At 39.6% G+C, this 243793-nt stretch overlaps 2 protein-coding genes and 1 pseudogene across 4 annotated transcripts; 1 reads left to right on the forward strand and 2 right to left on the reverse strand.

Moving 5' to 3' along the window:
• Nucleotides 1–44579: 44579 nt before the first annotated feature.
• LOC122735813 lies at nt 44580–45140 on the reverse strand (annotated as a pseudogene).
• A 78930-nt stretch (nt 45141–124070) lies between these two features.
• LOC122734791 (nodal modulator 1) lies at nt 124071–172730 on the reverse strand. The gene is made up of 31 exons (XM_043975884.1): nt 172566–172730; nt 168268–168357; nt 165897–165942; nt 165040–165140; nt 164838–164944; nt 162424–162496; nt 161072–161224; nt 160615–160752; nt 160018–160107; nt 159401–159506; nt 159066–159216; nt 151868–152042; nt 150701–150842; nt 149647–149778; nt 148154–148290; nt 146566–146653; nt 145395–145458; nt 143140–143235; nt 140077–140289; nt 139910–139992; nt 139173–139332; nt 138753–138879; nt 135933–136046; nt 135185–135312; nt 134213–134354; nt 131957–132040; nt 130939–131049; nt 128853–128954; nt 126613–126732; nt 124869–124961; nt 124071–124591 (listed from the first exon to the last, which is right to left on the reverse strand). The coding sequence occupies exons 1-31, from the start codon at nt 172728–172730 to the stop codon at nt 124460–124462; spliced, it is 3663 nt and encodes a 1220-aa protein (XP_043831819.1). The 3' UTR covers nt 124071–124459.
• Nucleotides 172731–177608: 4878 nt separating this feature from the next.
• ABCC6 (ATP binding cassette subfamily C member 6) lies at nt 177609–242552 on the forward strand. Of its 3 annotated transcripts, none has more exons than XM_043977935.1 (31): nt 177609–177835; nt 188571–188747; nt 190408–190533; nt 190710–190847; nt 193304–193429; nt 193961–194022; nt 196142–196273; nt 197447–197659; nt 198251–198428; nt 202482–202643; nt 212382–212474; nt 213851–214054; nt 214469–214615; nt 215342–215423; nt 217967–218036; nt 219874–220000; nt 221331–221507; nt 223793–223960; nt 226197–226371; nt 226861–226936; nt 227448–227559; nt 228005–228212; nt 230585–230895; nt 231730–231929; nt 232622–232748; nt 234457–234558; nt 235094–235240; nt 235395–235553; nt 235727–235893; nt 237139–237333; nt 240328–242552. In XM_043977935.1, exons 1-31 carry the CDS (start codon nt 177791–177793, stop codon nt 240434–240436), a joined length of 4515 nt encoding a protein of 1504 aa, XP_043833870.1. In that variant the 5' UTR covers nt 177609–177790; the 3' UTR covers nt 240437–242552. The 3 variants fall into 3 exon arrangements, with proteins under 3 accessions (XP_043833870.1, XP_043833871.1, XP_043833872.1); XM_043977936.1 differs by having other exon boundaries at nt 227451–227559; XM_043977937.1 differs by lacking the exon at nt 196142–196273.
• Nucleotides 242553–243793: the final 1241 nt, after the last annotated feature.

A 243793-nucleotide genomic window follows, 5' to 3' on the forward strand; every position in this document is an offset into this window, starting at 1 on the left:
CTGGGGCAGTTTTCCTTCATAATTTCTTGAAATAAGATGTCTGGGCTCTTTTTTTATTATAGATCTCAGGTAGTACAATAATTCTTAAGTTATCTGTCCTCAATCTATTTTCCAGGTCAATTGTTTTTCCACTGAGATATTTTATATTTTATTCTATTTTCATTCTTTTGACTTTGTTTTATTGTTTCTTGAAGTCTCATGAAATTATTAGTTTCTACTTGCCCAATTCTAATTTATACAGAATTTATTCATACAGAATTATTTATACAGAATAATTTTCTTCAGAAATATAGAACTATTTTCTTCAAAGCACAATAGTCTTTGATAGGTCAAGGGAAGGGTAGGAAGAAAAGACTTTGATGGGTGCAAGACACTTTAATAACGATGGTGATGGTAATGGTGATGGTGGTGGTAATTATAATGATTTTAGAATGCTTTAGTTTACAAAGCACCTTCATATCCATCAGTCTATTTGATGCTCACCATAATGATATGAAGTAAACAGAGTACATGCTATAAACCCCATTGTACTACATGAAGAAACTGAAACTCAGGGGAGAAAAGTTACTTTCTCATAGACATTATAGACAACTTTTCAGTGATAAAATATTCAAATGTCCATATATAAGGTGTCCCCAAAATTTTAGCCATATTTTAAGCCATGAAGTTTAAAGAAGGGTCCTAAAGAGACCTTTTTAAAAAATTGTAAGTCTTAGAGTAGCCTTAAGTTTTAAAACTTAAAACTGCACTAAGACTTTGTGATATATATATATATATATATATGTATGTATGTATGTATGTATGTATGTATGTGTGTGTGTGTGTGTGTGTGTATATTTTGTTAGTTTCAGGAAAAAACTCTGCTCAACACTCCAGGTAGTCACCCATAACATACAACAAAAGCTTATTATTGCTGTAGTTTTATAGGCAAAGGAAGAGAAGAAAATAGAATTATTTAATGAGGAGCTACTATAAGACATTTTACTAGGAAATTTAAGGAAATATAACTACTGCTGACATTAAAATTTATAAATGGTATTGACTCTAAAATATTCTAGAGCCGAGGATGAAATTCTGATGTCCTTTACAAATATTAGATTCTATGATTCTGTCTCATTGGGTATGTTACAGAAGAAATTATAGTAAAGCATAGTAATTTGGACCAAATGCCTCCGAGGCACCTTCTAACCCTCATATTTGTTCATATGGTTTGGAATATGGTTTGCTTGTCTTTTTTTAATATTAGATCTCCATCCCTAATTCAGGGACTATTCATAGGCCCTACCGTACATCGGAGCTTCAACCTATTCCATTTCTGACCTGTTCCCCTCCTTAGACAACGTAATACCTCCCCATTCCTGGGGGCTAGCCATGTCAATGGAATTAGCATGGCCACTCAAACATCATACATGTTACAGTTCAAAACTCCCAAATTCAAGAGATTCCAAAGTAACTGGGAATACAGGTAGATGCCATCATCACCTGGCACTTGTAGGGCAAGTTAAGTGAAAAATCACTTAACCTCTTTTTACCCATTTCCTCATCTGAAAAAGGTATAATAATACCAGTTTGCTCTGTGTCAATGAGTTTTGTAATCAGTCAATGAACACCTATCAAGCTTTTACTATGTTCTAGGCACTGTGTTCAGAATCAATTGAGATAATTTGGGTGTGAGTGCTATAAAATGTATGAAGTGTTAAATAACGTGAAGCTTTTTTTAGACTCCCTGGTTTAGGAGCAGCTAGGTGGTGCAATTGATAGAGCACCAGCCCTGGTGTCAGGAGGACCTGAGTTCAAATCCAGCCTCAGACACTTGACACTAGCTGTGTGACCCTGGGCAAGTCACTTAACCCCAATTGCCTCACCAAAAAACAAACAAACAGACAAACAAAAAGAATCCCTGGCTTAGCATATCCTCTGAAAACTAAATCCAGGAATACCACAGCCATTCAATATTGACCACCCCAATTCCTTGGTGCCATTTCTTGCAATCACTGAGCATTCCCATCTGATACACAAACTAGGCTCTTCCTGCTCAGCTTAGTAGTCCTGACATGATAGCATTACTTTATGCTTAGTATTTCTGGTAGTATGAAAAAGAGAAATCAAGGACATCATTTAACCACTTCCCATCAGGGAGGTTTCTGAGAAGATAAATAAAAACTATAGCCCAGATTCAACTGCCAGGCTCATCAAGAAAGTTTCCCAATTAATATAACATTTCTGCACATCAAATATGAATTAGTTTAATTGCCCTGTGAGAATGCATTACTGAAATGTTTGACTTGCCCAGAACTAATTGTCTGTCAAAAAGATATTTTGCAGCCAAGAAGATAGCTTAATTGAAGATCTAATTTAACAGAAATCCTTTTTCTTACTGATTTCATCTTCTCTTACAGGTTCGGGGGTTTTGGGTAGGTTTTTTTCTTTGTCAAACTGTGGATTCTGGGCATTTCTTTTGATGTTGGCTCTTCAATGAATGTTTTCTGGTGTTCCGAAGATAAATACATCCTATCAGTGTTAGTCTCATGGGTATTTTTGTGCTATCTATTTCCTCCATCAAGAATGACTGTTGCCTAACCCTACCCCCACTTCAAGACCCAGCTCAAGACATCTCCTCCAAGAGACTTCTACAGACATACTCCATCTCTTAGCTCCAAACTTTATTCCCCTCTCTTAGCTCCAAATTGTAAGCACCTCACAGTTTAGCACTTAATTGTCTTCTAATGGTTTCATTTAGGCTATGATTTTGTTGTAGGGCAAGGTTGATCAGAATGGTCTAGTATCTCAAGTCTGATATTAAAATAAAATAAAATTCCTGAAGATCTGACAGTTAACAAAAGGAGATTTAGTATAGCCCCCTTGCTTCTCTTGTCAATGTCCGTCAAGCATCAGGGAACAACTGGAGCTCTTGGGACTTTTTTGAACTCAGGCAACCAAGAAGCCACATCAATAGCACAAGCTTTAGTCCCTTAATCCAAATAAATCTCAGTGACAGTTTCAATACTTTTTAAGGAAAATCTGGCCTAAGCTGCATGAAGCCAGGTCTTCAGATATTACTGTTGCTACAGCTTGTCTTCCTAACCAGAATAAGCTCAACAAGGGAAGAAAGTATGTCTAAAATTTTCAAGTAGGTAGCACACATAGAAAGCTGACCCCTGAACCAGGAAGACTTTAAGTCTCACTTCTAACACATATTGACTACGTGGCCTTGAGTAAGTCACCCAGTGCTCACTAATACTATGTTTCAGATAAAGTACCAACTTTATCGAGAGTAGTTTCCTCACCCAAGTGGGGAATATTATTATTCATATTTTACATATTGAGAAATTGAGGCAGACAAAATTTAATTGACCTACCTTTGGTCATATAGCTAGAGTACCTGAGGCTGGATTTGAACTCAGGTCTTCCTGACTCCAGGCCCAGCATGCTATCCACTTTGCCATCTAGCAGTAATTTATTAAGGCCATCCAAAAGTATAAATACACAGATAATCCACCAATATTTCAATATAGTTGGAGCTGAACTATAGTCTGTCCTTTTCCCTTGAGATTTAACTTGGTATTATTTCATATGAACCTTTCCAGATCTCTATAGTCTTCTTATTTGTCATATAATGCAGCATCCAAAGTATTCTATTACTTGAAAATACCTTTGCTCATCAGATTAAGTTTTTTAAGGAACAGAGGCAAGGTTTCATACTCATTTGCTCTAATTATTGAATTAATTGATAATATACAACCTTATTTAATAAATATACACATAAAAGAAAAATTCAAGACTTGTGACCTACTTCAATAGCACCCTGGATTCCCACTTTGGTTTGGTTCAGTATAGGTTGATTTTTCCAAGATAAGTGTATCTTCATTAGTATTTCTGAAGTAAAAATCAGTATGTGTATTTAAAAAAAAAAAACAACAACAGAAAAAGCCAGTTCACTAAGGGTTCTACACATGCCATAAATGTAACTGATTGAAATAGAGGCACATCACCCAGGATGACACAGGAACCTAAGCTTTGGTATTGTCAACAATCCTGTTAAGGATCATCTGCTCTTCTCTATTGAAAGGGACAGTACAATCACCGCCATGTTTTTACGCTTTCTGGTTCAGGCTTGTCTGACAAACAGGCTTTTCATACTTTCCTTTCATTGGTGGGTAACATGCATTGACTCATTCAGACCAGTTTGCTACATGCAATTTAAGAGAGAACTTTGCAAGCAGAGTGTGATGGAAAGAATCCAGGATTGTGAGTAAGAAGACCAGGGTTCTAGTCTCAGCTATGACTAACTAGGTACCATTAGGGGGATTCCTTTCACCTCTATGAAACTCACTTTCCTTGTCGGGTCTATATACCCCATGGTGTGCTCTATCTAGTACAGGCAGGTGAGGAGAGGAATGGAGTGAGGGTCTAGCTTTAAAAACAAGTGCCAGAAAAAAAATTTTTAATTTTTAAATTTTTAAAAAGATAAAGGGGCAGATAGGTGGCAGAGTGGATAGAGCACTGGCCCTGGAGTCAGAAGTACCTGAGTTCAAATCCGGCCTCAGACACTTAACAATTACTAGCTATGTGACCCTGTACAAGTCACTTAACCCCAATTGCCTCACCAAAAAAAAAAAAAAAAAGTGCCAGGTATCAGACGGTAAACTGGATAGAGCATTGAATTTAAAGTCAGGAATATCTGAGTTCAAATCTTGCCTCAGGCACTATTACATGAGCCTTGGCAAGTCACTTAAGTTCTATTAACCTCAGTGTCTTCATCGGTAAAGTGGCAATAGAGATAATAATGGTACCTACTGAGGGGCTAGGTGCCACAGTAGATAAAGCACCAGACCTGGATTCAGGAGGACCTGAGTTCAAATCCAGCCGCAGACACTTGACACTTAGTAGCTGTGTGACCCTGGGCAGGGCACTTAACCCTCATTGCCCTGCCAAAAAAAAAAAAAAAAGGGAGAGAGAGAAAGGAAAGGAAAGGAAAGGAAAGGAAAGGAAAGGAAAGGAAAGGAAAGGAAAGGAAAGGAAAGGAAAGGAAAGGAAAGGAAAGGAAAGGAAAGGAAAGGAAAGGAAAGGAAAGGAAAGGAAAGGAAAGGAAAGGAAAGGAAAGGAAAGGAAAGGAAAGGAAAGGAAAGGAAAGGAAAGGAAAGGAAAGGAAAGGAAAGGAAAGGAAAGGAAAAGAAAAAGGGTAGCTAGGTGGTGCAGTGAATAAATCACTGGCCCTGGATTCAAGAGGACCTGAGTTCAAATATGACCTCAGACACTTGACAGCTGTGTGACCCTGGGCAAGTCACTTAACCCTAATTGCCCCACCAAAAAAAAATAATAATAATGGTACCTACTTCACAACATTGTTATGAGGATCAAATGAGGTAATATATAAAAATGGATATATAAATATCAGCTATTATTAGTATTATAAACAATTCCTGAATCTCTTTCATGTTTTATGACCCCCTAGATTGTTTATTGAACCTCCCATAAACTGTCCAACTGGTCTCTGCATCAAATCCCTCATTACTTTAATCTATCTTCCCATAGCTGCCAAAGTTATTTTGCTAAAGCCTACTTCTAATCATGCCACTCTACCCCTTTTCCCCCACTCCTTAATATTTCTATAATCAAATTGTAAGTGTTCTGTCTGGCATTTAAAACTTCACTACCCAGCCCCTTCCTACCTCTGCAATCTTCTTACACATTATTCTCCTCTATATGTGTCACAGTCCAGTGATACTGGGTTCTTTTTGATGTTCCTCACCTAGGTCTTTCTGTCTCCCAACTTAGTGCTTTTGTGTCCCCTGTGCCTAGAATGATCTCCCTCTTCACCTCTGATTCTTAGAATATCTGGCTTCCAACTGAAATGCCACCCTCCTCAGGAGTCTGTTGCAGATTGTAGTCCATCCCCACCACCTCCCCTGCTGCTAGACCCTTCCCCTCTAAGGTTTTCTTCTATGTGTTCCTTGAGAACAGGATTATTATTATTTTTTGCCCCTTCTTTGTATCCCCCAGGCTTATGACAGCATTTGGTTCATGTTAAACACTTAATAAACGCTTGTTGATTAATTGATTGGCTGATCAATGGATAATACCAGAGAAATTACCATAGGTTTGGGCTTCATAAAAGGAGGCAATATTTCTATTCTGCACCTATGTATCCCATGCAGCCATTCTGTTTGAAAAGTATTCCAGACAAAAAGGACACAAAATTTAATATAACTGAGCTACTGCTATTGACATAACCAGTTCATGAATAATTAATCAGACTTCAGTGAAAGGGGGTCAGTTTTCCAAATTTCCATCCTGTCAGACCCTTTGGCACCTGCTAGACAGGAGAGTAAAAAAATATGCAATTTGTTTGAAAGCCTCATGCCATTAACAGAATTGGCCATTGTGAAGAAGTTTGTGAATCACTGTCAGGATGCCATTCTTCACATCGCCTCTAAATTCTAACATGAAGAAAATTATACTGAATTCCCATTGAAAGGGATAAAGGGTGCGGCTCAGTCCCAGAATGGGAAAGGTGGCAGATCATGAGTAAACCCATCAAAAGCTCTTGGAGCATCTGGAGTCACGTGTCTTATATGGACAGAGGAATCTGTCCAGGTCAGCAGTGCTGGTACAGAGGAGGGAGGGGGGGGGACAGTGTGGAAACATTACTATCATAAATGTACTCTATCATCTGCTGAGACATTGTATGAAACAAATTGTGAAATGCCCCTGACTTCCTGTTTTCTCCATAGTGTTAACCTGACAATTATGTGTTGAGTTCACCAACCCATTCCAAATGACAACCACTGCTCTCATCTCCATTGCACAACTCATGCCTAACCTATTCTATTTACTGATGTGGCTGGCTTATTTGACTTGAGCAGAAGAAGCTGGGTGGTACAAGGGATAAAGCATTGGGCCTGGAGTCGAGAAGATCCAAGTTCAAATCCGGCCTCAGACTAGCTGTGTGATTCTGGGCAAGTCCCTTAATGCTGTTTGCCTCAGGAAACAGCAAACCATGACAGTATCTTGGCCAAGAAAACTTCAAATGGGGTCACAGAGAGTCCTGACATGTCTGAAATCACTAAAGGACAAAAAACAACCTCATCTGGAAAAAGAGAATAATAATAACCTCCCTGGGTTGTCGTGAGGATTCAATGAGATTATTTAGGGGCAGCTAGGTGGTACAGCAGATAGAGCACCGGCCCTGGAGTCAGGAGGACCTGAGTTCAAGTCCGGCCTCAGACACTTAACACTTACTAGCTGTGTGACCCTGGGCAAGTCACTTAACCCCTATTGCCTCACCAAAAAAAAAAAGAGATTATTTTTATGCACACATAGCATTTATATATATATATATATATATATATATATCATATGTATAATATTTAACAGAGCCTCTTTTAAAATCCTTGTTTCTTTCCTTTCTTTCTTGACTGGACTGTTATATCCTGATTACTCTCCTGGATCATGATCTCCTTTGTCTCCTCTCCACTCGAGCCTTTTAAATTGCCTTTAGTCACCAACATATATTATCCTCATTCTCATAAGCAGTGAGGACAGACAGTTGGTCAGTGAAATCTGAGTTATTGGAGCTTACCTGCAGTAGGTAAATGAATTTACTTTCCTCAGGATCCCATGAGACATGGGGGTAATTGCCTGTAATATCATTTATGAGTTTCAAAAGACAACATCCAAAGCAGTTTACACCTCATCATACCTTTCCAAATCCCATATCCTACTTCCTCTTTAATAAGGAGATTACTTTCCTTACTTTTCCAAATTCTATTCCCACCCAGACAATATGAGGTGCTATTGGCAAAAAACCACTGGAACAAATTTAACATGAGAGCTTAACAAAGGATGTAATATGTTTAAATATTTTCCCTTTAATTAATATTTTTCTGTCAATCTTTTTCTGCCCAGTAAATAGTTCTGTTTCAGAATCTTCAGAGAAATATTCCCTCTCTTTGCACTGTCAGGTTCAAGTGGAAAGGCAATGAATGATCTGCCCTCAAGAGATGGCCTCTTCTTCCATAAATGGCTATCTTCTCTGCTGCCAAGGATCATGTTTCACAGAGTCCTCCTACCTCAATTGTCTCCCTGAGGTGCCAACCTTACTTTTCATATCACCAGGTGCATGCCTAATCTGTAACAAGCTGCTCCTCTAATTCTACCACAATGCATTTTTTATCCCTCATAAAGCAGTAATAAAGCAAAAGCTTTTCTTTGTGCTTCATTCAGGATTCTAAAATATATTGTCCCTTCTGTCATTTTATAGACTGGTCTAGGAAGGAAATCAATTGATAAGGATGTCTTGACCAAAAATGGCCTCTCTTTAAAAAAAAATGTCCCTTCACATGTTACATGCAGGTTGCCCCAATCAGGAAACAGTCTTCTACTGTAGGTGAAGTATTGCCAGAGATGTGTATGTGTATATACAAGAATTACTCTCATCAGATTGAGATTCTGAAAGTTGCCCTTCTGTCTTAAGATGGTCATATAACCATTCACCCAATAGTAAATGACTGAGCGCAGCTGCAACCCTACAGGCTTCTTTCTCTACTCCAGAAGGTCAGAAGAGCAAAATAGCAGAAGAGCAGGACTAGCTCCTGGTTTCTATTGGAAACCTTAATTCTTGTGCCTTCCCTCTATTAATTATCTCCTATTTATCCTGTTTATAACTTGCTTCACCCAACTTTGTTTCCACGTGGTCTCCCATTCTAGATTGTAAAATCCTTGAGGGCAGGGAATGTCATCTGCCTTTTATTGTATCCCCAGCATTTAGTACAGTGCTTGGAACATAATGGATATTTAACAAATGTTGGATTGATTGATCTATAAAATGGGGATTTAATAATAGCACTCACTTCCCAGGGATTGGCCATGAGCAACGCTTTTTTGCCCTAAGTAATAACTCTTTGATGGAGTCAGGTTTGTTATCTAAAAACAAAGGAGATCTCTTAAAGTGGGAGTTAGTGGGAAAGAATAGCGGACTTGGGGGTCAGAAGTCTTGGGTCTGAATGCTAACTCTGCCACTTAATAGTCATGTGGCACTGATTCAGACTGCCACTAACTGGATATGTGACCTTAGGAAAATCACTCAACTTTATTATTATTATTATTTATCTAGTCCAACCTTCTTGTTTTATAAATGCAAAAATAGGGTTCAGAGAAGTTACAGTCAGAACCAGCACCACATCATTCATCATCATCATAAATAGTAACAATAATCATAATCATGACCATAGCTAGAAAATAAGGTTTTCAAAGCACTTTACAAACATTACCTCATTTTATTCTAAAAAACAACCTGGGGAAATAGACATTATTATAATCTTCATTTTACACATGGCTTTTAAATGGTGGTCAACATTCTGACCTCAAGTCCACTTACTATCCCATTAACTCCCATCTTGAGATATTCCCTTGGTCTTTAAATAGCCAGTTTAATTCCACCAAAGAATTATTACTTAGGGGCCAAAGCCTTGGCCACTACCATATAAAAAGTCAGGCTGACTTTTTTCTACTTTAGCATCAGAGAGTGCAGAATCAAAAAGGTCACACCTGGAAAGAAGATAGGTAGACAAAATCTTTGGCAAGAGTAGACATCCCACATAGAAACAGGATACTGCAGAGATACTGAAAACAAAACTTTTAATTCTATTCCTTTCAAGAATGTATGATTAACAGGAGCAGCTAGGTGGCACAGTGAATAAAGCACTGGCCCTGGATTCAGGAGGACCTGAGTTCAAATCTGACCTCAGACACCTGACACTTACTAGCTTTGTGACCCTGGACAAGTCATTTAACTCTCATTGCCCCACAAAAAAAAAATGAAAAATGTATGATACCAGTGCCTCAGAACCAAAACCAGAATGCCTTCCATCTCTTCCAGAGAATCCCTTTACAGGATTTTGTTGTTGTTTTTCAATTGTGTCCATTTCTTCTTGGCTCTATTGGGGGTTTTTGACAAAGATACTGGAGAGGTTTGCCATTTCCTTGTCCAACTCATTTTACAAATGAGGAAACTGAGGCAAAGAGGGTTAAGTTACTTACCCAGGGTCACACAGCCTTAATTAAGTGTCTGAGGACAGATTTGAACAGAGGAAGAAAAGTCTTCCTAACCCCAGGCCTGTTGCTCTATCCACTTTTCCACCTAGATGGATTAAAGGCATTATATTTGTTTGACTTCATTTTCTGAAGGTTTATTTTGTTTTGTATTTTTTTTAAAGAAAAAACCCAGTTGTCAGGACTTGCTTTGTTTTAGGTTGGCTTAGAGTATGGTTCTGGGAGAGATATGATAACCAACATAGCACCCACTCATCCAAGTGTCTTCTAGATCAATGAGAAAAGAGGCATGGTATATCAGAAATTCAATAATTTATGAGAGGTGGAAGGAGAGTTTAATATCACAAGTGATCCCAAGGCTAATTGGAGTTAGGCCATCAAGGACAATGGATGTGGGTGTTAGTAGTTGATAATCAAGGAAATTAGTCAAAACCTTCCCCATTTTGAATCTTTTAATATTTTTTTAAATTTTCTGTTCCAAATTCTCTCCTTTTCTCCACTTCCTACCACACCCAAAGAGAAGGCAAGAAATATAATGTTCAAAAAAAAACCAAGAAAAATTAAGAAAGTGAAAAAAAAATGCTCTTCAATCTGCTCTCAGAATTCATCAGTTCTGTCTCTGGAGGTGAATACCATTTTTCATCATGAGTCCTTTGGAATTGTTATGAATCATTCTATTGCTCAGAGTAGTTAAGTCTTTCACAATTAATTATTACAATATTGCTATTATTGTGTACAATGTTCTCCTGGTTCTGCTCACTTAACTTTGCATCAACTCATATAAGCCTTCCCAAGCTTATCAGAAACCATCCCTTTTGTCATTTCTTATAGTACAATCATATCCCATGACAGTATTATACCACAACTTGTTCTGTCATTCCCAAGTTGATGAGCATTCCCTCAACTTCCAGTTCTTTGCCACCAAAAAGAGAATATGAATATGTTTGTGCATATGGATTCTTTTCTTTTTCCTTTGATTTCTTTGTAATACAGACCTAATAGTGGTATTACTAAGTCAAAGTGTATTCACAGTTTTATAGCCTTTTGGACATTGTTTCAGATTGTTCTCCAGATGATTGAACTAGTTAACAAACAACCAGGAGTACATTAGTATACCTATTTTTTCACAACATCTCTAGCATTTATCGTTTCCCTCTTCTGTTGTTAGCCAATCTGATGGGTCTCAGGTGGTGCTTCAAAGTTATTTTCATTTTAATTTCTCTTATAATATTATTTAGTGCATTTTTCATATGACTATTGATAGTTTTGATTTCTTTTTCTGTAAACTGCCTGTTCATATCATTTGACTATCACTTGAAAATGGCTCTTATTTTTATAAATTTGGCTTAGTTCCCTATATATTTGAGAAATGAAACCTTTATCAGAGAAATTTGCCATAAAAAAAATTCCCAGTTTCCTGCTTTCCTTCTAACTTTAGCTGCATTGGTTTTGATCGTACAAAAACTTTTTAATTTTCTGTAATCAAAATTATCCATTTTATCTCCATTAATCCTCTAGATCTCATTTTTGGTCATGAACTTTTCCCTTATCCATAGATCTGACAGGTTATTTTTTCACACTCCCATAACCTAGTTCCAATCTTAAATGGCAAGGGGGAGAAATGCCAGCATGAAGAAATTCCTGACAACACTAAGTCAAGACTTACAGCAAAATCATTTTTTAAAAGAGTTAGAGCTGGGAGGGGCCCTTGAATTTGGCAGTTAAGGAAAGTAAAGTTAGAAGGAATAGGAGACCAGACAGAATCTATGCCACCAAAAACTGCTGTATGTTATATTTCTGAATAAATCCATTTGCCTCTTTTTCCTAAAAGTGAAGAAAAAGATCCCAGTTAACTGGATCTTGTCAGTTAGTTGAGTTCCAGTTAATGACGCTTTTCCTGTTGTTGTAAGTTAGAACTTTAGTTGTAGCTATTTAGAGGAAAAATGTTTCTGTCATGAAGGGCACCTGGGAAAAAATCAGCACTACTAGAAGCCAATTAAACCCCAAGAGCTCACACTTCCAATGTAAACATTGCCTTGGAGGGGTCTGTTTATTATTTCCCTCCATTTAACAACATTAATGTGTCAAATTTGCTAGGATATCTGGAAAATTACTCAGATATTCATTCTAGCTTTTAAATATGGAGATAGACATCTATTTATAAACAGCAAATTATAACAGGTATGAAAGAAGGATAGAGAAGTGGGTCATCACTCAGGAGTATAATTAAATCTGGCTTGGTTCCTAAAGGCTTTATAGAAACCCTGATTTTTTAAAAAATTCATTTTTCCTTGGATTAAGGAGAAATTGCAAAGCAAAGTAGTTTGCCTCCTGTTTTATCTAATTAATCCCCCCTTTAACATAAATTGGCTGGATTTTTAATTACCAACTAATCTCATCATAATAATGAATTTATTGTCTTCCTATCTTTCCTTGAACTGCTTCCTAGAGTATTTTGTCCACTATAGCAGCCAAAGAAGAGTGTGAGAAATAGAAGGAGCAGAAAAGAGAGGGAGAGAGGGAGGGAGGGAGGAAGGAAGGAAGGAAGGAAGGAAGGAAGGAAGGAAGGAAGGAAGGAAGGAAGGAAGGAAGGAAGGAAGGAAGGAAGGAAGGAAGGAAGGAAGGAAGGAAGGAAGGAAGGAAGGAAGGAAGGAAGGAAGGAAGGAAGGAAGGAAGGAAGGAAGGAAGGAAGGAAAAGGAAGGAAGGAAGGAAGGAAGGAAGGAAGGAAGGAAGGAAGGAAGGAAGGAAGGAAGGAAGGAAGGAAGGAAGGAAGGGAGATAGAAGGCATTTGTCTGAGCTTAGAGAGGGTTTTGAGGCCAGTGGATTAAATCTCTTTCCACTCTAGCAGAGAAGGAACAATAAGATCTTCCACAAGGGAACCAAAGCCTTTTGGTCCAGTACTTCCCTGCCTGGCTGCATCTACTGAGAGAGACTATGTTGTAAAAGAAAAGACCTTGGCCCTTCCCCAAACCAGGCTAACATGTGGCCTGTGAACATGAGGCTCTGTTCATTGTGCCTCCGTGTTTGATCTTTCTAGTTTTCAATTAAGGAGAATTGGGTGGAGGTAGGGATGGCTACAATGTTATGATCTCCAAAAGAACAAAGCACCAGAAGTCCAGGAGCTGGGGTCCATGCTAGGATTTGCTGGAAACCACACGTTAAGGAGGGAGGTCCCCAGAAACTGACCAGCTCAGTCCAGCATGAAGCGGTAGAGATGTAGGCTCCTCCACCCAATTAATCGTGCCACATCTGGAAGTGGGTCAAATGCTATATAGAAAGTGCATTGAGCCCACTTTCCCCAGGTATCTACATAGTATAATGAAGAAAGTGCCCCCAGATGTTGTGGGGGAAATGTTTGTGCTTTGGTTCTTGCTATAGATTTGTAGTAAATATCCCTTTTTTTAAAAGCTGAAAAAAGACAACTTCAGCAAAAGAGGTATGGCCAATTTCAATTGCCCATGGTTAGTCTGGTCTCAGAGTCTCCCTCCATCTTGCTCCAAGCTCCACCCTGTTCTGCTAAAGCAAATTTACCATCTTGCACTTGTCTCTTAACTCTGTGGATGCCACACCTCTCTTCACTGATCTGCCATTTCCAAGAATGGCTCAGGGACCATGCTTTTCCTGGTCTTTGCCCCAAAGCAGCATCTAGATATTATTCTTCTATTAATGGCAATACCAGAAAGAAGAAATGAGGCCCAACAGCAACAGGTTCTATCTAAATCTTTCTGTTGCCACTCTAGCTGGATACAAGGTAGTGTAGGGAAAGGGAACGGAACAGATATTTATTTGTTGTTCAGTCAGTGATGTGAATTAAAATGAGTCTGAGGGACCAACCTACACCTATTGGATCGACTAATATGACAAAAGGAAAATGAGAAATGTTGGAGGAGATTTGAGAAAATAAAAATACTATTGCTCTATTAGTCAAGTTGTGAAGTGATTCAGCCATTCTGAAGAGCAATTTGGAACTATGCACAAAGGGATATAAGAGCATGCATACACTTTGACTTAGCAATATCACTACTAGGTCTGTATCCCAAAAAGATATAAAACAAAAAGGGAAATGTCTGATTGTACAAAAATGTTTATAGAAGCTTCTTTTATGGTGGCAAAGAATTGGAAATTGAGCAGCTACCCATCAATTGGGGAAAGGCTGAATAAGTTGTGGTATATGGATGTAATGGAATACTATTGTGCTGTAAGAAATGATGAGCAGCATGCTTTCAAAAAAAAACTAGAAAGACTTACATGAACTGATGCAAATGAAGTGAGCAGAACCAGAACATTGTATACCGTAACAGCAAGATCGTCTGATGACCAACAATGAATGACTTAGCTATTTTCAGCAATACACTCCAAGATAATTCCAAAGGATTTAGGATGAAAAAATGCCATCCACCTCCAAAGATGATGGAGTCTGAATACAGATTGAGGCATATTTTTTAAACTTTATTATTCTTGTTTCTTTGGGGGGTTTTAGTCTGTGTTTTCTTTTTTTTGCGGGGCAATGGGGGTTAAGTGACTTGCCCAGGGTCACACAGCTGGTAAGTGTCAAGTGTCTGAGGCTGGATTTGAACTCAGATACTCATGAATCCAGGGCCAGTGCTTTATCCACTGTGCCACCTAGCCGCCCCCTGTGTTTTCTTTTACCACATGGCTCATATGGAAATCTATTTTGCACAGCTACATACATATAACTTTTATCAAATTGCTTGCTATCTAAATGAGGGGGAAGGGGAAAGAATGATGGAAGGAGAGAATTTAGAACTTAAAATTTTTCAGTGTTAAAAATTGCTTTTACATGTAATTGGAAAAAATTAAATATTAGACAGATATTTATTGTTTAGTGGTTCAGTCATATCTAATTCTTTGTGACCACATGGACCAATTCAGGAGTCTCTCCCCCAGCCCCATCTCTGTCACATGGTAACATGTAGTGAAGGGCCTGCAAGTTATCCAATATGTGTTTTTAAAAGCTCCTTTCTGAGCAGGATAATTAATGATGTTCCCATCCCTTTATATGTTCTCTTTCTTCTCGGTCTCCTATTTCTGTTTTTCAGAGTCCACAGATTGAGGAGGGAACCAGAGGAATGTAAAGGAAAGATCTGACTATATCAACATAAGGGTTGCAAGTGAGTCCCTTGTTTTTGTATGTATATGGATGTTTTATCTTTTCAACATAGTAACTCCTTCCGCTAGCAGAAAACAACTCACACATACCTTTCATCCTGTGTAGTTTGTGTCTGTAGACCACCATCAACCTTCCATATAGAATCTACACAAAATGCTAGTGTCCTTTGGCCTTTTGAAAAATGGCATGGAGAACAATGAAACATCTGGATTGTTCTGGAAGCAGGCAGAGAATCTGAGATTGAAGCCCAGTTCTTCCACTCAGGACCAGTGAGACCTTGGGCAAGCTGTTTAATCTCTGGGTCTCAGTTTCCTCATCTATAAAATAAAATAAAGAGATTGAACAGGTGATCTCTACAGTTCCTTCCATCAATCAATCAATCAATCAATCAATCAATGAGTATTTATTAAGTACCTACAGTGTGCTAGGCTCCTGGAATGCAATTGCAAAGAATAAAACAATATCTACTACAAGGAGCTTACATTCAGTTGGGGGAGGCAAGTACATGTCAGAAATAAATAGTGTAGGGGCAGCTAGGTGGCACAGTGGATAAAGCACCAGCCCTGGATTCAGGAGTACCTGAGTTCAAATCCGGCCTCAGACACTTACTAGCTGTGTGACCCTGGGCAAGTCACTTAACCTCCATTGCCCCACCAAAAAAAAAAAAAAAGAAAAGAAAGAAATAGAGTAAACATGAAATTAATAATTACAAATACTTGCAGAGCAGAGGAGAGAAGTTTATATTTTATTGACTGAGTAGGGAACCACATGGTCAACTTTAAAATTATAGTTTTATGGCCCTATAATCTCTGCATCTTGACTGTTGCTACTTGGCCAGCCCACCTCTTTTTCCTGTCCAAATGTCCTTGGTAGTATCTTTTGCTATTTCTCATGTATTTGATAATATATTGCAGCCAACTAGTAGAAACCCTGTTCCTGTCTCCCTGGCTTTCAATCCATGGTGTTTTATTCTGGAACTTCCCTCAGCATCTGGAGATTACTCACCATGTTCCATCCAACAATTTCTGAGGACTTCTCAACCTGGAATATCCTTCTGTAGGACACACCCCTTCTCCCATTAGTGAGAGCCTCCTCCTGCAGGCTCTATTTTGTGGAAGAGCCCAGGACTACCAACATTGTCCTTCTGGCTCCCCTTCTGGGTTCTGGACTTCCAAACTATACCCCTGCATGAGGTACCTTCTCTCCTTCCACCACTTTTCAGCCTCCTTTTATATGTTGTCTTTCCCCATTAGAATGTAAGCTCCTTGAGGGCAGGAACTCTCTCTCTTTCCCTGTATTTGTATCCCCAGTGCTTGGTACAGTCCTGGTACGTAATAAGTGCTTAATAAATACTTATTTCCTTCCTTCCATCGTATTACATCTTTCCATTTTGCTTTATGTCACTTATAATTCTGATTCCTCTAAGACAGTAGTTCTCAAAAACTTTAGGATCATTCTATACTCTTAAATTTTATTGAGGACCTCCAAAGAACTTGTGTTTATGTGAGTTAGATCTATTGATATTTACCTTGTTAGATATTAAAACTGATAAATTTTTAGTGATTATTTACTAACTCATTTTTAAATTATATACCCATTACATATTAATATAAGTAACATCATTTTATGAAACATATGTTTTCTAAAACAAAAGAAATTTGATTATAAGAATGGCATTGTAGGGACAGCTAGGTAGTGCAGTGGATAGAGCACCAGCCCTGGAGTCAGGAGTACCTGAGTTCAAATCCAGCTTCAGACACTTAACACTTACTAGTTGTGTGACCGTGGGCAAGTCACTTAAGCTCAATTGCCTCACTAAAAAAAAATGGCATTGTTTTATGTATTTTTACAAATCATTTTAATGGTTGGCTTAATAGAAAACAACTGGATTTTCATATTTGCTTCTACTTTCAATCTTTTGTCATACATTGTTTTGTTGAAGTATATGAAGAAAACCTAGCTTCACACAGATGTGGTTGGAAAAGGCTAAAAGTATTTCAATAATCAAATAATATTAATATTATTGTGAAAATAGTTTTGATATTAAAGACCCCCAAAGGGACCTCAGGGAGACTCAGGGAACCACAGACCACACTTTGAGAACTTCTGCTCTAAAACGGCTACCTGACTGGCTAAAAGAATTAATGAATGAATGAATGTGAATGAACAAATAAATAAATAAAAATTACTAAGTGCTTACTATTTGCCAAGCACTGTGTTAAGATTATAGTATTTTTTGATTCACAGCCTCAATAAAATTATTTGAAAAATACTAGTTGTTGTTTTTTTTTAATGATAGCCTTTTCCAAGAGGAAACAGATTGTGATAATAGAAAGTGCTGAGATCCATTCCATCCTGCTATTCAATTCCCCATCCAGTTCCCTGCCCATCTTCAATGCCTGGCCAAGATATGCAGGGTTCCCAAAAGTCTTAGAGCACTATAAGCTGTAATAAATAAATACTAAAGACTTTTGGAATACCATATATAGTATTGTAGTTTGACCCATGGTGGAAGGTTGGCATAGCATAATCTGGGTAATATACAATTATCCCTTCCACAGTGTGACTTTCCCCATCATGATTTCAATATATTTCAGGTCAGCATTAGGAAATTAAATAATTTGGGGGGAGTTTTGCAGAAGCCACAGACAAGCAAAGGTGAGCAGACAACACAGAAAAAGTTTAGAAACTCAGAAATGTATAAAATATCTGTATAATATTGTATGGAATCAACATATTTTATATTTTAATATCATAATAATTCAGACCTCTCTGGTACAAAGGGAGGGCCAAAAATTTGTAGGTGGATTTTCCAAATCTCAGAGGCACAATGCCCCTAACCCAATGGATAACTATAGGTTTTTCTAACCACTGGGTTTTTCCTTTGTCGATTGTTAAGCCAATTTCTTATGAATGGACTTTTCATTTAGAAAGCTATGAGAGAGGGCAGCTAGGTGGCACAGTGGGTAAAGCACTGGCCCTGGATTCAGGAAGACCTAAGTTCAAATCCAGCCTGAGACATTTGATACTTACTACCTGTGTGACCTTGGGCAAGTTACTTAACCCTCATTGCCCTGCAAAAAACAAAACAAAACAAAAGAAAGCTATGAGAGGCAGCTAGGTGGTGCAGTGGATAAAGCACTGGCCCTGGATTCAGGAGGACTTGAGTTCAAATCCGGCCTCAGACACTTGACATTTACTAGCTGTGTGACCCTGGGCAAGTCACTTAACCCTCATTGCCCCACAAAAAAAAAGAAAAGAAAAGAAAAAAGAAAGCTATGGGGTGTTCAATGCAATAAAGACATTCACTCACAAACAAGAATATCTGGAGGACCTTACATATAGGGATTCACTCTCCCAGTTGGACTTTTCACAGGATATCTTCCATACAATGGCAGATACTATTGAGAAGCACAAATCCCCCTACTTTATTTTCACTTGATTTCAATGCTCAAAAAACTGAACAAATCTATCTCTGCGGTTGTATCTATGAACAAATTATATATGAGCTATACATATATACAGAGGATCTTTTTTGGATAACCATCTATAAACCTGTGTTGTTGTTTTTTTAGGGCAATGAGAGTTAAGTGACTTGCCTAAGATCAGCTAGTAAGTGTCAAGTGTCTGAGGCCAAATTTGAATTGAGGTCCTCCTAAATGCAGGGCCGGTGCTTTATTTACTGTGCCACCTAGCTGCCCCACAACTGTGTTGTTCTAAAGAATCAAAAGCTTTTTTAAATATAAACTCATTTAGGGGGCAGTTAGGTGGCACAGTGGATAAAGCACCAGCCTTGGATTCAGGAGTACCTGAGTTCAAATCCGGCCTCAGACACTTGACACTTACTAGCTGTGTGACCCTGGGCAAGTCACTTAACCCCCATCGCCCTGCAAAAAAAAAGCCCAAATATAAACTCGTTTATTTAAATTAACATTAAAATAATCAAGTTTCCATTCCTTAAAAAACAGAACAAAATCCTTTGCTTTTGCACACATAGTACAATTTCCAGCCTCACACATGAGACCAGGGCCATATACCTGAAGTTTGTTACTTCTTGGCACCCTAGTCAGACCCCTCTTGAATATCAGACATCACAGCCTTGGGCAAGAATAGTGCTTCAAGGCGCAGTAAGCAGGGAGAGAATTTTTACCAAGTACCATATCGAAGGGTCCCCAATATCACTCACGTCCCCCACTGAGAGAGGTCACAGCTTCTAACTCTCTAGTAACTTCATCTGTGGTTCCATCCTTACCAAAGGGCAACTCTTTATAGGCAACCAAGTTTGCTGTTTTTATTGTTCAGTCATGTCAATCATGGCTGACTCTTCATGACCCCATCTGGGATTTTCTTGAAAAAGATACTAGAATTGTTTGCCATTTCCTTCCCCAGTTCACTTTATACATGAGGAAACTGGGGCAAACAGGATTAAGTGACTTGCCTAGAGTCATAAAGCTAGGAAATGTCAGAGGCCACATTTGAACTCAGTGATATGTGTCTTCCTGATTCTAGGCCTGGCACTCCATCTACTACACCAGCTAGCTGCCCCTGACAACCAAGAGATGATGCTGTTTAATATTACTTTTTGTTTGCTTGTTTTTTGTTTTGGGGGGGGCAAAGGGGGTTAAGTGACTTGCCCAAGGTCACACAGCTAGTAAGTGTAAAGTGTCTGAGGCTGGATTTGAACACAGGTCCTCCTGAATCCAGGGCCAGTGCTTTATCCACTGTGCCACCTAGTTACTCCTAATATTACTTTTTAAAAATAGACTTTTTAATGTCAAAAATATCTCTTCTCCATGACACATAGATATATATTTGATGGCATTAAGTCATAAATATTAAGACAAAGTGAAATCAGTCAATCAGCATTTATGAAGTGCCTACTATGTGTCAAACACTATACTAAGCTCTGAGGACACAAAGAAAAGCCAAAAAAGACCAGCCCCAATCTCAAGGAACTCACAGCCTAATGGTGAGGGAACTTACAGTCTAATAGGGAATTCACAGTCTCTCTCCAATGGACAATATCATCTGAGGATTGGATAAAACCTTCCACAAGCACATGAATGGCTTTTCTTGACTGTTCATCCTTTGTCCCTTTGTTCCTTTGTTCAAGTAGTTTAACATTAGCAATTTTTAAAAAGTAAAATAAAACCAGGAGAATGAAAGAAGAAAGAGAGGGGAAACTATTAGCTTGCATCATTGGAAAGACCTATGTATACTGCCTTCCACAGGCATTAACCTGTCCAAATTACTATAACGTACAAACAAAAAACAATGGTAAAACATTTTTATTGAAATTAATCCAGTTCATTCACTGGGTCGGTGAACCATTATCCCTACTGTCTAGTCTATATCAGTGGCTTTGAAGTCTTCAGCAAGCCTAGATACAACAGATTGAGCAGCTTCTAAGCTGCCTAAGGCTCCCTCAGAAATTCAAGTCAATGTCCCTCAACTTTTGTCTTTTCTTAAATTTCCTTAAAATCTTTGAGATGGGAGGAACGAACGAACCCTTTCCTGACTGATCAGGGAAGGGGACAGTTCAAGACAATGAAGGAATTTGGAGAATTGTGGATAATTATTGAGCTAAGTTGCCCTGGAGGTCCACCATCACCAATTTGGAGATGGAAGACCACAAGATTTGGAGACTGATTAGTCAATTGCAGTCAGTTCATTAAGAGTCCATCAAAGGGGCAGCTAGGTGGTGCAGTGGATAGAGCACCGGCCCTGGAGTCAGGAGTACCTGAGTTCAAATCCAGCCTCAGACACTTGACACTTACTAGCTGTGTGACCCTGGGCAAGTCACTTAACCCCCATTGCCCCGCAAAAAAAGAAAGAAAGGAAGGAAGGAAGGAAGGAAGGAAGGAAGGAAGGAAGGAAGGAAGAAGAAAGAAAGAAAGAAAGAAAGAAAGAAAGAAAGAAAGAAAGAAAGAAAGAAAGAAAGAAAGAAAGAAAGGAAGGAAGGAAGGAAGGAAGGAAGGAAGGAAGGAAGGAAGGAAGGAAGGAAGGAAGGAAGGAAGGAAGGAAGGAAGGAAGAAAGAAAGAAAGAAAGAAAGAAAGAAAGAAAGAAAGAAAGAAAGAAAGAAAGAAAGAAAGAAAGAAAGAAAGAAAGAAAGAAAGAAAGAAAGAAAGAAAGAGAATGAGTGAGACAAAAATATCTAAGAAGCTATTATTGTAACCAGATATTGAGGCTTCGGACTGGAGTTGTAGTAATAAGGAGGGAAAGGAAGGATGGGTATAAGAGACATTTTGGGGCAGCTAGGTGGCACAGTGGATAGAGCACCGGCCCTGGATTCAGGAGGACCTGAGTTCAAATCCGACCTCAGACACTTAGCACTTACTAGCTGTGTGACCCTGGGCAAGTCACTTAACCCCAATTGCCTCACCAAAAAAAAAAAAAAAAAAGAATCCATCAAAATGCTAGAAAACTGACCACTAATAATTCAGTGGTACCAATGGCACCCAGAAGAAGCAATAAATGGAACTCTGGACTTGGGGGCCATAAAAAAACTTGAGTTCAAATCCTGCATCAGATACTAGCTGTGTTACCCTGGGCAGCCTCAATTTCATCATGTGTAAATTAGGATAATAATAATATCTATCTCATAGGGTCATTGTGAAGATAAAATAAAATGACATGTAAAATTATTTCCAAAGCTTAAAGTACTATATAAATGTGCTATTAGATATCTGTTATTAATCTGAAATTAAATTTCCATGCTACCACCACCAAAGACCTGGAGACCTTGGGAGTGTTGAAAGACCTCTAAGAAAAAATCCAAGGATTAAATAAAGGTCCATCCCCATGCCTTTTATGCAGTGCTCCCTTGTAGAGGCAGAGAAGGCGGAAGTTGTAGATTTTTCCAGCAGAGAAATAAATTGGCATGAACTAAAAGAAATCACTTGTTTCTCCAAGCACATTCACCTATTTATATTTATGTGTTCATACTCACCCAAGAAAATATACAGCAGTTTTTGAAATCAGTATTTGACAGACAGCCATTAATTAGTTGGAGCTTGGGGGGGGATTCTTTTCATTTTTTCCAAGTCTGTATTATTATCTATGATAGCTTATTAAAACCAGGACCCTTTCTATAGGCTAGACAAGCATGTGTATGATAGGCTTTCTGTATGTCAATGGAACTGGGTCCCAAGAGCAAGCCCATTTTGATTAGCACAGTTGCAAACCCTTTGATATGCCCTCGTGAATTTGAGATTTTAAAGGTTGGTTCAATCTTCCATGGGAGTCATGCCAATGTGTCTTTGTAATTCCCTCTGCTTTTTGATAAAGTATAAACTTTTTGGTGAAGCAAATGCATTATACCTCTCTTTGGAGAAAAGTTTGTATTCAACTCTCCTCCTCCACACAGCACTCTTTGAAGTATCTTGCAGTAGTTGGAGCAGCCAATTTGATTGAAGTCATGTGTCCCTAATGACATCTGGAACTCAAATTCTCAGGCTAGCTCTAAGTTAAATCACTTAACTGCCAGCATCAATTTTCTCATCTGTGAAAGGGGAATCACAACAATGGGTGCTAAGTTTACTCTAGGGAAAGGTCTCCTTACCTTTTCTGTGTTCCCCTTTAGCAGTCTGGTAAATCCTATGGCCCTCTTCTCAGAGGAACATTTTTAAATGCATAAAATAAAATACATAATATTGCAAAGGAAACCAATTGTATTGAAATATAATTAGCTTTTTTTTAAGTTCATAAATCCCAGGTTAAGAATTCCTGCTTTTGATTTGGAACTATGCCTAAAAGGCGATATATCTTGTGCATATCCTTTGATCCAGCAATACCACTGCTAGATTGATATCCCAAAGACATCCCCCAAAATAGAAAAATACCTATTTATGCAAAAATATTTCTAGAAGCTCTTTTGTGGTGGCTAAGAATTGGAAATCAAAGGAATGTCCTCCAATTGGGGAATGGATAAACAAGCTGTGGTATATGATGATGATGGAATATTATTGTGCTATAAGAAATGACAAGCAGAAAAGCCTGGAAAGACTTGTATGAATTCATGTATAGTGAAGTGAACAGGACCAAGGGAATATTGTGCACAGACACAGCAATATTGTTTGATGAAGAACTGTGAATGACAACTACTCTCAACAATACAATGATCCAAGACAATCCCAAAGGACTAATGATGAAGTGTGTTATCCACCTCCAAAGAAAGAACTGATATTGATTGAACACAGATTGAAGCATGCTTTTTTCACTTAGTTTCATTTTTTTATTCAAGTTTTCTTGTACAAAATGAGTAATATGGCAATGTTTTACATAATTGTACATGTATAACCCATATCTAATTACTTACTGCCTCAAGGAATGGAGAGAGGAGGGAGGAAAGGAGGAATAAAATTTGGAACTCAAAACTATAAATAAAAATGTTTATTATTTTTCAAAAATTTTTTAAGAATTCCTGCTTTTGGATAACAAAAGTGTCCCTAATAAAGGTCAAACTCTAATAACATGTACTCTCAAATCAATCTTTCATTTGTACATTTTCCTCTGTAGGTCAGAAGTAAGAGAAAAGAAATATTCCATGTTCAATACACAATATGTGTATATGTATGTGTACATGTGTATGCACACGCACACACGCACACACACACACGCACACACGCACACATATTGAAGTTCAGAAGGGAACACTAACAAGCAGGACAATGTTGTCATAGACTCCTTGTTTCATAGACTCCTTTTTTTATACATAGACTCCTTGTTTCATCCATTATCTCCATTCAGCTGCCAGACTTTGTCCTTGTAATCTCCACAACTTCTGTGTTGTATCTCCATTCATCTCTTTTTCTTCAATCATACAACTGCCACCTTTCACTTAGAGTATTAAAATGGCCTCCTAATTTCTTTGTCTCAAGTTTCTCCTCTCTTTAATCTATCCTTCACACAGTTGCCACAATGATTTTCCTAAAGCTGAGATCTGACCATTTCACTCCCCTACTCATAATATCCAGCATATATATATATATATATATATACAAACACACACACACACTTTGAGGATCTTTTTTAGTATTGTGACTCATAGACTTCACTTAGGAAACTGGTCCAATGAATGTATGCCCCACCTTCCATTCCCTTACACATATGTATTCATATATATATATATATATATATATATATATATATATATATATATATATATATATATATATATATATATATATACACACATGTATATAAGGACATATATACACAGACATATATGTACATGTATATGTGTGTATATACACATGCACATAGACAGATAGATAGATAGATAGATAGATAGATAGATAGATAGATAGATAGATAGATAGATAGATAGATAGATAGATAGACATGTTAAATGGCTGCTTTCTCTAATGAGGGGTGGGGAGAGAGGGAAGGAGCCAGTTTGGAAATTAAAATGTAACAATAAATAAATAAATGGATGGATGGATGGATGGATAAAATTTAAAAAGAAAAGAATAAAAGAAAAAATCTCTACCACTTAGGGAATCTCAACTTGGCCAAGAAAAGGAAGAGAAATTGCACATTTTGTAGAGGATCAGATTTAATTAGCTTTATCTACTGTTGGTTTCCAAAATTTCAACATTTTTTACACCAAACAAAAGAACAGCTAGCTCTAACAGAAACAAATCCATTTATGTGGCATTTTGCAGTCGTATAAGGATGAATGGCTTGGGCTGGCTGATCAGCAGGGTACTTTATCACATTCAGGGATCCATCCACATTATATCAACTCCATTTGTAAAGAAAATAAAAATGTCATTTCCCAATATTGGCCCATTTTGCTTTATATAAAAGTCTCCCTCCCCACTTTTTACTAGCAATTCCCGAGTGTGATTTCAAAAGGGAAAAAAATTGGTGATAAAAGTTGTCCCACAAGTTGGTCCATGAAGACAAAAAGTGATTGAAGGAGCAATAATTTGTCTTAATACCCCAAGGAAATTCCTCCAGCTACATAGGCCCCACTCAGCTCACCAAGGCAATGGTAGATGCAGCTTCATTTTTAAAAGCACACTAAATCTCCTATATGTCATTAATTATGTATACATTAAAGGGAATCAATAGTTTGTATCTACATTGGTAATTTGTCGAAACACAAAATGATAAAATATTCCTGTCTCCCTGTCACACAAACATACATGTACACACACACATACCCATGCACATCCACATACAAGCATATATATAGTCACGCATTCATTGATTTAGTGACATGTAAAGCTTTTAACCACAGATAATATCCTGGGGCCACTGGAGAAAGTTCCAAACAAACCCCCAATGTCACAAGGTAATGGGTAAATGTTCTGACTCATAAATGACCATATGTAGTATATCCTAGAGACTGTAATGAGGTACCCTTCAGTAGAGAGGACATCATGTAGTTAGCTGGCAAAATAATATACTAAGTTATCAGGCTGAATCTGCAACATAGGTTACTCTCATTCAGTTCCTCTTTCTGGTATGTGCTATGTCTTGGTTATAGAAAAGTACAAACACACGACTGTGGACCACACTGTTGTTGTTGTTGTTAGTAATAATAATTTATGATAATAACTAATGTTTATGTAGCACTTTAAGGTTTTCAAAGTGCATTACATATATTTGATCATTTGGGAACATGCATGTATTATATGTGCTTACTATCATCTCTCTCAGATGGTAATGCACAGCATTGTTCCTCAGCATTATCCATGCCCAAATATTATCCTTGATATAGCCCAAGGTGTAGGTAGACACCACAAAAAAGGCTTGGCCCTCAACTCTATGTCTCCACTTCCACACCCATTCCTCTGTATTAACATTAGGCATCTCCTCCATCAGCTGGTAAATCAATAACCAAATTGATGGCAGATGAATGGACTGGGATGCTATTGTGCTATAAGAAATAGTTTCAGAGAAACCTGGAAGGACTTTTATGAACTGATGTAAGGTGAAGTGAGCAGAACAATGAGAAGAAGTTACATGAATAACAACAATGCTGTAAATATAAACAATTTTGAAAAACTTTAAAACTCTAATCAATGTAATAACCATGATTCTAGAAGACTGGTAGACCTTGCTACCCACATCCTGACAGAGAAGCAATGGGCGAAATATCCACAATAAGACACACGTTTTTGAACATGACCAGTATAGGAGTTTATTTTGCTTCACTTTGCTTATTTCTTTCAGAGATTTATTTTGCTTTCCCAGTAGAGAAGGGGGAGATCAGAGAGAGAAATAATGGATTTTCATTCATTGAAAAAAAATCCTGTAAGCATCTCAAATACAGTATATCCAAAACAATCCAAATCTTCCCTCCCAAACCCACCCTACTTCTGCACTTCCCTATTTCTATTGAAGACACTACCATCATTCTAGTCACCAAGGTTTGTAAGTTGTTATATTTTACTCCTTATTTCACCCATCATCTCCATTCAGTTGCCAGACTTTGTCCTTTTAATCTCCACAACTTCTCTTTTATATCTCCATTCATCCTTTTTTCTCCACTTATACAACTGCCACCTTTCACTTGGAGTATTAAAATGGCCTCCTAGTCTCTCTGTCTCAAGTTTCCCCTCTCTTTAATCTATCCTTCACACAGTTGCCATAGTGACTTTCCTAAATCTGAGATCTGACCATTTCACTCCCCTATTCAATAATATCTAATAGCTCTCTATTTCATTTAGGATCAGAACTCTTCTGTTGGGCATCTAAAGTCTTTAATGATTTTGTCCCAGCCTACCTTTCCAGCCTTATTGCATGTTACTATCCTCTACCTATATTGCAGTCCAGCCAGAATGCTTTGCTGTCATTGAACACAACATTCCAGCTCCTCTCTCCATGTCTTTGTATTGGCTATGCCCCATGCCTACAATATACTCCCTCTTTAACTCAAAATCCCTTGCTTCTTTCAAGTTTAGGATCAGTTCAAGTGCCAACTTGTACGTGATACCTTTCCTGATCCCCCTCTCCCCAGCTACTCATTCCTTTCCCCCAATATCGCCTTTATCTCTCTGGTATATACTTCTATTATCCATAGCTTAGAGGTAATCTCCTCTCATAGGGACCTTGGTTCTCTGGGATCTATGGGATAGCTATATATCTATGAGATATTTCCTGCAGGTCCCAGTCTAGTAATTAGGGGAGGACTTCCCTGATTACCCTCCATGACACCTGTATATGTATCAACTGTCTCTCAAGTGAGATTGTATGCCTTTATCTTTATATTTGCCCTTTATAGCTTCAGTGTTAAGCATAGTACCAGCTACCTAGCAGATGTTTAATAAATGTTTTAGATGGATGGATAAATATATATAGATGATAGATAGATAAATAGATAGATAGATTTGTATCATTTGCACATAGCATAGTATCTGGCATGTAATAGACATTTAATATATTTTTGTTGAATTCAATTGACATCCATGAAGTTAGGTAGATGCAAGGGCACTCTCTAACTCCATGCTTCACAGAGCTACACACTGAACTTCAGAGGGTTGATAAACATGGTCAATCACACATCCAAGAGTCTCACTTTCTCCTGATAAGCAGAATTTCCCACTGCAAGAACCAATATGTCCCCTTTTCAAGTAAGTCCCTAATAAAAAGTGAATGTTCTTGTCACTGAGCCAGAAAGCCAATGCCACTCTGCTCGAACCTTAAAATGACTCTGAGAAGGGATAATCTATTACTCATTACTACTCAGTTATTGGCAATTGGATGAAGAAGGCAGAAGCACGCACACACACACACCACAGCAACAACAGCCAGGTTCTCAACTCACATCAAGTCACCAGGTCCAGATTAACTGAGGAGAGTTTCAGCCACATGAAAAGTTTATTAAAATAAGACAGTTGGACAAGAATCTCAAATAAGGACGTTCTACTGTTATGCACTAGGCCTATTACAGAGAAGACAATAGTTCTAAACCAACAAACAAAAAGATCCCACACATTATTCTTTTTCATCAAATCACTACCCTCTTGTTTTCTTTTTATTATAAGAATGGGCTTTTGTGCTTTCAAGCTAACAACCAAGTTAAAAATAAAATCGTCCTATTTTTGCATGACAGTAAAATGGCAATTAGCCAAAACAGCTAAACTGAACCTTCAGTTAACTAGAAAGACTCTGACGTCCCTTCCAACTCTAAATCTACGGCCCTTTGTAGTTGATTTCTTCCCTGCATTCTTGTTTTAAGAGAATTAGAGACAAAACAAGGGGGAAGGGGGATTGATAACAGGTACTCGAAGAAGAAGAAGAAGAAGAAGATGATGATGATGACGACGACGACGATGATGAAGAAGGGAGGGTCCATCTAGAGCAGAAGTTCTGAACTTTTTTGTTTTGTTTTTTTTGTTGTTGAGGCAATTGGGGTTAAGTGACTTGCCCAGGGTCACACAGCTAGTAAGTGTTAAGTGTCTGAGGCCGGATTTGAACTCAGGTCCTCCTGACTCCAGGGTTTGTGCTCTATCCACTGTGCCACCTAGATGCCCTTGAACATTTTTTAGTATTATGGGCCCCTTTGGCAACCTGGTGAAGCCTAAGGACCTCAACTCAGAAAAAAATGATGCAGTCCACATTCATAAATGAAACAAATGCTAAATTTCAACTAGAGATAAGTAAAAAATAAAAATGTAAGATTTTCCTATCCAAATTCATAGACCCCCTAAAATCTATCCATGGACTCTCTGGGGTCCAAAGATCCCAAGTTAAGAAACCCTGACTAGGGTAACCACACATTCAATCCAATTGTCTTTACCTTTAATATGCATAGCTATTGCCCTGGATAAGGCTTAATGTACAGAATGTTTTTACTTCAAGATCTTTGGACAAAGATTCAGTTGTGGTCACCAGACATCAATCCTTCAAGAGTCAGCAATTTATTTGGTGTATTGGTGTAGGAGGCCCTTTAGTGGTTCATTATAATAGACTCTGATAAGTTACTGTAGGAGGAAAAAATCCTTCATCAGCTGTTGGTAAACATCACAATGAGCAGCCTCTCCAAACTTAGCTAGGCTTACTCTTAGACAGCACTTATGAGGTTCATCACTGAGTCTACAGACTTTCCAGTTTCCTAACTGGGATATTCTCCTAGCATAGCCTTCCGTGACCAATACTCACCTCTGAGCCATGATGAGGCATGAGATTGATGAAAGATACTCTACTAACTGGCGAAGGGCACAGGAAGGGGATATGCATTTCTATAGTTCCTCCTGTGTGCTGGACACTTTCTAAGTCCTTTTTACAAATATTATCTCATTTGATCCTCACAACAGCCCTGCAAAGTTGGTCCTATTGTTATCCCCACTTTACAGTTGAGGTAACTGAGGCAAACAGAGGTTGAATAACTTGCCCAAGGTGACACTGCCTTACTAGAAAGTATTTAACAAAACAAGATGTAATTTTTTTAAGTTTCTGGTAAACCCTAAGGGTCATCCTTCAGTGTAGCTCACTTTCCCTCCATTGTGTTTTCCCTCCATTGGAGCAGACCTCAACTCAAAAATTCTTTTTCACCCTCTGATTCTTTTTTTTCCTTTTTTCTTTTCTTTTCTTTTTTTTTTTGCAGGGCAATGAGGATTAAGTGACTTGCCCGAGGTCACACAGCTAGTAAGTGTCAAGTGTCTAAGACCAGATTTGAACTCAGGTTCTCCTGAATCCAGGGCCGGTGCTTTATCTACTGCGCCACCTAGCTGCCCCATCATCTTCTGTGATTCTAATCCATGTTCTCTCATAGATTCTCCACAGTGGATCTACCAAATAAGGTCAAGATAGTCCTCTAAGTCAAGGATTATTTTTATTATTATTTTTATTTGTTTCGTTAAATAATCCCCTATTACATGTAAAAAAATTTAACAATCTTTTTTTTAGTTTGACTTTTAAATTCTCTCCTTTTCGCTCATCTGTCCTCCCACCTCCTCCTTGGGAAGGCAAGCAATTTGATTTCAATTATACATGTGAGGTCATGTAAAACATATTTCTATATTAGCCATATTGCAAAAGAAAGCACAAACAAAATAAAAAGTTTAAAATCTGGATTCAGTGTTCTAAGTCAAGGATTCTTAACCTGGGGTTTAATGTTTTTTATAAGATATTTTGATAATTGTCTTTCAATACAGTTATTTTACTTTACAATCCTACATATTTTATTTTATGCATTTAAAAATATTCTAATAAGGAGTCTGTATGCTTCACCAGACTGCCCAGGAACCAGAAACAAATGTTAAGAATGCTTGTTCTATGGGGGCAGCTAGGTGGCACAGTGAATAAGACACCAGCCTTGGATTCTGGAGGACCTGAGTTCAAACCCAGCCTCAGACACTTACTAGCTATGTGACCCTGGGCAAGTCACTTAACCCCCATTGCCCTGCAAAAAAAAAAAAAAAAGAATGCTTGTTCTATGTCTCTGGATTTCATGGGCACTAGAGCGGCATTGGGTTTTCCCCACATACATCTCAGCAATGACATCTGACTTGCAGCTAAAATCTTCCAATGTGAGCATCTGGGAAACAGAGACTATATACTTTTATATTTGCATCCCCAGTGCTTTGTAGATAGTAAGCACTTAAAAATGCTTGATTCCTTCATTCACTTATGACATCCTATATCCTACTCCTTGCACACAAGTCCTCCTTTCAAATATTCTGGAACCTACTTTTGCTTACCATGTAGTTTTCTACTACCCTTTGGGTCACTTGCAATTTCTTTAGAAACAGCAATGTTCCAAGGTCATCACCAAGAGAACACTTAATAAGATGGGTCTTTGTACTTAGGAGTAGCCTGGGATCACTGAAAGAACTGCCCGGTTTCCTAAATGCAATCCCATCCATTCTATATCCTCCACTTAATTCTAGGCCCAACTTATTCTCAAAATTTAGTGTTCATAAGAATCATATGTACTGATGCGGACTGTTCATCTACCTTTACCTCATAAGCTAGGAAGGGGAGGAAAAGGAAGAGAATAAATATTTGTCAAGCACCTACTATGTTCTAGGCACTGTGCTAAGCACTTTAAAAACAATATTTCCAGGGCAGCTAGGTGGCACAGTGGATAGAGCACCAGCCCTGGAGTCAGGAATACCTGAGTTCAAATCCAGCCTCAGACACTTAACACTTACTAGCTATGTGACCCTGGGCAAGTCACTTAACCCCAATTGCCTCACCAAAAAAAAAATTATATATATATACTTTTTTTTCCTTTGATCCTCACAACCATCTTTAGGGATAGGAGCTATTATTTTTTACAGCTGAGGAAATGAGGCAAACAGGTTAAGTGCACACAGCTAGTAAGTGTCTGAGGTCAAATTTGAACTCAGGTCTTCCTGATTCCAGGCCTAGAACTCTATCCCTTGGGCCACTTATCCCCCATCTCACTAGGAAAAAAGGCATTTTTCATCTATTTAGGTTTTTTTCCTACATGGATTGCCTAGATGATCTCTTTGGAGCAATCTGGACCTCATTAATGAAGTCCTAGAATGTGTTGGGTGAGCCTTGATGCAATCAATCAGTACAATAGTGTCCAAAAAGATAGGCAGCTAAAGAACCTCACCTGCATAGAAATTGTCTATACATCATCCATTTAGATCCTGCATAGAACTTTCCCACCAACAATCAATAATATCTAATGCCTCACTTGATGTTAATAATCAGACAATTATTGAACAGAGCCATCTCTGGTTGCATTTATCAAGGCCTCATGCATGATCTTAATATTCAATTCAATAAATATTTATTTAGTGTCTACTATATGCCAAGCACTGTGCTAAGCACAGTGATTTTAGATAGATAGATGATAGATAGTTAGATTGGATAGATATTTAGATGATAGATAGATTGATAGGATAGATAGATATTTATATGATCGCTAGATGATAAATAGATAGGTAGATAGATGACGGATAGATACATAGATGGATGGATAGATAGGTGATAGATACACAGATACATAGATAGATGGATGGATGGATGGATAGATAGATAGATATATACATAGATACATAGATAGATAGGTGATAGATAGATCCATAGAGATAGAGAAATAAATAACCCACTCTGTGATCTAGCCAAACTACCCTTATTGCCATTCCTCATAAGTAACATAATATCTTCCATATCTATGCCATTGCACAGGCTGTCCCTCATGCCTGGAATTTGCTCTCTCCTCACTTTCACTTCCCAGAATCCTTCACTTCCCTTTTAGCTCAACTCAAATGTCACTTTCTACATGAGGATTTTCCTAATCACTCTAACAGCTGGTAAAATGGCACCCTCCCCCATTACCTTTCATTTACTTTGTATATATTTATATGTGCATATGTTATTTTATCTGGTGGAATGTAAGCTCCTTGAGTGCAGAAACAGTCCTTTTTTTGTCTTTTATGCCCAGTGCTTAGCCCAGTGCCTAGCTTACTACTCAGTAAATGTTTGTTTGTTGTCTGAACATATTCATGACAGATTCCTTGCAGGTCTTTGGACTCTGTTTTCCTCTACTAAATCAAAGGCTTCCATGTAGTCAACAGACAACAAACACAGGGTCATATTGAATTCTTTGTACCTTTCAGTCAATTGTGTTAATGTGATTAATAGGGATTGTGCAAGAGAAAACCATTTGCAACGGTTTATATTTTCCTTTCTCATATTTTCATCACACATAAACTTGATACCTGTTGCTAATTCTCAAAATTATTCATTCAATTCAATATTAAACTGTACTCTGTGCCAGACACTGTGCTAAGCACTAAGATTATGAGAGAAAATAGATGAGTTGGTGATTACTGATGTCTTCTCTATCATCTTTACTGATAATAATTATGTAGATGAGAGGGTACAAAGCCAAGATAGCAGAATAGAGTGGGCATTTTTGCCAAGCTGTCCTCACAGTGCCCTCTAAACAACTTTTAAAAGGATATCAAGGGGCAGCTAGGTGATACAGTGAATAAAGCACCAATCCTGGATTCAGGAGGGCCTGAGTTCAAGTCTGGCTTCAGACACTTGACACTTACTAGCTGTGTGGCCCTGGGCAAGTCATTTAACCCTCATTGTCCCAGAAAAAATTTATTTTTTTTAAAAGCATATCAGGGGCAGCTAGGTGGGGCAGTGGATAGAGCACCGGCCCTGGAGTCAGGATTACCTGAGTTCAAATCTGGCCTTAGACACTTAACACTTACTAGATGTGTGACCCTGGGCAAGTCACTTAGCCCCAATTGCCTCATTAAAAAAAAAAATTTTTTTAAAACATATCAAATCAAATTCTGAGTGGTATAACCATTTTTCCAGCCCAGGGCAGCCTAGGAGGACAGAAAGGTCTAGAGATACTGGGATCAGGGCTGACTGAGATCAAAGCAAGAAGGAAGCAAAACTAATTATGGGCCTTGGAGGAACCAGAAGTAGGAGCAGAAACAGCAGCAGGGGTACTGGAAAAACATCAGAGATGGTAGGGAAATTGAACATCTAGTCAGAAAAAGATTACAGGGGACTACTGTGCTAGCATTGGCACAAGACCAAGCATTATTTGGCAACTCCATTGCTTATTACCCAGTTCCAGGTTGCAGTTCCAGGCCAGAGAGGCATGTTTATGTTTGCAAAGGAGCAGGGACCCTACCTAGGTAAGGACTAGAGAACAGACTAGAAGAGAAGTAACTTCATCTCTCCCTGTACCATACCATCTTTGAAACACAAAAGCCTATAGGTCCCCAGTCCTAACTGTGGAAAGAGGAGGACATAAACGTCTAAAGCTTGGGATAGTCACATAAAACCCTTTCGGTAGACAAAGAAAACCCAACCCTAACATAAAGTCCCAAGTCAAGAAACAGACTAGAAAAATGAGCAGCAACAACAGAAAAGAATTTGACCATGAAAAGCTACTATGGTGATAGGGAAGCTCAAGACATAAACTCAGAAGAAGACAATGACTTGAAAACATCTATAAGCAAAGCCTCAAAGAAAAATGCAGATTAGATATGAGCCAAATAAGAATTCCTAGAAGAGCCAAATAAAGTGATTTTTTTAAAGCAAAACAATTAATCAAATAAGAGTGAAAGAAGAAAAATTTGGGAAAATAAGACAATTAAGAAAAGAAAATTAACAGCTTGGTAAATGAGGCACATAATACACTGAAGAAAATAACTTTAAAAACTAGAATTAGTCAAGTGGAAACTAATAACTGCATGAGACATAAATAAACAATAAAACAGTCAAAGGAATGAAAAATAAAAGAAAATGTGAAATATCTCATAGGAAAAACAAATGACTTGGAAAATAGACCAAGAAGAGATAATTTTTAAATTATTAAACTAACTGAAAGCATGATCAAAACAAAAAGGAGTGTAGACATCATATTTCAAGAAATTATAAAGGAAAACTTCTTAGACATTTTAGACCCAGAGGGCAAAAAAGAAGAAAATCCACCAATCACTTGCTAAAATAGATCCCAAAATGATAACTCCTGGGAATATTATAGCCAAATTTCAGAGCACTCAGGTCAAGGAGAAAGTACTAAAAGGAGCCAGAAAGAAATAATTCAAATTCCATGGATTACACAAAGTTTAGCAGCTACCACGTTAAAGGAGCAGAGGGCTTAGAATATGATATTCTGGAAAGCAAAGGAGCTAGGATTATAGTCAAGAATAACCTACCCAGCCAAACTAAATATAATCCCGGGGTGGGGGGGTGTCAAATAGATATTTAATGAAATGGAGGACTTCTGAACATTCCTAATAAAGACTAGAGCTGAATAGAAAAACTCACATTCAAACACAAGACTCAAGGGAAGCATAAAAAACATTCCCAGATGAGAAGATGATACATATGAGAAGATGATACATATGATGATACAAATAAGATGATAACTCCTAAGAATTTGATAATCATTAACGCAGTTACTAGGAGTCAGCTCAGATAAAGGACATGGATATGAGTTTATTATTTAGGGATGATCTCAAAAGAAAAATGGAAAGGTGAGAAAGAGGGATGTCCTTAGGAGAACAGGGGAAGGGAAAGGATAATTATACTGCCCATGGGTTTTGTATATTTTTAAATTCTAAATGTGGGTTTTAATATGTCCCCCCAGTTTTGGGGGGAAACTGGCTAAAATCACTGATAAATTCAGCAAGAGTTTAGGCTTTGAGGGTCTATTAAAAGATATAAGATAGTAAAGAGAGAGAAAGATTGATATCAGATTCCTTATAGCATGGAAATCCTATCCTTCCTAATCCTCCCACTTGAAGTCCTGCCACCAAAACCAATGTCTCAAACCACAAGAGGAAGAAGTTCCCTGCCAGCGTCCACTTCCTCCTTCATATCCTCCTCCCAGAAATCGGAGGTTCTTCAAGCTGATTGGCTAGTGTCATTCAAATCCATTGGTTCACTGGACTTGAAGGTGGTCTCAAGTTAAGTTCAAAGTTTTTAGCTTCTGAGAACAATACCTTTTTAAGGACTAGCCAGATGTGTTTACAATCTAGTTAACAATCAGTTTACATTAATCTCCAGGTGGGCCTTTGAGTATCTGCTAAATCCCCTTATCTACCACATTCCATTATCTTGACACAGTTTATTTTTGGCATTCTTTTGATATCTTCCTATCCCTGAGATATCTTGTGAAATGAAAGCTCAATGCATTCAAGATAGTACCACCTCCAGCATGGGCAACCTCAGTGTATACTTTGTCTGGTCTATACATTCCTATTGATTTCTGTTTTCTTAAATGCCTGTTCAACTTCCTCATATAGCATATTGAAGATTGAGGTGCTAGGTTAAAAAATAAAAAGAATTTAAATAGGACCCCACAAAGTCCTATTTTAATGCTTCATTGTGGCTTGGAGGTCACTCTGAGCTCTTAAAAGCTATTGGTCTTGGGGGCAGCTAGGTGGCGCAGTGGATAAAGCACGGGCCCTGGATTCAGGAGTACCTGAGTTCAAATCCAGCCTCAGATGCTTGACACTTAATAGGTGTGTGACCCTGGGCAAGACACTTAACCCTCATTGCCCCACCCAAAAAAAAAAAAAGAAAGAAAGAAAGAAAGAAAGAAAAAAGCTATTGGTCTTGGAGACAGACTGGGTCTTCTGTCTAAAGGACCTTTCTCACTAAGTAGAGAGAGGTTCATCTTCAGTTTATGAAATACCAGGTCCATAGTTCTCAAATTGTATTGCATGGTGTCCTGGGCACCAAAGCAAATTCACAGGGGCTTGGTGAGATATTTCAAATTTCTTTTGCATAAGAAACAACTATTTCTTTTGGCCTAGAGTAAATATGAAAAAAATCAGTGAGACACTAAAGGTGCCGTGAACAGAGAACATTTGACAACCTCTGCAGTAGGTGATAAGAAAAATTGTAAATGACTTTTGTTCCTGTTCAGCCCCCACTCCCCACCCCATCTGCATCTGCAATGATAGTGTTTTCCTTTTTTTTTTTTTCTGTTAGCAATGATATCAAATACAGGAATCTCTTCTACAGCTGAGGAGCAGAACAAAGAACAAGGCCAAAGGGACCACAGGTTCATAGATTTAGAGGTGACAGGGGTCACAGAGATAGCTAATAATCACTAGCATTATCCAGTGCCTACCATGTGACAGACACTGTACTAAGCACTTTACAAATATTACTTTGTTTGATCTTCAAAACAACCCGGGGGCAGGGGGGGAGGGGGAGGGCAGCTAGGTGGTACAGTGGATAAAGCATCAGCCCTGGATTCAAGAGGACCTGAGTTCAAATCTGGTTTCAGACACTTGACACTTACTAGCTGTGTGACCCTGGGCAAATCACTTAACTCTTGAGCCCTGCCAAAAAAAAAAAAAAAACCCAACACCCTGGGAGTTTGGTACTATTATTATCCCCATCTTACAGATGTGGAAATTGAGGCTGAAAGACGTTAAGTAACTCGCCCAGAATCACATAGCTAGAGCCTGTCTGAGGTCAGATTTTAACTCAGCCCTTCCTGACTCCAGGACCAGTACTCTAGCTAATTTACCACCTAACTAAAACAGAAGGCATCTAGATTAATCTCCTCATTTTACAGATGAGGAAACTGAGGCCCAGGGGGGTTAAGTTCTTGTGGCCACAGTCACATAAGTAACCTTGACAGAGTAAAGATTTAACATCGCATAGTTTTGAGAGCTTCTGAAACTTATTTGTTTGTACGTGAACTTATCCGTTGGCATTCTCAATATGGACTATCTGTCTAATGACTAGTGAATTGACTTCTAATTGAAAAGATTCAACCTTACCAATGTTAATATTCTTATTATAAACAAACCCAAAATGCAAAAGCTAAAGGGAAAGGCAATTCACAAGTCGTCCTTGGAAAAGCAAAGGAATTTGATGGAATTTATTCCCTCATGAATCATGAAACACTTGGACCTCTCTCAACTTTCATGATAAACATAACAATTTACCAATATAAAGATAAATGTGGCTTATGTACCACCATCTTCTACCAAAGATCAAGAAGTGAAGAAATCCTAAGGATTTAACAGGATCTGCCAAACCAAGTCAATACCTACTTTGAATCCTGGTGACTTCAGTGCAAAATTACTTCAATACAACATACAATTTCATACCTGGTGACTTCTGTGGGCTCAAGAAAGATGGCAAAGGCAATGTTGGAAAGCATGACTCAGTTTTAAGAAATAAAAGAGGTCAAAAACTTTCAGATTATTCAGATGTCTCTTGTCTATTTGCCATGAACACCTTCCAAAAGACAGCTGGAACACATTGGACAAGACAGGCACTTGAACAGATGATTACTGCTGAAAAAAATCCTATCAGATTACACATGTCTAACCAAATCAGCTTGTTTGCTGTCTTGGGAAGGGGGGAAGAAGAGGAGAGGTAGGAAATTTTGGAACTTAAAACATTACAAAAAATGAATGTTGAAAATTGTCTTTACATGTAATTTGAAAAAATAAAATGCTATTTAAAAAAGAAATCACATCAGAATCATCTGTTTGTGTATAGTCAGACAAGTAATTAGTTAGAGCAAAGGTCAAAATCAACAACAAATTAGAAGGCTGAAAATGAGATGAAGATAACACATTCAATTGCAAAAGCTTTAACCTTACATTCAAATGAGCCATCACTGTTTGAAAATAGAATATGGGAAAAAGGAAACAATATTAATCTTGATTATTACCATTTCCTAAAAAACTTTAATGAATGTAAAACAGTTAATCAATGAACACTTATTAAGCACCTACTATGTACCAGGCACTGAGTTAAGCGCTAGGGATACAAAGAAAGGCAAAAGACAGTCTTAGCTCTCAAAGAACTCACAGTCTAATGGGAGAGACAATATGTTAAACTGTGTTTAAACAAAGCATAAAGGACAAATTGGAAATCATCAACAAAAAGGAAAGACTCAACAGAAAAGGCACAGGAATTAAGGGGGATTGACTTCTTATAGAAAGTGATATTTTAAGCTGGGTCTTAAAGGAAGTCATGGAAGCTGAAGAAGTCAATAGGTGGAGATGGAAAGAAAGAAGAATCCAGGATTGGGCAACAGTCAGCAAAAATGCCCTGGACTCAGGAGATGGAGTATCTTGTGAAAAGAAGAGCAAAGAAGACAGTGCCAAAAAAGAGCCCAGAAACAACTTTAGAAACAAACTTGTGGTTTTCTTGCCAAATGAAGACACACAATAAAGGTAATAGATTTAGAATACAAACTCATTTGCAAAACACCATAAAGGAGGATGGCGGGCAGCTAGGTGGCACAGTGGATAAATCACCAGCCCTGGATTCAGGAGGACCTGAGTTCAAACCCAGCCTCAGACACTTGACACTTACTAGCTGTGTGACCCTGAGCAATTCACTTAATCCTCATTGCCCTACCAAAAAAAAAAAAAAAAAGGAGGATGAACTGTAGCATCTCCTAAAACAGAAAGAAAGAAAGAAAGAAAGAAAGAAAGAAAGAAAGAAAGAAAGAAAGAAAGAAAGAAAGAAAGAAAGAAAGAAAGAAAGAAAGAAAGAAAGAAAGCAGGAAAAGCTAAAACTTATCCACGGAAAGCTGATGTGAGATCAAACTAAGGCACATCATCCCAGGAATACTTGTATAGGAAACAGAATAGAGGAAAACAAACAGGTAAGAAGTGCAACAGATGTGATATTGTTTTCATAAGCTCTTAGTAAACCAAAAAATTCAATTAACCAGAGTTGCCTCTTCTTCAATCAGTTGACTGATTAATAAGTCACACTATAAGTCATGGAAGGCAATAGGTACTTTCTGAATTCAACTCAGGGCAAGATGTTTTAGGAAAGATATTGCCAAGCAGAAGTGCATTCAGAGTAGAGTGGCTAGTATGGTAATAGGGTCTGAAAACTAGTTCATATGAAGAATAATTAAAAGAACTAAGGGTGCTTAGCCTGGATGTTTTGTCCCAACACCATTATAGAAATGGGACTCACCGGCCCTGGATTCAGGAGTACCTGAGTTCAAATCCGGCCTCGGACACTTGACACTTACTAGCTGTGTGACCCTGGGCAAGTCACTTAACCCCCATTGCCCCGCAAAAAAAGAAAAAAGAAATGGGACTGAAGAGATTATTAAAGAATAATTATACAGGCTTGAATAGCAAGAACATATCTGAAAGAAAAGATCCAAATTGATTCAAAGGGTTTGGTTCAAGAATACAGAGGTAGGCAGGATTCCTGAAAGAGAAATTGCATAAGGGTGAAAAGAGATGGAAGGTCAGGCAACATCATGAAGTGATTATAGCAAACATTGGCAAGTGAGTTTGACTACAAGAAGATTCCATCAAGATATTAGCCAATAAAAAAAGGAAAAAGAAGTTGTTGCCAAAAAAAAATTATAATACTTTCTTAGTAACAACTACTAGTCACCAACCTTTACTCGCTAAGCTACTTTTGTGCCATACCATGAACCTGAATTATACAAAACAGAAGACTTTGGGAGACCTCGTGTTGTCTTCAAATACTTAAATATCCTACCATCCTCATAAATATTATCTTACACTTACATATTCTGCAAAACATTTTCCTTAGAACAATTCTGTTAGATAAGAAGTGCACATACTATTGTCCCCATTTTATAGATAAAGAAACTAAGGCCTACAAGCATACAGCTGAGTAACAGACCTGAGATTCAAACATTCTAATTATAAATCCATTGCCCTTTCCACTATACCACACTGCTATGTTGGCCAATGAAAGAAGCCTTGGATTTGCTCCTGTTTGCTTTAAAGGGCAGAACTAAGACCAAAAAGTATAAGTGGGAAGATTTTGGGATCCATCTACTGAACTTCCTAACAATTAATTCTAATTGTCCAAAAATGCAATCAGTTGACATTTAGGTAAGGAGTTCTCTGTCACTGGAAGTATGCAAGCAGAGATAGGTTAATTTGTCAGGGATGTTACAGAAGAAATCTGTATCTTGGTTGTGAAACTGAATTAGACAGACAACCTCTACAGCATGGATTCTCAACCTTTTATGCTTCACAGACTCCTGAAGTTAAAGCCTATGGACCTCCTATTTCTCAAAATAGTGTTTTAAATATATAAAATAAAACACAGTATTATAAAGGAAACTAATTATATTTAATTTTTCACCAAATTTTTTTTAAAAAAATAAGTTCACATACCTCATGTTAGGAGCCCTTGCTCTAATGTCCCTTTGGATGCGAAGATTACATGAGTCTGTGTGTATATTAAATCAAACAGTGGTATTCACTACTTTGGGAAAGCTGAAAATTTTCTTTTATTTAGCCTCAAGTCCTGCTTTGACAGACTTAGGTAAAACAATCATGTTTTTCATGAGGCATTCTCCTCAGAGATTACAGCAATACTTTCTATCTAATCTTGATCTTCTCTGGGCTTTAAAATATGTCACAGTCAATTGTCATAGATTCGATAAAGTGGCAGAGATAGAGATGGAGAGACTTCACACAATTTTAATAAATATGTCCCATGAAGAGATTAGGTTGGTGATCAACAGCCACCAAAATCTGACACCATAGCATCAGCAGAGGAAGCTGAGAATTAGACAAACCTAATTTCAACTGGACTAACACCTGGAAGGGGCCAAAGAAATCATTCATTCTGCCCACTAGCATTTATAAACTGCCTGCACTGAAGGAGAGCCAGAGCAAATTATGAGAGAATAAGGCAAATGCAACTGTGGTTAGATACTAATTTATCCTGGCTAATTACAATCAGTTTGGCAGTCATTTTACATGTGCAGATAGACATAGTTCAATAATAACTGTCAATTTCAATTTTTAAAAACCAACCTTATGAAGTCATTGGTGTTCCCCCTTACAGGCCAAGACAGGAAGTTGGCTTCCTTGAGTTCCATTCTTTCAGATATTATTATTATTATTATTATTATTATTATTATTATAGGGATGGGGACCGGATGTTTGATTTCACTAATATAAGGAACTCCCAGGTAAGGAAAATGCTGCTACTAATATAGATCAGCACCTTCTCTACAACTTGCCTTAGAGACCTAGAATACTGAAACTCCCCCAAGGTCTTTTTTTTTTTGGGGGGGGGGGGCGGGCAGGGCAATGAAGGTTAAGTTGACTTGCCCAGGATCACACAGCTAGTAAGTGCCAAGTGTCTGAGGCCGGATTTGAATTCAGGTCCTCCTGAATCCAAGGCCGGTGCTTTATCCACTGCGCCACCTAGCTGCCCCTCCCCCAGGGTCATAGAACTAGTATTGTCAGGGGCAGGATTTCCTAGCCCCTGACTCGGATCTTCCTAGCCTCATGGCTTACTCTCTATCTACTGTACCAGACTGCCTCTATTAAAAGCAATTATATAATACTATAATTCTAGGCAAAGTAGTGTAGTAAATAGAAAGTCAGTCTTGGCCTTAGAAATATCTGACTGAGGGGCAGCTAGGTGGCACAGTGGATAGAGCACTGGCCTTGGATTCAGGAGGACCTGAGTTCAAATCCGGCCTCAGACACTTAACACTTACTAACTGTGTGATCCTGGGCAAGTCATTTAACCCCAATTGCCTCACCAAAAAAAAAAGAAAAAAGAAAGATCTGACCCCATTTCTGATATATATTGGCTGTGTGATTCTTGTGACCCTAATCACTTCAATTTTTAGTGCCCCAGGTAACTCTCTTAGACTGTATGTTTCAGAAAAGTTGCTGGTGAAATTACAGGTCTGGACCAAAATAAATCCTAAAGGATCTCTGATTTTGTCTAAGTGGATCTTAAGTTTGTCTTCATAAGTTGTGGTGGCTAGAAAATTCATTGTCCTTCAGCCAACCAAGTGATAAGCCTCCTTAAATTTATCCAGGTAGTTGTTCAAATGACAGACGCAGTGAAGTGCTGGGGCCCACGCTTGAGGTCTTTGCAGCTCAGTAGCATCTTCTGGAGTTTATGTTTTGCCTGGATAGCCTTTAAGAAACCAGGGCCACCACCTCTGTACAATGACTAGACCTCAGAAAAGCATTTTAGCTGAGGGATACAAGGTTATAACAATAAAACTTACATGTGTTTATTCAATTGAACAAACATTGTTTAAGAAGAAGGGAGGGGGGCAGCTAGGTGGTACAGTGGATAAAGCACTGGCCCTGGATTCAGGAGGACCTGAGTTCAGGTCTGGCCTCATACACTTGACACTTGCTGGCTGTGTGACCCTGGGCAAGTCACTTAAACCTCATTGCCCCTCAAAAAGAGAGAAAGAGAGAGAGAGAGAGAGAGAGAGAGAGAGAGAGAGAGAGAGAGAGAGAAGAAGGGAGGAAAGGAGGAAAGATAGGAAGGAAGGATGGAGAATTAAAGGGAGGAAAGGAAGAAGGGAGGGAGGGAGCAAGGCAGCAAAGGAGGGAGGGAGGAAAGGATGAAGGGAAGAAAGGAGGAAGGGAAGGAGGATGGTAATAAAGGAAGAAGGAAGAAAGGAAAGAAGAGAAAAAGGGAGGAAGGAAGGGAAGGGGAAATGGGAGGAAAGAAGAAAGAAAGAGGAGGAAGAAAAAGAGGAAAGACAGGAGCAAGGGAGAAGGAAGGAAGGAAGGAAGGAAGGGAAGAAGAGAAGAAAGGAAAAAGAATGAAAGACTTAATAAGCATTTGCTATGTACAAAACAATGCCCTAAGTAGTGGAGATACAAAGAGAAAAGTGGGGCAGTCCCTGTTCTCAAAGAAAATCCACATAGGAAGCTTCTGCTGCAAATAAGATGGTCCTTAGAGTACAGTGGTGAGGCAGGAGGCAACCTTCCTTCTTTTTTTCTTTTCTTTTCTTTTTTTTTTTTGGGGGGGGGGGCAGGGCAATGAGGGTTAAGTGACTTGCCCAGGGTCACACAGCTAGTAAGTGTCAAATGTCTGAGGCTGGATTTAAACTCAGGTCCTCCTGAAGCAACCTTCCTTCTTTAGCATCATTTCTCTTGATTAAACCATATCTGTTTCTGATATTGAGCTATTTGATGGCTCCAACGACTTTGAAGGCAATCACCTTCTTTAGTGAACTTTCAGGAACTGGCTAAGTGTTATTTGCTTTACTCAGACACATTTGACATTCCATTTTTGTTATTTCATCATCACAGCCCTGTTAAGTTTGCTTGGCAAAGTAAGTGTCCCTGCTTCATCCAGTCTTGCTACATCGATAAGTTAGGGTACCACTGGTAGGCGAATGGAACAGTGAAGGCTTCATGATGATGCACCTAAGCCAAGCCCCTGAAAGAGGGAAAGAAAACAATTGCGGGAAAGAATTTTCACAGGCAGAGATGTAGGGGATGTTCTGGGAAAGCCCCTGAAAGCTTTCAAACAAAGAAACCATGTAATCAGGTCTGGGTGTTAGGGACAGTATTTTAGCAGTGATTGGAATATGAAAGAGTGGAGATGAGAGGAACTTGGGCAGAGAAACAAGTTAGGAGGCAATTACAACAATGCAAGTAAGAGGTGATGAAGGCTTGAGCAAGGATGGCATCAGGAGGAGGAAAGAAGGAAGGTATATGACAGAGACTTGGAAACTGATTGGATATAGGGAATGATGATATGGGAAGAGTCAAAGATGACTGAAGTTTGTAGCTACTATCAATTGAAATAGAAGGGTTGGGGGGCAGCTAGGTGGCGCAGTGGATAAAGCACCAGCCCTGGATTCAGGAGGACCTGAGTTCAAATATGGCCTCAGACACTTTGACACTTACCAGCTGTGTGACCCTGGGCAAGTCACTTAACTCCCATTGCCACCCCAAAAAAAAAAAATAGAAGGGTTCGGTGTTGCCTAACTTCTTTTCTCTCCTGCAATATGGTGCCGTGGAAAGAGAATTGGATTTGGAGTCAGAATCTGAATCCTAGCTTTGTGGCTTGCTAGCAATATGACCTTGGGCAAGTCATTCCCCTCTTCTGGGCCTCAGTTTCTAAATAACTTTTTTTTTGACAGTCTGTCAAGTTTTATTGTATGAGCCAAATAGAAGGGTACTATGTACAGAGAAGATAGGGGAGAATCATGTCTTGGTCTCCTCCTCCTTAGACAAAGTCTTGATGATCTCCTCCTTCTTAGCTTTCGTGCTTCCTTAGTCTTGGACCAGTGAGCTTCAGCCTGGTCAGCCAGGAGCTTCTTCCGGGCCTTGTCTGCCTTCAGTTTATGAATGTGCTCCATGAGGATCCGCTTATTCTTGAACACATTACCCTTCACCTTCAAGTTCAGGCTGTGGTACATATGGTGGTCAATCTTTTTGGATTCACGATATCTTCAGAGTAGCCGCCATAGAATCCTCATTCACCTCATCCGGGTCACCTTCTCAGGCATACGAACATTTGCAGTACCCTTTCTCTTACCAATACCCATGTGCCTGCCCTTCCATCGAGTCAGAGTATTTTTCCAGCATCCGGCACGGGAGTGCACAGTAACAGGCTTCCGGATGATCTTTAATCAGCTTCCGGATCTGCTGACGGGAATTGGCGTAGGCAATTTCATTGGTCTCATTGGGGTCAAGCCATACCTTCTTTTTTCCAAATCGAAGGACACTAGAGGCAAGCCTCTTCTGAACCCTGAGTATACTCATGGCTGCAGCCACAGCACAGAAAAGGAAAGGAGAGAGCCCAAATAACTTTTAAGGTCTATTCTAATGCTAGATCTAGTATTCTACGACCTTTCAGCTTCAAACCCTGTTGACCAAAATTTACACCCATCGTATTTCACACAAAGTCTTGTGAAAAAAAAATACTTTATTATTTATCATTTATTTAAACCTAACTTTATGTTGTTAGAATTTGTCTGACCCAAAAGTTTACTGTAGGGATCAGACTGCTCTCAGAGATGTTCTGGGGAAACTGGATGTCTTCAGGGAAGGCTTAGATCTCACCCAGGTCTTGAGTCCCCCCGTGGTGTTTTGGGTTACCCAAATTTGTGCTTATACTTGCGTCTCAATAGACTTTCAATGTTTACACTTACAGATATGATGAATCTGTAAATGAACCTTGCCTGGGAACTATCCTCTCTACAAAAGAGCTGGATTGCTGTGGTTCCTGGGCTAGGACTCTTTCCTGATCCCTACAAAATGTCAACCTCAAAGAGACTCAGAAGAAAGCCACACCTTCATCGGTCTCTGCTTTACCAAATGACCAGATAAATTTCTTTCTAAATTTCAGATTTGGGGGGGATTTCTTTTCTCACCACTAGCACTCTAAATCTTTCTCCTTTGGGCTGAAGTAAAGAATGTAGAATATAAAGAAAACCTGGGATCAGAACAAAAGGATTTTTTTTAAGTCCCATAATACTAAGTATATATTATTTACCTCCCTCACCTCACCTCACCTCACCTCTCCCTCTGCCGTCATCAGTTCCATAGACCAGCTGCCAATATGTGATGTGACTGCTTAGCACAGAGCTACCTAGTCAAAGCAGGAAAGATTTCTTCACATTTCACATATATGTTACAGACACTAAATGTTGGTGTGCTCCCAAGTCGAAGCACTGAGGTGCGTTGTCTTCTCAGCAGCTCAGGGTAAGTAACGTATGTCTGGAGATGATCTCAGGCTTGTGCAATTTGCCAGCATTTATTTAATTGAGGTAGAGGAGCCAAAATCCCACCACCCACTGCTGCTCTCATCTGTGCAAGGCAGCTGGTAAGACTCCTACATCCCAGCTTTATTAAGAACCTGTGGGAATAGGTGCGGGGAACAGGAAGCGCCAACCAGCTCTTCCACTCTCTCTGTTACATCCTACCTCTCTCTGATGGTAGAGGCTTCCCCTGCAGACCCACAGACTCGGGGAGACATTGGACAAAGCCAGTCTTACAATGAGGCAAAGTAAATGAATGACTTAAGGGGTACTCGGTAAGGTCTCTTTGACCCAACAAAGTCTCTCCTAAATGAAACTCTATCATCATCAATTCTTAAAATCACAGAATCTTAAAAGCAGTCAGAAAATATCTCATCTTCATACCTGTCCAGTGTATTAGTCTCCACCACACTATCCCTGTGTTCATCCAGGCTCTCCTTATAAAAGCATTCCTCCAGGGATGGTGAATTCCCTTCTTTACAAGGTAGACCATCCTATTTGGGGGTCACCATTTGAGTATTACCTGAAAGACATCATTGGAGAAAGGGAACAGACTAACCCAAGAGGCAATTTGGCATTTGGTAAGAGATAAGAGTACTGGGCCAGGAGTCAGGAAAACCTGGGTTCAAATCCCATCTCTGATACTAGCTATGTGGTCATGCTTAAATCTCTATACCTCTTGAAGCTCAATTTTCTCATCTCTGTGTAGGTAGGGAGCATCCCCATGGGCCCCTTTTCAAAAACTTCAGGTCAAGGAAATGATAGGAGTAAGCCAAAGGCATAGGCAATTTAAAAAGGGGGCTGAAGTGTTTGGGGCAGAGTCTTGGAGCAATTTTGTCCATCTAACTGGGGCTGTGTGTCCTCTCTAGATCACTAGACAGAGCTAGATTGTTTAAGCCCAGTAGAAAGGAATCTCCTCTTCCCCCCAACCCCACCCCCACCGCCCTGACACGTACACTTGCTGGTGTGAGGACAGAGATGAAAGTAAATGTGTGCATGAGAAAAGAGCTGAGAATCAGTGGCTGATCCAGGTGACTGCTGGAGCCAAGACTCCTGAGTCACCTGCACTAGCCGGATACTCACCTTCTAAAGGATTGTTCCAGAAGTAAGAAAAACCCAGGCTAGAAACCTTACTAGCTCCCGGTGCTTTTAAAGCCCTTCATAACCTGGGCCTCACCAACTTTCCAGCCTCCTTGTACATCAATCCCCTTCTTGCTGTTTGAGATCCAGCCTGTCTGGCCTTCTTTCTGTTCCTCATACACAGCACTCCATCTTCCATCTCTCTGAGTCTATGTACCCAACACAAGGCATTTTTAACCAGACCTGTGATGTTGTCAGTATATATATATATATATAGGAACTTACTGATGTTGTCAGTAAGAAGAATCCCTCTACCAGTGCAGATGGGCACCTACTCTGCAACTTATAGAGTCTTTGAGAGTTGGCTAGGTCACTGAAAAGTTAAATGACTAACAATCGAGTACGTGTCAGAGATAGGACTTACTCCAAGACAAGATCTCTATTCACTATATAATGTTTCACATTAGGCAAGGTATAATGAGTGGGGGAAAATGCCAGCAGCCCAATATACAGTTACAGATGGGGGACTGGGGATGGAAATGGGGTAGAAGGAGAGAGAGAAGACAAGTGGTAGGAGCTATACAGTTAAAAGGGGGTTTGATCAGCTGGTATGTTCCCTTTCTTCATTTAGGCAATTGCTATTTTTAAAAAATCAGCAATAGGCAGGAGCTGACCTAGACACTTGCCTGTGGTCTGTCAAGGCAGGTCATTGTTGGTGGGCCCTTCAATATAAGTCCCCACAAGATCTGCTCTCCAGGGATCACACAAGCAATGTGGAAAGCCCTCCCTCTAATATCTACTGGTCAGTGTGTTTCCTACATACTTGAGTTTGAGTCCCAGGGGGTAGTTCTTTGATTTTGTCTTATGGGACAGCAAGAAGCCCTGATGGGGTTTATATCTGTCTATGAATAGCAGAAAGGAATTTGGTAGCTAAGTTTATTGGGTCAGATTATGAGGGGGAAATTGCCACTGATGAACCTATAATCAATCCCAGACTATACTGGCTCAGCTCTTCTCTGTGGACATCATTCAGAGGCACCCATATATCTCCATTCTATCAGTACAGAATCAAAAGGAATCAACAACCATTTATTAAGTGCCTGCTGCATACAAGGCATTGTGCTGAATAATGGAGACACATAGTAAAATAGAATGGCCTCTGCCTTCAGAAAGATAACATTTTATATTCTTCCAAATGAAGAGAGATAGGGGAAAATATCCTCATATTGGGGGAGTGGGGGGCCGAAGTGGGGAATAGTCTCACAACCTCCACCAACTCAAATATTATCCATTCTTCAAGACCCAATTTCATTCTCCTCCCATGAAGTTCTCCCTGACTGTACCAACTCACACCACTATCTCCCTTCTCTTACTTTTTTTTTTTTTTGGTGAGGCAATTGGGGTTAAGTGACTTGCCCAGGGTCACACAGCTAGTAAGTGTTAAGTGTCTGAGGCCAGATTTGAACTCAGTTTCTCCTGAATCCAGGGCCGGTGCTCTATCCACTGAGCCACCTAGCTGCCCCCCTTCTCTTACTTATTAAAATAGTTTAGTTTATGGTATAGCTGAAAAATGATTTTATGTTGCCAAATCAGTAACTTTTTTGTTTATTTGTTTCTTTGTTTTTTGCAGGGCAATGAAGGTTAAGTTACTCTCCCAGGTCACACAGCTGGTAAGTGTCAAGTGGTGTCTGAGGCCAGATTTGAACTCAGGTCCTCCTGAATCTAGGGCTGGTGCTTTATCCACTATACCACCTTGCTGCCCCTAAACATTTTTTGCAGGGCAATGAGGGTTAAGTTACTTGCCCAGGGTCACACAGCTAGTAAGTGTCAAGTGTCTGAGGCCAAATTTGAACTCAGGTCCTCCTGAATCCAGGGCCAGTGCTTTAGCCACTGCGACATCTAGCTACCCCCCAAATCAGTAACTTTTTGCTTCACATATCTAGTCCACAGGTAAGATGTTTGAGGGATGGGATGACATCTTTGTATCCCAATAGGGCATACACCATTTCAAGAGTGATGGACTTTAAGTGTATTCCTGTTCCCTCCCTACTCCTCCTCTAGGAGCTAAGTGGATTGGGAAGCATTGGCTCAGTTAGGTCCAGGGTTGGATAAATGGAGTAAGGGGAGCAGGGAATAATGAGGTCCCTGTCTAGACAGAGATACATCGACAGAGCAGCCAAGGGCCCACGGAGCATCTGCCCCGCCAATGTTTGCCCCTAATCAGCCTTGCTCAGCACCTGCCTCCCTTCTCTGCCAGACTCCCTCCAGTTCTCACTGGCCCCAGCCACAGGCTAGCACTCAGCAGACACTTTCCAGGTGGGAATCATTTCCTTCAACCTTTCCCAGGCCAGCCAGATCAGGGTACTACCTTTGGGCAGCAGAAATGGGCAAAAATTGCTTCATTTCAGAGCCCAGTCCACACATTCAGGGTTGTTGCTGCTCCCGGACTCAAGGAGAAGATTCAGCAATCCAGAGTTTCCAAATTGCTACTGGAGTTATTCTTCCCCACCATCTGGCTTCAATAGAACAGGCGTGCAGCAAATCACTGTTGTTCAGATAATATATAACCCATCACTTAAGGCCAGCCAGCAGTGGCAACAGCAGGAGAGAACACAATCTGTAGTGAGGACGTGCCATATGCTTATTTTTAATTCTTGTAAACAAGATCAAAAAGCTCCCTTTCCATATTTATTGGAAGGGGGAGGACTAACAGGAAAGCCAGGTAGGAAAAGCCAGGTAGTCAGTCACTCCTGGAAGAATGGCGACATAGAAGTTTGTCTTCAGCCAGCAAAAATCACAGACGAGTAGAATGGCTTTGAGAGATACATTATGAATTTGTTATATTTTTTATATAAAAGCAAATTGTATATAATAGTCATAATTTCTCGAATGACCCCTTTTTTTCTTTTCTACTCTATAGATCAAAATGTTTATGTTTCTAAGTTCAAAAATAAAAACATTCTTTTAAAAGTTTGTCTTTAGTATAACCCTCTTCCCACAGATGCCCAATGTTCCCAATGTTCCCACCCCCTTCCCAGTACCATCCCATCCCTGATATTTCTAGGACTGGAAGTGCATAGGAAATAGGACTTGAGTGCATCTAATTCCCTTATCACATAGATAAGAAACTGAGGCTTAAAGAGCTTGAGGAACTTGCCCAAGTTCCCACAAGTAGCAAGTAACAGAACTGGGGGGCTAATTTAGATCTGGCTTCATATCTAACATCCCTTCCATGACTTGATTATTTTATTCATCTTCTACCAATTCCCTTGTCTAGTCTCCAAAGTTATTAAACTTTTTCTCTCTCTTTAAGCCTCCATCTCTTTCTCTTCCCTCCCTACTCCCTCAAATATTATCCCAATCTCTACCTAGGCTCCATAATTTCCAGTAAAATAATAGCAGTAGGATGGAGCTGGAATATTGAAATGTGTTCTTTTGCTGCTGAAGATGGTAAAAATCATATCCAGTTATCACAATTCCTGGGAATGGGCCCAATTTACATGTAAGTGGAGTAAGCATTGGCCAGCTTGTTATGCTTTTCAGAGCTCTGGGATGGCCTTCCCCACCCCAAAAATATCACCACCCAGAAGCCACAGGTGTGTCAAATTCCACCATTTGAAATTTAATCTTTTGGGTTAAACATTGTTCTTTCTAAACACACATGCGCATGGGCATGCGCACGCACGCACGCACACACACACACACACACACACACACAATACATAGGGGGGAAAATATATTGTCACCAAAACCTTAAGGTAAATTAGTTTAGCATGTCCATTTCAATCAACCAGACCTCAGACTTGTCCTCAAATATTTTACAATCTAACTTGGGGAGATAGGACTCAACAATTAGAGAAATGCTATGGAAATTCAGAGAAGAGAGAGGTGGCTACAAGTTAGACCATGGACCTAAGCACAATGTGAGCTCCTCTAAGAACTGGAAGAAAAAAATGAGGGCCCCATTGATTAGGGAATATCTGGGAAATATGTAGGATATGAATAGAGCAAAATATTATTATGCTGCAAAAACGATGCAATAAGAAATTCAGAAAAACATGTCAAGATCTGTATCAGGTGGGGCAGCTAGGTGGCCCAGTGGATAAAGCACCGCCCCTGGATTCAGGAGTACCTGAGTTCAAATCTGGCCTCAGACACTTGACACTTACTAGCTGTGTGACCCTGGGTAAGTCACTTAACCCCCATTGCCCTCAAAAAAAAAAAAAGATCTGTATCAGGTGATGGAAAATGAAATAATAGAATCAGAAGAATAATATGCAGAAAGATCACTAATTGGAAACTAAACTGAGTAACCAAAAATAGATATGAAACATGCCTCCCTCCTCTTGGCAGAGAAGGGAGGGAGTACAAGGGCAGAATGTCGCATACATTATCAGACACAATCTATCTCTCAGATGTTTTTGACTGATTTTTTTTTCCAAAGAAGAGTTCAGTTTAGGGATGAAGATGAGGAATGGGTTTATCCAGAAATGACAGTGATATATAAAACAAAAGGCATCAAGAAATTATTTCTTTAAAATACTATAGGTTCCTTGAGGGCAGAGACAGTTCAGTTCTAGAACAGTGACTTGCATAGAGTAGGCTCTTAATAAATGCTTGTTGAATGGATTATTACTTCAAGAAGCTTGTTTAATGAATTCGAAAGCCAGAGATAATTGCTTAAGAATCATTGTCCACTGGTATCAAAAAGAAATGGATATCTGCCTCTACATACTGACTTAGAAAACCATAGATTAATATTATCTATGCTTTGTTGTATTTTTATTTCTTTCATCAAACATTTCTCAATTACGTTTTTGGGTGGGGCAATGAGGGTTAAGTGACTTACCCAGGGTCACACAACTAGTAAGTGTCGAGTGTCTGAAACCGGATTTGAACTCAGGTCCTCCTGAATCCAGGGTCAGTGCTTTATCCACTGCACCACCTAGCTACCCCAAGATATATTATCAAGATGACTGGAGATGGCCCTGGATATTTGAGGCAATTGGGGTTAAGTGACTTGCCCAGGATCACACATGTCTGAAAATCAGATTTGAACTCAGGTCCTCCCAACTTCAGGACAAGTGTTCTATCCATAGTGCCACCTAGCTGCTCCCTCAATTACATTTTAATGCAGTTTAAGCAGCACTCACAAATTTGGCAAGTTTAACACTACTGCTTTCCTCATTTGTGGGTTAAAATTCAAGCATATAAAAGTGAAAATGGGATGAGAAATTCTAGCTGTTGCTACCCCTTGCCCCAAAATCTCCCTGGTTGAGTCATGTAACAGTCCCATATTTGAGCTGCGATAAAAATGATGATTAACGAAGCTAGAAAGGTTTGTTTTCAGTTCAGTTTTAAAAGCAGAGATGAAAAGAAGGGAGGGAGTTATCTTATCTGAATCTATTTTCCCATTTCCCAATGGACTAACCAAAAAGTAGAAAATGAAATGATTTAATTTCTTGATGCATCCCTTCCCTGCTTTGTTTTCTGTCAACAGCCCACAGTGCTCAGGGCAAAGATAATAAAACATCAATTCTCTCAAGATGAACTTCTCTTTACCCAAGAAGGCAAAATATAACCCCAGTTTCATCAAAATCAGAATGAAAGGATGGAATAGGTTGGCTTGGCTTCTGTAGGACTGAAGTATTCATCTGATGATCAAATGTGACCAAATCAAGCCCTTTCTTGGAAGTAGAAACTGTAGAGAAATGTGTAATAATTGACATTTCTAAGGAAATTGTCTCTTTGTAGGTTTTTCCCCCTTAATGTCAGATTATCATGAAAAGAAATATTCTATAAAGACAACAGCCAATAGGGGAAAAAAATGTTTCAGAGAGCTAATTTTGGTGGTGAAATTAGGGAGTTAAGTATCCAAAAAATACTCCAAATGTGTCCTGGAGGAGGAAAGTTAATACCACCGGTTGAAGGTATAAATTATTAGTATTATTATCACTTTTAATAATAATGTTAATGGTATTAATAATAGCTGATTTATATTGTAATTTATAGCTCACAATGTGCTTCCCTCACAACAACCCTATAGGGAAGCACTATATTGCAGATAAGGAAACTGAGGTCTGAAGAGGTTGTAACAACCTGGTTCACATAAGTAACAAATGGTAGTGCCAGTACTCAGATTCAGGTTCAAGAATTTCAGAGGTGCCAAGAGCTAAATCCCCTGTACAACATCCCCCAAGAGCAGTTATCAACCTTTTTTTTTTTTTTAATCTCCAGTAAAGGGGAAACTATGGCTTTCTGAAGCAGCCCATTTCACTATTCGGGGATAGTTGTAATCCTTAGGAGGGACAGCTAGATGGCACAATGGATACAGTGCTGGGCCTGGAGTTGGGAAGACCTGAGTTCAAATTTGACCTCAGAAACTTACTATCTGTGTGACCCTGTTTGCCTCAGTTTCCTCATCTATAAAATGAACTGGAGAAGTAAATGGCAAACCACTCTAGTATCTTTGCCAAGAAAACCCCACACGGGGTCATAAAGAGTCAGACACAACTGAAATAACTGAATAACAACAAAAATTATTAACAAAAAACAGATCATTCCATTCTTCAGGTAGCCCCTAACCAACAGACTTGCAGAAATGTCTTACTTCTAAGACTACTTCCATCCACTCTTTATATACTATATGGAATATATGGGGTGTTTAGGGAGGACTTCTGGTGTGAGAGCTGCTCTTCCACCTTTGGTGTCCACCTGACTCACCCAGCTCTGGCCTGTGGCTCCAAGAAGCAGCCACACCCTGGTAAAAACCATCTCAGCAGCCGGGCTAAACCAGATTGAGGGTAACCAACAGACCTCAAACTCTTTGGTGGGTTAGGGGGATGTCTACCCTAAGCATGTGGAGACTTCTCCACCCCCATGCCAGGCAGATGAGAATATTTTGTTCCAACAGCCATAAAGGTGACTGAAGCAGGCTCTGAGGAGCACTTAGAGCTTGGTCAGACATGGATGACAACAAGGTCACCCACTGCATCCTGGGCCATCACCAGTCATCTTGCATTTCGTCTTGCCACTGGACTTCAACAACTCTGCAGGAAAGAACGAGGCTGATGACTTTGTCCATTTCAGCCTCAATAAAATCCAGTCCACACACAAGTCACATAAAATATGCACCTACTATCCTAAGCATGCTACACCATTCGTCTTGCTGTTCAGTCATTTCAGTCATGCCCAACTCTTTGTGACCCCATTTGAGTTTTTCTTGGCAAGGACACTGGAGTGGTTTGCCTTTTTTTTTTCTCCAGCTCATTTTATGCATGAAAAAAACTGAAGCAAACAGGGTTAAGTGACTTGCCCAGGGTCACCCAGATAGCAAGTATCTGAGGCCAAATTTGAACTCTAGGGAAGTACAAATTTGTACACTTGCCTCAAGCACAAAATTGGCACTGAAGCAAAAATAAGGTTTATCATCCTGATCACGCATGCTCTCACCATATTAGAATTTAAGATAGAGTCTACTTCTGATTTGTTGTTGTTCAGTCATTTTCAGTAAAATCCAACTCTATTTTTTTTTAAATCCAACTCTTATTATCCACATTTGGGGTTTTCTTGGCAAAGATACTGGAGTGGTTCGCCATTTCCTTCTCCAGCTCATTTTACAGATGAAGAAACTAAAGCAAACAGGGTTAAGTGACTTGCCCAGGCTCACACAGCTAGTAAGTGTCTGAAGCTGGATTTGAACCCAGAAAGACTCATTCTCCTGACTCCCACCCTACTTCTAGTAGGTAAATTGATTGTTCCTTTCAGGAAGGTGAGTATTCTCTTCATTGAAAAAAAAATCAGGGCAGCTAGGTGGCGCAGTAGATAAAGCACCGCCCCGGATTCAGGAGGACCTGAGTTCAAATCTGGCCTCAGACATTTGACACTCACTAGCTGTGTGACCCTGGGCAAGTCACTTAACCCCCATTGCCCAGCAAAAAAAAAAAGAAGAAGAAGAAAAGAAAGAAAGAAAGAAAAAGAAAAAGAAATCTTCCTAAGCCACAACATGAGAAATTACTGACCAGATAGAACACATGCTAAAAATTAGAATTTGGCTCATGAGCTGAGTACTGTCTCCACCTACCACCAATCCCCTCCATCTTGTGGCGAGCCATTGCTCAGCTACCTTCCATAAAAGGGAAGGGAGGAGAATAAGCATTTATTAAGCACCTGCTATGTGCCAGGCACTATATATTCACTACTCCCGAGAATTAATACTTAGCACTTGCACAACACACACACACACACACACACATATGCAGGCACGCACGCAAGCACCCATACATGCACAGATCTTTCAAGGACATGACCAATATGGGAATTTGTTCTACTTGATCTATGCATATTTATCACAAGAAATTTTCTTTTTGTTCCCAGTGGGAAAGAGGAGAGGGAGGAGGGAGAAAAACAAATGCTTATTAATTGGGGGAAAAAAAGGAGTAGTTGACTGTGTTCACCTTGCTTCCTCACCCCCATCTGCCTTTCATGCCCCTAAAGAAAAGAGGTTGGAATTTTGCCATATCAGTCTTGAAAGGTTGCCAACCCCTGTCACAAAAAGATTATATCAAAAGCAGGGTGAGAAGCAGGTGGTGGTCTTGGACATGACCTTAGTCATCTATATGATATGGAACTGCCCTTGTGGATTTGTGGGAATAGGAAACTTCTGGATTAGGAATATCCCTCTGTCACTGCAGATAGTCACTTTGTCTCCAATTTGCAATTTTGAGAGTTGGTTCATATGGTTATTATATGTCAGAACTTGAACCCAGGCTTCTGTCTTCAATTCTGACTCTCTATTATCTACCAAGGACTCTTCATTTTTTCATGTATCCTGGACCCCTTCGACAATCTGGTGAAGCCTATGGACCCTTCCTCAGAACAGGATTTTTAAATTAATAAAATATATAACATTACAAAGGAAACCAATATACTGAATTATAATTATCAAAATATTTTTAAGCTAGTTCGCAGAACTCAGGCTAAGAACCCTTGATTATGTGCCGTGCTTCCTCTTGTGGATGACTGAACTGTGTCTAAAAATACCACTGGGACAAGAGCATCATCAAGAGAGCCCAACTTCACCTAGTATTTGATTGGTCCTAGTGCCTGGCCCTAGCAGCCAAGCAATGATGTTTTCCTACCTCTCTGATACTTCCAGTTGTCTAATAAGGCCAGCTGATTTCCCCCCTCTGAACAAACTCCACAGTTTGTCTTTCCCCTCTGGAGAGCAGAGGCAGTGGAATGGACGGCAACTCCAAAGCCATCAAGGTTCCCTGCTGAAACAAAACATGACAGATTTATACATGTACAGACTCTTTCATTCATTATTTAATGTTCCCAATAAATATTTGCATGACCCAATGCTAGAGGAAACATGCTATAATAACTCACCAAATTGTCCTTGACAAATGCTATTGCCTTAGAATTTCAAAGCTTGGGACCTCAGTTTTCAAAGCTCCTTGGGGCACATCCCCAGTGTTACTGCCTCGTATAAAACATTCTCTAATACCTCCTTGGGGTAAGAAAAGGATGTTGTTGAATGAATGGATCCAAAAAACAGCTAATCTTAAATTTCTATGTCAACCTAGGAGTTACATGTAAAGTAGTAGCTTACAATTGTTTAATTAAGTAAGCAAGCCTCTGGTGCTAGTCCTAGCCTCTAGGAACTTACATTCCTAGAGCCACCTCCCTCCCTCCAAAGGTGAAGGGTGGAGAGTAGAGAGTAGAAAGCTCCTACAAGTTCCTCCATTTAAAGCAAGTGCCTAGGTCCTCCCCAGAAACTGAAGTGATACAAGGGAGAGGATTATGTCTCCTACATGTAAAAGCTAATCTGTTGGGGGCGGCTAGGTGGCGCAGTGGATAAAGCACCGGCCCTGGATTCAGGAGGACCTGAGTTCAAATCCGGCCTCAGACACTTGACACTTACTAGCTGTGTGACCCTGGGCAAGTCACTTAACTCCCATTGCCCCGCAAAAAAAAAAAAAAAAAAAAAAAAAAAAAAAAAAAGCTAATCTGTTACTGGCTAAATGGAAACTGGGGTGCAGGGGACCACAGATCCCTGGAAGAAGGGGTAAAAAATATAGACTACCTGGTCTTCCAGATCATGGGGGTCATGGTGGTCAATGCTCTATATTTCTAAGAGCACTTTTTTTAATAGCAAAGAACTACAAACAAAACTGATATTCATAAACTAGGGAATGGATAAACAAATTGTAGTGCATGATTGTAGTAGAATCTATTACTACACTGTAAGAATGCTAAGAAGCATAGGAAGAGGGGCAGCTAGGTGGCGCAGTGGATAAAGCACCAGCCCTGGATTCAGGAGGACCTGAGTTCAAATCCGGCCTCAGACACTTGACACTTACTAGCTGTGTGACCCTGGGCAAGTCACTTAACCCCCATAGCCCCACCAAAAACAAAACAAAAAAAGAAGCATAGGAAGCCATATGAACAGATACAGAGCAAACAAGCAGGAAAAACAACAGGAAAGTAACATATACAATGACTTCAACAATGTAAAGAGTGACAGAACCCTGACTGCCTTGTAATTATGGTGATCAAGTGTGGCCCAAAAAAGAGAAAAGAAAATGTCCTTCCCTCCCTTCTTTGCAGAAGTGGGAAACTGGATTCAGGACCTTATATCAGATGTTTTGTTGAACACTGTACATATCAATACATTACAGTCCACCTAAGCCCACTCCCTTGTTTCCTAGCAGTAAGTGGAATATGTTCTGTATTTCAAGCCAGATATCTCCCAATCCCAGCTCTATCACTTCTGCCTTGTGACCCTGGACAAGTGACTCAACTTCCCTGAATCTCAATTTTCCTCTATTGTAAAAGAAGGGAGTTGAACTATATGACATCTAAGGACCCTTCCATCCTTAAACCTGTAATCCTGCAAACTTTGGGGCATGAGTGGAGTAGAAGGGTAGGTATCATTCAGTTCCTTGAGGACAGGTTTTGTTTCTTTTTTCCTTTGGCTTTATGTCCCTAGTGGTTAGCACAATTTCTTTTACAAAGTATCAGTTATAAACATTTGTTTAATGCAGTTGAATGCACCCCAATAAGGTGCTATGCTTGTCCTGGCTTATTTTTATTTTTAATATTTTATTGATCTATTTTGTTTTTATCTCTCCAAACGTATCTCTCCCTGTTATTTTTAATATTTTTATTTATGTATTCTATTTATATATTTCCAAATGCATCGATCCCCTCCCTCGTAATAAAGAATTTAAAAGGAAAGCGAAAATGAAAAAAGTTCAGCAAAACACCTGATATAATATAAAGTGACATATATTGTAAATATATACATATACATATATATACATACATAAAGACATAGACATAGACAGATATAGAGACAGAGATAGAGATATGGATATAGATATTGATATTGATAGATATAGATATAGGTATATATACATAGGTAGAGGTAGAGATAGAGATTAGAGAAGATAGAGATGATAGAGATAGAGATAGAGATAGGGGTAGGGGTAGCTAGGTGGCACAATGGATAGAGTGTTAGGCCTAGAGTCAGTAAGACTCATCTTTCTGAGGTTAAATCTGGCCTCAGGCAACTACTAGCTGTATGACCCTGGACAAGTCACTTCACCCTGTTTGCCTCAGTTTTCTCATCTGTAAAATGAGCTGGAGAAGGAAATGGTAAACCACTCCTGTATCTTTCCCAAGAAAATCCCAAATGGGGTCACAAAGAGTCTGACATCACTGAACAACAACAATAATATCCTACATGCTGAGCTCTCCTTACAACTGACCCTTGAAAAATCTTGAAGCAAACATGCCCCTCCATGCCCTTCATATTCCTCTTACATATTTGCTCCTCTCAACTACACTGTGAAGTAGTTAGGGCATATACTAGTATCTCCATTTTATAGATGAGGAAACTAAGGCTCACATATTTAGTAACTAGTCCAAAATCACATTGGGGTGGGGGATGAGGGTTAAGTAACTTGCCCAGGATCACACAGCTAGTAAGTGCCAAGTGTCTGAAACCAGATTTGAACTCAGGTCCTCCTGAATCCAGAGCCAGTACTTTATCCACTATACCACCTAGCTGCCCCCAAAATCACAATTTTGATCTCCATTTTAGTCACTTTCTTGGGATAAAAAGAGAAGAGATGGGCAGGGGGAGTGGGGAAGGCAGTTCCACAAAGGTGACCAACATATTAATAAGCCTGCCAATATATACAGTGCCCCACACCTGTAGTCCTCTGCTTCTGCAAAGAAGTTTGTCTCCTTATGCCACCTCATGAGTACCAGAGGCTCTCTACTAGGAAGTCCACAGTAGCCCAAGTTTTCCTTCATTCCTTCTCCATTCAAAACATATATCTGCCCATTAAATCCCCTAGCTGTATCCCCTGTGCTTGGGAAATGACTCACTAATTAGAGGTAGATTAGTTAATGACCTCATATCTTAGCCCTCCTTTGTGTTTTAATGGGAGTGTCAATGACAATCCATGGGGTGAGTTTATCTTGGAATTTTGAACACCAAGGCAGAGCTGAATGGGGGAAGAAAGGGTGAAACAGTAATAGTTTAGGGCAGGGAGATCTTTCTGGACCCCTCAAAATACCTAGATAGTTGTCTATTCAGCCTTTGCTGAACACACACACTCATAGACACACACACGCCATTCAGGCAATGACTTGATCCTATCACCAATGCAATGTTTAAGTCACTTCACCCCATATGCCTCAGTTTCTTCATCTGTAAAATGAGCTGGAGAAGGAAATGGCAAACCACTCCAATATCCTTGACAAAAAAAAAAAAAAAACCAAATGGGGTCATGACTGAACAACAACAGTGGAATATTCATCCCTTAGATGTATGCCTAGTCTTCCAAGCCACCATGAGCTACCTAGGGGATTCATGGTGCATAGCCTAGAAGATTCTCCTGACGCTTGTCTAGCCTGAGCTCCAAATATTGGACAGACAAGATATTTAAATAATGTGGAGAACCTAGTTCCTTCAATACATATTTCCAAACCCAGACAAGGCACAAAGTATTTGATGTCAGAAAAGCAGAAGAAATTGCTTTAGAATAGCAGCTAAAGCACCCCCCTCAAGAAGTTTACACTCCAATTAGCCATAGTCCTGGACAGGAACTTCAGTGTTTTCCCAAAAGTCTTCTGTCCCCCTCACTGAACAGTGGGAGGAAAGCTGAGCTTGACAGAGCAATCAATTTTCATTATGCTTAAAAGCATTACTCTCGGGGGCGGCTAGGTGGCGCAGTGGATAAAGCCCTGGATTCAGGAGTACCTGAGTTCAAATTTGACCTCAGACACTTGACACTTATTAGCTCTGTGACCCTGGGTAAGTCACTTAACCCCCATTGTCCCGCAAAAAAAAAAAAAAAAAAAAAAAAGCATTACTCTCTCTGCCATTTGGCATCCAAAAAAAAATATTCTTCAAAAAAACTTACAGAGAACTCAAAAAGTTTTTTAAAATCCCACCAAAGCTCCATCTTTCAATATTCCAAGGATCAGAACAACCAGTGACCAAACAGTGTATTGGGATTGAATTGGACACAAAACAATGGAGGACACAGCGGGTGGCTAGACTTCAACTTAGTTCTCAGGTAACAAAGAACAAGAGGACTTGTGTTAACCTTTTACTGGGGTTCCAATTTCTCCCAACAGACTGGCAGGAAGAATAGAGATTAACCTACAAACCCAAGTCAAGCTTGTTACCAGGCATACTCGGTAAAATTATGATTTGCATCATTAATGCATTGATGGGGGGTAGGGAGGAGTAATATTGTGGTGTGTCTCAACCTTCCCATTTTACTTGTCAATTACCTGGTTAATAATGATATGTAGGGAAAAAATAAAGAAAAAAAAATAATGATATGTAGGCTCATGGTCGGGATGGGACCTAGTTCTATAGACAAGAAAACAGGATCAGGTAATAATTGCCAGAAGTAGATTTAAGCCCAGTTTCTCTGATTCTAGAGTCACTGTTAATAAAAACTGCCTATACCTTTTAAAGGTGTATCCTCAATTCCACCTTCCTTGGTATGAACATTTTTGATCCCTGAAACCTTGTAACTAACTCTTTGAATGGGGAAAAAGTTTGTAGGATTATCTGTCCTTCCTTCCCCTTAGATCTAGTCCTTCCCAATGGGGACTGAGAAGGCAGCTTTCTATCATAGATATAGGGCAGAACCCTCTTAATCTAGAGATATGGCTCCTGAAGAATCATAGAAACTGGACTAAGAAGGTGACTGCCCATTTAGTGGGCACCATACTTCAAAATGACTAATTCCACTGCCAGTGCTTTTAATTTAGATAGGAGTCAGGGCAGCTAGGTGGCATAGTAGATAGAGCACCAGCCCTGGAGTCAGGAGTACCTGAGTTCAAATCTGGCCTCAGACACTTGACACGTACTGCCTGTGTGACTCTGGGCAAGTCACTTAACCCCCATTGCCCCGCAAAAAAAAAAAAAAAAATAGATAGGAATTGCCTCATTCTAAGAAGGAGATCTGAAGAATCAACATGTGACTGGCTACATGACTGAGTTTGACCCTAAATAGTAAGCAGGATATCCAGAGTTTTGTTCTTGAACCACACTTTTCTGTTTCTCCCTTGTCTAACTGCCCCCAAGGAACACAAGAAGCCAGAGTACACTTCTCTCTTCCCTGGTGACTAGTGAAGAGAACAAACAGCATTTGGGTTGTGCCCAAGCCTTTTCCAGGTAACCATGAAAGAGAAGCAAAGGCAGAGCTTTGTAGCTTGTCTCCCTCTGCCTCTGTTTGTCTCTCTGTTTCTGTCTCTGTTTCTCTCTTAATCTGTTTCTCAGTATCTCTCTCTCTCTCTCTCTCTCTCTCTCTCTCTCTCTCTCTCTCTCTCTCTCTCTCTCTTTCTGTGTGTGTGTGTGTGTGTGTGTTTGTGTGTGTGTGTGTGTGTGTGTACGCGCATGCATGTGCCTCTCTGGATTTCTGTGTCTACCTTTGTCTATCTCTATCTAATTCTGTCTCTGTTATTCTCTCTATCTCTTTCTATCTCTGTCTTTCCCCCTTCTCTGTCTCTTCAGCCTTTCTCCTCCTTCCCTCATCTCCTCCCTCTTTTTCCATCTCCTCTACACACACACACACACACACACACACACACACACACACACACACACACGTGAATTGAGAAGTTTCCATGTTCTTATGTCTGGACAAGCTCTACTGAACTTAGGACAAGTATTGATTGTAGTCATAGTAATCCTATTTATAGAAATAACTGTGTGATTTATATGTTTAGGATTACTGCTTAGCAGTTTGGGGGGGGGGGTTGCAGGGCAGTGAGGGTTAAGTGATTTGCCCAGAGTCACACAGCTAGTAAGTGTCAAGTGTCTGAGGCCGGATTTGAACTCAGGTCCTCCTGAATCCAGGGCTGGTGCTTTATCCACTGTGCCACCTAGCTGCCCCAACACTTAGCAGTATTTTTATAATATAGGAGTCATTATTAGTAGATTTATACATTGTTGAGCTAGCAATTCTCCAGATTTTCCATGTACTTGGTAGGTTAACATAGACTCTCTTGGTATGTTCTACTCTAAGCTAAAAGTTCCTCTATGATCCATACTATGACCTGTCCCACTGAATACTTATCTCACTAAAGAAAAAGATACCAGGAGTCCTTGCAAACCAAGAGATTTCAGAGTATAAAAGACTTAAAAACTGATGGAAGCTGAGGAGTGAGGCACATTTGTATGGAATACATAAGGCCAAGATGACTCACAACTATGATACTATAGGACCCCAATCCTTTATCTCTTAGTATAGTCCTCACACAGACCCCACCTTGGTGCAGATTCTCTGCTAAGTAGATGGTTCATTTTGGCTCCCAGGGTCTACTCCTCCACTCTTGACTGCCAAGACTAGCTCTTTCTTGAGTCCCTGCTCCTTAAAATTTGCATTTAGACTCAAGAGACTAGCTGTGATGTTTGTTTGAAGTAGGTCTATCTGCTTCCTATTAAATGCCACACCTCCTACTGGTCAAGGGGATCCCTTCAAATAACACAAATGGAGGAGGAGGGAGACACACAGAGGAAGAGAGATATTCCATCCTCTCCTTCCACACCTTAATGTCATTTCGTCATTTATGATTACCAGCTTGGACTACCTACAAAGCTAGCAACTTAGCTTCTTAATGTTTCTCAGAGATATGCCCTATTTTCTGCACATCCAATGACCAAACTTCCATAAGAAAAAGGTGTTATAATTGGGTGTTGCTAACACCTTGTTGACATTAACCTCTTGTTACCTCTGTTACTTAAACTTTGTTTTATGAGACTAAATCAACCGTGAGGGGACCAAATCCCCCACACAGCATTAATTTTTCTCAACCAACATTAGTTCTCAGAGGACAGGGCTTTTTTTGTATCCCTAGCACTGTACCTTACACATGATGAATTTTGAATTATTCAATCCAATTCAAATATTTATTAATACCCTACAAGGCATATACAATAGATGCTGATATACAAAAAATAAAAATAAAATTATTTATGCACTCAAGGGATAATTTACTTACATTCTATGAAGGAATACATACACCAAAAAAAAGTAAATATAATGTAAGACATGTGTAGATTGAGTAAATCAATCATAATCTTATCCCACTTAAAAAACACACGCAAGAAGAAAATGGCAGTATCCCAAGAAAACCCCATTACTGTCAGAGTCAGAGCCAGACATGACTGAATAATAAATATATATCCTTTGATATCCAGAAAGATAAGACCAATCAATCATGGACTTCTTTAGAATGGGATGACACATGGGAACATGTTCAGACTGGTCAAATTCGGTCATGTCCTAGGGATCATCTATACATGATCAAGCTAGTTTGGAACTAGAGTCATCCAGGAGATATTAGAGCAAGCATGACCTATCAGTAAAACTCCAGAGGAGAAAGCACTTGTGGGAGGAAAAGGAAACTTTGGTTTTGGCCTTGGTCCAGATCTCCTTCTCCTTCACCACTGCCTTTAGCCAGAGGAGGACCCTTCAACATTCTAAAGGACAAGACAATGTTGTACTTCCCATCTTCCCATCAGTGTCTTAATGGTATCCTCTGATCATCTGGTGGCAGTGTCTGCCTTGGGAGCCAAGGGAAGAATGGAAGTAGAGTCACAGAACCATAAGAAATCCACAAAGAAAACTGATTATGTCTAAGGGGAACTCCTTGAGCACCCCCACAGGGGGAAGAAAAATACTTCCGAAAACCAGAAGTTGTGAACTATGCCTTTACCATATGTGCCTCCTGACCAGTCCACTTTCACCTGGACTGTGTATATACTTCTGAAAGAGTGTTTCATAGACTTCTGGGAGAATGTTTTGTACCCACTGTTCTGACCATACCACCTTATGAAATACCCCTTTCTAAAAACTACTTTAGTCTGACTGACTAAATTGATACTCAACTGAAAATATTAGGAAGAACACACAAGACTGGGAGATTGAGCTTCTACCATTAGAAACATACTCCAAAGAGTGATTAAACTACTTATACCCTTTAACCCAGCAATACCACTACTTGTCTATTTCCAAAGATGATTAGGGGAAAAGGAAAAGAACCTATATGTTCTAAAAATGTTCTAGCAGCTGTCTTTGTGGTGACAGAAAGAACTGGAAATTGCCAATATGCCCATCAGTTGGGGAATGGCTGAACAAGTTGTGGTACGTGATTGTTATGGAATACTACTGTGCTATAAGAAATGATGGGGGGGTGGCTAGGTGGCGCAGTGGATAAAGCACCGGCCCTGGATTCAGGAGTACCTGAGTTCAAATCCGGTCTCAGACATTTGACACTTACTACCTGTGTGACCCTGGGCAAGTCACTTAACCCCCATTGCCCTGCAAAAAAAAAAAAAAGAAAAAAACAAATGATGAGCTTGTTGATTTTAGAAAAACATAGATTGCACAAAATAATGAAAAGTGAAATGAGCAGAACCAAAAGAATGTTGTATACAGTAATTGCAATATTTTTAAACAATTTTAAGAGACTAAGTCATTTTAACCATTATAAATACCCAAATTAACTACAAAGGACATATGAAGGAAGATTCTATCAGCATCCAGAAAAAGAACTAATAAATAGAAGCAAGTATAGAATGATTTTAGATAGATAGATAGATAGATAGATAGATAGATAGATAGATAGATAGATAGATAGATAGATAGATAGAGATATATACCTATTTGTGTCTAAGGGTAGTCATCTCTAGGGGAGGGAGGAGGGGAAAAAAGAAATTTCCATGATTATATATTTAAAAGGAATAGCAGGTAATCCACTGTTTGGTGGAGTTGTTAAAATATCTAACCATTCTGGAGAGCAGTTCGGAACTATGCCCAAAGGGCTCTAGAACTGAGCATACCCTTTGATCCAGCAATACCGCTGCTAGGTTGATATCCCAAAGACATCCCCCCAAAAGAGAAAAAGATCTATTTGTACAGAAATATTTATAGCAGCTCTTTGTGGTAGCTAAGAATTGGAAATCAAAGGAATGCCCATCAATTGGGGAATGGCTAAACAAACTGTGGTATATGATGGTGATGGAATATTATTGTGCTAAAAGAAATGACAAGCAGGATGATTTCAGAAAGGCCTGGAAAGACTTATATGAACTGATAGTTCAGTAAGCAGAACCAGGAAAACATTGTGCACAGTGACAGCAACATTGTTTGATGAAGAATTGTGAATGACTTAACTATTCTCAGCAATCCAATGATCCTAGACAATCCCAAAGGACTATGGATGAAACATACCATCCACCTCCAAAGAAAGAACTGATATTGATTGAACACAGACTGAAGCATGTTATTTTTCACTCTTTCATTTTTTTCTCTTATTCAAGTTTTCTTGTACAAAATTACTCATATGATAATGTTTTACATAATTGCACATGGATAAGCTATATCTGATTGTTTACTGCCTCAGAGAGGGAGAAAGGGAGGGGAGGGAAGGAGGGATAAAATTTGAAACTTGAAACTGTAAATAAAAATGTTTATTATTTTAAAAAATAAAGATAGGGCAGCTAGGTGGCACAGTGGATAGAGCACCGGCCCTGGAGTCAGGAAGAACTGAGTTCAAATCTGGCCTCAGACACTTAACATTTACTAGCTGTGTGACCTTGGGCAAGTCACTTAACCTTCATTGCCCAACCAAAAAAAAAAAGATAAACCCTATATTTAAAGAATAGCAGGTTGTACATAATAGATTTGCAGTTTCATTGCAGTCATCTTTTTATTATTCTACTATGTCATAGAAATGCTTGTTTTATTTCATAAATTAAAACTAAATTTAAAAAAAAAAAAAGAAACATACTCCTGCCCTCCACCACTTCACATGGAACCTTAAGCACTTTCCTCTGCCTCTGGTACTGCCATTTTAGAAGAGAATCCTATCCAAGACTAGGGGAAGGAAGACAAAAAGAAAGCATACACAAAGTATAGAGAAAGATATTTTATCTTCTGCATGACTTCTGCCTCATCAAAAGAGAGAGAGAGAGAAAGAGGTTCATGGGGGCCCCAGATGAAAGGGAATGGCTAATCCCCTGCTCATGCCAGGATCATTGGAAATTGCTCTGCCAGCTTCTCTCTCTCTCTCTCTCTCTCTCTCTCTCTCTCTCTCTCTCTCTCTCTCTCTGAATCATCTCAAGCACAGAGGAAAATAATTCAAAGAGATAAAAGGGTGAGGAACAAATGTCACCTGACCACAAATAAGATGATAATCATGCTGTAACAATAAGTGCAAAAGGAGTTAGTGAAGGAAATTAGGACCTCCCCGGGTCACCAAGGAATGACCAACTGATTCAAGCTCAATTTCCCTGCCTGGCATTACAGGGGAAGTATCTCTTCCTTACCTAACCCACTGGTTTGTTTTCACCTTTAGATGCTATCTATCACCTTCAGCAAATTGGGCTCAGCTTGAAATCTCAACTGAGCTGGGACCTGGACACTTTCATGTCCTTCAATGCACCACCGCTACCACCACCATCCCAGTGTGTATTATAAATAATAAATTACAGAAACACATTTTCTCGGATTCCATTGGCAGTTTTTTTAAATAGTATTCCTCTGTTTCTGTTTGGATTTTTTTTTCTCGTGATATAGAAAAACTAACACAGGGTAGCCAGGTGAGGAACACAGGGTAGGGGATAATTTCAAAGCAAAATTAACCAACAACTGCTGGTTGGAGGATCTCCTTCATGATCTTTACATGATTTCACCCAAATATCCAACACAGCTAGTATAGATCAATCAAAGGGACAGAGATGAAGCAGGAATCCCTAGCATGGTAGACCTTTATCATCACTCAGAAACAAACTTCTCATACTGACTAAAAGTATATAATGAGGGAATCTCTACCAACCTCCTAGCATGTTTAAGGTTATAATGACCAGCCAGGAACCAGGCTTAGGAAGCCATGCTGATCTCAATCACAAGGAACCAAAAGATGTTATTGTTGTGGTAAGCAAGAAGAAGCCTATGCCATAGTTTCTTTGAAAATAAAATGTATTTATTATTCCTACTGCAATGATTGCAATGATGCCACCTACTGGAGACTTACTATAGAAAAGTTCTGCCATGAAGTGAAGGTCTTTGAGGGCAAGACCAGGAGTCTTTTCTTTGGCGTCAGGAAGTGATGTTTGCTTGTGGGAGGAAGAAGCGGGGAGCCTGGCTCTCTGACTGGGGCTTTTTCCTGAGGACGCTGGTAGAGAAGGGAACTAGAAATGCGCTCTCCCTTTAATAGATAGGAATCTAGGCCTTTCTCTCTCTCTTTACCAAATTCTTATTCTCCTTTATAAATGCTTAAAAGTCTAACTCTTGCTAAAGCTTATAATTTTTTGGCAACCACTCATTAGATATTTTAGATAGTTTAGCTAGAATTTTAGCTTTAACATTACATACACCAACTGCAAAAAAAAACTCCAGACAATTGAGTGCTCTGCCTTCCTCCCTCTCTCTATTTCTCTTTCTCTCTCCTCTCACTCACTCTTGTCCTTCTGTTTTCTCCATATGTCTGTCCTTCTGTCTTTATGTCTCATGTTCTCTCTACATATATAAATATACATGTATAATATACATTTACATGTATGTGTATTCATGTGTATGTGCATATATGGAATATATGTGTGTAACATCGATTGAGAAATATTTTAAGTACTTTGGTATTTAGTAAGAAGATAAGGATGGATAATAGATCTATGATTTCATTGATATTGAGAACTCCTGGATGAGAAAACTCCATCTCCCAGTCAAGGTCAGCAACTTCTCGTCTTGGTTTCCTAGAGCACTGAGAGGTGAAATACCTTGCTTGGAGTCACACAGACTGAACATGTCAGAGGCAGGATTTAGGTGGTCATCCTCACTCTAAGACTGGCTCTCTGTCTACTATGCTATGCTGCTTTCATGAAGAAGATAACACATTAGGCTATGGAGGTCAAATGCATATTGGTAAAAGCCAATCCACTTTAAACTTTGGTCCATAGGAGCTCATTTCTGATAGTACCAAGAGGAATTAGTCAAAACAATATTCCATCTATAACACATTCTGTGAGATAGACCATGAGAAGGATGTTACAGTTCTGGCCTGATACTCTTCATTTTGCCAATGAAGAAATTACCTCAGATCATCCAAAAACACCTATTGAAAATCACACCTCTGATCTATATCTTATCCTTTATATTGTATCCTATATATTTCAAAGAGCTTTGCCATTCATTTTCTCATTTAATGAATACATTAACTCTCTAAGGCAATTGTTAGCCTTCTCCTCCACAAACGAGGAAACCAATACATGCATACCTTATTATTTTTGTACTTTGCAGATATTGTGTTTGGGGTTTTGTTTTGTTTTTACAAATTGAAGGTTTGTGGCAACACTGCATCAAGAAAGTCTACCAGTGACATTTTTCCAACAACCTGCACTCACATTGTGTTTCTGTGTCACATTTTGGTCATTTTCACAATATTTTAAATGTCTCCTTTATTACTACATGTTATAATGATATGTGATCAGTGATATTTGATCACTGTATTGTAATTGTTTTGGGGTGCCAGGAACTGCACTCATATAAGAGAGCAACCTTAATCAATAAATGTTGTGTGTCTTCTGACTGCTCCACCAATGGTCAGTTGCCTATCTCTCTCCCTTTCCTTAGGCCTCCCTATTTCCTGAGACACAACAATAGTGAAATTAGGCCAATTAATAACCCTGCAATAGCCTCTAAGTGTTCAAGTGAAAGGAAGAGTCAATCAGTGCGGCAAACTTCATTGTTGTCTTATTTTAAGAAGTTGCCATGGGGTCACCTAGGTGGCTCAGTGGATAAAGCACCAGCCCTGGATTCAGGAGGACCTGAGTTCAAATCTGGACTCAGACACTTGACACTTACTAGTTGTGTGACCCTTGGCAAGTCACTTAACCCTCATTGCCCCACAAAAAAAAAGTTGCCACAGCCAACCCAGCCTTTAGCACCCACCACCCTGATCAGTCAGCAGCCATCACTGAGGCAAGACTCTCCACCAGCAAAAAGATTATGACTCACTGAAGGCTCATATGATGGTTAAGATTTTTTTAGCAATAAAGTATTTTGTAATTAAGGTATATACATTGTTTTTAGCTATATATATATACATGCACATATATATTCATATATACTGTACACTTAATAGACTACAGTGTAGTGTAAATGTAATTTTTATCTACACTAGGAAACAAAAGAATTCATGTGACTCACTTTATCATGATAGTCATTTTATTCAAGGATCACCACTTCCCAAATATTTATCCATTTTAATTGCTACTAGGTAACTACATCAAGTCAAAAGACCTTCTAGAGCTTCCTAAAAGATCTGTAACAGTTAAAAGGATTTTGACCTACCTATCCACACAGGGAAGACTAGATGGATGACAAATGCCTATTGCCCAGATTTCAGCATATACATCTAAGTGGTTGCCCCGTAGAGCTTGTCCAACAGCATGAGTATACATGGCAGACAATACAGATGGACAATGAGCCTGAGCCCAGAGATAAAAAGGAAGAGAGTGAGCCAGATTGCTTTGGGGAAACTGCAAAGCATTTATACTGACCTCAAATTTCCCAGAATAGTAAAATACCTGTCTTTCTGATAAAAACATTTGGCAAATGTTTCTAAATGATATAGAGATCTAGAATTCCACTGTCTCTGAAGAACTGAAAATGAGCTTCACATGACAATGGGAAGGCTAATGGTAGGAGTGAGCAATCTGCAATATATATCCAAGAGGGAACTCTGAAGGAGAATAGGAATCAAGAATGCCATCAGGTGGGACAGCTAGGTGGCACAGTGGATAAAACACCAACCCTGGATTCAGGAGGACCTGAGTTCAAATCTGGACTCAGAAACTTGACACTTACTAGCTGTGACCCTGGGCAAGTCACTTAACCCTCATTGCCCCGCCAAAAAAAAAAAAAGAAAGAAAGAAAGAATGTCATCAGGAAATTATATGACCAAGAGAAGATGGGTTGGTCACATGGTGAGCAGGGGATCACAGGTGTATAGCCAAAGTCCTCTACTGGATACGCACCCTCATGATGTTGAGAGAGCACAAGGGAGGCCTGCAGCATGTTAGGTTGATCTCCTGTGCAAGGGGCTCCAAAAAACCTCCAAATAATGCCATAGGACAATTTCTAGGATAGAAAAAACCCACAAAAGAACAGGCTGAGATCATTTTCCATCCAAAGATGGCTTAGAAAGTCAGCAGGAAGGGGCTACTGAGCCAGGGCAGGAGTCACAGTCACAGTCACAGTCCCAACCCCACAGTCACTGACACAGATTCAGTCCGAGGCAGGCCGAGCCAGTGAAAGAGACCCCTGGAGCTGCAGCACCACTGTCTTCTGGAACTAAGTTCATGATCTGGTGAGGGGGCTGAGCCCTTGGCAGGGGGGAGATTACAGGGGTCTCTGCTGGTGCTGAGGTGGAACTTGGATTTTTCACCCTTGCTGGTAGGCTCGAGTAGCAGTGGCCCAGGTGAGGGAGGGGTACAGGTTCATCAGAGCTAACAACCACAGCACACAAAGTTTTGCTGTCTGGTTAATTAGCAAGTTGGCCTGGGGTTATCTATGGACCAGGAAACAGGCCAGGCAAGTGAAGAACTTGCCCCTCCTTAAAGCATACCACCTGGGACCCCCTGAAGTTTGGGACAGTGCAGCCTGGAAACAGTTCCCCACTTTAAGGAGTTAAAAGTCAAGTAAATGAAAGGCTAGATGAGCAGACAGAGAAAGGTGAGGAACATAGAAAGTTTCTTTAGTGACAAGGAAGATCGAGGTTCACCCTCTGAAGAGGATAGCAACATCAGGGCTCCTACATCCAAAGCTTCCAAGAAAAATATGAATTGGTCTCAGACCATTGAGACACTCAAAAAGGACTTTGAAGTTAAAGTAAGAGAGTTAAAGGAAGAAATGGAAAGAGAAATGAGAGTGATACAGGAGGATCATGGGAAAATAAAGTCAACAGCAAATCTCCTATGCAAGGGCTTCTTAAACTTTTTCCACTCATGACCCCTTTTCACCCAAGAAATATAGGTCTATAGGTATATAAAGTAGGTATACATAACCTTTTACTGTTGCCAAATTTTTCATAACCCCCATATTCAGTTACATGACCCCACGTGGGATCACGACCCACAGTTTAGGAACCTTTATCCTATAGCAAACTTTTGAAAGAACTTGGATAAGGGCCTCACAAGATGGCCAGACATGGATTAGTGCAATCTGCATCCATGGAAGGAACTCCCAAATCTATGAGATGCAAAATCCATTTGACTATTTGAGTAAATTGCTACAGGGCTAGAATTCCAGTGCACTTCACCATGGTGGGGAACAGGAAGCCTACTGTATCTACAACTCTTCACCAGCCTGCTTTTCTCTCCTTTGCCAAAGCATAGATAATTACTATGATACTTGGACTAATCATTCACTAAAGTGGTACAGAGGATAGAATGCCTGGCCTGAAGACAGGAAGACTTATTTTCATGGGTTCAAATTCAACCTCAGACATTTACTAGCTGTATGACCCTGAGCATGTCACTTCACCTTGTTTGCCTCAATTTCCACGTCTGTAAAATGAGCTAGAGCAGGAAATGGCAAACTGCTCCATTATCTTTGCCAAAAAAATCCAAATGGGGTCATGAAGAGTTGGATACCACTAAAATGACAGAATAACAACAAGGTAACTGAGTGATTTTCATCCGGTTAATTAACTTCCAACCATCACAACCTCTAAACATTACAAAGCAAGCTTCCTACGGAGGTGAGAGTCACCATATATCTAAAGAAAAGGGATAAACTGGAGTAAAAAGCAACTGGGAAAAAAAGATTCCATTTATAAAAATTCAATTCTTACACATGACTTTTTGGCAACACAGTTTGTATGAAATGAAGTTCTCTCCCCTTAGTGATAAACAATCCCTTCCTATTTCAGCCTGAGTTCCACCAGTCTCTTCCTTGACTCTGTCTCTCTTTCATAGCCCTGTCTATCACCCCTCCTTCCTCTCCTCTTTTTAAGAAATACGTCCATTTCAACATCAGACCTCTTATTTATGGCAGAGCCATTCCCTTCCCTATTGATCTCACATATATCACGACCATCTGTGCCTGGGCTCAACCTCAAGGGTTCCAATTGCTGACTCCAGTTCAGAAGCCTCCAGACATCATTCTCCTTGGCTCCAGAGCTGCTTTCCGACACCATTTGTTGCCTGAGCCAGCAACCCCCAGGGATATTTTTTTTCTTTTAAGCTTAGCTTTAAACTTTCTTTCCCAGTGTCCCTGAATGTTTTAGCACTTGAAATATAGTCAGCACCTAGCTGTTTCTTACTTTCTTTAGATCCCTAACCAGTAAATCCTGGCCTTGTGTAAAAGATGGACCCCAGGGCCTCTGACAAATTCAAGGGGATGGATCATAGGCAGCCAGGCCTCGTCTCATTCCCTAAAGGCCCAGAAGGAACTAGGGAAACATTCCAGGTAACTATTTCTTAAGCTAACAACACTTTAATCACAATATCGCAGAATTGTAGGATCAGGTCTGAGGAGTTATATGGGACTTCTCACAGCTATTACCACTTCAAGGGACAATGAGGGAAAGATGACCTCCCCGAAAGCCAGGCAGAAAAATCCCCAAGAGGCTAGGCAACTGCCAGACAATAACCAGGCCTTCAGATTAGTGTTGCTTTCACCATCTCAGGAAGGGCACAGAATGATAGATCAGGGGATAATAGACTGAGAGTAAGACAGGACCAGAAAGGTTAGTGAAATCCCTTCCAGATTTAATGCCCTATGCCTGTATTTCTACCTGGCACTTATATGCATACTGCTTTTAGTATTTCGAGGCCATGACTACTTACATATGTGGCTTTGTACTTTTAGAAGCATTTCCCATGGATTAGCTCATTTGCCACTGCAAATGTAAAATAAGTATTGATGAGAAATGAGAAAACTGAGATGCAAGATAGGTTAAATGACTAACTCAAAAGCCAAATTATAGTAGATAGACAGATAGATAAGTGATAAATGGATAGATAGATGATAGATAAATAATAGCTATTTAGGATAGATGATATAATGGAAGGAAAGAAGGAAAGAGGAAAGGAAGGAAGGAAGGAAGGAAGGAAGGAAGGAAGGAAGGAAGGAAGGAAGGAAGGAAGGAAGGAAAGGAAGGAGGGAGGGAGGGAGAGAGGGAGGGAGGAAAGGAGAAAGACAGCTTTTAAGTATTTACTATGTGCCAGGAACTGTGTTAAGTGCTGAGTATACAAATACAAGCAAGTAAGACATTCCCTGCCCTCAAAAGCTTACATTCTAATGGGAGAAATGACATTTAAAAGAATGTTGAAAAGGGGGATAAAGGAGACAGTATGATGAGGCAACAGCCAGAAAGAGGCATGGAGACCTGGGCCCTGGCCAGGAAAGGCAACAGGTCACCTATCAGAGTCCAGCAATTGGAGGGGGTGGAGGAAAGTCCACATGTCTAATGGGGTGGAGATAATTGGAGAAAAAGGCCATCGTGAGGAGATAGCTAAGCTCTTCCCCTACATGATTCTACCTCTTAAGTTCAGGCTCTTCCATGGACCATAGGACAAATACACAATTGCTTTCTATATGAATTTCTATCTTCTCTTCCCAAAGAACCATCCCTCAACAGAAGTCTCATAATTGACACAGGATAGTAGCATAAAGCCATCTAACCCAGGGATTTGAGACATGCCTTCTTTCAGAGAGGCATATATATATGGACGGGGCAATGAGCGTTAAGTGACTTGCCCAGGGTCACACAGCTAGTAAGTGTCAAGTGTCTGAGACTGGATTTGAACTCAGGTCCTCCTGAATCCAGGACCGGTGCTTTATCCACTGTCCCACCTAGCTGCCCCAAGAGAGGCATATATTAAAGAGAGATTATCTAAGGTCCTTCCAAATCTAATGAGGGCAGGTAAGGGAGATGATCAGAGAAACCCTGGTCAATCGAGCCCCCCTCCCAAGCCACTTGATGAAATTACTAAGTGTAATGTGCGGGTAACAGAGATAAATTGTTAAGGTCTTGCCCCTTTCAGAGTAGTCACGATAGCACCTTGTAAAAGATATCCTTTCCTATTTTGAGTACATCATTTTTCAAAAAAAATTTTAAATGATCTGAGACATTGAGTGGCTAACACTCTGAGTGGCCCATTCAAACATCTTAAAGTATAAAGAAGTGTTTACACATTATTGCTCCTTTTGTATGTATGAAGCAGTTCCTCCATCAGCTTGATAGAATTTTAAGGCCAAAAGTCATTGACTGATAGCCAGTGGCCTTTAAAAAGGAGGCTAGCCAGCTCTGCATCCTTATCAGGGATCATCTCTGGCAGTGGAGAAGAAGTCACATCAGACAGCAGAGAAGTGAGCTGGCATCAGGAAAGAAGCTGGCTCTCGAAAGGGAATCTGTCCCTCAAGAACAGTATCCTCAAGAGAACAACTGACACAGTAGGAGATGCAGACCCAGAAAAGCCTCAGAGTCAAATTGAATTGCAGAGAAAAATAGACCCAAGATGCAAGATGAGCAGGCATGAGGACACCACAAAGAAAAGCTATGGGGTTATTTGGTCAATTAGTGTTTATTAAGCCCCTATTATGTGCCAGACACTGTACTAAGCTCTAGAAATATGGAGAAAAGCAAAAAAAGCAGTCTTTGCTCTCAAGAAGCTCACATTTTAAGGGGGAGAAAACATGCAAACAACTAAGTACAAACAGGGTGGTTGCTGCTGCCGCTGCTGCTGCTGTTTATCCTTCATTCTTGAAAAGGACCATGACATCGGGAGTTGATATCATGACTTGTAGTGAATTGGATTTAAGTGAGGGAGGGCTGTGCAAAGTCACCAGCCTCACTCTCTCCCCCAGAGTCATCTGGGTCCAGTGCAAGATGTACATCATATATAGGATAAACTGAGGGTAATCTCAGAGACAAGGCACTAAGATTAAGGAGGACTGGAAAAGATTTCCTGGAGAAGGTAAGATTTGAGCTAATATCAGAGGAAATCAGGGAATCTAGGGGGTAGCTATTTGGCACAGTGAATAGAGCATCAGACCTAGAGTCAGGAAGACCTGAATTCAAATTCCACCTCAGACTCTTAGTAATAGCTATGTGATCCTGGGCAAATCACTTAATTCTGCCTCAGTTTCCTTATCTGTAAAATGAGCTGGAGAAGGAAATAGTAGACCACTCCAGGATCTTTGCCAAGAAAACCCCAAATGGGTTCATGAAAAGTCTGACATGACTGAAATGAATGAACAACAACCAAATGTGTATACACAATATATACATACATACTCATATATATATATACATACATATGCACACACATATTAAAATTACTTGAGGGGGCAGCTAGGTGGCGCAGTGGATAAAGCACCGGCCCTGGATTCAGGAGTACCTGAGTTCAAATCCGGCCTCAGACACTTGACACTTACTAGCTGTGTGAACCTGGGCAAATCACTTAACCCCCATTGCCCTGCAAAAAAAAAAAAAATTACTTGAAGGCAGAAAATGTCTTATTTTGTGATTCAGTCATTCAGTTATGTCCTATTCTTAGTGACACCATAGGGGGTTTTCTTGGCAAAGATATTAGAGTGGTTTTCCATTTCCTTCTCCAATAGATTAGGTAAAACAGAGGTTAAGTGATTTGCCCAGGGTCACACAGCTAGTGTATATTTGAAGCTATATTTGAAGTCAGGTCTTCCTGACTCCAGACCTGGCGTTCTAACCACTGTGCCACCTAGCTGATATAGATATATATAGCATACACACAAGTACATATACATGTATCTACACATGTATGTGCATGTGTGTATATATTTGTGTATATGCATGTGTGTGTATATATATACTATACATATGTATCTCCCCAGCATTTAGCACAGTGTTTGACACATAGAACACGCTTAATAAATGCCGTATCATTCATTCATCCTTACTATTTTATTTCCATCAAATTCCTTGAGTATGTTGAAGGCAATGCATCAGTGGGATGCTCCTGAATGCCTTGAAACCTGGATAGTGAAAATCCCCTTAGGATCCAACGTTCAAAGTGACTAGGGAAAGAAGGGCTCTCCCAGGGCGATTCTCTAGATGGGAAGTCTCTTCCCAGCTCTTTCCCACAAGGGGCCTAGAAGGCTCCATTATAGTTTAGCTTGTAGTTTTAGCGGCAATACTAGTTAGGAGGGACAGACAGTAAAAGCCCGTTAGGCACAGGAGCAGTACCGAGATGCCACCTTGGTTTTGAAAAGCATTTTTCTACTAAAAGCTCTGGTGGTTGGTAATAATATGCTTCGTTAACAAGAAACCCAGCCAACCCATAATTAATTTGATCTGATCACTCTATCTGGGGCCTATAAAGGATAATTATTATAATTATTCCTATTTCTCAAAACGACCCTCACAGGATGCCCAAGATATTCCACAGTGCTGCCACGCATATGTTCTTCCATTCCGGCCACTTAAGCGAAGTAGCCTATAATTAATCAAAAAGGGGTAAAACCCCACCCCAAGCCAATGACGTGCCCACGAAGATAACATGAAAAAAAAAAGGAACCAATGCTATTAAAAGTGACAAATGCTCAAGCCATGTACTATATAGACATTTAAAGAAGCCTACAAGAGCATCTACCCAGCCCAGTTCAACAAGACATTTGACAGATATTCTTTGGGCAGCCAGCCCAAAAATGGGATGGAAGAGGAAAGATACTTACCAATGCACCAGAATACATTGTTACTAAAAATGGCAAACAAACAAAGATGCCCTGCCCCATCAGACAGAGGACAGGAAGGAGTAGAGGGGAAGTGAAGGGATTTGGAACTCAATCTTATGTCTTCCCACCTCATTGCTTTTAGTGTTCAGATCTCTGAGCCATACACACTATCATCACCCACCACACCCTCCTCACATCACCTTCATCGTCATTGTCATCATCACTGTCGTTATCACTGATATTGTTGTTATTGTTATATCTATATAGTAACTATTACATACCAAGAACTGTGCTAAGCACTTTACAATATTATCTATCTGATCCTTATAACAACCCTGGGAGATAGGTGCTATTATTACAACCATTTTACAGATGAGGAAAATTGAGGCAACATAGGTTGTGACTTGCCAAGGTTACACAGCTAATAGGTGTCTGACAGCCAAATTTGAATTCAGGTCTTCCTGCACTCCAAGCTTGGCACAGTATCCTCTACATCACCTAGCTGCCTGAGTGAGATTCTGAAACTCCTAAATCTATGAAAACAGCTGTGACTGGAATCATTTGGCATGTTTTTGGATGATGTTAAGGGACACAGTATAGGGGGTTGAGGAAAGCAACAGATGCCTCAAGAGGAATGGGATCTCTTTGAAGACAAGGCCATGTCTTCCTCTTCCTTTATGTTCACCACAAAATGTAAGACTGGGCACATAGTACATTAGTTATAAAGACTAATTTGCTGATAAACTGAATGTGCCCATCCATTCAAACAAGTCATTTGAAGGGAGGTGAGGTTCATGCAGTCCTTGACCAGATTCACTTGGAAAATATCAAGCTCTGGAAATTGGTCCTACATTTGCTTCTCTTGGTTGGCCTCAACTTTTCACTGTGAGATAGTTGTATCTACTCTGGAATTTTAATTGAACCAAACTGTTAAAACAAAGCCCCATAGTGCTTCAACAATAATCATTAATATCATTATTATAGCTAGCATTTATGCAGTTTTCCCTTTCTATATCATGGGGCCTAGGGGCCACCCAACCCACAATCTGGAAAATCCATGTAAAATTTTTTGGCCATACCTTCATACCACAAGAAGAAGTCTGAATTATTATGGTATTTAAAAGATAAAATATATTGATATTATGCAATACTATTGGAATGATTGGAATGATGCCACCTGCTGGAGAGCTACTGTAGGAAAGTTCTGCCATGAGGAGAAGGTGCCTGAGGGCAAGCCATTGTGGTCAGTTCCTTGGCTCAGGAAGTGGCGTTTGCTCATGGGTACTGTCTATCAAAGCTACCAGTCAATCAACTTGAGGAACCTCCCATTTCTGGAGAAGGACACTTCTAGGAAGTGGACGCTGGTGGAGGGGTTCTTTTCTTTTTTGGTTCCTGACCTCGCGTGGCAGGTCAGATTCTGGGGTCTCTTAGAAATAGTTAGATTTTTACCTTTCTCTCTGATCCTAATGCTCTTTAATAAATACTTAAACACTTAAATACTCTTGCTAAAGCTTTATAATTTATTGGTGACCACTCATTAGATTTTAGATATTAGAATTTTAGCCCCTTACACTATATACATATTTATGCATTTCTGAGCTTTAAACTTTTTCTATATCATGCTGGCCTTTGCGTGTCTCCAGCTTCTGCAAAACTCCCCAAAAATTTCCATTTAAATTTCTTATGTCAACCCATTATATATCAAAACCATGATGGAGAAAATCATGGTGTGGAAGGGATAACTGTAGTGCTCTAAGATTTGCAAAGAGTTTTATAAACATCATCTCCTGTATACTCACAACAACCCAGGAAGATCGGTGCTAATGTTATACCCATTCTACAGATGAGGAAACTAAGGTTTAGCAAAGATATTAGAGTGGTTTTACATTTCCTTCTCCAACAGATTAAGCAAAACAGGTTAAGTGACTTGCCAGAGTCACACAGCTCATAAGTGTCTGAGGCTGGATTTGAACTCAGGTCTCTCTGATAACAAATCCAGTACTCCTTACACTGAGCTACCAACTGCTAATGGATTAGTGCTCTCACTTTTGTGGGCACACTCTCCAATAATACAGATCACAACCCATCTGTATTTAAACCAGAAGGCCTAACTCAGACAGTCCATAGTTCAGTCTTGGGATTAGAATGTAATCAAACATCATGAACTATATAACACTTATTTTTTAAAGTTTATTTACTAAAAGGATACAGTAAAGGTATAGTACATAATTCAGAGTGGATATAGTCCTCTCTGACTTCAGGTATCATATTCTGTCAAGCCGAGGATATAGTCTCATCCAAGTCTGGATCCCAGATAGGTGGAAGGTGGAACTCCTATCCCTGCCCACTCTCATTTAATTCAATATCTTAGGAAGCTGAAGTAACATTAAATTCTAGAAAGTGGTTAGAAGATTATACCCATGAGTAGAGGGTGGTTGAGTTGGACAAAATCCTTGTCAATATAACTACCCACCATCAAGAAAATTATAAATTTCAGAACAAATTCAAGGGGTCACTTCCAGACCATAATCAACAGCATAACCCAAATAAGTGACCATTCAGAACTGGTGGGTGCCAGCTCAAATACTTATCTTTCAAGAAGGAATTTGAACCCTAGTCAATGAGACATGTTGTTAATTTATTGAGCATAGCAGGGAAATCAAGTCCAGGAAACACACACACACAGAGTAATAACTTTCAAACAATATCTTTGGATGTAACATGGTACTGGCTCCCCTGGATATCACAGAGTCCTGGAATCTCATAGACCCACAGGGAAGTTTCTCTTTCATGTCTTGAACTACAGAAGTTTTAGATACCACGACTATTTTCTCTTTCCACATCTTAATGGGGAAACTTAATATTGTAGCTGAGACCAGACTGAAATAATGATCAGATCACACAATACCTGGCCACTTACAGCCAGAACCAAGGGATGCCATTGTGATAGGTTTTGGCCAAGTTCTGACATGACCAATAAATCCCAGTTGTGTAAATAGAATCTGAATGAGAAAGTACCCCAAAGACAATGGAGCAGTAGAAATTTTATTCTGTGGAAGCCGGAAAATAAAGCCATAAAAATAAATGCAGGGAGGAGAAGGGGAGATAATAAGACATGCAACACCAAAATATGTAGTCCTATACTTTCTTAAATATTTGGACAGTCATATTATCAATCCAGAACTGACCTCACACTCAACATTTAAGGGAATAAAAGCAGTCACAGTGAAAAAGTCATTTCTTTAATGGGATCCTCTCTTTCATGAAGGCTTGATGAAGAAAGGGAGGTATCAGGAAGCCACATTCATCTCTACTTTTAACTTCATATATCCCTTGGTGTCATATCCCTATAAGGTAGTAATAAAAGATGCTGCCATAGTGCTCATTCTCACTGAATCCAACACCAAGGCACCCTCAAGCCTAATTCAGATTCTTTAAGCATATGCAGTTTCCCAGCTTATCTCTTGTGACCTTGTCTATTGCCACCCCTGTTTTTTTTGGATACATTTAAGGCAACATAGATTCTACTCCAGTCCTTCATCTTAATCCTGTGAGAGTCTTGTTCAAGTGTACTTATTGTAAACAAATATGTTTGGATGTTTTGATAATCCATTGTGCCATACTCCTTTGTTTTATAGGTGAGTTAATCCCATTCACACTTACAGATTTCATTAAGTGTGGTTTCCTCCTGCAATACTTTCTCTCTCTCCTCTCTCTCTGTACCCCAACCCCCCTCTTCAAAGAAAAAGAGATTAGAGAAAGGAATGTTGTATACTCACCTCTTCACATTGTTCACATGAATTTATCTTTTTAGGTTTTCCTTGTTTCTTATGTTTGCTTTCAAAGATTCAGCTCAGTTCTGACTTTCTCACAAGAATTCTTTGAATCTCATAAAGAAAGCTATACTACCAAACATTGTTATAATATTAAAGAATGCTATACCTCTTTTTATTGAATATTAGTATTTTTCCCAATTACATGTAAAAAAACAATTTTACCATTCATTTTTAAACTTTGAGTTCCAAATTCTCTCCATTCCTTCCCTCCCCTCTCCCCACCTCATTGAGAAGGCAAGAAGGAATGCTATACTCTTAAAGGTCTATTTATCCCCTGAAGGAGTATGCTCAGTTTTGTAGGATAAATTTTCTTGGTTATGTCCTTTGCTTTTTGGGAATCATATGCCAACTTTTCCTTTCCTTTGAGCAATTTCTGTATCATCTTATATGATGCTGACTCCAGCTCTTGCTCTCTTCCTTCTTGGCTGATTGCATTATTTTTTCTTGATTTAACTCCTGTCATTTCTAAATGTGCTCAATTTGAGGTTCATTCCATGTGGTGACCTGTGGCATTTCTTTCTATATTGTTTGTACCATCTGATGCTAATCATTCTGGTAGTTTTCTTTTATATTTCTTGAAATATTGTTTAATACCTAGGTTTTTTCTTTGGTCATGGTTTATGGAATCCAATTGTTTCTAAATTTTGTCTCCTTGTCTTGTTTCCAAGTCCAGTTGGTTTTGATAGCAGATGCCTCGTGAGTTACAAATTTTTCATACCTTCTGACTTTGTTCTAATACCTCTTGTTGCCTCATTGAATGGCTTAGTTCTGTTTGATCCATTCTATTTTTCAGGATATTCATTCCTTGGGTAAGGTTTATCCCCTTCTCTTCTAAGCTATTTATTGTCTTCCCAGGTGCTCTAATTTCATTTTTTTATATCTTATTTTCTTATTCCTTCATTATTTCCACCACTTTTGGTGTCCTTATGGATAATTCAGGTAAGTAGAGGCACCTGGGATGAGAACACACCCCATACCAGTCACTAGTCCTGCTTCAAACTCAGCCCTCACAGCCATCATCTAAGGAGGCAACTTCTGTGAAAAGGGGCCAGTCACCCTCACCAACTGCTAACCAAGTATTATTTATAAGGGAAAGCAAGCCCAACCTAGCCAAAGTAGCAAGTCTCATTGAGGGAGAGACAGGAGATAGCAAGTCAAAGAACCACCACCATCACCTTGACCACCATTTCCCCATAAACCCTGATGGAGACAACCCAGGGACCCTGAATCAAGAGCTTTTGGAATAACTGCTTCCAGCCTTATGGCAGATGGTTTGACATCAGAGAAACTGATATAATTTTATCAGTGGAAATGGCATCTAAGAAAAGGCATTAATATCTATTTTGCTGCACCCTAAAAACCATAGAAACTTTCCATCTGACTTGCAATGGAAGCTTACCATATGTGTTGTTCCCCCCCCATTAGAATGTGAACTCCTTGATACCAGAAAGAATCTTATATTTTATTTGTGTCCCTATCACTTAGCATGGCGCTTTGCACAAAGCAAGCACTTAATTATTTTTCATTCTTTTAATCCATTTTTTCCTACACTTTCATTTGTAAGTATTGCAGTTATCTTCTTCTTCTGGAGTTTTATCTTGCAATTTTCTCAAATCATGGTTATTTCTTCATTGTATCGGCACTTTTCTTCTGCTTATTGGTGTTATTCAGTCTAATTCCTACATGGGGATTTTATCTAAGGCAGGATTCTGTTCCTCTTGGATGACTAGTTATGCCTGTCTCCTGCTACATGCTAGAATGGAAACCCACTCTCTGAGGATAAGATCCTGCCCCTTGTTATAGTCCCAGCTACATCCATCTCACCCAAAGACTTTTGAGCCTGGGTCCACCCACCAGTCTGTCATCCCATGGGTCCATTATGGGTATTTCTTTTTATCTGGAACTCTCTCTCTTTCTCAGTACCTACAGACCTTTCTTTGCCACATCTGTCTCCTGTGTAGTTCTTTGGTTAGTCACTGTAGCCTTAAACTCATCTCTTAGTGCCCCTGATTCACACTCCACCCCAACCCAGTTGGCAGGCTTCAATCCTGCCCTCCTGGCAATCTAGTTTCAGGCTCCCCCCTCCCCTGCTGGAATTAGCTCATAGACTTGTATCCCCCAACTCTGGTCCCCTAGCTTTTGTGCAATGACCTATTAGAAGCTATAACTTAAGGAATCTTTCCCAGGCTAGGTCCTAAGTGTTCAACACAAGCAGAAATTACTAGCCTCAGGTTTGGGACTGGATGTGATCAATTGTTGTGATATTGATTTTGTTTAATGTTTGCTCTATCTCATACTCTTTTCATTGTTGCTGAAGTATTTTTCAGTGGAGCTAAGGTTGCTTGGAGCCCTTTGAGTCACCATCTCCACCAGGAGTCCATGTGCCTCCTCATCTTGTACAACTCCTATCCCTATCTCCCATATAATAGCACTAGAAAAAACTGTTGTTGGAAAGATGGGGTTTTGTTTCAGGGAGAAGTTGGTGGGGGCTCATAAAAAAACACTTCACACTTTCCCAAAGGCAAACCAGTTTCCTCCCCTCTTCTATACCCAACTCCACTTGTAAAGTCTGTCTAAGATAAGAGAGAATGAGAGAGAGAGAGAGAGAGAGAGAGAGAGAAAGAGGGGTGGAAATGGAGACACAGAGATGATATAGATATAGAAGTAGATGTATAGACACTAGCTGTGTGACCCTGGGCAAGTCACTTAACCCTCATTGCCCAGCAAAAAAAAAAAAGTAGCTGTATACATATATTGTGCATACATACAGAAACATATTACATATATTAATAGATGAGCTTTGTAGTTTGTTTATTCCAATTGTATGCCAAAACCTAGACAAAAGGCATTGTTTAATCACTTAGTTTCTTTCTTTGTACTTAATTAGGCTGATTATTTTAAGTGATTATGGATCTCATGTAGGAAGCTCTGAATGTTCTGTGATCAAGTATTTTCTGGCTGTGCCAGTTTCTATGATCTTTTCAACCAAAAGACCATTATTGTGAATGATTGAATTTATTGAATTCAAACATCCTTCCAATGATAAGCATCTTTGTTTATGTCTGTTCTTTTTTTCATTTACCATTCGTTGATGTAAGTAGGTCTGATTGTCATTGCCTCAACTGTAAGGCCACATCTTAATATATTAATTAACAGCTAGCACTTATAAAGCACTTCAGGGTTTGCAAAACAATATACAAATATTTCATTTTCATTCTTTATTCTATCCTAAAATTGGCTTTAATCTTTATTCTAACAAGCTAATGGTCTGACTATACACGACTTGGATTTGACTCCTTCATTTGCATTTCCTTTCTGTTAAAAATACAACAGATTTCATTTTTATGTTGTTATTGCTGCTCATCATGTCTGACTCCTCCTGACTCTTTTCTCAAAATACTCATAGTCATAGTACCATAGATTTAGATCTAGAAAGTTACCTTAGAGGCCATCCTAGTCCACTCCTGTGGAAACTGAGGTCCCATTAAAAGAAAGTGATGTTGACCAATGTTACACTGAAGGCTACAGCTAAAGGACTGAGGTCTGAGAGAGGTTATCACTTGCCCAAGGTCATTCAGTCAGTACATAGCAGAGCCAGGATTCAAACTCAGCCCTTCTGACTCCCAAATCCAGCATTCTTTCCTCTATACCCTGCAGTCTCCCTACGTAAAGATTTCTGTATACTCCATAGACCTCTCTCATTTCTACCTCCAGAAATGATGCTTTCCAACCTTTTTCTCCCATCCTTTTCTAATATTCACATGCACTAAAGTTATCAACTATTAACGAATATATTGATTTAATTTGGAGAGACTTACTGAGTTCCTTCCTCCACAACAGACTTTGGGCATACATTGCAATTATTTTGACAGCGGTCTTCTTCAAGTAATTTTCATGAACGCTATAATATGAGATCAAAAAATCCATGATATATTTTCCTTGGATGCTATCATTTTTATTGCTGAGTCAATTTTCAGTTACTATCCATGTCTCTCTGACCCCATTTGGGGTTTTCTTGGGAGAGATACTGGAGTGGTTGCCATTTCCGTTCTCAGCTGCAATTTACAGATGAAAAACTGGGCAACAGGAATAAGTGACTTGCCCAGGGATCTCACAATTAGTAAGTGTCTGAGACTGGATTTGAACTCAAGAAGATGAGTCTTCCTGAATCTAGGCACAGCTTTCTATCCACTTTGCCACCCATATGCCCCTGCACATTCTGTACAATATATGATATTTTAAACACAGAGTCATGCCATAAAGGCCATCATTCCCAACAAAGAAAAAAGGAAAGTGTAGGTCCATGACTTGCCCCAAGGTACCTTTCCCAGCCCTCCTCCTGACACCACCCCAGCTGTTGTTGTACATAATTCCTTTAGAAGTACACATAACCTTTTAATGAGTGACTAAAAGAGGAAAGCCCTCCAGTCTCCCTCAGCAGGGAGATTAGCATGCATTATCATCCATTCTACCTGACCTGTCGAATGAAATATGAAAGAGATCTGTGAAGAAACATCTAGAGCATTAATCAGGCACTGAGGAACAACTAGTTTGAAAATATCCTAAGTGCTGTGTTTATTTGTGTAATCTGTTACATTTCACAGTGGCTGTTTTGGCAGGAGGAAAGATAAATTTACATTAGCTCACAATTCATCCTCTTCATCAACAATGGCTGCCTCCTTTCTCCCATTCTTAATCCTTATTTCACACCTAAAGAAAACCAAACTGTGCCCTTGGGTTGTTTGGAAATTAGAAGTACTCGAGGGTAAGCAAGTAAACCTTATTCTTGACAATTCTACTCCTTGCATTGGGGCTGATATTACTATTACTGCTTTATATTTGTGTGCTGTTTTATACTTTTCAAAACATTTTAATGGCCATTTTCTTACTTTATTCTCATAAAACCTCACTGAGGTAGGTAAGTAATGCAGGTATTATTGTTTCCATTTTGAAGATAAGGAAACTGAGCTTCATAAAAGTTAAGTGATTCTTGTTGTTGTTCAGTCATAACCCGACTCTTCGTGTCCTTGTTTAGGGTTTTCTGGCAAAATACTGGAGTGGTTTGCCATTTCCTTCTCCAGTGGATGCAAAGAATCCATTTTAACAAGCACTCAGAAGTTGAGTTAATTGTCTAGGGTCACACTGCTAGGAAGTGTCTGAAGTTGGATTTGAACTCAGGGTTTCCCTACTCCAGGCCCGGGCCTCTATCCACTGAACCACTGACTGCCCACAAGTGATAGCCAGATATCTAGTAAAGGACACATTTAAGATTTTAGAACCCAGATCACCCCTCTCCTAATCTAATTGCTCTTTTCCTTATCCAGGCTTCCCACATTTTGCTAAGATAAGGCTATGATGGTTATTGTCACTATGAAGATGACGCCAGGTGTTTTCCCCCAGTTCTGAGATAGGAATAAAGGGTGCTGTCTCCACACTCTATGTTGTTATTGTTCTTTGTTTTCAAAGAGGACCCATGATTTTCATAGGGTGATATCTTGACTTACTTGTGAATTGGATTTAAGTGAGGCAGAGTTGGCACAAAGTCATGGCTTCACTCACTCTTCAGTCACCAAGTCCAGTGGCAAGACAAAAAGTCTAGAGGACTGGTGATGGCCCAGGATTCGTAGATGAGTTTGATATCTTCGATGCCTGAGCAAACTCTAAGGGCTCTGCATGCCTGCTTCAGCTGCCTTCATGGCCAATGGAACAAATTGTTCTCATCTGTCCTATCATTCTAGTTTCTCACTCCAGCAATGTTGAGCCTATGGCTGAAATACCCAGCAGTCTCACTATTACCTAAGTAGCCCTATATAATCACCGGTCCGAAGGGAATCATAGGATTTCCTGCAAAACAGACCTTGGTGGTAGTCCCAATGAGGCCCACTAAAGTGAAGTGATATTGATCAAAGTTACACAGATGGTATATCGTAGACTATACATTTTAATTCAGGCCCTTTGATTCCAAATGCAAGGCTTTTTGGTACTGGGTTCTTCACTATTCATTTTTCTTTTCGACAAAAGTCAAAGTAGTTAGATTTCCTCTGACACTTCTGAAGAAGACCTAAGATTTGAAGCTGTCACCACTCAATGGTCTCAGTTCTTTGGTCCTACATCCAACCCCAAGAAAAAGAAAAGGTTGGACCCCACCTTCAGGCTCAAAAACCAAGCTGGAGTTATTTGTGAAGTAACTTATCTTGACAGTTCCCCATTCACCTCAACCTTTTTCTTCTGTTGTGTTTTTTTTTTCTCTCCTGATGGAGGCTTGTTCTCAATGTTAGCAAAAATGGAATAAGTAAGGAAGAAGGTTTAAAAGACAAAAATAGGAACACCCCAGGAGATAATAGAGAATTAGCAAGCTTGTTGCCCAGGGTAGCACACATCTCTGAGCAGGGGTGGTGGCTGGAAGGATGGAGCTGTAGTCTCACCAGGACAATATAATTACTAAATCATGCATAGAGTACAGCTCTTCAACTTAGTGTATTAGCATGAGCATTTTACAGCATCTATCATGCCTGCAGCGACTCACCTTAGTGGGTTCCAAAAGCCCACAGAGGTACCAAGAGGGAAAGTTTTTAAAGAGCAGCAGCTATTTTTCTTAATTAAGATGCTGTTATTGGTATTTTCTACCTGACATTCAGCCAGATATTCACGTTCGATTTCAGATGGCTAAATTTCAATTTTAAATTTACAAAATGAGTCACATTCATCTTCTTTTTTTTTGTATCTACAGCCTTAGCACAGTGTATGGCACATAGTAAGCATTTAATAAAATGGGATTTTTTGTTTTGTTCTGTTTGGGGGGTGGGGATGAGGGTTAAAGTGCTTGCCCAGGGTCACACAGCTACTAAGTGTCCAGTGTCTGAGGTCAAATTTGAACTCAGGTACTCCTGAATCCCAGGGCTGCTGCTTTATCTACCTATGACACCTAGCTGCCCCCTTAATAAATGTTTATTGAATTGAATTGAATTAAAGCAAGTCATTCCAACCCCTCTCTTTAGTCTCCTCCTCTATAAAATAAAGGGGTTGGACTAATTGGCCCATCAGATCCTTCCTGTTCTAGATCCATGATTCTTCATCCTAACTGAATTTCCCTCACTTGACAGATGAGAAAGCCAAAGCTAAGGAAGGTAATGCACAGCAAATTGGGGGAAGACCTGATACTTAAACCCAAGACTTAAAATAGACATATTTTAGGGCAGCTAAGTGGCGCAGTGGATAAAGCACTGGCCCTGGAGTCAGGAGGATCTGAGTTAAAATCCAGCCTCAGACACTTGACACTTATTAGCTGTGTGACTCTGGGCAAGTCACTTAACCCCCTTTCCTCACACAAAATAAAATATACATAAAACAGACATTTTTAAAATTGTAAACTTGAGAGTCATCAACAAACAGCACATTTCCAGTTATAAAAGCACGATGGGAAAAGAGGAATGCACATGGAATCATGACTCTGCCATATGCAGATTGTTAGGGGTTTTAAAGTATGCTTCAAGGAGGAACAAACACTGATCTTCTGGTCTATATCCCCTTCTGAACTTCCTATTTTATGGATGAAGATGCTAAGGCACAAAGAGCCTAAGAAACTTGCTGAAGTCACATGGCTAGTTACCTAACAGCAAATTTAAAGACTAGAAAACCCAAGAGTCCTGACTCCTTGGGGGAGAGGAGGACATTGTTTGGTTTGTTTTCCCTTTCTGCCTGAGATTTTATCTCCAGTGATAATCAATGAATCTTCCTAGCAGTAGAAGTCAGATTAAATTTCACTGGTATAAAAGAAATCAAAAATTAGACATAGAGGTCATTTGATGTTGATGCATCATATCTGACTCTTCGTGACTCCATCTGGGATTTTCTTGGCAAGATACTAGAGTGGGTTTACCATTTCTTTCTCCAGCTCATTTTACAGACTGAGGCAAACAAGGTCAGAATGACCCTTGCCCAGGATCACACAGCTAGTAAGTGTTTGAGGCCAGTTTTGAACTCAGGTTATCCCTGACTCTAGACCCAGCACTTATGCACTGTACCATCTAGCTGCCTCTAGATTAAATGTAAAGGCAATTAATGCTTGGGGAGGAATATTCTGAGGCTTGAGATACCACATTCATCTTCTTTAAGTGAAATTCTTTCCCCCTTCTCCCTTTAGTCAATGATTCTTCAAAAGTTTGGAAGGTGGAGATTGAGTATTGAAATCCGTTCCACAAAGTGGCTCTTTAGAGCTTTCAAATCCATAAGCAAACCATCATTATTCATAGTGTAACATCACATGGGTCTCACAGAAGGCCCTGTCATTTGCTAGCTATGTGATCTTAATCAAATCAGTTCATCTCCCTTAGTCCATTTCCTCATTTGTAAAACTGCGGCTATTCTTTAGCTGTGAGGATCACAAGGATAGACTATACTTTGCAATGATTGGCAGTGTGCTGTCCAAGGTGCTATTGTTATTATCAACTTCTTTCTGGGTATAATCAACACCTATGTACAACCCAGAAGATGGTCCTATGGTGTTAGTCAAGGAACTTAGGGATGCATGGCAAATATGATTCACCTTTGAGGTAAGTGATGTGACCTATCATTAATGTGGCCATTGGGTTAATGAAGGACAATTAGTATGGGCTCTCCAAAGTGTCCCTGGAGTACTACTTCCAGAGAATAATTCTGGACTTCATTGAATAAAGGCCTTACCCTGTCTGGCTTTTGGGATCTTATCCTAATCCTTTACACATCTATGGTAATAAATTATCCTAACTTCAATTCCTGATTTCTATGGAGTTGGATTTTTTGGTAAGTGAATCATAAGATTAGCTTAATATGTCATTTGATTACTTATGGTACCTATGAACATGATATAATTTCCCTATCTCCCTTGGCACTGTGAATTTATATTTTTACTTTGATAGCAAGATTGCAGGTCCTTCTTTTTTGGAATTATCTAATGCACAGTATATTTTGCCCAAGCCGCTCACTTTCCTTCTTCGTGTGTCTTCATTTTTAAATATTTCCTGTAGGTAACATTATTGGATTTTGTTTTCTTGTCCATTCTCCCTCTCTAATGTAGTAATTCTGAGTTAATTTAATACATCCACATAGAGAATTATGATTATTATTATTCTGTATCTTCCTCTACTCATTGATTTTTCATCCCATTATCTTCTAAGTCAGCAATCTGTCTTTGGGATCAGTTTTATTTGATGCTAGTCTAATCTTATCACCCTCTAATTTACTTATTATATTGAAAATTTCTAAAATTTACTTAAATTATATATTTATAATTTATTTTATTTACCTGATCATCTCCTTCTTTTTACCCTTCTCTTTCCCCGCCCAAATAACCATCTACTTCAAAAAATTACTCTGCTCCCAACTTATTAGTTTAAGGAATATACTTTTGAACCACCTTTTTCTAAGTTTTCCTTTCCTTTGTCCTTATGCTTATTTCCTTTCCCTTTTATATTACCCTGGATTCTATTCTCCAGTTCATGAGATATACCCCTATGTATTCCTTCATTATTCCCATCATGTACCTCATGAAGGTAGAGCTTCCAGAGTACTAAACTTAACTACCTCTCCCTTTTCATTTCTATATTATTTTTAATAGGTCTTACCTTAATCTTTTTTATTTCTGCTGTGCCTCACTCTTAGAAATATCAATTCATGAAGGAAGCAATGTAGAATTGAAGAAGTGTTATGTGGTAGAAGTTACTTTATTGTCATAAGGCCAAGTACTGCCCACCACCTTATTATAATCATCCACCACTCCTAAGGTTAACTTATCTTATCTCTCTTTCTATATTTCCCCCTACAACTTGGATGCTTATTACCCTTCAGGACTCATGTATTTCCTGTCCTGCTTGAGGGTGTAATTCTAGTCCTGGGAAAACTAACTCAAAGATGACTTCCCAATATACAAATTCCAACCAGACCAAATGTATTTATATAAAGCTCTGTCACTTGCTATCAGCACCCTCTAGTTGGAAATCTTCTTTAGTGCTGCCATTTGGGGGGGCGGTTGTTTGTTTGTTTGTTTGTTTGTTTGTTTGTTTTTAGTGCTGCCATTTTTTGATAGGGACTCTGACAGCCATCCTCTGAAGCATAAACCTGCGCAATTGTCTGGGCTGGTTGAATATATGCAGTGTGGATTGAAGGATGGGAGTGTTGAATGGAAGCTCTAAATATAATAGCTGTCTAATGTTATTTCTTGATATTTATATCTCATGTGGTGTTTTTCTTTTCTTATCTTGTGGAATCAGCTTTAGTTACTCCATATGTGGCATAGTTCCTTTTCTTGAGATTTTGGGGTTATAGAGGTATGTAGGGGGGGGAAAGACATTCTGCCACCTTATCAATCTCATAATGGAGATCCATTTTTGAGCTTGGAAGATTCTTAAAAATTATGCCACTAAACCTCCCATTTTGAAGTTGAGGAAACTGAAACCCAGAAAGAAGTTACTGTTTAAAGTTCCACAGTAAGAGAAGTGTCATGATTAGAACCTACATTTCTGAATTGAAATCCTTCTTTCGAGGCAGCTAGGTAGCACAGTTGATAGAGCACCAGCCCTGGATTCAGGAGGACCTGAGTTCAAATCCGGCCTCAGACACTTAACACTTACTAACTGTGTGACCCTGGGCAAGTCACTTAACCCCAATTGCCTCACCAAAAAAAAGAAAAAAGAAAAAAGAAAGAAAGAAAGAAATCCTTCGTTCATTGTAGAAGGTAAAGTCAAATAGGTCCCTTCCTCTTCTCATACCCTGCCCTCTGCTAAGACTCTAGAGTAGAATGTTCAGTCTGCAGTTGTCATAATCATGCTTCCTTCTATAGAACTAGACATATACCTAAGAACAAAGTGTCAAATATAGCATGGAAAAAAGTTTCTATCACCCTACCCTATTCCTTTGCAGGGGTGGGAGGTTCACAAATGTAGTACATTATACATATATTCAGACTTTTTTGATGTGTTTGCCAATTATGTTTATTTTTCCCCATTTTGTCTTTAAAAACATATTTTAAGGAGATAGCTAAGAGGGGTTGGAAGAGGAAAAATAGAGAAAATTATGGTGATGTAAAAAAAACAAAAGACATCAGTAGGAACTTAATAAAATAAAATAGATGTTTTATCTATCAAAAAGAAAAAGGGGGCAGCTAGGTGACACAGTGGATAAAGCACCAGCCCTGGATTCAGGAGTACCTGAGTTCAAATCTGGCCTCAGACACTTGACACTTACTAGCTGTGTGACCCTGAGCAAGTCACTTAACCCTCATTGCCCCACAAAAAAAAGAGGGTAGCTAACCTGAGGAAATAAGTTTATAATACAGGATGTCCCAAAAGTCTCAGTTCAGTTTTAAGCTTTTAAAGCTTAAAATTGTGAAATATTAAAGCTTAAAACTTTAAGCATTAGTTTTAAACTACACTAAGACTTTTGTAACACCTTGTATATACTACAATGCTTTAAAAGAACTGGAGTTTCATCTACCCACAAAGGTCACAACCCCTATAAAAAGTTAGTATATTCTTTTAAGTAGTTCTCTGGTCAAAAAAAATCACCTGATGGAAAATCTTCTAGTGAGGAGAATAATATTAGTATTAGTACTAATAATGATGTTTTGATTTTGTATATAAACTATATCCAAATTATATTTTATAGAATACATAGATGCAAAAAACTTCTGAAAACTATAATCTTCTTTGAATGCTACCATTAATGATAAGAGACATAAAAACCCATCAAAGCCATGTATCACTTTGAGAGAAGGTAAGCTAATCAAGTAGTAGGAGAAAGGGTTGGACTTCTATCCATGAAATATTAAGACCAAGAACAGCAATTGCCATTTGGTGGTTCACAAACCCCAAAAGGATTGACAATGGTGACCCAAGGACAGTTTAAGTAGTAAATAATTGTAAAAAAAAAAAAAAAAAATCATTATGAGTAGTATATTAAATCACCCTGGGAGTTTACAACATTTTTGTGGTTGAAAGGGGTTCATGGGAAAAAATTAGGGAATCACTGACTGAGAGGAAGGCCTCTAGCATGTTGTGTGGATCTATGGACCTCTATAGATAATTTACAAAACGTCATTGACAAGAATCACACAAGTTGTATATGCATAAATGTGTTGCAGTTGAAACAGTGGAAGAGTTCTCATTCTCATGAGATAGATCACAAATCCATCAAAGTATCTCATTTGATAAGGTAAACAAGTAAATATCACTATTGCCATTTGAAAGATAAGGAAACAGACGCAGGGAGGCTAACTTGTTCAAGGTCACACAGCTAGTTAGCAACAGAGCAAAGAATAGAAGTCAGATTCCCTGCCTAAATTCATTAATTTTTTCTTTAGCCTTCAAGTCACTCAAGTGGGAGCTGTCTATGGTGAGGAGATAAGGAGTATGCCACCAGAGAATAATATCATGGAGAACCACCAAGAAACAAAACATAGAATGCCCATCCTTTATAAAACACAACTTCCTCATCTTACTGAAATGCCGTCTTTGGAGCCTTTTAGGATGAGTTGAAATATTTACACTGATCTTCTGTCCAGCTTCCTCCATCTGATCTTTCTTTATTTCTCTCCTTAGCAAAGGCCCTGTCCCATCTGCTGAAAGTCCGGTACAAGATTCTCATTTGTGGACTAAATAAAGAAGTCCATCATCAGACCACACTTCAAAGGGTTATAGAAAAGGTTGTACTTCTGAGTTGCTGTGAAGAATTACCACCAGTAACAACAAATAATAGACAAGAGCCAATGGGAGTAGGTAGAATCTACACAGCTGGCAATGAGGGTAAAAAAAAGCCCAAAATATCTGCCAATGAGAAGGATTAATGGTGTCTGGCATTAGGTGGTAATTTAAATGAAATTAGTCAACCACCTTAAAACATCAATAAATAAGCAACAGCTCTGGGAGCTCATCTGGTTTCCAAAATAATATTAAGTAACTGAAATGCCATGACAAGGAAAGAATGAATCAATCTCTCTCTCTCTCTCTCTCTCTCTCTCTCTCTCTCTCTCTCTCTCTCTCTCACTCCCTCTCCTGTCTCTGTCTCTGTCTCTACTTCTACCTGTCTCTCTCTCATCACATACATAAAACAAGACTGTGAAAAACAGATTGAATAGGAATAGAATAAGGATATTCATGATCCTTCATCTCTTTCAGACCGTGGCTAAGCACTTGGCTTTTTCCCATTATATATAAAAGATCAAAGCCCAGAGGCATCTGTTTGGAGGGAGTCAAATGGAGAGGCTTTCATGGAAACTTTTGCCAAATAACTAAACAAATACTTGCAAAAACCATTGCAACCCCCTTTGAGTGAGTGCACTACAGCAGTGATACAGGAGGTAGCATGGTGCAAGTAGATTGGGAGTCAGATGACTTCAGTTTAAATCCGATATATCACAGTGTGTCCTTGGACAAGTCATTTAGCTTTTGGGGGACTCTTTGCTCATCTATAAAATGAGGGTTTTAGACTAGGTAACCTCTAAGGTTACAGCTCTAAAGCTGATTCATACATGTATTGTGCTTCATTCCCAAGCTAGCAAATGTGCTATTATTCATGTAAGACAGGATGACACGATAATTGCTTATTCCATAATAGTGGTAGTAGATTTGTCACAGAAGTAGGGGGGGGTGGGGCAGGAAGCTAGGTGATGCAGTGGATAGAGTGCTTGCCTGGAATCAGGAAAATTCCTCTTTGTGAATTCAAATCTGGCCTCAGACACTGACTAACTGTGTGACCCTGGGCAAGTCATCTAACCTTTTTTGCCTCAGTTCTTCATCTGTAAAATAAGCTGGAGAAGGAAATGGCAAACCACTCCATTATCTTTGCCAATAAAACCCCAAATGGAGTCAGACATGACTGAAAATGACTGAATAACAACACTTATCACAATTGTTAAAATAGGCAATCAGTATGAGGGATTTGAGTCAAGCTGAAGCAAGTTGATATGGCCCTACAGACACCAAAGTGATGACTTGGGATTCATAATTACCATGCTCCTAATGCTAGTACCACCTAACCAGAGTTGAGACTAAACTCATCCACATAGATGTAAAGAGGCTAAGTAAAAGAATTTCCTGAGCAGCTTGCTGAACCCATAGGGTAATGAGCCTTTGTTTAGAACTTTGATCCATTAAATTGTAAGCTCTTTGAGAGCAGAGATCATCTTTTGTGTGTTTTTTTTTTCATTTCCAGCACTTAGCACAGTGCCTGGTACATAAAAGGAATTTAATAAATGTTCACTGAATGAATAACTAATTTAGTTAAATTCAACAAACATCATTAAGTACCTATTATGTGCAAAGCAAAACAGTCCCCTCTCAAGGTATTTATATTTTGCTGAAGTGACATAATACACACGCATATACACACACAATTACAAAGTATACATAAAGACAAATTAATTTCAGATGGGAAAAGTGCTAATAACTGGGAATGTGAGGGTAGGCAATCATGACCAAAACAAGAGCTTAGACACCATCCTCCAGGAAATTGTGAGGGAAAAATGCCCTGATATTCTAGAAGCAGAAGCTAAAATAGAAATTGAAAGAATCCACCAATCACCTCCTGAAAGAGATCCCAAAAGGAAAACCTCCAGGAATATTATAGCCAAATTCCAGAACTCCCAGGTCAAGAAGAAAATATTGCAAGCAGCTAGAAGAAAGGAATTCAAATACTGTGGAGCTCCAATAAGGATAAAACAAGATCTAGCAGCTTCTACATTAAAGGACCGGAGGGCATGGAATATGATATTCTAGAGGACAAAGGAACTGAAACTACAGCCAAAAATCACGTACCCAGCAAAACTAAGCATCATCTTTCAGAGGAAAGCATGGAATTTCAATGAGAAAGAAGATTTTCAGGCATTTGTTAGGAAAAGACCTGAACTGAATGGAAAATTTGACTTTCAAATACAAGACCCTGGGGAAGCATAAAAAGATAAACAGAAAAAAGACTTCATGAGGGATATTAAAAGATCAAACTGTTTATATTCCTACATGGGAAGATAATACTTCAAACTCATAAGAACTATCTCAGTAAGGAATTAACAAAGGACACAGGTCTGAACCGAATACGAAGGGATGATATGATATCTATAAAGCATTTATGTTTTGTTCTTTGTGGGGTGTCTTATGTCTGGGGCCGGATTTGGGCTTGGGGCCTCCTGGGTCCAGGGCTGGTGCATTGTCCACTGTGCCACCTAACTAACCCATAATGACATCTTTAAAATAGGGTTAAGGTGTAGGAGAAATAGACTGGGGGAGGGGGCAAGGGGAGAGATGGTCTGGGCAGAGGTTGTCCACATGAAGGAAACAAGAAAAAAGCTTATGGAGGGGAGGGGAAGAGGGGGAAGGAATTGGGGAGTGAGTGAACCTTAATATCATCAAAATTGACTCAAAGAAGGACTAACATACATACTCAAGTGGGTATAGTAATATATTTTTGCCCTGAGAGAGGGGAGGGAGATAAGGGCGGGGGGGGGGGGGGAGAGGGGAAGGAGGGAAAGGCAGATTGAGGGACAGAACAGTAAAAAACAAAATACTTTCAAGGAAGGTAAAGATGTTCTGCATAACTACACAAGTATGACATATTGAATTTCTTGATTTCATAGGGAGGGTTGAGGAGAGAGGGAGGAAGAAAATTTGGAACATAGAATTAGCTCAAAGACCTTAAACTCATCAGAGTTGGCTCATGGAGGGAATAACATTCACACCCAGTTGGGAGGAGTAATCTATTTAACCCTACAGGAAAGTAGATGGGAAAGAGGATAAGGAAGGAAGGGTGGGAAAAAAAGGGAGTGCAGAGTAGGGGAGGGGACAGTCAGAAGTAAAACACTTTTGAGGAGGAATAGTTTAAAAGAAGATAGAAAATAGAGTAAATATGGGAAGGATGGAGGGAAATAGTTATGATGATTGAATATAATGGCAAAATGTATGGTACCTACTTTGCTGGGCTAATATGAAGAAAATTCTTTGTCAAGCTTAAGGTACTTTATTTAGGTTATGATGAACAGGATACTATCAGAAAAACCTGGAAGGACCTGCGTGAACTGAGGCAGAGTGAAATGTACTGTATACAAAATAACAGCAATAGTGTAAGATGATCTGCTGGGAAGCATGTGGTTATTTTCAGCAAGGCAATGATCCAATATAACCCTGAAGGATTTATGAAAATGGCAACCCATCTACAGAGAAAGAACTGATAGTATCTGAAAATAGATGGAAACACATTTTTTTCTTTCTTTTTTTTTTTTTTAGTGAGGCAATTGGGGTTGGGTAGCTTGCCCAGGGTCACACAGCTGGTGGGTGTTGAGTGTCTGGGGCTGGATTTGAGCTCAGGTGCTCCTGATTCCAGGGCCTGTGCTCTGTCCACTGTACCACCTAGCTGCCCCTGGAAACACATTTTAAAAAAAAATTTTTTTTTCCTCTTTGACAATTCCTTAATCTGAAGTTTTGGGGTTTTTTTGACTGTTTTCTCTCACAACCTAGCTAATGTGGGAATGTTTTCCATGACTACTCATGTATAACTTATTTTGAAATGCTTGAGTTCTAGTGTGTGGGGGATGGGAATGGAGGAGGAAGAGAAGTTGGAACACAAATTTTTTTTTAATTGATGTTAAAATTTGTTTTTACATATATTTTGGAAAATAAAATTCTATTCAATAAAAAAATAAAATAAAAAATGGCCTCCTATAGATGACAACACAGCTGTCTTTTTTAAACTAATTTTTTAAAATTTAATATGAATCTATTTTCCTTACCTTCTATTCTACCCCACCCCCACCTCATGGAAGGGGTGGGGTGGGGGGAATTCCTTGTAACAAATAGGCATAGTTAAGCAAAACCAATTCTTTCGATGACAATGTCCAAAAATTAATGTCTCAGTCTGTACCATGAGTCCATCCATTCTTTGTTGGGAGGTATATAGCCTGCTTCATTATTGGTTCTCTGGAATCATGAATAGTCCTTAGGTTGGTCCAAGTTCTTACAGCTTTCAAAGTTATTTAGAGTGTTGTGTAAATTGTTTTGGTTTACTGATTTCATTCTTCATCAGTACATTTAAGCCTCCAAAAATTTTTATAATATTGACAGTATAGTATAATTTGTTCTGCCAGTTTTCCTACACATCCAGTTCATAAGAATTTTTCTGTGTTGAGGGGCAGCTAGGTGGCACAATGGATAAAGCACTGGCCCTGGATTCAGGAGTACCTGAGTTCAAATCCATCCTCAGACATTTGACACTTACTAGCTGTGTGACCCTGGGCAAGTCACTTAACCCCCATGGCCCTGCAAAAAAAAAAAACAACAACAACAAGGGGCAGCTAGGTGGCACAGTGGATAGAGCACCAGCCCTGGAGTCAGGAGTACCTGAGTTCAAATCCAGCCTCAGGCACTTAACACTTACTAGCTGTGTGACCCTGAGCAAGTCACTTAACCCCAATTGCCTGACTAAAAGAAAAAAAAATTTCTGTGTCATTTTAAAATCTTTTTCCTCAACTCTTATATTATAATAATATAATAGCATTCCATTACACTCATAGATCCACTAATTCCACCTCAGCCATATCTAAGGAATAATATGTCTCTGAGTCCATCACCTTTCTATCTGAAGGCATTTAGTATTTTTCCTCATGAGTTTTTTTCTTTTCTTTGAAGCTTCTTTTTGAAATCCACTTAGTTTGTTTTACTTAGACCAATCCCTCCTTTAACTACCTCAATCTTATTTCTCCCTTTCTTTTTTCCTCTTTTTCTCCTGTTTCCATGTTGAGGGAAATGTATTTCTGAACCCAATTGTATATGTGTTCTCCCATCATTTGATCACTTCAGATGAGAATGAGGTTCAAGTGTTATCACTTTCTCTCCCCCTTCCTCCTTGTTAGTACAGATTTATACTGGTATATAGCAAATATGTGAGGTAATATATTGCTATTCCCCTTACTTTCCATCTTCTTTTAAAATCATCAAAATATAACAGAACCACTTCCAAGCCTTGTACACAATTATATTCTATGATGCTTCATAATGGTCAAGTTCTGAGGTGATGCATGGATCGTCCACCCATATTAAAATACAAAAAAGTTTATCCTTATTAAATCTCTTACAATTACTTGCTCATATTTATCTTTTTGTGTTTCTCACTTCCTGTATTTATATTTCAAAGTTGCTACTCAGCTTTAATCTTTTTATTAGGAATACTTGGAAGTTCTCTTATTTCATTAAAAGTCAATTTTCTCCCCTGTAGGATGATATTCATTTTTGCGGGGTAATACTCAGTTTTTCTTGCTTGTAAGCCTATACTATGTGCCTTCTAAATATATTATTCCAAGCTCTCCACTCCCATGAGGTAGTGGCTGCTAAATCTTGTGTGATCTATACTGTAGCTCCTCAATATTTGAATTTTTTTCTAGCTTTCTGGAAACAGGTGGTATGGTGAATAGAGTTCTAGGCCTTGCATCAGACAACCTGCAATCAAATCTTGCCCTAGACACTTACTAGCTACGTGACTTTAGGGAAGTTATCTTCTGTCTGCCTCAGTTTCCTCAACTATAAAATGGAGATAGTAATAGCATTTTCCTTCCAAAGTTGTTGTGAAAATCACTTAGCAAAATGCTTAGAACATAGGAGGCACTAAATAAATGCTTTTTCCTTCCTGACTACTTATGGTTTTTTTTCTTTGACCTGGAAGCTCTGGATTTTTGCTACAATATTCCTGAAAGTTTTCATTTGATGGTTTTTTTCAGGTGACTGATGGATTTTTTTTTCTATTTTTACTTTGTCCTCTGGTTCTAAGAGATCTGTGACCCATAGTTGGGTAGTTAGCAACAGAACCACTTGTTAGCATCAGGTTACCCCAGGTGAAGTCTCTATATACTGGATCTGGGACCTCTTCTTGTCCTAGTGCACTGCCTCTCCCTTTGAGGGATTGGTCTGAGTCGTTGTTCCTGGCTAGACTGTCCACAGAATCTTCAGATCCATCTCCTATACTGCCATAGTCTGGAAAAATGATCCACTGTGACTTTTTTTTTTCTTGGATTTCTCTAACAGGTCTTTTGAATTTTCTAGGTGTGTATAAAGATCTGAGGGAGGGAGGAAGCTTTTCTTGCTATGCTGCAGTCCTGGATTCACCTCCTGAGCTTTACTTTAATGGAAGCTCTACTGTCTCTTCCTCTGGAAAGGTATGGACATCTCTATTCACAATCTTACTGAAAGGACTAGGCTACATCTAGGTACACCCCCCACTTAATATGAGGATATCTCCTTGAGTCTCACCAATTAAGGATTAACTGGATGAGTGGCAGAGTGGCCTTTGTTTTCCCTGTTTTATAGAGGTGGGAAGGGGGAAGGAAAGGTAGAGTTAATTGGAGAGGAAATTGTATGTACTTTTAATAGTGTGATGTTTAAAATCTAAATTGTGTGATCACCTTAAATTAAAAGCTTTGGCACCAGTCTTTGGGCATTAAACATTTATTAAAGCATACAGGTATTCACATGGAGTTCAGAAAGTTAAGAAAAGGCCTATCTAGCCTAGATTTCCAGCCTGGTCAGGTTCTTCCTCAAGTCCTCTGCCACGATTCTGCTTCAATCACGACACGAACTCTCACTTAATTCAATCAGTTTAGATTAATCTCCAGGTGGGTCTTTGAGTATCTGCTAAATCCCATTATTTTATCACATTCCCCACTTTGTTTCTTCTATAAACAGGTGTTCCTTGATGAAACACTAAAAAAATAATTAAGTCTTTGGAAATCTTTTCTCAGTTCTCTTGTCTTCTTGGAGTGGTAAGATGTCATCAGGAGGAAGCTGGATTCTGGTCTGGAAAACTGGGCTCTGGACTCTGGACTGGAAAGCTGGATTCTCTTCTTTAACTGTTTGAATTGCTGGATTTTTTACTAAACCTTAGCATAGCATTGTCAATGATCAAATTTAATACATTCCATTACAATAGGTCACTATTAGTCTTTTGTCTGTTTTCTTAATTTTCTGTAGAGAATAATAATAATAATAAGGAATAAATGTAGTCCTGTGTTATATATATATATATGTATGTATGTATGTATGTATATATGTATGTATGTATAGCTGTAGAGACCTAGAAATGAGTTCTATTTTGAGACTTTTCGGGGTTCCAGGGTGGAGCCAAGATGGAGAAGGAAAGGCAGTGATTTATCGAACTCACAACAGGATTGCTCCAAAAAACCTCCAAATAATGCCATAGGACAATTCTTAGAGCAACAAAATCCACAGAAAAATGTGCTGAGATCATTTTCCAACCAAGGACAGCTTAAAAGGTCTAAAGGAGGGAGCAGATGTTCCAAGACAGGAGTAGAGCCCAACCCCCATAGTCGTGCTGACACAGATCCAGTCCCAGGAAGGCCTTGCCAGAGAGAGACCCTCAGAGCCTCTGAATCACTGTCTGGTGAGAGGGCTGAGCCCTTGGCAGGGGGCAGATTATAAGGATCTCTGCTGGTGCTGAGGCAGAACTTGGGTTTTTCACCCCTGTTGGGAACCAGGAGGTGGGCTTGAGTAGCAGTGTTCCAGGATGGGGAAAGGCATAGGCTTGTCAGAGCTGACAACACACGAAACTGACTGATTAGCAAGTTGGCCTGGGGTTATCTACAGACCAGGGAACAGGCCAGGCAAGTGAAGAACCTGCCCCTCCTTAAATCATACCACCTGGGACCCCCTGAAGCTTGGGGAAGTGAAGCCTGGAAACAGTGCCCCACTTTAAGGAGTTAAAAGTCAAGTAAAAGAAAGGCAAGATGAGCAGACAGAGAAAGGTGAGGAGCATAGAAAGTTTCTTTAGTAACAAGGAAGATCGAGGTACACCCTCAGAGGAAGATGGCAACATCAGGGCCCCTATATCTAAAGCTTCCAAGAAAAATATGAATTGTTCTCGAGCCATAGAGGTGTTCAAAAAGGACTTTGAAGATAAAGTTAGAGAAGTAGAGAAAAAATGGAAAGAGAAATGAAGGTGATGCAGGAAAGACATGAGAAAAAAGTCAACAGCTTGAAAAGCCAAATGGAAAAGGAGATACAAAAGCTCTCTGACAAAAATAATTGCCTAAGAATTAGGATTGAACAAATGGAAGCTAGTAACTTTATGAGACTTTTCAGGGGGAAATTTTGACTGGGATCAATAGAAGCCAACAAGATATGGGGACAGGGGAGTGGTGCTACCAAAGTTGAACCAATTCTGTATAGGCCCCAATCTTGAGGTTTCCTGGGTCATGGTAACATTTCTTCCAAAATCCCATCAAACTTCCAGACATAGAATAAATAAGGAGGAAGTGTCATGCTACAGCATACTATAGTAGTTGACTTTTATCACTAACTGACCTTGGGCAAGTCACTTAGCCTTGCTAGGTTTCAGTTTCTTCATCTATCTAAAGAGAAAAATAATAACTCCCTTCTCCTTTATCCCATAAAATCCTTGTGAGGGCTAAATGAGATATTTTAAAGAGCTTTGAAAAATATAGATAGTGCACATGTATAACCCATATCTCATTGCTTACCACCTCAGGAAAGAGGGAAGGTAGTGAGGAAGGGAATGAGAGAGGGATAGAATTTGGAACTCAAAATTTAAAATAAATAAATTTTTTTAATTCAATTCAATTCAGTTAAGAGATGGGACTTGGGGCAGCTAGGTGGCACAGGGGATAGAGCACCAGCCCTGGATTCAGGAGTATCTGAGTTCAAATCCAGCCTCAGACACTTAACACTTACTAGCTGTGTGACCCTGGGCAAGTCACTTAACCCCAATTGCCTCACTAAAAAAAAAGAAAGAAAGAAAGAAGAGATGGGACTTGATCTCTAAGTTCAAAATTGTATGATCTTCAGTCCCGTTGGGCACTCAATGTTTTGAGATTGGCTGGACTCCTCATCAAATGACTAAGATAGAGATGGGGAATATCAGCACATACCAGAAACAGAAATAGGACTAAAGTTATGTATCCTTCATCTGTTAATAATAAATGCATCTTTTCTATCTAAAAAAAGTAAAGATAGTTTCACATAACATGCAAAATATTACTGGATAAAGAATTGTTTGGAGGACCAGCCTTAACTTCAACCAACAGATAAGACTGCTTGGTCATTTGCAAAAAGAACATCATAACACTGTACCTGTCTGGGTGGGATACAAAAAATCATGTCTCTAGGGGAGAGTTCAGAACTAACAGTTTCACATAGGAATAATATGGCAGACAGACTGAGCCAGAAGTTACTTCCAGTGGACCTTGGACAACCAATGAACTCTATGCCAGAGCAAGTCACTTGAAGAATGGACAAGCAACCAGATGGGACATTGGTAACAAATTGAATACATTGGTCCTTGACCAACTTAAACAACTGTTCCTTTGTCAAAACTATGTACCAACTCATTGAATATCATAGAAAAACTATAGAAATGCTAGATTGGGTCAGACTTTTGTCTGACAAGGGCACTGGTTTTTTGGGGTTTGGGGGTTTTTTTTTGTTTTGTTTGTTTGTTTTGGTGAGGCAATTGGGCTTAAGTGACTTGCCTAGGGTCACACAGCTAGTAAGTGTTAAGTGTCTGAGACCGGATTTGAACTCAGGTCCTCCTGACTCCAGGGCCCATGCTCCATCCACTGTGCCACCTAGCTGCCCCAAGGGCACTGGTTTTTAAAGCATAATTGCCCTCCATTATCTCCTCCAGGGATTAATGATAGACCCCAAATATCTTTCCTATACTTTGGTCATACATTTCCATAGAATAATGGTGGTGAATTTAATTCTTTCAAGTTAAAGAGATGGGTAAACATGAGGTATTGCATTGTTATTAAAACTTACTTCAATCTTTAAAAATCAGTTTTTATGTAGCACAAAAGTGTGATGGTATCTGTGGAGCTGTTGACACTGTGGATAAACAAAGAAAGCAGTCTCCAGGAGCCAGAGGGCAACATGAGGATTTTATGTCTCTTGTATGATTAGGATATTCCATCCTCATCTGTGTGAAAGTAAATTATATAATCTGCTCTGGGTTTTCTTTTACTGGCTGACCATCCATAGGATCATTGAACCATTATCAGGGGGCACTTAGAGACTATCACATGGTTGATCAAGCATTCTCTGATGCTTTCTGTCCATCTGCTGGAAGCTCACACAGGGAACAGGGATTGTCCACTGGGAATAACCTTCAAATATCAGCAGAGTTCATGAGCTCTTTGGATTTGTGCTACATCCAAATTCTGGCTCAACAGAGGAAGTCTTGCTTGGAAAATGAGTCATATGGATTTAGTTACAGGCCCAGCAGTATGTTTGTCACAAGTAGGATATGGCTTATTATTCAGACAGTGATGATACCCTTCATTATTAAGTTGCTTCCTTATTTCCAGCAAAGAAAATATATGGTGATGACCTGACTTATCTGGAGACCTTACAAGGTATTATGAAGAGCCATCAATGGAATGCTAAACAGCTTTCTTTTGACATTTTTAAAGCCAAGGGAAGAAGAAGTAAGTAAAAATGGAAATAGGTGGTATTTACTTTAGATACACAAAAACACCTTGTGACTACCCCCTAAAAAGATATCTTTAAAAAATAAAGCAAAGAGGGGGCAGCCAGGTGGTGCAGTGGATAAAGCACTGGCCCTGGATTCAGGAGGACCTGAGTTCAAATCCGACCTCAGACACTTGACACTTACTAGCTGTGTGACCCTGGGCAAATCACTTAACTCTCATTGCCCTGACAAAAAACAATAAATAAATAAATAAGTACTTAAATAAATAAATAAAGCAAAGTCCTGTACATAGGGTAATTCACATGTGAAGGGAAGCTCTTGAAACTAGGCATAGACTAACATCTCACACCAAATACCAAAACAAGCTCAAAATAGCTACATGATTTATATATAAATGGTGACATCATAAGTAAATAGAGAAGCATGGAAGATAAGTTCTATAGATAAGGAAAGAGTTCATGACCAAACAATAGAGAGGTTCATAGAAGATAAATGGATAGTTCTGATTACATAAAATTTAAAAGCCTTTGTATAATCAAAACCAATGAAGTCAAAATTAGGAAAAAAGTAGGAAACTGGGAGAAAAAAATTATAGCAAGTCTCTCCGATAAAGGTCTCATTGCTCAAATATATAGGGAACCAAGGCAAATTTATAAATATAAGAGCCATTCCTCAATTAATAAATGGTCAAAGGATATAAAAAGGTTGTTTTCAGAAAAAAATCAAAGCTATCAATAGTCATGTGAAAAAATGCTCAAAATCACTAAAAATTAGAGAAATGTAAATTAAAACAACTGAGGTAGCACCTCACACCTATCTGATTGGCGAAGATGACAGAAAAGGAAATGACAAATGGATGGAGATGTGGAAAAATAGGGACACTAATGCACTGTTGGTGAAGTTGTAAAATGGTCCAATCATCTGGAGAACATTTTGGAACTATTCCTGAAGGGATATAAAACTATGTATAATCTTTGACCCAGAAATATCACTCCTAAATCTATGCCCTAAGGAAATTAAAGGAAAGGGAAAAGGACTCCTATGTACAAAAATATTGATAGGAGCTCTTTTTGTGGTGGCAAAGAACTAGAAATCGAAGAGATGACCATCAATTTGGGAATGTCTGAATAAGTTAAGGTATATTAATGTGATGGAATACTATTGTGCAATAAGAAAGGATGAAGGAGATGGTTTCAGAAAAAATCTTGGAAAACTTATATGAAAGTCTATTCACTTCTACTCCACTCCAGAAGAATAAAAAAGTAACAGCAATATTTTCCAAATTGTTCTCCATATTTCCCAAAATCTCAACTTGCTCACAGAAACTATGACAGCACTTTTATTTTCCTTCATTATAACTCCTTTCTTTCTTATTCTGCCTTTCTACTCATCTCTCACAGACACACACACACAAAAAAAATCCCCAAATCAAGAAAATTCCATTCCCATATAATGACAAGCCCCTTGGAAGTTTCCTGGAGACTAGACCATGGCCATTTTATGGAAACACAGGATCATCAGAGGCTACAGTTCAGATCCATACCCATTCCCAATCACACTCTGCAGAAGCCTATCATCTTCTACCACTCCTGCCAATTACCCTGCATAACCATAGCAACTAATGTTTCTCTCCAACTTGTCATCCAGAGCAGTCTGGTTATGAAGTCTTCAAGAAAAGAAAAAAAAAAAGCTCAACCCAGGCAGATTTCAGAAAAACCAGGAAAGACTTATGTGGACTGATGCTGAGTGAATTGAGCGGAATCAGAACCTCTTTGTGGAGGTTTTTCCCTTTTGTTCTGATTCTTTCACAACATAACTAATGCAGAAATAGGTTTGATGTGATTGTGCATATATAACCTATATCAGATTGCTTTCTGTCCTGGGAAGGGAGGAGGGAAGGGAGAGAGGCAGAAAAATTTGGAACTAGAAATCTTATAAAAACAAATGCTGAAAACCATCATTACATGTAACTGGAAAAAATAAAGTACTATTAAGATTGATTTTTTTTTTAGTGAGGCAATTGGGGTTAAATGACTTGCCCAGGATCACACAGTTAGTAAGTGTTAAGTGTCTGAGGCCGGATTTGAACTCAGGTACTCCTGACTCCAGGGCCGGTGCTCTATCCACTGCACCACCTAGCTGCCCCAAGATTGAAATTTTTTAAAAGAAAAAGCTCTAAAAAATTAAAAAAGAAAAAAAGAAAATTAATTAATTTTAAAAAAAAGAAAAAGCTCAACCACTGACAGACAATGGTTATTTGATTAGATTTAGGGTTTACTATACTTCCCTAAGCCAGATGGCTCTTCTAATATGTTTTAGCTCCATCTACCCATCACTGAGCCAGTAAAACTCAGCTTGTTCTGAGTGGTTGAAAGGTAGTGCGGCAAGGATTACCCATAGGGCTCATTGTCTGGCCAAACAAGGTAATTCCTCACACACTCCACCCCCACTCCTTGACTTATTCCTACTTTTCAAACTTGTTTGCCAGTTGAACAGTATCAAGGGATCCCAGGGCTACTAAAAGGGGATGTGACCAGGGATGGCCCTACAGAGATGTAATGGTGATGAAACAGACAGATGGTGATGAGCCCATAAAATAACATGTGCTGCAGCAATTCACAATCCCCCATCACCACCATCACATTCCAGAAGTGCTTTCTACAACAGACATTGATGTTACAGGGAGAGGACACTGGATTCTTCTATGTAGCTAATTTCAACATGGGTCTGGGCAATGATTTCAATCCTCAGAGAGGATTAAATAGAAGCAAAACAATGCCTCCTCCATCATTCTTGCGGGATGGTGTGGAACACTGGAAGAAGTAGGTTTGGAGCTGAGAATCCTATCTCAGATACTTCTTAGGCATGTGACCACGGGCTTTGTGTTAACCTTTCAGGGTCTGTTTCCTCATCTGCAAAATGGGAATGATACGAGTACTGTTTTCCTCAAAGCATTTGTTAAAGTTTGCAAGGTGCTATTAAAATAAATGTGTTATTTGCATCATTGATATCTTCTCTATTCTCCAAAATTTAGGTCATCCTACATGAGGCCTTTCCTTCCTCCTCCAAACTCCAAAGCACTTAGGAGTTTACACCATCTAACTAGATGGCTAATTATATGTTGTTTTGTCTTTCCAACTAGATTATACTCTCCTTGAAGCCAGGTAGGTTTTATAATTTATTCCAAAGAGTGTGTAATGCTGGGAACTGTGGAAATTTATTTTGATTTGGGGACCTTACCTTTGAGCTAAGATTAAAAAGCCTTAGGCCCTCAAGGCTTTTCTGTCAGAGAGGCTGGTGCCCCTTCCCTTCTGCTTCAGCTGAGCCAAAAAGCCCTGTGGGCTGTATAAGATGCCAGGTCAGACAGTTGAGGGGAGGGATCCCCAGCTCCCTCCGCCCTGAGTGGATCCATTCAAGAGATACCGGGCTTGTCCAGGCTGGGCTCTGGCATAGCCTATGCCGAAGTCCCAGGCGTGCAGCAGGGGTCATGGGCCCCTGGAGCCCTGGATGTAGCTCAAGCGCCCCCCAACCAGCTGCAGCCCAAGGGCAGCTGGCAGATTAGCTTGGTGTATGTGGGGCACAAAAAGCCCTGAGATTTGAGTGGAGAGAAGGAAGATATATATATATAGAGAGAGACCTGGAAGTTAGACAGCAAGGGGGACTGACAAGATTAGAAGAACAGAGAGGGACTGACAAGATTAGAAGAAAGGAGAAGGATGGGGGCAGCAAAGGCAGCAGAGGGCAGACTGACAGATCAGACAGAACAGGAGGCAGCGGAGAGCACAGAAGCAATCAGCACAGGGTACAGGTTGGAGAAAGCAAAGATTAAGATAACAGAAGGACACTGGAGTACTAGGAGAACGGAAGGAGAGATCGGTGAGAGAGAAACACAGGGGTTCAGCCATGGCAGTACGGAGAGGAAAGTTAGAAGCAGGGGGGGATCAACAAAGTGCAAGGGGCTTGGAGTTAGAAGAAAGTAGCTGAGCAGTGAAAGTGGAACATACCCTAAGGCAAAAGGCGGCTACTGCCCTTATTATATTTAAAAAGTTCCAGGCTCAGCAGGTGGAAAGAGACACCCCGGAACACAGTCAGGTTGTACATTTTATTTCCCTGTATTCTTAATTTTAAATAGTATCTCATAAATAAACTCTGCTTTGATGATTTAGTTAAGAGGCTTCTTAATCTTTTGCTTATCAATTTGGGAGTGGAGCAGTGTGGTGGTACTTTATAAATGGTCCACATTAAATTAATAGCAGTCAGATAACCAGTTAGTCAAAAGTCCCCAGATTAGTCCTCCAGTTAGTTTAGGCCCCCCCAAATTAGGCAAGTTAACAAAATATTTTTTACAGAACATAGTAGGTGCTATGGGGAGATTTAAATTTAATTCAGAGAATTGATGAAATCATCAGCATGGGTCCTAACACAAACTATAATCACCTCCACACCCTGACAACATTAATGGATTTTGTTATTGTTTAATCATTTTTTTAGTCATATCCAACTCTTCATGAACTCTTTTAGGGTTTTCTTGTCAAAGATACCAGAGTGATTTGCTATTTCCTTCTCCAGTGTGTCCCCATTTCACAGATGAGGAAACTGAGGCAGAGTTAAGTTACTTGCCCAGGGTTGCACAGCTAGTGGTGTCTGGTGACAGATTTGAACTCAGGGAGAGAAGCATTCCTGATTCCATGCCCGGCGCTCTATCCACTACAACACCTCGCTACCTTGTATTAATGAGTTACTGTGGCCAAACATATGCACCACCCACTGGCCAACCTTCTGGTGATGAATCACTCCAAATTGGTGAGGTCGCCCCTCTGATATCAGATAAAGTCCATTGCCAGGCTTGAATGTGAGGCCTTTCCAATTTGCACAAGCCATCTCTGTTCCAGCAGTTTAGCCTTTGGGTGCCCAAAGTCCCCTCCAGATCCCAAAGATCAGAGAACATTGCTTCACTAAGTCTTGCTCCATCAAGTATTTGATGACAGAGTGACCAAGGCCTTTTCTAGGAAAGAACCAAGGCCCAAAGAAACCAATGAGGTTTCTCTCAGAGAAAGTCTGTCCTCTAGACTTCTTTTTCCAAGGACTCTATAAAATCCCAAATATCATCTTACCTTCTTTCAATAGGAGAGTAAGGACTACAGATACTGACAGAGTAGCTGGGTCAGTTGTCTTTGCTTAAATGTTTTTATTTGTTACCAGAAGGGGTTCTGTATATATGAATGTAAAAGGCAGAAAGAAAAGCAAAGGGAAAAGTTGTGGCGTGAAAAAAAGGAACAATAAAATGCTATAAAAACTAAATTAAATGCCAAATATATTTATTCATTAAGTATTTTTCATGTTTCGTGAAATCAGATAGACACGGCCTGCAAGGCTCAACAGAAAGAAGACTGGATTGAGTCAATAATTCTGAGTTTTATTTACAGCTCTGTCTTTTACTGTATGACCTTGGACATCTCTAGACCTCCGTTTCCTTAGCTGTAAAGTGAGATGGTTGGATTAGACCATTTAATTTTGAAGGTCCCTTCCAGATACTATAGTTCTAACAAACCAAGTCATATATCACATTTTTAAAAATCTTAAACCTCTATTCTTTTTTTTTTTTTGTTTTTTAAGTGAGGCAATTGGGGTTAAGTGACTTGCCCAGGGTCACACAGCTAGTAAGTGTTAAGTGTCTGAGGCCGGATTTGAACTCAGGTCCTCCTGAATCCAGGGCTGGTGCTTTATCCACCGCCCCAACCTCTATTCTTAATACCTAGGTTCCTATGAATAAAGAAAAAAGGAATCCAACTAAAGTTGGGTGGGGAGGGGTAGCGGGTGCGGCAAGTGTCTTTTCCTGGTCTCCGAGGTATCTTTTTAGCACTAATCTATGACTCTCTTATCTTTGTTTTGTCTGTCCTATTCCCATCAGCACTGACTGGGCTCCAGTCTTCATCAGAATCCTCAGAAATCAGCAATTATGAGAGCTCCTGGGTAAAGGAAGGAAAGATCAACATTCCTATCATTTTGGCAGACACAACCCCAGGCAATGATTTCTTTTTGAGACTCTTCAGCAATAAGGCAGTATCTAGCCTACTAATCAGGATGGCCAAATGAAAAGCATTCGACATTAAAGTCTTAGTGAAGATTTTCTCCTCGCATCCATGGAGAAAATTACTATATTTGGAGAATATATATTGCATCCCACAGTTAGAAATGGGTTTTTAATTTGGGTTTCATCATTTGTACTCTCAAATTCACAGGATCATAGATAGAAATTAGAGCTAAATGGGGCCTTAGCAATTATTCAGTCCCATAAGCCACCTCATTTTACAAAAGAAACTGAGGCCCATAAAGATTAAGTGATTTGCCCAAATCACACAGGTACAAAGTGATGAGAGCCAGGATTAGAACTCAGGTCTTCTAAATTTTTCCATTACATCACCACCGTCTCAGGTTTTAAAAGTCAGAAAACCACTGAGCGGTATAGGCATTAATTGTCTCCTTTGAGAGGTATGGGGCAGCTAGGTGACACAGTAAAAAAAGCACCGGCCCTGCATTCAGGAAGACCTGAGTTCAAATCCAGCCTCAGACCCTTGACACTTACTATCTGTGTGACCCTGGGCAAGTCACTTAACCCTCACTGCCCCGCAAAAAAAAAAAAAAAAAAAGAGAAAGAAAGGAAGACAGAAAGAAATCTAAAATTAACATTTTACAAGTCACAGAAATATAAAATCTTGAGATGGAAGAAAATTAGAAGCCTACCCTATTATGGGAATCTCCTCTATATAGTGCCCCTCATGTGGGAGCCTCTACTAGAAAACCTACCTCCATGATGGCTGGTCCATGTCTATGTATAGGCTACCTAAAGTTTGGGATCAAGAAACATTCTCTAAGTGAATTTACTGGTTTTTGTTATAAAACCAGAAAGGTATTTCACCTGAAAAAAAACCTACTTCTCCTTCAATATAATAAATGCACAGTTAAAAGTGCAATCTTTTGAATTCACATAAAAGGAAAACAAAATGTTAATAACATTATTAAGAGAGTTAAGAAAATTTTAAGTTTAACAATAGATGGAGATGGGCACTCTAGCTAATGATAGGGTTCACTTATTAAATGTAAGATAGTGATGCAAACACAAGATGTTTGCAAGTCCAGGATCACAAAGGGTATTTTGATATAGTAAAAAAAAGGACTAGAATATAAGTCTATAAATCCTTAAACCCCAGTCTTCTGTGTATTGTCTAACCTTTTTTTGAGGGGGGGGGCGCGCAGGGGAATGAGGGTTAAGTGACTGCCCAGGGTCACACAGTTTGTAAGTGTCAAGTGTCTGAGGCTGGATTTGAACTCAGGTGCTCCTGAATCCAGGGCCGGTGTTCTATTCACTGTGCCACCTAGCTGCCCCCGTATTATCTAATCTTGAGTAAATCACTTCACTTGGCCTCAATTTCATAATAAAATAGAGAGCTAGTTAAAAAATCCCCTTTGTACTCTATGACCCTGTTTAATGCTCAGATCCCCAAATGGTTAAACCTTGGTTCTATGAACAAGTGTTGGGAAGTTATACAAGGGTCCTATTTTCTCTAGCAAAAAAAAAAACCCTAGAATTTTAAAATCTTGTTCTGTGGTCAGAATTCTCTAGTAAAGTCACCTAGAGAAAGGAAATCAAAGCCAGAATTTTCAACTATTCTGCCTTTGGCGACAATCCTCTTCACTTAAACCTGCCTCTGACCTCTTAGGTGGGTAGTTGCTGGTTAATATAATTTCATTTCTACACCTTGTTGCCTGGGTTGAAAACATTGCAACAATATGCCAATGGAAATTCGGGCAACTTGTACAAGACAGATGCCTATCCACAGAAGAGAACGAGATATTCCTAGATGGGTCTTTAGGACAGAACAGATACTTCCTTTCTTTTTAAGAGAGGAAATTCCTCCAACCAGGTTCACATTTTTGTCTACCCAAAAAGTTGGGACTCCCTACCTGAAGAACTAATTCTCCCACATAATATCTCCCACAGCCCTGATGGTTGACAAGTCACTTTTTTTTTTTTTTTGGTGAGGCAATTGGGGTTAAGTGACTTGCCCAGGGTCACACAGCTAGTAAGTGTTAAGTGTCTGAGGCTGGATTTGAACTCAGGTACTCCTGACTCCAGGGCCGGTGCTCTATCCACTGTGCCACCTAGCTGCCCCAAACACTTTTTTTTTGGGGGGGGGGGGCAATGAGGGTTAAGTGACTTAGCCAGGGTCACACAGCTAATAAGTGCTAAGTGTCTGAGGCTGGATTTGAACTCAGGTCCTCCTGTAGACAGGGCCAGAGCTTTATCCACTGCACCACCTAGCTGCCCCCAACAAGTCACTTTCCAACCAGGTGGGACACACAGACTCCTCTAAAATTACACTCTGTTGTTGTGTGTGTTCTCTGGCTTTCCAACCTTCCAGCTCCCCAAAGGGCTCAAATGTTGAAAGCAGAATCCCTCAAAGTTGGACAGTCTCTCAGCAATGGATATCACAGCTATAGTTCTTGTTTTCTCACTACCTGCTATTGTGCAAATTATTTATTGGTCCAGGGTCCTTTACACCTAATCTTTATTAAGGGACTAAGATTAGAAGTCCTCTATATCTAGGACTGCTAAAGGTTGTATCCATCCCACACCCAAGGAAAACAAAAAGGATCATCCCAACATAGCAAACAAATGTTCATGAAATCTAGAGAAAGGGATTTCACCAACTCTTTTGCTATTTTAGTGTTTGTCAAGCCTTAAATTCAAGAAACTTTTAGGTCTAATTCCTGTTAAAGTTTAAGTGATACTGACTCAAGACAGAACACATTAACATTAGCTGATGGTACATTTATCTAAACCAGAGATTCTTAACCTGGGGTCCATCAACTCTTGTTTAAAAAAAAAATTTTTGATAACTGTATTTCAATGTAATTCATTTCCTTTGCAATCCTATGTGTTTTATGTATTTAAAAACATTATTATGGACCCCCTGGGCCACGCTGTAGCAGGAACGGTGTGTCCTGGAAGCAGCGCTACACTTTAAGGAGTAAAAAGCCAAGAAACAGTAAGCCAGCATGAGTAGGCAGAGAAAGCAGAAGACCATCGAAAACTTCTTTGGGGGAAAGGTAGACCACAATACATCCTCAGAAGAAGAAGAAAATAATAGGGTCAAAGCTCCAACATCCAAAGCTTCCAAGAAAAATATGAACTGGTCTCAGGCCATGGAAGCTCTCAAAAGGGACTTTGAAGAGAAAGTAGGAGAGATAGAACAAAGATGTAGAGAAAGAGAGGAAGGAATGGAAAGAGAAATGAGAGCAATGCAGGAGAGTCATGAGAAAAAAGTCAACAGTTTGAAAAGCCAAATGGAAAAGGAGATTAAAAAACTGTCTGATGAAAATAATTGCCTAAGAATTAGGATTGAACAAATGGAAACTAGTGAGCTTATGAGAAACCAAGACACAGTAAAGCAATCCAATTGAATGAAAAAATAGAGGGCAATGTGAAATATCTCCTTGGAAAAACAGCTGACCTAGAAAATAAATCTAGGAGAGATAATTTGAAAATCATTGCACTACCTGAAAACCATGACCAAAACAAGAGTTTAGACACCATCCTCCAAGAGATTGTGAGGGAAAATTGCCCTGATATTCTAGAAGCAGAAGCTAAAATAGAAATTGAAAGAATCCACCGATCACCTCCTGAAAGAGATCCCAAAAGGAAAACCTCCAGGAATATTATAGCCAAATTCCAGAACTCCCAGGTCAAGGAGAAAATATTGCAAGCAGCTAGAAAAAAAGGAATTTAAATACTGTGGAGCTCCAATAAGGATAAAGCAAGATCTAGCAGCTTCTACATTAAAGGACCGGAGGGCATGGAATATGATATTCCAGAGGGCAAAGGAACTGGGACTACAGCCAAAAATCACGTACCCAGCAAAACTAAGCATCATCTTTCAGAGGCAAACATGGAACTTCAAGGAGAAAGAAGACTTTCAGGCATTTGTTATGAAAAGACCTGAACTGAATAGAAATTTGACTTCAAATACAACACCCTGGAGAAGCATAAAAAGATAAACAGGAAAAAGACTTCATGAGGGATATTAAAAGATCAACTGTTAACATTCCTATATGGGAAGATAATACAGAGGACACAGGTCTGAACTGAATACGAAGGGAAGTTATGTTTTGTTATTTGTGGGGTGTCGTATGTATGGGGCCGGATTTGGGCTTGGGGCCTCCTGGATCCAGGGCTGGTGCATTGTCCACTGTGCCACCTAACTAACCCATAATGACATCCTTAAAATAGGGTTGAGGTGTAGAAGAAATAGACTGGGGGAGGGGGAAGGGGGAGAGATGGTCTGGGGAGAGGTTGTTCATATGAAGGAAACAAGAAAAAAGCCTTATGGAGGGGAGGGGGAAGAGGGGGAAGGAATTGGGGAGTGATTGAACCTTAATATCATCAGAATTGACTCAAAGAAGGACTAACATACTTACTCAAGTGGGTATAGTAATATATTTTGCCCTGAGGGAGGGGAGGGAGATAAGGGGGGGGAGGGGAAGGAGGGAAGGGCAGATTCTGGGAGAGTAGTAAAAAGCAAAATACTTTCAAGGAAGGTGAAGACGTTCTGCATAACGGCACAAGTATGAAATATTGAATTGCTTGATTTCATAGGGAGGGTTGAGGAGAGAGGGAGGAAGAAAATTTGGAACATAGAATTAGCTCAAAGACCTTAAACTCATCAGAGTTGGCTCATGGAGGGAATAACATTCACACCCAGTTGGGAGGAGTAATCTATTTAACCTTACAGGAAAGTATGAGGGGAAGAGGATAAGGAAGGAAGGGTGAAAAAAAAGGGAGTGCAGAGTAGGGAGGGGACAGTCAGAAGTAAAATACTTTTGAGGAGGAATAGTTTAAAAGAAGATGGAAAATAGAGTAAATATCATGGGAAGGGAATAGGATGGAGGGAAATAGTTATGATGACATTGCTGGGCTAATACGAAGAAAATTCTTTGTCAAGTTTAAGGTACATTATTTAGGGTATGATGAACAGGATACTATTAGAAAAACCTGGAAAGACCTACATGAACTGAAGCAGAGTGAAATGCACTGTATACGAAATAACAGCAATAGTGTAAGATGATCTGCTGGGAAGCATGTGGTTATTTTCAGCAAGGCAATGGTCCAATATAACCCTGAAGGACTATGAAAACGGCAACCCATCTACAGAGAAAGAAGTGATAGTATCTGAAATAGATGGAAACACATTTTTTTTTCTTTTCTTTTTTTTTTTCTTTTTTGGTGAGGCAATTGGGGTTGGGTGGCTTGCCCGGGGTCATGTGGCTGGTGGGTGTTGGGTGTGTGGGGCCGGATTTGGGCTCGGGTGCTCCTGGTTCCAGGGCCGGTGCTCTGTCCGCTGCACCACCTAGCTGCCCCTGGAAACACATTTTAAAAAAAAAAAATGTTTTTTTCTCTTTGACAATTCCACAGTCTGAAGTTTTGGGAGTTTTTTGACTGTTTTTTTTCTCACAACCTAGCTAATGTGGGAATGTTTTCCATGACTACTCATGTATAATTTATTTTGAAATGCTTGAGTTCTAGAGGGTGGGGGTGGGAATAGAGGAGGAAGATAAGTTGGAACAATTGTTTTTTAAAAATTGATGTTAAAATTTGTTTTTACATATATTTTGGAAAATAAAATTCTATTCTAAGAGTGAAAAAAAAAGAAAAAATATAAAATTAAAATTAAAAAAAATTAAAAAAAAAAAAGAATGACTATCCCCATTTTACAGATGAGGAAGTTGAAAATCAGGTGAAGGATCGCCAGGATCCACATCCCTAGTGATGGTCAGAGCTGTCCAAGTCTCCATACTTCGAGTGTACGGCAGACATCTAGTCAGAAGAAACCATCTAATGTTTTATGTGATGCACATGTGGAACCTATATCTGATTGCTTACTGACTCAGGGAGGGAAGGAGGGATAGTAACTGGAACTCAAAACTTTAAATAAAAATGATTATTTTAAAAAAAAGAAGAAAAAACCCTTAAGGGTAGCCAACATCGCAAAAAAAAAAAAAACATTATTATGAAAAGGAGTACATAGGTTTCACTAGATTGTCAAAAAATCCATGGCACAAAAAGTTAAGAAGAACTGGTCTATGGGGCAGCTAGGTGGCGCAGTGGATAAAGCACTGGCCTTGGATTCAGGAGGACCTGATTTCAAATCCAGCCTCAGACACTTGACACTTAACTAGCTGTGTGACCCTGGGCAAGTCACTTAACCCTCATTGCCCTGCAAAAAAAAAAAAAGAAAGAAAGAAAAGAAAAGAAACACTGGTCTAGACACAGTGCGCTGTGCCCTTCAGAATGCCCAAAAGAAAGGTCTGATTCATATTCAATCTCAATTTCATTGCTTTAAGTTAAATTTTTCCCTCCCCTCAAAGTCCCCAATTTTGTCCCACCCACTACCCCTCATTGTGAGCTGTCCCATGGTTTCTCTCCTTTTAGGTCAAAGCTGCCTAATTCAGATCTCAAATCCCTGAAGCCACCAAAGAAAATCTTACTTTCATTCACATTTTTCTCCAGATGAGTTCATTGGATCTTTTCAAGAAGGTTCAATAGGGGGGAATCACAACGCACCTCACACAAAGGAGATGCTGAAAGGAAGAAAAAGGATGCTTCTGGAAAGAGAAGGAAGTACCAATTCAATTTTTCTAGGAGCCAGCCCTGCAGGAAGTATTAAAATTATAAAGTGATCCAGAAACCCCAGACTTAATTCAAGAAAGTTGACAAATGAGAGGGGAGAGAGGGAGACAGAGACAGAGAGAGACAGAGAGAGAGAGAGAGAGAGAGAGAGAGAGAGAGAGAGAGAGAGAGAGAGAGAGAGAGAGAGAGAGAGAGAGAGAGAGAGGGAATTCCCAAAGTGCTTTTTTTAGACAAACATATTCATCTTTTAAAAATCCATAATTTCTTTTGCTTTAATTCCCAGGAGAGATGAAGAGACATTTCTAGTATTAAGTAGTCAAGTGTATCCTCAACCAGTACATAAGAACTATGAGATTTTAAAGCATCAGTTGAAAACCTCCAAGAAGCCTATGATAACCATTTACCCCCCATATATCACTTCCACAATCTATTATTTGCCCAAATTCATCTTACAGAGAATACAGCTAACAGTGGTACACTCATTGCTTCCACTTATTCTCCTCTCACTCACATCTCAGTCCTTTGCAAACTGACTTCCAACTTCATCATTCAATTAAAATCCTTTCTTCAAAGTTTCCAATGATCTTTTGGGGAGGGGGAGGGGCATGAGGATTAGGTGACTTGCCCAGGGTCACACAGCTAGTAAGTGTCAAGTGTCTGAGGCCGGATTTGAATTTAGGTCCTCCTGAATCTAGGGCCGGTGCTTTATCCACTGCACCACCTAGCTGACCCCTACCAATGATCTCTTAATTGCTGAATCCTGTAGGGTTTTTTTTCTTATTCTTCATACTTCTTGTCCTCTCTGCTACATTTAACAGCTGACCAGCCTCTCCTTCTAGATAGTCTGTCTCTGGGTTCTTATGACACTACTTTTCTGATTCTCCCACCTGTCTGCTTCTTCTCAATTTCCTTGGTTGGTCCATCATTCAAATCAAGCTCCCTAATGGTAGATCTTCCTCCAAGATCTATCCTGGACTCTCTTCTGTCTATATACCTCTCTTAGTGACATCATCTCCCATCTTCCATCTGAAGATGACTCACAAATCTACATATCCAACCCAAGTCTCTACCATGAGGTTTAGTCCCACATTACTAATTGTTATTGGGCATTTAAAACTGGATGTCCTAGACATCTCAAACTCAACATGACCACATCAGAACTTATCTTCTCTCTCCTAAACCCACTTCTCTTCCAAACTTCCCCTATTTCTGTCAAAGGTATCACCACTCTGTCAGTCTTCAAGGTTTGTAATCTCACCATTATTCCCTATGCCTCATTCTTCACCATCCCTGATATTCTATCGGTTGCTAAGTCTTGTTTTTTTCTACCTCTACAACATTTCTTGTGGCCGATCTTTTTCCTGTGCTCACATCACTTTGGTGTGAGTGGTATAAAGCCATGTTAGTTAAGAGCTCTCATCAACTCTCATCTAGGTTATTCCAACAGCCTCCTGATTGGTCTCCTAGTCAAAGTGATTTTCCTTATGCATAGATCTGATTATGTCATTCCCCTACTCAAATTTCAGTGGCTATTATCCTTAGGATAAAATATAAAGTCCTTTGTTTGGCTTTTAAAGCCCTTCATAAGCCCACCCCAACCTATCTTTCCAAACTCACTGACTTGGGACAGCTAGGTGGCACAGTGGATAAAGCACCGGCCCTGGAGTCAGGAGGACCTGAGTTCAACTCCAGCCTCAGACACTTTAACACTTACTGGCTAGTGTGACCCTGAGCGAGTCACTTAACCCCAATTGCCCTGCAAAATAAATAAATGAATAAATGAATAAATAAGCAAACTCGCTGTAACTTAACATAACTCAACACACATAGACATACACTGTGATCCAGACCTTCTCTTTGTTCCTTATACAGTCTTCCTGCACGTCAATTACAAATCTAAAAGTCTACATTAAAGTCTTTTGAATGCCTATGGCACGTGAAATTTTTTAAATCTCACAAAAAGGTAAAGTAATAAATGCATCAAATAGTTAGGATAGGTCTAGTGATTGTCTTCTTTCTTGAACTTTACTACTTTACTCCATTCCCAATCTTTGCACTAGCCATCCTTCATGCCTAGAATGCACTCCTTACACTTCATATCAAAGAATCCCAGTCATCCTTGAAGATGTAGCTCAAGTACCACTTTTACATGAAGCTTTCCTAATCTAAGCAATTATAGGAGTCCTCAACTACTTTGTATTCATGCTCCTTATATTTATTCAGTATCTACTTATATATGTACTTGTTTCTTTCTATTTGTATCCCTAATATGTAGCAAATTAAGTACCTGACAAAAATGGGAGGCACTTAATAAATACTTGATCACAGGAGAATGTTGTACATATTGTTTACCTAGATTTTAGCAAAACTTCCTGACAAATCTGGCCTCAGACACTTGACACTTACTAGCTGTGTGGCCCTGGGCAAGTCACTTAATCCCAATTGTCTCACCAAAAAAATAAAATAAAAGTGTAGAGGGTCAGATTAAGTGACCACTTGGGTCTTTTCCAATTCTATAATTATATGATTCCACATTTAAGGGAATCTTATTTGATAACACTTGGAAAGAAATTTTTAAAGGACATAAAAATGATGTGATCTCCCTAGGTCATATACTTCTCTTAAAATCACATTTCCTGCATCCAATAAATAGGCTCTAAATCCTCAGAAAACAAATGAAGAGAGTCAATCTTCCCCTGCTATGTGTAAGTTCTAAAGAATACAGTAAAAAAAAATGTAATTGATTCATCTCTAACAAGTATATTGTAAACATTCAATATTAATGATCTACACTTCACTCTCAAAGAAGTGAGTACTTGGCTTTGCCCAGTGGCATGTGACTTTGTTAAAGAGTCTACTAGACAATATACATTTATTCCTTTCTCTTCATTTTAAAAAGGAAATAGGATGAGAACAGAACCCGTTGTCTCCTTCTCCCATTCCTATTGATTTGGCTGAGTTTTTATACAGTGCTAATGAAGCAGTGGTAATAGTTCCTATGTCCATGCGGTTTGGCTAATTCATTATGCTCCACCATCACAGACCCCTAATTGGAAGGGGGACAAGGGGTGTCTGAGGGAAACAAGAGTTGTTATGACAAACCAATCCTTACTCTTAAAAAAATGATAGGATGTATTATTTCAGGGCTGTTAGAAACCTTAGAGATCAATCATCTAAACTTCTCATTTTAAAGATGAAGAAATAGACCCAGTAAGATTAAAGACTTTTCCAATGCCTTTTAAGACAATACCAGAACCCAGGTCTCACTTCCAGTCCAATGCTTCATTTTATATACCACACTGTCAGTAGCATCATTTTCATATATGGAGAGTTAATTATTATCACTACCAGTTTGTATTTAACAAAAAAAAAATCAAGTTTCTATTATGTATATTTTTAATGATTTAGTAAAAAAAAAAACACATGGATTTTATATGTTGAGAAGAATTTTCTAAAAGATGGTACTTTGCAATAGCCCTACTCATGTCAGCCTGAAAAAACAAAAAGCAGTAAGAGAAGCAGGTCTCTACTTTAACCTAAAACTGCTCCCTTAATAGCCATTAACCACTTACTTTCTCTTTTACAAGGAAAGCAGCAGCAAAAATTAAATGGCAATAGCTAACAATGTCCTTATTTTGTCCAGTTACCCAACCTGTGAGGACAAGAAAAAGAACAGTCTATGCAGATGCCACAAGTAGGATCTCTGGAGAGACTCTGGAGATGTACTATATTAAAATTACCAAAATTAAGAACCACTGCCAACAATCTTGTTCATTTGGTACAACCTCTTCCTTAAAAAAGATGTTAAAATTTGCTGCAACTCAAGATGTCCCCTTTAAGTACAGCAGGAAAAGAGACTAAAGAGCCTCCTAAAAAAATATTTTAATATAACCTAGTACTAGTCATTGCGCCACAAGGTAAATTATGCTGGTCTCCATGAAAGGTGAATCTGACCCCCTTAAAACTAAGCTTCATCTGTACTGCCTCCCTTCTAACAAGTTCTTTAGTTCTGAGATAAGGAAGCACCATCATCACCGAAAGTGTCCACTAGCACATGATATTAGACTAATATAGCACATTATTTAACACAAGAATTTTAAAGGAAACTTTTAGGAGTTGACATAATAAAACAGACAGCTACAGCAAGAGGCAATTACCCACACAAATATACAATAGTCTCTACATAATTAGGGAAATCTTTACAGAGAAATGATTTCATATCTTTAAATGAAGGGAAAAGGGGTAGGATTAACTAAATTCAAATCAAACACATCTTGAGCATCCACTATTTGTAAGGCTCTATAATAGGTAATAAGGTAGAAATAAGAAAATGAAAATAACACTATTTACTGTCAAGAAGTTAATGATATAGCAGAATGGAATGAGACATGCATGCACACAAGTAAAGATAAAACAAAGCCTAGTATGAAAAGAATCATGCCCAACATGCTAAAAGAGCATTTGCAAGAGGAAGGAGTCAGATCAAGCTGGAGTAATCAAGGAAGTCTACAGAGAGGAAGTTGCATTTGAACTGGACTTTCAGGATGTGTAGTGTTTCACCTGGATGACATGTTAAGAAAAGGGTAGTTTAGGCATAAAGCAGATGTCCCAGGTATTAGGATTAAGACAAGGTCGGCAGGGGGTAAATTAGACAGAGAAACTCATAGGCACAACTATGCTACAAAGCAGGTAAAGAGCCCAGGATAGGTAGCCTATAACAGTGCAGTGGAAGGCTTTGAAACTGAAGGCAGTACATGGTTTTTATTTAAGATATGAGGATAGATCCTGAGGAAATGGAGCTCCCCTCAATTTGCACATAAGGAAATTGTGGCCAAAAAGGAGTAGTTTGCATTGACCAGAATCTATCATCAATTTGGGGACAGAAATGGAAACAGGGTTATCAGTGAGAGACCCCATATTCTGCTTCTGAAAAGAGAACCACCCATAGCAAACAGCTCTGCCAACAATAATCCCTTTCCACACTTCACAACAGAGAAGTATTAGACCTAGGGTCAAAAGACTTCAACTCAAGTCCTGATTTGCAAGTCATGTAACCTTAGGGAAGTCACTTAACCTCTAATTACACCCCTTCAACTACAACATAAGATTAAAGATACTCACAAGACTTTACTCACAGAATTGTTATAAGGATCAAATAAGTTAATGTTTAAGAAAGCACTGTGTAGCCATTAAATGCTACAAAAACATAAGCAATTTTTACTCAATAAAGAGTCATTTTTGCTTTCTAAGGAAAAAGAATTTAATCATGCTATTCAAGAACTTGCAGTGGTTGCAATTATACAGAGGGACAGGGAAGAAGCATGTACATCACATCACCTCAGAATAGTGGTTCCTAAAAGGTCGAGATTTGTGCTGAATGAATTCTATACATTCAATGCAAACTTACCTAATGGTAACCTCCATTGGTAAGCCCCCTAAATGCACAGAGGTACAAGTCATCTCTGACAAGTCAATATGTCAAAGTGCAAAAAGATATCCTGTTGTAGCAAAGTCATTTCCTCAACATAAAAGAAGCATTCACAACTGGACTTGTGTATGAATCCTGACATTTACTAGCTGTGTGACTGCAATCTTTCATTTCCCTGAGTTTCTTGTTTCCTCATCCATAAAATAAGGGTAATAATATTTGTACTACCAACCTCATGGAGTTACAAGAAAAATGTTTTGTAAACCTCAAAGCCCAACCTAAGTGTGAGAAATTGTTATCTATTATCATTATCTCTAATGATGTCTTGCTTCTGACAAGAGGATCAAAGGATTCTTGAATGGAGATTGTAAAACCCAAGGCAGAAAGTTTTTACATCCGACTTAGTTCAACTTTCAAACTGAAATGCCACATCTCTGCTTTTAAAAGAGTATTTTTTTTTAAAGAGAGGCCTAGAACAATTCCTGGTCATTCAAAAGTTGAACATTGCCACTCAATGGTTTTATCAGGAACTGCAGAGAATTCATTGACATTTACTTGTATCTTTCACAAGCTCTTAACCTTTACACCATGTCAATAAAAAGCACCATTAACATTTAAAAGGGATGTTTCTGGGCATCCATATGAGGTAATACTAAGAAAACACTCTCGGAAATTGGATGTGTATTGCATCTGTCCCAAGATTTTCAATATAATTCATAATCTTCTAAGGTAAAAAGCAGGCGACACATGTAAAACTAGCCAATATCTGGCAACTCAATAGCCACTTCACTTAAGTGGACTGACTCATGAACAGGCAAAAAACTCTATATTCTATATACATACTATATTTAACCTTACTTTTCTAGCTCTCATTCTCCTTTTAGATTGTGCTTAAAACAGCTTAACTACTTTCCAAAAAGTATGAGGTCAATGCCATTAAAGTACTGTTTGTTAACTTCAGAACTTAAAATTCCCGTGCATATCCTAGACAATATTATGGAAATCATATCTGAGATTAGATGTAATATATGAGTCCAGATTTACTGTTTTCCTGAAATCAGCACAACTTCCAGGAACTACATATAGCCTATTTCTTAAACAGATCCCAAATATAAAATAAAATCAGGAAAAAAAATAACACCCCCCCCCAAAAAAATATATTACACGCTTCAAGAAACCAAGAATCTTGTTTATTGGACTGGAATTCCTCTTGCAAATTAATGCCGAAGAGAAGAGTTACATTCTCACATCACCAGCAGAGCTTAAAATATTTCCATGACAAAAAATAAATTATCTTCAATTCCAAAATATGTGCTCAGCAGAGTGAGAGGGGGTCCATTCATGTAACTCTTAATTTTAAAACAGCAAGGGGTCATAGAGAATTGAAAGAGAAAACACAGCTGTAGTGAGAGAGGGTTGTAGAACAAACAAATTTATGTGAAGTTTGCAGCAATCCGTCATTTTATCCAAAGCACTGTACAGCCGGAGGCATTGCTTCCAAAGTGCCCCAGCCTCCAGCCTGGGCTAGGTCTGAGTCTAGGTAACATGTCTTTCTCTTCACGTCCGACGAGTCTTCTGCTTCTTTGCCTGTCTCTTTACCTCCTCTGGGGCACCAATGTCAGAGGCAGTTTGACCAAGGGCTCGTACTCCTTGCAGTCGGCTTGACAATTGCAACAACAAAGGAATAAGCTAGAGGAGACAGAGGATGGGAATGAAAAACCTTAAAGGGAGTCCAAATTCTTCAGCCAAGGCTGACATTTAGCAACACACATTTACGGACCCCAGATACACACATGCATCTCCCTTTTTCTAGAACCTCTGAAGGTTGTTGGATACTTTCACATCTTACTCAGGCTGGGCCTTCTTTAGCTGACATTTCCATAGCAACTGAGGAAGAAAGCTCTCCTTGAGCCAAACCTCTAGCCCATCACACACAACTCCTCCTGATGAACTGAAGAATTCCTACCTTATCATGGTTATATCCTGCTAGCAACAGAAGCAACGTCAGGGGCAGTGCAATGTAAGATCCTTGGGCAATATCTTGTTCAGGCAATTTCCTCTGAAAACATCAAAAGAAAAGATCATTACTAAATAATCAATAATACCATACACATTTACCTTGGGCCCATAGGTACTGTGGTGTGCTGGACAGAGAGCTGGTCTTGAAGCCAGGAAAGCCATGGTTCAAGTCCTGATTCTGACATATCCTGGCTATGTGACTCTAGATAAGTCATTTAATTTCTCGGTGCCATAGGCAGTTCTTTAAAACTAAAGCTGAAGAGAAGGGGCCAATCTGCATTGGTAAAAGGAGGTTCCTCACCCATGAGTTCCCTATTGTCTAATGAAATCACAGTTCCAGTTCCTATCCCTATCCCTCCAAGAGCTTCAAGCAATATACAGGGTATCCCAAAAGCCTCAGTGTATTTTTAAGCTTTAATAGTTTAAAACTGCACTAAGACTTTTGGAATGTCCTGTATAGATATTACCTATCAATACTTTCCAAAATGGCTAGGTGAAAAACATTTTCAACCCCATTTCATAGAAGGATAAACCGAGTCTCAAACTTTTCCCAAAAACATATTTAAAAAAAAAAAGGCCAAAAAAATAAAATGTTTCACTATCTCCTGTGGCCAAGAAATAGGTATTTCTAGGAACACTGGTTAGTATGTTGCCATGCCACCTGCTAAAAGTAAATATAATCAAATGAATGAATAGAAAGAAGCTATGATGATGCACTGGTTAGTGTTACGTATTTGCTGATTTTAAGAAGTGGTCAGCAGGTTAATACACATGCTGTCTTTGCCTGATTAGTACAATAGAGAAATCTAGTTACTACGTACGTCTACCACTCCTATAGACAGTCCTTGCTTGGCTAACCTTTCCAGCTTTGCATTATGAGCTGGGTTTGACTATGGGGCCATCACCAAAAGGCATCTCTATTTACCTGACACTAGCTCCCTAAGTGTCCCAGGTTCCAGAGATCATTCTGCTTCAGCTCAGTTGGCAAGGAAGCACTCAGGCATATTTGCATCCTTAATCCATCAGTGCCACTTCACAAAGGCCCTCTTATTACACCAAGGGTTTGGATGTGCACCAAGGCAGACACAAAGAATTCATCTAAATGATCATCTCTGGCATTTTCTAACACTGTTGGGGCTGAGAGGAATATGTTAGCCACTTCATCCCTGTGTCACTTAAAAAACGGTTTCCAAACTCCCAGAATTTTAGGCTCTGCTGAAAACAACCTTATACAACTGCATAGTTACCTTCACTTTACAGGTTGGGAATTTGATCTACTACTACTACTACCACTACTCTGTCCAGGAAAGTACTGGACTTGGGGTCAGGAGAGCTCTGAGCTGAATCTCACTTCTGATGCTTACTGGCTGCAAGTTATTTAACTTCTGTGAGTCTGAGTTTCCTCATGTGTAAGGTAAGGACAATAGCCATATTACCTAAAATCCCACAGTTGTTTGAATGGTTTGAAAGACACAATGTGTGTAAAGTGCTTTGCAAAGCTTAATGTACCATATAAAGCTAGCTACTACTTGAGAGGCAAACCCAAATAGAAGGCTGGGCAGTATACTGACTTAAAAACCACAAATTAAAATTATCGCTTGGCTTAATGAATCTATGTTAAACAGCTAAAGTTTCTATATTTTCATATGTTTTTCTTTCCCATTTAAAAAAAAACCTCCCCTTTTACTTACTGTAGGATTAAAAATCAAAGTAATATGTTTGTGATATCCAATGGCAGTGAAAGAAACCTGAGGCAAGGTGTAGTCATACTGGGATTTGGATAGTGTCGAGTCCAGTAATACAACATAATTCTGTCCATTAAAAAAAAAAGAAAATCCATCATCAATAACTATAAACAGGTTTAAATCAATATGAAAAGACTGTTCCGAATCACCAAAAAGGGAAATGAAAATCAAGACAACTTAGAATTGACTTTACATCCAGCAAAGTGGCAAAAATTGGAAATAATGTCGAAGGGACTACAAGAAGACAGGCACACCAACACACTGTTCATTGAACTGCAAACTGATGTAACCATTCTGAAAAGTAATGTGGATTTATGCTTAAAAAGAGAACAGACAGGGGGCAGCTAAGTGGCACAGTGGATAAAGCACTGGCCTTGGATTCAGGAGGACCTGAGTTCAAATCCGGCCTCAGCTGTGTGACCCTGGGCAAGTCACTTAACCCTCACTGCCCTGGAGGAAAAAAATATCCTTGCCATAAGAGAACAGAGAAAGAGAGAAAAGAGGCGAGGAGAAATGGGAATCAAATGGCCAAACCTTTTGACCCAGAGATTCCACTGCTAGGCATATACTCCAAGGGGATAAAGACAAAAAAAGATTTCATTTATACCAAAATATTTACAGAACTTTTTGTAGTAGCAAAGAACTGGAAACAAAGTCAACTGGGGAAGGGCTAAATAAATTCTGAAACATATTTCTGTGCTGTAAGAAATAATGAGTATGACGAATACAGAAAAGAATAAGAAATCTGAGGTGAAATGATGCAAAGCAGAATGAGGAAAACAATTACATTCAATGACTATGACTATGGTAAATGCAAAGAATAACACCACAACACTCAAAACTGAATGCCATAGGATTAAAATGACCAAAACTGACCCCAAAGAAGAGCTATAAGAAGGCATCTTCTCCCTCCCACTTCCTTGCAGAGGTACAAGCCTACAAATGTACGACACTCTCTCTAATGGCAGACTTTTTTGATATGTTGGTTAGTTTTGCTGAACTTTCCCCCCCTTTTTTTAATTGTTTATAATAAGCAATAGTTCTCTGGGAGAGCATACTATATTGGAAAATGTAGTTGATGTTAAAAAAAGATATCAACAAAATTTATTTAAAACAAACGAACATCTTTTTTTAAAGTAAAACAAATTCAACATTTTTATAAAACTTTATTTTAAAAACAACATTTCAAACTGCACTGCCACTAGAATTAAAATTCTCTAACATTTTCAGTTGTCTATGCTTCTTTTGTTTTGGCATCTAGTTCTGCAGAGCTATTCCCATCCTTGTGTGAGCCTTTCCCTTGTGGATAATATCTCTATCTTCTTGTCAGGAACCTTCCTGGGTTTGTATTTGAGTTTCAGACAGGCAGGGTTAGCAAACAACAGCAGCCTCTGCATCACCCTTCGGTCTCTCTGGAGCATACTGATGATGGCAAAGATGTCCCAGGAGTGGAAGGAATGGAAGTGAAGGCCTCTGGCCATAGTGCAGTGGCCAGTGTAGGGCTCATTCTCTTCTCCTTTGGTTCAAACTGCTTTGCTCAAAATATTTTTGGAACTCTTCTTTGAAACTGTTATTAGATCCTATAGCATGGTTTCCTCAAATATCCTCAATAGTGGCCAAATTTTGTCCAAAGAGGGTAGGTTTAATTTTTTTGAAACAAATGTTTTAGAGTAATGGTGGTATTTGCTGGAATAAGTATATAGAGTCCCAAGGGCACTACTTTAAGAAAAATATTTACTTAGAAATATAAATTCTGAAATCCTTTTCTTAAAAACCATCAAATTACCTTATAGCTATACTACATATAGAAAAGTATTACTATAGGTTTTAGCTTTGGGAAATGGACCAGGAACTTGGCCTTATCAACTGGAAATCACTATCTATCAATCATCACTCCACAAAGAGATCTCAGAGTATTAGTCTATTACCACTATAATGATCCAAACAAATTCTTGAAGTTTGCTCTCAATCTCCAAAACAGGTGGCCTGTTTCTTTTTAAAAATACTTTTATATTAACAAGATAAGAATCTTAATTAATAGAGCATTCAGTAATCCTTTGGTTATTCCTTTGGCAAAGAAGTGGGAAAGTAGACCCACATATTTTTGTATTTTATGCCTATAATTTTTTTTTAGTAGAGGGGATACCAGAACAAAATAAAAACTAAAATCAAGTAATCTCTCTTACCTCTCCATCTCTAAGTAATGGTGGGAAATGGAAGAAGAGAGACTGGCCCAAAGAGACTGTCTGTATCGGATTGTCGAGGTTTTCACTTTTGTAAAGCTTTACCTGTGAGAGTAAAAATAATAAGGAATCAGGGGCAGCTAAGTGGCGCAGTGGATAGAGCACCAGCCCTGGATTCAGGAGGACCTGAGTTCAAATCTGACCTCAGACACTTAACACTTACTAGCTGTGTGACCCTGGGCAAGTCACTTAACCCCAATTGCCTCACCAAAAAACCAAAAAAAATAAATAAATAAAAATAATAATGAATCAAAGAAAGAAGGCATTTCAGAAGGCTTTTGAATCCAAAATAGGACTCACATTTTAGACATCCTAGGGATATCTTAATTCTTTTTGTTGTTGTTGTTGTTGTTGTTGTTTTTTTTAGTGAGGCAATTGGGGTTAAGTGACTTGCCCAGGGTCAAAAGCTAGTAAGTGTTAAGTGTCTGAGGCTGGATTTGAACTCAGGTACTCCTGACTCCAGGGCCAGTGCTCTGCGCCACCTAGCCACCCCGGGATATCTTAATTCTTAAGAGAAGGGATTCTTTAAAAAGTATAATGATTTTAAAAGAGAAAATAAAAAAAACGCCCAAGTCTAGCAAGTTATTTAGAATACCCTCAACAATCAACTGAAGCCTTGACAAGGTTGTATTCAGAGAAATTTAAGGCTTCCTCATCTCTTTACTTCAAAATCATGTTCAACCTCTTTCCCCACAATTATTTACTAAAACCTAAAACAGTAATTCTATCCTGCATTTAACTCCCTTTGTTGCCTCAAGAAGCACTTTAGTGGGGTTTTCAAAAATATTATTTATTTTTCTCAGGCTAAAGGACCCATTTTCTGTCCTCAGAACTGTATGCAGTCTTGGCAGCACTGTGATGGCCCTAGCCTAGACCTGTCCAATGATAAGACCAGCATCATACTTTCTGTGAGCCTAAACTACCAGTTTCCCACCATCTTATGAAAGATATATGGTCAACAGAATTGAATCTCACAACTCCTTTCAAATCAATCTGAATTTGAAGTAAAATTATAAAATTGCAAAAATACTAAATGAAAATCCCAAGAAAACTAATTGAAAAGAACCTTTAGCAAAAAAGCGAAGTGAGCAAACAATATTAAATCATCTTAACATTGTCTTTCTGTTTTAAGCCCCAGGCTATATTGATTATTCATCAGCTTTCCTCTACAATCTGCAAAAATACTAACTGTAGACAAATGTGGTCATCTGATCAGTTTTATTTTTTAAAACTTAGTAGCTGCCTATATTAATTCTGACAGTGCTGTAATCAAACTTGCTAAAATCCTAACCATTACCATATTTTGTATTGATTTCTCTAATCAATTAAGGAATATACTTAGTATTTCAGCAATAGTCTGCTGGACAGTAATAACCTGGCCTCCCACTCATCTTTTTTTTTTAATTAATAAAGTGTTTTTTTTTTTCCCGTTACATGTAAAGATGGTTCTCAACTTTTGTTTATACAAGCTTTCCAATTTCAGATTTTTCTCCCTCCCTCCCCTTGACAGCAGGCAATCTGATATAGGTTATATAGAGATAGATAGATAGATAGATAGATAGATAGATAGATAGATAGATAGATAGATAGATAGATAGATAGATATACACATAATAACATTAAACATATTTCTGCATTAGTCATATTATAAGAGAAAAATCAGAGCAATGACAAAAAACCTCAAAATAGAAAAACATCAGCACCAAAACAAAAGAAATAGTATGGTTCATTCAGCATCTATACTCCACAGTTCTTTTTTTTTTTTTCCCTGGATTTGGAGATCCTCTTCTATCATGAGTTCCCTGGAACTCTTCTGTACCAATGAATTGGTGAGAAGAATATAGGCCATCACAGTAGATCAACACACAATGTTGATGATGCTGTGTATAATGTTCTTCTGGTTCTGCTCATCTCACTCATCATCAGCCCACACAAGACCCTCCAGGTTTCTCTGAACTCCTGCTGCCTCCCACTCATCTTAAAGTCAAAGAAAACCAAATTTAAATTAAAAGCATAGACTTGAGCTTACCCATAATGAAGGAAGATATTCAGAGGAAGTGATCACATTTCCACTTAGATCAAACTGGTTAATCTGCCGGAAAGCTATGATATTTACATCATCGATATCAGAATTACCAACCTAAAATATATTAAAGAATAATCACACAGCACTGAGAATTAATCAAAGAAAATAACTTTTTCTAGTAATGTGAATTCTTGAAATTTACTTTCTATCAAAATAGCTGCTTATGCTAATGGAGAATAGACTTATTTGTTGGTCTAAAGAAAACCACCATTCTCTTTAAAAAAAAAAAAAAGCATACAAAAATATTTGAGTATGAAACACTTCCTGAACTTTTCATGTCAGCCACCACAGTCCTTTTCTACTTTTGCTACCTTAGACTCTAGTGAATGACAAGTTCAAAACAGAAATCTAGAAAGTCAGTTTCTTTTCTCTTAACCATGCTCTCAGGCCTAGCAAATTAGGGTTATGGGGGGAGGGGAAGCAGAAGGAAGAGATTAGAGGAGGAATGTCCTACATGAAAATCCTGGCCCTGCTTTCTGCTAAATTGAATATATACTTCTTTACCTTGATAATTAGCTTGAATAATGACCTTCACTGAAAAAAAGACTGTCCATCTAATAGAAGGCTAATTAACCGTTCCTGGGAGTCAAGAGATAAGTGAGAAGTTCATTTGGATAAGGGAAAATCGGGTAACAACAATGAAGCAATCCTTTACCACGTAAACCAAGGTCCTTGATCTGAAAAGCTCCATAAACACATAGTTTAAGTTACTGAGGAACTTAAAGCTTGAGGGAGAATAAGGAACCAAATCTTTAAATTTCTTATCAAAATTAATGGTTCTAATGATGCTAGTATTATACTTTTTCACACTATTAATACTATTTATAAAGAAATATTATCCAAAGAGGACCTTTTATTAAGATCTAAAGTTCCCCAACTAAGTGAAATGCAGGTAACTAATTCGATATTTTAGAATATGAGCTAATCATTAAAAGATTCACTGCAGAGTTAAATGCCTTACCTCAATGACTCGATGCTGGGGGAGGGCTCTTTCAATATGTTCATTACCTTCTACCTTGAGCTGGACATGGTATACACATCCAGGCTGCAAATAAAACCAATGACAAATCCTGAAGAGTTCAGTACATGTAACGCTTCCTGGCATTAACCAAGAAGGTATTTCTCCCCCAATACATAAAGTCTGTTTACCTTCTATTAAGAGGTACTCTGGTAGAGTAGAAAAAACATTCAACATGCAATCTAACCCCAACTCTGAAATTTACCAGCTAGGTGACTTTGGGAAAGTTACTTAACCTCTCTGGAAATAAAGCTTGAATTACCTGCCTTATACAGTTGTTGTAAGGAAAGTATTTTGTAAACTTTAAAAAGTATTATATATCTGTTATCATCATCAGAAAAGTTACCTTAAAACCAAGAATGGGACCAATTTCTGATCACCAGTTACACGTTTTGTGGTTCACCTGAGATATGAAGCAGTCTCATTTTAAACAGTAATTTGTATCTTTGAACAAAAAAAAATTCTGATACATTATGTCCCTGACAAGAACAAGATGAAAGCTAGCATCGTAAGACCAGTGAACCGGTCCAACCATTCTGGAACTTGGAATTATGTTTTTAAAAAGTGGCTCAAATCCCATACCCTTTGACCCAGATACAACTGCTAGAAGCGAAGGAGTTCAAAGACAAAAACAAAAGCCATGGATGGATGGATGGATGGATGGATGGATGAATAGATAATAAAAGCTTTATAGCTGCATTTTTTGTAGTAGCAAAGAAGTAGAAACACAGTAGATGCCCATAAACTGCAGAATGGTTAAGCAAATTGTAGAACATGAATATAATGAAATATTACTGCACTCCAAGAAATAACAAAAAAGAATTCAGAGAAACATGAGAATATTTACATAAACTGATACAGAGTGAAGTAAGCAGAATCAGGAAAACAATAAACAGAGTAACTACAAAAATGTAAATTTTTAAAAACCTGAAGAACATACAATTATAATCTCCCTTCATTTCAGAGATGGGTATATTCTTCACTTAGAGGTATAAAATATTGTGTATATTTTAGCTTCTTAAACTGTAGGTAACTGAATGTGGGGGTTGCAAAAATTTTAGCAACAGTAAAAAGTTATGTATACCTATTTTATATACCTATATACCCAAGGTAATGTAAAAAATTCTCTGGTAAAAAAGAGGTTGCGAGTGGAAAAAATTAAGAAGCCCTGGTGTATACTACCAGATCTAGTCAATGTACTGATTCATTTGGCTAAACTACCTTTTATTCCTTTCTTTTTTCAATGCCTATTACAAGAGATAGTTCATTAGGAAGAAGAAAGGATGTATTTAGAAATGAAGGTGGTTTTTTTGTTTGGTTTGGTTTGGTTTGGTTTTTTTGGCGAGGCAATGAGGGTTAAGTGACTTGCCCAGGGTCACACAGCTAGTTAAGTGTCAAGTGTCTGAGGCTGGATTTGAAATCAGGTCCTCCTGAATCCAAGGCCAGTGCTTTATCCACTGCGCCACCTAGCTGCCCCGAAATGAAGGTGTTTTAACAACAAAAGATACTGATATTTTCTGATATAATATCACAAAGGCATGCCTGAAGAACACACCCAGTGCCCTGGCCCAGGCTCAAAAGCTAAGGGAGAACACAGGGGATTTGCCTTTATTCTTCAGCAATACTGTCTAGCTGCACAAACTTAACTTCTAGGCTCTGACAAAGGGCATGCCTCACAAAAATAGTCAACAATAAAAACCTAATTCTGTTCATAACTCTAGGTCACAATTTCTTGTGGCATTGTTGAATATATCTTCATCCATGATAATCTTGGGTAAAATAGCCAACTTTGATTCTATTTTCTTTTTAAATGGCTTATTGATGCTACTTTTTTTTCCAAGATATCACTGTCACTTCCCAATGGTTCCCCCCATGGCACCTCCAATAAAAGAACCTTTCTTTATAACAAATAAATGTAGTTAAGTAAAACAAATCCACACACTGGCCAAGTCTGAAAATAAATACCTCATTCCACATCTGGGATACACAAAGTCTTTTGAGGGGTGGTATGCATATGAAGCTATAATCTATTAGCATATTGACCATAAGACAAATGCCCTACACAAAGGAAATGATTAACAAATACCTCATTAATAAAGAAAACATTTAGAAAAGTAAAATGGTAACATCCAACCATCTCACTAGATAATATGAAGCAAAGAAATAAAGGAATTATAATAAAGAAGTTTTGATTCTTACCAATAATCCTCGAAGTCTGAATTTTCCCTCTTCATCAGTTGCAGTATCTTCCCCATAAATGCTGCAATCACCCTGTCCTACTGCTTCCACAGAAACTCCTTGTTCAGGTTCCCCATTTAGGGAAGAGATTGTACCATAGCAACTAAAGAGACCAGGAGGAAGGAAGAAAGGAGCATGTGAGCGTCCCATAGTATTCTACAGCAGATAAAGGATTTCAGCCAAAATATCTCACATCTGGTAACAGGCAAAATGAGCATAAAATTTAGAGAACAAAACAACCCAAGCAAATTTATTTATGTAGTCTGCTTCTAAATATTTGCTATATAATCACTGTATATATGTCATAATCAATTCTTATTTTTAAACATTTTTCCAAAGCACTTAAAAAATTATAATAAAATATAAGACTGTTTTTCTCCAGACAATGAAATATTTAAGAAAGCAAAAATTAGGGGCAGCTAGGTGGCGCAGTGGATAGAGCACCAGCTCTGGAGTCAGGAGTACCTGAGTTCAAATCCGGCCTCAGACAGTTAACACACACTTACTAGCTGTGTAACCCTGGGGCAAGTCACTTAACCCCAATTGCCTCACTAAAAAAAACAAAAAACAACAACAAAAAAAAAAAAAGCAAAAATTAATTTCAACTTCCCAAAACCACATTTTCTCAGGAAAATCCTCAATTTTCCAACCCCTTCCCCTCACTCTTGTATAATGAACAAAATGTTCATTACACACATAGCTCCATTCAAATCACATTCTCTCTTCCATTTAATTTGTCAGCCAATTTGAAATAGGCTATTCTAGGCCAAGTCTAGTCAAAAAATTTTTTCTTCAAAATATTTCTCTTCTTCCCCTAAAAAACACGCTTACAAAAATAAGGGAAGATGCTCAATGCCTGCTTTCCACACGGCACAACTCTAAGTCAGATCCCCACGTTTCAGAGCTTTGTTTGTGAGACCGACAGACACTTACCTATAAGCTGTTCTGTAACCAGTGATTGCAATCTTTAGATTCTGCCCTTCTTGAATTTCAATCATTTGTGAGGAAGGTTCAAAACGAAACTCCTTCATCATAGGCTTAAAGTAATACTGCCCTGGGCTCTGCCAAGAAACAACCAAAACTGGGAGGTTTGTGCTGGAGCATTTTCAACCCGGTGGGAATGAAGAGAAATGCAGTCAGCAAGGTCAGAACTACCACTAATATAGCTCCCCTGATTCTTAACAGGCTAAGAAAGATCATCCCTATCTTATCTCTGTGGACAATTACCCTCCACCACAGGACTGGCATGATGGCCATTAATGCATACTCTCTGAGGATACACTAGTGATTCATCTGCTATTTTTCCAATATGTGGTACATGTTCTGGAAAAGAAACATACAAAAAAACTACTTTATAATACTCAAGATCATAAACATTGCAGTCCTGCTGTGAAACAATGAGAGATATGCAGTAGAAGGAGCTGTGGCCAGGATAATTAATTACAACATCTCTGTGACAAGTGGAAGGCGAGAAAATGCAATGATTGTGTAGAGAGAAACATGAATCAACAGCTGAAGTACTAGTACTAACAATGTTCTAATTGGATTTGGTCTCTGGAGGATCTGCAACACTACAAGTTGTTTTCCTTTTCATATTTACAAGATGAACACAAGGAATGCACACTCCATCCCTGCCCTCTCCTGTAGGCAAACAGCAGCAAATTACAAACGAATACATTACCAAGTTTGAAAAAGTCAACATCCCGTTGTCCTGAGTCAGAAGGTTGGAACGGAACACCCCTCCACTGAGGGATAAGAGGACTCCGGCAAGTGGCTGGTCATCTTCAGATTTTATCTGTTGTAATAAAATAACATCAAAATAATGTTATTTCATACTAACCATCAATGACTTTCTTAGTGAAAATGGGGAGAAACAGATGGGGAAAGCACTGTTCAGGCAAGAAGCAAGGGCCAAAGGTTAATTAATAGCATCTATCTATCTGGTTATTCTAAGGATTGGATGAGATAAAGTATGTAAAGCACTTTGCAAACCTTAAAGTGCTATATTTATGGTAACATTCTTAAAATTATTATTGTTGTTGTGCAGCCATTATCCTTGAGTGAGTCAATCGGTCAGTCAAAAAACACTTATTATGCACTTACTCTATACCACCAACTGTGCCAAGTGCTGGGGCCGTATACAAAGAAAGACAAGAAATGGTTCCCACCCTCAGGGTTGTCACATTACAATGGGGGAGGCAGATAAATAAGTAGACATGTACAAGATATGTTAAGAGTAGAAAGAAAGAAATCTCAGAGGGGAAGGCTCTAATTGCTGAGGGGACTGGGCTCATCATCCTGCAGAGGGTAGGATTAGACATAAGATCTGAAGGAAGCCTGGGAAATTAAGAGGCTGCCACATGGAAAACAAATCCAAATCACAAATAATTAGAAAAAATGAAAATTAAACCAACTCCATCTATGATCTCCCTATAGGCCTTTAAATTCTGACTAAAATCTCATCTTTTACAGGAAGCCTTCTCCCTCTTAATTTTTGGCCTTCTTTCTGTTCATTATTTCCTACTTATCCTATAAATAGCTTGCTTTGTATATGTTTATCTACATGTTGCCTTCCCCCATTGAACTGTAAGCTCCTCGTGGGCAGGGATTGTCTTTTGCCTCTTTCCATATCCCTAGTGCCTAGCATAGTTCCAGGTACAAAGTAGGCACTTAACAGATACTGATTGATTGATCTTGAGGTTCCCCTTCACATCCATCAAAATGTCAAATCTGACAAAAAGGGAAAATAGCAAATGCTGCAGGGGCTATAGGAAAAGAGGCACATTAATGTGCTGTGTAGAGTTCTGAAATGATTCAGCTATTCTAGAAAGCAATTTGGAACTATACCCAAAAAAAATTATTAAACTGTACATAATGTCCTTTGACCCATAATGCCACTACATCCCCAAAAAGATCAAAGAGGAAAAGGTCCTGAATGTATAAAAATATTTATAGCAGTTCTTTATGTGGTAGCAAAGAACCGAAAGCTAAGGGAGTGCCTATCAATTAGGGAATAGCTGAACAAATTATGGTATATAAATGTAATTAAATTTTGTGCTATTAAAAAATGGTGAAAGGGATGGTTTCAAAGAACCTGCGAAAATTTGTATGAACTGATGCAGAATGAAGTAACACAATATCATAAAGACAACTTTGAAAGACCCAAGACTTCTGATCAGTACGATAACCAACCACAATTCCAGAAGGCCAATGATGGAAGTATGTTACCTACACCTTCTGACCAAGAGACAGACTCAGGGTGAAAGATAAACACATAATTTTTGTACATGGCCAATACGAGAATTTGCTTTGCTTAACTATTAATATTTACTACAAAGGTTTTATTTTTCTTCTTTCCCTCAACTGAGGGGTTTGAAGTGGGAGAGAGAAAAAATAGATTTCTGTTCATTGAAAAAAGCAACATTGGACCATGTCTTTACCAACTTCACAATTAACCAAAAAAAGTAGAAAATATAAGTTTCCATTATGATTTTTTCTTGATTATGAAAAAGAATTTGATTCAGTTAAAGAAAACACTGCTTTCCAAACTCTTTTGACAAGGTGTCTCCAATCTATAAATCATAATTATTTAAAAATTCTTGGAAAACATCCCTAGAGAAAGAACACTTTTCATTGATGACCCTCTGAAAATAAATCATAGCTGAAACAGAGTTCTTTATCACTGCAATAGGGGAAAGGGAAGGTAACAAGTATTTATTAAGCACCTATGTGTCAGGTACTGTGCTAGATGCTGCAGATACTAGAACAAAGAATGAAATAATCCATACTCTCGATGGGTTCAAGTAGACTGCAACATAAAACCAACTGGTACTGAAAAAGAGGAATAAAATTCACCAACAAGAAATCGTACAACAGGAAGAAAAGATGAGCTCCTCAAATGGCAAGAAAGAGGAATGAGAGATGAATAGCCAGAGTGTTCCACTGTCACCCTTGATATGTCAGAAGAAGGTGAGGAAATCCTCCAGCACACTGAGTGAACTCTGGGGCAAACTTTGGAGAGGTACAGAGATGAATCACTCAAATGGACAAGTTACAACCTGCTTCATGAATGAGATCACATGCATTTGAGTATCTAAAATTTCCTTAAGCATATGTTATAAACTACAATATGGTTGTTTCATGGCTTTAGATACTAAAAGAAATGTACTCTCACTCAAAGATCTCCAGATTCAATACAAAGGACAATTTGTTTTACTTATCATACCTCATCAAGATAACAATTAAAATGGCAAGACAAACTACACTAAGATACAAGGATAAACCACAATCTGGTTTTATAGGACATAGAGGGACTGGAGACTTGACACAGTGGCCAAAATATACAGAAAATATCCTAAGTTCAATGGTATTCCAGATTTAGCCACTCTGCTAATATAAGAACATTCTGTATTCAATATCTTGACAAATATACTGTATATCAATTGCGTCACCGAATTTATTTATAACATGAAATTTCAAGACCAAGCAACCAGAACAATACCTCAAAAGTTACTCCCGCCAAGGCAAAAGCTTTGAAGTCTCCAATAGTTCCCTCCAGTGCAGTCAAAACAAATCCTTCTTTCTGTGATGTCACAGTATACTCCAGATCACTGTGCAATGGCCCAACACTTAAAGACAAAAAAGCATAAGGATTTGCTTTTAATCTTAAAAAGATTTAGGCCATATGGCCTAATCCAAGGCAACTCTACTTACTAACTCTTTTAGGAAAGCAGTTTAAATTGCATATGTATAACCCACATCTGATTGCTTGCTGCCTCAGGGAGGGGGGAGGGGAGGGAGGGAAGGAAGGATAAAATGTGGAACTCAAAACTATAAATAAAAAGTTTCATTATTTTTTTAAAAAAAGAAAAACAGTTTAAAAAACTGTACAGATGCATATGCTTCCATTTCAGGTGCTTACCTATAGCTACCTTTGTCATCAGTGAACACTGTTATTAGTGGAGAAGTGGCTCCCTTTTCACTAATGATTATTTCAACCCCTTCTAACTCTGGATGAATCTGGCCCTCCAAAAACAGGCCTGCTTTTCCATAGATCTCTATCAGTTTACCAGGGCAGCTTTCTAAAGGGGAAGAAAAGGAGAGAAGAACAAGATAATTATATGTTTTTAAAATATCTAAGAAATGTAGCAACCAAATTTAACAGTTCTCAACCCTGAGGCAGACAGATCATTACTAACAAGCCCACTTAATGAGTAGAGAAACTGAGAACTGAGATCCACATGGAAAGAAAAGAACTATTTAGAGTACCGAAACATAAAGCCTCCTCACCAGAGTACAATTCTAAGCAACAATTTCTACTTTTATATCAAGGAATAAAAATGCATGAAGGAACAATATATGAGATCTCTGAAAAGCAAAGAGAAACCTCTAGTAGCTGACAGAAACAGGTTTCCATAAAAAAAAATCATTTATTGTCTCTCCACTTTTAACAAACATTGCTACTAATTCCCACAAAAAGAAAAAAAGATCCTAAGAACATAAATTATAATATACTTTGCTTCTTACAGGTGACTTTTCTTAGTACTAGCACTACCTGATAATTTCTAATTTTCAAAAAGAACCACCCCTTTCCAAAAAGCAAAATATCCACAGTTTAACAGCTAAAATACATGTTTCACACAATGGCTTTTATTTTACCTCCACTGACAACTGTTTCCACTGAAGGAGGATAGAAGAGGAGTTCTTTAGATGAAGGTGTAACAGTGATTTTCTCTCCAGCTCTAAAACAATTAAGAGAGTTCACACTGATCATTTCTCTTCCGTCTTTTCGCAGGAAAACAGGGACAGAGAGTAATCCAACTCACCGCGCCCAATAAGAGAAGTCATATAAGAAAGGACCCTGCAGGTCATCCACCATCTCCTGTACTGGGGGTTTTGTCCCTTCTCCTTCTTCTTTGCCATTCTTCTCTCTTTCCTGTCTGCGAGTCTCAATTTCAGCCAATTGTTGTTCCCTGCGGAGTTCCTGCACAGACTTTAGGGGGCCTAAAACCAAGGCAGGTTCACTGTCAATTGAGGATCTGAAAAAAAAAGAAAGGGAATAGGACCCATACTGAGTGGTTTAATCTCTCTTACCAGCAGACTGGTCAGGGACCTTGTTTCCATAAATTTTAATTCTTGGGTAGGTCAAAAGCAGCTAGCGGTGGCTGACCAGCTTTATAACTAAGAAGTAGGACTTCAACCAATCAACAAGCATTTGTTTAGTACCTACCATGCAGCAGGAAATATGCGAGAATATAATATAAAATATAAATATTTTATAAATATAAATAAAGAATATAAAGAAATAAAGAATATAAAGAAAAGTGGTTCTAATCCTTGTTCTCAAGAAGCTTATAATCTAACCTGGGCAGATAACAGGAATATATCAAATAGGGATACAAAACATAAACAAAATAATTTGCAAGGGAAGTGAATACCAGCTGGAGGGGGAAAGGGAATCAGAAATGACTTCATGTAAAAGGTAGCCCTTGAATGGAGCGATAGGGGAGACTAGCAATTCCAAGAGGAAGAGAAATGAACTGCAGACATAGGGACGGCCAGCCCAAAGGCTCCAAGATGGCAATTTTAGTCAGGTGTGTGAACAACAGAAAGACCAGTTCGGCTGGAAAGGAAAACTGAAGTCAGGTTGTAAAACCAAACAAATGAATTACCAAGAATCACTGAAGTAGAGCTGGAAAATGACATAGTCAAACCTGGCAGCTGTGTGGAGAACTGAAGTGGAGAGAAATTTAAGGCAGGAAAACAAATGAGAGTATCGTGATTGTCTGAGCGAAAGGGGATAGCTATGAAAAGGAAGGAGATGGGAGATACTGTGATGTTATGATGGTTAAAAAAAAAAACTATGATATGGAAACTATGTTGGGCAAATGAGTGCACAACTGGGATGACACTGAGATTGCAAACTTGAGTGACTAGCAGGATGGTGGTGAGAGAAAGACAGAAATTTGGAAGATAACAGGAAATATATTAAGTTCTTTTTTGGAAATGTTGACTTTTAAATAGAAATTATTAAATTGAATTGTAAATGTCCAAACAGCAGTCAGGACCAGACCTCAGGAAAGAGACAAAGACTGGATATAAATATAGAGATAGATCTGGTAGTCATCTGCAGAGATGATAATTAACCCTATGTGAGCTAATGATGTTACCAAAAGAGAGAATGTAGATAAAGAAAGGGCCCAAAGGAGGGTCTTGAAATACACTTACAGTTAGGAGAAGTGACCTGGATTCTGATTGAGCAAAGGAGACTGGAAAAACGCAGTCAGGTAAAAGAAAAATCAAGAGAGAAATATTATAGAAATTCGTGAAAAAGAAATATCAAGTAGGCTAAAAAATAATAGAACAGGGGAGCTTGGAATTTAAGAGCCATGGACTGAGTAAAGCTGAAGGAAAGCAGCTTCAATTGAGTAATGAGGACAGAAACCAGATGGCAACATTGAGAAGGGAAGAAGAAATGGAAATGGTGAATGTAGACAGTTTTTTTCTAGGAGTGTGGCTGAGATAGGAAAGCAACTTCCTCATAAACAGAGTGACCTCAAAGCAGAAAAAATGGGCTGCCTCAAGAAACAGTGGATTCCCCATCATTGTAGGTCTTCAGGCAAAGACTGGATAATCACACACTGGGGATCTTATGGAAAGGATTCTTGTTTAGGTATAAGAAAGACCAACTGTGAACAGCCTTTATATTTTTTCATAGAAAATATGCTTATATGTTTATATATCCTATTATAATATATAATTATAGGCAGTTTATTAATAGTATATGTAATAATTGTAATATAAAATATGTAATTAACAATATGGTATCTTAATGGCTATTATATTATAAAATATATTTTTCATAGAACAATTATTATACCTAAGACTATGTTTGATAGTAACTGAATTGTATCCATTTTTTATTATACCATGATCTTTAGTATAGTGCTTCTATCCTAGTAGGACTCTGACTTTTACTCTTCTGGAACAAAAAAACTCAGAGAACATGCAAATGCTACTTTAAAGGAGTGAAAATGAGTAGAAAAGCTACTGCTACTATTACTGAGAAGAAAGTATAAAGTATTAGCCAAAAACAGGCTTCCAAGATATACAAAAAAAGATCATCATATTTAAATCTCATTTGACAAAGATTCGTTGCCTTTAAATTCTCTAGAAAATTAAGGGATCAGGGGCAGCTAGGTGGCGCAGTGGATAGAGCACCAACCCTGAAGTCAGAAGGACCTGAGTTCAAATCTGGCCTCAGACACTTAACACTTACTAGCTGTGTGAAACCTAGTAAAGTCATTTAACCCCAATTGCCTCACAAAAAGAAAAAAAAAGAAAAGAAAAAAAAATTAAGGGATCAGATGTGCACCACTGACTGCACATCAACACTTTAACAACACAGATAGGTGGACATAACCTAAGTTGTAGTTTGTTTACATAAACTTTCCTTAGCCAAGAGTCTTCATCTCCATTTCACAAGCTTTGAAACAAAAGGTTTAAAGGAGGGAAAATTAAGAGAACAGTCTGCCCTAAAACCTGAACTAAGATGAATGAAAACACTGTGTAATTCTATGCACAAGTAGAGTTCAAGATGAAACTTAAGACACAACTGACTTGTCAAAGGCTGAGAAAATGCCAATGCCATTTAAGAGAAGTGGGGTAAAAGAAGAATAGATATTGGAGGGAGAAACCTGAGTTCTACTATGCCACTAGATACTTGTACTTTGGGCAACAAGTCATTTAAGTTCTCTAGGCATTACTTTGTCATTTATGAAATGATGCTGTTATGGGATTGTCTCTAAAGCTCCCTTCCAGCTCCAAAATTCTAAATGAGGTTCCTCGGCTTTCCCTCTCCCAACAACTCAACTCCATATCAGCCTTACTTAATGGTCACGGTAACATCCAATAGTTTGTCAGTGGTGATAGTTCCAAGAACATGGTGCCGAATGGCTGTTAGTGTCAGGATACTGGGTGAAGACCTGTAAACCAAAGAGAAGAGTTAAACCAAATGGCAACACCTAGTAACTCCCAAAGGATTAATCCATTTCTAGTAATCTTTCTTAGCAGTCCTTTCTTCTCTTGTTGGACTAATTTGTTTTGAAATAAAATTTCTCTCAAATGAAATACTAATAGAAAAATAAAAAGCATCAAAACAGCCCAAAAAACACAAAAACAACTTCAAAGTATATAAAAGAATGGACTGAATAAATCTCGTCCAATGAGTTTTGTAGACATAAACTGAACAGACTTAAAACGTTCTCTAGTTTATCTTCCTATGGCAAGAAAAGCCTGCATTTAAGCCATACCCTATAGTTTTTCTACCCTTTTCTTAAACTCCAAGAAAGAAGATTCATCAGATATTTTCTCAGTAATATGTGTTGTCTCACAACCCTTATCAAAAAAATCCTGATATATAATTTAAATTCTCCCTGCTAAAATAAAGCAATTCCTTCTATTTCCAATGGAAACAGAATCACTGTTAATTGTCTTCTTTGTTTATTTTGTTTTGGTTTTTGTTTTTTTGAGGGGCAATGAGGGTTAAGTGACTTGCCCAAGGTCACACAACTAGTAAGTGTTAAGTGTCTGAGGGAGGATTTGAACTCAGGTCCTCCTGAATCCAGGGTCAGTGCTTTATCCACTGTGCCACCTAGTTGTTCCCACTGTTAATTGTCTTCTTAAGATATGCTTGCACATTTCTCTGATAAAGGTCTCATTTCTAAAATTTGCAGAGAATTTACAAGAAAAAGAATAATTGGGCGGCAACTATGTGGTGCAGTGGATAAAGCACTGGATTCCAGAGGACCTGAATTCAAATCCGGCCTCAGACACTTGACACTTACTAGCTGTGTGACCCTGGGCAAGTCACTTAACCTTCATTGCCCCACCAAAAAGGAAAAGAAAAAAAAAGAAAAAGAGCAATTCCCCAATTGATAAATGGTCAAAGGAAATGAATGGGTAATTTTCAAAGTAAGAAATCCAAGTTATTAATAGCCAAGTGAAAAAAATGCTCTAAGTCACTAATTATTGGAGGAATGCAAATTAAAATATCTGAGTACTACCCATCAGACTGAAAAAGATGACAGGGGGCAGCTAGGTGGCGCAGTGGATAAGCACCGGCCCTGGATTCAGGAGGACCTGAGTTCAAATCTGACCTCAGACACTTGACACTAACTAGCTGTATGATCCTGGGCAAGTCACTTAACCCTCACTGCCCAGCAAAAAAAAAAAGAAGAAGAAGAAGAAAAGAAAAAAAGAAGACAAAAACGGAAAACAACAATGCTTGAAGGGGCTATGGGAAAACAGGTACATTAATTCACTGTTGGCAGAGTTGTGAACTAGTCAACTATTCTGGGAAACAATTTGTAATTATTCCCAAAAGCTATTAAACTACGCACTCCCCTTTAAGCTAGCTATATTGGTACTATGTCTATATGCCAAATAGATCAAAGAAAGAAATTAAAGATTTATATGTATAAAAATATTTATAGCAGCTCTTTTTGTAATGGCAAAGAACTGAAAACTGGGGAGATATCCATCAACTGGGGAAAGGCCAAACAAATTATACTATATGAATATGATAGAATACTACTATGCTCTAAGAAATGATAAAGGGAATGGTTTCAGAATAACCTGGAAAGACTTTAAGAATTGATGCAAAGTGAAGGAAGAAGAACCAGGAGAACAAGTTGTACAGTAGTAGCAGTATTATAACGATATAATCAACTTGAAAGGCAGCTAGGTAGAACACTGGATAGAGTGCTGGGCCTGGAGTCAGGCAGATTAACTAGCTCTATGACTCTGGGCAATTCTCCTGTTTGCCTCAGTTTTCTCATCTGTAGAATGAGCTGAAGAAGAAAATGGCAAACCACTGCAGCATCTTTACCAAGAAAACCCCAAATTGGATCACAAGGAGTCAGACACAACTGAACAACAACTGAACAACAACAATCAACTTTGACACTGAGCAATTCTGATCAACAGTCATCAACCACAGTTCCTAAGGGACTCCTGATGAAATATGCTACCCACCTCCACATAGAGAGTTAATAGATTCAGATCCCAGATTAAAGCATACGTTCTTCTTTTTTTAAAAAATGCCTGCAAACTATTAAACATTTAATAAGCAAGTTAAGCTTACGTGTCATAAGTGTAATATCCATGCTCAAACCGGTGACAAGAGCGTGGGGTCACTTTGTATACACCTTTGAAAAAAAATTATTTTCAGAAATAATAGTATATTTCTAAGACAACATATTAAATTCAAAGTTAGCATCTCTAACGTTCAAAATATTACAGATTAGGGGGCAGCTAGGTGGCAGTGGATAGAGCACCAGCCCTGGAGTCAGGAAGACCTAAGTTCAAATCCAGCTTCAGACACTTAACACTTACTAGCTGTGTGACCTTGGGCAAGTCACTTAACCCCAACTGCCTCACACACGCAAAAAAATATATTACAGATTAGGTAAAAGAATTAGAAATGTCAACAAAGACTCTTCCCCACTAACTAGTATTCCCAAAGACTTAAACCATTTAAATAGTTCAGTAACATACTTTTGATATTCTGTAATCAACTTAATCAACTTCTGTTACAACTTAACCTAGTATAGGATTAGCTCCCAGACATGCAACAGAAGGGCCAAAAAGTTGGTTTCTACTACAAAATGATTACAAACACATTTCAACTTTTAAAAATCCTTTTCTCAACTTCCAAAGATATATTTGTACTGTGTAATCCTTCAAAGTTTTTCTTAGAAACATGTATGCAATTTTATAGTAAGTACAGTCATAGAAAATGCTGTTTGCAATAGCCGTCTGTAAAATTCAGCAGCAGAGTATAATTCTTGACTTAGCAGTAGAATAAAACATATTTCAAGAGGATAAAAACATCTGGCAACTCCTTGCCTATACCATCAAGAACCAATTTCCTGGTTACTAACTCCTGAACCTAAATAAGATTAACCTAAAAAAGATTAACCAAAATTACTATTTTTACCACATTAACTAGTCAGTTACCAATACAATTAATTGTTAGAAGGAATGATATATTTAATTATAAATATTATGATCATTTAAACATGTGGTACTATTTTTATGTAAATGAAAAATAAAGGGTCTAGTGCAAACTATCTAATTTTAATCCATTTAAGTGACTGTTCCTTCCACAAAGAAAACAGAAAGAAAATTCAATGCCACTGAAAATTGATAGTTAAAATGCAAATAAAGCCAACAAAGAAAACTGTCTTTAATATCATTCTCTGGTGATTTTAAATCATTCTAACTAGTAGCAATATTAATCTTTCTAAACTTACCAGGCTTTGACAGACAGAATCGGTTCACTCCTTTGGATAGGTTATAAATTCCCACATTCTCAGGTCCATTTCCATCCTGATAGAATTCCTAAGAGAATCAAAGACAACACAATGACTTACCAGGAAATAGAGGGACACTAAGACAACTGGTAATGTCTGTTGTTGTTTGTCCTTCTCAAAGAGGACCATGACATCAGGAGGTGATACATGACTTGCAGTGAATTAGATTTAAGTGAGGGAGGACTGTGCAAAATCACCAGTCTTACTTTTTCCTCCAGAGGCATCTGGGTCTAGTGGTAAGATATACATCAGGATGACTGGAGATGATCCCAGATATTAGAGGGCAATCAGGGTTAAGTGACTTGCCTTGGGACATACAGCTAATAAGTGTCAAGTGTCTGAGGTCACATTTGAACTCATGTCTTCCTGACTCCAGGGTCACTGCTCTAGCCACTGTGCCACCCACCTGTCCCTTAAGACAATTGGTAATGTTTATATAGAAAGGGAGGCCCTTTATGTTCAAGACCTACTGATACATGTGTATATTTTGTCTATTTATCACTGAAGAACCTATGAACAAAACCCAAATTAACACCTATACAGACTCCCACAAAAATATCATCTCTTTTCTTGTGTATCTGTATCATTCCCTACTGGCTGGATGATAATTACTATTATTAATTCTACCATTATAACTATTTCTCTGTGTGTAGCTAAGTAGTTAGAAAAACATAATAATAAGAATGCTGGTTTCCAATCCCAACTTCTACAATGCGTGGTATAACCAGCTATTTACTTTTTTCATGTCTCAGTTACCTGACACCCACTGCTGTCAAAAAATGTTAAAGCTAATCAATTTGCGATAATCTGAGCTTCATAAATGGAATGGCGTTATCTTCCTGAGGTCAGATTTGCCAATGCCCATTAGTCTAGAAACTAGGCCACGAAAGGAAGAAGCACCACTGTGGTCCCTTTTAACTTTTCTTTGCTCTGCACAAAATGAACAATGAACATGGAACGAAATTTGCAACAGAAGCTCACCTTGCTGCACTAACTTGCAAGTGCTTGTGAGGAAAATAAAAATGGGTCTATTGTCATGAAAAGAAACTAATGGTTAACATTAATCTTTTTCAACCTTTTAAGAGAGTTTAAAAGAACTGAAAGCATTAACCTGCTTTTTTTTTTTTGAGGCAACTGGGGTTAAGTGACTTGCCCAGGGTCACATCACTAGTGTCTGAGGTCACATTTGAACTCAGGTCCTTTTGACCCCGGGACTGGTGCTCTATCTACTGTGCCACTTAGCTGCCTCTTAACCTGCTTTTTAAAAGCCTCTAATCTAATCACCTCCAAAAACTGAGGAGTTAACTTGGGATAATTAAATATATATGAAAGTCATATTGGTATCTTTCCCCAAAGGAACTTAAGCTGCTTCCTAATTAGCATTTCTCAAAATACCTATGAGAGGGAGGTAAAATAACAGTGAAATTGAGGCACAATGTAACTTGTCCAAAGAAATAAAATTCTTAACAACAGTAGTCCATTGCTCTTTCCACTCTCAATGAGACCATCTCCCACATTGTATACATACCAGGGTAATTGCATGAGAAAGCGAACATCTCAGCATATAGCCAGTCTGCCTAAATTCAATCCCTGATGCGTCCTCTTCTGTGACTTCCACCTCTAGACTTTTATTCTTCCAGCACCAATCCTCATGCATGATACTTACTGGGGGGAAAAAAAAAGCATGGCAGCCAATACCAATCATAACATCCATGAAGTATCTCTTCCCAAGAATTTATGATTCTTAGAAAATGAAAAAAAAAAACAAACATAATGATCTTCTGTCCTTAAAATTAGCAAGAAATAAATCAGACTTCTTCTGGTTAGAAAAAAAATTAGTTTGTAAAAAGGAATTTCAATGAATTTTCATTAAATTGTTATACTAAAATCCTACTTAGATGCCTTATTATGGTATGGAGATATTTCTGGCTTCTCGAAAAATCAGATAATCTCAGAATTAGAAAACATCTGATTTATCCAATATACTGCATAGCTATAACATCATGTGGGGCGGCTAGGTGGCGCAGTGGATAAAGCACCGGCCCTGGAGTCAGGAGTACCTGAGTTCAAATCCGGCCTCAGATACTTGACACTTACTAGCTGTGTGACCCTGGGCAAGTCACTTAACCCCCAGTGCCCCACAAAAAAAGAAAAAAAACATCATGCCACATGTGACTGCCCTCATGTACCCCCCTGAAGATTTAATCTGAGGGGGACCCTACTACACCTTTTGAGATAGCCCATGCACAAACACTATGCCAACAGGACAGAAACACTAGAAGCTCCTCCCAAGCCAAAAAGGTTTCCAAGTAAGGCCCAGCAATAGAATAATGTACAAGAACCAGACTAGCTAAGTTCAGAAAAACTAGCTACTAGTGATGGGTTATTTTAGCCTTAGCAACCCATGAAACTTTGGCAATTAACATAAGGATTTCTTTAGAACTAATGTTGGTAAATCTATTCTGATTTGTTACCTAGAAAGAAGGTCATTAACTAAAAAATGGAAGGGATGTGATCTGCATCTGTAGAGAATGAATCAATAAAATCACAGATCTGAGAAGTTAATAAAAACGGAAAATACGCCCTGTACTTCTTCAGGACACTGTCACTTACTACAATAAGATGCAATACAGCATTTCGAAAAAGTAAAAGTGCAAGTAGCCAACATCACTTCATTAACAAAATGTAATAAGATAAAAACATGTTTACACAAAAATGAAAACTATTTTACCACCGCTTCTCTATTATTTGGAAAAGGAATGGGATGAAGTCCAGACTTATCAAAAGATAAAGACTATATGATCGTACATATGGTTGGCAACCAGTTCATGCAACAATATTTTCTTTAACGTCTAAAAACGTGTTATATATGCAGCACCAAAGGATAAGAAAGAATTAAGTAAAGGTATTAAGCTCTAACTGGATTGAGTTTTATATTTTAAAATACCAAATAAAACTTTTAAAATAATAAGATTGGCAGGAAATATTAACTAAATCTAAGAAAGTTCAAAGGCATCTTACTTTTGTATCTGCCAGGAAGCACATTATCAAAAGTAAAAGTCATGGAGTTGACCTTGCCAGATAGCTGCAGACTGCGCTTCTCCCCCTGACGGCTTATGGACTGTAAAGTCACCAGCAAGTCACCACAGGTATCTACCGGGGGAAAAAAAAAGAGAGAAAGTCAAGTATAACAGAAAGCCCCAAACAGCTTCAAAAACCCAAAGCATTCATTTCTCTCCTCAAATTTCTATTCTATTACTTACAACAATTCAACTCCTCAAAGGCAATTATTATGAGTTTCTTTAGATGTTGTGTTAGCACATTCTGTTCTAATCAATCAATGAGCAAACAAGTCACTAGAACCAAAATACTAGTAAATGCCACTTTAGTGAAGACTATGAGAGTGAGACAATGAGATCCCAAAGGAAACCACATACCATGCTGTCATAAATTAGATCACCTCGCTAAAGAATTAAGACAGAGCCGATAACCTCAACATATCCTGGGAGCCAAAGGTGATAAGAACAAATGCCTAGGAGAATTATTCTAAATGGCTTACTATTAGACTTCATTCAGTACATAGTAATAAATAGGACATCATAAAATCCTCTCTAGGAACCAGAGATACAACTAATATTTTTCATAGCCAGCTTCAAAATCTAAGCCTAAGGCAAGTTTCATAAAGCGCACTTTCAATCTGAACTTATTTCAGTGGTGGGGAGCACAAGGTAGATCTTCGACTTGGGTAAAGGCAACCTGGGAGATGAAGCACTTGCCATTTGATATCTTCCTATTTTAACTAACTTGCTAACTGCTAAGCCAAGTTCTTTCTAAGATAGTGAAATATGTTCTAACAGTGACCTTTAAATTATGGGAATGGGGGTGGGGTTGGAGACTGCATGTAGGCAAAGACCCAGTTGCTTTGTACTTAAGGTACTGCTAAGAATACTATTATTATATTTGACTAGCCAGTATAATATCACCCCATATGAAGATTACACAATTACAAATTACACGAACATACCCCTTTTGCTTTTTCATAATAATTTGTTTGTGCTCTCAATTCACAACTTACCTAAACAAGAGACTTTCCCTGAAACCGAGGCCAAAAACTGGGAAAAAGTCACATCCATCACTGGCCTGTTAGTAACAATAACAGGAAACATTCTGGGTTTCAAAGAAAGTCCTGCTCTGGTTTCTGCCTCAGGAACAACTACCTACATAAACACACAGAACGACATTATAAAATTGCAGTTTAGTCTGTCACAAAGCACATTTGTTTGAGCCCAACACAATAAAGATTTTAAATGACAAATATTCATTTCAAGGAACCTGATTTGACACTCACAACAATGTTCAGCAACAACGTATATTCATTTATGATTTTAAATGAGTACTAACTTAAATGACAAAAGCATGTTCATTATCACAACTCATCCTACTAACCTGGAAAACATTCAATTAAATCTCTACCCTCAAAATGGTCCTTTGTCCTAGGCCCTTAACACCAAATGCAAAGCAGGGAATTTTAACATCATATGGCTCAATCCCATTTGGAATATTCCTATTTCTAATGCTCTTTTCTTTTTGAGCACTACTTAAGATAAGTCCGAAAAGAATTAAGGTAGCAGTGTTTACCTATTTTTAACTCATAAGGAAAAGATCACATAATAAAACTACTCTTCTTTAAAGAGTCAATGTCAATTTCTCATTACAGTCTTCTATGGACTGTTGATGATTCCAGCTTTGAGAGAAATGGGCTGCCTGCCTGATAATAACAGCTATAAATCCATAATATAGAGGGGCAAAAACATAATACTTTGTAGACTGGTTGCTAATTCAATAAGCATTTAAGGCACATTAGAATTTATATGAAATTGGGGCAGCTAGGTGGCGCAGTGGATAGAGTACCGGCCCTGGAGTCAGGAGTACCTGAGTTCAAATCCAGCCTTAGACACTTAACACACTTACTAGCTGTGTGACCCTGGGTAAGTCACTTAACCCCAATTGCCTCACTAAAAAAAAAAAAGAATTTATATGAAATCATGATGAACCTCGACTGTATTACAAATAAAAATGTACAAAGTCACCTTTGAGAAGCTGGACAGTAAAGGCATTACAAAGTTTATAAGAGGGCATCCCAACACTAGGATCTTATCCTGAATTTAGTCTTAACTGGGCCTTTAAAAACTATGAGTTTTTTCTATTCTTTTTAAGTAAGACTAAAATTTTCTCATCTTACCTGGACTTTATAGTTCCCTGGTTTTGCTTTAAAACAAAATTCTCCACGTAAGTCAGTCTCTGCTGTGATCAAAGACTTTTCCCTACCCTGAGATGTCATGACAATTTTGTATTTATTGATCTGCTTGATTGTATCAGGAAAGCGAGTTATAGATATGTAACCACAGACACTGAACCTGCCAAGAAAGAAAAAAGCCATTTATTCCAATATGTGAATTGGGGGGAGGGGACCGGGGGGGGGGGCACAGCGCTAACAAAATCTAACCCTTTCTGAGGAAACACACAGCTTTAAAAGCATGATATAACACTTAAATTTAATTTAAAGGTAGATTCAGTATTAGTAATTCTATCAACAAAACTTCAAAGGAAATAATAGCAACCTATGTGGCAAAATGTAGCATATTTGTCCAAGGGAAGTTAAAGGGTTTTCACAAACTGTTTAACTTAAAAAGTGGAGGTTTATCCTAAGCATGTATATCAGCACCAACTTTTGGCAAAAGAAAAAAACTACAGGATACAATCAAAATTTGTCTATTTGGACAACAGCCTTCAGAAAGGAAACACAGTAATTAATTCTAACTCCATCCATCACCACCCTACCCCCCCCCCCCAAAAAAATCTGACAGAGAAGCAGTAGCCTCTATGTATCCTCCAACAAATATAGCCAAGAAGTGTCAAAGGCCCCAAAATCTGTTATTGGCCAATTCTCCTTGTGGAAGGAAAGAAATACTCTAATGAGCAAGATTTCTATAAACGGTTAAACTTTTTTTGAAAGCTATGAAGAAAAAGCAATAGGCAAGAGAAAAGATAAAAACCAAAATGAGGAATTAGGATGATAGAGATCAGTATGGTCAGCAATTAATTAAAAGTAGTGATGATAACAGCAAGTAGCAGACACTCTTGATAATACAGAAGAATTAATAATAAAATAAAATGAACTCTGTTCTCTAGGGACAGAGGAGCAAACAGTCACTTTTTTATCAATAATGCTTCAATACCATAGCTCTCTAAGCTGTAGACAATATATCTATCTCTTTAAGTAGAGAGAATATCTATGTTGGGGAAGAAAGGACAAGAATCCATCTACATTACAACGATATAATAAGGGGCAGCTAAGTGGTACAGTGAATAAAGCATCAGCCCTAGATTCAGGAGGACCTGAGTTCAAATCCAGCTTCAGACACTTGACACTTACTAGCTGTGTAACCCTGGGCAAGTCACTTAACCCTCACTGTCCCACCAAAATAAATAAATAAATAAATAATTTAATATAATATCTTTGAAGGCACAAGAGAATTCTAACTTGATATCATTGCCCTTCTCAAACACTTTTCGTATCTTACTATCTATTCAATAAAACTCAAAACTTCTTAAAATAGCATTCAAGGCCCTCCACAATCTGGATGTAATCTACCTTTCCGACCTTATCTGCTACTGCTCTTTCACACACCCTGTATTCTGGCCAATCTCGGACACCTGTCTTTCCCCAAATACGTCAAGTACTTTTCGGCCATTATACCCTCTTTCATTTTTTTTCCCTCCTACTGGAAAACTCTTCCACCATTATCTCCACTGAAATCATGCTTACCCTTTTATGCCAACCCAAATGCCACCCACTCTAAGAAATCACTATGTCGGAAGTTGTCTTGTCACCCACCAAAGTCCCAAAGTACTTTCTGTCTGTCTCTTACGGCTGAGTTTGCAAACTCCTCAGGGAAAAGGACCATGTCTTATTTAGCTTGGCAATTCCCAGATCACCTAGAAAAGGACTTTGCATGTAGTAGACTCGATAAATTGACAAGCTACGTCTATCCAGATGGCATTAGTATGTCATACTGAAGACACAACAACCTTGGTCAGCATTTGGGGATTGGGGGTGGAGAGGAAATGAAGAGGAACACTTAACCATACAGGGTCAAGTTTAAGGCATGATAAAGTACATGATATAGCTGATATTATATAGGGCTTGAAAGTTTGACGTGCTCTTATACTTTTTTACTGGCCCCAGGCCAGAGATCTTCATCAGAAAAGCAGGGGCCAATAAGGTTTCCTGGTGGGGAGGAATCTGAGACCAAAGAAAGTTGGATAGGGGGTTTGTGTGAGGGGAAAAACTGTCAGAGCAAAGGGAGCTGCATCAGCAAACTGCTATCCTAACACAACTGAGAATCCAGAAGCATTTCTAGAGCAGCAGCACTATAATGAATTTAGTAGCCTCCAAATTCCTTAAATGAAGAAATCCCAAGAAAGCTGAGTCACCCTATCAGAGTAAGACCAATAGTAATGGCCAAAAGCCAGACCCCAACCCCCTCCACTAACATGAATCAGCACCTGGCCCCAGGTCTGAACTCTGAGCTCCCTTCCCCCAATGCCTGGTCCTGCCTGACCCAGATAAGAATCCTATAAAAACCAGATTTTACTGATTTGGGAGAGCGTACGCCCCATCCTCTCTGGGCTCTCAATAGGGTGCCCAATTCCACCTGGTGGTCCAACAGACCTTAAGTCCCTCTAAGAAGTGACTTCTTTTACCCCATAAATGCAGAAATAAAAAAAAACAGCCAGAACCCCATAGGCTTGAATCCCTTCCCCATATGCTTATTATTAGCAAAATGCAAGGCACTAGGAAAACAAAGACCAGAGGAGGCACAACCTCCAGGAAGACAACCCAAAGCCCCCCAATGGTTAGTTTTCTCTCCTTCTTTACTCCATATCTTCCTTTCTGTATACACTGTACCCCATAATCCCTGGAGAGAGACTTCTTTAAGTATGACATCAGTAGCACCAGTATCAAGCAATACATTAATAAACACTGAATTAAAGATATTAAAGATAAAAAGCATCATTCCCTAACTCAAGAAATTTATAAGGAAGGAGATAATCTACACAAAGGTAATTATATTACAAGTGAAAATGTGCAAAGTACAAAGGAGAGGCACATTGAAGCAACTATAGGAAGAGCTATGAATTGCTCTAGCCATTCTGAGAAGCAATGATGGAATGACGTCCCAAGTCATTAAAGTGTCTATACCACCCCCTCTCTCATGTAGCCAGGTGGAATTGAGGAAAGCTTCAGGGAAGAGGACAGCATTAATTGTAAGGAAGTTTCTCTTCAGGCCCAAATTGTCTTTTCAACTTTCACCCATAATTCCTAGTTCTGCCTTTTGGTGCAAGTCCAGTCCTGCCTTCAAATACTCAGCGATACTGAAAATCTCCAAATCTTTTCTTTTCCAGAATAAATATTCCCATTTCCTTCAACCAGTTCTCACATGATCTTAAGGTCATCCTCCCACGCTACCCCCACATCTGCCTTTTTCTAAACATTGCCCAACTTCTAAGCTGCATTCAATATTACCACAACATTCTAGTTGAAGCCTGATTTGAATATGATATGAAGAGCAGATATGGTGAAATCTTACTAGTTGTAAACACTCTGTCTCTTAAAATGCAACCGAAAGTAGGGGCAGCTAGGTGGCGCAGTGGATAAAGCACTGGCCTTGGATTCAGGAGGACCTGAGTTCAAATCCAGCCTCAGACACTTGACACTTACTAGCTGTGTGACCCTGGGCAAGTCACTTAACCCTCACTGCCCTGCCAAAAAAAAAAAAAAAAAGCAACCGAAAGTTCTGAATACAGGCAGAGAGACCATGACAACATTGGGTAATGGCTAAAAGTGTAACCTACATAATAAAGTATGAAATAATATCTTCTATAGCACAAGTTTTAGAAAATAATTTAAAAATAAAATCTCATTTCAATATCACAACCACCTTGTGAGCCACAGTATAAATATTACTAGGATTTGAAAATTCCAATCATGATTTAGAAATGAGAATACTCAGGAATTCCCCACATCATGAGTTAGTCTGTATTTTTCATAGTATTTTATGTGTTTAAATAATAATAACCATAATAATAAACAATAAACCATATTTCTGTAATATGGTTATACTAAAGGTTTTTCAGAGGTTTTCTATAAAAAAATTATTATAAACACATAGCTTATCATTATAAACCAATACATTGTAATAATGACTTAAAAGATCTCTTGCAAAAAGCTGACAGATTTAATTTGCTTTTCTTAAAATACTTCTAATATGCTTTATACTCTATACTTGTTAAACATATCTGAAAAATTATTTAATAATTCATAAGTAGTAAATTTAATAGTACTTTATGTACAAAGAATTGTAGCCTAAAGGAAATATTCAAACACTGGAAAACACAAGGGAACATAACATTTGAATAACACAGCATTAAGATCTCCAAGCAATGTTAACAGTACTACACAAAATGACAAATTGAAATTTCAAATTTAAGAACTTATTCTGCTTACAAAATTTGTTGTTTCTTGGAACACTACTCACAGAATCTGCATATAATATGTATAACTTATTAATATTTCTTTTATTTGTAAGAATATCTCTTTAGCCACAGACACAACTATAAACTCACAATGTGTCAACTGGTATTACTAAACCCCATTTTGTAGGTAAACAAACAGACTAAGGAAGAGAAAGATTCAGTCAAGGCCACCATAGCTAGTAAGGGATAGAAGCAGGACTTGAACTGAGGTCTCAAAGAATTATAGATTCTGAACAAGAAGGGAGAATATAGGTCATCTAGTCCAATCCCTTCATTTTACAAATAAAAGAATTAAATTTCCTGGCCAAGTTTGGCAGAAAAGGAAAAATACGTGGAACTAGATTATGAATACCCTTGAATGACAAAAAAAGCAATCTATATTTTAGCAATGGTGAGCCAATGAAAATTTTTTTAGTTTAGTTTTTAAAGAAAATTACATGCTCAGACTTGCACATTGGGAAGATTACCTTGGCAGAAGTGAAAAGAACTGAAAGGAAGGATACTGGAAGTTGTCACCAATTCAGGAGAGAGGTAACAAGGGACTAAAACTAGGGTGAATTAGGAAGAGATAATAAAGGACCAAACCCTAGGTAACTATGGGAATTGTATTACCATCATTCAATCTGGGTTCATTCAATTTGGAACATGCCCAGAAGGATATGTCCAGTCAACATTGAAAATACAGGACTAGAGCTCTCTAAAAAGAGGATGGGAGTAGAGACAGATTTGTAAATCAGCTACACAGAGATGATACACAAAATAAAGGAAGCAAATGAGATTGTAAAGAGAGGCAGTATACAGAAAAAGAAAAGGTCCTTGCTTAAGGGAAGGAAGAATCAGTAAAAGACAATGAAAAGGAATGATCACAGAGGTAGGAGGCCAATCAGGAAAGAACAGTCTCAAAGTCAAAAAGCCAGTTAACAAACATTCATTAAGTGCTTCTGATTCACCAGGCACTGTGCTAAGTGCTGGGGTACAAAGAAAGGCAAAAACATAGTTCCTGACATGCAAATAATTAGGTATATACAATTTAGATATGTAAATGGAAGATAATCTCAGAGAAGATACTGGACTGGCGACAGGGGAAGTGGCACAGTAAGGGGGGAGGTGAGAGGAAGGCTTCCTGAAGGTGAAATTTGAGCTAAATCCTAAAGGAAGCCAAGAAAGCTGGGAGGGGGAGGAGAAGGAGGACAGTATTCTAAGCAGGCAGACCAATTCAGCTGAATCATAGAATACATTGAGGGGAGAAATGTATAAGAAGACTAGAAAGGCAGAAAGGAGACAGACTGTGAAGGTCTTTAAATGCCAGTCTCTTACACAGCTGCCTGGGGCCCTGAGAAGTATATGCAAAGCAGTTGCTGACCTGCAGTGGTGGAGGAAGTTTTTTCACCAGAACTTCCTTATACAGGTGAAATCACAGATCCAGAACCACGACCACCACCACCAGAAAAGAAAAAGAAAAAAAAAGTTGGGCCAAAGACAGGAAAACAAATCAACGATCTCTACTTTTCTTACTCACTGGTGAAGAATTCCAGAAAATTCCATTTTGATTTTTAGTCATTTTAAAAATCTTACAAGTGCATCTTGGACAGGCACATTATACAGGGACAAAATACAACATTACAAAGTGTAACATGCTAAAAGGAAAATAAGGAAGTCTGGTTCTAAGATATTATGTCATTAAGATAAAGCAGCCTGGAATTGGGCAAATCCAGAGAGTGGAAGCAAGAAGTTTTTTAAAATGTCACTTTTCTCAAAAGAAACTGGAAGTGCCTGGAGTTCAAAGAAGTCAACAGTGTAGGCAGTCAGAGCTGAAGATAAAGACAGTGGCAAAAATAGAAACTTAAGAACAAAAACAAAAAATAATACAGCAAACCAAAAGAAAATAGGATACACTTAAGCAATTCTTTTCTGAAAGATGCATCCTTATGGTATAGAATAGGTATGTACTACATTGTCTATAAGTAGGTAATATTTCTGCAGTTTTGTTTTTAAGATTCTTTAAATTTATCCGTGACTGTTTTTCAAGTTATTTCTGTCCAAAAGACAATAGAGTGCTGGGCAAACTGGGATCAAAACCTGCCTCGGGCATGTATTATTAGCCTTGTGACCCTGGACAAGCTACTTAGCTTTCATGTGCCTCAAGCATCTATCTCCCTGTCTACTAAGTTACAAATGGTTTGCAATCTCTGTTGATGAGTTCCCATACCAGGAGTTGCCCAGGCTGACAAAATCACAGATCCTTTGTATATCCAAACAGAATGATCTTTACCTGTGTCAGATAAGTTATGCTATAGTTGTGTACATCTGATATTTAAGTTCAATTATGGGAAAGTGCAACCACCCCAAATGACAAAGCAGGACAAAGTGCAATAACCCCAACCTAATTATCAACATCTTATAATATTTCTCAATTAACAATATAACCTTCAGAAGAACACATGGGTTAAATAAATATTGACCATAATTCTATCCTTGACAGTAGCTTAAAGAGATTAAAAAAATGGTTCTCCAATTATAAAATCACCAATTTATATTCAATGTCACAGGAAGAAGCCATACAAAATGGTACTCAATCTGATTTTATAAACAAAACCTATTTTGACTTTTGGGACAAAATAAGTTTTTTAAAGCATCCAACAAATGACTACATTTTCACAAAGACTGATACGTTAATGTGCAAAACTGAAAGTCATGCTGAATTCCTCCACATCTACCTAAACCAAAACTTGATGCAGATCACTTAAGGGAAAAATCACCTTTCATATTTCTGTATTAAGAACTCTCCAAATACAAGACTATTTACCCTAGTATTCCAACAAAGTGAATGACAATCTTACCCTGTGGCTATGATGTCAGCCAGCTGAGGAGTATTAGGTGCTATTTTGACTGTAATAGGATCAAAGTAGAGGTGCTCCTTCTGAGCATGAATTGTGTATGTTCCTGTGGTTATGTTCTCCAGGCGGAAAGATCCATCGCCTTTCGTTTTTACTGTAACAGAAGGAAAAATAAACTAAGCAAAATAACCCTCTACAGAAGTCAACATATCCTGCACAAATCAAGAAAATGACTTTTCCATGTTTTCATATAGCAAGTTAGAAATAACTTTCCTTTTCATTTATAAGTTGTTTTCTTCATTTGACTGAAACTGTCAGATGTCAACATCATCACTCACCTTTGATCTGATTATTCAGTATGACAATAGCATCTGAAACACCCTCTCCATCTACGCCATTCAAAACCCTGCCAGTGACCGAGAAGCCCATGACATGGAAAACAGGCTACAACAGGCACAGAAGACAAAAAATTCATTATTCACTTAAGCAATCAAAGCAGAAGGAACACTGACCTATGGACTTTTTCTCAAATTCATATCAATGATTTTGTCGAGTGTTCTTTCTATCTGACAAAAAAGTTCTTCCAAGAAAAACTAGAACATGTACACATAAGCTATTGCTGATAAAATACTTTAGCTTGGAACCTCTGAAAAAACACCTTTAATTTTGGTTGTATGACTTCTGAAAAGATGAGATGTATGTGTATGTATGTATGTATGTTTATATATCCATATATACACATACATATATATACATATATAATGCTATCATTATTACAGCAACTAATTCTTCTAATGATGAAGAAATGTACAAGAAAAAACCTCAACCAGACAAGGTTGTTTTTTCCCCAAAATTCCTCTAGTCAAAATTTTTATTTTTTAGAACTTTTACATTTCTGCAAAGACATGAAATCTAAACATGTGCTTTACATTCGAGTTTAATTTGGGCCTCTTACCTCAATTTTTAAGCTGTCATGCTCAACAGTAAAGTCCAACCTAGAAGGAGCAACATCAAAAGTAATTCTCTCCCCTCTGTAGAATGGAACCTGAAACAAGATCAACACTTTTAATTTAGCATCAGCACAATGTTTTATTTCTAAAATCACCTTGAAAATCAGGAAAGGATTGAAAGACTTCACAACAAAATGTCACAGCAACAAATGTTGCCATGAGAAATGTTTCAGATGTAAAAAGCAGATATATGTGTGTATGTATGTGTCTATCTATATACATATATGCATATATGTATAAAGACACACACATACAAATACACACACATTTTTTTAGCTATTCAATAGCCAGAGTCCTAACCTAAATAACTTAAAAAAAAAACTTTCACTGAGTTATACAAGCAGAGCTATCATTTTAACATTTTTAGTATAAACCTAACAGCATTAACAAACAGCATCATTTCCATTTACAAAGGACAGAAACAGAGAATGAATGGCATATGAAACCAGGAACTGAAACATTTATTTTTAACACTATCAGATTATGTTTTAGGACATCAGGTTCTTAAAGGAAAAAGGTAAATGAAATTGATCTTCCTTTACCACAGTGTATCTCCCACTTGGCAATGAAAAGAAGGAGAACGAGCCATCTTCTTTTGAGATAACACTACACAAAAATACCAGTTTATCATCCTGAGACTGGAACCCATCAACTGGAGAACTATTACAACCCAGTATATCCTGTGGGGGGAAAAATCAAATTAAAATTACTTCTTTCCTGTATCCCAAAACTCATTAAAAGTCATTGCAGAAAAATTATGTAGTTGCCTTCATCATAATTACTATATAAATGTATAACATATAATTATTACTCAATATTACTATTTCAAGAAAAATTAAGATAATACAAAATAGTTATCTATACATGTATTACTTAGATTTCTCATTAAATAGTGGCTCAGCTATGAAGTTATTAATGGAGTCTACAAATTTAAATTAGCATAATTTTCTTAGTCTCTATTTTTCCTTTATCTTCCTTATTATTCTGACTTTTCCTTACCTCTCTGGCTACAGAAGAGGAAAAGAGGAGAAACTTAACACCTTTCATAGGCTCCCCATCACTTCGAACAGAACCAGAAACATTATAACCAGCAACCACTAGGGGACCAGCAGCATAAGCGTTGGAATTAGTTACTCGAACAGTAGTGCTAGCCTAAAAAGAACAGGAAAAATTAATGGGTATATTTCCTTTTTCGATGTACACAACTATAGCATAACATATCTGACACAGTTAAAGATCCTTTTGTTTGGATATATTTATTCCTCTTTATAATATACTGTACATGTTGAATGCAAAATAAAGAACTCAAGTCTGAAACTATCACAAGATAATTACATTCAAAACTTAAAATACCATAAAACAGTATAAAGTATCAAATTAAGGCTATGTATGTGATAACCTACACAGACACAAAACTTAGAGACACAAATCTGAGCTTAATCATGTCAAATGATTTTCTGAGCAAGAAAGCCATCATTTATAAGAACAAAAGATCTGGAATATTCCAAATTTGTTTAAAATCCTATTATAAGTAACCTAAGTAGCTAAGGGAAGAGGAAAAAAAAGTTTTTTACTTTTTTTACAATTGTTCTAAATTTTTAGTTTTGCCTTAAAGAACTACAATAAATTGTATTCCATTCTGTACATTGTTTTAAGTATTTGCTTTTTATAAAGAGCTCTAATTAAAAATAGAATCATTTCACAGAAGGAAAAAGAATGTTCTCTTGCAAGCTTAAACAGATAACATATGCCACTGCTAAAGAAAAGCACCCACCCAATTACTACCAGAGAGATACCATAATAGTTTATTTTTCTATCTACAGATGACTCCCCCAAAAAATGAAATTTACTTCATAACTGAAATGTTCTTAAATTCATCCCAAAATAAACATGTTAATTTGAACTGTCATAGATGATACAAATCCATTTGACTACTCTCCCAAATAGAGCCCCAGCTCTTGCCCTTGAGCCCGTGTTCACTGATGATAATAGCTCCTTATGTCACCCCAGTCTCCCACCTTTGACTAAAAGACATCTTCCTAGCATGCACTGCCACCTCCTTTCCATTTTTTGCACTGGGAACAGTGATCAGATCAATACCAATACCACCACTGCTTCCATAAAAGGTATGCCAACTGATTGTCTTTTGGCTCCACTCACCTCTATGACTTTACCCTTCCCTGGCCACGGTTCCCCGATGTATGCTGTCTCCCATTTTAAAATACAAATTCCTTGAGGTCAGGAACTATCTATTTTTTAATTTCTCCAGCATTTAGCCTGTGCCTAGCACATAGGAAGTGCTCAAAAATTTTTTTGCTCACTCATTTAAATCACATGTTTAAAATACTTACTTCTCTCAATGTCCAGGTTGGATGAGATGCAAATATTTCATAATCTCCAGGAAGAACTTTAAAAAATGCAAACCTATAAAATATAAAATTGTTTATCTTTCTCTTAATCTATGAATAAACTTTTATTTTTATAACACTTTAAGGTTCCTCACAACAAACTTGTGAAGAAGGGAGTGCAAATGTTATTACACCCATTTGAGAGATGAGGAAACAGACCATAAGAGTTTAAGAGACTTTCCAATGGTCATATTCCTAGTAAGTGTATGAGGCAAGATTTGAATAAGGCAAGACCTTGATTCCAAGTTCAACACTCTTTATGCTATACCACAATAGTTCTTAATATTACCCCTGCCCAAAACTCTAGCAGAGTGAAAGCAATCATGTTGGCAGCACAGAAAACAATTTCACAATAATCACAAGTTTACCATTAGTAATTATAAGCACTCATTTAACACCTATTGTGAACAAAATACTGTCCTAGATGCTGGCTGAAAAGGAAGGAGAGTTATTCATTTCTAAGTATTTCCAGCATTGGGACAATGACCATAAAACACCTGGGATTATCGAATGCTAAGAGATGGTAGAGATCACCTTATCTAATCCATTTTACACATAAGGACACAGGCCCCTGAGAGATGAAATACTCTAAGGTCACACAAGCAGTAGTGGGAAGCCACATGGCCAAAGGATAAAGAGCTGGCCAAGGAGTCAGGAAGAATTTGGGGTCCGTTATACCTCTGATACATTCTGTCTAGGTGAGTCACTCAATTTTTCAGTGACCCAGCCAACTAAGACTCTAAGCTACAGAACAGTTACCAATCAGCATTGGTACAGGGAGTTTTCATTCAGAGGAAATCACCGTTCCATAATAAAAACAGAAGTGGTCAAGTAAAATAACAGGATTAGGACACAGGCTCTCTGACTCCCTGCCCCATGTTCTTCCCACTACACATCACACTGTCTCATTCCTTAAGAGCCTCCCAAAGGTTTTTTGATTGATAAACATTCATTAAACTGTAGGTGCAAAGAAGGCACAGACTACATCTTGTTTGAACTTTGTATCCCCCATATTTACCACAGTGCCTCAGATAAATATTTATTAACGTTCTACCTACTCAATACAACTGAATTCAAAAGGAACCCATAGGTTCCAAAACAGCAATTGCTGTAGCTACCTACAATATGGACTGGAAAAAACCTGGAAGAAAGAAGACCAAATGAGAGCTACAGAAGCATTTAACACTTTTTTTTCAAAATTCTTTTACAATTACAGGTCAAGTCCTGTTAAAAGTAATTCCAAGGAGCAGGCAGCTAGGTGGCACAGTGGATAAAGCACCTGCCCTGGATTCGGGAGAACCTGAGTTCAAATCCGACCTCAGATACTTGACACTTACTAGCCGTGTGAGCCTGGGCAAGTCACTTAACCCTCATTGCCCCACCAAAAAAAAAAAAAAAGTCCAAGGAAGATAATGGAATTATACAAATTACTGGCTTGTTCAAACCCTTTGACCCTGAGATCCCATTACTGGGACTATATCCCAAGTAGGTTATTCACAGCAAGAAAAGACCCTCATCTACACATATGTTTCCAGCAGCATTATTTGTATGCTTAATAACTGGAAAGGGGCTGACCAAATTAGGGTTTATAACCGTATAGAATATTTTTTTGACATAAGGAGAGTTTCGTCACCAATTAGCTGGTCACTGGCTGAATTCTTTGTCATGGCAAGCCAGGAAACAAAAGAGGAATACCAAATGGCCCTCAGCCCCCTTTGATCCCCTCCTATCAGTGAATAATGATGGCAGAAAAGAAACAGCAGGAAGCAGAGAATCCCACAGATTTGAGACCTCCTAGTAACATTAAGTTGGCTATTTGTACTCTAAATGTGAGATTCTGGTCCAGTGCCTGAGTCAAAATACTACAAGAAGAATTAAATTGTAATAATTTTTATATTCTCACTATTAATTAAAAAAAAAAAACAGAAGACCAAAAGAAGTTTCAGGTAGGGAAAGAAGCGGCTGGACTAGATGACCAAGAGAGATGACATGAATTGGCCTGGGTCACAAAATTCATTAGTAGCAAAGCTACTTGGATACTGGTCTCCTGACTCCAGGTCCAGAAGTCTACCCACTTTACCATACCACACCACTTCCCTAATTTCAAAAATGTTAAATAACTTTTCCTAAAGATATTCAGCAAATCACTAGAAGAGGGTTCATCAAAATTCTACACTCCCTACTCTAAAAGGGAGTAGAGTTGAATAAGAATAAAAACAGCTTCATTTTTTTATTATGTATCACCAGTACCTAGTCAACAAGTGCTGACTGACTGATGCAAATTGCAAAGGGTTTCTAAGCTAAAAAAGGAAAAGTCTATACATCCAGAAAACAAGACAAAATAAGGTATTACTTACTTTCCACCAGGCTGAGTCACAGTAGATTGTATATGAGCTTCATTCCCAATGCTTTTTAACATAACCTGAACTCCAGCAGGTCCCAAAGTCTGCCCCTTACTGAGTACCTGCCATAAAGAATATACAGTTAGTAATTTTTGACAAAGTGCTCTGGGGGGTGGAATTCACTACATGTTACCAAGAAAACTGCAAAAAGTCAAACCTTTCCATTCACAGAAAACCCTGTGAATACAAAGTTGATGTCACCTCCTTTTGTGCAGATATCATTAATACCATCAACATGAAGGTCCACAGTTGTTGGTTCTAAGGACAAAAAAAGGAGATAAAAAATGAGTTAACAACTTTACATCTTTAATATAATGAAATCTTCCTAAATAGAATATGTCAACTAGTCTTTCATCTGAGTTTTACCTCAAAGTATCATTTGCAATTTGTGCACATCACCAAATAGTCTATCTATATATATAGTACTAAAACTTTATGTACACACTGGAATTCAGAAACTTTCAACACTAAATGGTTTCTACTTTACTCTTCAAGCTTTGGGAAAAAGTACTATTTATGCACCTGCAGAGGCATGAAAAGAGAAAATGTCACCATCTCAGACACTAAACTTATACAAAGCCTAGCCTCAAGGCAGAACAAATTCTCACATGGTAGTTTCATTAGAGTCCTTGAAATATGACCCTCCAAAACAACTAAACCTAAATTTTCATTATAGAACACCGTATCAAGTACTTTACAAAAATAAGACTCCACTAAGCTACAGCCATGCCTCATTTCCAAGGTGCAAAGCTGGAGCAACAGTCCCAAGAAAAGCTACTCCAACTATGTCTGGGGGGAAATCTATTTTCCTCTTATACATAAACTTTAGGGAGATATAAAATGGCATCCTGATCCTCCTCACAGGTGGCTTGACAGAAAGCTTTCAAGTAAAATAGACTACAACAAGAAATGAATCCTTACCATTTAATCAATCTAATCTAGTCCCTTTTCATGAAGATTCGGTAAAGATTATATTCAATAATAGAAGACAAGTCTGTCTAGTCATTTACTTACCAAAACTCCACCCTAGGGGAGGTTCAATTTTCAGAATGAAATCCCCCTAAATCAAAAAAGTGAAAAAGAAAAATGTTCGATATATGGTTAGATTTAATGCTGTCATTCAACCAAACTTTTTTAACATGAAAGGAAATATAAAAGCAGCAGCACAGGATCATAGAGCTAGAGTTGGACGGGACCTCAGAGCTCCTCTAGCCCAACTCTAGTCTAACAGATAAGGAACCTTGGGCTTACAGTAGTTTAATGACTTGCAGAATGTCACTAAAAGAGGAAGCATCAGAGGTAGGATTTGAACTCAGACGAGCTACTCTAAAAACTGCATTAAGTTACTTGCTTCTGTCATCCTGTGCAAAAACAAAGCACTGAATTTAATAAATGGTGCAGTTCTGATATAAAACATGAGGTTTAAGAGGTGCTGCTACCTCTTAGATTTTTTTAAAAACATCTTCCTAAATAAGTGACATCCATATAATCATTTGTCCATTAATAAGAGGATCCATGTGTATAATAATAGAAAAAAATCAGTTCAGCCGGATGTGACATCTCCCTCATCTAATCTCATATCACTTCATAATGTTCTCATATATTTACCATTTAGTTTGTATTACATTTGAAGGCCCTAGGTTTTAATCTTGTCCCTTACTTTGACCCTGGGCAATTTACTTGCTTTGCTGGACCTCAGTTTCTTTACCTGTGAAATGAGGGAGCTGGATTACATGGTATCTACAGTACCTTCCAGCTCCAAATCTCTAACCCTATGTCTTATTTCTCCTTTGAGGGTAGGTAGAAAGAAACATCTTTATTTCCTCCATTGCCTCATATCGTGTATTGGGAAAAACAAGACTCAATATTTGTTGAATAAATGGATCAACAAATTGTCTAAAGATAAAACGTGATTTTTGTGCTAACATTCACTGTAGCAAGTGCCCTGATTTCTTTTAATTTTTTTTTTTTTACTGTTAATGTTAAATGGATGGGTTGTCAATTTCCAGTGAATGAATGAATGAACTTCGACAGACTTAACAGGCTCCCCTCCCACTCCCCCTTTTCCTCTCCTCTGACCCCTACTCTGGGCTGCTGCACCCCTCCCCTCTCCAAAGGCCACGCACTAGGGTCAGAGCTGTGGCCAGGTTTTCCTGATTGGTGAGATTTCTAGAAGCCCTAGAACCATAATCCAATAGACAGTACGATGACTTCTAGAAAAGAGCAATCAAAGCGACTGCCCCAGTATTCCCACTCACTATCCCTAGGACTTCTAAGCCCAAAATGTCCTCCCCAGCCCCAACTCCCCTAAGTGTTGTTTCCCCCACTGGAATGTAAGCTTCTTGAGAACAGGAACTATTTCACTTTTTTATTTGTATCCTCAGGCTTAGCACAGAGCCTGGCACATAGTAAGCACATAAAATGCTTTTTGATTCATTCATTATCATGGGCAACCTTCTAGTAATAATTTGCTCCAAATTATTACAGGATCACAGATTTAGTGCTGCAAGGGAACTTAAAGGTCTAAGGCTTCTTAACTTTTTCCACTAGAAACCCCTTTTCGCCCAAGAAATGTTTACATGACCCTGTGTATTACAAGTATATAAAATAGTATACATAACCTTTTACTGTTGCCAAAGTTTTCATGACCCCCACAATCAGTTACTCCACCCCATATGGGGTCGCAACCCACAGATGAAGCTCGGGTCTAGTCCAAACCCTTCACTTTAGAGATGAGGAATCTGAGGCCCCAAAAGTTTAAGTGACTTAGCCAAGGTCAAACAGGTAGTTTAAGAGGCTGGATGTAAACTCTAGATGCAGGCTCTGACTCCAAAGCCAGTGCTCTTTCCACTGTACCAAACAATAGTCTCTACCAGAACCCACACGTATCACTTTTACAGCTCGGCAGAACCTGCCAAAACTTGTATTCTGCCAGCATCACCTTCAAGAATCCAAAGTCACTTTTTAAGGAGACAAGAGACAAATCAATCACAGAGTAAGAAGAATAAAATGAATGGCCCAAATAGTTAGATATCTGTATTCCCAGGTTAGGCCTGCTGAACAACGCACAGACCCCCTATGACTGATTTATGGGACAACGTTCAACAATGGAAAGAGTTCTCTTCTACTGAAATCAAGAAATCTAACAAAAAATACAATTAAACGAATGGTTTTATATCATTGTACCAATTGTTAGTTATCTACTTCTTCCTTAACACTGCCATGCTCCACGTATAACTAAGAAAACAAATTATAATTTGCCTAATGCCACAAAAGTCAGAAGCAATAATCACCTACTGCTATGATCAATCCCTTGTGGCACACTGCTTCCTACCATATCAATAACCATGAATAACAAGAAAATAGAAATATTTTCGCCTCTTACCTTGTCATACAGAGGAATCATGAAGTACCCATTGTTTGGAGCACAGTCTGTTTGGTATTTCAGAGTTCCATGCTTAGTATATAATTTAATCTATACCAAGATAAAGAAATGGAAAAAAATGTAAAAAAAAGTTGCACTAATACTCAGATACATAAATTTGAATTAAGTTTAGTTTTCATACCTCAGAAACAATCAGAAGCCTACATAAAACATCAATAATTTAAAATACTTTCATTGGGTTTTTTTCTATTATACATGTCATTTCACATGAACTATTAAAATATGGGTCTGTGTCTTCCAGTTTTGTTGATTTCTTATTAAGCTCACAGCACAGCAGCAGGTATCCCAGTTGAAAGCCATTCTCTAAATCTAATGTCCTGATTATTACACATACATACTTATATGCACACGCACACACTGTATATATAATTTATACAGATATATATATATATACATACACACATATGTTGTAATACTTAGGCTCTTTAATTTCTCACTTGGAAAATTAATTTAATGTTAACTTACCTCTCATTGATATTATGAAGAATAAGAGTGTTTGGGGACTTTGAATCATAATATTCATTAAATGTGCCATAACATAAGGGTTAAGAAACATGAAATATGTAAAAGAATACGTATATGTACATGTATACATATGTGTGTATACATTATGTGTATACATATATACATTATATATATATATATATATATGAGGAAATACTATGTATGTTTTACAGGTATAACGTACACATTATTTTAAAATTAGGAAAAGAATACTTGGTCATGAAACAGTTTTTATTTGGCAACAGAACAAAATCAATTACTGAAATGACAAAATTATTTGGTTTTACTGCATAAGAATACAGACCAATTCACATTTCAACAAATATAAACGCATACAAGATTAACCACATGAAATGTAATTAGGTGATAATAAAGTCATTTAGTTCAGGTTAGTAAGAAAAAATAGAGAATGTATGTTTTAAGAGGCGATGTCACTTTTTGCTTTCAACTCAACAGGAAACATATGAACTTAGGAAATTGTAATGGTAATAGCCTTGGTAAGCATCTAATTCGCAATTATCTGCTTTCCTTTTGAAAAGCAATCCGGAATTATGCCCAAATAGTTATTAAACTACCCATACCCTCTGACCCAGCAATACCACTACTTGGTCTATTTCCAAAGATAATGAGGGGGAAAGGAAAGGAACCTATATGTTCTAATATGTTTATAGCTGTGAAAAACTACAAATTGCAGGGATGTTCATCAACTGGAAAATGACTGAACAAGTTACAGTATATAATTGTAATAGAATACTACTGTGCTATATATAAGAAATGAGCTCCACAATTTTAGAAAAACATGGGAAGACCTGCACAAAATAATGAAGAGCAAAATGAGCAAAACTGAGAGAACACTGTATACTGTAACAGCAATATTGTTTTAAAAATGACTGAAAGAATAAGTCATTTTGACTATTATAAATACCCAAAATTAACTACAAAGGACATATGAAGGAAGACAGTATCTGCATCCAGAGAAAGAACTGATAGAAATACTTATGGAATAATTTTATATACATATATATACACTTATTTGTGTCTAATGATAGCTGGGGGAAGAAAAAAATTATAATTTTGTTGAATATTTGAAAGGAACAGTAAGTTGTGCATAGATTTGCAGTTTCGCGTGCAATCTTTTTTTTATTATACTATGATATGGAAATGCTCGTTTTATTCCATAAATTAAAAATAAAATTTAATAATTAAAAAAAAAGAAAGCATCTAATTCAACTCCCATTTTTAACAAAGAAGGAAAGTATGGCGCAGGTAGGTGAAGTGAAGCCTAAGTCTAAGGAAAACAAAGGCCTACTGACTCCCAGTCTGGTAATTCCTCCCCATATGGCTCAAGGTACAAACAGAACTTATAACGTAAATTCTGCTGCTCCAGGCAACAGAGTAGAAATCTTCTGCCTCAGTTACCTGCAAACCACAAGGAACTATATTTCCTGAATTATTGGGAAAGGTTGCAGCCAATAAAATATTTTTATTTTAAAACAAATGTATATTTGTATTAGTATACAAGTAGAATGCAAATTAGCTCTCAGGAGTTAAAGTACTCTGATATCATGTATAGAACTATTACCTAAGTGTTGAGCAAACAGGAAAAGAGATATTCATGTACCTCTTCAAGCAAGAAAAAAGTTATAACAGTTAAAGGTCTAGGGTCAGAGATCCCAGAGGTACAAACATTTATATAGAACTCTAAAGAGCATTATATACAGAATTTCATTTAATCTTCAGAACAATCCTGTAAAGGAGGAATTATCATAAACTCATTTTAATGAGGAAAGAAAAGCTTAGAAAGCAATTAGCAAACATTAAGAGACTACTATGTACCATACACTGTGCTATACATGGAGATACAAAGATTATGAAACACCCTACTCCCTGGGAATTTACATTCTAAAGGTCGTGATTTACCCATGGTCACACAGGTAATGCTTAATTAGAGGTGGGATTTGAACCAGAGTTTTTTTCCTAGGCCCTACCCACCATGTTTTGGTATAATCTAGAGTTAATAAACTTCTTTAAACAAATGGAGTATTTTATTTATAAATCTCCTGACATGTCTGCCGTTTTACAGGTAGAAAAACTGAGACAGATATTAGCCAATTTGCTCAAGGTCAAATAAGACAGGGCCAGAAACCTTTGCTTTTCAGTAATGTCCAATTCTTTGTAACCCCATTTGGGGTTTTATTGGCAAAGATACTAAAATGGTTTGCCATTTCCTTCTCCAACTCATTAACAACTCTGAAACAGATGAGGAAACTGAGGTGAACTGAGTTAAATGACTTGCCCAGGGTCACACAACTAGTAAATGTCTAAGGTCAAATTTGAACTCAGCAAGATGAGGCCTGGCACTCTATCCACTGTGCTTATTAACTAACTCCCAGATTACCTTTCCAGAAGGCTACAGTGAAAAACCTTATTCTATAATCTCCTCTCCAAAAAAATAATCCCAAATCAGCCTTCCCTGTGTTGATTAATTCCCATTGATCATATACATACATATATATATATATGGCAAGTTCCGTTCATACATAAGTATCCTATACGAAATATGGATAGGGATATAGATAACATTTGTACATAGTTGTTCCCATGCTGTCTCCACCATTAGACTGGGGAGCACCTTTATAGCAGGTGCAGAGTTTTGCCTTTCTACATATCCCCAGCTCTTAGCACAGAGCCTGGCATGTCTAAGACGTCTGCTTAATAAATGTTGACTAACAAGGTTTTCTCTCAAAAAGATAGCAGTGCCTCATTTTTTCTAGTTCATTTTTCACCTAACTCTGGGCCTTTTCTTTCACCTTCTCTTCTCCCAAAACACCTCTACATCTACATACACGTGTATGCATGCATACATACATACAACCCAATCTTAACTGTCAGCCCCTTCCCCCCATATGACATAAGCTGCCCCTGTTCATCTCACTCACTTTCTCTTGCCACAGGAGTTCTTAACCTACTTTTAAATGTCTGACAACTGTACTTCAATATTATTGATTTCTTTTGCAACCCTATGTATTTTACTTTATGCATTTAAAAACATTATTCTGGGAACAGGAGTCATAAAAGAAGCCACTGTCTGGGCCACAGTCTCTGGTACTTCAAAGTCCCACACTTGGTATAGTACTGAAATCTACACAAAGCCAAAAAAAAAAAAAATGTAAGGGGGGAGAGGGAGGGCGAGGTTGCACTACCTCTGGCTCTTACAGAACTCTGAATGAAGTTCAGCTTCTCCACCTCAGAAACAATCACAAGTTTACATACAGCATTTAATAACTTAAAATACGTTTTTCCCTGAGCCAGGCGGACGGCTTCGTGTAAATTACTGAAATGTAGGTCTGGATCTTTCCGTTCTGTTTATCCCTTACTTAGCCCATACAAGAAGCGGGTCGTGCGGTCACTGATTACAAGACTGAGCAGAAAGACATTCTCTAACTCTCATTTCCCGATGAGGTGGTAGGGTGCCTGGACTCTAACTTGTCACTAAATTACTCCACATACGTGGGAGCAGTCCTGAATTTAGGAATCAGAAACACGTGGGTTCGAGTCCCTCGATCACCTGCTGTGACCTCGGGCCGATCACCGGACCACGCTGGGCCTCAGTTTCCTCCTCTGTAAAAGGAAGGGATGAAGGTTAAGGTCTCTTCCATGGCCAATAGGGGGTCGGGCGTTGGAAGACCCCAGGGGACAGGGTCTCAGCCCCACCGCCCCGTGGCGCGCCTCACCTCGATGAGGGAGTAGTTGATCTCCACCTCGGACTTGACGAAGCCCCCGCAGCCCACCACGATGTCCTCCGAGCCGCGAACCTGCGAGCCGCCCCCCAGCACCAGCACCAGGACGGCGGCGGCCGCCAGCAGCCGCGGCAGCCCCGAGCCCCGACCCACCCGCATGGCCCCGGCCTCCGCCCCCCGCCCCGCGCAGCTACGGACCGACGAGCGGCCACAACTCAGGCTACCGCCCCGCCCAACCCGGCGCAGAAGAGGAGAAGCCGCTCCTTCCGCCTCCGGACGCTGACGGCGCGGGCCCCGCCCTTTCCCCCTCCCCCCCCCCCCCCAAACCCCACAGCGCGCATGCGCCCTCCTGCCCGCCCCGCTGCCTGGCCTCCTTTATTCTGCCCCCACTCCCTCTGAAATCGGACAATCCGCAGGCATGTCGTAAAGACCTAGAGTCGCGACGTCTTCAGTGAACGCATGCGTACTGGACTGGGTTCCATTATTTTGCAACTCTCCACTTTTAATGATTTGTCCTTCCTTTGAGATTAAATTTTTCCCATAGGGCTGGAGCCCTATATCAATGTTTGGGACCCCTGGGTTCTGTCTCTGGCTTCTCCAATGACATCCAACCAAACATTTATTAAATGCCAGTGACATAACCGGAAAGAACAAGCGGGGGGAGCGGAGCCAAGATTGCGGAGGAAAGGCAGTGACTTGGCAGAGCTCTCAAGACCCCTCGAAATACTGTAAGGATTTCTAGAGCAGCGGCACCCACAAGAGGACGGGTGAGATCATTTTCCAGCCACAGACAGCTCAGAAGGTTGGCAGGAAAGGTCTGTTTTACCAGGGTGGGAGTGGAGCACAGATCCGGTCCCGCCAGTGCTGCCCCAGCCCCAGGGAACTGGGTCTCCCCAGCCTTTGACCCATCCTCGGCAGCAACTGCTTCTGCAATTCAGCCCACAGACGGCCAGAAGATTACTTACAGGGGTCTCTTTGCGGGCCTTGGGGCAGGACAGGATTCTGTTGTTTTGCCCCTGCTCAAATCCGGGTCACAGTCTTGGGTGTCGGTCCCAGGCCGGGGAGGAGCACAAGCATGATGGAGCTTGCAGCCACAGTGGAGCAGGCTTCATAGCTCTACCGAAGAAAAGCAGGCCTGTGGTTGTCTGAAGACCGGAGCACAGGACAGGGCACCATACCACCTTGGAAGAACTAAGGACTTACCGATTCCTACAAGTATCTTGGGGAACAGCTGCTCAAACCTCCTGAAACTTGGGACAGTGCACCCTCCACCCTAGAAGCAGTGCCCCACTTTAACAAAGAGTTCAAAGTCAAGAAATAGGCTGGGAAAATGAGCCAACAGGAAAAAATGCTGACCCTAGAAAGTATCCGTGGTGATGAGGAAGATCAAAATACATCCTCAGAAGAAGATAACAAAGACAAAGCTTCTGAGAAAGAGATGGATTGGTCTCAGGCCATGGAAGAGCTCAAAAAGAACTTTGAAATTCAATTAAGTGAAGCAGAGGGAAAAATGGAAAGAGAAATGAGAGCAATACAAAAAAATTATGCAAAAAAAGTCAATAGCTTGAAAGGCCGAATTGCCCAATTAGGAAAGGAGATACAGAAGCTCTCTGAAGAAAATAACTCCTTAAAAATGAGAATTGAGCAAATGGAAGCTAATGACTTTTGAGAAATCAAGACACAATAAAGGAAAGAACAAAATAGTCAAAAAAGGAATGTTCAGAAATGATAAAGAACAGGTTTGACCCCAAGAAGAAATATGAAAAGACAGACTTCTGCAGAGTTTGGAGGGAAGGGGAGGGGGGCTACGGAGAGGGGGCCACAGGTGTGGAATACTGCCTGTAGCTTCATTTTTTTCCCATGTATTAATAAGAATAAACTGGGGCAGCTAGGTGGCGCAGTGGATAAAGCACCGGCCCTGGTTTCAGGAGTACCTGAGTTCAAATGTGGCCTCAGACACTTAACACTTACTAGCTGTGTGACCTTGGGCAAGTCACTTAACCCTCATTGCCCTACCAAAAACAAAAATAAACTAACAGTTATATAGCTCTTTAAGGTTTGCAAAGCCCTCTACAAATATTATTTCATTTGATTCTCACAACAACTCTGGGAGGTAAATACCCATTTTATAGATGAAGAAACTGGAGAGAGACTTGCCCAGAGTCACACAGCTTGTCCAAGGCTGGATTTCAATGTAGGTCTTTCTGATTCCTGGTCCAGTTCTCTAACCACTTCACCACCTACCTGTATTCCATGGGTTTTGCTGAAATTTTTTTCATTGATTCTTCCTCTTTTTTCTCTTTCTTTAAAGAAAAAACTGTATTATAAAGGGTGACCCTCTGGGAAGCACATGGGATCGAAGTCAAGGGTTTTCGTTTTGTTTTTGCTTTATAGAGCTCATAAAGCACTTTGTTATTATTGTTGTTCAGTCGTGTCCCAATTCTTCTTACTCTTCATGACCTAGTTTGGAGTTTTCTTGGCAGAGATACTAGAGTAGTTTGCCATTTCCTTCTCTAGCTCATTTTACAGATGAGGAAATTGAGTCAAATGAGGTTAAGTGACTTGTCCAGGGTCACACAGCTAGTGAGTATCTGAAGCCTGATTTGAACTTCAGGCCTGACACTCCATCTGGCTGTCCTCAAAGTACCATATTACTGATTACTATAGGTCATTGAGCAGGAAGAGGCAATGACTCATCTCTCTTTAAAAATAAATTGACTTTGTTTCCTTTCAACCTTTAAGGTGACATCATGCCAATATGGGATTGGGGGTGGAGGAGGGACTTCTTCTCTACCCCAACAGCAGGTAAATAATTCCCACGTGACAGCAAAATTTGGGGCTCAGGTAGACAAGCTTGAGCCTGGGTCCTTGGGCTACCTCTTCTGCTTTTTGTTTTCTTTGCCTTATCCTAAGTAACAATGTCTGTCTCAATATCTATATGTCCCAGAATGGAGGTGATCTTGTAAGATCAAAAGGTCTGGAGGTCCTGGGTCCTCAGTGGCAACCAACTTCATTTCAGAAGGATTCCTAGCACCACAGTTATAGATTATGACCACCACCCTGAAAATCTGTCTAAGGGTTGGCCTGGCTTACTAGAAGATATGGATCTGTAGTTCCAAGAGTGCAAAACCAAGGTGAAAGGTCTCAATGCCTATTCAGTTATCCCACAAACTTTTGCTTTCTGCTAATTCTCAACCTCCTGAAAGAGTAACAGTTGTTGGTACTGCCACTTGCTTAGCTACAGGTCAGGACTTGATTTATTGTTTTGTTGATTGTCAAGAAAGAAAGAAAATGTTAATAATTCACATTAAACTTAAAAGTGTGTCCTGTATGTATTTTGTTTATGGAGGGAAGATAATTGTTAAACACAGCACCACATCCGAAGGTATAGCAAGGCAAAGAGCATAAGGAGGAGCCCTAACCCCTTTCATTAAAGGCCAAGCTCCCCTGGGACTGAATCCAGTCTCGACCATATATATGGGTCCAGAGCAAAGGGGGGACTTTAGCAGAGAAGTTGCTATTCCCAAGCCCAGCATTGGGCCCTTCTCCCCAAACTACCTTGTATTCATTTTATATATATATATATATAAAACACCTACTGGTGTTTAATAAATGTTTCTTGAGTGAATCTAGTCAAAATACATGAAGAACTCACCACATGCCAAGTACTGAGCTAAGCACTGTGGGATACAAAGGCAACAGACAGTCCCTGTTCTCAAGATCACAGCCTAATGGAATAGACAACAGGCAAACCACTCTATACAGACAAGATAAATAGATGATAATCTTAGAGGGCTGATACTAGTATTAAGTTAGGGGATCAGAAAAGGCTTCTTGTAGAAGGTAGTGTTTGTTTTTTGGCAGGGCAATGAGGGTTAAGTGACTTGCCCAGGGTCACACAGCTAGTAAGTGTCAAGTGTCTGAGGTTGCATTTGAATTCAGGTCCTCCTGAATCCAGGGCCAGTGTTTTATTCACTGTGCCACCTAGCTGCCCCGAAGGTGGTGTTTTAGCTGGACATTTTCTATCCAGTATTTCGACCCAACTTTGCTTGGGATACCCAGCGTCCACTATAGCTATTCCATACCTAAAATTAGATATTAGATATTAGCATGGAGTGGTGGATAAAGTGCTAGATTTATAGTGAAGAACTAGCTAGGTGGCGAAGTGGATAGAGCACTGGCCCTGGAGTCAGGAGGACCTGAGTTCAAATCCAGCCTCAGACACTTGACACCAGCTGTGTGACCCTGGGAAAGTCACTTAACCCTCATTGCCTCGCAAAACAACAAAAAAAGAACTGGCTACAAAAGCCACCTAACACTCTAATAACCCCCTCTGTCTCAGTTTCCTCACCTGTAAAATAAATGTTAGACTCTAGCCTCAAAGGCCACCTTCCAGTTCTAAACTTTGGATTCCATGATACTCCAGAGAAATAGAGTAGAACATAGAGGTTTCCCCTAGATTGTGCGATCCTCACTTTCCCATAGGCCCTCAATCTCCTCCCTGCCTCCTTCTCTCCCCACCCCCACCCCACCACCCCCCAGCTCTTAAAGGGCCAAGCCTTTTAACCTTTGGAATAAGGCATGCTAGCTAAGAACCGCAGGTTTCTAATTTAAAGCCACGCTGCTAAACTAGACTGCCGACATTGTGATAATTTAATAGCAAGGACCAGCTTACGGCTTTATTCCACATAGATCCATCCCACACTAAATCTCTGCCAGATTCTTTTTTTTTTAATGGGAGCTCCCCAAAAGCACCTTGAGATCCAGTTTAACCTGATACTTCTGGCTTTTCCTTTGAGAGCTGTTGCAGTCTCTTTGAAGACTTGCATTCTGACTTTTTCAGAGGACCGAGTGGACAGCCAGACCAAAAGGGCCGCTGCAGATAGGGCTTCCTACGCTGGGTGCTAGGAAGGGGAGCGCCCGCGGAGAAGTATCTGCACTCCAGCCGCCCCACTCTGGGATAGAGCAGCGAGCTGGGAGGGGCTCTAGAGTAGAAATATTTAATGCCCCAGCCCCATTTCCCCCAGTTCCCTTTACCCCGCCCAACAGCACACGCGTGGCCCAGCTGGACCTTGCCCCAAGTCTGATGATAAGGCGCGGCGAATTCATGCCAGGGCCCCCCGGCAATGTCCCTTCCCTCCCCGGAACCGAGCTCAGCTAGCGGGACAGGACGACAAGAAGGTCAGACTTAACAAGTCAGACGTGTCCAAACGGTTGTCATGGGCTCTGGCAGCTGGGTTTGTAATCCTATTTTAGAGATCTGGGTAAGTGTTTTCCAGCCTTACTTCCCCCCACTCCTCGCTTCCTTCTGGGCAACCTTTGGGGGAGCTGGGCTTTCGGACCTGCGGGGAGGATTAAAGAGGGGACCCGTCCTCTGCACCCTATTACTCCCGCCCAGCCTTATGCACGCTCCGCCCTGGAAAAGAAAGGCAAGGGAGTTTGCAAATGCTCGGAGACAAAAGCGGGAGGCCCTTCTTTTGCTGGCCCCTTCGGAGCTCCAGCACCCCAAATCCTATAGCTCTCCCTGAACTTGGGCAGCACCTGGAGAATGGAGCCTGGAGCTCGGAGTCCAAGGGAGATGCATGGAGAGGCACCGAAGCCAAGAGATTGTGCACTCCGGGGCCCTGACTCTGGCCACTATGCACTTGAGGGGGAGGAGGAAGTGCAGCAGGCAAAAGAGGCTAGTCCTTTTATGAAACTGGGCCTTCCCGAAGCAACTTGGAGCCTTTAAAAAAAAAAAAAAAAGACTTGCCTTATCTATGCATCACCTCGTCTGCCTGAGACTGAGAGAAGAATTCCTCATTGGCATAGGGCAGGCATCTCTGCCAGTTTTTCCCACCATTTCTACTGACAACATCATTGTTAGGGATTTGTAGACCCAGCCCCAAGGATATGAACAGATGCTCACAGACCGGAGATTTCCAGTGGAGACAAAACAAGGAGACTGAGGCATAAGACTAGGATTGAGAGTCACAGAACCTTAGGGATCAGGAGATGTCATTTTGTCCTGGCCGTGCCTTGACCAATGACTGCCCATAACTCATTCACGAAAGGGAGCTAGCTGTCCATACAGCTAATATATCCAAAGAGATTCCTTGGGGCCCTCATCCAAACTTCTCTCCCTGCCAAAATCATCCTCACTTAATATTTTCAAGATCGGAAATAAACAGAGAAACCTACTTCCAGTCATTTTCAATTATCATATCATATTTTCAACAATCATATTAAATTCCTACTATGTACACAGTACTATATGCTAGAGAATGAAGTAAACAAATGAACTTTGGTGATCCAATATGACCTGAGGCTCAAAGTTTATTTGCATTAGAATCTCCTGTTGGTGTAGATTTATTACTCAATCCTCCTTTTCTGCCAGAGCGGTGGAGTTGGTGAGAATCTGAGAGAGAAAAGAAATCCTGGTCTTTTGGCCTCTGAAAGAATAAGCATGATTCAGGATCTCTCCTCTCTTAAATTCTCACCGACTCCACCTTCACACAAACATGGAGGATTGAGAAATCAATTTTCACCTATGAGGAGAATCTTATGCAATTGACTTTGAGCTATTCTTACACTAGTAAGGAAGAGAAGTCACATCCATATATAGCATATATCCCGATTTGCTTTTAAAATTAAATGTAGATCCAAATAATGCCATAGGAAAATGCCTGGAGCAGCAAAACTCAGAGAAGAATGTGCTGAAATCATCTAACCAAGAATGACTTGGAAGGTCAGAAGGAGGGAGCTGCTGTGCTGATACAGGAGTCGAGCCCAATCCCACAGTTACCCTGACACAGATCCAGTCCCAGGAAGGCCTCACCAGAGAAGGAGATCCCCAGAGCCTCTGAATCAGCTGAAGCGCCAGTGTCCTCTGGAACTAAGCTCACAGTCTGGTGAGAGAGATGAGCCCTGGGCAGGGGAGAGACTACAGGGGTCTATGCTGGTGCTGAGGCAGAACTTGAATTTTTCACCCCTACTGGGAACCAGGAGGTAGGCTTGAGTAGCAGTGGCCCAGGTGGGGGAGGGGCACAGGCTCATCAGAGCTAACAACCACAACACACAAAGCTGGTTGATTAGCAAGTTGGTCTGGGGTCATCTAGGACCAGGGAATAGGCCAGGTGAGTGAAGAAACTGATCCTCCTTAAATCGTACCACCTGGGACTTCTGAAGCTTGGGATACTGTAGCCTGGAAACAGTGCCCCACTTTAAGGAGCTAAAAGTCAAGGAAAAGAAAGGCAAGATGAGCAGACACAGAAAGGTGAGAACCATAGAAAGTTTCTTCAATAACAAGGAAGACTGAGGTGCACCCTCAGAGGAAGATGTCAACATCAGGGCCCCTATATCTAAAGCTTCCAAGAAAAATATGAATTGGTCTCAGGCCATAGAGGCAGAAAGCTGCGAAACAATTTTTACAGATGGTGTTTCTGATAAAGGCCTCATTTCTAAAATATATAGGGAACTAAATCAAATCTATAACAATTCAAGTCATTCCCCAATTGGGAAATGGTCAAAGGATATGAACAAGAAGTTTTCAGATGAAGAAATCAAAGCTATTGCCTTATGAAAAAATGCTCTAAATCACTATTGATTAGAGAAATTAAAACAACTCTGAGGTACCACCTCACACCTATCAGATTAACTAATATGACAAAAAAGGAAAATAATAAATGTTGGAGAAGCTGTGGGAAAATTGGAACACGAATGCATTGTTGGTGGAGCTATGAACTGATCCAACCATTCTGTAGAGCAATTTGGAACTATGCCTAAAGGGCTACAGGCCTGTGCATAGTCTTTGACCCAGTAATACCACGACTAGGTCTGTATCCCAAAGAGATCATAGAAAAGGAAAAAGGACTCACATGTACAAAAATATTTATAGCAGCTCTCTTTGTGGTGGCAAAGAAATGGAAATCGAGGGAATGCTCATCAACTGAGGAATGGCTGAACAAATTGTGGTATATGAATATAATGGAATACTATTGTGCTGTAAGAAATGATGAACAGGCAGATTTCAGAAAAACCTGGAAAGGCTTAAGAGGAATGATGTTGAGTGAAGGGGACAGAACCAGGAGAACATTGTACACAGTAACGGCAACATTTTGTGATGATCAACTGTGATCGACTTGGCTCTTCTCAGCAGTGCAATGACCAAAGACAATTCCAAGGAACTCATGATGGAAAATTTTATCCACATTCAGAAAAAGAACTGTGGATTCTGAATGCAGATTGAACCATACTGTTTCTACGTTTTTTTTTCTTTTTTCTTTTTTGAGGTTTTTCCCTTTTGTTCTGATTCTTCTTTCTCAACATGACTGATGCAGAAATGTGTTTTATGTGATTATACATATATAGCCTATATCAGACTGTTTTATATCTTGGGGATGGGGGAAAGAAGGGAAAGGGGGAGAAAAGTTTGAAACTAAAAATCTTATGAAAACAAACGTTGAAAACTATCTTTACATGTAACTGGCAAATAATAAAATATTTTTATGATTATAAAATCTAACTGGAAAATATTTAATAAAATAAATTTTAAAAATAACAAAACATAGATATAACATTTAAAAAGTCAACAAAACCTGCAGGAATCCATGTACGTGGATTATTGCCCCAGGGTTTCTATTTGAGTTTGACACCACTAGACTAGAGGACCACTTAGGTCCTTTCCAATTCTCTGATTCTATGGCTTATCAATAACAAATGTTATCATATAGAATTTCAGTGACTGAAGGCATAACCCCTCCCTGGGTGATTTGCATTTTGAATGGGGATTCTTGAAGCTATCTCTGGGTCCTAAAAGCCATATTGACTCAACCCACCAAAAAGATTCTGCTAAACCTTCTTATCTAGTTCAGTTGTCTCAGTCATGTCTAACTCTTTGTGACCCCATTTGGAGTTTTCTTACCCAACCTGAAGATCAGAAGAGTGAGATTCAGCTTTCCTCTTTGTGGTCAGCCATCTGTTAAGGGCTAAAATTCTAGCTAAACTGTCTAAAATATCTAATGAGTAGTCGCCGATAAATTATAAGCTTCAGCAAGAGTTAGGCTTTTAAGCATTTATTAAGGAGAATAAGAATTTGGTAAAGAGAGAGAAAGGCCTACATTCATCTATCTATTAAAGGGAGAGCACGTTTCTAGCTCCGCTCTCCACCAGAGTCCAAAGGAAAGAGTGAAAGGCAGAGCGCCGGGCCCCCCTTCTTCCAGCCACCAGCAAATGTCACTTCCTGACGCCAAAGAAAAGACCCATGGTCCTACCCTCAGAGACGTTCGCCTCATGGCACAGCTTTTCTACAGTAAGTCTCCAGCAGGTGGCGTCATTCCAATCATTACAAAAACATAGATATAACATTTAAAAAGTCAACAAAACCTGCAGGAATCCATGTACGTGGATTATTGCCCCAGGGTTTCTATTTGAGTTTGACACCACTAGACTAGAGGACCACTTAGGTCCCTTTCAATTCTCTGATTCTATGGCTTATCAATAACAAATGTTATCATATAGAATTTCAGTGACTGAAGGCATAACCCCTCCCTGGGTGATTTGCACTTTGAATGGGGATTCTTGAAGCTATCTCTGGGTCCTAAGAGCCATATTGATTCAACCCACCAAAAAGATTCTGCTAAACCTTCTTGTCTAGTTCAGTTGTCTCAGTCGTGTCTAACTCTTTGTGACCCCATTTGGAGTTTTCTTACCATAGATACTAGAGTGTTTTGGCATTTCCTTTTCCAGCTCATTTTACAGATGAGGAAACTGAGGCAAACAGGGTTGTGACTTGCCCAGGATCACACAGCTAATAAGTGTCTGAGGCCAGATTTAAACTCAGGTCTTCCTGATTCCAGGCCCAACTCTCTATCCACTGCACCACATAGCTGCCCAAGACTACCTCATACTGACCAGATAGATTTCTTCTTGTTGTGACCTATGGGCAACTGCTATCATAACCATCGTGGCTCTACCATCATCCCTCCCCAACCAATTCCCTCCTGTTTGAATAATAAGAGGTATATTTTGTATATAATTAATGTGTAGCCTGTATGAAATCTGGAGGTCCTTATCCCAAATACCACTTTCACTGATAAGTTGGGTTCTCAGAGCAAGATTACATCTTCCCTTAAGGCTTCTAAGTGTGATAAAAAAAAAATGAAAGTTTTTAACAGTCGGTTAGGATAACTGAAAGACGCCAGTTTTTGAAGGACCACCCTTTCGGGGAGGGGACCAATGACATGAGCTACGCACGCCAGTCCGCCTGCTGCACACGTCAAACTGCCTGCTAGCACTCCACTTCCGGGGTGCAAGCTTAAAAGGCAAGGAGAGAACGGAAGTGGGACTTTTTCCTGCTCTGCTGGTCTCCTGACTGCACTGCACAGGCTGATGCTGATGAGAGTTCGACTGGGCCCAGCTCACGGTTAGCAGCAGCATGCACTTGACATGGTCTCTCTCTCTCCCCAAAGGTGGCCTTTGGCTTTTGGTGAGTTTTATACGAAATATAGACTAAGCTTAGACTTAAGAGGATTTGTATTGTATTTCTACTTTCCTATCCTTCTAATCAACATCACCTTGTGACTACCATACAATAAAAGCTCTAACTAGAAAACCAGAAGCTTCTTCCATTTACTAGTCTAGGAGATAAATTAAGGGAAAGGTTAAAGAGGGGAGATTTATGATCTAATATCCAATTTTAAATCTCACATAAATATACCCCTGAAGGTTTTTTTGTGGGGGTGGGGAGATGTGGGGGTATTTCTTTCTTTTTTTTATTTGTGTTTTTAGACTTTTATTTTCCAAATTACATGTAAAAACAAATTTTGACATCAGTTTTTTTAAACTTTGTGTTCCAACTTCTCTTCCTCCCTCCCCTCCCACACCCAACCCAAGAACTCAAACAATTCAATATAAATTATACCTGACTAGTCATGGAAAACAATTCTACATTATCTAGGTTGTGAGAGAAAACAGATAAAAGCAAAACTTCAGATTAAGGAATTGTCAAAAAAAAAAATGTGTTTCAGTCTGTTTTCAGATACCATCAGTTCTTTCTCTGTAGATGGACTGTAATTTTCATAAGTTCTTCAGAGTTATATTGGATCATTGCCTTGCTGAAAATAACCACATGCTTCCAAGCAGATCATCTTACACTAATGCTGTTATTTTGTATACAGTACATTTCTCTCTGATTCAGTTCATGTGGGTCTTTCCAGGTTTTTCTGATAGCATCCTGTTCATCATAATCTTTATATAGTACCTTGAACTTGACAGAGAATTTTCTTCACAATAGCCCTGCACAATAGGTACCATACGTTTTGACATTGTAATCAATCATCACAACTATTTCCCTCCATACCCTTCCTTTCCAATGATATTTACTCTATTGTCTATCTTATTTTGCCCTAATCCTCCTCAAAAGTGTTTTGCTACTGACTGCCCCCTCCCTCGCTCTACCCTCCCTTCATTCACCCTTCCCTCCTTATCCTCTTCCCCTCCTACTTTCCTGTAGGGTTAAATAGATTATTCTTCTCAATTGGGTTTGTTATTCCCTCCTTGAGCCCACTCTGATGAGGTTATGGCCTTTCAGCTAATTCTGTTTTCTACATTTTTCTTCCTCCCTCCCTCCTCAACGCTCCCTATGAAATCAAGCAATTCAATATATGTCATACATGTGGTGTTATGCAGAACATCTTCACCTTCCTCAAAAGTGTTTTGCTTTTTACAGCTCCCTCCCCCAAACTTCCCTTCCCTCCTTCCCCTCTTCTCCCCACACCACCCCCATCTCCTTCTCCTCCCACTTTTCCTCAGGGCAAAAATATATTACTATACCCACTTTAGTATGTATGTTATTCCCTCTTTGAGCCAGTTCTGATGATAGTGAGGTTTATTCACTCCCCCTCTCCTTCCTCTTCTTCCCCCCCCTCCATAGGCTTTTTTCTTGTTTCCTTCCTGTGAGCTACCTCTCCCCATTCTACCTCTCCCCTCCCCCATCCCCCAGTCTATTCCTCCTACCCCTCACCCCTATTTTAAAGATGTCATCATGGGTTAGCTAGGTCGCACAGTGGACAAAGCACCAGCCCTGGGCCCAGGAGGCCCAGAGCCCAAATCTGGCCCCAGACACCACAAAGGGCAAGGATACACAAAAAAATAAATGCTTTACAAATACCATCCCTTCATATTCAGTTCAGACCTGTGTCCTTTGTGTATTCCTTACTGAAAAAGTTCTTATGAGTTGGAAGTATTATTTTCTCATGTATGACTGTAAATAGTTTAACCTTTTAATGTCCCTTGTGATTTCTTTTCCCTGTTTACCTTTTTATGATTCTCCAGAGTCTTGTATTTGAAAGTCAAATTTTCTATTCAGTTCAGGTCTTTTCATCACAAATGCCTGAAAGTCCTCTTTTTCATTGAAGTCCCATTTTTTCCTCCAAAAGATTATACTCAGTTTTGCTGGGTACGTGTTTTTTTGGCTGTAGTCCCAGTTCCTTTGCCCTCTGGAATACCATATTCCATGCCCTCTGGTCCTTTAATGTAGAAGCTGCTAGATCTTGCTTTATCCTTATTGGAGCTCCACAGTATTTGAATTCCTTTTTTCTAGGTGTTTGCAATATTTTTTCCTTGACCTAGGAGTTCTGGAATTTGGCTATAATATTACTGGAGGTTTTCCTTTTGGGATCTCTTTCATTAGGTGATCAGTAGATTCTTTCAATTTCTATTTTAGCTTCTGCTTCTAGAATATCAGGGCAATTTTCCCTCACAATTTCTTGGAGGATGGTGTCTAAGCTCTTGTTTTGGTCATGGTTTTCAGGTAGTCCAATGGTCAGCTGTTTTTGCAAGGAGATATTTCACACTGCCCTCTATTTTTTTCATTCAATTGGATTTGCTTTACCGTGTCTTGGTTTCTCATAAGGTCACTAGCTTCCATTTGTTCAATCCTAATTCTTAGGCAATTATTTTCATCAGACAGTTTTTTTATATCCTTTTCCATTTGTCTTTTCAAACTGTTGACTTTTTTCTCTTTACTCTCCTGCATCACTCTCATTTCTCTTTCCATTCTTTCCTCCCTCTCTCTACAGCTTCCATCTATCTCTCCTATTTTCTCTTCAAAGTCCCTTTTGAGAGCTTCCATGGCGGGACAATGAGGGTTAAGTGACTTGCCCAGGGTCACACAGCTAGTAAGTGTCAAGTGTCTGAGGCCAGATTTGAACTCAGGTCCTCCTGAATCCAGGGCTGATGCTTTATCCACTGTGCCACCTAGCTGCCCCTAAAGATCTTTTTAATTTGTTTTGTTTTGTTTGGGGTTTTTTTGCAGGGCAATCAGGGTTAAGTGTCTTGCCCAGGGTCACACGGCTAGTAAGTGTCAAGTGTCTGAGGCCGGATTTGGACTCAGGTCCTCCTGAATCCAGGGCCGGTGCTCTATCCACTGTGCCACCTAGCTGCCCCCACTATGGGGATATTTCTAATGCTATTGGCTTAAGCCCCTATTCTGGTGTGTTTTTCACAATATCAATCACTTGTTATAATTAGGATCTCTCTTATGAATAAATGAATAAAGCTTTTGTTAAGTGCTTACCATGTACAAGGAAATGTGCTAAGCACTTAGGGGTACAAATAGAAAAGAAAGTGCCTCACATTCTAAAAAAGGAGACAACACATAGGGAAGGTCAGATGGAAAAGTCCCACAGTAATTATGCTGCAGCAGCAAACCAGATGTGAAAGCTGCTTTTTTTTTTTTTTTTTAGTGAGGCAATTGGGGTTAAGTGACTTGCCCAGGGTCACACAGCTAGTAAGTGTTAAGTGTCTGAGGCCGGATTTGAACTCAGGTACTCCTGAATCCAGGGCTGGTGCTCTATCCACTTCACCACCAAGCTGCCCCAAAAGCTGCTTTTTTAATGTCAGTCTTTTAACATCACTATTCTCAGGAATCTTAGGTTCAGGGCCATGGGCTGTCACCATCAGGATCTGAGGGACTTGCTTGGCACATTCTGTTAGCTTCTGACTCCCCCTCAAGGTGCCCTGCTGCCACATCAAGGCTGGTCTGCCCTCCCTGGGTGTGGCAGCTGATTGACAGTTGCTTGGGATGCAAGGCCTCCCTTCCCATGAGTTGCTTCTGATGGTGGTAAGGGCTGGTCTGGAAGCTGGACCAGTCAGTAAGGATGCTGCCATTCTTGTGCTCATCTGCCTATTGGTGCCAATTGATCAGCAGTTGGTGGTGGTGATGAGGAAGGTAAGCCCCTTCTACACAATATCAGGGATTGACCCAGTGATTAGCACCATAGTATCATTTAATCAAGTAACAACTATTAGCTTTTGCAAAAATAGATTGTTATTGAGAAGATATAGCAAGAACCGAAATACAAACATATTCCCCAAAATCCAGGGAATACTCTTCCCCTATGTCAGCTCAATCCCTGGGGAAAAAGAGCTTAAACTAATTTCTCAATACCAAAATGCTTGGCTTTGTGAAATGATTCAGCATCAGAAAATGATTTTTTTTTTTTTGGTGAGGCAATTGGGGTTAAGTGACTTGCCCAGGGTCACACAGCTAGTAATGTTAAGTGTCTGAGGCCGGACTTGAACTCAGGTACTCCTGACTCCAGGGCCGGTGCTCCATCCACTGCACCACCTAGCTGCCCCCGAAAATGATATTATTTTGACAGTGGAAATGGCATTAAATAAAACACATTCCTTTAGGATTCACCATGCACCTTAGGGACCATGGAAACTTTCCATATGATTTGCTGCTAAAACCTTCTACGTGGGTTGTCTCTCCCTATTAGAATGTAAACTACTTTAGGGCAGGGACTATCTTATTTTTCTGTTTGTATCCCCAGCTCCTAGTACCATGGTCAATGCTTAATAAATGCTTTTTCATTCATTCACTGAATGTAAGCTCCTTGAGGGTAGGAATTGTTTCATTTTTTGTTTGTTTTACTTTGTATCAAGGTATCTAACACAGTACCCAGCACAAAGTAAGTAGTAGGTGCTTGATAAGTGCTTGTTGGTTCATTGATGTTAAAGTTTCTGATCCTTTCACCAGTGTCTGCCATATAGTGAGTATTCAATAGACACCTACTATGTGCTAGGAACTGTGCTAAGTGCTGGGAATACAAAAAGGAAAGGACAGTCCCTGCCTTCAAGGAGCTCACAATCTAAATACCTGTTGATTATTTAATCCCTGTCATAGTATTTACTAACTTCTTTTATTCCACAGTCCCCTTATACATTTGTAATACTCAACACACACATATTAAGCACCTCCTCTGTATAACGCACTGTGCTGAGTACTGCGAGAGATCCACAGCTAAATAAAGCAAGGTCCTTGCCATGATTCGCCATGGCATATTAGGAGGAGGGACAGGGAGAACGGATGACAATCCGTTCGAGAGGGGAGGCAGGCCTTGGAAAGAGCAAGTCTGACTATGATGATGGAGATAAGAAAAGGCTACTTATTTGCTGGGCTCAGGAAATACAGGTTAGGAGACATAGTCTTCCTATGCCAGAGGCAATCTCTGAACTAGCTTCTCACCTAGGAGGAGAGGTGGGAGAGAGCTGGCTCAGCACAGGAGAAAATGGGAGTTCTTGTTGGTAGGAATTAGCCACCCTGACTGCAATCCAAGCAGGGGAAAGGGCAAATGTGGCTTTCAGGCAAAACCCATTTGGATCTACTTCTTTGTGTTGTGCTGGCAGGTTTTTACACACTGAAAAGTGTATCCTTAGATCACCAGATACATAGCCAGTGATTCTCTAGAGCAGAGGTCTTGAATTTTTGCGTGTCACTGACCCCTTAGGCAGTCTGGTGAAACACAATGAACCTCCTCACAATCATGGTTTTAAATGCATAAAATAAAATACATAGGATTACCAAGGAATTTAATTTTGTTGAAATGTAATTATCAAAATATATTTTTTTTAAGTTAAAGGACCCCAAGTTCAAAACTCCTACATCTAGGGTATACTAACCTGGATACCAGAATACTTCAATAATAATCCCCCTCTGTGTTTGCCTTGGTACAGAGTTGGAATGAGACCCAGCCACCTGGACTACAGATATTCAGCCCATGCCTCCTGAATGCAGTGGTGGCCTGGCTCCCCTCAATCTACCTGTGGGTCATTAGCCCTTTCTACTTCCTCTACCTCCACTACAACAACAAGGGCTATATTCGGATGTCATGCCTCTTCAAAACTAAAATGGTAGGAGCTGCTGGGGTTCTTGGCCCTTCTATGAGCCTGATGTAAATTAATTAACCAATAAGTATTTATCAAGGACCAGCTACCATGTGCCCAACACTGTGCTAGGCACTTTGAGGATATAGATGACGTCTAACTCTCTTTCCTCAAGGAAGTTTATAGTCTAGTGGGGAAGGGGAGGGCAATTATTACAAATGGAAAAATCAGAGAATAGTACAAGACAATCCATAACTAAAGGCTAAATTATAGTTCACAGATTATATTTGTTCCAGTAGTTCAAAGAAGGGGGAGATTATAATGGTTTCAAAGACAATAATAGCTCATATTTATTACAATAGGATATTGAGGTTAACAAAACCCTTTACGTACTTTATTTCCTTTGATTTGCACAACAACTCAAAGAGGTAGGATCTATTATTATCCACATTTCACAGATAAGAAAACAGAAACTTAGAGAGGTTAAGTTATTTACCCAGGGTCATACAGTCATGAAGTATCTAAGTCAAGATTCAAACCTACATCTTCCCTAATCAGAGACTGTCACTGTCCAAAAATTTCTCAAAGGAAGTAAGTCGCTCTTAATGTGGGTCTTGAAAGCTTGGCACCATTCTTGTCCCCATCAGCAACTGGATGAGCTTTTACTCTTCAGTTGTTCATTCCCAGCCATCACCACCACCCCCCTTTTATTTTTGCTTCTGGTTAGTGCCTTTAGGGGTACTATTCTCTCCCTGTAATTCAAGTCTTGACGTCTTGCTTCCCCATAGCTCAGTGGACAATGCAGGATAATACTGAACATACTTTCTTCTTTGAATGCTATTATTTTTGCTCTGTGTACTAATAGCTTTATTTGCCTATGCCAGCAGAGAAGGGTAATGAGGGAGCAATAATCCTCTTTAAGATGGCAAATCGGGAGCAGCTAGGTGGCGCAGTGGATAAAGCACTGACCCTGGATTCAGGAGGACCTGAGTTCAAATCTGGCATCAGAAACTTGACACTTACTAGCTGTGTGACCCTGGGCAAGTCGCTTAACCCTCACTGCCCCCCCACCCCCCCCCAAAAAAAGATGGCAAATCATTTTCCATTCTGGCTTTCACTTGTCTCCCAAAGATTCAAGGCCCCAGATCTATTCTGTTTTCTCTAGGATTAGATGGATCTGTCTCCTTGTCCTTGTCACACCCCTAATTTGTGTCAATCCCCAAGTCATCTTTTCTCTTGGGCCCTCAGTTTCCTCATATATAAAAGGAGAGGATTGGTGTAAATGATTTCTAAGGTACCTTTCCACTTCAGTATCCTATAATTTGAGTATTCCTTTGTGCTTATAATAATATGATGATAATAATAACAATAGCTAGCCTTCCTATGGTTCTTTAAGCTTTGCAAAGTACTTTCCTTATGTTATCTCTTATGATCCTCACAACAATCTTCTGAGGTTGGTGCTATTATTATCCCCATTTTGTAGATGAGAAAGCTGAAGTTGAGATAAGTTAAGTGACTTTCCCAGGGTCATACACTACTAGTACTGAGATAGAATTTGAACTCAGGTCTTCCTGACTCCAAGTCCCACATTCTATCCACTGCGAAGGCAATACAAGGCTTTTGATCACCTTGGCTTTCCGGTTTTGTATCTCAAACTAAAAGGAATTTTTTTCCCTGCTCTTTCTAGGTGCTTGGATTCATCTTGATCATCCTGTGCTCTTCTAAAATAATCTTCACTCTTTGGAAAATCAAAGGAGGAACTCCACAAGCTCCTGAATTCCTGATTAACCCTACTGTATGGCTCGTCACAATGGTAATAGCTAGAGCTTAGCTTTTTTTGTGCATCTTCCTATCTCCTGGGCAAGCTGGGCTAGAGAGAAAACCAAATGTGGGCCTGGGACAAGAGTATTTTCATTTTCTCTGGGGGGTGAAGACTTTGGATTTTCTTCAGCTCCTAAACCCCCCTTGCTATTGCTTCCCTCCTTTCAGATCCTGGCTCTGTTCCTAATCCATTCAGAGAGAAAGACGGGCATCCAGTCATCAGGGGTACTCTTCATTTATTGGCTGCTCTGCTTCCTCTCTATGGTGGCCATAGTCAGTGCCACAGTGTACCAAGTCCAGCAAGGAGTAAGTGGATGAAAGACATGGTGGAAGCCTGGTATTCATTTCAGTTCAATATTTATTTATTGAGTTGTTTTTCAGTAATGTCTGATTCTTCGTGACCCCATTTGGAATTTTCTTGGCAGATACTGGAGTGGATTTCCATTTCCTCCTCCAGCTCATTTTATAGATGAGGAAACTGAGACAAACAGGGCTAAGTGACTTGCCCAGAGTTACACAGCTAGTAAGTATCTGAGGCCAGATTTGAAGTCAGGAAGATGAGTCTTCCTGACTCCAGGCCCAGCACTCCATCCACTGTGCCCCATTTATTTCATGGCTACTTTCCACAAAGTGAGAAGCAATGTGGCGTAATAGACAGTGCTGGGATTGGAGGCAGCAAGACCTGAGTATGAAATCCCTCCTCTGATACTTCCTGTCTGACCCTGGATGAGTACCTTAACCTGTACACACTTCCAGCAACTTCTTGGGATTCATTTGCTAAGTAGGTTACATCTGAAGAAAGAAAATATTCTCACAATGGGAGTTTTCTAAATTGAGGAAATTACGAATTTGTGCCTATGTACAAGGTATTTGGGATACAAAAAATAATGAGATGATTCATAGATAATAATTTCTTAAACAATGTGGCTATTCTGTCTTGGTCTAAAGAGAGAAGGGAAAGGACATAATTTAACATAATAATATTATTATTACTCAACAGAAAATTAATAATTAATATAATATCCATCAATAATAAAGCATCATCATCCTCATACACAATTAAGGCAATCCTTGACTGACAAGTTGATGGATTCTGTTGGAAAATGCTATATGTAAATCAGTTTTAAGTTGAAATTTGGTTGGGGGGGGGGGACTTAAAATAAATTTTTCCACTGAAGCAATGTTCTACTCTTAGACCTACCCATAAATTTGTTTAAACCCATAATGTCACTGAACTGTAGTACTCAAATGAGATAACATATGTAAGATGTTTTGCCAATATTAAAGCTCTCTCTAAATGTCGATTTTTGTTAATATTACTATATAATATTTGCAAATATTTGTAGGGTTTAAAGATGAAGGGAGTAGAAATTATCATGGTAGGAAATTAGGAAAGGAATTTTTTTTAAGCCAGATACAATTAAGCAGGGCAGAATGAGAGGGATAAGACTCCCTTCTTACCCCTTATGAGGGTGTTTGGAGCATGGGTGGGGTGTAGGGGGAGGAATTTTCTCTGCAGCTACTGTAATAGGGCCACCCAATTTGTAGTCAGAAGAGACCTGGATTCATATCCTAAGTCCTCCCTGATGCCATGTGCAGTGACCTTCATGAGTCTCAGTTTCCTCATTTGTAAAATAGGGGCAATAATACCTATTGATGTTGTACCTACCTCAGAGGGTAATTGTGAGTTTCAAGTAAGCATATGGGCAAAATACTTTGTAGACCTAAAAGCACTATATGAAATCTGTAGCATTCATCACCTTCGTTTTAACCCAGAGAGGATAAATCTATTGCTTTGGAGGCAGGGTGTCACAGTGGCTGGACTTGGAGTCAGGAAAGCTGGGTTTTGAATCAGCCTCAGACATTTATTAGCTTTACAACCATAGGCAAGACACCTAATGTCTCTGAACCTCAGTTTCTTTATCTGTAAAATGGGAGGAGGGCAGGATGGACTCAATGACCTCTCTGGTTCCTTGGAGCTTGACTGTAACCTCAAGGTCATAGAGATAATAAGCCCCAGAGTCGAGACTCGTACCCAGGTCTGTGATTCCAACTTCAACACTCAGTCTGTTTTAACAAATGTCACCTTCCTCTAGCCACCACAGCCACTTTTGGGGAAATGCCCTGAGCCCAGCCTTAGCTAACTGTATCTATAGGATACAGATAAAGCAACTGTTAGTGAATCTGAAACTACTTGTGATGCCAATAGGAGACATTTTAAGGCAGTTCTAAAAGAGTTTGCCCCAGCATTCTTTTATGTTGTTCGTTCATTTCAGTCATATCTCACTCTTAGTGACCCCACTGGGGATTGTCTTGGCAAAAATACTAGAGTGGTTTTGCCATTTCCTTCTGTAGCTCATTTTATAGATGTAGAAACTGAAGCAAACAGTGTGAAGTGACTTGCCCAGAGTCACACAGCTAGTAAATATCTGAGGCTGTATTTAAATACCTGACTCCAATCCTGGCGATGTATCCATGTTATCACCTAGCTGCATCCCTATTCTGGCATTTTCCTTAATTTCTATAACTCTTCCTTCTCATATTTAATTTAAGTAAGTACTTTTCCCCCAAATGAGGGTAGGAGTTAGCAGCCCTGACTGAAATCCAAGCAGGGGAAAAGTCAGATGTGGCTTTCAGGTAGAGCCCATTTGAATCGACTTCTTTGGGATTTATTATATCCCTAGCACCTAGCATAGTGGCTAGTGCATAGTTGGTGCTTAATAAATGTTCGTAGATTGATTGATTGCTTTTATACTTCACAGGGCTTCCCAGAAGATGCCTTCCGCCACCTCATAACCTATTTTTATTCAGCTCTGATTGGTGCACAGTTTGTTTTGTCCTTCCTAGCTGACCAACCTCCATTCTTCTCAAAAATCCTGCATGACTCAGTAAGTGCCAACCATATCACTCTTCCCAATAAAAAAAAAATGGAGAAAACAAACTCCTATTCTGAGCATCTGGACCTTTCTCCAGGAAAGAGGGGCAAGGTAACCGTGTAAGTGTAGTAAGACTAGACTTCAGGAAACCTGGGCTTTTGTTGTGGTTCTACTACCCTACTAAGGCCTGTTTTCCTTAATCAAAGGGGGTGTACGATAAGATCTCCAAAGTTTTACAACTCTATGAATCTGTAACTCTAAAATTAGTCAATTATTTGTTGAGCACCTAATATGTGTCTAACACTTTCTTAGGGGCTTTGAGAAAGATAGGATCCTAAAAATAAACAAGAAGAAGAAGGAAAGGGGCAGCTAGGTGGCACAGTGGATAAAGGACTAGCCCTGGATTCAGGAGGACTTGACACTTACTAGCTGTGTGACCCTGGGCAAGTCACTTAACCCTCATTGACCTGCAGAGAGAGAGAGAGGGGGGGGGGGGGATCCTGTCTGTTACATAAAAAATCAACTTCCTTTTGCCTCTTCCAGAACCCATGTCCTGAATCTGGGTCCTCGTTTCCTTCCAAAGCCACATTTTGGTGGTTTTCTAGGTAAGAAAAAAACACATAGCAGGATATTGTTGTCAAATGCCTTTTAAGGTTCTTGACCATTTTCTCTCCTCCCACGATGGATTTAATTGCTTTAAGCATCACAGGCCTGTGTTGATTGGGACATCAGAAGGGAAGTTTTTTACTCCAAGGAGGAATAACTTTTGCCTAATATTTAGAGCTGTCCTAAAGTAAAAAAGGCCATCTTGAAGGTAATTGGCTCTATGTCACTAGGGAGGGAACAGGGGAACTCTTTTGGCAAAAAACTAGATAACCATCTATTAGGGATACGTGTCCTTGAGCAAATTATTGAATCTATTTGGGCCTCGGTTTCCTTATCCGTGAAGTAAATGGATTGGACCAAATGGATTCTGAGGCATCTATCAGTTCTAAATTGATAAATCTATTTCCCTGTGATTCTAGAAGGATTTGGTCTGATGCCAATTGAACACAATGACCTCTAAGGCTCCTTACATTTCTGTCATTTTGTGATCAAGTAATTCAACCTTCCCATTTAACAAAGGGGATAACTGGGGCTCATAATCGATAAATCAACTTGTTGAAGAGCACACAGACAGTAAATAGCACGCCCACATTTAAACCCAGAGCATCTGACTCATGAGCCATTTATCTTTCTACTACTACACCATCCCATCTCTTCTTTTAGTGCCCTTCCCACCTCTGATCACCCAATCCCACAAGGTCCCCTAGATATAGCCGATTCTCTTGGGGCAATACAGAAACTAATGGCTCTGCCACTTGACTTCAGTTTATTGGTGCTTAAGAGTTATTCTTTGGTGAAGAAATATCTTGGAGTTTGACCACTGACTCTCTCGTATCTACCTCCAAGGTTCCAAATTTAATCTGGTCCACAGTCACACTAAGTATGGCCTCAGCTAGGATACCAACACCTGTATCAAGAGGCCTTTACTTGATTACTTCCTCAGTACAACATCAATGCCCAAGTTTCCTTTCTTTCTTTTTTTTTTTCTTTTAAATACTTGGTCTCCCTGTCTCTTCCAGGATAGAAGTGCAGTGATTTCTCATGAGTCTGATCTCACTACTATTAACACAGGAGATCCGATCTGTTCTCTTTCTGACCTGGGCAACCAGGTGTCCCCTCAACCCCACCCCAATTCCTGTGACTCCCTGTATTGATACTGGTCTTAGTACTAATTGGGTTAGCTCACTGTAGCTCAAGGATGTAGTGCTCAAGGCAAATACTCCATCCTGAGCTCAAGAGATCTCCCCAGTAACAGATTACTGGCTTGTGGTACCACATCTGGCTCCCCAAGCTTTCAGTGAACTCAAAGGCCAGTAATCCAATTAACATTTATTAAGAACCTATACTATGCAAGGCATTGTGATTCAAAGATAAAAACAAGGGGCAGCTAGGTGGCGCAGTGGATAGAGCACCGGCCCTGGAGTCAGGAGTACCTGAGTTCAAATGCGGCCTCAGACACTTAACACTTACTAGCTGTGTGACCCTGGGCAAGTCACTTAACCCCAGTTGCCTCACTAAAAAACAAAACAAAACAAAACAAAGATAAAAACAAGACAATCTCTGTCCTCAAAAGGCCTATGTTCTACTTCAGGGATTCTATGTGTACACAGAAAAAATAAATACCTGGTTATCTAAAGAGAGATAGAAGGAAGTAGCAGAAGTGAGGATGGAGCACATCCCAGGTATAGGGGACATCTTGTATGAATGCACAAACAAAGGAGATAAAATATTGAGATAAAAGGAAGATGTTGCTCAAGGACCCTCTGGTTGGCAGATAGAGTACATCGAGGCAGTACAATAGATAAAGCACTGGGCCTCCAGTCAGAAAGCCCTGAGCTCCAATCCAATCTCAGACACTTACTAGTTGTGTGACCCTGGGCAAGTCACCTAACCTCTGTCTCAGTTTCCCAAACTATAAAATTGGGGATAATAATAGCACCTACAGTTTCCCTAGCTGTCAAATGGGAATAATACCATCACCTACCTCACATGGTTATTGTAAGGATTAAATGAGATAATGTTTGTAAAGCACTTTTGCCTGGCAAAAGATTAGATGGGATTATGAGGGGGAGATGGGGTTGTCTTTGGTAACTTTGCCTGAAGCATATTCTTTTGTAGACTAGTGTGGCAGGGCTACAGGAAGCCCTTAGAGCTGGATGACCTCTGGTCACTTGGGAAAGAAAATTCATCTGAGGAAATCATATCCCAGCTTGAAAGAGAATGGAAGAAGATCTGTAACAAAGCCCAACAGTAAGTGCTCCAGCAGGCAGGAGCCAGGCCAGCCCATGCACAATTGAGAATCTAGCAAACTTGAATTTGGGTAATGATACTGTTTCCCCTCTGAGGGGACCCTCAACCAAATCATACTCACTCCTTATTCAACCTCCTTTCCCCCTGTCCTGTACCCCACCTTTCCTTTCAAGTGACTGCCAATTTCTAACATTTTTACAGCTTAAATGTATAGACTCCATCAGAGAGACATTTTTTCAGACTCACCAAGGGGGGAGTATGAGCAACAACAGACAAGAAAGTAAATTTTTTTTTTGTTTGCAAGGTTGACTTCATATTATTTTTCCTGAATGTCAAAGGGCAAAATGATTGTTTATTGAAAGCTAGGTCTCATCCCTACCATTGAGGTATTTTTTATATACCTATATTAAAGTTCTGTACAATTAGTTCAGGTGAAGGGATTGTGGTGCTTAATGAAGTAGTTTCACGGTGTGCTCAAGGCAAATACTACATCCTTAACCCCAGCTTTCATATGCCTTTGACCCTGGTCACAAGGAGACTGAGAAAAGGAATATGGGTGGCTTAGAGCAAATGCATTTCTACTACTTGAAAAACCTAGGGCAGCTACATGTCACAGTGGATAGAGTGTCAGGCCTGGAATCAGGAAGCTTGATCTTCTTGAGTTCACAACTGGCCTCAGATACTTACTAATTGTGTGACCCTGGGCAAGTCACTTCACCGTTTTTTGCTTCAGTTTCCTCATCTGTAAAATGACCTAGAAAAGGAAATGCAAAACACTCCAGAGTCTTTGCCAAGAAACCCCCAAAAGGGGTCATGAAGAGTCAGACTTGGGCAGCTAGGTGGCGCAGCGGATAGAGCACCGGCCCTGGATTCAGAAGGACGTGAGTTCAAATCTGGCCTCAGACACTTAACACTTACTAGCCGTGTGACCCTGGGCAAGTCACTTAACCCCAATTGCCTCACCAAAAAAAAAAAAAAAAAAGTCAGACTGGACTGAAAAAAAGACTAAACATGGACTAGATGGCAACCAATATCTATTCCAAGTAAATTTTGTAATTCTATGAACTCTAAACAGATGGAACAGTAGCATTAACTTTGTATACAAAGAACAAGTAAGGGAAGTTGTGCCCAGGGAGCTAGTCTGACTTAGAACTTGCTTCTTCCTTCCTTAAGGACCAAAGAGGAAATGGGATTTGAAAGGGGTGGAGGAAACAGAGATGAAGCAACATTCCCTCCAGAGACTGAAGCTTTCCTTCAGGGGCACCAGAGTTCTCGACTCCCTTTGCTGAAGGCTATCTGGAAAGTATTTAAAGTTACCTTCCTCCTTGGGACTCTCAGCTTAATCATCAGCGATGTCTTCAGGTTTGCTGTCCCAAAGATCCTAAGGTAGGTCCAGCTGCAAGGATTGCCCTCGTTTGTCTTCCCAGGGCAGGAGCTGCCCTTCCAATGGTCACATTCTTTAATTAGCAGCCCCAAAGAGGGTGATGGCACCTCATCTCAACTTTCCTTTACCTCTAGATGTTTCCTTTCCTTTCTTTGCTCCTTGCCCTTAAAGTAGGAACCTGGTCAGGTACAAGTGGGTGGGTAAAAAAAAGAATGAGAGAAGAAAAAAGAAAACTAAGGAAATGACCAGTCCCATTTAATCCTTGCTGAGGCAGCTAGGTGTCATAGTAGAGAGAGCACTAGACTTAGAGTGATGAAGATCTGAGTTCAAATCTCTAAATGTTTCTAATGTACAAACAAAATACATTAATAAAGCCATTATCACTACCACTATCATTACAGCCACCACCACTACCACAACAACCACCATCACCACTATAATCACAGTCATTATCACCGCCACCACCAACAACAACATCGCCATCACTATCAATAACTTAAATATTAATGTTGCTTGAAAACAGATAGCCCAGATTTGGGCAAATGTTTCCTGCAATGGAGGCCTTCTCTCACTGCTTGTCCTTTTCCCTGGAGCTTTTTTCTAGAGTTCATCAGCGACCCTGAGGCTCCAGCCTGGAAGGGCTATTTTTATGCAGTGCTACTCTTCCTTTCTGCCTGCCTACAAACCCTATTTGAGCAACGCCACATGTATGTGTGCATGATCCTGGAGCTAAGACTGAAGACAGCTGTGATGGGCCTGGTGTATAGGAAGGTGAGTCCACCCCCTCCAGCCAAATCAGTGACCACAGGATGTCAAGAACCACAAGGGACAGAGAGTGTTTCTGGTGAGCCAGTCTTCTTAAACCCCTTCTAATATATAGAGATGGAAAGACCAAGAAGGAGAGGCACCTTGAAAGCCTCCTGTGACATGAGCCTCAGGAAACTGCGAAGCCTTGTCTACTATGGATTTCTAAGCTCTTTTCTTCTTAGCATCCTTCCCATCTCCCCATAGAAACTCAATCACTTAGTACTCTCTACCAAAGGAACAAGGACCTGATAATTTACTTTTTTTTTTTTTTGTGTGGGGCAATGAAGGTCAAGTGACTTGCCCAGAGTCACACAGCTAGTAAGTGTCAAGTGTCTGAGGCAGGATTTGAACTCAGGTCCTCCTGAATCCAGGAACAGTGCTTTATCCATTGCGCCATCTAGCTGCCCTGATAATTTACTTTTTAGTATGAGTTAGTTTAATATTTCTATAACTATTGTCATGGGTAGCAACTAGGTGGTGCCAAGCCTGGAATTAGGCAGACTCTTCTCCCTGAGTTCAAATTCAGCCTCAGACACTAACTGTGTGATCCTGGGCAAATCACTTCACCCTGTTTGCCTCAGTCCCTAACCTGTAAAATGAGCTGGAGAAAGAAATGGCAAACCACTCCAATATCTTTGCTGAGACCCCCCAAATGGGGTCATGAAATGTGGGATGTGATTGAAGCAAGTGAACAACAATAGTAACAACAGACATGGAGCTAGGATGTACCTCATCTGATCTAATCCCTTAATTTAAAAAATATTTTTATTCTGAACTTAAACACCTCAAAAAGATCATTTTCACATACACGGCAAAATACAAACAAGGGATTCTTTGTGTAATTGGGACTGTCCAATTCAGACTGCTTCCTTTTATTTTGTTGTTGGTTGTCTGTTTTGTTTTTGTTGTTATTGTTGTTGTTTGCGGGATACTGCTTCCTTTTTTAAAAATCCTATATATTACTTTCAAAACTGTCCTGTTTGTGCTTCCTTCTGAACTTCCTTCTATTCTTCTATGTGCATTTAGAAAAACGTTACAATAACTCTCTCATTGTTGGCATCACTATTTCTATTGCTAACCCTCCCCTTCCCTTAACCCTCCATTGCAAACTGAGAGAAAGAAAAAGGGTAAGGGGAAAGCTTTGTGACATAGAAGAACAGATTAGCAAAATGATGGCCACGTCCAAAAAAAAATGTCTTTTTTTTGTGCCTTGAGTCTATCACTTCTCTGTTAGGAGGGCAATCCTTCATTTTACAGGTGAAGAAATGCACGTATATATACGTGTGTGTGTGTGTGTGTGTGTTTGGATTCAAGGTTGGTGATTATCCTGATCAGAGCTCCTGGGTATTTCAGAGTTGTTTATCTTTGCATTACTGTTGTTATTCTAGAAATTCTTCTATAGGTTTTGTTCACTTCTCTCTGCATCAGTTCATACAAACCATTCCAGTCTCCCTGAAACTAACCTCTTCAGAATTTCTAATGACACAGTAGTATTACATTAAAGTTATATGGCATAAATTGTTCAGCCATTCCTCAATAGAAAGGCATGATTTCAAAAAGAGTTGATAGGTAGACAGACAGACAGACAGGTAGATACATACATACATACATATATACATAGATGGATAGATGTGTGTGTGTTTGTTTCCTAGAATTTCTTTTGCTTACAACTAATCACTCTCATTCTATCTGCCTCTAATCTCCACTTTCCTTCCTATTTCTCTATTGAGTGAAATTAGTTTCTTAACCCAAGGTTATATTTGTGTTTGGCTTTGTGTGTTTGTGTGTGTGTGTGATTCTTCAAATCTTTGAACCAGTTTAGATGAGACTGAGGTTCAAGTATCAGCTATATTCCCCATCATTTTCTCTTTGTGTATATTATGTGATACTTTTCCCTAATCTTCCTTTCCCCTCCTACCCTAGTGTATTCCTCTTTCCCTACTTCCTTTCCCTTCTACTTTTAATCATCATTTTGATTAGCAAGATATAAGAAAACCACTCTGAGGCCTTATCCCTAATTAGATGTCCCACATTCCCTCATGATGCATTATTATGATAGGCCTCTGAGTGAATGCATGTATTATCTCCTCATATTAGAATGTCCACAGTTCAACCTTTGGTTTTTTATGAGTATTTATTCATGTTTTTTTGTTGTTGTTGTTTTTTATAGTGAGGCAATTGAGGTTAAGTGACTTGCCTAGGGTCACACAGCTAGTAAGTGTTAAGTGTCTGAGGCTGGATTTGAACTCAGGTACTCTTGACTCCAGGGCCGGTACTCTATCTACTGCACCACCTAGCTGCCCCTCATGTTTATTTTTAAAATATTTTTCCTAATTCCTAAATTTCCATTTCAAAGTTTCTATGCAGTTGTTGTCTTTTCATTAGGAATACTCTATTTCATTTAAAAATCTACTTTTTCACTTAACCCCCATTGCCCGCAAAAAACAAACAAACAAACAAAAAATCTACTTTTTTCCCACAGCACAATTATATTTATTTTTTTCTGGGTAAACTATTGTTGGTTGCAGGTAGAACACAGACACACACGTGTGTCTGTGTTCTACCTGCAACCAACAACAATTTATAGGTTTATAGAGGTTAAGGGATTTGTTCCAGGCCACCCAGGTAAGAATTGGTAAGTTCCCTTGGGCCAACTCAAGTCCTGTGATTTGTAAGTTCATGACTATCCATTGTGCCAACTTGCCACTCCCAGCATTTATTTTTCTTTAAAAAATTGAGCCTCCCTCCCAGACTGGAAGGCTTGAGCTACTCACAAGCTTTGTGTTACTCTTATTGGCACAAGCTCCATTTCCAGTCTGGACCAGTTCTCCCTTCTTTAAGCAAATTGGTGCCCCTCAACTCCCCAAGCCCACCCTGCTCCCCAGGGGCTCATGATATTAATGCTCAGCCTTAATGTGGATATTCAATCAGCCTAGCCCAGTGCAAAGCAGAATTTCTAAGCTCAAGAGATCCACCACCTTCATCCTACCAATGGCAAAATAGATTTCAACCTATGCCAGTGTGTTCTTAATCAGCATTTGAATTTTTTTTTGTAGGGCAGTGAGGGTTAAGTGACTTGCCCAGGGTCACATAGCTAGTAAGTGTCAAGTGTCTGAGGCGGGATTTGAACTCAGGTCCTCCTGAATCCAGGGCCGGTGCTTTATCCAGTGAGCCACCCAGCTGCCCCCTAGCATTTGAATTTTAAAAGAGGGCTAGATTAATAGAAAAGGAATGGTGGGATTTCAGGCACCATAATACTTGGATGGGGTAGTTTTTGTTTTGTTTTAAGAGAGGCCTTCTTAGGCACCTTTCAAATCATGCTGCTTCTACATACAGGAACAGATTCTACTTCGGTTTCAGAGGTAAAAAGACTAATGGGAAAGTTCCTCTTTCCTGTCCATATCCTGAAGATATGTTCTCATCTTGTGTGGATCCCACATAGGAAGGAATGCTGGTGCACTGAGTTTGGTTTGAAATAAAGGTGTGATCTGTTCAGCAGATAGACTGGATATATAGGAGAGGATGACCTGAACAAGGGCTATAATCAGGGATGTGCTGGTAAATGTTTAACAACCAACTTGAGGTGGAGGGGGGAACCGCCGTGGAGAGTGTATATACGATACACTTTTAAGTTTAATCTCCATTATTAGCATTTTCTCCCTTATTTTCTTGAACCTAAACCATGTGCAGACATACTACAGCCCAGTAGCAACCCATTTTTGTATGACCCAGGAGCTAAGCATGGTTTTTACATTTCAAAATATAATTTTAAATTATATTTATGTTATATATTTTATTGAGTGAAATGAATGCTTAAGAATGAGTATGAATGCAAGGAAAACAGAGAAATGACAGACAGCCAAATGGGCTCTGTCCTTGCTCCCTGAGTGTCCTTTGTTCCTCTCTCACTCTGGCTACCTGAAACTTACTACTCTAATTAAGTCCTTGGTGCTCTTTCCTCTGGAAAGCCCCCCTTCCTGTCAGACCTAAGACACCTTTATTCTTTACCTAACCCAGATTTTAGGTCTCTCAAGTGCCATGCGGAAAACTGCTGCAGTGGGAGAGATCATCAACCTGGTGTCTGTGGATATACAGCGGTTGATGGATGCTGTTTTGTATCTGAATGGTCTCTGGCTTCCTGTGGTCTGGATGATCATCTGTTTCACATTCCTTTGGCAGGTAGGAGCCCTGGGGACCCTAGATTTCTTAGTAAGGGACTGGGAAACAAGAGGGAACCTACATCTGATTGAAAACTCCATGATTCTGTAATCAAGAACAATTTAATCATCATTCTACTCAATCATATTATGTTGATTGACCTGCTGTCTATTTCTAATACCTCTGAGCCACTTTTGTTCTTGAAATGTGGTATCCAGGTTTTTTGTTTTGTTCTGGGTTTTAGGAAGTACTATAGTTCTTTTTTTTTTTTTGGCTGTGCAATGAGGGTTAAGTGACTTGCCCAAGGTCACATAGCTAGTAAGTGTCAAGTGTCTGAGGTCGAATTTGAACCCAGGTCCTCCTGAATTCAGGACCAGTGCTTTATCCACTGCACCACCTAGCTGCCCCAAGTCCTATGACTCTTAAATTATCTTCTCTTAACCTGTTTTACAGGTCATCAGTTGCTTTTTACAGTAGTTACCTGACATTTTCTTCTATTCTTTCAATCTTTTGACTTCATTTAATATTTCTTATGATCTAATAGAATCACTGAGTTTACTTCATTCTGCTTTTCCAGGGACATAATACTTAAGTAGGGTTTTCTGGGGCAATTAGGTGGCACAGTGGATAGAGTGTCAGGACTCAAGTCAAGGTGACCTGAGTTCAAAACCAGGCTGAGACACTTCTTAGGTATGTGACCCTGGGCAAGTTTGCTTAACCCTGTTTGCTTCAGTTTCCTCATCTGTCAAATGAGCTGGCAAACTACTCCAGTATTTTTTCCAAGAAAACCCAAAATGGGTTCATGAAGAAACAATTAATGTTTCTACCTTCAATTCTCAGCTCTTTATTCTCTTTTCCATTTTTCCTTCACAAATGCTACATTAATTTTTTCATTTCATTTTTTTTTATCTCTTGCTTGAATTCTTCCCAACAACTTTTGTAGTCCCTGCCTGAACCTCTGTTTATAGGTGATATGGTATTGATTTTTTCTTGGCTTACCCATCAGGCATCTCTTAACTCAGGACTTCTTAAACTTTTTACACTCACCACCCTTTTTCACCCCAGAAATTTTTATGCCACCCCCAGTATATACATATATAATATAGGTACACATAACCTTTTACTGTTGCCAAATTTTTTGCAACCCCCACATTCACTTACATGACCCCATATGGGGTTGCAACCCACAGTTTAAAAGTTTTGTCTTGGGCGGCTTGGTGGTGCAGTGGATAAAGCACCGTCCCTGGATTCAGGAGTTCCTGAGTTCAAATCCGGCCTCAGACACTTGACACTTACTAGCTGTGTGACCTTGGGCAAGTCACTTAACCCCCATTGCCCCCCCCCCAAAAAAAGAAGTTTTGTCTTATCCCACAGTATTTCTTCATTTTGTTGAGATTTTTTCTTATTTACTTATGTGACATTATAATTATAAAGTGCTTAGAACAGTATAAGCACGACGCATATTAAGCACTGTATAACTATATTATCATTATTAATTACTATGTGTCAGGCACTGTGCTAAGACTTGGTGATATAAATACAAAAAGCCAGTCTTTGCCTTCAAGAAGCTTTCATTTTTTTTATTGTTGTTGTTACACTTTGCATTCTGAGCTCTCTCCCTCCATCCCTCCCAATCCTGTACTATAGATGGTCAACATTTGACACAGATATATATGTGAAACTGTACAATACCTATTTCCATATATCAATTCTTGCTCTGGAGGTGAATAACATCTTTCTTCCTAGGTCCTTTGTAGTTGATTTGAATATTCATATTATTCAGAATAACTTGGTCATTCACAGTTACTCTTCAAAAAATATTACTGTTACTGTATACAGTGTTCTCTTGGTTCTGCTCATTTCACTCTTCGTTATTTAATACAAGTCTTTCCATGTTTTTCTAAAATCAACCTGCTTGTTATTTCTTAAAGCATAGTAGTATTCCATGAAAATCATACACCACAACTTACTCAGCCATTCCCCATTTGATGGGCATTCCCTCAATTTTCAATCCTTTGCCACCACAATGATACCTGCTATACATATTTTAGAGCATAAGGCTTTTCCTTTTTCCCTGATCATCTTGGGAAACAGACCTAATAATGGTATTGCTAGGTCAAAGGGTATACACAGTGTTATAACTCTGGGCATAATTCCAGATTGCTCTCAAAAATAGTTGGACCAGATCACAGTTCCACCAGTAGTGTTTTTTTGTTTTGTTTTGTTTTGTGGGGCAATGAGGGTTAAGTGACTTGCCCAGGGTCACACAGCTAGTAAGTGTCAAGTGTCTTGAGGCTGGGTTTGATCTCAGGTCCTCCTGAATCCAAGGCCAGTGCTTTATCCACTGCACCACCTAGCTGCCTCTCACCAATAGTGTTTTAATGTCCCATTTTTCTATTTCCTCTCCAACATTTATCTTTTTCACTTTCTATCATTTTAGCCAATCTGATAGGTATGAGATGGTATCTTAAAGATATTTTAATTTGAATTTCTCTAATCAATAATGATTTAGAACATTTTTATATGACTATATATTATTTTGATTTCTTCTTCCAGATACTGCTTGTTCATGTACTTTGATCATTTATCCATTGGGGAATGACTAATATTCTTATAAGTTTGACAAAGTTCTCTACCATATGAGATATGAAGCTTTTTTTTTTTTTTGCAACATTTATTTTCTTTTTTCCAGTTACATGTAAGGGTAGTTTTCAACATTCATTTTCATAAGATTTAGAGCTCCAAATTTTTCTCCCTCCTTCCCTCCCTTTCCTCTCCCCTCCACAAGATCACAACCAGGTTTTATATGTACAACCCACAAGTGTTCTTTTTATCAGTTCTTTCTATGGGGGTGCATAGTAAGCTTCCTCATTAGTTCCTTGGGATTGTCTTGGATCATTGCATTGCTGAGAGTAGTTAAGTCATTCACAATTGCTCATTGAACAAAATACTGCTGTCACTATGCACAATGTCCTCCTAGCTCTACTCACTTCACTATACTTCGATGTTCATTAGTCTTTCCAAGTTTTTCTGGGATCATCCTGTTTGTCATTTCCTGTAGCACAAGACCATTCCACTACAATCATATAGCACAGCTTCTTCCATCATTCCTCAATTGATGGGCATTCCCTTGATTCTCAATTCTTAGCCTCCACCAAGAGTTGCTATAAATATTTTTTGTAAAATTTTCCCTCTTTTCTATTTTTCATGATTACTATTGTTAACTGTTTCCTTTCCATCTTATTCCCTTCCCCATGATATTTATTCTATTATCCATCTTCTTTCATCCTATCCCTCTTCAAAAGGGATTTGCTTCTGTCTGTCCCCTCCCCCACTCTGCTCTTCCTTCTTTTGCCCCTCTCTCTTTGTCCCCTTCCCCTCCTATTTTCCTGCAGGGTTAGAGAGATTACTCCACCCAACTGAGTGTGTACATTATTCCCTCCTTGAGCCAATTCTAATGAGATTGAGGTCTTTGAGCCAATTCTGATGAGTGTTAGACTCATTTACTGCCCAGTTTAAATATATTACTCCACCCAGTTGGGTGTGTCTGTTAGTACCTCCTTGAGGCAACTCTGATGAGTTTAAGATCTTTGAGCCTTTTCTGATGAGTGCAAAAATTATTTACTGTCCTGCTCCTCTTCCAACTCTTCCCCCACTCCATAAGCCTTTTCCTGTTTCTTTCATGTAGGATTTCACCTCTGCCCATCCCCCTCCCCCAGTGCATTCCAGTCACCCCTCAATTTAACCCTAAAGATGTCATCACCTAGCTAGGTGACACAGTGGATAAAGCATCATCCCTGGACACAGGGGGATCCCAGCTAAAACCCAGCCACAGACAAAAGACAGTCGCCCACTATATGATCCCAGGTATGTCCCCCAGCTCCAATTTTTTATGGTTCTCTAGGGTCTTGTATTTGAAAGTCAAATTTGCCATTAAGTTCAGGTCTTTTCATCACAAATATCTGAAAGTCTTCTTTTTCATTAAAGTCCCATTTTTTTCCGCTGAAAGATTATGCTGAGATTTGCTGGGTAGGTGATTCTTGGTTGTAATCCCATTTCCTTTGCCCTCTGGAATATCATATTCCGTGCCCTCTGGTACTTTAATGTAGAAGCTGCTAGATCTTGTGCTATCCTGACTGGGATTCCACAATACTTGAATTCTTTCTTTTTGGCAGCTTGCAGTATTTTCTCCTTGACCTGAGAGCTCTGGAATTTGGCTAAAATATTCCTAGGAGTTTTCCTTTTGGGATCTCTTTCTGGAGGTGATCGGTGGATTCTTTCAATTTCTATTTTAGCTTTTTCTTCTAGAATTTCAGGGCAATTTTCCCTGAGAATATCTTGGAAGATAGTGTCTAAGCTCTTTCCTTGATCATGGTTTTCAGGTAGACCAATAATTTTCAAATTATCTCTCCTGGACCTATTTTCCAGGTCGGCAGTTTTTCCCAGAAGATATTTCACATTGCCCTCTATTTTTTTATTCATTTGGATTTTCTTTATTGTGTCTTGGTTTCTCATAAAGTCACTGGCTTCCATTTGTTCAATCCTAATTCTTAGGCAATTATTTTCATCAGAGAGCTTTTCCATTTGGCTTTTCAAGCTGCTGACTTTTTTCTCATGTCTTTCCTGCATCCCCTTCATTTCTCTTTCCATTTTTTCTTCTACCTCTCTAACTTTATCTTCAAAGTCCTTTTTGAACACCTCTATGGCTTGAGACCAATTCATATTTTTTCTTGGAAGCTTTAGATATGGGGGCCCTGATGTTGACATCTTCCTCTGAGGGTGCACCTCAGTCTTCCTTGTCACTGAAGAAACCTTCTATGGTCCTCACCTTTCTGTGTCTGCTCATCTTGCCTTTCTTTTACTTGACTTTTAGCTCCTTAAAGTGGGGCACTGTTTCCAGGCTACAGTATCCCAAGCTTCAGAAGTCCCAGGTGGTACGATTTAAGGAGGATCAGTTTCTTCACTCACCTGGCCTATTCCCTGGTCCTAGATGACCCCAGACCAACTTGCTAATCAACCAGCTTTGTGTGTTGTGGTTGTTAGTTCTGATGAGCCTGTACCCCTCCCCCCACCTGGGCCACTGCTACTCAAGCCTACCTCCTGGTTCCCAGTAGGGGTGAAAAATTCAAGTTCTGCCTCAGCACCAGCATAGACCCCTGTAGTCTCCCCCCTGCCCAGGGCTCAGCCCTCTCATCAGACTGTGAGCTTAGTTCCAGAGGACACTGGCGCTTCAGCTGATTCAGAGGCTCTGGGGATCTCCTTCTCTGGTGAGGCCTTCCTGGGACTGGATCTGTGTCAGGGTAACTGTGGGATTGGGCTTGACTCCTGTATCAGCACAGCAGCTCCCTCCTTCTGACCTTCCAAGCCGTTCTTGGTTAGAAGATGATTTCAGCACATTCTTCTCTGAGTTTTGCTGCTCCAAGCATTTTCCTATAGTGTTATTTGGATGTTTTTTGGAGCGATTGTGTCATGAGTTCGAGAGTTCACTGCCTTTCCTCCGCTATCTTCGATAAGAAGCTTTTATCTGAGAATCTGTCTATGAAGTTTTTTCCCCTGATTTTCTGCTTTCCTTCTAAACTTGGTTACAGTGGGTTTTTTTTGCACATAAACTTTTAAATTTAATGTGATCAAAATTATCAACTTTATATTTCACAGTGCTCTCTGTCTCTTGCTTATTCATAAAAATTTCTCCCATGCATAAATCTAATAGGCAATATGTTGCATGTTCTTCTAACTTACTTATGATATCTCCCTTTACACCTAGGTCATGTATCCATTTTGACCTTATCTTGGTAAATGGTTTAAGGTTTTAATGGTTTAAGGTCTGTACCTTGTTTCTGTCACACTATTTTCCAGTTTTCCCAACAATTTTTACCAAAGTGAGTTCTTATCTCAAAAGCTTAAATCTTTACATTTATCAAACATAAGGTTACTATAATAATTTACTATTGTATATTGTATATCTACTGTATTCCACTGATCCACCATATTATTTCTCTTTCTTTCTTTCTTTCTTTCTTTCTTTCTTTCTTTCTTTCTTTCTTTCTTTCTTTCTTTCTTTCTTTCTTTCTTTCTTTCTTTCTTTTCGGTGGTTTTTTTTTTGCAGGCCATTGAGGGTTAAGTGATTTGCCCAGGGTCACACAGCTAGTAAGTGTCAAGTATCTGAGGCCGGATTTGAACTCAGGTCCTCCTGAATCCAGGACCAGTGCTTTATCCACTCTACCACCTAGCTGCCCCCACCATTCTATTCCTTAACCAGTTCCAGATAGCTTTGATCATTACTGCCTTATAATATAGTTTAAGATCTGATACAGCCAGGCCTCCTTCCTTTACATTTTTCATTAATTCTTTTGATATTCTTGAGCTTTTGTTCTTCCAAATGAATTTTCTTATTATTTTTCTAGCTCAATAAAATAATTTTTGGCAATTTAATTGGAATGGCATGGAATAAATAGATTAGTTTAGGTAGAATTGTCATTTTTATTACATTGACTTGGCCTACCCATAAGCAATTAATGTGTCTCCAATTATTTAAATCTTATTTTATTTATATAAGAAGTGTTTTATAATTTTGTTCACATAGTTCCTGGGGTTTGTCATGGCAAGCATACTCCCAAGTATTTTATGTTTCCTATAGTTATTTTTTCCTGTAGTTATTTTCAAATGAAATATCTCTTTTTTTTGGTGGGGCAATGAGGATTAAGTGACTTGTCCAGGGTCATACAACTAGTAAGTATCAGGTGTCTGAGGCTGGATTTGAACTCAGGTCCTCCTGAATCCAGGGCCAGTGCTTTATCCACTGCGCCACCTAGCTTCCCCTCTTACTATCTCTTCTTGCAGGACTCTGATAGTGATATATAGAAATGCTGATAATTTATATGGGTTTATTTTATATTCTGCTACTTTGCAGGATTATTAATTGTTTCAATTACTCTTTTAGTTTCATTTCCAGGATTTTCCAAGTATCCTATCATATCATCTTCAAAAAGAGACAGTTTTATTACCTCATTGCCCATTCTGATTACTTCACTTTTTTTCCCCTCTTATTACTATTGTTAGCATTTCTAGCACAATATTGAATAATAGTGCTGATAATAGGCTTCTTTGTTCTTATAGCCCTGATCTTATTGGGAAGGCTTGTAGCTTATCCTCATTACAAATGTTTACTGATGATTTTAAGTAGATACTTCTTATCATTTTAAGGAAACATTCATTTATACCTATGCTTTCAAGTGTGTGTGTGTTTAAATAGAGATGAGTGTTGTGTTTTGTTGAGAAGCTTTCATTCTAATGGGAGAAGACCGCACATCCAGGGGATGGTGGCCAGAAAGGGGAGTTTTAGTTTGAAAAGTTACAAAACTAAATAGTGACAGTGAGTAGAGCCATAGCAGAGTAGAGTGACACATCTATTTTGAGACTGATGGTAGTAGCATTAATTTATTGGAGGAGGGTTTTCAAGAATTTTATCTTTTTTTATTCTGAACTTATTAAAACACCAAATGAAATGAGCATTTAGTAGAATAGAAAAAAAGGGATTGTACATAAAACTATGAATCTCTATTCTGTATAGCTTGGTTTTCTTTTAAAAATATATAGTAAATTCAACATGTAGCTTTCAAAACTGTCCAAATGGTCTCTCTAATTTTTTTCTGACCTTCCTTCTGTTCTCCAATGTGATTTTTCAAAAAATGCTTCAATAGGGCAGCTAGGTGGCGAAGTAGATAGAGTACCAGCCCTGGAGTCAGGAGGACCTGAGTTCAAATCCAGCCTCAGACACTTAACACTTACTAGCTGTGTGACCCTAGGCAAGTCACTTAACCCCAATTGCCTCACAAAAAAAAAAAAAACAAACAAATAAACAAAAATGCTTCAATAACCAACTTTTCTTTTTGTTTCTTTAGGGGGAAAGGGACTACTCTATCCCTATCCCCAATATGGCCCTTAAATGTGGCAATGTTTATTTCATCCTTGTTCTACATCTGGGAAGGGAGGAAGAAAGAAGCCAAGTCAGTGGTGACAAGGCAGTTGTCAAGAAGACAGCCAGGGAATAAAGTGAGGCATGGCCAGGGCCAGTCTGATGGGGCTCTGGGGGATGCTCACCCAATCAGATCAGCAGGGCCCCCACGTCAGGGGTTCCAGAGATGAAAAGGCTACACCCGCAGAGCATGGTTTCTGATCCAAGGGTCAAAGGAACAGGAGAGGAAGTGGACAGTAGAGAGTAAAGTGAAGCATGGCATTGAATTTAAGGTAAGAGGACCTCCCTTCAAATCTTGATCCTGCTTCTTATTACCTGGGTGGCCTTGACCCAATAACTTCACTTCCCTGACCTCAGGCTTCTCATCTGAAAAATGAGACAGTAGGACTAGATACTCTCTAAGGCCATTTCTAGGTCTAACTTCTGATGGCCTTAAAACTGATTTTCTTGGGGCAGCTAGGTGGCGCAGCAGATAGAGCACCAGCCCTGGAGTCAGGAGGACCTGAGTTCAAATGCGGCCTCAGACACTTAACACTTACTAGCTGTGTGACCCTGGGCAAGTCACTTAACCCCAATTGCCTCACACACAAAAAAACCAACTGATTTTCTTCTCTTTTTAGCAGACAGAGAATTAGGATGATGTATCTTCATTTAAGAGAGTATCCCTTGCAGGAACTAAGCACCTTTTTCCAGATTTTTCCAGACACCCCAGCAGATTCAAACCGTTGTGGCCCACAGTTTCCTCTTCTCCAGTTTGAACCAAACTACCATTAACTAAAGTCATTTTCACATATAGACCAAGACAAGAAGACGTGCCCTCACTCTCCCATCATCCCCAGGGATCACTAGCTTTTTTTTTTTTTTCCAACTGAACTACCCAGTGCTTTGTCATTCAAGGTCAGATGAGAGGCCTCCAACCACAAGATTTAAACCTCACTTTATGGTAGTCTCTGACTTTTATACCTCCCCAAAATATTTCCCTGCCTTGGTATTTATATACCAAAGGCCAAACCTATTTGCAATCCAAGCTACTCTTCCATATGGCCAACAGATGGCACCATTGCGTCAAACTGAATTTCATGCTTCCATTCCCAGCCAATGATGAAGTATTTGAAATATTTCTAAAGTTACAGTGTACCTTTGGGTTGGGTTCTCAAAATAATAAGAGATATTCATTAACCGAAGTAAAAAGAATGATAAGAATGTGAGGAATCTTCTTCCCTAGAGATATTTGTGGATAGAATTTCAGGATCCTATCTGCCAGAAATGACTTTCCCAGAGTATGAGGGAATAAATATTTCACACCTAGAGATTATTTGATCAAACACCTTCTCTTTATAAATGAAAATACTGAAGTTCATAGAGGTTATATGACCTGCCCAAGGTCACAAGGCTAATAATTGGTTAAAAGCAGAACCAGAACCTAGGTCTTCAGTTCCTCAGTCTAGTACATATTGATCTGTAACAATGTAAGGGGCAGAAGAAGAGTTGGACACAACTGCACAACAACAATAACAACAAACAATCTAAGGACTCTTTTATTATGTTAATAAGCATCTTCCTGAGACCACATCTGGATTTCATCTATTACTTGGGGATCTGGGAATTTTTCAGCGACTTGGGCCTGGCTTCTTACTGCCTCATTTCTGAGCTACCGAGCCTTCAAAAACAAAACAAAACAACAAAAACCCCCTATAAATTGCTAATTATGAGGCAAATGTCTAATCCTGAAATTTACAGTTTTTAGGAGCCTCAAGCAGATCTGATATCTTCCTGTCTTTCAGCTCTTAGGTCCATCTGCTCTGACAGCCATTGCGGTCTTCCTCATCCTTCTCCCTTTGAATTTTGTCATCACGAAGAAAAGGAGTCATTTTCAGGTTTGTGGGGAGTTTCTCTAGGGCTGGGGGTGACCCTGTTTCCTAGGGGAGTTTTTTTGGGGCCACTGAGAAGTTCAGCCATTTGTCCATGGGTACGCAGCTAGTATGTGACAGAGGTAAGAACCTGAATCTGGGTCTTGCTCTGGCTGACTCTTGATCCATTCTATGCCACATTACTCTTTGAGAAAAGCAGGAGGGGGGCAGCTAGGTGGTGCAGTGCATAAAGTACTGGCCCTAGATTCAGGAGGACCTGAGTTCAAATCTGGCTTCAGACACTTGACACTTACTAGCTGTGTGACCCTGGGCAAGTCACTTAACCCTCATTGCCCCACAAAAAACAAACAAACAAACAAGAGAGAGAGAGAGAAGCAGGAGGGGCAGCTAGGTGGCACAGTGGATAGAGAATTGGCCCTGGATTCAGGAGGTCCTGAGTTCAAATCTGGCCTCAGATACTTGACACTTACTAGCTGCGTGACCCTGGGCAAATCACTTAACCCCAATTGCCCCACCAAAAAAAAAAGAGAAAAGCAGGAACTGGACCTATTACTTCATTGGTGTAGGGAATTCCTGAGTGAGGAATCACCTTCTCTGCAACTCAGAGTCTTCAAGAAGTGACTAGAGAACTGAGAGGTTAAGTGATTTATCCAGAGTCACATAGCCAGTATGTGAGAGATGCAGGGCTTGAGCCTGGGCCTCCTGGCTCCAGTCTGCCAGTAACATACTTAGAAATTTCAAGCATTATTAAGGTTCCTTCTAATGCTTTATTACTTTGAAAACAGATTTATCCACTCCCACTTTTGTTGTTCATTCAAATCCAACTCTTTGTGACCCTGTGGACCCTACTGTCCATGGGGTTTTCTTGGCAAAGCTGCTGGAGTAGTTTACCATTTCCTTCTCCAAGGGTTAAAGGCAAACAGAGGTGAAATGACTTGCCCAGGATCACATAGCTAGTGTGAGATTTAAAATTGGATATTAGATCATAAATCTCCCCTACTTGCAGCAGGCGGACTGTTCATCTCCTCCCCAAAAGGGTGGTCCTTGAAAAACTGGCGTCTTTCAGTTATCCTAACCGACTGTTAAAAACTTTCATATTTTACCACATTTGTAAGTGTCTGAGGTCAGATTTGAACTCAGGTCTTCCTGGCTCCCGACCAAGCACTTTATCCACTGAGCCATCAAGCTGCCTCACTACCCTTCCCCAATGCAATTTTGGCTCCTGCATTATTGCTAGTGAATGATTTTTTCAGGTAAGAGATGTCCTAAACTGCATGCAGAACCACCCTCACTCAGAGCCCCCTAAGGGAACTGGATTAGTCCAGATCAATGGTCATTTTCTCCATGATCTTACCCCATGTTCTCTCTTATATTTATTTCAGGAGGAACAGATGCTGCACAAGGATCACAGGGGCCAACTGACGGATTCTATCCTCAGGAACATGAAAATCATCAAGTTACATGCCTGGGAAGAAGCTTTTATGGAGAAGATATTAAGCATCCGAAGAAGAGAACTTCAGGCCTTAAAGAACTCTGGATTCCTCTTCACAGTGTCTTTGGTGTCCTTCCACTTGTCTACATTTCTGGTAACTTAGTTACCTTCATACACTTGACGCTTACTAGCTGTGTGACGCTGGGCCAGTCATTTAACCCTCATTGCCCCACCAGAAAAAAAAAAAAAGTTATAGAATGTTAGAGCTAGAAGGTACCTTAGGTATAAAATAGTTTACCCCTTTCAGATTTGAGGAAACTGAGTCCAGGAATGGAAAAGAGACATACAAATTCACAAAGAAAGCTAATGGGATCCCATGACTCTTTCCAGTACAACATAATACCATGTAGACATTTGCCTATGCATAAGCTGGTTCTATTCCCAAATAGGCTACACAAGATAAAATAATCAGCCCCCGATCCCCAGAAAAGGCCCAGTTCCTTAGACTGGGTAAAGAATTCCCACTTGTATAACTCCATTGACTGTTCTTTCTGGGCATCTCTCCTAGGTTGCCCTGGTCATGTTTGCTGTCCATGCACTGACGGATGAGAAGCATGTCCTAGATGCTGAAAAGGCTTTTGTGGCTCTGGCGATTATCAGTATTCTCAACAGGGCCCAAGCTTTCCTGCCTTTTTCCATCAATACCATCTTCCAGGTAAGACAGGAGGGGAAAGGGATTTATTTACAAGCCAGCACTCATTGAATCCATCAACATTGAGCCTTTAGATCTGTTTCCATTAATAGACACAGATTTACAAGTAAGGGCAAGTTGTGTGTGTGTTTGGGACGGGGGGGATTTTTCTTTATGACATGTCACAGTTTGAGGTGCTAGTGGAATATTCAGGCAGAGGTGTTTAAGAGGCAGTTGGAAATGTGACATTGTCACTGGAAGAGAAGAGGTCAGGATTAGAGATACAGATTTTGGGCATCATCTATATAGTCATGTTTTGTAATCTCAGACTTTTGAAGATAGTTTTCTTAAAGTGAAACCCATGAATACCATCAACAGAGCCAAGTGAGTTCTCTTGTTCGACTCAGTTGCACAGAGGCAACAAATGAAGCCTGGTTTCATAATATCTGGAGTACTGTGAGAAGAAATCTTCCTTCATCTTTTTTTTTTTTTTTTGGTGAGGCAATTGGGGTTAAGTGACTTGCCCAGGGTCACACAGCTAGTAAGTGTTAAGTGTTTGAGGCCAAATTTGAACTCAGGTCCTCCTGAATCCAGGGCCAGTGCTCTATCCACTGTGCCACCTAGCTGCCCCCTTCCTTCATCTTTGCTCTCCCTTGACAGAGAAAATAGATTTTCCCAGGAATCACATCAGAATGTGCTTCCTTTCTTCCTGTATTGGTCCTCAACCCCTGAACTTTGTTTTCTCTCCAGGCTTGGGTTTCCTTGGGACGCCTAGCTGCTTTCCTCCATCTGGAAGAGGTAGAGCCCAGAAAAATTAACACAAGCCCCATGGGTAGGTACTGAGTTTAGCCTACAGGTCCATGTTGGGGGGGGGTCCAAGCTGGATGAGTAAAGGTACCTTGAGGTGTAAAGGATTGGTAACATGCTTTAACAGAGAGTTGACCTGGGAGTCAAGAAGACCTAAGTTCGATTCTCACCTTTGATGTGTGTGACCTTAGAGTTGGGGGCAGGGGGGGGGGAGGGAGAACAGTCTTTTTTTTTTTTTTTTGGTGAGGCAATTGGGGTTAAGTGACTTGCCCAGGGTCACACAGCTAGTGAGTGTCTAAGGCCGAATTTGAACTCAGGTCTTCCTGACTCCAGGGCTGGTGCTCTATCTACTGCGCTACCTAGCTGCCTCGAGGGAGAACAGTCTTACCAACAGCAGCCAAAAGTGATATATAACAGCAAGAGAGGAGTCAGAAGAAGTAGAAAAGGCAGGTACAAAACCTCAAGAAGCACTCTAGTCTGAGGCCATTTAGGATGATAGTCCCACACTCTTCAGTAAGGCCAAAGGTCACTATAGTCACTGTTCATAATGAGAACTGAGTCATCAAGAAAGGGGAAGCAAACACATTTTTAAATTATTTCTGTCCAAAATAGCTTAAATTTTCAAGTGTTGGGGCTCAGAGGTAAGTTTCAAATACCTGGAAAATTCACCTGTGTGGAAGACCTCCTTTCCAGATACTGCAGAATGCCAGATAAATGAATTTCTTCTATTTCCCTGGGATCTCAAGTAGTTCTTTTTATTTGCCATTTTTCTCCCTTCCCTCAAACCCAACCCCAGACAAATACACAAAGAAATGGTGTTATGATTAAAGATGAATGAAAATTTCAACAATAATTTAACTTTTTCAACTAATATATCCATTTTAATCTTGGGAAATTTCATGAAATATTAGTAAATATTTCATGATATTACTAGTAAATATTAAGTGTCTGGGGCTGGATTTGAACTCAGGTCTTCCTGACTTCAGGGCCGGTGCTCTATCCACTGCACCACCTAGCTGCCCCCATGAACAAAGTTCTTAAGATGTTTGCCATGGGGTGAGACCGGGGGGCAATAAGGGAAACCTCTGGGTTCCATCAAGGCCTCAGGAGGACCCCAGCAGAAAAGTTCTGGCTGTCATTGAGGGGAACAAGAGAAGAAACACAGTAGCTTGAGACAGCCTTTGGAAAAAAGAATGGGATGATATTTTTGGTCCTATTTGGCATAGGATAGCTCTTTGGCTCCTAAAATTAATTAAGAGAGTCTCCCTGGTGAGAGCAGCTAGCATCAGAAAATCGAAAAGGAGGCTCCAACCTACTACCACCATTGGCTTCCAAATGAACCAAATTGCTGGAGTCATCAGGCAGTACGTTCCTACTCCCAGAGATGCAGTACATAGAGTACTGGTCCTGGAGCCTGAAAGAGCAGGGTTCAAATTCCACCACAGATGGAATGATCTTGAACTATGATCTTGGTACTGAGCCATCAGGGAAGGAATGACTTCTCTGGCTCCCAATGCACTCTACAGCATGTGAGACTACAGTGGTTAAATGGCATCTCATTTCTCCTCTGTTCTTTTCTCCCCCTGCAACAACCTCCCAAAAGGATCTGAGAGAAAACTATATTCTTATATCCCCTGTTGTCTACATTATTTTGTTTTTGTTTTTTTGTGGGTCAATAAGGGTTAAGTGACTTGCCCAGGGTCACACAGCTAGTGTCAAGTGTCTGAGGCAGGATTTGAGCTCAGGTCCTCCTGAATCCAAGGCCGGTGCTTTATCCACTGTACCACCTAGCTGCCCCATGTTGTCTACATTATTAATAGATCCTTGGGGAAAGATGCAAAATGCTTCCCTGGAATTATTCTTTCCATTTTACAGACTAGAGTGAACTCTCTTCCTCCAGTTCCTCTGAATGTCTCTGCAGATTTCTTAGATATAAACAATGTAAACAGTCCTCTGTACTAGTAATTTATATGTTGGTATAGGTAAGTGAAGTTCGCTGATAACACCTCAAACTTTAATCAACAAGTATTTCTTGAGGACTTACTAAGAACTAGACATTGACCAGAGTTGGGGTGATCAGTGTTAAGAAGCCAAATATAAACATATACTAGGTACTTAAACTGTACCTACAAAGCCTCTTGTTAGCTAATCCTTTGATTTCAGTTCCTTCTCCCTGATTCCATATATTCCTCCCTTACCATCCTCTCACCAGAGCCTATAATAACTCAAATTAAAGTATCCAAACTTCCTTTCTCTCCCTTGTCCTAATCCTCTCACCCCGTTTCTGGAGGAAGGCAGTAGTAGTGGTGGTGGTAGTGGTAGTGGTAGCAGCAGCAGCAGAAGTAGCAGCAGCAGTAGTAGTAGTAGTAGTAGCAGTAGTAAAATAATAGAAAGCTAGAAGGGATGTTGAAGGCCATTGAGTCCAATCCCTTGCAAATGAGGAAACTGAGACCCAGAGACAAGTGACTGGTGTGGGTGACCCAGAATAGAGAGAAGGAAGAAGAATTAAAGAACCAACATAATGTGTAAATCAGATCCTCAAAGCTGAAAGATGTCTTTGTGTCACAGGGGAAGAATGCATCTCTGTCCAAGATGGCACCTTCACATGGTCTCAGGAAAGCTCTCCCTGCCTTCAAAGGTATACAACTGTTTATTTTTTAGCTTTTTTTTTTTATTTGCTTTAAAAACATACCAGGAGGGGGCAGCTAGGTGGTGCAGTAGATAAAGTGCCGGTCCTGGATTCAGGATGACCTGAGTTCAAATCCGGCCTCAGACATTTGACACTTACTGGCTTTGTGACCCTGGGCAAGTCCCTTAATCCTCATTGCCCCACAAAAAATGTTTTTAAATTTAAAATAAAATTAAAAAATAAAGTAAAAACATACCAGGAACAGGGAATGATGTTTTTCAAATCCAAACCTTTACGAAACCTGTGAGTGATTTTATTCTTTTTGTCCTCTGGAGAGTTGGGGGCTTGTTTCCTTTTTTGATGAGGAGAATCTATACTTTCCGGCCATTCCTCTTTTACTCTAGTGTAGTGGATCTCAAGGAAGCATTGAAGGCAGGTAGTTGTTTATAGCAGTTTATCTCTCCATCGTGGCATTTACCAAACCTCCCTTCACAAGGGAAGAAAAAACAGGCCAAAAAAGGCGAAACCAGGATGGGTGATGAGCAAATGTTGACAAGAACTGTAACTAGAAATTTTGACACCCAGAGAAAGCAACATAAAATGTATTCTCAAATAGACCCTATAATTCATGATATGAGAAAAATATTTTACTAAGTATTCATTATTCATTGTTATTCATTATTTAAGACAAATTTAGTCAAACAAAAAGGGGAATTAATGACTATAATGGCTTACAGTTGGGTGTTAACAATGAAAGCCATCAAGTAACTTATTTACCAAGTTATTCATTTTAATTGGATACTAATTTAAATTATTTTCAACTTCTGGATGAGTACACATATCAAATTTTTATGCTTTCTATATCATGAATACAAAGCCCCAGTCACTACACCTTAGCTATGGCTCTGCCAGATTAATTATAGCTTCCAGATTTTCCCACCAGAGTCTCCTAAAAGAAGTCTAGTGACTTTCCAATGTTTTCCAGCTTCCCTTTTTGGACAGGTTTTTGTTATGTGATGTTTGGGGTCAGGACAGGCTGGGGAGGATAAGTAAGGGTGGTAGCCAGTAGCTCATGTCTACCCACATGCTGGCTGCTCCTTTCTTCACTTGCTGAGTCCAGGGTCCCCAAGCATTCCCTTGCTCCAGGCCAATATTCCTAGGGACGCTCATTTGGTAAAAATTTATGACAGATAATACAAATACCCAAACCCATCAGTGAGGAAAAAGGGAGAAGATTTGGGCCTCCTTCATAGAGATCATTTATTATCGTTACTATTTCAGAAAACAGAGGTATAACATATAATATATATATATATATACATACATATATACATACGTGTGTGTGTGTGTGTGTGTGTGTGTGTGTGTAACAATAGCCTAGTTTCTCTCATTCCACTGCCAGATATTTCCCAGGATGGGTGGAAGGTGATCATGATGGAGAAGAAAGAGGAGAAGGCTGAGAAATATACATGGATTTATAAATTAGATCTGTTTTTCATTTTTATTTTTCCCAGTGCCTCCCACAATGCACTTGTACTTGGAAGGGGCCTAATGCTTTCGTTTTTTTCTTTCTTTCTTTTTTTTTTTTTCTAATGCTTTCTTGTTGAACTTAACTGAATGTGATTGGAGGTTGTAGATGGATGAAAAAATGGCTGGACATGGGTTGGGAAGAGGAGATGTCCAATCACCACTCCTGGGTGTCCTTTAGTGAGTTCAGAGGTGGACCACAAACTGCAAAGTCTAGGAAAACTGATCTGCATGGATCAGTAGTTGGATCATTAACACTTTCATTTTGTCTTCATAAATTGAGCCTGTTGTTCTTTGTTTTCCCACATGTTTTTTTCAGAATAAACTTGGCTGTGCCACAGGGCTCCTTGTTTGCTGTAATTGGCTCAGTAGGTTCAGGGAAGTCATCATTGCTGGCAGCACTCCTGGGGGAGTTGCCCAAGTTGGAGGGATATGTGAATATTAAGGTAAGGTCACAGACACCCTCTCCGTGTCCTGAAAAAGGGAGCTGTAGAATTTCAGCCCCTAATCAAAGATAGTCTTTTTGTCTTTTTTGTTTGTAATCAAGAATTCCCAGAAGAAACTCAGGAGTGGAAATCAATCCTGGATTCACCATAATTAATTCTGTGATTTTGGGCAAGTTACTTAACCTCTCCAGACCTCACTTTCTGCATCCATAAAATAGGGACAGTCATGCCCAACAATAGTGGATAAGAGAATCCCCATTTTTCTAATTCCACTTAAGGTTTCTCTCTAGGCTTTAGCCTTCACTCCTTGAGCCAGATCTCATATATGGTTTTAAGCTCCCTCATCACCCTTGTCACCTTGTTCTAGGCACACTATAGTTTAGTGTTGTCCTTCTTAAATCATAGTACCCAGGGTGGAACATTGCATATACTGTCAGATCTAATTGATGTCTTAGTTTTGTTAGACTTCCTCTCACTTTCCCCTTTGTCCCTCCCTCCTTCTCTTCCTTCCTTCCTCCTTTCTCTCTTCTTCTTTCCCTTCTTCCCTCCTTCCCATCTTTATCCCTCTCTCCTTTCCCTTTCTTCTTTCCTTCCCTTCCCTCCCCCTCATTCCTCCATCCCTCCCTTCTTCCTTCTCTTACTTCCTATACATCTCTGATGAAGGGAGGAGGGACATGTATATTGTGAAATAAAGGTAATGTAAAAACAAAAGCTATAAATAAAAAAGGACATGGCACCCAAGACTTTCACCCACCAGGTCTAGAGAGTCTGCTGGGACTGCTAACACTTCATCTACACTCACATTTCTTTTCTTTTCTTTTCTTTTGTGTGTGTGTGTGTGTGGGGGGCAATTGGGGTTAAGTGACTTGCCCAAGGTCACACAGATAGTAAGTATTAGGTGTCTGAGGCCAGATTTGAACTCAGATACTCCTGACTCCAGGGCCGTTGCTCTATCCACTGCGCCACCTAGCTGCCCCCCAACATTCAGTTCTGATGATGCTGTTGCTGCGGTTTTTCAATTTACATTGTTGTAGTCATTGTATATATTGTTTTCTTGGTTCTGCTCACTTCACTCTACATCAATTCATACAAATCTTCACATACTTCTCTGAATTCTTTGTTTGTCGTTTCTTACAACACAGTAATATTCCACTGGATTCATGTGCCACAATTTGTCTAACCATCCCCCATTCAATAGCCACCTATTTTTTGTTTCCAGTCTTTTGCTGCCACACAAAGGGTTTCTATGAATATTATGGTGGATATGGAGATTTTCTTTCCATGTTTGCCCTCCTTGGGATTTTTGCTCTTTGGGGATTTTCCTCTTTAGGGTTCAGTGGCTTATGTACCCCAAGAAGCCTGGATCCAGAATGCTTCAGTGGAAGAGAATGTGTGCTTTGGACAGAAGCTGGATATTCCATGGTTAGACAGAGTTATGGAGGCTTGTGCATTTCATCCAGACCTTGCAAGTTTTCCTGCTGGAATCCACACAGAGATAGGTGAACAGGTTGGTCAGCTATCACATCTCAATGTTCTTCCTAATAGCCAGGGAAACCCAATCTGCTCCAACACCTAGCCTTTTCACTCATAGAGGAAGTGCTATTATTATTTCCATTTTATAGATAAGGAAACTGAAACTAAGAAAAGTTAAGTAACTTGCCCAGAGTCGCTAAGTATATGAGGCTGGATTTGAACTCAGGTCTTTCTAACTCCAAGTACCATGTTGTGTCCACTGCACTACTTAGCTGCCTCTATATGATTTAAGTGATGTCTAAAGGCATCATTTGGTAAAGCTAAGGTATTTCTAGGGATGATGAGGATAAAGAAGAAAATGAGACTATTGTAAGAAGAATGATGGGTAAGGAAGTAGGGAGAAAAAGAAAAAAGATGCATGTAGTAAAGACTAGTAAAGGGAGTCCTTCCAACAGCTGGGAATTGAGAGAACCAAGTTCTAGTATAGTGCAGCCAGTCAGTCAACAAGCATTTATTAAATGCCTACTATGCTCTCAAGGAACTCACAATCTAATGGGCAGAGAGACAACATGTCAACAAATATGTAAAAACAAGCTAAGTGCAAGACAAATAGGAAATAATCAGCACAAGCAAGGCACTAGAATTAAGAGGGATTAGGAAAGGCTTCTATAGAAGGTAGTACCGTGAACTAGCTGTTTGATCTTTTTTAAGTCTTTTATAGAATCACACAATTAGAGCAAGTTGTTGTTGTTAGTCTTGTCCACCTCTCTGTGATCCCATTTGGGGTTTTCTTGGCAAAGATAATAGAGTGGTTTGTCATTTCCTTCTCCAGCTCATTTGACAGATGAAGAAACTAAGGCAAACAGGGGGAAGTGACTTGCCCAGGGTCACAAAGCTAGTAAGTGTCTGAGGCTGGATTTAAACTCTGGAAGACAAGTCTTCTTGATTCCAAGCCCAGTGCTCCATCCACTATACCATTTTGCTGCCCAATTAGAGCAAGAAAGAACCTTAAAGACTGTCTAGTCCAACTCCCTTATTTCATAGAGGAGGAAACTGAGGCCCAGGAGCTTCTCATGGCTAGTTAGTATGGCTAGAATTTTATTTTATTTTATTTTATTTTTTATGGCTAGAATTTTAACCTGGATTTACTGAACAAGGGTTCAGGGCTTTCTCACTTCACTAGCCAAGATTCCCAGTGCTTATGGTAGGGATTTATCTTCTCCCTCTTGCCCAAGACAATACAGTAACATAGCAGAATCAACTGCACTAAATTCTAGATCATTCTCTGAAACTCAGTTATTTCATCTGTAAAATGAAGTGAACTGGATGACCTTTAAAGTTCCTTCTAGCTCTTATTTTATACAGACAAGGACAATTTCAAAAAGTTTGCATTGATTTGTTAATTTTTTTTAAAGAAAAGTGAGTTATATATAATAGCTAGCATTTTTTATGATGTGTGTGTGTGCTGTACTGGATGGAGCACTGGGCTTAGAATCAGGAAGACTCATCTTCACAAATTCAAATCCAACCTCAGACACTTGCTCACTATGTTATCCTGGGCAAGTCACTTAACCCAGTTTGCCTCACTTTCCTCATCTGTAAAATGAGCTGGAGAAGGAAAGGGTAAACCACTCCAGTGTCTTTGCCAAGAAAACCCCAAAATGGAGTCATGAAGAGTTGGACACAACTGAACAACAACATATGACACTTTAAGGTTTGTAAGGCACTTTACAAATATTTCATTTGATCCTCATACCAACCACTGGAAGTAGATGTTATTATTATCCCCATTTTACAAATGAGGAATATGAGGAATATGAGGTCAAGTGGTCAGAGGTCAAGTGACCTCTCCATGGTCACACAGCTAGTGTCTGAGACTGGATTTGAACTCGAGTCTTCCTGCTTTCAAATCCAGAGCTCTATCCTCTTTACCACCTAGTTGTATCTACTAGAGATCCACAGTTTCATATAAAAAAGGCTTATGATTCTATAAACTGCTGCCTTTACTCCTCAGAAATTTCACAGAAGCCAAGTTACCTATAGGAAACCACTGTGTTCATTTCCTTATTCTAAGTTGTGATTTTGAGTTCTTGGTTTGGATTATCTTCTTCGGGTTTTCTTTTAGGGAGGGCTCTGGGAAGTGACCTTCTGTATTCCAGACCTTAGTCTTTCTCCAGGGTTTGGGGAACATAATAGCAAGTCTTTTTATCATAAAGCCAGAAGGAAGCTAGCCAAGGCAAAGAGTATCTAGAATGCCTTAATAGGGAGATGTAAAGAGATGTTCAGGACTAACCCTGTCTCTTGGATTCTCTTCTCTAGGGAATTAACCTTTCTGGAGGCCAGAAGCAGAGGCTGAGTCTGGCTCGTGCTGTGTACAAGAAAGCATCTGTCTACCTACTGGATGACCCTCTTGCAGCCTTGGATGTTCATGTTGGCCAGCATATCTTTGACCATGTCATTGGGCCAGGTGGACTGCTCCAGGGAATGGTATGGGTACAAAGGGCACAGAAAATGGACCCTTGCCCATCTATCCCAGCACCAGAGGCTTCAGACTAGAATGATTTTTCACAATTAAACAGGGCTTGGGAGCAGCTAGGTGGCACAGTGGATAAAGCAGTGGCCCTGAATTCAGCAGGACCTGAGTTCAAATCTGGCCTCAGACACTTGACACTTACTAGCTGTGTGACCCTGGGAAAGTCACTTAACCCTCATTGCCCCACAAAACAAAACAAAACAAAACAAAACAAAAACAACCAGGGCTCAGCCCCCATCCATTCTGAGCTCCAAATCCATCCCATTGTCCCATCACTTCTGTCCTTTTCTATCTCCCCAGAAAGAGAAGAACAAAGCCGTCTCTTTTCTCTCCTCTGTTACTACATAACTATTTACATTCTGCAGAATGTGAAAGACTCTTCTAGTTGCTATAGGACAAATAGGAAATATATCGCCTGTCCTCCAGGACCTTATATTTTAGTTAGTATAACAAAGACAACATATAGGCAATAGCCAGTGAGTGTGTTTATATTTTGGGTAATTTTAAGTTACATATACATGAGGGCACCATTTTGGGAAAAATCTATTAGCTGAAACTTAAAATTGATAAATTGGGTCAGGGTGAGTACACTTCCAAAGCTGTCACTAGAAATTCTGATATCTAAACCAAATACCACAAAAAATACCCTGGATCACCCCATACCACAAAAAAGCAGCATAAGAGGCATTACTCACACACACACATACACACACACACACACACACAAGACAAATTCAGCTGGGCAGCAGGGGGAGTAAGAGACTTTAGACCTCAGGACACAAGTTGAAGGACATTTTTCTAGGGAAAAGGAAGACAGAGACCTAGGGATTTACCCCTACCCCAACCAAGGATTCTGCTATCACATGCAGGAACAGGACAAGTGAGAAGGAAGGGGAACTGGAAGGCATGGGGAAAAGTCTAGCTTCCTACTTTAACTAACTAGTCTTGATATTAATAACTAGTTGCTAAACTTAGTTATTTCTGCCGGCTGAAGGAGGATAAGTAAATTTCAGCACCCTGAGGTAAAATCCCAGTCATCCTGACCTAGTTAGAATATTGTTCAGGTTGCAGAAATATTCACGTTTGGGGCTCCTTTAAATATTTGATCTCATCTTGGGGATTTAAGTGTTTATTGATAGACCTTTAGATGAAGTAGCAACGGAGAGCTGAGAAACTTGGAAACTGCTACCAAGAGAGGATCAAACAGAAATAAACTGGAAGAATCTCTGACATTTTAATGAAAGTCAATGGGAGAATAAGATTCAGTGAATACAATTTCAATTACATACTGTTCAGCAATATATTACATGTAAAGTGAAGTAGGCCACTACATATTCAACTACATGAATAGACGTTTATTGGTTTGACTCAATGACTTCCTTGTCTCAAGATTCCATGAAGTGGGTAGAGTGGGACTTGGAGAAAGGACCTGAGTTCAAATGCTGCTTCAAATACTTATAAGCTGAGTGATGCTAGGCAAGTCACTTAATGTGATTGGACTTGCTGGCCTCCAAGGTCCTTTCCAGTTCTGAATCAATGATCCTATGAACCTGAGAGCCAAAATTCTAAGGTGAGACCAGTGTGTCTTCCTTAGATATATGTCTTTCCCTGAAGCCTCCGACGTAAAGACTCTTCAGCCTAGAGCAGTTTAAATGGCAGGATCTAGCAGTGATGGAGCAGCTGACTTCCCAACTCTATTAAATGCCATAACTATTCCCTAGATATTATGCTTTCCAAGTCATCTCTCCCCAAAAAGGCATTTAGGGGGAGGGCTGTTACAAGAAACTAAGTTACTGAACTTAACTGTGTCTTCAATATGGAAGTTGTGTTGCTATCATATTAAATTTAATCTACAGATGGATCCCAATTAGTGCAAATAAGGAATCCTGTGGAGTGGTCTCATGATTTTAATTCACACTGCTTTTCCATTGGACTAAAACCAATTACCTTAATTTTATACAACTTCAAATAGTGCAAATTAAAATACATGTGACCACGTCATAAGAGTCAAGGATTCCAACTAATCGGGATCTAGCTGCACACTTTTCTAAAAAGATATTACATATAATGGGAGTCCACAGTTTCATACACATTCTATTCTTTATATATTGAAATGTTCGTTTGTTACATTCATTTTTTTAAAAAGCACCTTTTTAACCTATATTTATAACTGTTCTCCATCTTTCCTAGACTCGCATTCTTGTGACCCATGCAGTTCACATCCTACCACAGGCCGATCATATCATTGTGATGGCAGATGGAGCAATTGCTGAAAGTGGCTCCTATCAAGAGCTTCTACAGAGGAATGGCCCTTTTGTAGACTTCCTGGGCCAGTCGAAACAGGAAGAGGCCAATCACAGCCAAGGTAATTCCCTGTGCTTATATTGTTGGTTTCTCTCTCTCTCTCTCTCTCTCTCTCTCTCTCTCTCTCTCTCTCTCTCTCTCTCTCTCTCTCTCCCTCTCTCCCTCTCCCTCTCCTTCCCTCCCTCCCTCCCTCCCTCCCTCTCTCTCTTCTCTCTCCGTCTCTCTCTTCCTCTCTCTTCTCTCTCTCTCCCTCTCTCTCTTCTCTCTCTCTCCCTCTCTCTCTTCTCTCTCTCTCCCTCTCTCTCTCTCTCTCCCTCTCTCTCCCTCTCTCTCCCCCTCTCTTTCTCCCTCTCTTTCTCCCTCCCTCCCTCCCTCTGTCTATTTCTATCTCTTTTGGGGGGGGGTCTCTTTAGGCTTCTACCCAAGAGGAGGAGGTCAGTATACAAATAGTCGTACTGTGCCCTGCATCAAACTCCTAGAGTCACACTGATCCTCTGAGGCAGGTAGCTTCCAGAAGAAACTTCTCATTTTCCCAAAATGCTTCTTTCAGAAATGAAGTTTTCAGAAGTTAAGAAGAGCTCTGGGAACATTTCAGAAAGTGGGGCATCTGCAGGAAAACCAGACAGGTCAGTGTAATACTATTGCTTTCATAACATTTCCAGGACAGAAAGAGTACATACAAATTCAGAAGACTTCAGAAGCCCTGAGCACCAGTTGAGGTTCCTTGTTTTGGTGGGGAGGGAGGAGAAGGGGTAAGAAGTGGAACTGAAGAGAAGCAGCCATATTAATCAATAATCTTCAGAATTTTCTCTTTTTCCTTTCGTAATTTGCTCTTCCTCTGAATTCCTAAAGAACTTTGGAAACTTCATGAGGAGATGTAGCTATCAGCCCTCTTGGGAACCAAACTTACCTTTCCAAGAGCATGTCTTAGGATCTCCAGCCTCTGCCCATAGAAGGTTTACATGAGTACTACTTGTGTGCTGTTCATTACATCTTTCTTTACGTTATCATTATTTGTGTCCGTGATTCCATTCTAAGGCAAACTTAGGAAAATTGTAGTTTTAAAATGCTACTGTAGATGGCTCACCAGGGAGAGAGTCAGAAGTTAAATTTGAATTAATGGCTGGTCCTATTTAGCAGCTGCATCCAGAATTACCGTGAAAAGGGCAGCACAACCTTACAGAGCCAGGCCGAGGGCACCAGGATGGCAGGACAGCTGACTGAAGGGGACAGAGTACAGTACGGCAGGGTAATAGCTGTTTCTTTTCTTCTCCCCTCATTAACCTGTTGCTGCCCCAGGCCTTTGCCCAGTGAGATCCCAGTAGCTCACTGCATTGCTAATGATTTTAACCTTGTAAAAAATGTCCTGGTATTTTTTTATTGAAAATGAATGGGGGTAAAAAAGACATTGAGACATCCTGGTGTAAGAATGGAGGGAAGTTTCAGAGAGCAGAGGGTAATGACTCTGGCCAGGTCTCTGACTTACAGAGGAGGTGATTCTTGTGGGAGACAGATGGTTGGTTGGTGGACTTGAGAATCATTTTTCCTTGCCCTAAAATGTTTTGACAAGCTTAACCGAGGGTTTTCTTTTTTCTTTTGTCTCTCCTTCTGTCTACTCTCTTCTTCTGTGTCCTCCCCCTTCCCCTTATTTCTGGCTTTCCCCCTACTCTCCCTTCAATTATCATGTGTTCCAGGTGAATGCCACTCTGTACCTGGCCTACCTGAGGGCAGTGGGGACACCGATCTGCCTTTCCGTGGTGTTTTTATTCCTCTGTCAGCAGGTGGTCTCCTTCTCTCGAGGTTACTGGCTCAGTCTTTGGGCAGATGATCCCATCGTGAACGGGACCCAGCAGCACACAGGACTTCGGGTTGGAGTCTTTGGGCTACTAGGATGTTTCCAAGGTGCCTGTAACCTGTTCTCCTTACTCCATTTCCTCTTTTATTCTTACAATCCACTTCCCTAGGTGTGTTGTAGCTCTCTCTTCTCTTCAGTAGGGTTGAGAACCAACCTGCCTCAATTATGCCTTAACCACTCTTCCCTTCCCTCTCCCCGACATTCATCAGGAGCACACGTGTTATATTTCTGAATACCGTCTGGATTATGTCCTGGTCCTTGTGATTCAGGAAAAAAGACTCCCGGCATCTTTCTATGCCTTAGGAAGGAATCAAAGTAATCTCTAGATCAAGCATTTTGTGCTCCAGATGTGTTGGATATGGGTTGTAGGAAATGAGCATGCAGTCCTTTTCCCAAACAAGCCTTCATGGAGCATCAGATGGCCTTCCCAAAGCAGGATAAGAAATTCCTGAGACCAGGCCCCTGGGAAGAAGGCTAAGGATTCACCCAATTCTAGCTTCCTTTATCACTCCCCTATTCACAAACACAAACTTGTAAATAGAATAACATGTCCTGACAGTTCTCTGGATTCTTTTTTTCTATTTAAAAATGCACCACCATGGGGCAGCTAGGTGGCACAGTGGATAGAGCACCAGCCCTGGAGTCAGGAGTGCCTGAGCAAATCCGGCCTCACACACTTAACACTTACTAGCTGTGTGACCCTGGGCAAGTCACTTAACTCCAATTGCCTCACTTAAAAAAATAAATAAAAAATAAATAAAATAAAAAAAATAAAAATAAAAATGCACCACCAGGGGCAGCTAGGTGGCACAGTGGATAAAGCACCAGCCCTAGATTCAGGAAGACCTGAGTTCAAATCTGCCTCAGACACTTGACACTTACTAGCTGTGTGACTCTGGGCAAGTCATTTAACCCTCATTGCCCCGCAAAGAAAAGGAAATTAACTGGGAGGATATACTTTCTGAATTAGTGACATTTAATTGAATTTAGAATAATCTTAATTAAATGTAGTTTTGTTACATTTGAGTAGTCCTGTCTGTCCCTAATTTGCTGTGTGACCTTGGTAAAGTCACTTCATTTATGTGGGTCTCAGTTTTCTCATCTAAACAGCGAGTGGTTTAATGACCCCTTCCAAGTATAATAACTCAAGCATCTAAATTCAGACTATATAACAATTGGGATTAAGCCAATAAAGTATTGGATCACAGATGTTAGCTGCTAGAGGTTGTCTACTTCAACCCTCTCAATTTACAGATGAAGTGACCAAGGCCAAGAGAGATTAAGGGACTAACAGAGTTCTAGTGAATTGTTAATGAAAAAAATGAGACTGAGTTATAATTATATCAATTATATAAAACTGGGACTTCTCAGGCACTTGAGGGCTATCAAATAGTTTGGTTTCTTTAGTAGGTTCATCTTATCACAGCCATTTTGTTTATTCTTTGAATTTGCTTACTTAACACCTTCCTAGGCAGTGAGATGGCATGGTGGACAGTGGGCCTGGAGTCAAAAAGACCTGAGTTCAAATCAAGCCTCAGACACTTACTAGCTGTGTGACCCTGGGCAAGTCACTTGACCTCTGTTTGCCATATGTAAAATGGGGATAATAACAATTCCTGTCTCCCCGGGGTTGTTGAGAAGATCAATGAGATAATATTTGTAAAGTGCTTAGCACAGTGCCTGGCACATAGCAGATGGTATATAGATGCTTATCTTACCTCACCCCCCAATAGATTAGCCTAACTCTTGTTAAATTATCACAAGTTCTACATCATTAATAATACCACTTTACACATGGGCTATACTTTGCCTCTTTGGAAGCACTTTCACACCCTTAATTTACTTAATGAGCCTTGTAGTTCCCATCTCTATTTTACAAATTATAAGACTGAGTCTCTGGTAGAACTGGGTTCCAATCCTGGACTGTATCAGTTACTAGCTACGTGGGCAAGTCACTTATAGCCTGTTAGAACTGGAGAAGTTTTTACAGATGATACAGCAGACCTGTAGGCGTTAAGAATCATCTAAGTTGCCCGGCTAATTAATGACAAAGCCAGAGCTAAGAGAGACTCCTGTAATTGCTTCCTACTTTGCACCCTCTTTTCTCTCTCCCTCAGCTTCTAGTAGCTCTGCCTATGGGTGGGTACCCTTAGCGTCACAGGATCATAGATTGAGAGCTGGAGGGGCCTTATTGATGTCACTGGGGCTCAGTTTCACCATCTGTAAAATGGACTAGTCCAACTCTCTCATTTTGCAGATGGTGAAACTGACCCCCAGTGACATGAAGTAACTTGCTTAAGGTCACACACATAGCAAATGGCAGTCAGGATTCAAGATTCGAATCCACCTCTTCTGACTACAAATCGAGCGTTCCTTCCACTGTACCATGAGTTCTTATTTCCCATTTTTTATGTATTAGCCATTGGAAGGTTTGGCTCCATTGCGGTCGTCCTACTTGGGGGAGTTCGAGCGTCTCAACGGCTGTTCCAGGGGCTCCTGCATGATGTGGCCCGGTGCCCCATGACCTTCTTCGAGCAGACACCTATAGGAAATTTGCTCAATCGTTTTTCTAAGGAGACCGATGCCATCGATGCTGTGATCCCAGACAAGTTCAAGTCCTTCTTGGGCTTCCTGTTTGGACTTTTGGAGGTCACCTTGGTGGTGGTGGTAACTACTCCATTGGCTGCAGTGGTGGTCCTGCCCCTCATGGCTCTCTACGTTGGGCTTCAGGTATAGAATACAATGGAGACACAATTCCAAGAAAGGAAAGGGAGGCAGAACAAGGTATTACATATCACTCATCCCTCCTGCTACTTTAGGATGCCATTCTCCACATCCAAGCAAGACCACCAGCCTTAGGCTCTTCCACACAGAGGGGTTTCTCATCGGTTCTCAGAGATCTCTTGGGAAATTCGTACTGAAGTTGTCAACTTTTTTTTTTATTTGTAACAGAAACTAAGAACAGCTAATTATCATTTCCCATATAATTATGGTCATCTTTTGGTTGAGATGAAGCACTAAAGACACTTCTCTCTTGGCTTTGGGGGAGAAAGGGTTATTTCTCCAAATCCTTTCAGTGACCTCCAAGTTCTTTCTGGGTATTCCTGTGATGGTCTTCTTTGCTGTCCCTATGAGGCCAGTGACAGCTGAGGAAATCCAGACCTGGAAATATTGAGAGACAATGCCCAAGGTCCACTACTGATTCAGTGACATAGCCAAGGCTAAAATTCAGGTTTCCTGACTCCCAGTCCAACACTTGTGCCATATTAGTTTCTTCCTTTTTCTTTAAAAAAAATTTTTTTTTTAGTGAGGCAATTGGGGTTAAGTGACTTGCCCAGGGTCACACAGCTAGTAAGTGTTAAGTGTCTGAGACTGGATTTGAACTCAGGTACTCCTGACTCCAGGGCCAGTGCTCTATCCACTGCACCACCTAGCTGCCCCTCATATTAGTTTCTATGAACCCTTTATCTTAACTCTTTAGTCCTGCTATATTATGGGCGGGGCTACTGTATGCTCCCACCCCCTAACCTGATGACATTGTCTGTCTCTTCTGTCTGACCTCAGAACCTGTATGTTGCCAGTTCATGCCAGCTGAGGCGCTTGGAGTCAGCTAGCCGCTCACCCATCTACTCCCACATCTCAGAGACCTTCCAAGGGAGTGCTGTGATCCGGGCCTTTGAAGCTCAGGACCAGTTTATTGCACAGAATGACTCACGGATAGATGAGCACCAGAGAACCAGCTTCCCCAGACTGGTCGCTGACAGGTATGAAAGGGTTTGAAGAAGAAGGAAGGGGCATTCAGGGTGGAGGTGAAGACCCTGCAATTAAAACCTTCTTAGGTTTGGGAAGGGCATGAGATAAATCATACAATCTGCTCCTCTTTCCCTCCTTTCTTCTCTTGCCTCACACACCAACCCTGCTTATCTTCTGTGGGTTCTCCAATTTGTTTTTCTATAGGATTTGTTTCTCTAGAACCTAGATTCTTTTTTGTTTTGTTTTGGTATTTTTGTGGGGCAATGAAGGTTAAGTGACTTGCCCAAGGTCACACAGCTAGTAAGTGTCATGTGTCTGAGGCTAAATTTGAACTCAGGTCCTCCTGAATCCAGGGCCGGTGCTTTATTCACTACACCACCTAGCTGTCCCCCAGTGCAAAATTCTTGGGGGCTCTTTCCTCTGCCATCTCACTTTCACACAGATGTAACCTATGTAGAAAAAGGGAGTTACTGGCTTCCAGTGCTAGGATAGGATTTCTTAATTATAGGGAACCCAGGGTGTTCCCAGTCCTCCAACATTGCTATATCTCAGGAAAAATAAACTGACCTTGTTACCATCAAAAATCTCCATATGGGGTAAACTACCCAAAGTGTTGATATATGAGATGATAATGTAGAGACAGACAGAAAAAAATAGCCTTTCTCTGGGTTAAAAAAAACACCTGCTCTCTTGGGTCACACAGGTGGCTGGCAACCAATATGGAGCTCCTAGGAAACATCCTCATCTTCACTGCCGCTTTCTTCGCTGTGTTCAGCAAGCCCCACCTGAGCCCGGGGATTGTGGGGTTTTCCGTTTCAATGGCTCTCCAGGTACTCCATCCACCTTCTCTGTCTCAGGTAGCTGAGGGTGGTAAGATTTTTTTTTTTTTTTTTAGTGAGGCAGTTGGGGTTAAGTGACTTGCCCAGGGTCACACAGCTAGTAAGTGTTAAGTGTCTGAGGCTGGATTTGAATTCAGGTACTCCTGACTCCATGGCCAGTGCTTTATCCTAGCTGAGGGTGGTAAGATTAAAGAAGCCAACTTGTTCAGAAAAGACACAAGGAGCATGCGCTCCATCTCCAAGGTCCAAGAAAAGACTTAGCAAATGTTAGAGTCAAGGCAGCATGACGACACTCTGGAAAGAGATCTGGACTGAGTTAGAGTCAGCCAGCTAATGCTAAGAGCTGGAGATATAAAAAAAAAAGGCAAAAAAACCAAACCAAAACAAAACAAAACCAAAAACCCACCCTCAAACAAACAAACCAAACCAAAAAAGAAAAAAAAACCCACCCCAGGCCCTGCTCTCAAGGAACTCACAGTATAGTGAGGGAGACCCCATGCAAATGAATCTGTACAAATAAGTAACTAGGATAAATCAAGAGTAGTTTCAGAGGGAAAGCACAAAGATTAAGAAGGACAGGATTTTAGCAGAGACTTTCAGGAAGCCAGGAAACCCAGGAAGCTGAGATGAGTGGGGAGAGCCTTCTAGGCATGGGGCATAGCCAGTGAAAACATTCAGAGCTGGGATGGGGAGTGAGGAAAAGTCAGGACAGTGGCACGAGATTGCAGAGTATGTGGAAGAGAGTGAGGTGTAAGGCTGGAAAGATAGAAGGGGACCAGGTTGGGGGCAGCTAGGTGGTGCATTGGATAGAGCACTGGCCCTGGAGTCAGGAGGACCTGAGTTCAAATCCAGCCTCAGACATGTGACACTTACTAGCAGTGTGACCCTGGGCAAGTCACTTAACCCCAATTGCCTCACAAACAAAAAACAAAAAAAGAAAGGGACCAGGTTAGGAAGGGCTTTAAAAGCCAAACAGAGGACTTGGATACTGTAGGTAATAGGGAGCCATCGAGGTGATATGGTTATAGATGCATTTTAGGAAGATCACTTTTTCTTTTTTTGCAGGGCAATGAGGGTTAAGTGACTTGCCCAGGGTCACACAGCTAGTAAGTGTCAAGTATCTGAGACTGCATTTGAACTCAGGTCCTCCTGAATCCAGGGCAGGTGCTTTATCCACTGTGCCACCTAGTTGCCTCCATTTAAACAACATTATTAACATTTTCCTCAGCATTTTCTTAAAGCTAGGCAGATGGAGAAGAGAGATGGTAAAATGGAAAGAACATTGGCAATGAAAACAGAAGATGTGGGTTCAAGTCCCACTTCTGATGATTCCTTTCTATGTACAAGTCATTTAACCTCCGTGGTCCTTGGTTTCGTCATCTGTAAAATGAAGAGGTTGGATTATATGGCTTTTGAGCTTTATATCTATGATCCAGTTGGGTATATTGGTTTAGGATCAAAAGAGCAGGGGCAGCTAGGTGGCACAGTGCATAAAGCATCAGCCCTGGATTCAGGAGGACCTGAGTTCAAACCCAGCCTCAGACACTTGACACTTACTAGCTGTGTAACCCTGGGCAAGTCACTTAACCCCAATTGCCTCACTAAAAAAAAAAAGAGCAGACCTCTACCACCCAATCCTCCAACCTAGAGTTTGCCATCAGTTAAACTTCCTGGACAGCACCCACTTTATTCATGCCAGGTGACTGAGATCCTGCACTGGGCAGTGCGCTCCTGGACGGACCTCGAGAATAACATTGTCTCCGTGGAGAGGATGAAGGACTACTCTAGGACCACCAAGGAGGTAACCTCTACTTTCTCTATTTTGAAACAAAGCATATAAATCTTTACTAATTAGGGTACATGCCATGACACCCTGGCTTTTCAAAAATCAAGACAATAGAAACCCATGCCTTCATTTGCATCTACCACTTCTGCTTGGGGAAAGAATTGGAGATTAGGATCAATAAATTAAATGGAATGGTCTATATCAGGAGATAGTGGATTCCCCATCAATGGAGGTTGGGGGGGGTGTCTTTAAGAAGATACTGGATACTTGTGGAAGGAGGTTGTACAAAGGATTTTTGTTCCAGTATAGGTTGGACTAGTTGGTTCCCATGATCCTTTTCAATTTTTGGATCCTCTGTGTAGACCCAAACACATCTACTCAAGGATCTATCATGACCTCTGACTTCAGTATATTATCTTCAATCACAGGGAAACCTTCAGAGAAAGGCATCTTTCTTTCCTCTCAGCAGACATAACCACACCCCAGATTCAAGTTCTTTTAAGAGAATTTTTGCTCCTACTACTTTTTGGTATTTCTCCCTTTTGTCTAGGCTCCTTGGACCATGCCCCAGAATGGGGTCGGTCACAACTGGCCTGCTATGGGGCAGATTGAATTTCGAGGCTACAGCTTAAGGTATAGGCCAGAATTGGCACTGGCTCTGCAGGATCTGACTTTGAAAATTCACCCCCAGGAAAAGGTAAGCAAGGCTTCCTGGACATCACTCATTCACTGTTACAGTTGTTACCACAAGTCAGTATGCTCCTGCTCTGAAAGGCTTAAAGTTTTCCTTGAGTTTCTTGGAGGTTAGTCCTAATCACAGAAGATGCCACCCTCCTATGCCTTCACTCTAGGTTGGCATTGTTGGCCGGACAGGAGCAGGGAAATCATCCCTCACCATTAGCCTCTTGAGGCTCATTGAAGCTGCAGAAGGAGGGATCTGGATTGATGGGGTGAATATCTGTCAAGTGGGGCTCCATGCCCTGAGGTCCAAAATAACCATCATCCCTCAGGTATGTGGTTGGTTATTGGAGAAAACCATTAGTAGCCATTCCTAGGAATTTGGGCTTTGTGCATCAGATGCAGATGGGGGGAGAGAAATCTGGGTGTGGAAAAGGGGAGGGGCCCCGTTCTTTGCTTTGTTAGGGCATACTAGTGGATTTTACTTTTCCTCTTGTGTCCCAAGGACCCAATCTTGTTTCCTGGCTCTGTGAGAATGAACCTTGATCTCTTGGATGAACATTCTGATGATGAGATTTGGGGGGCACTAGAGATGGCTCAGCTTAAGACCTTCATTTTAGGTCTCCCTGGCCAGCTACAATATGAGTGCTCAGACCAAGGAGACAACATGAGGTGAGGACAGCTGTGGGAAAAGAAGTTAACGCTGAACTACTTTACCTGCAGCTAGGCATTGGGCATAACAAGCATGTATGGGCTCCAGGCTAGGTCCTTCTGTGGCCTCAATGCCAATGACATAAAACAGAGATCATCTATCTCAGGAACTTTTTTTTTTTTTAGTGAGGCAATTGGGGTTAAGTGACTTGCCCAGGGTCACACAGCTAGTAAGTGTTAAGTGTCTGAGGTCAGATTTGAACTCAAGTACTCCTGACTCCGGGACCGGTGCTCTATCCACTGCGCCACCTAGCTGCCCCTATCTCAGGAACTCTTAACCTTTTTGGTAACATGGAACCCCTGCTGATGTCCTTGGTCCTCCTTGAGAATGAAGAACATAGTACAACATTTTTTTGGCGGGGTGAGGCAGTTGGGGTTAAGTGACTTGCCCAGGGTCACACAGCTAGGAAGTGTCAAGTGTCTGAGGCTGGATTTGAACTCAGGTCCTCCTGAATCCAGGACCGGTGCTTTATCCACTGCGCCACCTAGCTGCCCCAGTAAAAGCATAACATAAAAAATAGGATTACATAGGAAACCAAGAATTAGTGAACAAATAAATAGATGTAATCTTTTTTTCCCATTCAAATTGACAGACCCCTTAAAATTAAAAAGTGGATAGATTTAACATCCACCAGGGATCTGTGGACCCCAGGTGAAGAACTCCTAATCTTTGTTGTCTGGCTTTTTCCCTTCATACTATCATGGTATTTGAGACAATTGAGGCCCACTGAGATGGTGATTTGGCTCAAGGTCACTTAGTTAATAAATGGAAGAACCAAGGCTAGGCCCTAGGTCTTCCAGATCATTAGCATCACGGATTTAGAGTTAGAAGTAACTTTAGAGGTCACTTAACTTGGACTCCTTCACTTTCTACAGTTGAGTAACTTGTTGAAGGTCACACAGGTAAAAAGTGTCAGAGCTGGGATTAGAAATATCCATTCCTTTCCTAGTTGTACAACACATGGCAGCAGACAGGTGACAGGTGACAGGTTCGGAAATAACAGCCATGCTCTCGATCTTTGACTTGGCTTTCAGGCTATCTGAAAAAACAAAATGATACATGAGTGTGTGTGTGTGTGTGTGTGTGTGTGTGTGTGTGTGTGTGTGTAGGAAGGACAAGGAGAAGGGGAAAGGAAAAATTCAGTAACCATTTGGGTACCACATTAGTCACTCTTTTTTTTTTTTTTTTTTTTTTTGCTCACGCAGTGTAGGCCAGAAGCAGCTCTTATGTCTGGCCAGGGCCTTGCTCCGGAAAACCAAAATCCTTTTCCTGGATGAAGCCACAGCTGCTGTGGATCCTCAGAATGATCTCCAGATCCAGGCCATCCTCAGAGATCAGTTTGCAGATTGCACAGTGCTGACCATTGCCCACCGTCTGCACACAGTGATGGATTGCAACAGGTAACTCTTGCAACAGAGTCCTTTTGCCTTTGCCTCCTCCCTCCAGTGTCTGCCCTGAAAGACATCCTAGAGCCCTTCTTGTAGTCCAACAATCCTGAACTCAGGCCTCAAGTGAGAACTCAGGCTGACACTAAATTCTTTTCTTTTCTTTCTTTCTTTCTTTCTTTCTTTCTTTCTTTCTTTCTTTCTTTCTTTCTTTCTTTCTTTCTTTCTTTCTTTCTTTCTTTCTTTCTTCCTTTCTTCCTTCCTTCCTTCCTTCCTTCCTTCCTCCTTCCTTCCTTCCTCCCTCCCTCCCTCCCTCCCTCCCTCCCTCCCTCCCTCCCTCCCTCCCTCCCTCCTTTCTTTCTTTCTTTCTTTCTTTCTTTCTTTCTTTCTTTCTTTCTTTCTTTCTTTCTTTCTTTCTTTCTTTCTTTCTTTCTTTCTTTCTTTCTTCCTTCCTCCTTCCTTCCTTTCTTCCTTCTTTCCTTCCTTCCTTCCTTCCTCCTTCCTTCCTTCCTCCCTCCCTCCCTCCTTTCTTCCTTCTTTCCTTCCTTCCTCCTTCCTTCCTCCCTCCCTCCTTTCTTCCTTCCTTCCTTCCTTCCTTCCTTCCTTCCTTCCTTCCTTCCTTCCTTCCTTCCTTCCTTCCTTCCTTCCTTCCTTCCTTCCTCCCTCCCTCCCTCCCTTCTTTCTTTCTTTCTTTCTTTCTTTCTTTCTTTCTTTCTTTCTTTCTTTCTTTCTTTCTTTCTTTCTTTCTTTCTTTCTTTCTTTCTTTCTTTCTTCCTTCCTTCCTTCCTTCCTTCTTTCCTTCCTTCCTCCTTCCTTCCTTCCTCCCTCCCTCCCTCCCTCCCTTCTTTCTTTCTTGCCACTAAACTCTTAATAATCCTTCCCCTGACACACATAACCTCCTGGGTACACAGAAGGTAGTGAGGATTCAGTCCTGTACAGATCTGTAAATTGGGCTTTATACCTGAATGGAAGAGAAGAATATGTGGGAAAGAAGACAGCCAATCCCTGCCTTTACCAGGTTATAGTCTGGTTTCATTCCAGAATTGTGGCAGGGCTATCTATGAAATACACGAGGCCTCTAGGTGAAAGGTAATTCCCTTTTGCCTGGAACACCTTCTACCTTGTATGATCACTGACATTGAAAACGTACTTTCAAATCTGTGGAGCACTTGACATTCACAACTCAGTGAATGAAGTCCCTATGGGATACGGACGTGCACTTGATTGTGTCTTAAACAGCTACAACCCAGGGATATAATGTCTTTATTTTAGAGAGGAAGAAGCTGAGGCACCAAAGGGTTAAGTAATACGACCATAGTTACACCGTTATTAAATGTAAAAGGTGGGCTTTGATCTTATGTCTTCCTGACTTGTGCAAATACCATATTCCCTGAGGAGACTTTAGTTAGCTTCTTCTTTACCTACCACAGTAAATTATTCATGCAATTCTTGTGGAAAAGGAGAGATGTGGGCTAGATGACAATAGATTTGGCATTGGTTTGATGGTCTATACTCGAGAGTAGGCAGGACTGGTTCCATCCCAACTTAGGAGGAGGTCTCCAGTGAATACCCCAGGTTGCTGTGCTCAGCCCTATAGGCTGTTTAACATTTTTATAAATTATTTGGATAAAGCATAGATGGCATCTTTATCAAATTTATAGGAGATATGATGCTGGGAGGGGCAGCTAATATATTGGAAGTCAGGGGCAGCTAGGTGGCACAGTGGATAGAGCACCGGCCCTGAAGTCAGGAGTACCTGAGTTCAAATCCGGCCTCAGACACTTAACACTTAACTAGCTGTGTGACCCTGGGCAAGTCACTTAACCCCAATTGCCTCACTAAAAATTAAAAATTTTTTTAAAATATATATTGGAAGTCAGTTGAGATCCCAAAATATCTTGATGGAACAGAAAATTTGGCTGAATCTAAGAAAATGAAATTTAATGAGTATGTGTAAATCTCACCCTGGATTAAAGAAACCAACATCTAGAGAAGGGTGATTAATGAGGCAAAGGGCCACACATCCATGACATTATGAGCATTGATTGAAGGGACTGGGGATATTTATCCCAGGAAAAGAAATGAGCTGGGGGGAAGTGGGGGAGAGTCAAATACTTGAAAGTAGAAAAGGGATTAGATTTGTCCTTAGGCCTCAAGGAGACACCTAGGTGGTGCAGTGGATTGAGAGAGTGCTGGGCCTAGAGTCAGGAAGACCTAAGTTTGAATCTGGCCTCAGACATTTACTGGCTGTGTGACTTTGGACAAGTCACTTTGGTTTGTTTTAATCCGCTGGAGAAGGAAATGGAAGCCACTCCAGTATCTTTGCCAAGAAAAAACCCCATGAGCAATATGGTCCATAGGGTCACAGAGTCAGACGCTGCTGAACAACAACCACCAGAACTAAGAACTATGGGTCCAGAAAGAAAAAGGCAAATTTAGGCTTATAAAACTTCCTGACGGATATCTAAACATGGAATGGGTTTGCCTCTATTAGAGGCCTTCAAGCAGTTTGAATGAGTGTCATGGTAGGAATTATTTTTCTGGAAAGAACCAATGGCTAGATGGCTGTTAGGGAACCTTCAAATTCAGAAATTCTGTGATTCTAAGCACTTAGTAAATGTCTGGTGAAGGGGGCAGCTAGGTGGTGCAGTGAATAAAGCACTGGCCCTGGAGTTAGGAGGACCTGAGTTCTAATCTGGCCTCAGACACTTGACACTTCCTAGCTATGTGACCCTGGGCAAGTCACTTAACCCTCCCTACCCTGCAAATAACTAACTAACTAACTAAATGAATGAATAAATAAATAAATGAATGAATGAATAGATAAGTAGATAAATACATAGATAAACAAGCAAACAAACAAATAAATAAATGCCTGAGGAATTGAGTTGGGGAGTCTTTAGAAAAAAACAATATTGGCTCTTGTAGGCCCCAGTGCATCCAGGTTGTGAATCTCAGAGTTAATTTAACTTCGTAGGAACTGCATGTCTGTCTTGCTTTCTTTACTAGGATTCTAGTCATGGACAATGGAGCAGTGGCAGAATTTGGTACCCCGGCCCAGCTGCTGGCTCAGAGGGGACTGTTCTACAGATTGGCAGAAGAGTCAGGCCTCATCTAATCAAGTTCTGCAGAGCCAGCTATTAATATATCTTCACAAAAGGAACAGAGGGAGCATCCACCCCCAATCCAGGATAGACTCACGCTTGGCCTAAATTTCAATGCTTCTGTGAAGTGGGACCAGACTCCTAAGGCAAGATCTACTCTAAGTGGATGGAGAGAAAAGGAATTACCATCTTTGTTAATCTTTGGCCATACGGGCAAATGGTTCCCTATAGTTTGGGGCCCAGTGGATTTTTGTGTCCCAGAGATTCAGAGAAATAGCTCTGGGGTTATTAGTTCATTTCACTAGAGTGCTGGTTCTTTAAACCCAACTGCACTACCAGAGGACAACTGAATAGGAAACAGGGCAGGAGTGGGGCCCAGAGGACCATTAGCCCCTGCCCTACACAGAGTCAATACCAGCATCCTGCCCACCCTCCCCTGCTTTATTTCTACCCCGCCATATTGGTGCTGTGAATCAAGTGCCTGCAGGATCCCGCCACATACTTGTTTCAAGGCCTGAGTGAGAATTTCCTTTCAGAACTCACCACCTCAGAAACCTAAGGCAAGTCAAGCAAAGAGAGCATGGCATAGTAGAGAGAAGGCAGACCTTGGAGTCAGGAAGAGATAGGTTAAAATTCTACTTCTGACACATATTAGTCTAATGAATGTTGACAAGTCACTTAGTCTCTTAATGCCCTAAGTCACATGTGACTCGACAATCTGCATTGTTATAATATACACATAGACCCCACTTTTATTTAGTTACAGACATATGTTTTCGTCTATGTGGGGAACTCTCAGTGTCCTCCAATGTACTCTATTAACTGCTATATCACTAATAGTCTTCATGAATTGATCAGGGGGTTTGCCCAGCATCACGTCGCTAGTATATGTCAGAAGCAGGATTCATATCCACCTTTTCCTGAAACCAAGGTCTTCCACCTACTATACCACACCGTGCGTGCCCATCTTTCTCCTACTGAAATGCCAAACCACTGAAAGTTTTTGCAGTTGACCCATACTCAGTTTGTATAGCCTGTGGCTCATTGTCAAGGCTGTGGTCTTATGGACCTAGGTCAACGTTGCACACTTGTTCATGCAAACTTCTATTGCCCCATCCAGGGTTTGGGGGACTTTGGTTCGGAAAAGGAACCTCAGTTTCCATGCAAGTGCTCAGGATAACAAAATATCAACCACATCGAACTCTTTTTTTGTTTGTTTGTTTTTTGGTTTTTGTTTTGCGGGGCAATGGGGGTTAAGTGACTTGCCCAGGGTCACACAGCTAGTAAGTGTCAAGTGTCTGAGGCGGGGTTTGAACTCAGCTACTCCTGAATCCAGGGCCAGTGCTTTATCCACTGCGCCACCTAGCTGCCCACCACATCCAACTCTTAATACTAGTGTGACCGGGATCACTTCACAGGGTTTCATTTTCCTCATCTACAAATGAGGTTGGACCAGATTATCTCTGAGATCCTTTTCAGTTTGGGATAAATACTTCTATGCTTATGAGACACACTTCATCTGGCCTGTGCTACAGTTTGGCCACCCATCTGGAAGTGGATTTGGTGCTTCAGATGTGGCTAACCTTAAGCTTGAATGACAGATATACAGAGCACTCTGTTCACTAATAAAAAACATTCCTGTGTCTTTTCCTGGTGTCAGTAGTAAGTAACCCATATATATTTTCTACCTCCACAACATCTGCATCCAAACCAAAATTCTTTCTCTACTTATATAATCATTATCCTAATTCAGACCCTCAGTTTTCACCTGGATTATTGCAATAGTCTCTTAATTTTGTCTCTTTGTGTCTAAACTCTCCCCATTTCAATACAGCCTCTACATCAGTGATGTTGAACTAAAGTAGAAATGAGGAACACTTAACCATACAGAAGGCTCCTGGTGGACCTCATACTAACTTAGAAAACCACAAATTAACATTATCTGCACTTTACTTTGAGGCAGCTAGGTGGCACAGTGGACAGAGTGCTAGGTCCAGAATTATGAAGTCATCTTTCTCAATTCAAATCTGGCCTCAGACACTTACTAACTGTGTGACCTTGGGCAAGGCAAGTAACTTAACTGTTTGCCTCAGCTTTCTCATCTGTAAAATGAGCTGGAGAAGGATATGGCAAACGACTCCAGTATCTTTGCCAAGAATACCCCAAATGGGGTCACAAAGAGTCAGACATGACTGAAAAATGACTAACCAACATTTTACTATATTTAAAAAAATATATTGCAATTGCATTTTTTAGTGAGGCAATTGAGGTTAAGTGACTTGCCCAGAGTCACACAGCTAGTAAGTGTTAAGTGTCTGATGCCGGATTTGCACTCAGGTACTCCTGACTCCAGGGCCGGTGCTCTATCCACTGCGCCACCTAGCTGCCCCAAAATATATTGCAATTGCATTTTAATTTGGTTCCCACTGCACTAGTATTTTACCTCTGCTTTACATAAGAGGGTTTTCATTTTCAAGTCTGATCACATCACTACCCTCCCTAGTCAATAAACTCCAATGCCTCCCCATTTCCTCTGGGATCAAATGGAAATTCCTGGGCAGCTAGGTGGTACAGTGGATAGAGCACCAGCCCTTGATTCAGGAGGACCTGAGTTCAAATCCAGCCTCAGACACTTAACACTTACTAGCTGTGTGACCCTGGGCAAGTCACTTGACCCCAATTGCCCCATAAAAAAAAAAAAAAGAAGAAAGAAATTTCTCTGGCTTTTGAAGCCCATCATAATCTATCCCCAAACTACTTTCCTATCCTTATTATATATGGTTCTATTTTTTTTTCACTCAATGGATCAACCAAACTGTCTTTCTTGCTATTTCTTATGCATAATATCCCATTTTCTATCTCCAAGCCTTTGCATTAGTTGACTCCCATGCCTGAGCAAACCCTCATTCCCTCACTTCTTAAAATCAATTGTTTCCGGGGGGCGGCTAGGTGGTGGGGGCGGCTAGATGGCGCAGTGGATAAAGCACCGGCCCTGGATTCAGGAGTACCTGAGTTCAAATCCGGCCTCAGACACTTGACACTTACCAGCTGTGTGACCCTGGGCAAGTCACTTAACCCCCATTGCCCCGCAAAAAAAAAAAAAAAATCAATTGTTTCCTTCAAAACTCAAGGACTAACTTTTCCAGAAGGCCTTTCTAGGTGCTCTCCCTTCAAGGTAAATATCTTGCGTTTGTTTTGTATATTTTTATGTAACATCAGCCTTAAAAGTCTCTCTAACACAGATTCTGGGTGTTGTTTTTTTTACTGCATCTTTAATAGAAAGGAAATAAAATATTGGGGACAATTTAATTGTAACCTGGAGTGAGTTAAATCTCATGCCTCAGAGAGATTGTGTGAGGCACAGAGGAAAA

This window comes from Dromiciops gliroides, chromosome 1 (assembly GCF_019393635.1).
Source record: "Dromiciops gliroides isolate mDroGli1 chromosome 1, mDroGli1.pri, whole genome shotgun sequence".
NCBI lineage: Eukaryota > Metazoa > Chordata > Mammalia > Microbiotheria > Microbiotheriidae > Dromiciops > Dromiciops gliroides.

What these genes read in the sequence shown, in the direction of transcription:
- LOC122734791 (XM_043975884.1), bottom strand. Translation starts at nt 172,730, where the DNA reads ATGCGGGTGGGTCGGGGCTCGGGGCTGCCGCGGCTGCTGGCGGCCGCC. An exon ending in AGGGAAAGTCTCTTGTTTAG is followed by an intron (nt 149,779 to 150,700) that starts GTAAGTTGTGAA and finishes TTCCCCCGGTAG; the next exon opens with ATACCTGTGGTGACTTGCTG. An exon ending in CATTACTTAGAGATGGAGAG is followed by an intron (nt 126,733 to 128,852) that starts GTAAGAGAGATT and finishes TTTAATGGACAG; the next exon opens with AATTATGTTGTATTACTGGA.
- ABCC6 (XM_043977935.1), top strand. Translation starts at nt 177,791, where the DNA reads ATGGGCTCTGGCAGCTGGGTTTGTAATCCTATTTTAGAGATCTGG. An exon ending in CTGTATGGCTCGTCACAATG is followed by an intron (nt 190,534 to 190,709) that starts GTAATAGCTAGA and finishes CCCTCCTTTCAG; the next exon opens with ATCCTGGCTCTGTTCCTAAT. An exon ending in AAATAACCATCATCCCTCAG is followed by an intron (nt 235,554 to 235,726) that starts GTATGTGGTTGG and finishes TTGTGTCCCAAG; the next exon opens with GACCCAATCTTGTTTCCTGG.